The sequence below is a fragment of the Phyllostomus hastatus genome, unplaced genomic scaffold (assembly GCF_019186645.2).
Source record: "Phyllostomus hastatus isolate PE091 unplaced genomic scaffold, TTU_PhHast_1.1 phas_scaffold_216, whole genome shotgun sequence".
NCBI lineage: Eukaryota > Metazoa > Chordata > Mammalia > Chiroptera > Phyllostomidae > Phyllostomus > Phyllostomus hastatus.
The window spans coordinates 7,816,289-8,095,826 of NW_025334018.1; the positions used below are offsets into that span (position 1 = coordinate 7,816,289).

Genomic DNA, 279,538 nt, shown 5'->3' on the forward strand with positions numbered 1-279,538 from the left:
ACTAAAACTAAACCAGAAACATTAAATGTTTAAACAGAACATCCAGTCAGATTCTTGGGGGTAGGGATTTGGGAAAAAACCTACATGTTTTTTAGAAAAAGATTTTTAAAAAGTATCATTCAAGTGAGGAACTAGGCTAAATTCCCATTCCACTTTACAAACTCACATGTAACATCCTCCTTGGATTCTCTTTCTGTGTCCACTCGACCTCCAACACACATTCTCATATATGCACCCATTTGAAGAATAATTTCTTGTCAAGGATGCTTAGTTCTGGCTGGTGTGGCTCCTTGGACTGAGTGCAGCCTTAAAACCAACAGGTCACCGGTTTGATTCCCAGTCAGGGCACACACCTGGGTTGCAGACCAGGTCCCCAGGAGGGGTGTGTGAGAGGCAACCACACATGGTTCCTCTCCCTTGATGTTTCACTCCCTTTCTCCTTTCTTTCCCCTCTAAAAATAAATAAAATCTTAAAAAAAAAAACAAAAAAACTTAGCCAAGACCAGAAGTAATCTGTCTACCTTCTGACTATATACTGAAAGCTGAGATGGATACTCATTTGTTCCCCTCTTACCCACTTAACACCTCTTTTCTGCTTCAGTCTGCTCCAGGAAAATAGTTTTATCGCTCTTGCCCCAAAATGAGGTCCAAAAATTTCCATTAGACCTCAAAAACACATACCCATCCATCCTCCCATCCATTCACATATACATAAACATCAATGACAAAATTTGCTTTTTCCACAGCAATTGCTAGAAGTCTGGAGAAAAGATCACCTGAAGACCTATGAGTGTGTGAAAAATACCATACAAACTTTAAAAATAACTCTTTAATCATATGCACATGAGGGAGTAAAGGGCAGCACCAGGCTGACAGGGGAAGGGAGCAACGTGTTCTCCCTTTGTCCCAGTGTCGGCTTGGCACAGTTCTGAGATCACACACACAAGTGGGCACGGCTGGGAAGTAGAATAAGGGAGGGAACTGAAGAAACATAGGCAAGGGGGTAGAGGCAAGGCTTGCAGTAGTCTCAGTCGGTGCACTCCAACACAGATTCACTTAGGGCAAGGTCCCAGTAGTGTTCAGCCCCATGCTTTTTGAAATGCTCCCGAGCCATGTTCTCTGTAGGGCACTGTTTGAATTTCATATCCCCAAAGCTCCGGTCTTTGGCTGTACCCTGGGAAAGAGACAAAATGTGTAATAGCAGCACTACAATTTCTAGTTTAAATCAGTACATAGTGGCAATTTTCAACAGGTGTGTTGTGCCTCAAGAATTTTTAAAACACACAATACTTGACTATTTAGTCAGTATTTAGTCAGGCACACTAACCACCTTTCCCTTAGATTGTAAAAAAAAAAAAAAAAAGACAACAGTGAACAACAAAACAATAGCTGTCTGGTCTGAATGAATCAAAATTATCTCTCTCTTTTTGTCAGACCAGCAAAAAATGTATTTTTTGGTGCACTGTAGAATTTCAGTCATTAGTGTAAGTGACCATGAGATGAAAGACTGAAAATCACTGAGATATAGTATCATTTTATAAAGTATAATAATGCTTGCGTGCGTAGCAATGTGCCTAACTGAAAGTGATTTTTATGGGGAAAGCAATTCTTTTTCTTTTAAAATTTTATTTATTTTTAGAGAGGAAGGGACGGAGAAATGAGAGGGAGAGTAACATCAATGTGAGAGAGAAACATCAATTGGTCACTTCTCCTATGTGTCCCAACCGGGCATTGAATCTACAACTCAGGCATGTGCCCTGAATGGAAATCATTCTGGCCATCTTTCAGTTCACAAGCTGGCTCAATCCACTGAGCCATACCAGCCAGGGCTGGTAAAAGCAATTCTAATATCCATCTCTTTGCATGTGGTGTGTGAGTTTTCATGAATTTACACATAAGGGTTTTTCCTTTTGATTCAATGGAGGATGAGGAGTTCTGTGGCCTGGTGCCTGGGTGGGAAAGCAAGTCAAGAAAGACTACAGAGGGTGAGATGGAATGAACTTGTCTCCCACCAGGCCTCCAGGACTAGATTTGGGCCTTTCAGGAGAAAGGTGTTAGAGAACCAGATGCTGAAGGACTCTTTTCACAAGACTTAGTGAGACCCTGTGTACAAGAAGGGTTTGGGCCCAGTGATAAAGAGCAATAAAGGGACAAGGGGGAAGAGAGGTAAGGGGGAGCCAGGGGGCTACCTCCACAGAACAATAGGACAAGATACAGTAACTGGGTGGAAGTGCATTGTCACCAAAGGCACTAGCAGCAATGACAGTCATAAAATGCTACCTCAAGTCTTTTAGAGATCAGATTCTAGTAAGGACACTGGAACAGAATTTGGCTTATTTCTGAACCTGAGATGCAGTTCCTGAGGACACTGAGAGAAAAATGGAAGAGAATTTGAAAGAAATGAAGAGGCTAGGATATTAAGTATACAGGTGGGGACTTATGAGACAAAAAAATAGGTATTATGGTTGTTATGACTAAATATTTATGCATAAATTAGAGGAATATAGGATAAGACAGAAAACTGCATGAAAAACAGTTAGTAGCAATCACCCATAAAGTGTGATCTTAAAGAATGAGAGAGCCCTGCCTGATATGGAGTGGATTGAATGCTGGCCTATGGCCCAAAAGGTTTCTGGTTCGATTCCCAGTCAGGGCACATGCCTGGGTTGTGGGCCAGGTTCCCAGTTGCAGGCATGCAAAAGGCAACCAATTGGTATTTCTCTCGCACACTGATGTTTCTCTCTCTCTCTCTTTCCCTTCCCCTATCTCTAAAAATAAATAAATAAAATCTAAAAATAAAAGAACCAGGGAATCGAAAAAAAAAAAAAAAAACTATTTCAGTAAGTGCTCTTTTTTGTTGTGAGAATTTATTTTAATAAGCATTCACTACCCTTTTTTTAAATTCTCACCTGAGGATATGTTTATTGATTTTAGAGAGAGAGGAAGGGACAAAGAGAAACATCAACATGTGAGAGAGAAACATGGATCAGCTGCCTCCTGTATGAGCCCCAACTGTATGTATGAGATTGAACCTGCAACCTAGATATGTGCCCTAACTGGTAATCCAACCCACCTTTTGGTGCATGGTCTGATGCTCCAACTAACTGGGCGACCTGCCCAGGGCAGCATTTACTACTTTTGTAATAACTTAATACTTTTATAATAAAGAACTAGTTACTAAATACTAACACGTTTAAAAAATAGAAGATACACATAAATCAACATAAGAGAATATAAAATGAAAACAATAAATCAAAGGTAAAAAATATTTACAATGCATAAAATATATTTTCGAGTGGGAATAAAAGGATTACTATACTATATCAGGATAAGGATATAATTACTGAGACAAGAAACTTTTAATGGTTCCTAGAGAAACAGTATATTTTCTGCTTCAAAAAAGGGTGAATAATGCATAATTCACAAACTGGCCTGAATAAGCCCATTCATTCATTCATTCTTCAGAACTAACGCTGGTTCACTAAGATTTCAGGGATGAAAGAACTGTATAACCAAAAAAAAAAAAAAAGTTCCATTTGAAGAGTGATTTATTTACTTTTTACAAAGTACCATTATATAATAATCTAATTAGGTTCTCAAAAAAATAACCTTTGCTCTGGCTGGTGTGGGTCAGTTGGTTGGAGCACTGTCCAATAAACCAAAAGGTGGCGGGTTTGTTTCCTGATCAGGACACATGCCTAGGTTGTGGGTTCAGTCCCCAGTAGGTGCATGTATGAGAGGCATTGATCTTTTTCTCCCTCACATCAATGTTTTCTCTTTCTCTCCTGTCCCCTGTCTCTAAAACCAATTAGCATGTCCTATAGGGAGGATTAAAAAAGAAACCTCTACAGGGGGGGAAAATTATAACCACATTTTATAGACAAAAACAACAGTATTGAATTTTAAGTGCCTTGCCCAGTTACACAGCTAACAAGTGGTACTGACCAGACTCACAACTCTATAGTCTTAAGTTTAGTATTTCTTTCACTATATCCAAACAAAAACCCAACAATTAATTTCCCTCTTTATAAGCTTGATCTATGACTATGAAATAACTCAGTTGAGAATTTGTAATCTTGCCACAGGTTTTCCAAACTCTTCTCCAGATGGTAGATACTAACATACTTACCAACTTAAATAAAATATAATGAAGAATTTGCTGCCAAACATTAAACAATGAATTCCAAAAAAATAAAAAACAACAAAAAAACCCACCCACAAGTTACATAACAGATTAGGCATTGTTTAGTTTTACCATTCCACTGCTTCATTTGAATAGTCTGAACAATCAATAATTAGCTAAAGTTCTACTTCACTGTTTAATAAAGAATCACTACCCTGGCTGGTGTGGCTCAGCTGGTTGAATGTCAGTCCATGAACCAAAAAGTTGCTGGTTCGATACCCTGTCAAGGCACATGCCTGGGTTGTGTGTTTGGTCCCCCATCGGGGCATGTGTGAGAGGCAACCAATCTATGTTTCTCTCTCCCTTTCTCTCTCCCTTCCCTTCTCTGTAAAAAATAAATAAGTATTTTAAAAAAGAAAAGAATCACGTACCTCCCAGACTAGTACACATTTGTTGGTTTTCTTCACAGCTTCCTCATCGGATTCTTCGTCATCTGGAAAAGACAATATAGCTAAATCTTGCTCTAGATTTAGACTAAAGACCAAGATTTAGGTTCTAAACAAATAATATTCAAATCAACCAAAATTCTTTTAAATATTGTCACCCTTTACCATCAAATGTCTTGTTACTCTTCACCTCCAAATCAGACTGGAAGCTTTATATAGACGGGGAAATTAATTCAACATTTACTGAGTAGCTAGTATGTGTCAAGAGCAAGTATGTGTCAAGCAACCAAAATAAAAACTTGACCTAAGCAACTTTGAGAGCAAGGCTTCAGATGCCAGATGGCAAGAGTCTATCCTTGAAGAGGTTTTAGTCTAATGGAGGAGGAGGGCAAATATACCTAGTAAAAATAGGAACACTTGTAAAACAAAATATAGGTCAACTGTTGTAAAAAAAAGTAACTACTTTGTGAGGTTAAAAATACTTTAAGACCAAAAAGTATAATAGGACAAAAGTCAGGTTAAAAAAAAGTCTTGCCCTGTCTGGTGTGGCTCTGTGGATTGAGCTCTGGCCTGTGAACCAAAGGGTCACAAGTTCGATTCCTGGTCAGGGCACATGCCTGGGTTGCAGGTCAGGTCCTCAGTAAGGGTTGCTAGAGAGGTAACCACACAATGATGTTTCTCTCCCTCTCTTTCTCCCTCCCTTCCCCTTTCTAAAAATAAATAAAATCTTTAAACAAGTCTCTGCATATGTTAAATGCTAAAAGAGGTTTTCAAAGAGGAGTGAATATTGATGGAAGAATGACAGCCAAGAGGATGTCAAATACACACACACACACATATTTGATAAAATAAAGTTGGGCAAAAGAATGAAAAGCACATTTTCTTGAACAAAGCAGAAAGTTTTTTTTTTATCTCAAAGTCTTTTTGTCTTGAACCCTTCAAAAAATTTTATCAAAAAGTAATACAGCCAATGTACATATATATGAGTGCATATAGTGTGCTAAATGTTCACAAACTTAACACACTCAAGTAATTGGTATCCAGACCCAGGACAGACAGGGAAACTGGTAGAAAGGCCTGAAAGGACAGGTAGAAAAATAACTAACACTCATGCATATGATCATATAACAAATACTATATGAATGTGTAGCAAGCTCATAATCCAAATAGGTCTTTCGAAAATTCCTGAACATTACCTAGTGTTAGCAAGAATGTCAGAGGTAGGGAATACATGAATGGACAGAATACAGCCCCCAACTCCCACCTAATCCCCTCTAACCCCCATTCACCATCTCCCTTTGTGTTAGATGTCTGTTCATCCCACTTTATCCGATGCAGCATAAGACGCTTAAATTTCTTCTGGGACTTGGGGCCTGGAAACAGAAAAGGAGAATTTTGCCAGGATTGTGGAAGATGGTGGCATAGAAAGTACCTCTGAGCTCATTCAATGCCCAGATATTAATATGGTAGTTGAAGCAATACCAGGAATTACAGCTTAGGTCCTTTTACTCTAATAAACATGGAAACAGAGGCCCAGGATATTACAAAGCTTGTCCAGAAAAAGTCCAGCCATTGTTAATATGATAACGGTCTGCACAACATCAATGTAACCTGGCAGCCAAGGGGAGTGAACTGGAATGTTCCTGTGTGAACAATGACAACTTCACTATACTAGTCAGTGGAGACGGTAGACACTGTTGAGTGAGGTGTACTGTGTAGCCATTGCATTCAAAACAACTGAGCCCACAGAGCAACAAATCTTCATCAGATTTTGTGGTAAGTTTGAAATTCCTCCATGGAAACTATTCAGATGATTCAGAAGCCTGCAGCTATGGGCAACTGGTGACTGGCAGCTTCATCACAACAATGCACCCATTCATGTATTATGTCCTGTACAATTTTGGGGGGAAACATCCAATCACCAGGTGACTCAGACCCCCTATAGTCCAGATTTGGCACCTGCAACTTCTGGCTTTTCCCAAAACTAAAATCACCTTTGAAAGGGAAGGGATTTCAGACTGTTGATGAGATTCAGGAAATACAATGGGGCAGCTGATGGCGACTGGGAGAACTGTATGAGGTTCCAAGGTGCCTATGTCGAAGGGGACCGAGGCATCATTGTCCCAGGTAAAGTGTATCTTATACCTGTCTTCTTCAATAAATGTCTCTATTTTTCATATTGCATGGCTGGATACCTTCTGGATAGACCTTGTATACCCAAGTATGGTTCTAAAATACTATCTTCTTCTCCTTTCTCTCACCATGCTAATGACTTCAAGGCCTAGGGTTGCCTGGGGATAATCTCCCGCATTTTTTTTCAGACTCACCCCCTTCCACTACTACCACGTTGACATCCTTGTGCAGTACCACCACCCCTGTCAGGTACAGTTGCCCAGCATTGGCCTCAATCTTGAACTTCTTGGCTGGATTGCTCAAATTTCGAACTCTGGAGAAGGGAAAGTTTAGTTACGGCTTTCATTTTAGCATCAGTAGCTGCCTGAATGGAATGGCAAATAAATAGATGAATCCAAAATGATTTTTTTCTCTAAGGAAAAAAAAAGATCTTTGGAGTAAGTGAACATACTAATGCATAAAAGGCAGAACTGATGAGTCTAGTATTTCCATTGTCTTATACCTCTTCAAAGTCTAGCACTTGGACACCTCACAATGAACAGCAGGTGATCAGAATTTACCCAAAAATGAAAGAAAGGTATTCGCCATTATCTAAAAATACTTTTAACTGTTCTTGCCAGTATAAAGATCAACATATTCTTTGCCCTTAAATACTTAGAATGTAGTTACAATGGTATCCATAAAAAATTTCTAAGATACATGAAAAACTGTTTGGAGCAATTACCCATAGCGAGTGGACCTAAGGGATCAGAGATTAGGAAGAGAACGTCCCCTTAAGTGTACTTCCATACTGTCAGGATTTTTTTTTCTTAACAGGGATTCACTACTTTTACAATATACCACTTTTTATAATTAAGAACTAGTTACTAAACATGAACCTGTTCTAATACAAGAGAATAAAAACATTAAATTAACATAAAAGTAAAAGTGTATGAAGTGCAATCTGGAGTGGGACTAAAAGGATTTTTGCAGTACATTGGGAGACACAGGGTATTTTATGCCTCAAAAAGCACACATGATCCTTAGTTCACATCTTGGCCTGAACCAATACATTCATTCACTCATTCTTCATAACTATTACTGGTTCACTAAGAAGACCTCAGACACAGAAGAGTAAGTCTCACCACTGTAAAAGATTTACTAATTCCTCCTTCACACTAGGGTCATTTAACGAGGGCAGGGGCTGATAATTTTATGTATGCTTTTAGAGCACAGTAATCTTCCCTCAAGAACTTGGAAAATGTTTTGGTGTTTTGAAGGGGAAGGCTGGCCCAGTTTGGACACCTACCTATATACAGATATGTGTACCCCCTGTGAAATGTCTTCTTTAAGTTTTTTAATTTTCTTGACCTTTCTCTGTTCTGCTGTTAGTTTTCGGGCAGCGTTGGCCTCTTCATGCGCTCTGTCGTGACAGGAAGGACATCCACAAGTGAGAAAGGCATTGAAGATCAGAGGCAGGGCTGAGGGAAAGAGAGAGCAACGGAGGACTCTCCCCTCCCTTCAAATATGGATCCCCCACAAGAGCTTGGGAAAGATACTTGCCCTGGGTTTCCACCCAATCCCATGGCACTTACTTCTGTCTTTTTGCCATCTGAGCTCTGACATGGGCTTCTACCTTCGTGGGGTCTTGAACAGCTTCTGTTCCTAATACTCGCATCAAATTGGAAATTCTCACTGCAGTGGAGAAAGGACACAAATCAATCTCTGAAACTGCTTCTCCAGCTGGGATAACCTATCCTCTCCTCTACCAATTCATATTGTTTATCTATTTCAAATCTGCTCAAAACTCACCTCTTCCAAAAGCTCCTACCTTGAAAAGCCCATACAATTAACTCGGCACTAGTGGCAATTCACGCAATTAATCTAAATAGTTGGTATGCATTTATTTACATGGCTTAAAAATTTTATGAAAGGCAAGAAACTTGTATTTTTTAAGTGTTATTTTTTATTTAAAAATATTGTTTTTAATTCTCGCCTGAGGCTATTTACTGATTTTAGAGAGAGGAAAAGGATGGGGGGTAGAGAGTGCAGCATCGATGTGAAAAACATCGCCTGGTTGCCTCCCATAATCGCCCTGACTGAGGATAAAACCCACAATTTTTTGGTGTATGGAATGATGCTCCAAATAACTGAGTCACCCAGGCAGGGCTATTTTCTTTTTTAAGTTGAATTTATTCGGGTCATATAGCTCAATAAAATTATACAGGTTCCAAGTGTACAATTCTACAACACATCATCTGCACACTGTACTGTGTGCTCACCATCTGAAGTCTAGTCTCCTGTCACCATTTATCCCCCATTTACTCTCTTCCACCCAGGAAACTTAATTTCTTTGGTATTTTCACTTTGATAAAAGCATGTGGTTAAAAGATCCTATACATGTCAGGGCTCACTCAAAATATTGCTGAATGACAATGGAAACTACAGGACTGAGGTTTCTTTTTTTACTGTATTTTCATTTTTCAAATATTAAGAATTATAGCCCTGGCTGGTGTATCTCAGTGGATTGAGCGCAGGCTGCGAACCACGCATTGCAGGTTCGATTCCCAGTCAGGGCACATGCCTGGGTTGCAGGCCATGGCTCCCAGCAACCACACATTGATGTTTCTCTCTCTCTTCCTCTTTCTCCCTTCCCTCTCTAAAAATAAATAAATAAAATCTTAAAAAAAAAAAAAGAATTATGTACATAACCACTCTAAGCAAATAGTGCAACTACTATCTTCACGAATTTCAAGACCATATTCTTCCAGGAAGATCAATGTGTTATATGACCAAAAATACTTAAAATAAACCTTAATTACCTCTACAATGAATACATTGATCTTTTTAAATAAGGAAAGATAGTAGAAAATTTAGGAAAGAAAAAAACCAATAAACGATTCTTGGAAATAGCACCCAAATACAGACAGATGCTGATGTTCCTCTAGAACTACAGGAAGCAACAGGCCACCCCTCTCATCCCTGTTTTTAAAACACGTACCTTTGGGCTCCGGAGGGGGCATCAGGCCCAGCCTGACTTTCTCTTGTAGCTCCTTCTGTGCTTCCCTCCTTGTTTGCCTTCGAAGTTTCTTCTGTTCCTTCTTGGTAAGATAGACCCCCAGAGTAACTGGTGTGTCATTGTCAACTGTTAATCAGAGAAATGAGCAATAAGCATATTAGAGGGATGTAGGTGTTGGATCAATCACATTAAAAGAATCTTTACTTTAACCATTTTGGTTATTTTTAGGTTGTGATAGTGGTAATGTTTTATTTTTAAAAAGCAATCTATCTTTTGTGAGTAGTATTCTAACTTGATTTTCTTTAAGCAATTGAACCCTTTATCAACTGAAATGTGGCAGATCTAGAAAACAAAATTAGAGCTGTTCTGGTCTCTCTGCTTGAGGATTTTGAGTGGGGGGGGTGCATCTAGAATCCTTTCTGGATCTTACCTCCTGAACTTTAATGTCTCTGTGTAATATGGTTTGAAAAATCATTGGCCAAAATGATAAAATTTATAATTTTAGAGTTATGGGGAATGAAAAAATTCATCTGGACCCCCAAAGCAGGCTTACACAACTTTTGAAAACAAACACCTTCCCCCAACATTCTTCTAATGATTCACAACGATGACAGCTAAGTAGACTCAGATTAAGTAAAATTCAATGATTACACCTTGTTTTAGCTCAAGATCTCATTCTATTTTTCTGAAGTTACTGACAAGCAAATTTACAGAGATATTATCTCTTCTGTCCATCCCAAACCTGATGAAAGCATTCAAGTCTTTTAGGATCCACATAACTCTTGAAGAAGCACATCAGTTTATATTACCTACCTGCATGTGAGAAAATTCTGTGTTCTAAGTGATTTGCCCAAGCGATTCACCTGGTTAAAACACAGCTTATCTTTTTTGACTGAGGTAATAAGATTTTTTTAATTAAGCAGGGGAGAAAGTGTTTTATTTTTTTTACTTGTAGATTTAAAGACTTTATTTATTTTTACAGACAGGGGAATGGAGGCAGAAAGAGAGGGAGAGAAACATCGATGTGAGACAGAAACATCCATCAGCTGCCTCTTGTTATGTACCCAACCGGCACCCAACTGGTGACCTTTCACTTTGCAGAATGACACCCAACCTACTGAGCCACATGGGTCAGAGCTGAGCAAATAGACTTTTGCTACAAAAATGATAAAGAGAAAGACTGAAGACAAAGAAGATAGAAGGGCAGGAATTCAGAAGTGATATACAAGACTGGAATTGGGAGTCAACACCATGGCAAAAGCCCAACTTGTAACAGACATCAATGAGATCCTCTTGAGATTAGGCCTCAGTGCCCTAGAGCTGCATTGTCCAATACCGTGGCCACTAGCCACAAATACATTTAAATGTAAATTAAAATAGAAAATTAGCCAGGACTGGTGTAACTCAATGGGCTGGTCATTGTTGGGAAACTAAAAGGTCTCCAGTTTGATTCCTAGTCAAGGCACGTGCCTGGGTTGCAGGCCAGGTCCCTGGTTGTGGGTGTGTGAGAGACAACCAATGTTTCTCTCCCTCTCCTTCTCCCTCCCTTCCCCTCTGTCTAAAATAAATAAATAAAATCTTTAAAATATATATTTTATTTATTTTTAGACAGAGGGGAAGGGAAGGAGGAAGAGAGGGAGAGAAACACCAATGTACGGTTGCCTCTCGAACGCCCCCTGCCAGGGACCTGGCCCATAACTCAGGCATGTGCCCTGACTGGGAATCAAGCCAACAACCCTTTGATTCTCAGGTCAGCGCTCAAGCCACCGAGCCACACCAGCCATGGCTAAAAATAAAATCTTTTTAAAAAGTTGATTAAAATTTAAAATCAGTCCCTCGGATGAATTAGTACAAGTCAGTTTTCAAGTGCTCAATAGTCACAAGTGGACAGTGGCTACTGTATAGACAGTGCAGATAAAGAACATGTCCATTATCACACTGTCTACTGGATAATGTTTCTCTGGGACCTTGAGTAAGTAATCTATATATTACCGGGAGGGTTCAGCTGGGCTGGATGTTCAACAAGATTTGTGATCCCAAAATAATCTTCTCTCTTGGGATTTTGCTCTGTACTAAAATTGGGAGGAAGAAAAGAAAACAGAATGTGGGTAGAGATGATTCCAAGAGAAGTCTCAGAAACACAATGAAAACATCCATTCTTTTTAATGCACTCAAACACTTTTTAGTATTTGCATACCTATAACATATATTATATTACACAGGATTTTCAAGATGCGAAAACTGGGTTCCACTAAGGATGGACAACTCTCCCCACTAGTGCAATCTTTTTTCTACTCTAACACCCCTGATCGATATCAGTCTGTCATTAGTAACAATAATTCCCTAGGACAGTGGCTGACAAAGGAAAGGTAAGGAAAGGTTGAGACACACTCTCCTAAAGCCATGTATCAGAATGATAAAGCAGATATAGTTAATGCTCTCCAAATGTTTCCCTTTTATTTTTAAATTAAACTTATCGGGGTGACTTAGTCCGTAAGATGATACAGGTTTCATGTGTACATCTCCATGACACATGACCTGTACACTGCACTGTGTGTCCCACCACCTAGAGGAAAATGCTCTGTCACCATATATTTGGGCCCCTTTACCTTTTTCTAAGGGGTTCTTATATGCTTTATTTACCATTCTCTCTCCTATCAACTAAGAATCCTTGTTCTATTCTAGAACTAGATCTTTAAGAACATAAACACCTATTTTAAGTAACAAAAAATGTAAGAAAATATGCTAAAAGCAAATGTATAACAAAAGCAAATAATTTACAGATTTGCTTTTAGATTACTTGTGTCCATTCCTCCTACATAACCCAAAAAACTAAAAATAACCCACATAACGTATTCTTTATAAGTATATGAGCTTGTATAACAGTTACCTATTTCTCCTGGATTTTAAAAGTTTACTTAATGAATCACTATCACCTCTCCCATTAAAACTATAGTCTTATTAAAAGAAATTAACTCACAGGTCAAAGCCATTGGGGATGATATAAGAGTCCCACCACTCAATTTCAGGAATATCCCCTTCCTTTAACTCCTTCTTAGGAGCAATGAGGGCCAACCTAGTCGAAGCATGGATTCCTGTTTTTCGAGCTGCCTGTGAGATCTCTGCCTGCAGCTTCTCCAGCTGAGCCTAAAGACAAGATAAACCAAGACAGGAAGATAAATTGGAGTCACAGAAAGCATGTAAGTAGTAGAATCCCAAAATTTACAACACTCCCTTGTTGAATTCTTTACACCTAATGGAACTAGTTCATAATTTCTGAAAGCTTAGGGGAAAAGCCATTCTGCTTTATTTTATCCTTTACTTAGTTGATTTACACACATCTCACCCTCATCACACCTCTGCACCCCACAGTGCCTACAGCAAACACGCACAAACGAAACTTTATGAAAACCTCATTCTGAGAGGCTGAAACGAGAAGGCAAAGGTCACTGAATATAGTCAGTTCAAAACTCTAGGTCTGTGGACAGTCTGCAGTCAATTTTAACACCAGGATAGCTATCCTCAAGTCACCCAAAAGGTTCTTAAATATTTCTTTCCACTGTTATTTGGATGTGGAGAATTTTCAAATTCAATTTTATTTCCACCTAAGCTGAATGTAATCCAGAAGGCAAATAAGCTAAAAATCAAGTCTAACTGCCTAAAACACAGAGAACTGAGTTGAAAGTATTTTAGGGATGTATTTAATTTCCTTTGTCACCTTCCTAACTTCTTTGAAGTTCTAGGTTATGTTCTACGCCAGATACCTTTGTCCGTAATCGTTGGGCAATCTTCTCAAATTTGCCCTTGTCATGGAATTTAAAAGTGCGTCTTTGTCGCTGGGAAGGGGCAATCGAAACTCGAGGGTCAAAATAGGTATTGGACTCCATGTCTTCTGATGGCTTTTCTTTAAGCTGTTGCTTGAATTGTTCCCTCTTTACAGCACGAATATTGGCCTTCAGAGTAGGCATGCGGTGTGTCAGCTCAATCTCCTTGCCTGTTGCATCTACAGTGCGACCCTGCTCGTCGAGAATCAGTGGTGTAGGTTTAGTTTGATCTTTCAACTCCACCTTCCTGAAAAACAGCCCACAAAGAAATAAATTACATGTGGGACAATAAGGCAAACAAAACACAAACAGAAAAGAAAACAAATCAAAGCCCAACTGTGGTAGGATGATGCTCAACCAAGTGAGCCACGCTGGTCAGGCGTGACCCCTAAATGGGGTTCAATGGATATAGTTGAGTTAAAACCAGGAGACCCGATTCTACTCTTAGCTTCAGTATTAGATGAATAACCTTAACCTCAGTCCTACCAATTATAAAAAGATTATAAACTCTGCAACAAGGAAACCAAGAGAATATATTAAATTGGTATTTATTCAGCATACGTAAGAAATAGGTAACTGTAAGAAATGATTTAGGTTCTTTGGCAGAAAAGGATCCGTAACATTCAAAGAAGCTCTGGCCGGGTATCTCAGTTTGTTAGAGAGTCATCCTGATACACCAAGGTGGCGGGTTTGATTCCCAGTCAGGGCACATGAATGCATAAAGAAGTGGAACAAATTGATGTTCCTCTCTCTCCCCCCACCCCCTCTAAAACCAATTTTTAAAAAATTGTGCTCACTTAAACGAAAATCCCTCAAAGGCATTTATTTGCTTCTCAAGCTTCAAGATACTCACGGGGGAGCAATGCCCATGGCATGAAGATTGGCCAGGCCCACCATGTTGGCATTGCCAATGAGCCCTGGCTTTAGTGCCAGCTGGGCTTGGATGCGGGCTTGCAGTTCAGCTGCTTTCCTCGCCTTCTCAATGGCATCGTTCATGAAAGTGGCAGCCTGGGAGGGCTGAATGGTATTGCCAATTGGAAGTCGCTCTGGCTGGGAGGAAGAAGGAGTCTTTGGCTGTGAGACAGAGAAAAATAAATCAGAATGAGATGGATTAGGCAGGCGCAAGTGCACACACTCACACACACAGAGTAGTAGACTTCTGGATTCTTATTCGAAAGTATGGCAAGAAGTTCTGTGCTCAAGATTATTCTTTTCAGAGTAATCTGGGTACAGTACCTGAGGTGTGGGGGGACTGATGAAGCTCAGTTGCTTTTTCCTCTCCTCAATTTGTCGTGTTGCTGCCTCCATCATCTGTTTGATCTGTTCTCGGGGGTGGGGGAGAGTTGAAAAACTATTAATGTCTTTTCTATTTCTCCCATACAGGTTCCTATATCCAAAAGGCTTTCAGGTCTAGAGGGCTAGAAACTTTTGAATGACATCATATTCTGCCTGTATCATCAGCTAGAAAACTTAGTAAAGATAAACCTACACAGCTAAGCAATGAATTCTTCAATGCATTTTCCCAAGGCAGGATTGGCACGTTAGGTAATAACACAGCTTGATGACTAAGACTCTGGAGTCAGAGAAACCTGAGTTTGAATCGTAACTCTGACATTTAATGCCTGTGTGACCTTGGACATCATATTTAATCCTTCAACTTCCAAGATCTAAAAGGGGTAAAAATAGTACCTACCTAACCAGGGCTATTGTGAGCATTTAAATAACACATGCAAAATTCCTAAAAGAACACAAACAAATCATGCCTATAAAAAAAATTATGTTATCAATCCCTAAATTCCTAGTTTGGATAACCAGAGACGACAATAAAAGATCTGCTTCATAGTCTCTTATAAACCCCTCCTTCTGTCCAGAGAAGTTCAGGGTGATAAGCTTTGAGGATAAAATCACATAACTCTTCTCAAATTTTCCAAGAGAACTGGTGTCAAGGGGCTCCAAAATATTTTTTAAATTTATTTTTAACACTTTTTGAGTAGGTGATATATTTATATAGTTCAAAATGTTAAATGTACAAAGGGATATATTGTGAATTCTTCCACCTCATTCTCTACTACAAAATTATCAGCTTTCCTTTCAGAAATATAAGCAAACCCATCCACCCAACCATATATATATGTTTATATTTTTTTCTACTCCCCCCCAAGAAACTAAATGATACAAGCAATAGTTACTGCTTATGTGGCAACAAAATTATTTTAAACAGAGCCCATTTTTTAAAAAAGATTTTCTTTATTTATTTTTAGAGAGAGGGGAAGGGAGAAAGGAAGAGAAGTATCAACATGTGGTTGCCTCTCACATGCCCCCTACTGGGGATCTGGCCCACAACCCAGGCATGTGTCCTGATTGGGAATTGAACCGGTGACCTTTGGTTTGCAGGCCGGTGCTCAGTTCACTGAGCCACACCAGTCAGGGCCTAAACAGAACCTATTCTTATAAAAACCAGATAATTCCTATTTTAAAAATACAAAGTCGACTTGAAATTATGCAAGTGGATTATATCTTCTCTGCAGTATATTTGGAAATTCTCCTCTAGCATCAAGCTGAGTTCTGATTATTTCCACAACTTTCCCAATGATCTAAAGAGGTACATAACTGGGCAAATGAAGTATGTAACACACCTTGCTTGCCACATAATTGGTACTCAGTAAATGCCATTTCATTAACCTTCAACTGGAATACTCCTGGTTAATCCAAGGAATGATGAACATAAAACAGGAAATAAAAGTTCCCCAGTACTAAACACTAATTCACATAGAGGCCACAATAAAAAGAGCAAGCATCTCTTGCTTCTTCAACTCACAAAATCACTATTTCCAGTTCTTAATTACTAACCTGGAGTTTAGTCAGCATGCCAGGGCTCTCTGAGGGAGGCCCAGGGATCACTTCTGGCTCCTCTTCCACCTCCTCAAAACGTGGAATCCGTCGCTTCTTTACTCCTGATGATTCCTTTGAGATCTCAGAGTCATCACCAAAAACTTCCTAAGGGAACCCAAGATGAAAGAAGAGTTGTATCCCTGCCCATGGGAGAAGAGAAGAATCATCCTAGTTCCTATCAGCATTCTGTGGCATTTCCCAGAGTCTCCTAGACCCTCCACCAAATGGACCATCTCACCCAACTTCATCATTCTCCCACTCCAGTCAAGCAAATTTCATCCCCATGTCCTTATAAATGTGCCCATTTCACAGTCTTTGCAAATGCTACTGCCACATGTGTAATGTTCTCCCTCAACTTTTCCACAACCCCTGTTCTAAATCCTGCCTAAAACTCACCTCCTCCAGGAAGTTTTCCTCATTAATAATCTCATCCCACTCTGATCAAACTGTTGTTTCGCCTCCTCTTAGCACTTAATAGTTTGGTTCATACTATGTAAAATACATTCCGTTTGCCAAGTGTTAAGTCTTTCAATGTTAGTCCTTTCTCCCAACTAGAGTCTAAGCTCTTCCAGGACAGGGGCTTTCTCTTTCTTCTTCAGTATTCCCCAGTACTACTTTGTTCTTATCAAACAATGGGAACTCAAATATGCTGACTAATTTGCAAGGTGAATTTAACAGGACCAAGAATGGCCAACTGGAAGGGACAATGGGAAAAAGCAAATGTACACACCGGTGGTAGGCTTTGGGTGACATCCCCTCTTCACTAGGAGGGCTCGTGTTTTGCAAGGACATATCCTCGGCCAGGGGTGAGCGCTTCCTGGAACTCCTACAGTTCAAGAAAAAGGACTCTCCCATAATATATTGTGTGGGGTGGGGACTTGAATGGACCAAAATGGGACCCATATCCCAAGGCTATCTAGATACCTCCTTCAAGAAACCGTTTTTTATTTATCCCACCCCATCTAGTCACTTCATTCACAACATGCCCTGCCCTAACTCATTTTCACTCTACAGATCTGTGTATAATGTGGATCAAGCATTCCCCTTTAAACATAATAAAATTCAACAAAAGATTATACTCAACCCTAAAATTTACATGAAATTGCTATTCAGATTTTTTAATTTGTGACTATATTTTGTTGTGTTCCCCCACCCCAACCCTTAAATTGCAAATTCTTTTAAGGCAAGGACTATCTCTCATTCCTCTGATCACCCTCCAATACCCTAAACACAAAGAACACACAAATATCTATTTTTCTTGGTTCCACAGCCTGGCCAGGGAACAAGAAGACATTGCTTATTCACTCTTCGTGCCTCAGGAAAAGCAATAGGATAGCCCAGGTATCAAAAGCACTTTGGAAGGTTTGATGGGAGTCACAGAAAAGATTTTTTTTAAGAGAGAGATTGACAGAGAGAAAAGAGATAGAGAGATCAGCTATGATACTGCAAATACTCAGAGGCCATGACCAATCAGCAATCACGGAGTAAAAAGTGAAGTAGGCAAGGGAATAACAATGGTCCATTTAAGTACTCTACTTATAGGGCCAGATGACCAGCAATATAATATATAGAAAAATGGCAGGCTCTCCAGACATATACTAAACAGTAACTGCTATTAGGTTTCCACCTGCAGGTCCACTGCAGAGAAATCTCCATAAAGGAGCAACAATGAGGTCTACAGCTCAGGTAGCAGTGGAGTCACACTTTGAAACAATCTATTAGGTGTCAAGTAAATCAAAGCAAGAAATCTTAGATCAATCTGTAGGCAGTAGTAAATGGGGTGGGGGTGGGGGGAGACATAGGGAAACATGAAAACCAAAACTCCTAACTGTATATGAAAAAAAAAAAAGCTATCAATTATTTCCTTGGAATATTTCTACCCATGAACTTAGGTAGTTCATTACTATAAATTGGTGATAATGCAAGTTCATTTCACCCCCTCTGCTTTAGGTCTAAGTACCTCTCCTGATTATTAGGTGTTCTAACAGTGGCTATCAAAGTGTGAGCCAAGTAAGCTCAGCAACTTTGTTACCATTCAAAACACTCCCGAGTTCACCAGATAGTTAACTGTAACCTACCTTTAGCTCTCGTTTTCTGCTCCTGTCACTGCTAGACTTGGAATGTCTAGAGCTTCGGCCTTCCTCCACAGCCTCAAAAAGTTTGTCCACAAATCGGAGAGTAGAATCATCAAGAAAAGGTTTCAGATGGTCTGACAGGGAAAAAAGAGGTGGCAGGGTTGAAAAGGTAAGAGTACTTCAGTGTAATAACAAGCATATAACAAACACCAACAGTGGGAATTTATCCCTGAAAGGAAGGAAACGTTTTCTTAAGTTTTTTTGTAGGATTCCCATAAATTCTCTTACACTGAATGACTTTATGAGGTAAAAATACAGTTATGATTTTTTAGAGTAGAAGTAGCATAGCCAGAGCAAACTCGGGGATTAAAAATCTCCCTAACTCTTCCCAAATGGCACAATGTAGGAGATGACTATTAATAAAATCTGTCTCCCTAAATTTTTTCATCGATAACAACTTCTGCATGTTTAGATGTCAACTTGAATCTGAATGTACTCATCTTACTTTAACACATTTCCTAAGTAAATGTAACTTAGGTAACAGTACAGTGGTCAAAGGAAGTCAGTATAAGATTAAAATGTCACCAAAAAAATTACAGAACAAAATTAGTTATTTGGGGTAGTTCCATATAATGCAAGAAAAACTAAAACGCAGCCTGACCCTTCTGGGAAAGTTCAAGGCAATGCTTGGGGCCATCCTATATGGTAAGTCAAAAAATTCAGAAAGGTACATACCAGCTGCCTTCTTCTTGTCCATGCCCTTCCCCACACAGTTCAGTGCTGCTGTGACCACTGTGGGCTCTGAGAAGCCCAGTACCCTCTTCACTGTCTTCTCTACCCATGGTTTTAGCTCATCCAGCTCCCTCTTGGACAGTGCCATTCTTCAGGAAAGGACAGCTCAATGGGATTCAATACTGCACCTAAAAAGGAATCAGAAAAGACTTAAGTTAGAGGACAGGAAAAGACCCAAGTGGTTAGTACATCAGGAATGTCTTTCCCACTCCTACACTTAATCCGTAGGCCAAGTTCTTCCACTTCATTTCAAGTCAAATTCTTTCCCTAAAACCCATATTCACAGCAAAAAGAACTACATTACACTTGATTTTTAACCCTGACTCAGCAGCAGTAGGTCAATGAAATCTGTGGAACCAACCAACCGACCAACCCTGGGAATAATCTAGTCTGAGAAATGAGTTCTTGCTTCTTTTCTGATCCTGTCTTATTAACAAGGGCTGGCAAACGTATAACCTGAAAACAAAACTAAAAAAGTCTACCTAGAGGCCAGCTTTTCTATCCTACTTCTAAGCAGGCGTTCCTTAACCCAATCTTGAACTATAGGTTTCCTTTTAAGTAAAGCAAATAAGGGAGATCAGTTATCCTATATCAAAGCTCATAATCCTTAAGACTGTCACTGCTAGACTGAAGTCATATTTCTCTGAAGTCATATTCATCCCAGTGAGAATTCTGTACCCAGATAAAAGTAATCCCTCAGCTCAGGAAGGAATACTCGCATTTTGGATGGTCTCTCTGTTTGCCTTTCACCTCTACTTTCCTACTTTTTAGCTTAGCAGAAAAAACACTACCATAAAGGACTCTCTATAACAAATCCTTAAATTCTCATTTAATGTAAGTTAGTATAATTCTTAAACATTATTCACGTTTACATTTTGATTTCCCACCTATATCTCCAAACTCATGAGCACAGAGAAAATTTTATCTCCCCGATTTTCTCCACAATGCCTGAAAATCAATAAACTGCACTGACCTCTATTTCCAAGCTAACCTCCGCCCAGCAGTGCCACATATCAGGGTCTGATCAGTGAGTCAGTCTTTCGAGATGTTTTAAGGCATGTTTTCTCCCAAAAGATTCAGTATGAATAACTTCTACATTCTTGGCAGGTTTATCCTTTTTAGGACCTGTTGCTAAAAAGTATAGGTAATTTTGGAATAACCACATGAGGCTAATAGTCATGAAACTCAGAGTGAAAGATCTTATGCCTCTGTGACACATCATATGAACGGTTCTATGGTGACTCTATCCACTCATCATGAGGCAGCAGTATAATCTACCAATCTCTACATATTTAATGTGCACTGCCCAAAAGCAGCATACTCAGGTCTCACACAGAGTGAAGAAAGAGCTCACACTGAACAGTTGCAACACTGAGCTCTGCTATTTAGCAGCCTTTAGGCAAGAGATTACTCTGTGTTCCTCAGTTTACTCATCTTACAAAATGAGGACAGCTGCCATACTTACCCTGTACTCAATTTATCCAATAAGTATCGTGTAATCACTAAGTGTCAGGCAGCATACTGGGTGCTGAGGATACATACAACAGTGAACAAAACAGACAAGAATCCTCGCTTTAACAGGGCTTATATTCCCGTAGAATTAAGTCACAGGCAATAAAGTGTAAGCAATTTGACAATCCAAACCAGTGTAAGTGAGATACTGCTCTATTAGATAAAATGTGTGTTCAGACACTATACTAACAGATGTATTCAAGCCCAACACAACACTCCATAAGATAATGTGCACATTAAACAAGCAGTGGGCAAAAATCAAAGTTTCACACAGTAACCAGCTTTGTCACTAACCAAATGTTGAACAAGAACTGCGTGGGGCGGGTGTGTATGTTATGGTGTGGAGAGGAAGGCAGCATGATCTCTGAATGAGCAAGGAGCAGAACCCAATCTTCTGAATTTCCTTACTCCCTGCGCTTCCTCACCACAACCCGAGTTACCTCCCTGAAGCCCCCATTCTTCTCTTTTTGCTCTTTCCGCCTCTTCGACCGGCCCCTACCCCACCTTGGTCTACCCGAACTCCTCCTCTGTGTGCTCGTCTCCCCACCCCATCCCCTTCCCGCCCCCGCCCTTTTCCTCTCAATAATTTCATTGCAACCCGTTCTCCCACGGAACCTTATTCTCTTAGCTGCCTTCTCACTGAACCTTCCCGCTTCGGTCTCCCTCTTAGACGGAGCCCTAGCCCCATGAGCCCAAACCCGAGGACACCCTCTCCGGGCCCGGGGCCACTACTCACCTCACAAACTTCAGCCCCTGAGACGGAGCCCGAACGTTACACCGGAACCGGAAACCTTCTCACTGCCCTACGGCCTGCCGTCGCTACCGCCACCGCCGCCGCCGCTTCCACGCTGCGGCCCTCCCACACGTGACGGGGGAGGGCCGGGCCGCGTCGCCGACTCGCGCAGCCTCAGTAGCCACCTTCTTGGCGGCGGAACGCATGCGTAGTGGAGCCCTGTAGTTGCAGCACACGTGTTCCCGCCAGCTTCGTTTTCCCCAGCTAAATCCGTTAAGCAGATTACTGCAAAGTACTTGTGGCCTGAAGCTGAAGTTGGGCTGCTTGCAGTGTGGAGAATGAGTGCGCTAAAAGCGAAGCTGAACGGGGTCTTTCTGGTAGAAACTCAACTCCCTTTAACAGTCGACAGCACCAGCATTAGCCACGTCTCCTTAACCTCTCCCCCTTGGTTAAATTAACAGTGCCAATGACCAACCACCCGGAAAAAAGTCGACTATAGGACTCTGAAGATAGCAGCGCCTCTCGCCTCCCCTTTTATTGTTTCATTCATTAATTGGTGGAACAAGTATTTATTGACTGCCTGCTAGCATGTGCCAGGAATTCACTGAGAGTCAGTGTTGCTTAATGATTGTAAGAGCACAGGTTTTGAAGTCCGAGTGCTTAGTTTCGTATTCCAGTTCTACTCATTAGGCAAATTACTTAAGCCCTCTATTTCCTCACCTGTAAAAAAAATCCGTCTCATTGGACTGCTGTGAGGACAAAGTGACTTAGAGTAATGTACTTAAAATAGTGCTGAGTTCAATAAAACTACATGATATATAAGATGTCCAATTGCCCACATGAATGTATAATAGACATCTCTATTATAGATATGTTATGTATTACTTACACCTACTATATAGACATAAGATAATTTACACAATTTACTAAACTCGATTCTATACCCCCTCACACACACAAAAAACAAAACACCCCAGCTCCCAATACAGTCTCCCTCATTCTAAGTTAATGGCAACTCTGTTCTTACAGTTATGCAGGCCAGTAATCTTGGAGTCATCCTGGACTCCTCTGTTCCATTGACCCTTCTTTCAAAATACATACAGAGACCCTTCTGCTTCTCACCACCTCCACTTACATCACTTTCATGCTTGCATTATTTTAGAAGCTTCCTAAACACTTTCTCTTTCTTCCACTTTGTCCCCCTTCAGTCTCATCACGTAAACATGTTATCTAGTACTAGTAGACACGTACTATAGTGATCACGTTAACACATTAGAAAGGGCATGTGACTCCCCTGCTCAAAACCATCTTCTCTGCCTTTTTATATCACTAAGTAAAGTGATCTCCAAGATATACGCTACTCCCTTACCTCTGTAATCTCATCTACTGCTACTCTTCACTCATTCATCTCTAGAATCCTGACCCCTTGTTTTTCCTTGGACACGCAAAGAATAATGCCAAGCTCAAGGCCTTTGCACTTACTGCTTTCTGCCTACATTGCTTTTCATCTAGATATCTACATGGCTTGGTCCCTCATCTCCTTCAGATTTTTATTCAAATGTAACTGCAATGATGCCTTCCCTGACCACCCTATTTAAGTCTGAAGACTGTTTGGCACTCCTGATTCCTCCAAGGTTTTTTTTTTTTTTTTTTTCCCTTTTCCATAGTTCTTATTATCACCTGCTGTACTAGATAATTTACTTATTATATTTACTGCAAATCATCTGAATCCCTCTGCTATAATGTAAATTCCTTAAAGGCAGGAACCATTGTCCTTAATATATCTTAAGTGTCTACCATAGCATTTGGCATAGTTAAATAAACATTTGTTGAATTAAAGAATGATGTACAGGCCTCAGAACCTGCTTAAGTCTGGTTTTTACCTAAAGTGTGGAAATTCTTTAAGGGCAGGAATCATGTCATATTGCTTTTATACCTCCAGGACCTAGGACAGTGTCAGACATAGTAAAAGCTCAATAAATGATAAGTAAGACTTTCCAGAAATGTCTTCCTCATTCTATGAATAAGCCTGTATTTTTCTCTTCCTTCAAAATGAGGCTCTAAACCTTATCTGACCCTTTAAACTAGTGATTTTGAAAAACGTGTGTGGGCAAAGTATAGTTTGGGAGAAGCATTTCCAACATTATGATATAATATCATAGATAGGAAATGACAAAATATTCCATTATATCAGATTACACACTACAGAAACTTAGATTCCAAGATGTCTTTTTATTTTCTAGGGAGGTTATTAAAATGTTCCAAGGAGCATACAATGCATATGAAGATTGGTTTTTAGGAAGTTTGAGAAATACATACCAAAACCTCTCCTAAATTATTGTGCAGTAGAAATGGTGGAATAAAGCCTGACTTTGAGGAACAAACTGAGGGAGCTTGAATATGGTGCTCAAGTTGTTCATGCCTTAGTTTCCTCACGGCATCTACAACACCTAACACCAGTGGCTTTTCTAATATTCACTCCAAAGAGTCTGTTGAATGAGACAGTGAGTTACAAATCTGCAGAGTTGCCAACTTTTTTGTTTTAGTGCTTTTAACTATCTGGGTTCAGTTCCCCAGAGGGAAATGTTTTTCTAGGAGCTGATTTTATTTCCAATATTTAGAATCCGGTGAGTTTAAGTCCTTAGTCTCCAGGTTCTTACCTGTGATTCCTTCAGTTAATTAATTTTTGAGGTTGTTTCCACAGTTATAAAATGAGAAGAATCTCTACTTCAAGAGTGTTGTGAGGATTAAATGTTACACATTTAGTGTGTCACTGGCATAAAGAGAGACATATAGACCAACAGAACAGAATTGAGAGCCCAGAAATAAGCCCCACATATATGGCCAGTTGATTACTGACAAGGGTGCCAAGGCCACTCAGTAGGGAAAGGACAGCATGTTCAAAGAATGGTGCAGGGAAAGCGGATGTCCACATGCAACAGAATGAAATTAGATCCCTTCTGCTCACACACACACACACACACACACACACATTAATGTGAATTGGATCAACGACCTAAACTTAAGAGCAAAAACTATAAAACCCTTAGAAGAAAATGTAGAGGAAAAGATTGATGACATTGAATTTGGCAATAATTTCTTGGATATAACACCAAAAGCAGAAGCAACAAAAGAATAATTAGATAAATTGGATTCATCAAAATTTAAAACTTTTGTGTATCAAAGGACACCATCAGAGAGTAAAAAGACAATCCACAGAGTGGGAGAAAATATTTCGAAGTCATGTATCTGATAGAGGATTACTATCCAGAATATATTTAAAACAAACAAACAGAACTCTTATAACTCAACAGCAAAAACCAACCCAATTCAAAAGGAACATAGGTCAAGTACTTGAATACACATTTCTCCAAGAAGATATACAAATACAGCCAATAAATACTTAAAAAGATGCTTAACTCCATCAGTCACCAGGGAAATGCAAATCAAGGCCACAAGAAAAATACTACTTCACACACATTAGGATAGCTACTATTAAAAGCCACAACAGCCTGGTTGGCATAGCTCAGTGGGTTGAGCACGGGCTGGGAACCAAAGCATCAAAGGTTTGATTCCCAGTCAGGGCACATGCCTGGGTTGCAGGCCATGGCCCCAGCAACCGCACATTGATGTTTCTCTCTCTCTCTCTCTTTCTTTTTCCTTCCCTTCCCTCTCTAAAAATAAATAAATAAAATCTTAAAAAAAAACCCACAGCAGAACATTAAAGAGTCAGGATGTGGAAAAACTGCAACACTGGAGTGTTAGTTGGAATGTAAAATGGTGCAGCTGCTATGGGAAACAGTGCAGTAGTTTGTCAAAAAAGTAAAATCAGAATTAACACATGATCCAGCAATTCTCTTTCTGGGTATAAACCTGGAAGAACTGAAAGAAGGGTATCATAGAGATACATCTATGTTCAGAGCAGCATTATTCACCATAGATAAAAGGTGGAAGCAACTGAAGTGTCCACGGACAGATGAATAAACAAAATGTAGTATATATACACGACAATATCATTCAGTCATTCAAAGGAATTTCTTTCTAATTATTTTATTTTTTATAACTTTTTAAAATTGTTGTTCAAGTACAGTTTTCTTTTACTCCCATCCCAGCCCACCTTCCCAGTGCTCCCCACCTCCCTCCCATTTCCAGCCCCCCCTAGTTTTTGTCCATGTGTCCTTTATACTTGTTCCTGTAAACCCTTCCCCTTTTCCCCTGAAATTCCCTCCCTTCTCTGCTCTGGTAATTGTCAGCCTGTTCTCTGTTTCAGTGTCTTTGGTTATATTTTGCTTCTTTGTTTTGTTCTTTAGGTTCCTGTTAAAGGTGAGATCAAATGGTATTTGTCTTGCACCACCTGGCTTATTTCACTCAGCATAATGCTTTCCAGTTCCATCCACACTGTTGCAAAGGGTAGGAGCTCCTTCTTTCTTTCTGCTGCATAGAATTCCATTGTGTAAATGTACCATAGTTTTTTGATCCACTCATTTACTGATGGGCACCTATATTGCTTCCAGCACTTGGCTATTATAAATTGTGCTGCTATGAACATTGGGGTGCATAGGTTCTTTTGGATTGGTGTTTCAGGGTTCTTAGGATATAGTCCTTGCAGTGGAATTGCTGGATCAAAAGGCAGATCCATTTTTAGTTTTCTGAGAAAATTCCATACTGTTTTCCAGAACGGAATTTCTAATACATGCTACAACATGGATAAGCCTTGAAAATATGCTAAATGAAATAAGCCAGACACAAACGGGCAAATATCATACGATTCCACATATGTGAGGGATCTAGAATAGACAAATAGAGACAGAAAGAATAGAGGCTGCCATGGGCTGCAGAGAGGAGGAGTAGGGAATTATTGCTTAAAGATTAGAGTTTGTATCAGAGGATAAAAAAGTTTCAGAAAGAGATAGTTGTGATTAGCATGCAGCATTGTGCATGTACTTAACACCACTGAATTTTACACTTAAAAGTGGTAAGCCCTGGCCATGTATCTCAGTTGGTTAGAGCATTGTCTCAATACACCAAGGATGCAGGTTCAATCCCTGGTTGGGGCATATACAAGAATCAGCCAGTGAATGCATAAGTGGAACAACAAATCAATGTTTCTCTCTGTTTGTCCTTTCCCCTCTCTCTCTTAAAAAGAAGTTAAAATGGAAAACTTCATGTTATATATATATGTGTGTATACACACACACACGTATATATATTAAAAATGTAGTGCCTGGTGCATAGTAAGACTCAATAGGTCATTGCTAGTGTCATATGTTCCATGAAGAAACACATATTTATTGAGCATGTAAGTGCCGGACATTGTACTAAGCACTGGGAATACAGTGGTAAGAAAGACAAAGACTCAACCCTGCAGACAACCGCAAATGTGATGGGTGAAGAAAAACAAATAAGAAATAAATCGCAACATGTTACAGAACTAAACTACTATTCCAGACATAAACATATCCAGGTAAACTCAGGACACAAAGAGAATGAACAAAACAAGTACACAAACAAACAAAAGCCCCAAACACTCACAGAGGCAAACAGTTGGTGGCTACCAGAGGGGAAGCGGGTGGAGGAGGGCGAAACAGGCAAAGGGGGTAAACTGTATGGTGATGGATGGAAATTAGACTCTTGGCAGTGAGCATGATGGAGTATATACAGATGTCGAAGTATAATGTTGCACTCCTGAAACTCATGTTATAAACAAATGTTACCTCAATTAAAAAAAAAAAAGATGTACTAAAGAGAATACAGGAAGGAAAGTTGGTGAAAGGGATCAGGGAAGGCATCTCAGGGAACGCCCAACTGAGCGCTGGTATACAGGCGAGGAGAGAAAACGTGATCTGTCATCCAGAAATGCATTTAGGGGACAAACTGCTAGAGAGAAAAGCATGGTTCAATCACGAAGGGCCTTAAAATGCCATGCTAAGGGATCTGGACTTCATCCTGAAAGCAATAGGAACCAATTACCAACATAAGAAAGTAAAAAGAGCAAGACTGCAATTTAGAACAATCATTCTGGCCAAAATGTAAAAGGACCGAAGGCAGGCAATACTGGTGTGAAATGGCTACTGTAGTGATCCAGAAGAGTTACGTCGGTAGCGGGGACTAGGGTTGCGGCATGCGATCACTAAGACAGCCAGAAGGGGCTAAATGGACGCTGGTGATGACTGAGTGAGGAGAAGGAATCAATAATCAGGTTTCTGGCTGACACACCTGGGGGGTCATCTTGCTAACGTTTATTGAGTTCTATGTGCCAGACACTATGCTAATTACTTGACATGCATTGACTCAGTCACAAACCTGTAGATACAGTTATACTCATTTTACAGGGCAAACAAGTTTGTGTTAAATAATTTGTCAAGAACATGGCTGAATCAGATTTTTCGATTAAGTAAAAAATTGTATGTGTAGGTAGCTGGCACATATAGTGGAAGCTCCAACATTCTCCTTTCCCTTTAATTACTTACATTTGCCACACCATATCATTATTACTTTATCTTACTAGTATACAGTGAGTGATTATACCTTACTATTTTCAGCTAACATATAGGCAAACTCATTTTGTACTTAGTGCACTTCTGAAAACTTTATTTTTTATTTTTAAAAAGATTTCATTTATTTTTAAAGAGGGGAAAGGAGGGAGAAAGAGAGAAACATCGATGTGCAGGACATACATCAATCAGTTGCCTCTTGTATGCCCCCAACTGGGGACCTGGCCCACAACCCAGGCATATGCCCTGACTGGGAATCGAACTGGTGACCTTTCAGTTCGCAGGCTGGTACTCAAGCCACTGAGCCATACCAGCCAGGGCACACTTCTGAAAACTTTGAAGTACAATGTCAAAGTTTCTCAACAGTCCCAATTTTAAGGGATACCTGTTTCTAGAGCTTCTTAAACATTATAAGGTCCTTAAGTTGGGATTGGAACAGGCCTTTCCGAGGCAATCCAGTGTACCTCTAAAAGATGTTCACAGGTGCATAAGATCAGGGTAGGAGGTATTGTATCTGTCACCCTGTAAGGGGATGATTAACAAACCACCTCTCTCCTGAACCCAATGCAAATATAAAAAGATTAGGGCAATCCGTACTTGTCATATGACCAAAAGTCATTTTCTGGCTTCCCAGGCCAGGGAGTAGAAGGTCTTTCTTCCTGCCATGACAGGACAAGCTGATTAGAACTTCAGCCAGCCAGCCAGTTACCCTCTACACTGGAGGCCCCTCTGACTGGCTGCTAAAGCCCATCATTGTTCACTGATATGGGAGATGTGGACTATGATCAGGACCGGAGATTAAGACAAGCAGGTGGTAATTTCAGACCAGATTAAACTCTAGATCTTAGCCACACCTTAGCATTTGGGAGGGAGCACAGAAACAGCTTTCCCCTCCGAGGAATACCGCCAAGTTAACAGGTGCGGTTCTACCACCACAAACACACCCTGCCATCCTGCAATGGTCAGGCCTTCGTGCTTCGGCAACAGCGATTGGCAGATGTCACCATGATGTGGATCAAAATCACAGAAAAATGATGTATTAAAAACCAAATTCAGAGACTGGAAGGTGATTCAGAAGTATCAAAGTCTAATTTGTTAACTTACTAAAATGAGGTTGTACAAAGCTGAGAAAGTTGAAGACTCTCCGTGTATAAAATTTCTCCAACCACAGAGGAAGTTTCCAGAGGGCCAGGCCTAAGCTATCTCTGTGCCATGCATTCCTCAGCATACGGCTGCCAAAAGGAAGATAGATAATCAGGCCCTGATAGGCAAGGAACAGTGGTTCCAAGAATATTTTCTGGCAGGCCTGCTTCAGCAGTTAAGTGTGGTATTTGTGAAAGGGAGGATAGATAAAGGCAAAATTAAGGCCAGTAATCTGAAGCCATGCTACTACACCACAAGGGGGCAATGTTTGCACGCTAGCAATCTTGAGAGGTAGGGGGCTTGGCAGTCCGCTGTTTACTTCCTTTTCAAACGCTGTGCCCAGAGGGCTGCAGCCTGGTTGAGATGAGGTGAGCTGGCGGCTTCTGCCCACCCACTGTGTTCTCTTACAGTGGTTGGCACCAACTCTCCTTGTATCAGCAGCATGGCTGTCGGGGGAACAACATAGGAGGAAATACACAGCAGGAGAGGAAGCAGAGCAGCTGGCCTTCCCAGGGGTCAGATGCCCCCAGCTGTTCACCACAGACCCAGGAGTGCCTGTTAGGGGCTGGTGGTGGGACCTCCATCTGGAGTCTCTTTTGAATACGATAGGGCATCCGAGTCACCTACTGAGCTTGTTAAACTATATTATTACTGGGTTCCAACCCCAAATTCCAATTCAGAAGGTCTCAAGTACCATCCTTGAATTTGCATTTCCAAAAATTTCTCAGGTTACGTGGACACTGCAGATCTGAAAACCACAGTTGGAGAACTGCTGCTGTAGGTGTTTCTGGCTCTGTGGCCCTCTAGTTCTCAACACTACCCTACTCTCTTTTCTACCATCCCTCTGTTGGCCTCCTTTAGAACAACTAAAGGAATCAGGGAAAACAGGTTAAGAGTTGTGTTAAGGATTCCAGCACTCTAGAGTCTGCTTGATGGGTGTCTCAGAAGCAGAATTTATTCCAAACATATACATCTTTCCTTCTTTTACCTAACAGTTAGGGGGGCAGTTCAGCAAAGGGTTAACAGATGCTTTTCCAATGGTAAGATCTTGCTTTGTGTTTCATAACATTTGGGTAGGAAATGGTAAATATATTCCACTACATTTTAGAAAATTTCCTCATTTCTCCTAGACTACTTTAAAAAAATTATTGTAGTAAAATATACATAGAACAGGGGTGTCAAACTCATTTTCCCGGGGGGCCACATCAGCCTCGTGGTTGCCTTCAAAGGGCCGAATGTACTTTTAGGACTGCATAAATATAACTATTCCTTAACGAGGGTCAAGGAGCTTGGCACTGCCGCTGGGCAGGAACAAGGTGCTGGGCTGGATCAAGCAAGGTGGAGGGCCGGATTCGGCCCACAGGCCTTGTGTTTGCCACCTGTGACATAAAATCTACCATTTAACCACCTGAGTGTACAATTCAGTGGCTTTATACATTCATACTGTTTTGCAACTACACAACCACCACCTGTCTCCGGAACTGTTTCGTCTTCCCAAATTCGAACTCTGTCCCCATTAATCAATAATTCTTCATTGCCCCCTCCCAGCCAGCCTTTGGCAACCACCATTCTACTCCTAGACCACTTCTGATCCAGTTTCTCTTTCACTTAATAAAAGAGAGGGACCATTGCTGACCAGTGGGATTGTTTCTACATACACAGGCTTTCTTATAAACATGTGATTGAGTTTTATTGCGAGAAATGGCAAGAGAAAATGGGGCTGCAGAAAGTAAGACTTGGAGACGCGACTGGATAGAGGTTTTCTTGCTGGGCCCACTACCCACAGGCCTCAGCAGCCCTGCCACGGATCCGGCCGATTCCTTCGCATCAGGAAGTTGATCTTGCGAGTCATTTCCATGTTGTAGATCCTCCGGCAGGTTTCATAGCTTTCCCTCTGTCGGCGGCGGCAGGGCTTCTCGTAGTACCGGCGCCGCTTGATGTCCTCAATGAGCCCATCCATGGTGAGGATTCTGTATGAAGGCAGGTAATGAAGTTTAGAAGCTTGGGCTCATTACTATTCCTTTCCAACTTTATAGATGGTCAGAAGTCAACTGACCAAACAACTTATGTGAAGTGTTGGCAATACAGCATTAACTGCCTATTTATAGAGGCCCCAAAAAATAATTTGGGGGAGTAAAGAGCAGTTAATTGAGTGGTCCTTGCTCTTGGGGAATTTATCGTTGAGGCCGTGTTCTCAGCCTTTTTTCTACCACAGCATACCTGAGGATTATGACAGTCCCATAAGAACAGAGGCTACCTGTGGCAGTGATTCTCAACCAAGGGATCATTTCAGAGTCTCCGCACAGGGCGAGTCATTGTAGTAGCAATAAAAGAAAATCAGTGAGGGTGATGCCTACTTGATGCTTAGTGGGGAATACAGTTCCATGATTACTGTGTTTAAAAACTGATATAGCTGAAGCCAGTAGATCTGAGAAATCTCTGGGTCTACTCAATACAGAGAAAGGAGAGACCCTCATCACATCTGTGATGTGAACAAAAGGGAACAAAAGGGAACATTAAAGTAACAGCCTCACCCATCATTTTTCCACGTTCCGCATGCTCCCACCCACTACTGTGCTGACCAGTCCCTGAACACACTCTAACACCAAGTCTTTACTCACGCTGCTCCCTGTGCCTAGAATGCCACCTTTGACCCCCAGCCATCAGCCTTCTGACAGAAATTTTCATCTTTTTCATGCCAAACCCAGATGTTACCTCTCCACAAAGCCTTCTCATCTTCTTTAATTGGAGGAAACCATTTACTTTATTGTAGACCTACTCAGCAATTATTTCATTCTGCTCTTCCATTAGTTACTTACACAAACATTTCCCTCATCAGACTGAAAATCCCCAAAGGCAGAAACCACATTTTATTAATCTTTAAGTGTCCACAAAACTGAGCTCAATTTGTTTTTTTCTACCTCCCTAACCCCCTGCCAGGTCCTTGCAATCCAGCTTCACCTGTTGGGTTTATAACACACCTAACTCAAACTCACCTATTTGTTTTGTTTTGTTTTTAAGATTTTACTTATTTTTTAGAGAGAGGAGAAAGAGAGGGAGAGAAATAGCAATGTGTGAGAGAAACATCGATTGCCTCTCACACGCCCCCAGCCAGGGACCTGGCCCACAACCCAGGCATGTGCCCTGACTGGGAATCAAACTGGTGACCTTTCAGTTCCCAGGCTGACTCTCAATCTACTGAGCCACACCAGCCAGGGCTCATCTCTTTGTTTTTACTGAGCCAGGATGACATGGACGCTTATTTTGTAATTTATCTAGTCCCTGGACTCTTCAGAGCTCTGGCTCCAATCTGTAATTTGTCTCTCCTTCTCAACCCATCATCAGTTGACCCGGAGGAGATCGGAGGCACCTGCTGCTGCTGCCCTCCATTCCTGGCATTGTTTACATGGCCCCATTCCTGCTTTCCCTGCCCTTTCATTATATGTAACAAGTCACAAACACAAATGGAAATAAGAAGGTTGAGACATGGCTATTATAATTGGAAGAAGGGCACGCAGGAAGAAGCTATATAGAGAAGCCACCAGCTACTTCTGCCTAGTAGGAAACTCTATTTATTGCTTCTATGTTGTATTACAAAGCCCAAGATAACAACAACAGATTGAACATGAACTTGAAAAGATTTGAGCTTTGGGTAAATTACAAATGTGAATAGACATGGGAACCACTGTGCCTATAGGATCTCTCCCAGCCTCTTGCTGCTTAATATTGAGAATGATTTGTAGGCTACCAGAGAATCATATTTGTATAAATCAGTTTGTCCAGGTTTTAGTGGCAGAGAAATGAAAGTCTAGGGAATTGCCACAAACTCCCAGAAGCAGGAGAAGCAGGTAATTTGGGTTCTGTTGGAAACTGTCCTGCCCAGAAGTCATGTGGACCCAACATTAGTCTTACAATAGAGAAGCCACTAAAGACCAAAAGACTCAGTATTTACCCATGAAGGATGTCCTTTGCTGGCTTTCTTCCTCAAATTACCCTTAAATATTGGCACCCCTTCAGATTCTGACTATAAACCATTTTGTTTCTGGTTATATGTGATCTTCTTACCCTCTGCCAGTGAGCCTCAACCATGATGCACAATGCAACCACCCCACACGTGGTTTTTAAAAGGTACTGAGGTCTAGGCCCCATTCCTCAGAGATTCGGACTGACCTGTCTAGAGTGGGATTGTGCACTGGAAATGTTGTAAAAGACCTCCAAATAATTCTAATGTAGAGCCACAACTGAGAACTGATCCAGCACTACTCCTGATCTCTATCCCTGACCCCAATCTTACCTGAGAGCTAAATTATTTCCAAATGCCAAAAAAGCAAATTAACTGTCTCCTCCTAAAACCTATCCCTCCTTCTCTATACTCTGTTAATGGTATCACTGGTTACTCAAGTTAAAAATCTCAGTATGTTCCTGGACTAGGAGTTCTCCTTCACCTCCTACATCCACAGTTACCATATCCTATAAATTTTATATCTTGAAATAGTTTAGATCTTGTCCTTTTCTCCTTTCCTGTGGCCACAGTTCTAATTATGGTCTTTATTATCTTTTATCTGGAGTACTGAAATAATCATCTAACTGGTCATTTAATCAAAAAGTACTTATTAATAATGCCAACTCTGGAAGCCAGACACTGTGTTAAATGCTAAAGAGAGAAAAAGTTAGACATGCTTCCCTACCTGAGGTCTAGTAGAGAAGACAGTTATACAAGAATTACAAGAGGGTGATAGGTGCAAAGGTAAGGGAAACACTGCTACAGAAGCACACAGGAGAATCACTTAAACTGGCCTTGAGGATGAGAAGGTGGTAATGAAGGCTTCCTAAACGTATGTGAGTTGTGAAGGATAAGTAGGTTGCCCTATTTCCATTCTCCTTCCTTACACCAATTATTGTCCTAAAACATAAACTGGATCATGTCACTCTGATGCTAAAAAATCTTTTCCAATATACAAAATAGTCTAAGCCAGTGGTTCCTAATCTTGTCTGCACATTACAGTCACCTGGGGATCTTTTAAAAATTCCATCCCCTAGGCCATCCTCCAGATAAATTAAATCATAAGGGGAGAGGAACATGGTGATTCCAATGTACAGCTAAATCTGAGAACCACTAGTGTGAGCCTGAAGCCCTACGCAATTGAGCTGCACCCCACTTCTCTAGCTTCACCTTTAATAACTTGCCCTATAAAGCCTATGCCCTGGTCATGCTGAGCTGGGTGCAGTTCTCCAAGCACACTGCTTATCTACTTTCTACCTTTGCTCGAGATGTTCTCTTTATTTGGAATATCATTCCTTTACTTTTTCTGTTTCATGAAATCCTATTTATACTTCAAAGGCCCAAATCAGTAGTTACGTCTGTAAACTGCTCTGGGTGAAATTCATCCCTCCTTCCCTCTGTGCCAAAGCACAGTGGCTCTTAATCATTACCATGTAGCAAAGGAAGACTTGTTAAAACACAGACTGCTGGGCCATCTCCAGTTGCTGATTTCACAGGTCTCAGGTAGAGCCCAACAGTGGACATTTCTAACAAGCTCCAAGGTGCCACTGACAGTCCCGGGAGAACCAACGCTGTAGCACGCTGTTAAGGCCTCTTTTAAAGTATTAATCAGACAATGTATATTTAACTGTGTTTTTTTTTTTTAATCTCCCTTACTGGGTTGTGTGCTTCTTAAGGTTAGAGATTAAGCCTTCTTCAGTATGATACATATATGATACAAATGAGTCCCCTAGGTGACTGACAAATGCCCACAGCTCAAGGGATTCAGTGACTTTATAACAGACAAACAGTTCTTGGGAACATTGGCTCAGAAAGCCTCAATTATTACCTGTAGTAAGATGGCACATTAGATTTTAGATAGGGTTTTTCACATCCATGAGCCTAATTACCATCCTATGAAACTGATCAAGCAGGTAACCTCATCTATTTACAGATTAGGAAACTGACATTCAGGGAGGTTGACCTGCCCAAGACCACAAAATGGAGCTAGAACCAGAAATCAGGACTTTTAGTGCTGTGCTCCACAATGGTGTTCTGCTTCTCAAACAAAACCCACTGAGGTTCCGGAGACAAACAACAGCAGTGCCCATGGGCAAAGGAGACCACAAGGGAGAAAAGAGCTGGGCAAGACTCCTTCATCAGAGGAAAGAGATGGAAGCCAAGAGGACAGGGCACAGTCAGCAGAAGGAATGATCCAGACATCTAAGCATTTACTTCTCTCTAGACCTCTTTTACTGCTGTGCAATAAAATCCACTTTTTGGTCTAGATACTATATATTAGAGGGAAAAAAAACCCCAGAAAAAAGTCTCTAAAAGAAAAAAACCAGATATGTAATATAAAAAGAACAAGGAGACTGACTGAAGTTGAGAACAGATTATAAAAGGAACAGAGCCCCCCTGGATATGACTTCACCTAGGAAGGGGGTCCTCCTGGAGCGACAAAGACAATTTGAAAGCAGGATGAAGAAAACTGCAAAGGGAGGAGGGAGTTTAGACACATACTCAGGTATCCTACTGGAGTTTCAAAAGGGGTTTGAAACAGAAGTGATCATCTTACAGCAAATGCTTGTGTCATGAAGCAAAAATACAAGGCAAGAAAGAAGTACCAGAAGAATAAAAGAATGGAGGAGGGGAAAGAATGAAAAGATCGGTGACCCCCAATGTAATTATGTGGTTGCTAATGGTGTTCTCTGGATGGTTCTACCTAGTTCCTGAACACAGACCAAATAAATTCCAAGATTCCAGGTGGGGATTCCCTCCCCTACTCTGCACTTTCTAGTTATCCTACAAAGCACAGATCATCTTTAAATGCTCCACAGTTCCTACGGTAGAGGCATCTACTCAATTCATGTCTAATAAAAAGGATACAGGAAGAGCTTTATAGAACCCATGAAGTAAAAGGAGAGGATATTAATTAATGATGTTTCTGCTTCTAAAGGTAGTTCAAGGACTGGAAGACTAAGAGCTTTAGCGTAAACAAATCAGCCTTGAGTTCAGGTGCCTGGCAACATAACACTGAAGGAGAAATCAGCTGCCAGTTTCAATGAAATTCAACAGATTATGTAAAAGGAGCTGGGGGAGGTTGGAGGTGGCAGACTCACATGTCAGTGTAGCTAGCCTATGTCAGGACCAGAGGCTCGCCTACCAGAAATAAAAGGGGTCATTTAGGCACTCATCCAGTGTGCTTGCCTTTCCTTGCTTGGGGCCAGCCAATCATGCAGGGCTTCCTAGCAACCCTCACTCTCTATCTCCTCATCCCAGGGCACCAATCAGGGCCCTTGCTTATATAACAAACATTTTGCAGTGATCTCACTGGGCAGACACATAGGCTGATTCCTTTGTGAGATCGTCTCTGCTCGCCAAACATGCCAAAGTTTTAACCACCTCTCTCTCCTCTCATTTGCTCTCTACCTACTGTTGTAATTAGACCTCAGAATGTGTAACTTATTTTTAAACTACCAACTATCAGAAAGCTGAGAGAGATAAGGAGAAGCCTGGTATGTAATAGATATATACAGAGAAGGTGGCCAGAGAGAGGACGTTAGGGAAAAGCAGAGAAAAACAAGTGAAGAAGAATGCATCAGAAAATGTTGTGTCTGACAGACAGAGGACTGGGACACACCAGGACCAGCTTACCTATATCTGCATGCGTAAAAGTCCTTGCCTAGAAAATTATTCTAAGAGCAAAATAATATATATTAAAATACCACTTTATTTCCTGAGGCTAAAAAAAATTTATGGGACCTGGCTGGCGTAGCTCAGTGGATTGAGTGCGGGCTGCAAATCAAAGTGTCGCAAGTTTGATTCCCAGTAAGGACACATGCCTGGGTTGCAAGCCACGGCTCTCAGCAACCGCACATTGATGTTTCTCTCTCTCTCTCTCTCCCTCCCTTCCGTCTCTAAAAATAAATAAATAAATAAAATCTTTTTAAAAATCTTAAAAAAATTTATGGGGATACATATATCTAACACTCCAAGATAAAAAGGAATAGAAAAGCAGTTTCCTAAAATCTAAATCAACAAAGTAACTTTCCTCCCCACAGATAATAAAAATCACTGCCACAATACTTGCCCAATGCTGGCTCCTTCCAACCACACAGCCTTCTTACACTGCTTTCCCTAGATAATCCCAGCCACAAAGTTCGAGTTTTCCAAAAGCATAAGGAAGCCTAAAAGAGACCATCACACCTCAGGGCCTGCGTCTCTGAGGCTTCAATCTCTTCATTTATTTTTCTGTCTAACCACTCCACTTCTTTCTGATTAAATTTCATTTTAAGCATTGTAAACTGGTTTTCCCCAAACCTATTACATTGGTATTTTAATCCCTGAAGTGAAGAACAAGTAATGCCACGTTTCTTAGACCTGAGTGCTAAGGGTACTTACTATGGAGGGACAAAAGTCTCTGAATAAATTTGGTGCATCTACCTGGAGCATCAATTTGAACTTGAGTGGGGGTGAGGGTGCTAGCCCTAAAAGAGATGTAATGGCAACAGATTTTAAAAATTTACCTAAAATTTTATTTAAAAAAGAGAGGGAGAGAGAACTAGAGAGATAGAGATAGAGATATAGAGAGAGAGACTCTTCAAAGACATTCCCTGTTGTTTGCTAGCGCTGGCAGAACCCCACCCTCCACCCCCATACAGGTATATTGGAAATACTGCAGGTTCGGTTCCAGACCACTACAATAAAGCAAGTATCGCAATAAAGCCAGTTATAATCTTTTTGCTGGTGGGGCGGGTCTCACCTTCATTTGTTTAAAAAAAAAACACAACACCTATAAATAAATAAAGCGAAGTGCAATAAAACAAGGTACGCCTGTGGTTCCTTCACTCTCTGCTGTTAAGGATACTTCAGTGGAAAGGTTTGACAAACACTAAAGTAAAAGACTGAGAGATAAGAGGAACATTCACATTCATTAAGTAAATATTTATTGAGAGCCTTCTATGTGCCAGACACTTTCGTAGATGCAAACGATATACAAATGCAAAAGCACGGGTGTCTATCCTTAAGAAGTCTATCACAATCCTGGCTGATTTGGGCATTTTAACAAACACTGCTGGTCAGATGCTGCCATCCAGAGACCCTAATTTAGTCTGAGGTTGGGCCCCAGCAGCATGAATCTTTTAAAAGGGTTCCCAGGTTATTCTAATTGGCAGCCTGGGTTGAAAACCATGTGGTGTCACAGTGACCAGTCTCCTGCTGTTTCTGATGACAGACCCTTAAAAGAAGTATGGGGCTGCAGTGCCACAGAAAGGAGAAAGGACAAAAGAAGTTTAGAGATACTTGGAAAGGGCCTAAGTACAAGATCTGACATAGTGCCGGGCCAGATGGCACCAGGTATTTTCTCTTTCTCTCTCTTTCATTCATTCATCCCTCATCTACCACCCACCTAGGATCAGAAAGGATTTTTAGATAAAAGAAAAAAGAAAACAGAAAAAGCAAAACATTGTCACCCCTCCAGGCAAACAAAATTAGAAATATATTGTTTTCCAGGTTTTAAATTGGTTAAGTGGAAATGGGGGATGAGAAAGCAGTGCATATAGAGGAAATAAACACTGTTATTTTAAAATGAGATTAGCAACAGAATAAACAGGAGGAACCTTGGTTGAAAAGTTATCACTGTCTATAAAAAAAAGCCATTTAATACCACCAGCAAACTACATCCTCATGACAAAATAAAGCTTAATTATTTTCTAATTTTCTCATCTCTTAGGCCACCTTGAGCATAACCTGATGATCAAGATAGAGAAAAACCGCTACAGCAAACTCTCAATTTCTCAAAATAAATAAATTACCCACAAAGCAAAACCAAATAGGTAAAAATTTCCCTTAAAATAGCTTCCAAATTTTGATAATAGGTAACACATAATGACTATTATGGGGTGAGCACTGTTCTAAGCACTTTAATTATAACAAATGAATCCTCACATCAACCCTATGAGGGTACTATAAAGTTCCACTTTACAGATGACAAAACTGAGGCAGAGAGACATTAAGTAGCTTACCATAGATCACGAAGCTAGCAAGTGGCAGAGCTGGGATCTGAACCAGATAGTCAGCTTCAGCGTCTGTGCCCTTAACCTCATTTATGTGAAAAAACTATTTTCAGGCTGTGGCTTGGCCAAACGTATTAAAGTTGTAGCTACTTTCTTGATTTTAAGAAATGGTGTGATAAGTACAATAACACCGCAACACAGATTGTTTCTGGCTTTTGTCAAAGAAACTAATTTCCTAAAAACAAACTTCTTGCTTTTGCGTTATCTGCACTTTAGAAATAGAGGATGTGAAGGATGCTACAGTTGAGACTTTGAAATCTGTTTTACCATAAGTAACAGCTCCCCTCTGGCATTCATAACAATACAAACATCTCAATCCTCCAGACTAGAAGGATCATCAAAATATATTATACAGAGAAGGACTTACAGAGAGAAGCCAGAAAAAGGGTGGAGTAATCTGCGAGACTTCCTTTCCCCAAATTTAGCGTTTCATCTCATTAGCTAATTCATACAGAGTCTGTAAAACATTCATTTTGTGCTTTCAATTACGGGCAGAAAAAGGTCATGAGACACTACAACCCTCTCGCATACAGCCACTAGAAGGAATGAAATAAGAGAGGTGGGAATTAGCAGCAATAGAAAGAAATGAAACAGGGTATCTTACCACTGGGTGGGTAAGTAACGGATTATTTTCACTTTCAACACAAATGGTAATGCAGAGGGCACAGTTTCTGTGCAAGGATATGACTGGCACGCACAAACACTGAATGAGGAAATGGGGCTGACTCAACACCAAATCATTGTAAAAGACACACAAACCATCCTCAGCCATCAACAGCTTTTCACTTACACAGCTCCTGACATCTTTGCCTTCATGTATTGTGGTTTTCTGCCATCCAGCCAATCACACCCAGAAAGAACTCTTTGCTTTGCTAAGAACTAGGTTCTTTTTCATTTACCCTCTCAGTCCCCAAGAACCCCACCAATATTTAAACCCAGATGAGTAAGGGTTCCTAACTGGAAAATAACTGCCACAGGTATCTCTATTTCCAGAGAAACTAGTAAATAATCTCGTAACACAGAGCAAAGAACACTGTACTAGAAATATGTGTTTTATACTCGTCTTCATCATTCAATAATGGTGTGACCAAGAAATATAATTTTACCTTCCCAGACCTCCTTTACTTGTGAAATAAAGCTACTACCTCACTGGCCTTAAGGTTGAGGACCACCTCATATAATCTCTTAAATCTCTTTCATCAATTCTTTGATAATTCAACTAAACAAGCATTTGTTTCTCCAAGCTCTGCTTCATGCTGGAGAGAAAAAATCAAGAATGAGGCATGCTTAAGAAACAGGAGTGGGCCCTGGCTGGCATAGCTCAGTGGATTGAGGGCAGGCTGCGAATCAAAGTGTCGCAGGTTCGATTCCCAGTCAGGGCACATGCCTGGGTTGCAGGCCACGGCCCCCAGCAACCACACATTGATGTGTCTCTCTCTTTCTCCCTCCCTTCCCTCTCTAAAAAAATTAAAATAAATAAAATTAAAAAAAAAAAGAAACAGGAGTGGTAGGGCATTCTTCAGCAGGGTCATTCAAATCTCTTAGTCTACAGCATTCAGAACACTTCAATACAGCACCTCCACTCCAGCCAGTAAGCACACTTCCATCTCTACGTTTCTGCTTATGCAAGTAACCTTCCTCTAAACCTATAATGCTTTTCATCTCTTGCTTGCTCCTCCAAGATTCCAAATCTGAATTTGTCTTCTCCATTAGGTTTGTCCCACACCAATCCCTCCGTCAGCTTTCTATGCATCATGCATAGTACATGATGCATAAGGGAACATCATGTTCCTGCTTCCTTGGCAACTTTATAACTTGATTTTCCCTTTGGCTGTATTTGAGGTCTTGGAGAGAATTCAGGTTCATCATCAAAGGAATGACAGCTGATGAATAAGCTTCATACAGCTAGGTTTCTGAGGACTTCATTTCGAAGACAGTAAACAGGGGCTGAGAAGTTTCAAGACCATGCACACCTGGGCTGGCACTGGTTAGACCAACGCATGGCAGGGGAGGGGAGAGAACCACCACACTTCTCAAGAGAGTTGACCTGAGCATGATTCTGGTCCCTTAACAGTTACCTGTTTAAGGTCCTGTATGCACCATCCACGTTCCCTTCCTGCACCATCACAGTCCTGGCAATGAACTTCAGATGTTTTGCCATGACTTGAGATTAAGTCCTCACTCCGTAGGACCTAAAGAATGATGGAGAAAAGGAAAAGAACATATAGAGACCAGGTCAACAAAACAAAACACAACACACAACAGAATACACACTCTACCGCATGGCTTATTCAGTGTCTGGATATGCAACGTGCTCAATAAGACAGGCACGTGCAAGTTCTCATAGCCTTCACATCACACGCCAATCGTTATCAAGACTCCCTCGTTCTTTCTGCCCGTATGAGCTCTACCACGGGGAAGCAAAGAGGTGGTAGCAGCTGTCACCACGGGGACTGACGTGGACGAGCACGACAGGATCCGGACGCACCGCAGAGCCCCCCTCCACCCATGACCGTTCGTAGCTCCAGGAGGGCTGGGGTGGGAGTTGGGAACCGAGCCTTTCTCCGGCTTTAAAAAAGGGGACAACTGCGCGCAAACGTGCCCTCCCGCTGCACCGGCCTTCCTTTCCCCACCCCCAGCACCCGTCCTCACCCGGCGCCCGCCCGACCCCGCCGGCGCCGAGCCAGTTCGAAACCGGAAGCGGAAATACGCAATCTTCTGCCAAGCAAAGAAACACTGGCTGAAGGGTGGGGGGGAGGTACCAACGCGGAAACCATGGCAACGTTCTTTCTGGCTGGGGTTGACCGCCTTTCCAGCCGTCCCCACCAGACCCCCACAGACTCTACACCTGACAAAGCAAAATACTCGTAGCCTCAAATCCCCTGCAAACAACTTCCTCACCTTCTGAGGGGGTCGATGTCCTAAGGCTCCGGAGATCAGCCCGATTTTGTACCCCTTAATCCTATTAAGTCTTTAATAGATATGTAAGCCATTTCTTTTTTTAGAAGGAAAATGAAAGACATAGACGAGGCTCCCTGAGCATGCTTCCTGTTTTCTCGTAGCAAAGAACACGGATTCTTTGAGGTCTGCCCTCCGGATGAAAAACAGCGTCACACCCCTCATCTGTCTAAAAACTAAGGAAAAGAAGCAAAATGAACATACCATGAGTTTCCTATAACATCATCTTTCAGCTGCGTCACTAAATAAAGAACTGGGAAACACCTGCAGGGTTTAAAATGGAAGACTCTTTTATGTCATTTTGCTTCCTAGGGAGACCTAGAGAAATAAATTTTTTTCTTTCTCACTATGGAAACAGCTTTCCTTTTATTCCTATGTCACTTCTACATACCCATTTATGGTTATTCACAGAAGTTCAGATCCAGTGCCTACTGGAAAATAGTAGGGAACAGCTCAAAAGAAGAAAGCAGATCCCAACCAGGTACTTGTGCAACAAGGTTCTTTGAGTACCTCCTTTCAAACAGGCCCGTGGCACACACCATAATAAGTTTTACTAATTAGTTCAGAGTAAGCCAGGCTCAAAATACCATAATAGAGCTAGACTGGGACATTGTTATGCTCAGCAACAAATTCTTATTGAATGCCTGTTCTGTGACAGGTACTGTTGATACCATCCAGGGCCTCTTGGACTATCAAAAGTCAATATGTAGACATAAATGCAGAATAAGTTATATAAGCTACAGCATAATGTGGTGAAAAAGCACTGGATTAGAAGTCTGGAGATCTGGAGTCTATCCAAATTCTGATTTCAGGCATATGACCTCGAACAAGTTACTTAAACCAGTAGTCTGCAAATTACTGCCTACAAGTCAAATCCAACTCCACCATTGCATTTGTAAATAAACTTTATTGGGATTCAGCTGTGTTCATTTGTTTATGTATTATGTATGTATGGCTGCTTTGGGCTATAGTGGCAGAGTTGGATAGTTGCAATAGAGATGCATGGTCCACAATGCCTAAAGTATTTACTAACTGATTCTTGCTGATCCCTGACTTAAACTACCAGTCTATTTCCTAATCTGTAAAATGGAACTAACATCTGCCCTCAATCACACAAATTTTGTCATGGGAATCAAATGGGATAAAAATACTTTGAAATAAAGGAGGAGAAAAGTAAAATTTTTGAGGACCTACTATATACCATACCTTGTACTAGTTCTTTTACGTACATGATCTCATTTTACAGGCCAAAGACTGAGCCCACATGTATCATGTTTAATGGAGAGAATAATTGGAAGAAGAACTTGAGTTAGAGAACAGTAGAGTTTAGTTGACAGAACAAGGAAAGACTGGGCAAAGTGAACAGCGTGAACGTAAGTGCAGAGGCAAGAGGCCTTATCATTTTCAGGAACAACTAAGAAAACTGGAACAGAGGGATCACGCAGGGGAGCAGATGGAGAAATAGGGATCTTGATGGAAGGTTCTGGGTTTTCATCTCTGAGCGCCAGTGAGCCATTAGATTTGAATAGGGAACAACATGCATAGCACTGCTCTAGGAAAATTTTTCTGGTTATTAGTGAGAAGGGGATCGAGGTAAGGAAGACTAGTCAAAGTTCAGACCAGAGAGGCGGCAATGGAATGAATGTGAAGAAATGAGTTTTAAGAGATATTCCAAATACAGAATAAAAAGGATTTGGTGCCTGAATGACACCAAATTTTAAGCCTAGTTATCTGGAAAAAATGATGGTACCACAGATGGCATTAACTGAAGAAAAAGAGAATATAAAAAGGGAGAACAGAACACCTTAAAAGAAATATAATTTTGACTGGTGAGCACCAAATAAAAGCACCAGACTATAAACTAACCCGTTCTGTACCACACGTTGTGTTCTTGCACAAGACGCCTGTTTCCTCATCTATAAAATGAAGGAGTTGGATCAGATACAAAGGGTACCTCTTGGCTCTAAAATGCTGAAATTTTTTATAAGTTTTAAGTGTTAGTAATATGTAAATAGAACCCTCCAGCAGGAATGTAGACATTCAGTATGTCATCTCAGGGGAAAGATTGTGACAGGAAATGAAGTTTTTGCAGTCTTCTAAAATTGAGGCAATAGCTTTGGCTGGTGTAGCTCAGTGGATTGAGCATGGGCGGCAAACCAAAGGGTCACTGGTTCGATTCCCAGTCAGGGCACATGCCTGGGTTGCAGGCCAGGTTCCTAGTGGGGGCCATGTGAGAGGCAACCACACATGATGTTTCTCCTCCTCTTTTTCTCCTTCCCCTCTCTCTAAAAAATTGAGGCAATAATTTAAGCCATGAAAGAAGATGAAGACTTTAGGTGAAAAACGTCTTGTCAGAGAAAAGAGTCAATGTGTGAGCCTAGGGGAACACCCACACTGTGGAGTGGGCAGAAGTGGGGCCATTAAGTTTACGAAGTTGTTGCCAGGCAGGTAAGAGGAGAATTAGGCTAGTGCACTGTCACAGGATCCAAGGGAGGACAGTTTCAGTGGGCAGCATCAGGAGTGTCAAGTGATACAGACAGCACGAAGAACGTCATCTTTGTAAAGGTGTCCTGGACCTCACTATTGATTGGGTGGTAGCTACCCTGTAATACTCTGATTCTGTGCGCTCAACAGTGACTTGGGAAGCTGTAGTAGAGTGAGAGTGGAGGATAGGCCGCACGAGGTTAAGGACTGAGGGATAAAAAGGAGTCAGAAAGAGTACAATTAGACTACTCTGTCAAGAATCATGGAGAAAAAGCAAGACAGGGCAATCAGGCTCGAGAGGTTTTCAAGAAAAGATCACCTGATCAAACTCATAGGTTAAATAAATAATAAATAATTTGATGATAAATTGAAGTTATAGGAGGAAGAGGGGGTAAGTGTTATAACAGAAGTGAGAGTAACCAAAAGCACTAATGGAGAGGTTTGCCTTAAAAAGGTGGTCATGTTCTCTGAAATCAAAGGAAACAATTATGTGGTGAGAACAGATTTGAAACACAGGGGAAAGACATGTAACTAGCTACGAGAAACATGCTCGTTAGCCAATAAACGGTAAAATGAGTGCATACCCTCATATGCTGCCAAGACTTACAATGGGGGAGGATATGGTTTTGGTGGAAAGTGAGACAAATCACAAAGAGTATTATATGGGAAGGAATAGATATAGGTAAATCCACAGGCTTAATTTTTGCCACCTGCTAACAGTGGGTAGGTACCCTTCCTTACTCCAAGATACGGAGGTGGGCAACAGCAGGCTGACACTTGTTTGTAATAAATAATGTAATAATAAATACGGTAATATAATAATTTAGTAGCTTCAGCTTTTTGATTAAGGATGAGGCCCAGTGTGTGAGGGGACTCCGCATTCTAACAGTTCTAGGGTACCCCTTCCTCTTCAAAACTGGCAACCACAGTGCCTGTTCTGGCTCTTGGGTCCCACCTCTGGCAGATTATATATGCACTTATCCACAAGCATCAACAGTTCTCATTAAGGTAAAGAGCTATCAGGAAGCAGAAGAACCTGCTAGTCTGGGCCAGCTGGATGACTACACCAGTGAGACACAAAGGGAAATGTACTAGTCTCTGAGCCTGAATGACAAAAACAAAGCCAACTCTGAGCTCGCTAACTGTCTCAAGGGTGTTTCCTAGGAAGACGGCAGCAGAGTCCCTCTTCCTCTCCCATAGGACTTCTGCTGTCCCATCCAGACTTCTAACTTGGTAGAGCTCAATTTCACAAACCTTCCCACCGCCCTTTTCTTCTGTTCTACAGTTTAGGGGATAAATGTAGGTATTTGAAACAGGTTTCAATTTTCCCCTAATCAGCACACTGTTTAAGTATAAAATTTCTTTAATCAGAAAGGATTTCTCTTCCCTTAACACGAATGCACACATTAAAAGTAAAATACAGACACATATGTATGGACATATATTTATACAAATTAGAAACTACAGGCTCAAGTCCCAGACTAGGGGTTGAGAGGATGGACATCAGGAGCAACTGGAGGATGGCTTCTCATCTGCTCTAGGTGTCCCCCAGTTATCTCTCTGGCCACGCCAGATAGATCACGAGGGGACAGGGTACGGCTCCAGTCTGATGGCAGAGTTACTGGTAAGCTGTGGCAACGAGGTCCCTCTCCAGATAGTTTCTTAGGATAACCAGGGATGCTGGGAGATGCTGTAGTAGGGGGAACTGGAGTGGTTGGGGCTGAGTAGGTGAAGGGCTGCTCTCTCTGCTGGAGGAAAAGGATGACACCGATGCTGGTTCCGGTGCCTGAAGGACCACAGCTAAAGGAGATGGTACCTGGGGAACTGAGAGGGGGGTTGCAAATTGGAGTGGTGTGGATCCAAGTGAGGTTCATAGGTGGCAGTTCAGTGAGATGCCAAGGCTGCTTTGGTGTCAATACTAAGTGTCCTAGATGCATCTGGTCCATCTTTTCCACGGGATGTGCAGGAAAGGAAGCAGCTGGATAACTGTGGTGGCTCGGAAAATGCTAGGGAGGGAAAGAAAAGAGAAAAGAAATTATGAGAAAGCTTTCAGATTAACTCTACCCATTGCTTGAACCTTTGCTTTTCTTGGGAACTCTGTTTGCAAAGAAAACATACCTTGTTTTGTGCAACAGATAATTTCTTGCCAGATCATAACTAAGTAAAAGTTTTAATAACCCAATTATACTTTCATTTATTCAACAAACACTTGCGGGCCCACTATGTGCCACATGCTATGTTGGGCACTGGATATTAAGACATATACAGAACAAAACAGTCCCATGGGTTCTTACTACTTATAATTCATTTTAGAATTTTGTTTAATTGGAATCACTTTCCAATTTCTGTATTTTAAATTCAATTTCCTATGTTGAATGCCTTACAAAGTATAAATTAATATGCAGGCAAGATCCTCATGCTTATTTTTTAATTTTATTTTTTAATTACAGTTTACATTCAATACTGTTTTGTACTAGTTTCAGGTACACAGCATAGTGGTTAGACAATCTTGTTTTACAAAGTGTTCCCCCCTGTATTTCCAGTACCCACCTGGCACCATACATAGCTGTTATAATATTATTGACTATATTCCCTACACTGTACTTTACATTCCCATGACTATTTCATAACTACCAACATGTACATCTTATTCCCTTCATGTTTTTCCATCCAGTCTTCCAACCTTTTTCCCCTTTGGCAACCATCAGTCAGTTCTCTGTATCTATGAGCCTATTTTTGTTTTGTTTGCTTTTTATTTTGTTATTTAGAATCTGCATATAAGTGAAATCATATCATATTTGTCTTTCTCTGATTGACTTATTTTACTTAGCATAATACTCTGTAGGTCCATCTATGCTGTCACAAATGGTAAGGTTTCATTCTTTTCCTCCTGCTTATTTTTAATTATTATTTAAAATAAAAAAATAGATTTTAGAGGAAGGGAGAAAGTGAGAGAGAGAAACATCAATTTGTTCTTCCAATTACCTATGCATTCATTGGCTGATTCTTGCATGTGCCCTGACTGGGGAGCAACCTTGCCATTGCTCCTCCTGCTCTCTCTCTCTTTTTTTTTAAACCATTAATTTTTAAAAAAAATTTATTTGTGTGAGAGAGACAGAAACCCTGATCTGTTGTTCCACTTACTCAGGCATTCATTGACTGACTCCTGAATGTGCCCTGACTGGGGATTGAACCAGCAATCCTTTGGGTAGTAGGATGACACTCCAACCAACTTAGCCACCTGGCCAGGGCTCCTGCTTATTTTAAAATCAATTATTCTCAAAGTGATAACTATGGTTGATTGGAAACAAGGAATGTCTAACATCTACAGGAAACTTTCTCCTCCCTATCATTTGAGTGCCCCCTAAATACCCTATTATTTGAAGACCCGGAAAATAGGTCACTCTTATACTAGCTCTAAGCTCTATCCAACACTCCTCTATGGGTGCCTCATAGCTGTCCTTGTCAGTCCCAGTGATATATTTCTTACTTCTGATGACCAGTCCATAAACCCATGCTTCCAGAGGGTCTGGTACAAGGATACTTGGGCAGTAGTAAAAAGGAGAAGGAAAGCATTTTTGGAGCAGTAGAGGAGAAACAATTTACAGAAGGAAGCTGAGGCATCTTCCTGTATGAATCATTTGGCTGGGTAACAAAGATTCTCTCTATGCAGAATGCAGATAAGCTGCCACATAGAATTCTTTGTAGTGATAGAGCAAAAAAAAAAAAAAAAAAAAAGTCTAGGAATCAAGACAATAAAGGAAGTTTTATCTTTCCCTTCCTTGAAAAGAAACTTGTTGAAAAAATGAAAAGACCCAGAAGAAAATGGAGGAGGGAGCCCATCCCTAAATGTATACTTCATTTCCGTGGTTATTCTTGCACCTCTTCCTCACGTTTACAAGTTCTTACCTTGGTCTGCTGGTGCCTGCTACTACCCCGTGATGACTTCTGGGCAGCTATGTGAGGAAACCAAGTCTTTAACATTCCTTCTACCTGCAGCAGGGTTCCCAGATAACGTTCTCTGTGGGAAAAAAAAAAACATTAAAAAAATTAAGTGTGAAAAGAGGAACATGACAGGATTGAAGATGTCTCATTTGTTATGAACTACTGAGGAAAGAACCGAGAGAACTTACCCCATCTGTGGCTTCTGCAAAACACCAACGATACGCTGGATCCTGTCCATTGCCACACTCTGCTGAAAACTGCTCAATCCTGGGTTCAGGAAGGAAGAAAGACATCAAGGATTGGAATGCAAAAATTTAATCAAATAAAGGACAGAAGGAGGTTAAAATGGATTCACCCAAAGAAATTAAGTCACAGGAGGAAAAAAAGGAATAATTCCGAACCCAAACAAAGACTTACGAGAAATACACATTTAAAACATATTTTGAGAGCAAGAAACCTAGCTTAGATTAATGCAACTAATCGAATAATTACCTCTTTCAAAGCGACCCATCTTCAGCCCATTCAGTAGGTCTGTGAGAGGACGTATGAATCCCTGGAGCTCTTTACACTGCAGGGAAAACAGGTCAAAAGCTATGAGAAGACCAAGCATTGCCCACACTCGTGCTGATTTTTCTTGCAGCTCCAAATCTGGTAGCCAATACTATCCTCACAGGGTTCTTATCCATCAGCAGGGTGTGTAGTGCCTTGTTTTCTCAGCTTTCTCTTACCTTCTGAGCAAAGAGCAGGTCCCCTTCTGTGGTACAACTGTGGATGTTTCGACTGGTCTCCAATTCACGATCTCGTGATCTTTTGACCCCAGATCCCGCCATAGGAGAAGCCAAGCCCCGCTGTTCAGAGTGCGATGCTGTAAGTTGATTACTGGAAACCTTGGGTCGTTGCCTGTAGCGAATAGGACCCGGGCTGGGCCGAGAACCTCCCCTCTGCCCAACAGTGTCTGGTCTGGGGCCGTGGGCCCCTCTTTCCTCCCCCTCATTATCGGAGGGGAAGCCAAAGTCACTGTTCCCTGGGGAGGTGGAAAAAGAGGAAGGGACAGAGGAGGAAGAATAGGAAGAAACGCTAGATGGAGAATCCATAGGTTCAGAAGCAGGGGCTGGAGAGCAGCTCCTTGAGTACCCAAAGATCGGACCTGCAACTGAAGAGCAAAGCGAAGGAGTTTGAAACCAGCATCTGAGACTTAGGAAACGGACTGGGAGACTGGGGTGCACAGTACGGGATAATCACATCTCTTGCCTCCCTCCCCAAAATTACCTGTCTCAGACAAATTAGACAAGCCATCTCCCCCGCCTCCATTAGGAACCTGGACTGCCTCTCTGGTGTCCGCAAAGCAGCTCTTAGCCTGACAGACTTCCGTTCCTTCTTCCCTCGCTTCAGAGTAAATACCTGACTTAACATTCCCCACTCTGATCCATTGTTCACCTGATCCCGCAGAGAGCCTCTCTACCTGAGGTCGCGCCACCGGCGAGCGTTAGATCTGTGGCACCGGAACCCATCTAGTGACTCTGCACGAACCGCCTCCCAAAAAGACCCCCGCCCACCCGCACCCTCCCAACACACACACCGGCTCTTCCCACTCTTTCCCATTAGGGTCCCAGCTCCGTACCTTCTTGGGTCCCTCTGCCACCTGATACGATCGCTCCGAAAACCAAGAGGTCCCTAAACCCACTCTCTCTGGGGCTGATCCCGCGCACACCGCGGCCGGTCCTTCGGTTTTCCTCACCTGTGCCGGTCGACTCAGCGCAGACTGTCTCCAGCTCCACGCACTCTACGGGTCTCAGCTCCCCACCTCCGCGTCTCATCCACTGGGTCCCGCCCCTTCCCCCTCCCAAACACGTGCAGCTCCGCACGTGCCTTCCCCTGCGTACACAGACCTCGCACCCTCATTGGTCATCTAGCCGGTGGCACGTGACGGTAGTTGCTGAAGTTCATATCCCATTTGCTACAGCATATAGGGGCTCGACCAATAGAGAGGCAGTCAGGTGACGATTGGCTGGAAGGAGAGCATTCCGTGTTCCGCCCCTACATGCGGCTGGCGGAGAGGACCCGGTGATGAGAAAAGGAGGAGGATGGAAAAAGAGTGGAAAAGAAGGGAGGGGAGGAAAAAAGGCGGAACTCGTGACCTTAAATAGGATGGTGGTGCGCCGGAAGCTCTTGGCTTTAGTGTGCAGACTGGTTGTGGGACCTGAGGCGTGAGCCTCGCAATATCGGACTCCTGACTCCTTGCGAGCGTACCCCTCTGTCCCCTATTTGAGCGCCTCTGCTCACGGGTGGAGCACGTGGAACCCTCAGCGACTTGCGTCTGCAACGTGTGTTAGAATGGAGGCGTGCTACTGTGTATCCTCACCCTTCTCGGAGGCCCAGCCCTCGTGATTTCCTGGTCTCTGTTTCACCATACCCTCCTTTTTCTCCTACGAGTTGGGTGCCTCCTGCCCTGCTGGGTGAAGAGGGTGGGGACTGCCGCCGAGAACACCGCGTCCTCTCCAGGGCTCCCCCTGGGGCGGCTCCTTCAGCCCTTTCCTTACATAACCCGCCGTGCACGTTACCAGCTCAGATGCCAGGCCGCCACGACTCTAGAGGTCAAAGCAGAACTCGATTGTTCCAGACTTTTCAACCCGGGCTCTGCGCCCGTGAATTCTGTAAAGGAACAGCGTGAGGGAGGTCCCTGATCTTGTAGGTTATGTGTTTGTCCATCTTCGGTTTCATTTGTTCCCTCGAGAGATTCGAAAGGTTTTGAAGGCGGGAAGGTTACAAGTCCGGAGTTTTACTATTCGCTGCCCCTTGCTGCATTGAAACGGTACAGTGAAGAGAAAAGGTGATGGGGCTCATGGACTATAGGCTGATTGAAGCTGTGACATAGAAGAGACCGCAAGGGGGCAGCCCAGTTCTGATTAGGGTCTCGCGGATAGGGGAAATACATACATACATATATACATATATACATACATAAATAAATAAATATCCTTGCCTGCCCTAATTACTAACTGGAAAAGGCACATTGTTTGGGGGTGGGGTGGAGGAGTGTGTGAATTTTTAGAATCTATTCTAAGTAGTTTTTGATATTTTACATGTTTAACAATGCTTATTTTATAAAAAGAAAAAAAAAGGTTCTGAATAAATTTCAGCGTTCCCCAAACACTATTTCAACACCATATATAATGAAATAAAGCAACAGAGTTAGAAGGAATTATGGGCTGTGAATAAACCTGTTTTCTGTGGGTGCTGTTCTCCATTCTTCCAAAAATTTCAAGTCCTAATATCTCCCTCTAATATTGTTGCCAACTAACTCCCTTTCTTAATCTACTCATCCCACCTCCATATCGTCCTGCTCTCCTAATGTTACCGCTTTAGAACAGACCCTCGTGCAGGAGTAGAGCATAACCAAATTATTTCATTTATTTATTTTATCGTCCAATTTCCTCTTCCCATCTCCCCATCCAAAGAGTCATAGCAGCCTTCTTTCTCCTAAGGAAGCAAAGGAAGGGGGAGAAAAACAAAACAAAACAAACAACCACCACCAGGTTCAGGGGACTCAGGAAACCTCTCTGTGCCCTCCACCTCTGTGAAGACTCCCCAGATTTCATGTTCTGAGCTAGATCTCTCCATGACATCTGGAAGAGGTGTCCCCTCCTTTTTGCACCCCTTTCTTCTGCTAAATCTCTAAATAGCCTCTTAGTTATTTAGAATCCCAGCTTAAATTCCTTCCTTATAGTACCAGTTTCTATTCCCTCCTCCTTTCTCCCAACCACCTCTCTCCTACATTACAGAACTGCCACCCCTTCTGCCTCTGAACTTTGCCTCCAGACACGGCCAGGTTATATGGCCCCTCCCATTTTGCCCTCTGGCACTTGCCGTGCCTTAAACTGCCATCAGACTGGAACTACCTTTAATTCCTCAAGGCAGACTGGGAACCTGGAGAGGTTTCTTCTCCATTCCAACTGCTTCTGCTCTAGGAGGTCCTGAAATTCCCCCAGTTCAGAAAAAGTAATGACTCTTATTACTAAAGTCTTTGCCTTGATAGTTCCTAAGGTTGATAATAAGATTTTTCCAAATGTGACCCCTCTTCTTTCAAGCATCTGAGAATTGACCAGGCTGGAAACACTAGCCAGAGATGGCGGTAAAAACTGCTTCACGGACTCCCCCAAGGCCAATGGCTGTACTCTCACCTTCTACATGAAATACATCCACTCCTGAAGGAGGGCCCAGGGCAGGAGGAGGGAAACAGGACTCTGCAGACTGGATACAGCATGGTTCGTATCTGGACTCTGCTAAAATACAGATGGCACCTCACAGTCGGACAGCATTGTCCTTCCTACTACCCCTCCCACCTCTGGAAAGATAGCCATCTCTTTATACTAACCTTTGTCTTCCTTTCTCCTGAGTGTAAAGAAAGACCAGTCTTCCTCCCCATTGCTATAAATAATCCTTCCCTCTGAGACTTTCAGCCATTCCTGACCATCCTAGGGAGGTCCAACTCAATTCAACATGTATTTTTTATTTGTTCAGTGCTGGTCACTGTGCTACATGAAGACATATCTGCTACTCAAGGAATTTACAACATAAAGGGAACCTACTATATACTTTAAAATATTTGTTTGTCCTTGTTGTCAATCATCAGTTTTCCATTCCTACCAACTCCTCCCATCCACATTCAACTATATTCATGCTGCACTTTGGTCTTGTTGCCTTTTTTTTTATTGTCAGATTTCACAAATGGGTGGTCTATACTCTTCCTCCACTTTACAATGTACTCCCTAATTCCACAAAATCTAGCTTTTGCAACCACTCATTTAAAACTGATTTTTGGGGGATTATGAGTAACCTCCTTCTCCTTGGTCTCTTGGCAGCTTTTTGTTGGTTATATTAAACTTTCTCTTCTAAACTATGTAATACAAACTGGGCTATCTGCACTTCCTTGGCTGATTCCTCTTTCTCCTTCTACAGGCACAGGCCTTTTGGTCTACTGAGCTCACGTACTTTCGTAACTGTGAGTTTCTACTTAGAACTGCAGTCCTGGACTCATTCTGCTACCATTTGGATGGCCAATACCAAATTTATAATCACTTCCAAACTACTCTGACCTCCCACTTACCTTCTGGGTCAACCATTTGCCCAGACATCCATGTTTAAAACTTATAAGTTATTTTAACTCTGTTCATCATTTAGTCCTTATATGAAATTATCACTGAAACAAGGTTTTTTTTTTTCCAAAATATTTCTTATTTTTTCCTTCTCCATTCAAAATGCCACTGCCCTAGTAGGCCTTTAATGGATTGTTTTGAGAGTGAAGCAAATCTCAAGAATCTCTCTTTGTTCCATTGCATCCTGTGTACAATCATACCAATATTTTTCTAAAATACTGCTTTCATTGTGTCTTTACCACTCTGAAGAACTTACTAGGCTCCCTGTTTCTTATAAGTCCAAACTTCAGCCTGGTACTACACATTCTCTATAATTCTGCCATGTCTTCCCATATTGGAAATTACCAAGCAAATATTAAGAGTCTTGTAATTTTTTTTCTTAATTTCTCACTGTTCCTTTCCACATACCCTCTCCTTCATTCAGAGCTCATCCACAAAACATGCCACGCTTGTTCCATCCCCCTCGTCAATGCAGCTCTCTCATTCTTGGAATAACGATTCTTCTTCCTGATTGTTTTCATCCTTTTATAACATACCACCAATCAAAAGCTTGCCTATTCTTCAAAGTGTATCTCAAGCACAATCACCTTCTAAAAGTCTTCCAGGCAACTCCTACACTGATCTCTCCTTCCACTGCCTAAAGCACTTGTCTATGTCATATGCTCTCAAATTTGTTTGTAATCTAACATTGTTGTAAACCTTTTCATATTGTCCTAAATGTTTCATTAAGTGTAAACTTGGGTTTTATAAATACTTTGAGGGCAATAATAACACCATAGATTTGTTTTTCATCAGCAGCAGCATTTTCACCTGCTTTAGGCGTGGGTTACATATGCAGGTTACAGGCATTACATATTGAACTGAAACTTAACTGCACCAAATATCCCAGGGTTTGGGATACAGGGTTAGTATTAAATCTCAGTGAAAGAAATGATAGCCAAGCTGAGATGATTGTTAGTATTGCAATACTAGTTATTTGGTTCCCCTATCCACCAAAGTTCAGTATTCCAATCCTTCCTCTGCTCCATGTCACCAGCCCTGGGATTTATCCGGGGTAGGGATGTCTCACCTCCCTCCAACCTCATCCCCAATTAACTCACTGGTTTCATTGTCACTGGTTCCGTTGTGGTTGGTTCCGTTGTGGTTGTTTCCGTGGTCATTGGTTCTGTTATCATTTGTCCCATTGTCATTGGTTTCATAGTCACTGGTTTCTCTGTTGGCCTCTGATGGTCTCTGTGTTCTGTTTCATGACTTACGGTAGTCTCTTCTACTTTCGTTACTTCCGCATCCAACCTGTTCTACCCTCAGTAGGATTAGGAAACAAAGAGTTACCATTGTTTCCATCCAACATCCTCATAGATTCTCTAGAGTTCTTCTCTCCTTCACCTCACCTATCGCACCTCCCATCCCTCCTGCTGGCTCTCCAAGACTTAAGCTCGGGGATCTTCCCTATCTCACATTTGCATGGATTGTGTACCCATCCCATTCACCAGTTCCCTAAACTCAAGGACTATCCTTCCCTCTTAGTGTCTTAACCTACTGGGTTCTGGCTTCATTCATTTTCTCAGATGTGATAACAGGTCTGTTGTATGCCCACTACAGGGGCAATATGAAAGAGTAAAGTTTCACTTTACCTAACTCATTAAAATTTTTTAAAAATTTATTGATTTTAGAGAAAGAGTGGAAAAGAGGAAGCAGAGTGAGGGGAGAGAGAGAGAGAGAGAGAGAGAGAGAGGAAGAGAGAGAGAGAGAGATTGAAACATGGATTTGTTGTTTCACTCATTGATGCATTCATTGGTTGATTCTTGTATGTCCCCTGATCAGGGAATGAACCTGAAACCTTGGTATATTGAGACAATACTCTAACCAGCTTAGCTACCCCACCAGGGCCCCAAATCATTTTTATTTCTACTGGTAGTTTATATTTCAACGTTGCCCAGTTCCTTTTTAACTGTTAACCTATCTTCTTCTTAGATGTCACTCACCAGCCTGTCCTCTGACTCAAATATGGAGTAATCAACAGTGAAATTTGCAACAATGTCATCTGGGGAAGAGAAAATAATTAGAAATAACTAAAAAGAAAGGTAGTACTACATCTAAAAATTAGAAAAGGAAGAAATTGCTCAAAACACTTCAACTTGCCCAAGTTGTAAAATTTAATGGTATAATCTAATTCTAATGAACTTTAATGTGGAAAAATATTTGTGAATGTGTATGCATTTATACTTCCAATCTAATATGTAAAATAACTTACACATTTGAAAACTTTCAAATTGTTTCAACCAGTTTCCAAAGAGCTGAAAATTGCTAGCCTGAGAAATAACATCATGAGCCTTGAGAGTCTTTGCTCATAGCCAACTTTCTCTCTGACCCAGTTCCTCTACTGCAAAGGGGAAGGCAAAGTCTTAGAATTATCCCCAAACCTCTCTCCACCCTGCTAAGGGTCAGAGCCCTATACATACTCACCATAATTGGGAGTGATTGTATAATAATAGACCACCTGATAATAATCTTCCTCTTCCAGTCCCTCTTCATCCTCATAGTTCTGTCCTGTGGGGACAAGGACTAGAGGTTAAGGGGCATTGGAACTTCTTAGCAACAAAAGGACACCTGAGGTTGACCTCAGCTCTATCGATTTCCTTTCTCTCTGCCTCACTTGCAAGGGTCAGACTATCTTTCTATTTCTGCACCTCTAAACCCTTCTCAGTCTTCTGGGCTCCACATCTGTGATGAGGCTTGTTACTCTATGTCCTTTCAATGCAGGAATTCCCAGAACAGAAAATACATCCCTTCACATACTGTAAACTCAAAGCAATAACTAAACCTAAAAAAGATAGGAAGTGTGCCCTGACTGGTGTGGTTCAGTGGGGCCACATCCTACAAACCACAAGGCACATGCCGGCAGTGCAGGCCAGGTCCCTAGTTGGGGGGGTGTGAGAGGCAATGGATCTTGATTTTTTTATCTTCCTCCTACCCCCTCTCTCAAAAAATAAATAATTAAATCTTTATTTTAGAAAAGAAAGAAAAGGTAGGAAGCAGGGAGAGAGAGACCAGAAATTGAGAACTCCAAGTCTACTATTTGGTATGCTCCAGACTGTAATGTATTTATGACAGTTCTTTTCTTATCAGGGACTCTCACAAATAACGAACACACACACACCATTAGGCTTTGGATTTGTGTTTTAGTTCCAGTGTCACTGCTAACTAGCAGAATACCTCAGAACAATCCATTTAACATCTGTTTTTTTTTTTCTTTAAATGAGTCAGCTGGACTAAATGACCCATCTGGGTTCATTTTTCTTCCTTCCCCCGACTGAAAATATGTGGCTTTGACATGATTGAGTCAATACTGTAGGCCTTCTGCTAAAACATTTCCCTAAACACTTTGAAGCCTCTCTCTTAACCACAAGGAATGACATGAAAACCTGGAGGAAAAGAAAACAATAAGAGTACCTGTCAGATGTCTAGCCAAGTGGAGGTGTAGGTGGATACACTTTGCACCCTCACACAACCAAAAGAAGGACAATAAACTTAAAAACAAAAAACAACCAGGATTGCCAGAACTGCCAGAAAATCAAACTGTATGAAAGTCCGACAACCAAGGAGTTAAAGAAGAAACATTCATCCAGACTGGTGGGAGGGGAGGACCTGTATCCTCAGCCCCGGCAGACAGCACATGTGGCAAGGCCTCAGACTGGGCAGGTGAGGCGGCAGCAGGTGGCCTGGGCAGTCATTCACATGCAGATAAACCAGGAGGAACAACTGGGGAGGGAGAGTGACCATGCAACCCAGGGTTCCAGGGTGGGGAAATAAAGCCTCAAAACTTCTGGCTGTAAAATTCCATGGGAGTTGTAGTGGCACGAGAAACTCCCAGTCTCATAGGAGAGTTCATTGGAGAGATCCACGGGGTCCTAGGACATACACAACCCACCCACATGGGAATCAGCACCAGAAGGGCCCAATTTGCTTGTGGCTAGTGAGGGAAGTGACTTAAAAGCAGGGTGAGAGCTGAGCGGGTGGCATTGTTCCCCTTCTGGCCCCTCCCCCACATACAGCACCACAACACAGCCAAGTTGGTTGCCCCACCCTGGTGGATACCTAAGGCTCTGCCCCTTACAATGTTACAGGTACACCAAGACAAAGAAATATGGCCCAAATGAAAGAACAGATCAAAACTCCAGAAAAAGAACTAAGAGACGAGGAGGTAGCCAACATATCAGATATAGACTTCAAAACAATGGTAATCAGGATGCTCACAGAAATAATTGGGTATAGACGGAAAATGGAGGAAGTGAAGGCCATACAAAGTGAAATGAAGAAAAATATACAGGGAACCACCAGTGAAGGGAAGGAAACCAGGACTCTAATCAACCATTTGGGGCAGAAGAAAGAAATAAACATTCAATCAGATCAGAATGAAGAAACAAGAATTTAAGAAAAATGAGGAGAGACTTAAGAACCTCTCAGACAACTTTAAATGTTCCAATGTCTGAATCATAGGGGTGCCAGAAGGAGAAGAGGAAGAGCAAGAAATTGAGAACTCATTTGAAAACATAATTAAGGAGAACTTTCCAAATCTGGCGAAGGAAACAGACTTTCAGAAAGTCCAGGAAGCTCAGAGAGTCCCAAGAAGTTGGTCCCAAGGAAGCACACATCAAGGAACATCATAATTACATTAGCCAAGATTAAAGATAAGGAGAGAACCTTAAAAGCAGCAAGAGAAAAGGAGATAGTTACCTACAAAGGAGTTCCTATAAAGCTATCACCTGATTTCTCAAAAGAAACTCTACAGGCAACAAGGGGCTGGAAAGAAGTATTCCAAGTCATGAAAGGAAAGGACCTACATCCAAGATGACTCTATCCAGCAAAGCTATCATTTAGAATGGAAGGGCAGATAAAGTGCTTCCCAGATAAGGTCAAGCTAAAGGAGTTCATCATCACCAAGCCCTTATTATATGAAATGTTAAAGGGACTTATCTAAGAAAAATAAGATTAAAAACGATGAAGAGTAAAATGATAACAAACAACTATCAAGAACTGAAACTAAAAAACAAAAAGTAACAAAGCAAACAACTAGAACAGGAACAGAATCACAGAAATGGAGATCACAGGGAGGGTTATCAGTGGGGAAGGGATGGAGGGAGAACGGGGGGGGGGGAAAAGTGTGGGAAATAAGAAGCATAATTGGTAGGCACAAAACAGATGGGGAGAAAAACAGAACAGTATAGGATATATAGAAGCCAAAGAACTTATATGTACGACCCACGCACATGAACTAAGGGTGGGGGGATGCTGGTGGGAGGCGGGTGTGCAGGGCTGAGGTAGAGAAAGGGAAGAAAAAAATGAGACAACTGTAATAGCATAATCAATAAAGCATCCTTTATAAAAAAAAAGCACCTGGCAGACTGGGGACAAAAGAGGGAAGGAGCCAAGTTACTTTTCAGACTGTCTCTGAAGGCACCCAGTTCTTCACTACTCTAAAGGTCACCCCAACTTGTATCTCTTTACTAATACAAGATTTTTTTTCTCCAACATTCTGGGAAAGAAGGTATATGGGCTTCCCCCACTAGTTTCAGACTGCCTCATGTTCAGAGTCCACTTCTCTTCTTTACCTGCACGTTAGTCCCTCTCATCTGCTGCAGCTCGGTTCTGCATGAACTCGGTGATGCAGAGCTGAGTTCACGCTTGTTAGGACCTCCCCGGTTCTGGAGCTCCATCCCCATCAGCTGTGTCGTCTTTGACAGAACTCCGCTTTCCACCCTCTTTCCTAGCTTTATTTCCCAGATTCCCCTCCATCCCAACACTGGACTGCAGCACAGATGAGAGTGTTATCACTCCCCATTGAATTGTACCTCTCACCCTCTCCTCGTTTTCTTTTCTCCCACTCTATTTATGGCAGAAGACCTGGCCCTAAAACTTGGAGAGAAGTGAACTTACCCAGGATCAGTGGCACAGCAAGGATAGCTACAAAGAGGACATCCATTCTGGATACTGCACTATTACTGTGAAAGTAAAAAGGAAATTACAGCGTTTCCCACCAAACTTACCCCGCCTCTGGCCCGCCTCCAGCCCGCCTCCGGCCTACTTCTGGCCCTCCTCCAAAGCAGAGAACTGCTGCACTCTTTTCTCAGAGGGTGGAATTCCTCTCGCGCTTGTTAACTGACCAGCTCATCAGTTACTACGGTCTTGTCCTCAGGGATAGATGCCCATATTAAGAGAGACAAAGTGGGTTTCGATGGGAACATGTTCGTTGCGCTCCCCTAGCCTCGATTAGACCCATTTGGGATAACCGCTGCCACTAAGCAAACCAACAACAAAAAACCCCCACCCCCGCAAGTAAGAAGCTTCTCTTAGTAAGCCCTCTCCCCCACGCTCCTTCCCTCTCTTTCAGTCCTCACGAGTGTTCACCTCCCCTCTCACTGTCCCATCGCCATCCACAGTTGCTCTTCTCTCTGAGGCTTAATCACAATTTCTCTTTTTTCTTCTCTCTCTCTCTCTCTCTCTTATTTATTTATATTTAGAGTGAGGGGAAGGGAGGAAGAAAGAGAGGGAGAGAAACACGGATTGCTTCAACCTGGGATGGAACCTGCGACCCAAACATGTGTCCTGACCTGTAATAGAATTGGTGACCTTTGGCTCTGTGGGATAATGCCCAGTCCATTGAGCCACACCGATCAGGGCACAATCTCTTTCTTCATAGTTGACATGTTCTGAGAAAGGAATGAGCATTTTCTAGACTGAAAATAGTCCCTTTTTTCTGCCCATCTTGGACTGTGAAATATGGAAACAATGTCAACATCATCATTGTCTGATTCTGAAAGCAGCTGTTACATTGCTTTTGATACAAATCTCTCAGCCAAAGTCAGTTATTTCCTCTCTGGTAATTATTGACCTCATCTCACCTCTTCCTCAACTTTCTGGGTACAGGATGGAAGAAGGGAGAAAGCAGACTGCCTCTCTCCCCGCTGCAGGTGCCGCACCGCTCCCACTTTCAGTCACTTGGAGTATCCCCTTCATTCCAGCCTACAGAGGTAGAGTCATCTTATCCTTTTCTCTGCTTTTATATTTCCCACTTTCGTTGAATTTGACTTTCAGAAACATTTAATGACATACACACTAGGCACACAGTGCTAGGATAACTCTGATGGGCAATTCAGGATTCACAGGCAAGAGAATAAGAAAAGAATACAGTGGTGTGTGTGTGTGTGTGTGTGTGTGTGTGTGTGTTTTCAGAGAATTATCTTTCCCCTTAAGGAAGTATCTTTCCCCTGAAGGAAATATCTTTCAACATCTACTGGGAGCCAGGCACTGTGAAAGTCTCTGGAACCACCCATGAACATGATAGGTTTGGTGCTGTCAAAAGATGCTGTGGTAACAGCTCAAAGGAGACAGAAGAGTTGTCTCACCCCATCCCTTCTCCTGATTTGGCTCGGAAGCAAGACACACTAGAGTCTTGAGCACTGACCAGGATGCTCCCACCCTCTCAACAACACTGGGAGAGGACTTGCTCGGTGACTTTCCATGTAAATGTAAATCTAAACAATCTATTCTTTCAGTTCCTTTACAGAATTTCCTGAGGGGGAAAAAAGTAAAATAGTTTTGTGGATATGAATGCATTAAAACATAAATCACTTCCAGGAAGGAAAGGAAGCATCGTTCTCTTTGAACAACTTCTATAGTTTTTTGGTACTTTGATTACTCTCTTAAAAACAGTATTCCAGATTTCCTCACTTTCCCATCCCGATACTTTTGCCTAAACATCCTCCCTAAGGAATAATCCCATCCCCATACAAAAGAAGGTACAATTCCCTCCTCTCCTAGTCTTTCTTTCATTCTAATATGTAACCCTGGCCCTTTCCCCTAGTCTGAGAAAAAGACACCACTGAGGTTCATTTCAGGAAAGAGGAAGTATGACCTAAAAGGAACTGAGTGACTTGGTGGGGGGGGGTCATTTTCCTTCTACCCCACCGTTCTAATTGCTTTTTACAATTTTAACTCTGAACCCCCTTTAACCTCCTTCCCAATATTGCTCCCCAAGATCCTCTTTCTTCTCTCCAATTCTCTTGTCTTTACAGATGAAGGCTTCATTAGTGATATACTACACTGTATTGCATGATTCCTATACTAGCTTGTTCAAAGAGCTCCTACTTTTAAGTCTAACCTTCATCTCTTAGGCAGTAGCTCTAGCCCATTTCCTCTCATTCAAGTAAAAACAATACCCGTGGCTGTCTCTCTGCAACGTCTATCCTGTGCTTTCTTCGTATTTGTCTTTTAGGTTGCAACAGGATCTTCCCCCCTCTGCAGCAATTCAAGTTGAGATAGTGTTGCCGGGAGAGACCTGGTTTTTCTTGCTGACGCATGTAAAGAATTACATATCAGCAAATCTAGTAGTATGTAATCAGTTTATTAGTGGCCTGTTCCCATCGAAGAGAACAAGACCAGGTAGAGTAGGGGGTGAAAGGCAAAGTTTTAGGGCAAAGCAGGGCAGAAAAAGTAAGAGTGGCTGAAGACCAGGGTGACAAGCCCCTGGGCAGCCTGAGGCTGGGTGGCCAGAGAGCCAAGAGCACCCTGAGCTCCAGAGAGAGAGAGACAGAGAGAGAGAGACAGAGAGAGAGACAGAGAGACAGAGAGACAGAGAGAGAGAGAGTCCTTTGTTCTCAGGACTTATATAGTTGGTGGGATAGGAGGGAAAAAAGTCACATATTGATTAACAGGTAAATGTGGTGCCAGCTTTCCTGAGGGAAATGTGACTACCCAAATTTAGGGATGAATTGGAGTCTGTCAGTCCGAATTCTTATCTCGCTCCAGACTCCATTTGGTCATCCTGTTGTAAAACAAATATGTGACTGGAGGCAGTTAATTAAAATTTGAGACACTTTTTAAAGTTATTTATGGGCTCTTTCTGTAAGCATCAGGGACTCCCTTGTAAAACAGATAGTGACCAGAGGTAGGCAATTAACCAAAGCTGTTTTATGGGCTCTTTCTGTGGGCACCAAGGACCCTCTCCCACATTCAGGCCTTGGGATGAAAGCACAGTTTCAAGGCTTTCTTTCCCAGATAGTAGAAATGCTACAAAGAATTTCAAGGACTTTCCTTCTTTCTTGCTAACATAGTGTTTCTTGTGATGTTGGAACACCTGGCAAGATTATTAGACCAGGCTCAGGACTGCTGAGTTAGCGTGTGAGACATGTCTCCTTCCTCCTTCCTGCCTCAGTTTACTATTTATTCTACCTAATTGGTAAAAGGTGTTTCCTGGCAACCAGGGTGCTAAACGCTGGCCAGTGACAGTATTGCAGTTTAGAGTTTTTCCCTATGCTGTCTCCTGCTTCAATAGGATTGTTACCACCCTTCTCGTCAGGAGCATGTGTTTGTGATATAGTTTTTCCTATAAGTTAGCTGGGCAACTGCTCGGCTGGCTGCCTGCTGAGCAGCCTGGTACCAAGGAACAGACAAGAGTCACACAGTTAACTATGCTGTTCACTCAGCTTGTATTGAATGCAGGTTCACTCAAAGTAGAACATCAACATATATTAATACCCTACTCACACTCTAATAATGTAAGAGAAATATAACATACACACACAGATCAATCAATGGGGAATAATGGACCCAAATCTCAGTCTCATCCTGCAGGTCCGGGAGACAGCACCTTGGGCAAGGGAGTCATCAGCATCTGGCAAGGAAGAATCTCTGGAGCCAGGTGGGCAGCAGGGCAGGTGAAGTCCTCAGTCCAGCAGGGCAGATGCCAAGGGAGATCAGTGTAGCATGGAGCAGCCCTCTGGTGTGTGGAGCTCGGCTGTCTCAGCAGTGGCCTGGAACTTGCTTCAGTTATATCTTGAAAGTGGTATGTACTCCATCCTTCTGGGTTTTTTTGATAAATGTCTTGGCACTCCTGATGCCAAATGGGAAATTTGCCCAGGAGCCTATGGGCAGTACATGGCTGTTCTGCTTGATACCCGTGCTGGCAAGTGTGAAATTGCCCCAGGAGCCTATCTATGGGTGGTCCCATTCTGCAGACACAGCCACTCTGACCACGTGTGCAGATACCTTAGGAGTGTTTCCTTGCCAGAGTTGTCTGCTCTGACCACGTGGGCAACTATGTCTCCTTGCCAGATGTCTTCACTCTGACTTAGGTGATTTTCCTCTTGAATCAAAGTGTCATGGCTGACTAACAGCCATTTTAGTTGACAAAAGTGACTCCACTTTGTTTTATACACCTTACGTTATCTTAGTCAGACGTATGCCATTTTATTGGTCCTGCTCTTCACACTTCTCCACAAAATAACGAAAGGAAGGCACAGCCAAGGCCTAACTGAACTCAGGAACCCTTGCGGAGCCCGGGCCACTGCTGGACAATTCAGTTGGGCCCGCTAGAGCCACGCCCAGCACCGAAGTTGAGGAATAAAAGGATAGGAGGACTACAACTCCCAGAGGGCCACGCATCCCCGTCCCGTCTCTGAAGCCCCGCCCCTCCGATTCTCCATTGGCCGTGCGGGTGAAGGTGGGGGAATTAGATGGGAGGTGGCCACCGGGCTGCGGCGGGGATTTGTGCCCTCCTCGGCTTCCGTAGAGGAAGTCGCGCGGACTTGTATTTGGGGTTTTGGTGCTCCCCCCTTCCCCTTCCCCGGGGTTCGGGGGTGACATTGCACCGCGCCCCTTACGGGGTCGCGTCGCCACCCCACGCGGACTCTCTAGCTGGCGTGCTCCTCCTATCCGCCTCTCTTGGCCAGGTCTCCGCCCCGCCCCCAGCTGCCAAGCAATGGGGGCCGCAGTGTTTTTCGGATGCACTTTTGTCGCTTTCGGCCCGGCCTTTGCGCTTTTCTTGATCACTGTGGCCGGGGACCCGCTTCGTGTCATCATCCTGGTCGCAGGGTGAGTAGGGGTCGGGGAGACTTAGGAGGGAGCCGAAGAGAGAAATCCGGAAGGGTTTGGAGGAACTGGGGCGATTCTGGGAGCCTGAGTTGGAGAGACAAGTCGGAGGTGAAGATTGGAAAGGGTTGAGTCAGTCAGGGCTTTGGGTGATTTCCCATATTCCGAGGTTGGTTTCCGCCTTCCAGGGATCGCACAGATTCCTTCTATACTTCTTCCGGCGACGTCAGAGGAGGCCCAAGGCCAAGACTCGGGAGGGGGCTGTGATGACTTCGGGCGGCCCCAAGGGAGGATCCAGGAATGGATACCTCGCCCTACTATGTTCAAACACTCTGACTGTCATTGCTCTACAGGCTCTTTAGTCAATTTCTGCCGTACCCCTGCGTCCGGAACCCTATAGATTCCCTTGGTGGAAACATCTATCTTATCTGCTCCTTGTCTCCCTGACCATCCGGAAGTTTAACTTCCACTTTTCATGTTTCAGCCTTGGTTGATTCCTTTCCTTGATTTCTCGGGCTGCCTCTACCTTTGCCTGTCTAATTGCCCCTGTTTTTCCGCAGGGCATTTTTCTGGCTGGTCTCTCTGCTCTTGGCCTCTGTGGTCTGGTTCATCTTGGTCCATGTAACCGACCCATCAGATGCCCGGCTCCAGTATGGCCTCCTGATTTTTGGTGCTGCGGTCTCCGTCCTTCTACAGGAGGTGTTCCGCTTTGCCTACTACAAGCTGCTTAAGTAAGAAGATGGATGTTCTGGAGGGGAGAGAATTGCGCTATGAGAAGTGGGGCAGCCCCTGGGTGGTGGTTTGGAAAAGGAGGCACTAAGGGAGGATGTTAAAGGGAAAGGAGTATTCCTGCTTTCCCTCATGTTTCCCCTACCCCACCTCACCCCACCTCACCCCAGGAAGGCAGATGAGGGGTTAGCATCGCTGAGTGAGGACGGAAGATCACCCATCTCCATCCGCCAGATGGCCTATGGTGAGCCAAGGGAGAGGGACTGGAGGAGGGTGTTGACACCCGCCTCTCCCAGGGAAGTCTGGAAACATCCACATATTCTAAGTGGCTATTCGTTTCCTTCATATCTGACTTCCAAGGAGAGGTGGTCTGGAGGGAGAGTAGGTGTGGGGGAATTGTGGCTGGGAATGGGGAGGAATCACTGGTAATCAGGCTATAGCGATCTCTGACATTGACGAGACCCTCCCTCCCCCCAGTTTCTGGTCTTTCCTTCGGTATCATCAGTGGTGTCTTCTCTGTTATCAACATTTTGGCCGATGCACTTGGGCCAGGTGTGGTTGGGATCCATGGAGATTCACCCTATTACTTCCTGACCTCAGGTAAGATCCCCTTTCTATTTTGCCTTCATGCCCTACTCGTCCCTGGCCCTGATCTTATTTATTGGCCTGCCCTGGGAGATTTCTGTGGCTCAATATCTTAGGAGGCTGGGAGAAGGTGAAGGATGTATCTCCTCCCCATCTTCCTTCCTGCAGCTTTTCTGACAGCAGCCATCATCCTGCTCCATACCTTCTGGGGAGTTGTGTTCTTTGATGCGTGTGAGAGGAGACGGTACTGGACTTTGGGCCTGGTGGTTGGGAGTCACCTACTGACATCAGGACTGGTGAGTTGGGGACAGGGGCCTGAGTCAGAAAAGAATTTAATGGTGAGTTGGATGGAGGGGAAATATATCTTTACTTCTTAACGTTTTAAGACTTACTGTGGGAGAAGGCAGAAAGGTGAGTCTTTAGAGGTCTCTCACCTCAGCCAATTGTGTAACCTTCTGTGGGGATGCTTTAAGAAGGAGTTTGAATGGATTGGTCAAACTGTAATGCAGATGGCCTGAGGTAAGCAAGAGTGGCAGACACCTCTGAGGAAGCTGAAAATCGGGAGCCACTTTAACCTCAAGATTTGGTGCTCTGAAGGGAAGGACTAGGGAATTTGAGCGAGAAAGCTGGGGGAGGTGTGGGTCAAAGGCACAGAGGACATGGGGATTAGGCAGAAGGAGAATCTAACTTCTTTTCTACTGTTACTCCCATCCCCAGACATTCCTCAACCCATGGTACGAGGCCAGCCTGCTGCCCATCTATGCAGTCACTATTTCCATGGGGCTCTGGGCCTTCATTACAGCCGGAGGGTCGCTCCGAAGTATCCAGCGCAGCCTCTCGTGTAAGGACTGACTACTTGGACTGATCACCTGACAGATCCCACCTGTCTGCCCACTGCCCATGACTGAGCCCAGCCCCAGCCAGGGTCCATTGTTCACCATTCTCTGTCTCCTCGTCGGTCTGTCCCACCACCTTCAGGGTTTTGTTTTGTCCACCGGTGACCTTTAGGCTTTACCAGGAGCAGCCTGGGTTCAGCCAGTCTGTGACTGGTGGGTTTGAATCTGCACTTATCCCCACCCTCTGGGGACCCCTTTGTTATCCAGGACTTTCCATGTGTCAGTGCTCTGCTTTCACCCTGCCCAAGACTCACCTCCCTTCCCCTCTGCAGGCCGACGGCAGGAGGACAGTCAGGTGATGGTGTATTCTGCCCTGCGCATCCCACCCGAGGATTGAGGGAACCTGGGGGGGACCCCTGTGCCTGGGGTGCTCCCTGATCTCCTCGCTCTGTATTTCTCCATCTCCAGTTCTGGACAGTGCAGGTTGCCAAGAAAAGGGGCCTAGCTTAGCCATTGCCATGAAGATGAAATTAATGGAGGCTCAAAGGGAGATGAGCTCTGAGTTTCTAAGTACCCCTTCCCCAGACTGGACATCTTGGTCTTTTCTCAGGTCTGAGGGGAACCATTTTTGGTGATAAAGACCCAAAACTGCCTTTTTTCTTTTCTTTTCTTTTCTTTTCTTTTCTTTTCTCTCCCCTCTTTTCTTTGAGAAGAGAAGGGAGGAGGTATGTTGGACTTCTGACCTCCTTGGACTATATTTTCCCCTCCTCAAATTGCTCCTTATGCTTGGGCTTCTGTCTACCCCCCTGTCCCCATTGTCCTGGGCCTTGAGAGAAAGGAAGTGCATGTTTGGGAACTGGTATAACTGGAACTAATGTTTTAACCTCCTTGACCACCAGCATCCCTCCTCTCCCCAAGGTGAAGTGGAGGGTGCTGCGGTGAGCTGGCCCCCTCTAGAGCTGCAGTGCCACTGGAGGAGTCAGCCTACCATGACATCGCAGGGAAGGAGGGCAGATTTTTTTCTAGTTTTTAATTGGGAGTGTGTGTGGTGGGGGGGTGAGGCGGGGAGGTTTTCTATAAACTGTATCATTTTCTGCTGAGGATGGCATGTCCCATCCTTTTATTCAAGGTGATTGTGATTTTGACTAATAAAAAGGACTTTATAATTGTAGGGGAATGTGCCTTTTAAGGAAGGGTGTAACATGTTAGTTGAGATTTCTGTCCTCATGTCTCTTGTCCAAACTTCTTCCTAATTTGGCACCTCCGATCCCTTCCTAGCCGAGGTTTGGTGCAAGGGCAGAAACCTGGGCTGGTGCTGTAACATGTTAGGAACTCGGGGTTAAGCATTTTTCAGGGTCCCCCCTTCCAAGATTGGGGTAAAAGAAGCTACTCACTCATGCTGCTTCTTCCCTATGCTTTGCCCACCTCTGCCACCTGAGGGATTAAGGAACTCTCCCACTCTCAAAATCCCCAAAGGTAAAGCCAGATATGAGTCAGAAACTTTAATTTCCAAATATATTGAGCAAAAATACCCCCTTCCCCTCCAAAAGCAACCCTTTTTCATAAGGGGATATCTTGCCCATATCTAGGCAAAGGGGCAGAAAAGAGAAGGGGTGGGGGACTTTGGGCCACATCCTCAACTTCCCCTACAATTAAGCACAGTCTGTGTTATCAATGGAGGGGCGTCTCCTGATCTCCCATGTGTTTTGAGAGACTGAAGGCTCGGCTGTACTTCCTTGAATGAGAACCCATCCGTGACTGGAGGAAGGAGGGGTGTCTGCCTGCTACTTCTACAGTAATCGTGGCCAGTCTCTGCACCCCGTCCTGGAAGCTCCCTGACAGGTGTGATGGGAAGGCATCCATGATGTCCGAGAGGGAGTCTATGCCTCGGTGACTGGTGCTGAGGTGAAGGCCACGCTCTTCTGGTCCCCTGACACCTTCTTCCTGGAAGGGGGAATGGTTCATGGATATGACTGTGGTGGCCTAGGCGGGACAGCCAAGAAGTGGAATAGGAGAACGCTTTTCAGGAGAAAAGAAGGGACTAGAAGAATGGGAAACGGCCTCACCGAATCTTCCTGGCGATGAGATAAACAGCCAGCAGAAGGCAGAGACAGCCGACCAAGATTCCCACTCCTAGGCTCAGCATTTCACCTGGGAGAGAGGGAACGTGGCAGTCAGCCTAGGACTAACTAGCCTAGACACTGAGCCCTTCCCTTGCTCATTGAGGCGCTCCCCTGCCGGCCCCACAAACTTGGGTAGGGTTGTCTTACCTGTGGTGTATGAGGATTCTGCTGTAAGGGAAGAAAACTTGGGTCAGTGGCACTTCAGACCCCCATCCCAGCTGGGAGCAGCACACTGTGCCTCTGTACCTGGGGGAAGTCACCTGGCTACTCAGGATTGGGGTCTGGTTCCCAGTCTAAGTGAGTCCTGGAAACTCTTACCCTCTTAGCCTTCTTTTCCTCCCCAGTGGCTCCGTAGTGCCTGCTCTTGAGACCCCCAGTTTCCCATCTCCTTTTCCGAGCCTTGAATAGTTACCTTGGATGAAAGAAGCAAAGATCGTTCGCTGATTGAGAGGCTGGGGGGCTCGGTAGTTCTGCACCAGGAGCTTAGAGGGCTCCTCTGTAGAGAACAGTGTCTCCTGAAGCTTTTCCAGCTGGAAGAGGGGTTAGAGGAGAAGTGTCGCTTAGGGGTGGGAAAGGATCTGGGGTTACAGCTACGTCTCTGCTGCCTCACTTCTCCACCGCTCACCTGTTCCCTTGAAATCTGGGCCCTTCGGCTGAAGACTGTCCAGAGCACACTCTGGTAGCAGGGGGGCGTGGTGAGCGAGCCGTTGTAACGGAAGAAGTGTGCCAGCACTGGGGGGAGCAGCTCTCTCATGTTGAAGGGAGGCACTGAGGTGTTCTGATCTGGGGGAGAATAGACCAGGATCACCTCTCTGTTGCACCCCAGCTTACCTAGACAGGGCTCCCAGAGGTGAAACTTCTGACCCCTAACTTACTCCCTCATCCCAGGCCTCTTAGTACTTTTTTTTTTTTTTTTGGAAGTTTCCCTGATGTCTGTTCTGACTTTGTCCCAAGATTTTTTTTTAAAAAAGACTTTATTTATTTTATTTTTTTAGAGAGGGAAGGGAGGGAGAAAGAGAGAGAGAAACATCAACGTGCAGTTGCTGGGGGGCTGGGGGCCGTGGCCTGCAACCCAGGTATGTGCCCTGACTGGGAATCGAACCTGCGACACTTTGGTTCGCAGCCTGTGCTCAATCCACTGAACTATGCCAGCCAGGGTGTCCCAAGATTTTTAGGGCTCACCTTTATACCTTATTTCATGCAAGTGACTCAGAATGTGTTCATAAGCTGGATTCTTCGTCTCACCCACCTGGAAGGGAAGGAAGGGGAGGAAGTTTGGTATGAGTCCACGTTCGGAGTAACATTCACGTAGAGAATAAATGGCCAGTGGTTGCTGAGTCGCCTTGGGAGGGAGAGCAACAACAGACACGAGCACAATGGGACGAGGGAAGCAGAGGGAGTGAAGAGAGGCCCAGGAGGAAGTGGGGAGCACTGACCTCAATGAGGACGCCCAAGACGGCCAGGCCCTGAGGCATCTGAGCAGCCTCACTCAAGCTGTTGTAGGTATCAGAATCATAGTGCACGATGTGGAGCTGAGGGGAAAGGTCATTGAATCATTTAATGTTTCTCCACTTCCCCACCAAAGGCTTTGATCCTAGCTGCCACCACCACCACCGCCCCGCCGCTGCCAGCATGCCCTAAGTCTGTCCCACAAGGGTCGGAGTTATCCTCCAAGTATGACTTCCCAGTTTCCAGGTCCTTTTCCCTAGCACCAACCATGCCTGTCACTATGTCCTAGACTGAGTTTTGCTCCCCGGTACCTCTGCAGCGCTGGCTTCACTGTTGATCTGGTGCTCAGACCCCTTCGGGGATCCTTTCTGACCCCAGTGCAGGTGGAGCTGGGCAGCTACATATTTTTGGGGAAGTCCCTCCAGATGCAGGGTAGGGGGCAGAGAGAGTTGCACTGTGAGGAAAAGAGCAAGCTAGGGTTGGTGGAGGAAAACGGACACATCCCCACCCCTAGGATGCCACCGATTCTTGGGAGACTTGGCTAGCCTTTTCCAGTTCTTCCCACAGGCCGCTGCTTTCCTAGCACGTTTTTCTCAGTGAAGATCAAGTCAGTAATGTTCACGCTAATCCACCCATAGAGCTTGGTCATAGATGTTGAGTTTCCGCTCTTGGCTGCAGGAGCCTCATCCCCCTCCTCACACCTCCAGATTTACAGAGGGAGCCTTGTCAGAATTCAGAAGGTCAGAGAATACTTTTTCCTCCTGACCTGTAAGGTTGCAACTGAAGCTCTCACCTCCGTGCAGCCTGGGCATTTTACCTGTGTGGCCATTGTTGCGCAGCTCCAAAGGCCTGGTGCCAGGCTGGTCATATCCATGGGGCTGCAGAGGGAGCAACTCCGGGTCAAAAGTCACACTGTCTGTCTGGATATTGACCGGGGACTGGGCATTGCGTCCACACTCAGGGTAAGAGGCTGGCCAATGGTGTTGACCATGTGGGCCTGGTGGGGGTTACCACAGACATTTGTCCTGCTCCCCAGCCCCAGCCACCCTTCAGCAATCCCCCACCAAGTTTAACATCTGTGTGGAGGAGTAGAAATGAATTTTCCTTCTACCCCACTTGAGACCCCAGTTGTGTACGGCTGGGTGAGGTAGGAGTCCCTGCTGGACCTGATGCTTCAGTCCCCTCCAGCTACCCCGAGGCTGTGATGATTCCCCAGCTTTCCTGATAATGGGGGATACTGACGTTAACTTACTTGTAGTTTGAGGACAAGAAAGCTGAATGAGAGGAAGAGGGGCTATTTAGAATGCCTGCATACCCAGCCAAGGGGGAGTTAGAGCAGAGCAGGAAATTTGGGCAAATACAATGATCCTAGAGAGGTAGGTCCCAGTGGGGCCCCCTACTAACTGGCCTTGTATTCAGATCTGCTGACTTTCCCTCCTTTGCTTTTTGCTCTCACCCGAGACCTTGTATTGACTCTGGAATTCAGTCAAGTTATTTGTCAGAAGTTCAAAGGAATTGAGTCCCACCTCCATCAGGATCACATACGATCCTGCCAGCCTCTTCCTCACCGCCGATCTCAAGTTCTGTCCCAATTCCAGGTGCAGGTAGGGGGCAGAATTGATTAGAACAGAAAGAGAGCTAGGCGGTGAAATGGCAGCTAAATAAATCATGGTTCATTTTCCCTACCCAATGTCCTCTCCACTCCAACTCCTTCATCCCGAAAACTGAGGACACAACTGGCTTTTCTGCTGAGTCAGGACGTGTGGGATTTGATGGTTAGAATGGGGACTAGGAGTTACATATGTAAAGTCTAGGGCATGGGAAGGTGGAGAAGGGAAGGAGCTAGGGCAAGAAGCTAAAGGAAACCATACAACATAAATCTTCCTGCCAGGTGAAGAGGTCCCAGTGTGAAAAGGGTGTAGGTAGGCGCTGGGTTCAGCTCTCACCCTCATAAGTCCAGTGCTGACCTGCAGAGCAGAGTAATTTGAGTTAGAGCCAGCGCAGCCTGGGGCAGGGCCCTCCCTTGGGCAATCTGTACCGCTCCACCTCCCGCGCACGCTGCGCTCTGCTCTTTCTCCTCCCTCCGCTCCACCACTTCCCAAAGGGAGCCCTGAAACTGGACACCTCGGTAGAAAGGTCGGGGGTCTATTTAAAAATCACCAGCCTGGCTGTGCTTGTACTTCCTGCGCAAAGGGGGAGGAGAAATGAAAAGAGATAAAGCCTGGAGACTAAAATTAACCCGGATCCGAGGGTGCCGTCCGCCCAGTCCTCACTTTCCCCTGGCCTGTGCCAAGGCAATCCAGCGCTTGGAAGGCTGGGTGAGGTGAGGGTGTGCGCAGGGGCTTGGAGGAAACGGATGGACAAGGAAGGGGAAAGAGTTTCAGAGTGGGGGGCCGTGCTAATGAGGGCAGGAGGGCGATTATTCCTCTACTTTGAAGCATTGCAGGAATCAAGGCTCTGAGCTGGAAATGAGCATTTAACTTCCTCCCCGTGGCCACGGTAACTCTAAGGAAAAATTTCCCCATCCCCATGAACCTCTGCTGCCTAGATTCCCAGATGGCTAGGGAAGGCGGGAGTCAGGCCGGGGTCCGCTCTGCGTTGAGGGTGGTGGGTGGGCACGAGCAGGCAGCCTGGCCGGGGCAGGATGAAAGTGGAGCATTGTGTGTGGAAGAGAGAGCTGCCAGCTGGGTCACATGCCAGCCTCTGGAGCAGTCCCGTCTGGGGCTGAGGGGCAGGGGGTCTGCTGGCTCAGCCCTCACCCAGGGCCAGACTGCTTCCAGAAGGTTTCCTCAAACTGCTAGAAACTTTGGAGGAAAATCCTGAATTCCTTCCTGTCTCCCTCTCCTATTCCCTTAAATTCCTCAGACTTCCAAGATATCGTCGATCTCACCCTCGGGCTCTTCCACTAGCCCAGCGATATTCAACCTTTTTCATCTCATGGCACACTAGACTAATTACTGAACTTCTGCACCCCAAAAATATAATTTTTGCCGATCTGACAAAAAATAGGTATATTTTTGATTCATTCACACCGACAGCTATTGTTATGTTGGCTATTGTCTTTATTTACTTGACAATCTAAGGGAAAAGAGGTCCGTGCCCCTGACTAAATAGTCAGGCTTGCGTGTTTTTAACATATTTTGCGGCACACCGTTTGGAAGTCGCTGCACTAGCCCATCCCTCGGTTCAGACAACGGGGGAAAGCGGCCCAGGGGAGGGCTGGGGGCAGCCTCTCGCTCACCAGGGCAGTGGGACATCTCAACAACTCGAATCCTTGGTTCCGTGCAGGGACCACTTTGCTGCCCCCAGCCCACCAAAGCCTCGGCACTCTACTTCTACATCTGTTCCTGGGGACTCTCACCCTGCTTTTTTCCTTTTCCTTGGATGCAGTTTGCAGCTCTCCATTTGGCTCCCCCGTCATCCTCTCTGCGTTCCATTCCTGCTCTCTCGATAACCCCCTTCACCCTGTTCTTCCCACAAATCTTAATTACACACCTACTGTGTGCTGGATACTGCTCAAGGCATAGGAAACACAAAAATACGGGATGGGGTCCTGGGACCGCTCTGGAAGCACCTCAGCCTGTTCTCCCAAGAGTCCCTCCTCATCTCCTGGGAGCTCCCGAAAGTCCCTTGTAAACTGTAAAGGGTCCAACAATGTTGACTATTATTGCTACTGCTTGCAGGGAAAAACTGGGCAATTAGTCATTCCATAGACTCAGAGGGAACCTTGGCCCTGATGGGGATCAGGGTCTGAGTCAGGCCAGCGGCAGCGGGTATGCGTCTCCCTGCCACCAGTCCTTATTGTCTCGCTCCAGGGCTCTTTGGCTCCCTAATTGGAGGAGTCAGTAAATAAAGAGGGTCAGGAGGGCTGCCTGGGACTAGGGCTGTGGGGGAAAGAGCTCTGGAGAGAGTCTGTAGCTTGCACAGGGATTCTGGAGTGTGTGTATGCATCCTGGCACCCCCCACTACCCCCCTCCTCAAGCTTTCCCTCATCCTCACTAACACCAGGGCTGGAAAAGCAAAAGGAAGAGAAGAAAAGTGGTCTCCTCAGCACCCCTCTGCTTTTCTATCCCCTAGGCTTCCTTTTACCCTCCGCCCCCCACCTTAAGCTTGCATAACATCATGTGGATATCAGCACAGACAGACACACAGACATTCAGATGAACCTACCCCCGAATGCAGCCTTGATCCAAATCACCTCTAGCAGGAGTATGAGGAGCGTCATGGTATCCTCGGAAGGAGAACAAGGTACTGGGATTTTGGAGACTAGAGGGCTGGGCCAGAAAGAGAGAATCCTGAAGTTCAGTGTATTTATCTCTTTTTCTTTTGCTGTCTTCTTGTCTCCGTGCGCTTCTAGGCAGTGGGTTTTCAGTAGGGTGCTGCAGATTTCGGGGTCCCCAGGACAAATCTTGCTGCTTTCTTTTATCTCCCCTTGTAGTCTTCACTCTACTTGCTGGCCAGTGACTTCACAATTGCCTCCTGCTTTTAAGGTGGCTCTGGACGGGTGTACGTGGGGAGGGGGGGCTGCCTGGGTTGCAGGCCAACAGCTCCTTAAATAGCCAATTAGGTATGCAGGATGGCCCTGCTCTGAGCCCCAGCTCGCAGCGGGTTTCACGGGAGCCCTGGCCCAGGCTCAGGAGCCCAGCTAGGGTAAGCTCTTCCTTCCTCTGCGTTCCACACAGACACTGTTCAGACGGGTGTCCCCTGGAGTCGGGGGGGGGGGGCGCAGGGAGCAGGGAAGGAGGGCTTTGGGGTCCAATCCAGCCTGCGCAGGGGGATACTGGGTTCTCATTCCCCGGCTGCCTCCTCCGAGGAACAAGTCCCCGGGTGGTGTGGGGCAGGTCTTGGGAGAACCTGTTCCCAGTGTCCTGCAGAATTCGAGCTGCGCTGGAATAGGAAGAGTCCAGAGTTAGGAGATGGTAATAAGGAGGAGTTGGGAGAGTCAGGGTAGCAAGTCAAAGACTAAAACCTGGGTTGTGGAAAATAAAGGAGAAGCGAGGCCAAGAGAACTTGTCTGGAGCGCCTGTCACCACCCCCTTCCCACGGTGAGGCCTGGGTCCACGTGCCTGTGTGGCCTTGGTGGGGGGATGGTTTTGTTTGTTGTATAAAGCCCATTTGTGTGTCCAGCGGGGGAGGGGCTGCAGCAGCACCATGGAGAGACAGCGGCTCCAACTGCCAGACCCAACCACCTCCCTCCCCAGGGAGTCCAGATCTAGGGCGGCTTTTGTCACTGCAAAGGACACTAACCCCTGACAGGGAGGGCAGGACAGGAGGAGAGATGGGGAAACCTGAGAACAATCACTACCATCAACAACAACAACAACAACAAAAAAAAGGCGGGCTCCACAGAAGGAGAGGGGAGGGAGTAGAGAGAGAGAGAGAGAGAGAGAGAGAGAGACTGATCATGTGACCCAATTGGAAAAGGGGCCTAGGGTCTTCCCTCCGGCCCAACAAAGAGCTGAGCGGGACGTGTGGGACTGAGTGAAACCTGCCACCAGGGAGCTGGGCTTTGTCTGGAATGTGGGCTGCTGCTTGCTCCCCACGGGACTGGAAATCCCGATTGGAATGTACATCCTAAGTCCCTCATTAGAGAATGTGAAACCCACAGATAATTCCAAACCAGACATTGAGATCTCTGTCCTCCCTACCCTTCACCAGTCTCCAGCCAGGAGGATACTCCCTGTTTGAGCTCCCTCTGCCCTCCTTGTCCCTGCTAGGTAGCAAAAAACAGCCAAAGCAAAGGGAGCAGAAGCTAAATAAGGGAGAGGGATAATAGCCAAATGCATGCGCAGGATCATCAGCGCCGAGGAGTCAGGAGCCCGCCATGCCTTCCTGTGACTGATCTGCAAAGCAAAGCCACTTTGCAGATGCCATGTCCTTTTTAACTCTCATCATCCTTTGAATTAGTTTTCCCTTACAGGAAAGTTTTTTTAAATTTATTTTTATTTATTTTTTGTCCTTACCTGAGGACACACCTATTGACTTTGGAGAGAGGGGAAGGCAGAGAAGAGAGAGGGAGAGAACTATCGATTGGTTGCTTCTAGTACAAACCTGACCAGGGACAGAACTGCAACCTAGGCATGCGCCCCGACTGGGAGCCTTTCAGTTTACTGGGCGACACTCAACCAACTGAGCCACAGCGACCAGAGCCCTTAGAGGAAAGTTTTGTTTTGAGGTTCCTCCAAAATCTCTACCCATCTCATCTAAGAAGAATAAATGGTAAAGTGTAAATTAGACTTTCCTGGATGAGGATAGTTATCACAGAGCAACAGGAAAAAAAAAAAAACAGAAAAGAAAAGAAAGAAAGCAGAGACATCTTGTGCATGGTACAAAAGCAGGAGCCTGAAGAGAATGACCTCAGAGTTCCCAGAGAGAGCCTGGGGCTGTGATTCAACCTCTCATGGCAGGTGGTGTGTCTTGCCAGGCGCCACCTCCTGGTTGTCTGTGGACTTTCCAACGTTAAAATTGTAATGTAAAATGTTTTGTATGTGATTCCTTCTGGTAAGTGTTTCACCGCTGGTGGGCTTTGGGACTTTTGTCTACACAGTTGAAAATTGTTCTGCAAAGGGGTCTTAGCCCCAACTCAGCACTCTGCCACTTCCGGGCGCACAGCCCCTCTAGGCCCTCGTGCTTCCCAAAAGGACAAAGGCCCGGGTTCCTAGGAGAGAAGGGAGACAAAGCACCGTCCTCTAGAGACTTGCCTTTATTTTGACTGTTGGCTCTACTCTGCATATTTCTGGTGTCAAGAGGACCATTATATGTTAAAAAAAAAGAAAAGAAAGAAAAGAAAGAAAAAAGAAAGAAAGAAAGAAAAGAAAGAAAGAAAGTCTCCCCCCTTGCCCTCCGACTCTCCCTTTAGTTGGTACTCAAAACTCTGGCACCTTTGTTTTAATTCTTATTCCCTCTCCAGCCCGTGTTTCACTTGGGGTTTGGCCAAAACCTTACAGAAACCAAAGGAATCCACTGACTTCTGGCGCCATCTCCTGTCCTTTCAAAGGTAGTGCAATGTGAACAAGCCAAAATCAAAGGTCCTTTTAAAAAGGATATTTAAACTCACTAAATATCCCAGGTAACCTAAAACACCGTACAGGAAACCACTAGCTTCTTTGAGTTTGTATGGGGAACGCATACATTCCATGAAGAAGGGGAACAGACCAAAAGGAAAGAAGAATGGTCAGTACAGGGGCGTACTCAAGCAGTACAGGTGAAAACTAATTGCTGAGAAGAGGGAACCAATGAGGAGACAGAATTAGATGGAATTGGACTTCCTGAAAGTGCAAGCAACTTTGTTCCATGAAGTAATACAGACCCAGAGCCAGTCTAACTTGATAGATAACCACATTCATTATTACACACTTGTCTTCTAGCACAATGGTACTGAAGCCCCTTAAATGAACACAAAAGCTTCCAAGAATTAAAGTTAAAGTAAGGCCCCTGGGGGAGGGGGCGGTCAGTCCCCACTGCAGGACCGGTGCAGTATGAGAGTCTGGTAGACAGAGGAAAGGTAAGAATTTGTGGTCTGAAGTGTTGTAATTTTAACTTTTTAAAAAGGAGTAGTTATGTGTCATGCATTGATTCTGTGCCCGGAACACTGCCTGGTACATAAATATTTGTTGATTGGATGAATGAATCTAGTCATTGGGACACGTATTTACTTTCTTTCTACCTTTGGTATCTCACCGAATTTTAAACCAGAAGGGTCATCGGGCATCATTCCAACTTCCTTGTTTACCTTGTAAAGATTGAGTTTTGAGGGATTTAGGGGATTTTCCCATGGTTTGTGACAGAGTTGCTAAGCTGAACCAGAGAAAGGACACAGGTGCCACTGCACTTTCTCCTGCACCAGCGCTTCTCAAACGTCACCGTGGATGAGTCATCTGGAAAGCTTATTAAAATACTGATTTCTGGGGCTTTCCCTTCCACAGTCTCTGATTTCTGGGCTATGTCCAGAGATTTGTATTTTTAACAGGCTGTGAGGTGAAGCTGAGGCTACTGGTCTGCGGGACCACACGAGAAAAAAAGCCTTCCACCACCTGGAGAAGCAGAGGCAGTCAGGGCTTTGCCATTCATTCTCTGTAGGGATTCCAGCCATCTGGAATTGTTCATTGCAATCACTTTTGTAAGGTTAGCAACAATGTCTTCCTTAGTTACAAACATACATGGAGTACTTCTAGGTGCCAGGTGCCATGCCAGACCCAGAAATGAAAAATGGATAAGCCATCCTCCGGGCCCTCAGGAACTTCACAGTCTCTTAGCGGATGCAGACACCTTCTCCAGTTACTGGAATACAATGGGGAGAAGTTCTAGACAGCGGCAGAGCAAAGCGTTTACCGAACCAAGTCAGGTGGACAATTAGCAGTGAGATTTTCTTTACCTAATGTTGACAGTCTTTCCATGGGATGAGAGCATCACCAGGCTCTATAACTATGTGTGAGAACATAAAAAGTGCCACTCCAAAGGAAGGCAGACTCATGCTTCACTGTCTTTGAGAGTGACACCAAACAGATTTGACATCAAAACAGGATTCTCCCTAATAGAGTTAATAAACTGCTTCCTTTGCAAGGAGGAAGGAAAAAGGATATCTCGGTGCCCTGGAATTATTGTAAGTACTTGTTCCATCTGCCCTGCTGGCCACCCCCTCCTACCTGCCTCCTCCCTTTTCTTCTTATCCTCTACCATTCATCTGACTCACACGATCGTTGTTTACCAACTGAAGCAAAAGACATCAACACTTCTACCATTAACCATCGATGGTTTAAAGTTTTAAAGAAAATTTTTCTTTGTTTTTGAAAAAACTTTATGTCTGAATCACTACAGGGATAGGAATTAGAGCATACACCAAAATCTTGTGATGGTGGGTAGCTTTTTACTGGTTTAAATCCTCTCCCAAATAGTAAGTCTGTTCTTGGATTAGACTGTGACAAGTGATTTGGATGTCTTTGAAACCTTCTTTCATTGACATTTTGCTCTCAAACTATCTATACATTTTTCAAAAGGATATGAGTCTTGAAAGGTAAAGTGACTTGGCTGAGGTCACATAGAAATATTAAAAGAACGGAGAATCAGTCTCTGACCAATCCCTCACCCAAAACATGTTAAAATACTTAAAAAACAACTTCTAAAGAAAATAGAGGGCATTTCTGGCTCAGTTAATTCCCTGTAATAGTTGAGGAGGTGTTGCTCTGAGGGGGAAATCCAAATACAAAAACTAATAAACCTTTCTTTTAAACTTCAAGTCATTTCTAAGGCAACATCTGCAAAAGCGAAATGCAATTATTAATGAGCCCATAGACCCTGCATTCTCCCCACTGTTCTAACTAGAACTTGCTTGTTGTTTCACGTATCACATACGTTTTATTTAAGTAGCACTATCATAGGTTGGTTATAAATCCATGCATTTTGGAAAGAATTGATCTTTTTGTGCCTTTCAAAAAACAATAAAAAGGAGCCCTGGCTGGTGTGACTCAATGAATTGAGTGCCGCCTGCCATCCAAAGGGTCGTTGGTTCGATGCCCAGTTAGGGCACATGCCTGGGTTACAGGCAAGGTCCCCAGTAGGGGGCACATGACAGGCAACCCACACATTAATGTTTCCCTCTATTTCTCCTTCCTTTCCCTTCTGTCTAAAAATATATAATAATGATGATAATGATAATGATAATAATAATAATAATAATAATAATAAAGGAAATAGTTCTTGGAGTTGGCTCCAGAACTGTTAATAACTCCAGATCTTGGCAATGGCTTGTCACTTTTCCTCTTACTGACAATTTTTAACTTATAGAAGTAATACCTGATTAGTTTAGGGCCAATAGAAGATTTTAAAAAATAATATCCCTCAAAATTTTCACATATAGAGATAACCACTGTTAACATTCTGATATCTTACAAAGTTTTTTCTATAAAGCTACATCTAAATGCATATATTTTGTGTGTATAAATGTGTTTTTTACAAAAATAGGACCACGCTATATACATAATTGGCCTATAATCATTTTTCTAATACTACTTTGTGAACATTCTTTTATGTCAAAAATATAAATCCCTGCCATCAATTTAAACTGCATAGTGTTATACAGAAGTAACCTCATGTATTTAACCAAGCCTCTGCCTTTGGATATTTAGTGGTCCCCCCTGACCCAGTGTTTACTTATGACAAACAATACTCCAGTTAGAATATTCTTGTTCATATACATTTGCACACTTGTCCAATTGTTTCTTAGAAGTAGAATTGCAAGAGGGTATATACTTATAAAAACCTTTTTATTGAAAAAAAGTTGAAATTCATTCCTTGTTTTAAAAATCAAGTTTATGTAGGTATAATTTACATACTGTAAAATTCACCCTTTTTAGTGTACATTTCTATGAGTTTTGATAAATGCATACAGCCATGTAACCAGCATCATAATCTGAATGGGGAATGGCTCATCGACTCCACCCCCCCGCTCCCCACCATAATTCCCTCATGCCTCTCCCTGGTCAGCTTCTCTTCCCACACTCATCCTCAGGTCATGACTGAGCTGTTTTCTGACCCTATAGTTTTGTCTTTTCCAGAACATTTTATGTATTATATTGTACATACAATATGTGGCCTTTAGAGTCTGGTTTTTTCCACTTCGCATTGGTTCATGTTGTTGCATATCAAAATTGGTTTCATTGTGTCACAGAGTTTTTTCATTATGTAGATGTACCACAGTTTATTTGTCCACTTACTAATTGAAGAGCATGTGGGTTGTTTCTAGTTTCTGACAGCCATGAATAAAACCACCATAAACCTTCAATTATAGGGTTTTTTTAAGATTTTATTTATTTTTAGAGAGTGAAGGGAGGGAGGGGGGAGAGAGAGAGAGAGAGAGAGAGAGAGAGAGAGAGAGAGAAACATCAATGTGTGGTTGCTGGGGGCCATGGCCTGCAACCCAGGCATGTGCCCTGACTGGGAATCGAACCTGTGATGTTTTGGTTCGCAGCCTGCGCTCAATCCACTGAGCTACGCCAGCCCGATCTCAATTACAGGTTTTTGAGTGGACTTACGTTTTTGTTGATCTTGAGTAAATAAATACCTAGTAGATGGGTTGCATGGTGAGTGTTTATCTTTGTAAAAATCTGCCAAACTGTTTTTCATAGCAGTCGTATGAAAAAAGGAAAAAGGGAAGAAAGAAAGAAGGAAAGAAAGAAAGAGAGAAAAAAAGAGTAGCCATTCTAATAGGCATGTAGTGAAACTCCCTTTTGGTTTCAATTTAGGGTGTGCCCTTTTAGAGTTTTTGCTACATTTATTGCCATGTTGTCCTCCATAAACATTATACCCCTTCAGTGGTGTACACATGAGTCGTGAGTCTTCTTTCTTTGGAGAGATAAACAGAGGACCCTGCAGTTGGTGTTCCATGACCAGGCAAAAATTCAGTATTTTTCTCTCCCTTGTGACCTTTTAGTTATCATACAGAAATATCGATAAAATTAACTTGTTTCATGGTTAAATTTCATACAATGAATTCCATCTTCTCATGGATTTTTAAGTATAAAGTGAGAGTTATGTTCATTTGGGGGAAATTATGGCTTGAAGATAAGTAAAGTTTACATTAATGAATATAATAAGCTGTGTAAAGACACATAAAGAGAGAATCTTAAAAGCAGCAAGGGAAAAGATGAGGGTTACAAAGGAGTTCCATTAGACTATCAGTGGATTTCTCAAAAGAAACTCTACAGGCAACAGAGGGCTGGCAAGAAGTATTCAAAGTCATGAAAGGCAAGGACCTACATCCAAGATGACACTCTCCAGCAAAGCTATCATTTAGAATGGAAAGGCAGATAAAGTGCTTCCCAGACAAGGTAAAGCTAAAGGAGTTCATTTTATTATATGAAATGCTAAAAGGACTTATCTAAGAAAAAGAAGAAGGTAAACAATATGAACAGTAAAATGACAACAAACTCACAACTATGAACAACTGAAACATAAAAATGAACTAAGCAAACAACTAGAACAGGAACAGAAATGGAGATCACAGAAATGGAGATCACATGAAGGGTTATCAGTGGGAAGGGGAGAGGGGGAAGAATTGGGGAAAAGGTACAAGGAATAAGAAGCATAATGGGTAGGTTCAAAACAGAAAGGGGAGGTTAAGGATAGTATAGGGAATGGAAAAGCCTAAGAACTTATATGTACAACCCGTGGGCATGAACTAAGTGGGGGAAACCTGGAGGGAATGGGTGTACTGGGTGGAGGTGGTTAAAGGGGAGAAAAAAATGGGACAACTGAAATACATAATCAATAAAATATACTTAAAAATTATATAGCTTTCAGGGGTACAATTCTATAGTACATCATCTGTATATTGTATTGTGTTCACCAAAAGTCAGTTGTCCTCCTGTCACCATTTATCAACTCCCCTTCCCCTCTTCTACTCCCCCCCCACCTTTGCCTCTGGTAATCACCATACTGTTTTCTGTGTCTATGAGTTTTGTTTAATCTCTTCACTTTTTTCCACCCAGCCCCACAACTCCCCTCCCCTCTGACTCTGTCATTCTGTTCTCTCTATTTATAAGTACATTTCTACTTTGTTTGTTAGTTTACTTAGAGTTCAGATATAAATGAAGTGACATGGTATTTGTGTTTCTCTCACTGGCTTATTTCACTTAGCATAATACTCTGCAGGTCCATCTATTCTGTCACAAAAGCTAAGATTTTAGCTTCTTTTTTCTACTAGTATTATTCAACTGTATGCATGTACCACAGCTTTTTTATCTGCTCATCTACTGATGGGCACGTGGGCTGCTTCCTGATCTTGGTTGTTGTAAATAATACTACAATAAACATTGGGGTGCATCCCTGACCAGTGTGGCTCAGTTGGTTGGGCATCGTCCTGGGAAGTGAAAGGTCACCAGTTCAGTCCCCAGTCAGGGCACATGACTGGGTTCAGGTTGCCCAGTTGGGGTGCTTTCGATTGATGTTTCTCTCTCACATCTATGTTGCTCTCCCTCTCTTTCTCCCTCCCCTTCCCCTCTCTCTAAAAATAAATAAATAAAAATTTTAATTAAAAAAATAAATAAACATAGAGGTGCATATATTTGTTTGAATTAGTGTTTTGGGTTTCTTTGGATATATTTCCGGAAGTGGAATTGCTGGGCCATAAGGCAGTTCCATATTTAATTTTTTGCACCAATCAACATTCTCATCAGCATTGCATGAGGGTTTCCTTTTCTCCATATCTTAGCCAACATTTGATTTATTAATGATACTCATTCTGACAGGTATGAGGTGATATCTCATTGTGGTTTTAATTTGCATTTCTCTGATGCTTAGTGACACTGAGCATCTTTTCATATGTTGACTACCTGTCCTCTTTGGAGAAGTGTCTATTCAGGTCCTTTGCCCAATTTTTCCCATTTTTTAATTGCATTGTTTGTTTGTTTGTTTTTGGTAAGATTTTATTTATTTTTAGAGAGGGGAAAGGGAGGAGAAAGAGGGAGAGAAGAATCAATTGGTTGCCTCTCGAACACCTCCAACTGGGGACCTGGCCTGCAGCCCAGGCATGCGCCCTAACGGGGAATCGAACCAGTGACCTTTTGGTCTGCAGGCCAGCACTCAAGCCACTGAGCCACACCAGCCATGGAAGATTATTTGTTTGTTTGTTTTTTATGTTCTTTATAAATTTTGGATATTAACTCCTTATCGGATGTGTCATTGGTGAATACATTCTCTCATTCAGGGGGTTGTCTTTTCATTTTGTTGATGGTGTCCTTTGCTGTGCAAAACCTTTTTAGTTTTATATAGTGCCATTTGTTTATTTTATCTTTTGTTTCCCTTGCCTAAGGAGATATATCTGAAAAAATATTGCTATGAGAAATGTCTGAGATTTTAATGCCTATGTTTTCTTCTAGGATTTTTATAGTTTGAGACTTAATTCATTTTGAGTTTATTCTTGTGTATGGTGTAAGAAGGTGATATAATTTCATTTTTGTTCATAACTGTTCAATTTCCCCAACACCATTTATTGAATAGACTGTTTTTATCCCACTATATGTTCTTGCCTCCTTTGTCACCTATTAATTGACCATAAAGGTGTGTGTTTATCTGTGGACTCTCTATTCTGTTCCATTGATCTATATATCTGTTTTCATGCCATTACCTGCTGTTTTGATAAGTATGGCCTTGTAGTATTGTCTGATATCAGGTAGCATGATTCGATTCCTCCAATTTTGTTCTTCCTCCTTAAGGTTGCTGTGGCTATTTGGGGTGTTTTGTGGTTCCATATATATTTTTGGAACACTTGTTCTACTTGTTCTAGTTCTGTGAAATACATCATTGTGGTATCTTGATAGGAATTGTGTTGAAACTACAGATTGCTTTAGGTAGTAAGGACATTTTAATGATATTAATTCTTCCTATCCATGAACATGGTATAAGCTTCCACTTCTTTGTACCTTTGTACCTTGTTTCCGAGTAGAGGTCTTTTACATCATCGGTTAAATTTATTCCTAGGTTTTGTTTTTTTCTTGATGCAATTGTAAATGGAATTGTTTTTTTAGTTTGCATTCTGATAGTTCATTACTGGTGTATAAAAATGCAACTGATTTCTGGATATTTATTTTGTATCCTGCCACTTTACTGAATTCATTTATCAGTTCTAATGTTTTTTTTGGTGGAATCTTTAGCATTCTCTATATATACAGTATTATGTCGTCTGTAAATAACAACAGTTTTGCTTCTTCCTTTCCAATTTGGAGACCCTTTATTTCTTCTTTTTGTCTGATTGCTGTGGCTAGGACTTCCAATACTATGTTGAATAAGAGTGGTGAAAGCAGACATCCCTGACTTATTCTTGATCTTAACGGGGAACACTTTTAATTTTTTTCCTGTTGAATGTGATGTTGGCTGTGGGTTTGTCCTATATGACCTTTATTATGTTGAAGTATGCCCCTTCTATTCCCACTTTCCTGAGAGTTTTTATCATAAATGGGTGCTGGTTTCATCAAATGCTTTTTTCCCTATGTTTATTGGTATAATCATGTGAATTTTATCCTTTTTTTTTTTACATGGTGTATTATGTTTATTGATTTGCAGATATTGTACCCCACTTTGGCTGTCTCTTTGTGTTTGTTTCTATGTATTAGGTAGATCTGCTCTGCCTACCAGTCTTATAAGGAGGCCTTATGTAGTAGGTGTCCAGTAGGACTCAACAGAGAAGTTACCTTGACCACTCGAGCTGAGTGCTACAGGAATGTCTCTTGTGTGGGTTATGTGAGCTCTCCTGTTGTAATTGAGTCTTGGTTGCTATTGGCCCAATTGTATGTGGGAAGGACACTCAGGCTGGCTGACTATGAGGATCAACCCCAGGCACAGTGTATGAGCTGCTGTGCAGGTGTTGACCACAGAAAGAGTCTGTATGCCTGCTGAGATCTCTCTTTGGATATGCCACTTGTGATGCTAATTGGAGCCTGCTCTGATGTCTGAAGCTGGCTACTTAGGTATGTCTGATCTGGGGCCTCTTGGGAGGAACTCTAGTGCAAGTCAATGTTAGATGCTGCTTGTGGCTGGCCCTGGGTAACCTGTTTGGAGCTACAAAGTGATCCAGTTTGTGGCTGCCTTTGCTAGGCCTTGGTGTATGTGGGAAGGACCAACCTGCACCACAAGGCCAGTTTCCACCAGCACCAAGCCAGGGGCAGGTCAGCAAGAGGCCCAAAGCACCTGGGGATTTGCCTCCACCTGCTGGCTGCCTGTTAGGCTCAGTCACTGAAAGCCTCTTTTGGTACTGGAGTTGCATGAGGTAGATTCTCAGTGAGTCACCAAGTAGGGGCAAGTGATGTTCACCAGAAGATACAGGTTCAAACTCAGTGCCTGTGTTGAGTCTGAGGCCACTCAGGAAAAGTCCCAGGGTATACCAAGTCTAGTTGTCCCCTTCTGGGATCCTGCAGACCTTTATGGTGGGGCAGGGTGCTGGGGAATTATCAGGGCGAGGCCAGCAGAGTTTATCAGGCCCAAATAGACCAGTATTCTTTTTTTTTTTTTTAGAATGTTATTTTTAATTTAACTATTTTATACATGCCTAAACTAAGATCACATTGACATGTATTCGATTTTTTTTTGTTTTTAAGATTTTATTTATTTATTTTTAGAGAAGGAAGAGAGGGAAATAGAGAGAGAGAAACATCAATGTGCAGTTGCTGGAGGTCATGGCCTGCAACCCAGGCATGTACCCTGACTGGGAATCGAACCTGTGACACTTTGGTTCGCAGCCCGAGCTCAATCCACTGAGCTATGCCAGCCAGGGCTTAGACCAGTATTCTGGTATGTGAAGGGAAGGCTCTGCATGGGTCAGCTTTGTAAGGGAAAAATGGCCCCTGCCCTAGAACCACACAGCTTAGTCTGTCCCAGATTCTTCTGGGAGCCAGATCTCAGTAGAGTTGGGGTTGCCTAGAGTTGGGATGGTGGGGCTGCTGGGAGACTAGAGATTGGAGCTCGTGGATCTCTGGTGAGAGGGATGAACCGGTCAGGTTCACAGGAAAGTGGGGGTGGGGGGGATGGCCACTACCCCACAGCCATACAACTCAGTCATTGACACCCCCTGAATCTGCCCAGACCTCTACACCCCAGCCTAGGCAGTTAACTCCTCAGCAGGGTGCAAGCTTTTCAGGCTGGAGCTATTGCATTCCCCCAGGCTGATGTCATAAGAGGGGTAGTGTTCTACCCAAGAAAGATTACATCTGAGGTATCAGATAATGACAGTGCAGGAATCCTAGTGGCTGTCCCTTTAGCTCTTTCCTCAGAGCCAGAAACCCCAGTCTCTCTTTATATGACTCCAGTCTGCTCTGCTGGAGCCTAGAGTGAGTGGCTGTGAATGAGATTTTATTGGCTGGCCCTTTAAGAGGGTGTCTGTGTCTCTAGAAGACTCCTGCCTCTTTCTGGCAAAAGAATCCCACTGATTTTCATAGCCACCTGTTATGTGGGTGCCTCTTTCTGGTTTTGGTGCTCTGGGCTGAGGAGTCTGGTGTGGGGTTGAGACCTCTTGTTCCCCAGGGGGCACCTTTGCAGCTGAGCTATCCTTCTCGTATCTCAGCCACCTCTAACGGGAGTGGGGCCAGCCCTTTTCATGTCTCTGTCCTTCCTACCAGTTTCAATGTGACTTCTTCTGTAAATCCTTCATTGTAAGACTCCTGTTCTGCTAGTCTTCAGTTGATTATTCAGGTTGATTGTTCTATATTTTTGCTGTAATTCCAGTTTGGTCCTAGGAGGTGATGAGTGTACCTTCTACCTACTCTGGTACTATCTTGAATCTCTTCCTCATATTATTATTTTTTAATAATTTTGTTTTATATGTTCTCTTTCTCTAAAACTCCTGTTTATTATATTTTGAATCTTCTGGTTGATTTCTAATATCTTTAACTTTTTTCTTCTATTTTCCATCTTTTTGCATTTTGTTCTACTTTCAGGAGATTTCCTCAGCTTAATTTGTTACTCCTTATATTGAATTAAGGTCTGCATTCATGTTTTTAATTTTCATAAGATATTTCTTCTAAGAATATTCTTTTTATAGCATCATTTTCTTTTACCTTAATGAATGCATTATCTTTTATGATATTAACTTAGGCTTTTAAAAAATTTTTTCTTCTGCTTCCTGTTTCATCTCTGTTTCCTCTGAGTTCTTTTTGAAATTTTTAATTTTTATCATTATTTAAAAGTTATGTATTGGTTTTGGGTGTACAGCTTAGTGGTCCTCTAAGTTCTTTTTTTTCCAGTTTTCTTTCTTTCTTTTATTTTCTTGGTTCTGCTTCTATATGAAAGACCTCTCTAAAATATTTGGTGATCCTTACCTATCCATTCACATTTAGGAGTGGAACACTTAGAAGATGTAATTATGGTTGGAAGTTTGTTGACTGATAGATTGCACAGTGAGGGAATGAAAGATGTATCTGGCCAGTTTATACCGTTTTGTCAATATTTCTGGACTTGCTCCCTAGACTAGTCCATTTTTTAGAGAGGAAGCCTCTAAGTTTTTACCTGAAGATACAACCATTTGCGAGATTAATGGAGGAGAGAATGGGGCTGGTTTGGGAGAGATCTCACTGTTTGAAATATAGATTTTTTTTTCACCTTTTCTGCCAGTTTTCATCATACCTAATCTGGCCTTAGTTATGCCTGGTGTCTCTGAGTTTAGACTACTTTATTTGATCCCTGTAGGTCAGAGTTGGGAAGGGACTTAGCTGCTTTCAATATGATCTTCAACCAATTCTTCTCTTTTAGCTCCACACTCACTCTTATCTGCAAGGGTTCTTAATGCTTCCATATTCATAGTCCTCGTGGGTGTCTACAGTGTAAATTAGTTTGTCTTTCAATCTCCTACAAGCAGTTAGGTTTCAACTTTCTCCTCTCTGCTAAGACAATTACCTCTAGTCTATTGGGATCTCTTAAGGGGATCCTAATAATGGCACTCCTTCTTTGTGCCAGGGTCCTGAATCAGCTGAGAAGTAAAGCAAAAAATAAGTATGGAGCTAAGCATATCACCTGTATTACTATTTGATGCTAGGTTGGAGGATGCAGTTTAGTGTGAGAGTCAATGAGTCTGCTCACTGTATCCCCAAATCAAGCAGCCTGGACTGGGGAGACTTCAGTGAGGAAAAGCAAAGACCAATGTGTATTCTGATAAACAGGCTCCCTTTCCTAAGAGCGAGGAGAATAGAGTGGAGTGGACCACAACACTTAAGGTGGATGGATGAATAGAAGGCTGAGAGGGGCCTGGTTATACTAATTGGTCCTGTTACAGGGTGCAGCCAAGAGGGGGGACCCCAAATGGGCATTTGAAATGGGGTCCAGAACTTAAGGTGTACAGGAGATTTTAAGATGTCTCCAAACCCCCCCGCCCCAGGGTGTGGGTTGGGGGAAGGGACAAATGGAGCAGGACCATTGAGAGCTGTTTTGCAGCTAAGCTCTGGCGTGGTCATTTAACATATCTATAGCCTTTGGCTGGTCGCTTAGATATGTTAAATAGCTGTGATCATCTCTGGGGGGGGGGAATGGAAGTAACTTCCCCACCAACACGTGACTGGGGGCAGATCCCCCAAGCTACAGCGCCTGCGTGGGAGCTCGGAGAAGATTGGCTCCAGGACATGGGGCCACACCTGCCCAGACTCAAGATGGCAACTCAGTAAACCTGGAAGGATACGAGTTCTGGCATGTGAAGCCGAGTGTGGGAGGAGTCGGAAATGAGGCTGCAGAGGAAGATTGGCCGCGGGGATTTAAAACCCAGACTTGGCGGACATTAGGAGGGAGAGCCACGCGGCTTTGGGAGAGTGGGGGCTCTCCCCTTCCCGCAGCCCTGAGAAGGAGAGCCATGCGCAGCCCCGAGAAAGAGAGAACCTTCCCACAGCCATAGGAAGGAGAACCACGCGGCTTTGGCAGAGTTGGGGCTCTCCCCTTCCCGCAGCCCTGAGAGAGAGAACCATGAGGCCTGGATGGAGTGGGGACCCCCGCAGCTTCAGAAGGGGGAACCACCACCTGGTTTTAGCAAAGATCCTGGCGACTCAGCCGAGGGTGCCGGGAACCCAGGGAGGTCTCCCAGTCAAGAAGGAGGACTAAGAACCAGAGGACTGTCTGAGCCATGGACTTCATTTTCCTTCCCTGAAATACGGTACTCTGGACTGGGCAAAGGGGGGAAGGAAGGAAGGACTGTGTCTGTTTGTGGGTGTTTTGGGGGGACTTTGGGGTTTTTGATAAGGACATTAGGTCACTACTTGAAGTTTGTATAGCATTAAATAAACATTTCCTTTCCTTTTCACGAATCTCTGGCATTGAGAGACGTCTTTCCTCTGGCGGCGGACATAACGGACCCGGGGCCTTCTTTCAATAATAGTATATTGTCCCAGGCCCCCCTTGTTCTGTTCTGTAACAGTCCTTTTCACAAGAAGGAAAACATAAGTAAGGAAGAAGTGTTTCTGAACTACATGGTTCATCAGCTTTACAGATTCCAAAATTTTGCTGAGGTCTCTCATTAGCTATCTTCCCTTTGCTCAATCTCTTTGTCCTTTTGGGTTTAGATCTGAAATTTTTTTATTGAGGTATAATTGACATATAACATCATATTAGTTTTAGGCATACAACATAATGATTAGATATTGGTATATGTAGTAAAATGCTCACTACAATGTCTAGTTAACATCTATCACCATGCACAGTTTCAAATTTGCGTTTATGTCTTATTCTTTCAAAGTTATTTTAATAAGACTTGGGAAGAAATGGAAAAGAAAGTATATTAAAAACCAGAGGTTTTAAGTTATTTTTTAAAAGTAATCTTGTCATCAAAGTTACAAATTACTTTATTTTTAAAATATTCACTCAAGGATATGTTTATTGACTGTTATTTTTGTGTTTTTTTTTAAAGATTTTATTTATTTTATTTATAGAGAGAGGAGAAGGGAGGGGGAAAGAAAGGGAGAGAAACATCAACATGTGGTTGACTCTCTCATGCCCCACACTGGGTACCTGGTCTGCAACCCAGGCATGTGCTCTGACTGGGATCAAACTGGCAACCTTTTGGTTTGCAGACCAGCACTCAATCCACCACCAGCTGGTGAGCCACACCAACCAGGGCTGTTTGTTGATTTTAGAGAGAGAGGAAGGGAGAGAGAGAAAGAAAGAGAGAGATGGATGTGAGAGAGAAACATTGATTGGTTGTCTCCCATACATGCCCAGACCAGGGATGGAACCTGCAACCAAGTATATGCCCTGACCAGGAATCAAACCCACAACCTTTTGGTATATGGGACAACGCTCCAACTGTGGGGGAGCTCCATCCAGCAGAGCTCTTCTGGCTGCAGCAGATGAGAATAAACCTACCAAGATGTGATCTGCTTGGGGAGAAAAGGCTGGTGGTTATCTCTCAGAGGAGAAGGGCCTCGAGCCTCTTTCTCAATGGGCTTTCACTGAGTTTAGTTTGCAGAGATATACATAGCTTACAGGTAGAGCTCATCAATCAATGTCAGACAGTAAGGATCAAAGAAATGAGATAAGTTTAACAGATAACATTTGAAGGATCAAGAGGGCCTTTTCTGAGTTAGGGTCTGCTAGACAGAGTGACGCCAATTGGCCATAAAACCTGGGGGAACAAACTTATTTTGTACTTGGACCCTAAACATTTAGTATGCATAGCTTGAGGACATTCTTAGCAAAGCAGGTTTCACAGGATTTAATGCATTCTTTCTCAGGTCTGATTGCTCCTAGAAACTGTCATTCCTGCACAGGGCTGCACCCTCCTTTGGCTTTGTTTCAGGCCAGAATCAGGTAGGCGAAGCAGCCAAGAGATTAGGAGACTTTTTACAGATAGAATGAGGACTCAGGCTATGACAAACCTGAGGGGTCAGGGTCTTTTGTCCCTCCTCCATAATCCCTTAAGTCCTTCCCTGATTGCCCCTTAGAGGCCTGTCTTAGGGTGTTCCTGCTACAGGGTGCAGCCAAGAGGGGGGCCCCAAATAGGGATTTGGAATGGGGTCCAGAACTCAAGGTGTTCAGGAAATATTAGGATGTCCTCACCCCTCCCCGACAGGTGTGGGTTGGGGGAAGGGACAAATGGAGCAGGGCCATTGAGAGCTGTTTTGCATAGCAACAGCTTTGCAGCTAACCTCTGGTGTGGTCATTTAACATATCTATAACCTTTAACTGGTTGCATAGATATGTTAAATAGCTGTGGCCCTGCTCTGAGCCAGGGGGATGGAAGTAAACCACCCCCCCCCATGTAACTGGGAGGCAGGTCTCTGAGTTACAGCGCCTGCGTGGGAGCTTGGAGATGATTGGCTCCATGGTGTGGGGCCACGCCTGCCCAGACTCACAATGGCAGCCCTGTAAAGCTGGAAGGACATGAGAGTGCTGGCAAGTGTAGCCAATTGTGGGAGGAGTTGGAAATGGGGCTGCAGAGGAAGATTGGTGTGGAGATTTAAAACCGAAAGGCAGGGGCTCTGGGAGGGAGAACCACATGACTTTGGCAGGGTGGAGACTCCCACAGCCATTGTGCAGAGAGGACCACGTGGCTTTGCCAGAGTGGGGACTCCCGCAGCTTTGGAAGGGGGAACAACCACCTGGCTTTAGCAGAGATCCCGGTGACACAGCTGATGGTGCCAGGAACCGTGGGAGGCCTACCAGCCGAGCATGGATTACTGGGAAGAACTGGGGGCTGCCTGAGCCATGGACTTCTATTTCTTTTCCTGAGATACGGTACCTCAGACTGGGCAAAAGGGGGAAGGAAGGACTGTGTGTGTGTTTGTGGGTGTTTTAAGGGACTTTGGGATTTTGATGAAGACATTAGGTCACTACTTTAAGTAGTGACTTTAAGTCTGTATAGCATTAAATAAACATTTCCTCTCCTTTTCACGAATCTCTGGCATTGAGAGATGTCTTTACTATAAGGTGGTGGACATAATGAACCTGGGGGGTTCCTTTCGGTAATAGTATGTTGCCCTCGGGCCCCCTTGCCCCCCCCCCTTTTAACATTCCTTCCTTAAGGAATCTTACCCATCATTGATTATCCAGCCATCTTCCAGGGGCCAAGTAGGGTGAGGTAAAGGAGGCAGAGGCTGTGCTCCTGCCAGGAGGATAAGTTTTGTCTCCTTAGTGGCTTATGGTCCCAAGGTCCCCTAGCTGTGGGGCCTTTTTGCCTGTTGTTGAGGTTACAGCTCCTGAAACCAGGCAGAACGGTTTCCAACATCCAACCAGTTGAGCCAACTGGCTAGGCCAAGGTTACAAATTTCTTTCAAGGCAACTGTTTTTATATCTGTGCTGAGGAATAAAATGATGCAATAATTTTTAGACTGCAAAATCTCTAAATAATTTTTATTTGATATTGCAATATGGATTTCTAGGAGATTTACTCTTCTAATTTGTTTGACTTTGGCTAATATTAGAACTAGTTTGCACTCTGTTAGCTCATAAAGAGGTGACTCAAATTGGAAAATCTCAATCTAGAATTCTAAATATTTTGCAGATTTTCACAGAATTTCATATTCACATAGCAATAAAGGTTTACTGTAACAATATTCATGCTTCCCTTTTTGTCACTTATTTACCCCTACAGAGAAAAGGATTCCAAATTAAAGAAAAAATTGGATTGGAAAAAGCCTGGAAAATGTAGGGTAGTTTAATCATTTTATAGTATTCATGGTGACAATCCAAACCTTTTCTTAAAAAAATCTGATAAGGCTTCTGGCCAAGATGGAGGCGTAGGTAGATACACTGTACCTCCTCTCACAACCAAAAGAACAATAACAACAAATTGAAAAACAAAAAACAACCAGAACTGACAAAATCAAACTGTATAGAAGTCTGACAACCAGGGAATTAAAGAAGAAACATTCATTCAGACCGGTAGGAGGGGTGGAGAGGGACAGCTGGACAGAGGGGATTCATGACAAGGCAGCACCTGGCAGACAGGGTGAGGTGGCGGCTGGCAGAGTGGGTTTATCTGTACATTTGTTTGCAGATAAACCAGGAGGAACAACTGGGGAGCAAGTTAGACTGTGCAACCCAGGGATCCAGCGCAGGGAAATAAAGCCTCAAACCTCTGACTGAAAAAACCTATGGGGGTTGAGGTGGCGGGAGAAACTCCCAGCCTCACAGGAGAGTTCCTTGGAGAGACCCACAGGTCCCTAAAATATACACAAACCCACTCACTGGGAATCAGCACCAGAAGGGCCCGATTTGCTTGTGGGTAGTGGCAGGAGTGACTGAAAGACCCTCGACAGCTGAACAAGCCACATCGTTCCTTCTTGTACCCTTCCCTCACAGACAGCGCCACAATGCAGCTATGTAGGTTGCCCCGCCCTGCTAAATACCTAATGCTCCACTCCTTCCTACACAACTGGCACACCCAGATCCCCCAAAAATGACCCAAATGAAAGAACAGATCAAAGCTCCAGAAAAAAAAATACAGCTAAGTGATGAAGAGATAGCCAACCTATCAGATGCCGAATTCAAAACACTGGCAATCAGGGTGCTCACAGAATTGATTGAGTATGATTGCAAAATAAAGGGAAAAATGAAGGCTATGCAAAGTGAAATAAAGGAAAATGTACAGGGAACCAACAATGATAGGAAGGAAACCGGGACTCAAATTGATGGTTTGGACCAGGGGGAAGAAATAATAAACATTCAACAAAAACAGAATGGAGAGACAAGAATTCAAAAATATGAGGAGAGGCTTAGGAACCTCCAGAACAACTTTAAACATTCCAACATCTGAATCATAGGGGTGCCAGAAGGAGAAGGAGAAGAGCAAAAAATTAAAAACTTATTTGAAAACATAATGAAGGAGAACTTCCCAAATCTGGCAAAGGAAATGGACTTCCAGGAAATCCAGGAAGCTCAGAGAGTCCCAAAGAAGTTGGACCCAAGGAAGTACACACCAAGTGTAGGGAACCGCTTCGCGTGGCATGGGAATGTAGCTCAGCACTCACGTGGAAAACCGGTGGTGAGCAAGTGGCATACAGGACCATGCCCACAGAGAGGTTTTCCTGTGGGGAATGGGCCCTTCAGGCCTGCATTGTACATAGACTGCTATGAGACTTGCTTTTGCTAAAACTCCCTTACCCTGAATTGAGGCAGCAAGGGCTTACTGTAACTTCCTAAAGTCTGAGCTAAACCTCTCAAGTATGGAGTGTGACCAGTTCAACCACTTTTCCCCTTGGTCCTTTTCCTTGAAGTAATTAGCAACATTTTTTCCTTTTTAATTTTTAGAGAGGGAAGGGAGGCAGAAAGAGAGAGAGAGAGAAACATCAATGTGCGGTTGCTGGGGGCCATGGCCTGCAACCCAGGCATGTACCCTGACTGGGAATCGAACCTGCGATCCTTTGGTTCGCAGCCCGCGCTCAATCCACTGAGCTATGCCAGCCAGGGCCCATTCTTTCCTTTGTTATCTGTAAAATGTAATCCCCTGCAGTGAACCTGTGCATAGTAAATGAGGACTATCCTCCATGTAACGAACCCAGAGAAGCAATAAAAGCCTGTCCAGGCAGGGACTGGCTCTCGCTGGCCCTCTCACCAGCTCTCAGAGAGTGGCCATGCCATTCCTTTTTCTCCACAGGACTTCTGTAGTCTGTGTGTATTTGTTATCTAGCAGCCACAACATACACAGATCCTGCTGGCCAGGATCAGCCACCACCAAGGCACATCGTAATTACATTACCTAAGATGAAAGATAAGGAGAATCTTAAAAGGGGAATCTTAAAAGCAGCAAAAGCAAAGGAGACAGTTACCTACAAAGGAGTTCCCATAAGACAATCAGCCGAATTCTCAAAAGAAATCTTGCAGGCAAGAAGGGCCTGGAAAGAAGTATTCAAAGTCATGAAAGGCAAGGACCTACATCCAAGATGACTCTATCCAGCAAAGCTACCATTTAGAATAGGAGGGCAGATAAAGTGCTTCTCAGATAAGGTCAAGTTAAAGGAGTTCATCATCATCCAGTTCTTATTATACGAAATGTTAAAGGGACTTATCTAAGAAAAAGAAGACAAAAAGTTACTAACAATAAAATGAAAACAAAGTCACAACTTTGAACAACTGAACCTAAAAAGAAAAACCAATAAGATCAAAAACAAACTGAGCAAACAACTAGAACAGGAACAGAATCCGAGAAATGGAGATCACATGGAGGGTTATCAGCAGGGAAGACAGGGAGAATGGGGAAAAAGGTACAAGGAATAAGTAGCGTAGGTGGTAGGTAGAAAATAGACAGGGGGAGATTAAGAACAGTATAGGAAATGGAGAAGCCAAAGAACTAATATATATGACCCATGGACATGAGCTACTGTATTTTTCGAACCATAAGTCACTCCTATGTTTTAGAGGAGGAGAATAGGCAAGAAACTTTTGAAGCAAAAAATGTGGTAAAATATTTAATAACATAAATAGCATAATATTTCACCAATGTAAATGTAAACAGAACTCAACCGCAGCATTAACAACCATTCCTCCCAAATTTGGTGGGGGGAGAGTGCGTCTTATAGTCCTAAAAATACGGTAAGTGAGGAGCATGCAGGTGGGAGGGCGTGTGCCGGATGGAGGGCAATAAAGGGGGGGGGGAATAAATGGGACAACTGTAATATATAATCAATAAATATATTTTAAAAATCTGATAAATATTTTCAACTATGGTTTAATGAAGTGATTAAGTTTTATTAGTTATCCTGAAGTGTTTGTATCTCAATAGGGATCATACTATTGCATATCTATTTGTGGCATTCTGGGCATCAGCAGGGAGTAAGAATGATACTTTAGGGAGCAGAACCTACTGTGTACCCATGACTTCAACAGGATTATAGTGCTCACCTTTGGAAAAGGATCTGAACTTAGAGGAACTAAGTTTGAAATTTGTGATCACAATTTCTAATCACGGGATCTTGGGCATACCCTTGTTTTTAGTTATTTATTGCTAAGAAATCACCTAAAAGCTGCATACTTTTTTTAACTTAAGATTTTAGAATTTGGGCATGGCATGGCAGGTGGCTTGTCTCTGCCCCACTTGGTGTTGGCATGCTTGACAAGGGCTGGGGGATCCATGATGACATCACTCACATGGCTGGGGAGTCCAGCAGGGTGACTGGCGAAGCTGGGGGCTGTCTGGACTCTCTTCCTTCACAGTTTCTCACTCTCTAGGGTGTGTCTCTCTACATGGCCTCTCTCTCCAGCAGGGTAATTGAACTTCTCTACTTGAGATCCAGCTCTCGGGACAGCAAAACCAGAAAACGCCAGGCTCTTAAGGGCGAGGCCTAGAACTGGCACAGTGTCATTTCTGTTACACTTTATTGGAGAACGCAAAGCCTAGCCCGAAGTCAAGGGGAGGGGAAGTAGATTCTGCCCCGTGATGGGAGCACCCTGTGTGCGTGGAGGTGGGAGGGTGTTGACCTGGAAGGTTTCCAGGATATTAGCCAGTGGGCATGTAGAATTGTTGGTGTACTCTGAGTACTGAATATCTGTCCTGGCGCTGAGGGGGGCAGTAGTGACCTGTTGGATGATTTTCTGGGACAGGATTGCTCAGAGATATGGGTAGGAATGATTTCTGGTGGTTGCAAATCATTCTGAATTTGAGAGAGAATGCACTGGCATTAGTTGCACTGGCTTAGTTTTATCTTGAGACTAAAAATTAACTAGTTTGGAAAAGAGTTAAAAAGTTAAAAAAGTTAAGAGGAAGAACAGTCTGTAATTATTCTTTGCTCCTACTCTGTCACCTGTCCCCCAAGAAGGCATCAACCAAACTCTATTTCCTAATGGGAGTATGAATTTAAAGTGCCACCTGAGAGTTATTTGAGACATAATCAATTGCTAAACGTGTCTTGAGTATACACTGTGTGCTCAACACTGCCAGATCCTGTGAGTGGCGCCAGAGAAAGCCACATTGCTGGCTTGGTTTCTCTCCAGAGAATTCCAACGTGGTTGGGAGAACCAGAACCACATGACATATAGGAGATGTGGCAAGGCAAAATGGGATAAACGCTGGATAAATAGAACATTTATTAGGTCCTAAGAAAATCATAGAAGGTAAAATCCTTTTGGTTAAGGTAGAAGAACAGCATAAGGGAAAGAGCAGAATGATTATCCCCTACACAGAGCAAGGGGACATTAGTAAGGCTCGGTCAGAAAATTGTGTTTCAGTTACTACTGCTGCATAGCAGCTCTAAATTGAGAGGCTTAAAATGATAACTATCATTTTATTATCTACGGTTTCTGTGGGACAGGAGTTTGAGAAGGGCTCAGCTGGGTGGTTCTGGCTCAGGATTTCTTAAGTGCTTGCAATCAGTGGCTGGAGCTGGAAAAGTTGGGGGCTGGAGAAGCTGGGGGCTGGGTGGGTACCTCTCACCTTCTTCATGTAGGCTCAAGGTGTCTCCACGTGATCTCTCCTATAGGTTAATTCGGTCTTCCTCAGAGGGCGGGTACTTGGAGAAGGCCGTCCTCTCAAGTTAGCTTCCCCAGGGAGCAGACTCTGGGATGGAAAGAGCATCTAGAACATTTATTGGGGAATGATATTGGTCTCAATATCTGTGGGAGGAGAAGGGAGCAGGATTAAGCAGTGGGAGAAACGGAATGGCAGTGCAGGGGTGCTCTGGAGCTGGGAATAATGACCCTTCAGTTTGTCTAGGTCAGGGCAAAGTGCTGGCTGGGGCATCGAAGGAGGTGTAACTTTGGGCAAGGCAATTTTCTTCAGGGCTGACAGCTGAAGCTCATCTTCCAGCAGTAATTTCAGCACTGGGGAATTTCAGTCCTTCATTTCTGAGGGAAAATTGGGGAGGTGCATTGCAGCATTCATCATGGCCCTCAGAGATCTGAGGCTTTCTGCAGTGGCCCTCCTGTAATGACCTGGCCTTGAGGAAGGGGAATGAATACCCCGACCTCACTCTTTTCTGGACTCCTAATTGCCCACAGACCAAACTCCGGGCATTTTAAAGCACAGAGCAGGATGGAGGAGGGTGAAGAGTGGATGTGAAGGGGCAACAGAAGATACTCAGCACAGATGATGAGTTTAGTTTTTTGAACATTGAAGACATGAGGAGTTAAGTAATATATCTTACTGTTGGATTAAAGGGCATATTTTGAATCCCCCTCTTACTCATTCCAGTCCTCGCTTCTTTGTTTTCATCTACCTCCTGATTACTTACCCTCACTCTCCATTCTGCCATTTAAACCCTGCCTCATTACTTCAGCTTCAAACATGTTCTAGTCCGCGAGCTTGGCTTTTCTCCTGATCACATTTCATCCTTTCATCCATTTAGCTCCATACACCCATCTACTAGGCTGGTAATGTTCTTCATGCAACTTCTTTCCAAGCACTTTTCTTTCTGTTCACCAGCCCTATGGGGAATCTTTTCCCCCCAGCATCTTATTTATCTTGGCTTCTTGATTAAGACTGGAAAGAGGTAAGTTTCAAGGCACTGAAGTAACGCCGATAAAAGATGATAAGAGGGTGGGGACAAAGGATATGGGGCGAAAGCTCACTTTGTTTGGTGGATTCTTGTCTGTGCTGACTATGGTGTACTGTTTTAAACTTTGAATTTTATTTTTTCAATTACAGTTTACATTCAATATTATTTTGTGTTAGTTTTGGGTGTACAGCATAGTGGTTAGATAACCGTACTTTACAAAGTGTTCCCCCGATGTTTCCAGTACCCACCTGACACCATACACAGTTATTACAATATTATTGACTGTGTTCCCTATGCTGTACTTTACACCCCATGACTATTTTATAACTGCCAATTTGTACTTCTTAATTTCTTCATCTTTTTCACCTAGTCTCCCAAACCCCTTTCCCTCAGTCAACCATCACTCAGTTGTCTATATGAGTTTGTTTCTGTTTTGTTTGTTCAGGTATCACTCGCATGTGGTTGACTCCTAAACTCGAACTCCTTTCCTGAATTCTCTCTGGGATTCCAGTCCAGAGTACCAGTCTCCGCAGTGGCTGCTGGGATCTGAACTTAGGACTTCTTCACAAACTGGTACTAATTAATATGTGCTTTCTGGTTTCTTTTTAGCCTTTTTTCCCCCTTCCCTTGGTTTTTAACTCTTCCTTGAACTGTTCCTCAGTCCATTTTGGCTCAGTTTTCATATCATCCTGGCTTCCTTTAGCCTGATTAAATAAGCAAATAAACAAATTTAACTAAATCCAAGTTGCCCCCCTAGAGATGTCATTTTATATGAAGAGCTCTCCCTCTCTGTCTGTCTTCATCATCCCAAATTTCCCTTGCAGAGAATTCAAAGGAAACACTTAGCAGGGAAAAGACAATCGTTATTTTGTTTTTCTTTAAAGTAGTTAACATGCCAAATACCAAATACTTCCATTTTAAATGTAACCCTACTTGAAAATTGTGTCTCTGTATGGGGGAAGGTGGTGGGATGGTGGAGTGATGAAGGGTCTGTTGGGAAACCTCAGGTCTTGAACCGGATACCTTAAAATAGCAAACTTAAACTGAGAGAGGTTGGACTAATTCACCCTTTTCTTCCCTAAACTGTACTCAATTTCTTTGGGTGTTTATCCTGAGAATTGTGTAGGGGAATGAAAAGGATAGAATTTAAGCGAGAACTAAGAAAAATTAGACTCCCAGAACAAATTTTCAAGAAATCGTTCTTAACTCGATCTTTTCTATCCCACATTGACCGACTTTTAAAAGCACGATTTTACCTGCCGATTTCCAAGGAAATCAAACCAAAAGGAAATCAACCAAAAGGAGAAGGATGGCAGTACCATTTCTTTGTGAATTAAATGTCTGGTTTCAATCGGCCAGCACTGTCTTTCCTACAAGGCCTTAGTGCTTATTACAGCAACAACTACCTTAGTTAACAATTCCTGCAGGGTAGTTTAATTTAAAGGTGCCTAACTTACATACTTCACCCAACTGCTTTCAAAATCGGTCAGTCCCTCATGGTGGAAGTCAAAATACCATCTTTATCCTGGCTCTGGTTCTGCATCAAAGCCTGACCCTGGTAGGGCAGTGCCACGAAGTCACGCTTTTCATGTGATGTGCGTGTTGCAGTTCACCTTGCCTGCAAAGCCAGGAGTTGTGCTTTAAAACCGCCAGGAGTCGGTGTGTAGCCTTGTCTCGAATTGCCAGTCTCGCAACTTGGGCACGTAAGAAGATTGCTTTCTTTCTCCCTTTAACAATAAAAACAAAAAAAACCCCAACCCTGAACAAACCCTACAGGCATCAAAACCGTCCGAGAACCTAGGGAAAGCGCGCCAACCACACAAAGAAAAGTAGGGGGGCTACTGGGATTCAAAATAATTTCCCTGGGACAAACATCTTCCTGGACCTATCGGAGTTAACTGCGCGCTTGGTCGTAGCTAATAGCCACAGCATTTCTGGTTTAGGTCCGCCCTCAAGACTGATAGACATTTATGCAGCCCAATGGAATATTGCGATGTTAAAGAAGTAACCAATATATTTGGGAGGTGGGTGGAGTGTAGAACAGGGGGTCGGCAGTGCCGTGTCATGGAGCCTCAGTCTCTGAGCAGCCATTGAAGGGGAAGGAACTGCGGGTGTGTATGTGTGTGTGTGCATGTGAGTGCGCGCGGAGTGTGTGGACAAGGAGGTGTTGGCAGCCGAGTTGGAGTCCCAACTCCTTGGACTCCATTTGCTATTCTTTTCTTTCTTCCTCATACCTATCCGGTGGTGGTGGTGGGCGTTTATATTTGCGGGTTTTTTTCATTCATTTCTAAATCTTTTACAATTTGAGGGTTGGGGGTAGTGGGAAAGGCAGGACAGGATAACCGAGGAGTAGCAGAAGAGCAGGAGGACATGGAGATGAAGAAGAGGATTAACCTGGAGTTAAGAAACAGAGCCCCGGAGGAGGTGAGATGACTCAGCCCCCTCCCCTTCCCCGTCAGCCCAGTATTCGGAGGATCGTGTTTCGGGGGGCCTCGGTGGGTGTGTGGGGAAGGGTAATGAATTAACCCCCACCTGAGATTGGGGGGAACTATTTAATTTGAAGTTTTAAATCATTAAAATCTTTTACTTAAGATGGCGAAGGGTTTAAGTTTCTAGGGGGGGGTTTGTGTGTGCACGGGGGCTTATTCCCTTTCTCCGTTTTTCGAGTCGGGCGTCCTGGCCTTGTGGGGGCGGGAAGCAGGGTGTTGGGGCCGCTCGGTTCCCGGAGTTCCTCCTCCTATAGGCGGGCGGCGTGGTTGCGACCCCCCAGTCCCACTCGACCCTGCCACAGCCATCGTCGCTTGAGAAGTTAGTCCAACTTTTCTTCAGTGCTGCCAACTCTTTTTTTTGGAGTGGGGGTGCCCCTGGCCTCGAGGCCCCTGGGCGTCCGAGGTCGTAGCGCCGGCCGGGCCGGGGTCGCTTGCGCAGTCGGGGACTACCAGCTGCCCGCAGCGCCCACTCCCCGGGGAAGCGGCGCGCGCCCACCGCGGCAGGCGGAATCTGGGTCAGTGGCCGGAGGGCCGCGGGTAAGTTTTGGGGACTCGTCGTTGTAATCGGAGGCGGAGAGGGGACTAGAGGAGTAATCCCCCCGCGGTGTAACGATATTCGCCGCGTCTTGTGGTGGCCGCAACTCTGAATTTGATCCCCGGAGGCAGTTTCACGAAACTCGACAAATGGGTCGTAGGGGTTTTGTGCTTTAAAGATGGGTTCGGCGAAACTAAATGATGCGCGCTCGCTGCTGTCGCCTTAGTTAAAGAGACGGGGTTGGGAGGGGCCACGCGAGGCAGCTTTGCGGTCAACTTTTGGGGGGTCAGACGGGAGGCGTTTCCGCCTCTTTTCCGATGGTGCCTCCTCGGCTTCACCCAGCTCTTCCCGTCCCTGGCGGAGGCACCGGGGTAACGCGGGCTAAGGGGCGACCCCTTTTTTGCGTAGAGTCCCCGCCCCTTGTTGGGTTTCCCCGTCTGGCTGAGCTGCAGGTCGCCAGAGCCGGCCGTGACCAGCGAGGAACCTCACACTTCTCATCGCAGAGGGAAAGCGTCTGGTTTTGCCAACTGCAGCCTCTGAGATAAATCCAAGAATTGGGATATAAGGGATATAATTTTTTAGCAGAGGTGGAGGCGATGCCTGTGTATACCAGCATAAAGGACAAGTAGGGTCTCTGGTGGTGGCATGCAGAGTGGGAACCCAAGATCTTTACGTACTTAAAAAAAAAGTTTGTTTCCCTGAAATTGGCAGGTGGCTGGGAGGAGGAAACAGCCACTATTAGAGAGAACTGGAAGTTTTCTAGAACCTGCTCGTTAGGGGATTCAGAAAAAACAAAATCAAACTTAAAAAGCTGTCTCTCAGACGCACACCTTTAGAATGCTTTTTTCTGTCTTGGGATGGAAAAGTGGATTTACCCCCCCCCCATTCGTTTACCTACTCTATCGTAGTAATTTCCTTTCCAGTTTTGGCAAGTGCCGGATGTTGCCTTTTTGCAGTGTCTCCTTCCTCCCCCATGGCGTAATAACGGTCTCTTGTATTTGCATAGTATTTTACAGTTTACAAAGGACTTTTCCTCTTTGCTATTTACTTTACTCCTTCAGACAAACTGGTAAGGTGGGTTAATGGTGGAGTCTCAGGACCATGCAGTTATTTAGTCAAGTGGGAGAACTGATTTTCTGACATTAAATATAGTGGCCCTCTCCTCTGCTCAGCTAGACAGAAGACTTAGGAGTCAGAAGACTTAGAGTGGAGGCTTAGCTCTACCACGTGCTGTGTGACACCGGGCAAGTCATTCTCACCCTCTGGCCTTTGGTACCCTCATCTCTAAACAGATCATGATGCCTTTTCTGCTCACTGACGCAATTACATAGAAGTCATTTTCAAATAGAGAAGGTGGCATTCCTTGTTGCTGATTTTTTAGCTCTCAAAATATTTCAAATATACTGGCAATGGACAGTCATGGCATTTTGCTTCCCCCTTAAGATTAAGTCCATTTAGGTGCACATGAGAAAGTTTTGTTCTACAACTCTGACCTAATAGAGGATCCAGCCACCACCCACCCCATCCCAAGAAGGGGGAGAAGGTCACAAAAATGCTACCAAAATGGCAGGGAGAAATAACATTTTGTTAAGGATGTATTATTGTACTGGATGATATTGTTTGGCCTTGATATTAGAACAAACAACATCTGAAAGCTGGGCTGCCTCAGAGGGAGCTTTCTAACATTTCTTCATGGAGGGTAACAAGGTACTCCTGAGTGATCGTGGCGTTTATTGACCAAAGATAAGGGGCTTTAAGTGGAAAAACTGAGTAAAACAGCTTATTTTCTTTACTGTTTTAGAGCAGCTCACTTGCATCCTTTCCCAGTATTCTTGGTGTCCCCTCACTGCGTAAATATATGGCCTGATGTTAAGAATTCTTCTCATCAGAGTCAAAAACAAGTTTCATGATGGGACCTTTATGAAAGTTTTTTTTTAAAGATTTTATTTATTTATTTTTAGAGAGGGAAGGGAGGGAGATAGAGAGAGAGAGAGAGAGAAACATCAATGTGCGGTTGCTGGGGGTCATGGCCTGCAACCCATGCATGTGCCCTGATTGGGAATCGAACCTGCGACACTTTGGTTCGCAGCCCGCGCTCAATCCACTGAGCTACACCAGCCAGGGCGAAAGTTTTTTTTTAATGTATTAGTGATTTGAAGCAGACATTAAACTTCATAGTCCAAGCTTAAATTTAAAAGGTTAGTTGGTGGTTTTAATATTCACATTTCCAGAGTGTCAGGACCCCAGGTCTTTTGTTAAAAAGACCTCAAACTAAAGAATCATGCTTATTTTCTCTTACAGGTGACACAGTTAGTCCTTGATAACTGCCATTGTGTCAATGGGGAAATTGAAGGCCTGAATGATACTTTTAAAAAACTAGAGTTTCTGAGTATGGTTAATGTGGAGCTAAGTTCACTGGCCAGGCTTCCCAACTTAAGTAAACTTCGAAAGGTAAGTTGACATTTGGCATGAGAGCATCATGATTTGACTGCCAACAGCTATTTCTAATTTTTGGCCAAATGGAATGACCATTCTGCCTTTTAATTAGAGGGTTCGAAGTTTCTAGAGGTAAGCAAAAAGGCTATGTAGGATTTTGGAATCAGCTCTAATATTGTTTTTAGAAATTTAAATTTAATAACGAGGTAACTTTATGGCATGAATTTCAACCTAACATCTACCAAATGTTTTTCTCTGAAACGTGAAAGCTCACTATTAAACTGGAACCAAACCTACATTAGGAGCCGTTATACAGACAGTCCCCAGCTTACAGTGGTTTGACTGTCAACTTTTTGACTTTATGATGGTGCGAGAGCAATATGCATTCAGTAGAAACTGCACTACAAAGTTTGAATTTTGATCTGTTGCTGGGCCAGTAATAGGGTAATAGGCAATACAGTGTTCTCTCAGTGGCAGTGAGCCATAGGTCCCAGTCCTGAGATCGTAAGGGTAAACAACCGCTGTTCTACAGTGTATTTATTAATCGTGTTAGATGATTGTACCCAATGGTAGGCTAATGCAAGTATACTGTGTATATGATAGGCTAGAGTAGGCTATGATGTTTGCTAGGTTAGGTGTATTAAGTGCTTTTTTGTCTTGAGATAGTTTCGCCTTACAGCGGTGGGTTTATCTGGATGTAACTCCATTGTAAATGGAGCGTCTATCTGTTCTAATATACTGTTTGGTGGTTGTAGGTGGAATTTGGAAATTAGTCACTTGTGACAGTCTTGAAGAGACAATGACAATTTTTTCCCCTTCAAATTGATATATTTTAAAAATCTTTGATGTGTCCTGAGCCCTCACCATTCCTTATTTTTCTCCCCATGTTGAATATGTAGTTGGAACTTAGTAACAATAGAATTTCTGGAGGCTTGGAAGTCTTGGCAGAGAAATGTCCTAATCTTACCTACCTCAATCTGAGTGGAAACAAAATCAAAGATATCAGTGCACTAGAAGCTCTGGTAAGTGGAAAGGCTTATCTCTGGACTTGCTTTTTTTGGTTGTATTTTCTGAGATTTGCATATATATTTTTTTTTTCAAAAGATTTTATTTATTTATTTTGGAGAGAGGTGGGAGGGAGGAAGAAAGAGAGGGAAACATCAATTGCTTGCCTCTGGCATGCCCCCAAGCTGGGGACCCGGCCCGCAACCTAGGCATGTGCTCTGACCAGGGATTGAACCAGCAACCTTTTGGTTCACAGGCTGGTGTTCAATCCATTGAGCCACATGAGCTAGAACTCTGTGTGTGTGTGTGTGTGTGTGTGTGTGTGTGTGTGTGTGTATGTTTTTTGGCAGAAACAAAAATATTGCTCATTTATTTAGACACATATTTTTGTTTGTTCATCCAAACATATTCTTGTAAAATACAAGAATATGAATGAGGAGGTTAAAAGGCATGCAAGGGATACTGAACTGGAAGGGAAAAAGTAAAAGGAGATAGGGAGGTACATGTTTTGATTTAATCAGTCCCTCTCAAATGAGACACCAATATTAGAAGACTATTTGAGACACTGAAAAATTTCAGATGGTTTCTAAGTACTAAAAAATGCATTTTACATTCATAGTACTTCAAATAACAATTTTCACTGATGTTATCTATCAGAATAAAAATGGAAATTCATACATACCAGAAATTTTTATCTCTGCTTATTGTGAAAATTATTGATAAACATTTGTCTATGTATTTAGACAAATATAATATTAGAGGAGAGGTTATCCTATGTATTTCACTGTTTTGAAACTTCTGAATTTCTTGTGTTGTGATCTAGACCAGTGATTTTCAACTGTTTTTGTCTCATGGCACATATAAACTAGTTACTAAAATTCTGCTGCATACCAAAAGAGATATTTTTTGCTGATCTGACAAAATAATAAGTATAATTTTGATTGATTTACCAAAAAAATACTAGTAATTACCTGCTCTTTTCACTCCAAGTGACTTTTTAGAAAAATCAGGTGCCTATACTTGCATATAAGGATTTCTGGTATGAAGAATTGACCAATCAGATGCAACCTTATTACACAACGTAACTAATAAGATACAACTTCATTATATGACCTACATATTTATAGTTCAAGACGGCATTCACACAGGATGGCTGTTGTGTTGACTGTTGTCATTTTTTCAGTTGACAGTTATAGGGAAAAGAGGTCAGTGCCCCTGACTAAGTAGTCAGGTATAGCATGTTTTAAAAATTGCAGCACAGCGTTTGAAAATTGCTGATCTAAGCCCTGGCTGGTGTAGCTCAGTGGATTGAGCGCAGGCTGCAAACCAAAGTGTCCCATGTTCGATTCCCAGTCAGCGTACATGCCTGGGTTGCAGGCCATGACCCCCAGCAACCGCACATTGATGTTTCTCTATCTCTATCTCTCTCCCTTCCCTCTCTGAAAATAAATAAATAAAATCTTAAAAAAAAAAAAAGAAAAGAAAATTGCTGATCTAGATGACTAAGGCTTTCTTTTCCTTTGGAGTAAAACATTCAGCTAATTGTTTAAAATGCTGAGAACTTTATTTTATTATCAATCTCAGGAGTTGAATACCTGGTCTGAAAATTTTTATTACTTTCTTAAATTCTATTCCTTTTTCTTCCTTCTTGGTGATTTTTGTTTTAAAATCCTTACCCTTTCACACCCTGACTGGGGATCGAACCGACAACCTTTTGGTGCATGGGACAATGCTCTAATCAACTGAGCCACCCGGCCAGGGCCTTCTTGGTGATTTTTTGAGTTATTTCATTATTTGCTCATTTGTTTTCTGGTATGAGGAAAGGAAAAGGAGATGGATAAAGTACAGCTCTGAAAATTGTTGCTTAATTTTTAAAAAAGCTTGTGAAGAGGTTGAAATTGTTGAAAGTAAGCTTGACTGTGGATTTAAAGTAAACATGTATTGTTGTTTCTTATGTATGCCCAGATTCTGTCAACAAAATATACTGAGTGCCTACTATAAGTAAGGCACCGAGCCAGGTGCTAGAGACACAGCAGTGAACTGCAGCAAAGCTCCTACTTCTGTAGAGTTTGTGTGTCATGCCAGGGCCTCATTTAAGAGAATCAATGTAATAATCTTTCGTAATCTTATAATAATCTTGATGTGATAATCTTTCATTATAAAAGTCTAAAGACCTAAAAACCATTCTCTTGATTTCAAGTATATATTTTCTGGCTTATGAATTGAAAAGAAATAACATGATATTTTAAATCTTGAATATGTTTTAACTTTTTACTTTGCCAGCAAAATCTTAAAAATTTGAAAAGTCTTGACTTGTTTAACTGTGAGATCACTACCCTGGAAGATTATAGAGAGAATGTTTTTGAAATGCTGCAGCAAATCACATACTTAGATGGATTTGATCAGGAGGATAACGAAGCACCAGACTCGGGAGCAGAGGAGGATGAAGGTAATCATTCGTAATATTCATAAATGTGTCACAATTAGAACCTCCACTCTAGCTGTGCAAGTTACATTGGGCATGGACCTTTAGGTGGAGAAAAGGAAAGATGTTAGTAAGACAAGAAACGTTAAAAAACCCGAGCCCTAGTCCTGTATTTCTTCTTTTAAATTTCTGGTAGCTTTCAGGGAGTTTAATGATTGTTGTATCAGGCTCCATGAAATTTTATATCTGTATAAATCACCCAGGAAAAGTGGCAATGTATGTTTACTTATTTATTTATTTATTGTTGAGTTTTTTTGCAAGTTTTAAAATAGTATTTTTTAAAAAGTTCTATTCATCACAGTTTTACCTGTAAGAGCCACAAAGTACAAACAACCCATTCCATCAACTGATAAATGGAAAAACAAAATGCGATATATCTATACAGTGGAATAATATGCAGCCATAAAAATGAACGAAGTACTGATACCTGAGTGAACCTTGAAAACGTTCTACTAAGTTAAAGAAGCCAGACGCATTCATGTTGAAATGTCCAGAATAGGCGATTTCATAGGGACACAAAGTGGATTAGTGGTTGCCAGGGCAGGGGGAAAGGAGAATGGTGAGTGATTGCTAACAGATTTGGGGTTTCTTTGGGGGTGATGGAAATGCTCTAGAATTAGATGATGAATATATATTTTTGGATAAATGGGTGAGTAATAGATAAGGTGACAAAATGGTTGTTATTAGTAATGGCACGCTTTGTTACTATTACTTGAAAAGTATTGGATAGATAAACAATGTAATAAAATGATAAGAGTGATAGACAAGCAGGTTTTGAAGTGTCCACAAAGTAAAACAAACCAGTACATGTGATAGTTTGAAGAAAATCTTTACATTGAAAAAGTTTCAGCACTTAGAGACCATGTTTCTCGAGTAGTAAATATGGATGTTATAAAAGGGACATTTTAAAAAATAAAATCACCCTGAGATACTTTCCACCTTTGGTTTAAGAGTTTGAAGTGATTGGGGCAAGGATTAAAAAGATCAGTATTATTATCAAGAAACATTTGCCCAGCCATTTGTTCATCTCTGAAAATCCTTTTAAAGATGGAGATGAAGATGATGAAGAGGAAGATGAAGCTGGTCCAACTGAGGGATATGGGGAAGAGGAGGAAGAAGAGGAGGAGGAAGAGGATGAAGATGAAGCAGGCTCAGAATTGGGAGAGGGAGAAGAGGAAGTGGGCCTCTCATACTTAATGAGAGAGGAAATTCAGGTGAACAGACCCTTCTTTCATGTACTGGAAATCAATTATTTAAGAATAGGGCTAAGTGCTATAAAAAGTAAGGGGTGCAAAAATCTGAGTTGTTTCTAACTTGTGGGCTGCATGTGTCTGTCTGCCTGTGATTTTTCCCCCGGTTCAGACTATATCCACATAATCACAGACACCTGTTGATTGTACCGCCCAGATAGCTCTCAGATCCATTCTGCCCTCAGAGGCATGGTGGGAACATTTTACAGTTGTTTCCGACCCTCAGTTTCTGCGTTGAGAAAACCTAGATTATACCTACCTCATAGGATTGTTTTAAGGATTTAACAAAATAATACATGTAAAATATCTAGTTGCCGGCACATTGTAGGCACTCAAGAAGATTTTTCTTTCCCCTAATTATTTCTTGCTTGCGCTTTTGTTGTAGCTTTCTAAATGCCCTCTCTGAATTCAGCTTCACCACTAAGGTGTATCCTTCGAGGTGCTTGCCCGTGTAGTGTCCACGCAGATGTGATCCTATCACTGGCCTGCTTGAAACCCTTTCATGTTTTGCCCTGTTGCTACCAAGATACACAAGGCTTTTCATTATCTAGCCCCCGCTTCCTTCTCTGGCTGCATCTCCCTCAATACCAAATTAAATTGTCACGCAAAGCTATTTCTTGCCTTTCTGTCTGTATATAATGTGAGTATTCTGTTAGTAGAAAGAGGAAACAATACATTGTTTACCTGAAATGACTTTGTACTCATGCCCCCGATGAACTTTCTTTTTTATGAGGTAAACGTAAATATAGTGAAGCATGTAAAGTGCACTGATTTTATGTACAAGTCCTTGAAATTTTATATGTGGTTGTATTCATGTAACTTACATACAAATCATGCCTCCTGAACTTTTGTCTCTAAAAACTCAACTCTGGAGTTGCCCTGTTATTGAAGGTTTTTGTAATTTTTCATAGATAATCACTCCTTTCTCTGTTATCTTTGAACCTTGATAGGCTTCTAATGCCTATAGACACTTTTGTAAAAACTTGTTTATTTGGCCACTTTCTGCTAGGTGGTGAGAACCTTAAGGGGAGGGAGGGCCATTCATCTTTGTGTCTCAGCACCCAGTGTGTCAACTGGGACATAGTGGGCTTGCAGGAAACATCAGTTGACTTGAACAAATGATCTTCCAACTTTTGGGAGTTTAAATATTTTCTCCTAATGTTAAATTATCGAGTTTTGTTTACATAATTTATAATTTACAATAAATTGTTACTATTAAAAATAGTGTCTTCCTTAGATTACAAATTGTTAGTATTCTCATTTGTTTTCCTAATGACTTTTACATTGGTTAGGTAGATGATATCACTGATTAATGATAACTTTTCTCTGATACCATTTTATATGTAAAACTAGTGTGGGAAAAAATAAGACTCCAACTTGTTTGGAGCCATAGTGAGTGAGGAGCTATACAGTCTTGAAGACTGGAACTTTTAAGTCTTATTCATAGAGAAGGGCAACCTGTTCAATTTAAATTAGCATACAACTTGAGTATTTTTCCAAGTTTTATTTAGTAAAATAATGAACCCGTTATTTTTGTCTTTGTTTTTTAAAGATTTTATTTATTTATTTTTTAGAGAGGGGAAGGGAAGGAGAAAAGAGGGAGAGAAACATCAATGTGTGGTTGCCTCTTGCAAGCCCCCAGTGGGGACCTGGCCTGCAACCCAGGCATGTGCTCTGGCTGGGAATTGAACCTGCAACCCTTTGGTTTGCAGGACCATACTTAATCCACTGAGCTACACCAGCCAGGGCGGTCTTTGGTTTTTGATTTTCCCTGCCAATAATTCTTCTTAAGTCTATATAGTATTAAGTAATTTAAAAATGACCTTCAACTAATTGCAGATGTTTATTGAATATTGGGAAATATAACTAAAAATGACAAGGTCAAGTATAGAGCAAAAATCTTTAACGTAATACATACAACATTAAGTCAATGTAGTATCTCGGTAGCAGAGACCAGAAATTTTCAATATTTATATACTTGATATTTATCAAGTATTTACCAATATATTTTGAAATATATATCAATGTTTTAATATACTTTTATGTGTTTATCAATATTTAAATATTATATACATCATATATATGATGAGATAATTTGATGTTTAAAATGAAGTCTTGTTTTTAGAAACTGAGAGCCTTTGGAAGCGTCAGAGACTATTAAATTTAAAAAGAAATTAGAGGGAAATAGAAATGGTATTTGATTAGCTACTCTTTGAGTCTTATTTCTATTTCAGCTGCTCTTCCGAGGTAAGAAATTAATATGTATAAAGAAGGACTTCACGTAGGTGTATATTTCATAAAAAATGGGGAAGATGGCTTTAGGAGAATTGGAAATTAGAGTACAAATGAGGAAGCATTTTATTTTCCATTAATTGGGAAGAGACCAGGGTCTTTACACAGCAAGTTTCTGGTAGTCTAATAGATGATATTAAAAAAAAAGACTTAAAAACATGAATCAATTAATTTAATCATATTGTGTTTAAAACAAAATCCCGAGAAGTAATTAGCTTTTTAGACTTGGGCTTTTCTAAATAATCAAGGAATTAATGCGATTAGTATTTCAAGTGTTTTGTTTTCTTTAGGCAATCTTTTCTCTCTTTCTCTTTTTTTTATTATTGTTCAAGTACAGTTGTCTCCATTTTTCCCCCACCCCAGCCATCCCCTCCTCCCTCCCTCGATCCTTCCCTCCTGTGGCTCTGTCCATGTGTCCTGTACACATGCTCCTTACAACCCTTCCCTCTTTGAGAAATGATAAAAATAAATGATAAATATTTAAGTATATTCATTTACCATTCCTTGCAGATTTAAGATGTTTAAAATGTTTCTTCTCTTTCTTTCTCCTTCCCTCCTTTCCACACTCTTCTCTACCCACTTCTCTTCCTTTCTTTGATTTTTGTCTTTAGTTTAAGGCTAGGAATTCTCCTGATTTTTATTGTGGTTCCTTTTCCTACTCTTGGCTAACCCATATTCCTTCTCTTCCTTATAGCTTGGTGGCTCTGGTATGGAATGCTTTATAGTTTTTCTGTTAGCTAAATGCTGGAGAATTAGGTTCTGTTTAGTATTTCTAGACACAAATGGGGCTGTGGATACTGTGAAAAGCATGGGTTGTCCAAGTTTCCCTAACTATTTGCCAGTTAAAGTCTTTTTAAGGAGCAATAAACTTTTATGGGGTTGGAGGGGAGACCCTAGATTGGTTCCATTTTTTTCAACATATAGTAGAATTCAGCCATTTGGAACATAGCTAAGAACAAGGCAGTAAGTATAAAAGGTCTCTGAGTAACCAAAATAAAAGTAACAAAAGACATTTTCTTTGTAGGGCAGTATTCAAGCTGTTATTCCAGACCTATTTTCTCTTTATATTCAATCCTCTGATAAGCTTGTTGATCTCTTTTCTGAATCCATAGCAGATTAAAATTGAAATAGTAACTGACTGCAAAAGACAAGGCATAAAAACTAGGAAAAGATACAACTCTAAGTAGAAGCCAGGGTAATTTTTAAAAATGGGAAAACCATCCCACATATGTTAATACTCTCTGAGGGAATTGGTGTATACTAATTAATTAAATGTCCATGATCAAAATGATGACTGTGATAATTCAAGGGGGTTTGCGAGGTTTAGCAGAAAATGGTAGAGAAGTGTGCAGTGCACTTCGGAGATTTGGATCCCAATTGGCTAAAGTACAAAAATCGTGTTGATGTTTCAAGGCTATGTTTAAATCTTATCTGTAGAACAATTCATTCCACAAGAGTTACAGATCAAGTTTATTGTCATCTTAATTGACATTTGCTATTTTGACACATAGATTTTTAGATGCAGAAGCAACTTATAGATCTTTTTAGATAAATACTTTCTTTTATTGATTGGAAAATTGAGGTCCAGAGAGATGGACTTATTCAATACAACTGTATTAGTGCCAGGATTCAGGTAATCCCTACCATAATGTAGAAAATCAAAGACACTGTCTTTGAAAGACAGAAGATCCCCTCCCATTATAGTAGGCACTGGGCACATTTGGACATTTAAATTACTCAAAATTCAATAAAATGATAAATTCAGCTCATTTGCACTGGTCACATTCAAATGCTCAGTAGTCGTGTGTGGCTAGTGGTTACTGGATTGAACAGCATGGATATTGGGCATTTCCATTGTTGGAGTGTTTTGAACATGCTGGTCTAAAACAACTTGTTTTCATAAAGAAACTAGATTTAGTTGGGTTTTTAAAAAGATCATGTATATAAGTTACACAGACGTTATCAGAACACAGAACAATCAGAGGTTTCTTTGCTGTTGTTGGAATGTATTCATTATCAATCTAAAAATCTGTGTCATGGCTCATTTATTCTCAAACCAAATATTTGAATTTCAAGGATGAAGAAGATGATGATGATTATGTTGAAGAAGGGGAAGAAGAAGAAGAAGAGGAAGAGGAAGAGGGTGAGTTATATTAGCCATAAGAATAGTCTAAAATTGCCCTGGCCAGGTGGCTTAGTTGGTCAGAGGGTAGTCCCATACACCAAAAGACTGTGGGTTCAATTCCCGGTCAGGGCACATATTTAGGTTGCTGGTTCCATCTGTGGTAGGGGCGCGTACAGAAGGCAACTGATCAATGTTTCTCTCTCACATTGATGTTTCTTTCTCTCTCCCTTCCTGTCTCTAAAATCAATGAACATATCCTCAGGTGAGGATTAAAAAATACATATTTTAAAATTAAAGTTACAGCTATTCATAGACTTTAAAGAATGAGTCAATAATCCAAAATTATTACTGATCTCTTTGATTTTGGCAATGTATCAAAGAATAGCCTTGAAAGGCATAAAACCCTTTTTAAAGTAATTTTCTCAGAGTATTCATTAAATCTAATTAAAAATAGATTATAACATTTATTGGAGATAATGGATATTTGAGCTTAATTTATTATTTGTTTATGGTCTTAGATTTTGGACAATGTGAAGCCTTCTCTAGAAGGGAAGAACAGTTGAACTCAATAATACCCTTTTACATTTGCTGTCTGGCACTCTACCCAGGCCTTTCAAAATAAATTAAAAAATTCATTAATAATTCCATTAATGTCAAGTCCTTAGTTTCGTGACCTGTACTTCATGATTTGGCCACAAGGGTGCATAGCAAGTCATTATTTATGGATTTCTAATCTATTAAGTAAGTCTGTTCAATATACTGAAGTTGAAAAGAAATTCAGAGAGGAAATGTAACTTCTAATTTTCTTATGCCATTAACTTTACTAAGATAGATTTAAAACTTTGTAACTTAAGAAATATTTGCTAAAATTAAGTACTTTGTACTTTTCATTTCACTCTTCTTTTAGAAGAAGAAGGTCTTCGAGGGGAAAAGCGGAAACGAGATGCTGAAGATGATGGAGAGGAAGAAGATGACTAGATCATTCTAAGGCCAGATTTCCTAAATTCCTGGGTGTGCAATAGAGTGATCATATCTTCCTTGTTGCTTCATGTATAATAGCTATCCCTACAGAAGATAATGTGTAACTTTTTATAGGAAAAGTGTGGTTTTACTATTTTTGCCTTATCATTCCAAATAAGACTTACTAGTCTGTTAATGATCATATTGTATGTAGAGAAAAATTTTCATTGACCCCATTGTGAAATTCCCTAGCAGTTCATTTAGAATCTTAATTTTTCTAATACAGGCTCATTGTATTAGTCATTTTTAGCCCATAATTAAAACATGATGGCTTTTACACAGGCATAGTATGGTGCATTTCATTAATAAGGTTTTATGGTTATTTATGAATTAACTGAAATCAGTCAGCTGGAATATGAAATAAAAATAGTCTTTTGAATAAGTTTATCTTTTTAGAGGTGACCCAGAGATCTTTAGTTTGAAGGTAATGACTTTCTTTGGCTAAGGGCTTTTGGGTACTTATCTGTCACATGAGTAACTTGGAAAGGGGAGCAGAATAGTAAAGGTTCTATTCAACAATGTAGTTATGGCTTTTGGGGAGGCTTCCGGAACCTTGTGAGCCCGGTGACTAATCCGATTTTATTTCTGAAGGAAAAGTTGCTATAGTAAGTTCAGAGACATGCAGGTAGTAAGCCCTTTGTTCTTCCAGCTGAATGAGGATCATGATATGCTAATGGTTGTTTATTTTGTTTTTAAGTGTGCATTTTTCATTTTCCTTTTGGCAGTTCTTTTATGATCACCTTCCTTTCTTGTTTCACTCTTCTCCCTCTTCTCAAAAGAAAAAAAAAAAGGTTGGGAAACATGTGAATATCCAGGAAAACCTTTGGTCTTATACCTCAACTACTTTTTCAGACCTGTCTCAGTTTTAAACAAGCTAAGTGGAACTGACCATTTCTGAGATCTGAATATTATTATCAATGCAGTTTTATGCAGCAGACTGCTTACTGGAAATCTTTCTTGGTTGACAAGATGTACAGACTGTGTAGTAGGGTAAAGAAGGAAAAGAAGCAGAGGGGCTTTTGGAAGCAGCAACAGTGTTCCTCAAAAATCAGAATAATTGCCTGTTGATAATTAATGAGACATTCAAGCCAAAATTTTAAGTTAGCTTCCCAAAGGATTTAGCTACCGCTCTGCAAGTATTTCTAATTTTTCTGAATAAAACCTTTATTCTTTCTAAAGTTTTAAAGCATTACCAGATACAACATTTGATTGGAAGATATTAGGCAGTGGGAAAAATACTTGCAACTGTATATTGAAATTAAGATTTGTTTTCAAGTGGATGTCCATTAAAAGTAGAAAAATATTTGGGAAAAGTGCAAGTGTGTGTTTTCTTATATGGCTACTAATTATAATATGAGTAGACAGGTACATCTCTCTCTTTGTTGTGGAGGCTCCATGTTCAAGGCTATTGCTTTTTTGATCTTGGCTCTAAATATTTTCCCCTTTTGTTTTGAATATTTGTAAGTTTTTTTAAGTTAGGGTCAGCTAATTAATTGAAGTTACACTTTCATATTTGGACACATTTAAATTAGTGTAGTGCTGCTTTTTTTGTTAGTTTAAAAATGTATGACTTAGTTTTAAAGTAAAAATTAGAAAGTTACTCGTGGATAAATTAAAAGAGTTGCACAACTGACTGAAATAAAACTTGGGGTAAGTTTTGTGGGGGGATTTGAATATCCAAGTAGCTATTATTTTACTCTGTTTTAACAATTGAAATGCTCTGTTTTAGTCCCGAAGGCTTCTCATTACATATATGCCAGATTACAAAATACTTATTTTTAAAATTAAATCTATATATTCACTTTCTTATCAATCATCTTATTGTGCAATCAAAATTAGATTTCTTTGATTTGAAAACAACACTTAAGAGCCTCCAAATAACTTTTTAAGACCTATTTAGCTTTGTGGGTGATATTTTCATGCAAATAAGTAAGGGCGGGTTTTATATTTTGTAGAAGTTTGGGGTCCTATTTTAATGCTCTTTGTATGGCAGTATGTATATAGTGTGTTAAATTCCTCAAAACTCTCCTTAAAAATCTTTGGAGTTAATACTTTTGTGCAACTGTGTTTTAAATAAAGCCATGACAGTGTTAAACAAAAAATGCGTACTGATTCTCTTTTTTTTGTTTGTTTGTTTCTGGCCCGTTTTTTCTGTGGCTGCTGTAAGTTAAAGTTTTTGAAACTGAATTACTTCAAATAAATTGGAGATTTGTTGTTAATTATTAGTTTCAGTGTATGACATTCACTTTTGAACACCACCATTGGGGGTATTGAAGTTTTTTTTTTTTTAAGATTTTATTTATATATTTTAGAGAGGGGAAGGGAGGGAGAAAGAGAGGGAGAGAAACATCAATGTGTGATTGTGTCTCACGTGGCCTCCTACTGGAGACCTGGCCTGTAACCCAGACATGTGCCCTGACTGGTAATGGAACTAGCCATACTTTGGTTCATTGCCAGTGCTTAACCCACTGAGCTACACCAGCCAGGGCAAAGATCTTTTTAACTGAGAAACAGCTTGAAAGTTAATTCTGGGTTGTGATATGAGACATTACAATTTAATAGTTTGATTCATGATCTGCCTTATTTTTTTTTCAAGAAGCAGAGAAAATTCTGGATTTCCTTAATTTTCTTCTTGGAGTTGCAAACAGCCATTACTTTGGGTATTTTGGTTTGAAGTAATACCTTTATTACCTGCAGTTGAAGTAAAGATTATCTATAGTTAACTAAAGTGATAATAAACCTATTATACATCAGTAGTTTTCTAAAATGAGTCCAAACTTAATTTATTCAGAACCATCAGGTAATCTCAATACAAACAGGTAATTCTTCCAAGTTTACCTTGAGTAAATCAAATTTGAACCAAACAATGTTTTTTTCTGTTCTCTTAGTTTTCTTGTGATAGTGGTTTTTAAAATGTTTCATTTGTAGGCAACTCAAATGTATTTTATCAAATCAAGATAGAAGTATAACGCTAGTAGTAGTTTTTGTGATTGCTTTAACAGTTTAATATTGAGAAGGTATTTTAATTATGCAACTCTGCTTCCTGAGAGGTGGAAAATATCAAAGTATATTTCAATTACAGGAATTGTTTATTGGAATTAGTAGGGTGTTTTTTTGGTTTACATCTTAAAAAAAATTCAGGACTGGTAACATAACCAGGGACGTTATACAGCACCTTTGCAAGAGGCAGGGAGCAGATGCCCACCCTGGATGTCCCTGTGTCATGGGGAACTCTTGCCCTGACTAAAGATGGCAGCTGAAAGAAGACTCCCTTAAATCTACTACAATAAGGCAAGAAGTATTCAAAGGGAAGAAAAGCAAGGAACTACAACCAAGATTACTCTATCCAGCAAAGCTATCATTTAGAATGGAAGGGCAGATAAAGTGCTTCCCTGATAAGGTCAAGTTAAAGGAGTTCATCATCACCAAGTCCTTATATGAAATGTTAAAGGGACTTATCTAAGAAAAAGAAGACTAAAACCATGAACATTAAAATGACAGCAAACATCTATCAACAACTGAATCTAAAAAACTAAGCAAACAACTGGAACAGGAACAGAATCACAGAAATGAAGATCATTTGGAGGGTTATCAGCTGGGAGGGGGAAGGGGGAGAATGGACAAAAAGGTATAGGGATTAAGAAGTGTAATTGGTAGGTACAAAAAGACAGGGAGATGTTAAGAATATTATAGGAAATGGAGAAGCCAAAGAGCTTACATGCACGGCCCATGGACATGAACTAAGGGGGGTGGATTGTTGGAGGTTGGGTGAAGGGGGGCAAAGGGGGCAAAATTGGAACAACTGTAATAGCATAATCAATAAAATATACTTAGAATAAAGATTTCACTGCTACCACTGCAATTAAGACAGTACAGCCAAATACCTACATGTTACTAATCCAACAGTTAATGCTCAGTCATTATCTTACTTTAATTTTTAGTAAGTAATCCTTTTAATAAAAAGGGTTCACACTCCTGGTTTTGCACTGACTGGTTCCTTCTTTTTTTCTGGTTCTTCTTCCTCAAAATTTCTTTAGAAATTTCAGTCCTCTGATTTTTTCATTTCTCAGTCAATGCTCCTTTATTCAATGCTGTGATTTTCAATAGTGTTCATGTACTGACAACTCCTAAAATCCTATCTCCAACGTGACCTTCTTGAATGCCAGATTCATACACAGGGTGGGCAAAAATAGGTTTACAGTTGTGATATAAATAATACAATAATAATAAATAATAAAGACAAGAATCGGCTCTTTGTTTTGCATACAACTGTAAACCTACTTTTGCACATGCCTATACTCAAATACCTACTTCGTATCTCCATTTGGATATCTACAGACATCTCAACATGTTGAAAAAGAAATAAACTCACAGCTCACATTGAACTCACTGGCAAAGTCTCTCAGCTTAACCCTAAAAATATATCTTAACTTTCACCACTTGTCACCACTTTCACTGCCATAACCACGGGCATTCTCTCTGCAAGTCTTGAAAGCACTGCCATTTGCTCCCTACTTTCTCATCCTGCCACCCGGTAGCCAAATTCAAAGCCTTTTCCCTCTTGGTTAAAGAAAGTGGTAGAACTAAAGTTTCTGGTGGAGGTGTTAGATAATGAACCAATTCTGTGAGAGATTGTAATTCAGAACACTTAACTATTATTTATTCCTTGCACTATATTTTAAAGAGAGGCGTTTGAACATAGGACATTTACTCTCCCAATTGCTGAAAATTTCCCCTCTGCTGTTTCTGGGACTGGATAAGTCATATTCAGCAGCTGTTGTTTAATAATAGCATTCTATTGCATTCCTTTTTCATGTATTAACCAGCCTAAGATTTGAGAACCTGGCTTGTGTGATTTGTCCCCAGGCCGCTACTTGTGTTACTAGTTTATTGGACAGCCCGAACTTGAAGGTGAACAGGTTATACCACATAATAGAAATTACAAAATGAGTTGATTTCCAGGAGAATCTATAAAAAAGACTACATACTGTAAAATACCTTTATTTCATCCAAATCTGAGTACTTTTCTGGGTGGTAAGACCTTGGAGTAGGGTTATCTTATAATATCAATTCTGATAAAGAAAGAAAAAGAAGTACGACTTTAAATTTTATGAATGTTTACCAATAATTTAAATGTTTAAGGCATCATTTGGGCCTGTTCACTTATGAAATGGACACATCCACATTGCTGGTCAATAGTAACACCTATCACTAAATAGCCACCCAACGCTGGTGAAAACCACCTCTTTTTTACTCTGACAATGTAAATACTCCCCTATTTCTCTGATTCCCCTGTTAAATACTCAGACTGCAGCATCTTGTGGATGAACGCCATGGTCTGTGCTCTCCGCTTCAGCTGCGACTTTCCCTGAATAGACCCAGTCCACAGACCCAGAATTAACTCACAGAGACCATACTAAGTTTCTCCACTTTGAGGCATTTTCTCTCAGTCTTCTCTTTTGGCATGGAGACGCTAGCAACAGGCTCATTGGAGCCTCAGCAAAAGCTCAATGTCATTTCCAACGACAGCTGTGACTGAGGAATACTGGGATTGGTAGAAAAATCTGTAAGTGCAATGGAAGCAACAGTAGTTGAAGCAACGAAACTTAACCAATGACAGCAGCACCAGGGGAAACTAGCGTCTCCAAGGGAGAGAGCAGTTACCATCATGCAACTCTGGCAGAGAAGTCCATGCAAGTCCAACGTGCTTTTAGTTGTGCACACACCCTTCTCTGGTTTTCTGACATTCTGAGTAAAGAATGAACTCATTTTTGCAGTGTTGAGGATTTATATTTGTATGAAATAAGTGAAATCTTTCTGAATAGGTTTCCAAGTGAGGGGGCTTCTTCTTCTTAGTATTTTTAACCATATTGGGATATGTGGTGGGAAATTTCCCTTTTTATTGTTTTGACATATTTGGCATTTTATCCTTTTGCACTATTTTTTTTGTATCCCCACTGCCAAGGTTCCTAGGCTGCAGTTGTCAGCGCGTGGATTAGAACTCTACAATTAAGTCTTATCCATTTTACGTTTACTCCATTTCCTTTTCACATCGACTCCAACCTTAAGACTGAGTTTTCTCTAAATCCTCTTTCTCTCCCATACTGCTCTGGGGTGAACCAACCACATCACACAGGTAATCTTATCCTAGCATCATTCTTTCAGATTCTTGATAGAGGGACTGAAAAAGCAGATCAGGAGATTTTATTAAAATGCTTAAATTGGAATAAAGTGCTCTTCTGGGACTCATCTTTTGAGGTAAATTGTGTCAGTCCTATGGGACACTTGCCTCTTTAAATTTTTACCTTACTTTTCCAAAATCCTTAACCCCTGAGATATAAAGCAGTTCCCCCTTTTTAGAGTACTATTTTTACAACGGTGCACTCCAGATTCTGGAGTCTCGAGCAGCAGGATTTGAACATCTTGGGAAGACAGCGACAGAACTGCAAATTGGAGAAATGACTACGGAGGAAAAGAAATGGCCTTGACTGGCGGGCCTGGGCTGGGCGCGCAAAGCCAAAGGTCGCCAGTTGCATTCCTGTGAGGGCACAGGCCCGGGCTGCAGGTTCTGTCCCAGCTGGGACGCGTAGGACAGGCAGCTGATCAACATCGTTCACTCACACCGATGTTTCTGTTTCCCTCTTTCTCCCTCCAATCCCCTTTGTAAAAAATAAATAAATGAAATCTTTTAAAAAAAGAAATAAAAAGCATCACTTGAGCATGTGCCCCTAATTTTAAACAAATTAACTGTGACCCTGGCCAAATTGTTCAGCCTCTCAGAATGTTTGCTCACTCCACCACTGCGACCGGAAGTCCCCTCATTTGCCCCTAATTTGATTCGGGGGACCGACAGCAATAGGGCTGCCAAACCAAATTCTTACATTTAAGAGAGCAGAGTCGAAAGGCTGGGAGATTAAAAACAGGTCAGGCCAGCGGGCAAACGCAGGCTGACCGAATTGCTCCGCAAGGGCGCTTCCCGAAACGCCTGGGATTGGGCCAGAAACGCTGCAATCCCGGTCACGTGCTCACGCCCCGCGCCCCCCTCTTATGCGTGAGGGCAGTCGTGCGCCGGCAACTCTCAGTCCGCGAGTTGCGCAGGCGCGGGGCGAGGCGGGTGCTGTCACCCCTGGAGGTCTGGTGCTGAAGGTCCGCATGAGGCGCCCTCGGCCTTCCCGCTGCTTCTCCCCATCTCCGCCCAGCAAATGCATGGTCAAACTCGACTGTGAGGACCTGGGGACCTTGTCTTCATTCAGTCTTATACATTTTAAACCCTCGCTTAAGGATTTAGAGCTTCTGTTTTATTTTTAATTCCAAACATTGCCTTATTCTGTTTCACATTCAAGAATACCATCCAATTTAGCAACTAGGAGTGGCAGTGTATGTCTTTGAAAGATCAGGTGGAAATGTCATTGGCCTGAGGCCACTTAGCTTTTCCCTCTTGTTTGTCCCGTTTCTGGTTCAGGCTTGTACTTGGGTGACCTTTGTTTCTTGTCTGTAGCCTGCTCTTCTGTGTTGTTCCTATTGCTTCTCTTAAAGCCAGAATGGCTGGATTGATCTGAGTCTCAATCGTCCAGTCAACTCAGTATCCAGGGACAAATTAATTCTGCAAAATACATAGAGCAACCAACTAGAGGGAAGTCACTGAAAAATGACATGCAGCCCACATGTAAAATGATAGCTTTAACGTATGTAGGATTTCTCTTTTCTTCTTTTCTCCTTTCTTTTCTTTCATGAAAGAATGGTTTCATTGAGGAAATTTTGTAAAGTTCAGCTTGCCAATTTAGGATTATTTTTCTTTTAGTTTGTTAGAAGTGTCTCAAATTATTGAAGAAAAATTGTCATCAAATTACACTTTTTATTGAAATCAGTAAGTCACTTTTTAGAGAATATTTGCTTCATTTTGTCTTCGACATCAGTCTTCTTTGTAGCTTTGAAAGGTGGAGAAGACAATTGAATTCTTGTATAAACAATTTTTAGAAAAATGTTAAAGGATGGGTTCATGTTTCTATAGAATTAGCAAGTGTAAATATTTAATTTCAGTGAAACTAAGGTCAATAGTTTCTCAGGCATTTTCAATGGCTTTTACAAGACAACCTCAAAATCAGGTAAAATGAAAGCCATTCTACTTCATTTAAAATAAGAAATGAGAACATACCTATATTTTAAGAAGCCAAGATTTTTTGTTGGATAACGTCATTTTTCAGAGAAGGATTTTCCTTTTAACAGAGTAAGTGTTTACAGTTTTTTTCTTCTTATATTGAGGGACTGTGTGTCTCCAGCATTGTTTTGATGCTATCATAGTATTAAAAAATAATTATTAGCAAGAGAAGTTGATAGTGAATTTTTTACAACCTGTAGGACATGAGAAGCTACTTGCTGAGAAAGGGGTTATGCCATCTGGTCTATGTTATGAGGCCAAAGCATTATACTAATCCTATGATAAACCTCCTTTATTGTGACATCTATTTTTCCCTTCCACCACTATTCTGTGTCAGCCTTGAGGTTGCTGTTGGAATTCAGTGACAAATAAGAGGTCATAAAATGTGAGCCGTTGCACAGTGATGAAACATCAATTCTGTGATCTGTTTCTAAGCTCTGTCCTTGATAATAAAATACAGTGTGCTGTATGGTTATGTGTTTTTACTCCATTATTTTTGGTTCACGAGACTAAAAATTTTTTACAGGTTTTCCTGTGTACAATCTTTACAAGCATTTACAATTAACAGATGAAGAAGAAATGGACAGGTTATGTACAAACCCTTTTCAAGGTAAGGAGGCCTATAGCTATGATCAAAGCCATAAAGCGTGGAAGAATGTTCACTTAATAGACTTTTTAATACCTTCATTTAAGGCACCTAAGTGCTAGGAAAACAAAGATAAATAATACTCAGCTCTATCCCTTGAAGAACACAATCTAAACACAAGATTATGAGCCAAGAGACAAATGAGGGAAGGTAGACAGCTTGTGTCCGGGAAGCTCAGAGATGCCAGAACCTTGATTTGCTCACGTCAGCGAAGGTCTGATATTCTGCTTAGCAGACTTTGATTTTGTTAGTGCTACGTCAATCAATTTCTGATGGACAGACTTGTGCCTGTCTAAACCAGCTGTGTCAGTTTGTCAGTTTATCAGTTTACAGGGAGATTGTATATTTACATGGACTGAAGTATTCTTGCTCAATAGTTTAGATCTGTGCTCTCCAATAGAAATATAATACTATCCACAAGTATGAGCTACAAAAATAATTAAAAATTTTCCAGTAGCTATATTAAGAAAAGCAAAAAGAAACAGGTAAAATTAATTTCAATGATATATTTTATTTAAACCAGTGTACCCCAAATATTACAATTTCAACGTGTAATCAATATAGCATTATCACTGAGGTTATTTTCCTTTTTTTTTATACAAAGTCTTAAAAATCTGGGGTAGTGGACTTTGCACTTACATCATATCTCAGTTTGGACTAGCCATGTTTTGAGTACTCATGTGGCTACATGGAAGGCTAGGATATCTCCTTCAGAGAAAGAGGTAATTGGGAGGGCAGGACTAATCAGAAGGTTCTCTGATGAGCATGGAATCAGAACAGAGGGTGCTAGATGTTCTTGAGGGATATTTTATTGGCCTGGCGAGCATGATGACCCTACCCTGATCCACAATAGGGTATATCTTTTTAGTGGCTTTAGTATTTCTTGTACATGTCTTGTTTCAGAGGTACTAGGTTAATATACTGTCAAATTCTTCTTTTATTTTATTTTTTAAAAGATTTTATTTATTTTTAGAGAGAGGAGAAGGGAAGGAGAAAGAGAGAAAGAGAAACGTCAATGTATGGTTGCTTCTCACACACCCTCTGGGGACCTAGCCCTCATCCCAGGCACATGCCCTGACTGGGAATTGAACCTGTGATCCTTTGGTTTGCAGGCCTGCGCTTGATCCACTGAACCACACCAGCCAGGGCAAATTCTTCTTTTAATTCTATGTAAACCACTGTCTTCTATTAACATACTTTATTCAAACAGGTTAAAACAACTTTTTTAAACTTTCTTTCATGGGTTAGTACTTTTTAATCTGTCTAATTTTGTTCATAATGTATTGTTAAAAAAAATATATATATAAAAGCTGATTTTAGAAAGACAGGAAGGATGAAAGAGAGAAAGAGAGACTAACCAATTTGTTGTTCTACTTATTCATGCATTTTTTAGTTGATTTTTTAAAAGTTTTTATTTATTTATTTTTAGGGAGAGGGGAAGGGAAGGAGAAAGAGGAGAGAAAAATCAATGTGTGGTTGTCTCTCATAAGCCCCCCACTGGGGATCTGGCCCACAACCCAGGCACGTGCCCAACTGGGAATTGAACTGGCAACCTTCCGGTATGCAGGCCTGCATTCAATCCACTGAGCCACAGCAACCAGGGATATTAGTTGATTCTTTTATGTGCCCTGACCAGGGATCTAACCTGCAGCCTTGGCACATTGGGCAATACTCTAACCAACTGAGCTACCCGCCCATGGCCTAAAAAATGAATATATATTTATTATAAATGTATCTTAAGAATATAAATTATAACCATATTGCCAACAATTGGGAAAATAGAGCAAATAAAAATTGCCACAGTACATTAATTGCTTATTATAGTGCATTTTTTATTTAGTTAGAATCATAGTACATAAAGGAATTTTCTCATCTTACTAGAATTTCAAAGGAAATGGTATTTTAAAACAAACAGAATTTAAAAGGAAATAGAATTTTCCTCTGTGGAGCTGGGATAATTTACCCAATGTCTTTGTATATTTAGTTCTCTCTTTTTCTTTTTTTTGGTATAAATAACACTGCAGTGTGCAACTCAACACTGCCATTGCTTTCTCATATCTTATGACAGTTCCTTAGAATAAATTCCCAGAAGTGGAATTTCTAAGTTAAAGCATATTAATATTTCTACAACATTAAAAAAAGATTGTATTTATTTATTTTTGGAGAGAAAGAAAAACATTGATCAGCTGCCTCTTGTACATCCAGCCAGAGACTGAATTCCTAACCCAGGCAAGTGCCCTGATTGAAAATTGAACTGGTGACTTTTTACTCGGTGGAATGACACTCAACCAACTGAGCCACACTGGCCAGGGATATGACTCTTAATTGCCAAATTATTTTCCAGAAAGATTTTTAACAAACTGTCATTGATGATGAGAGCAATAGTTTTACATTACTTGTCTTTATAATGGTTACATATTATCTTCCTTAAAACATTTGCTTATTTAATAGGATAGCCATTTATTTATTCATTAAATATTTATTGAACATTTATTATGCTCCAGGCAATGCTCTAAACACTCAGGAACACAGCAGTGAATAAAACATAGATAAACATTCCTGCCCTCATAGATACTCCTGGGTGAAACAACCAAAAAACTAGATAATTACATAAAATGTATTGACTGGAAAATCAATACATTTTGACTGGAATATCACAGAAGTGATGCTATGTTCTTTGTAAATTGTATTTAAAATTTTTCTATTACAGCTGACATTCAATATTAGTGATGCCGTGTTCTAGTTGCATATTATCAGGTGGCAAATAATTCCGCTTTGTCTCATTCAGAATAGTGTTTCCTTTGATTGCTTGATGTAGATGGTATCTTCCAAGCTTCTCCATGGTAAAGTTAGTCTTCTTCTCTTTGTCATTAAGTATATGCTTGATCATATTCCTCATAATACTTTCAGTTTGCTTGTTTATATCTATGAGCTCATGGTTCCCTATTTTAGCCACTGAGTTAGTATCCTTATTTTGGTGTTCAAATTGTTTTCAGATTTTCCCATTGGAACCCCTTCAAACTAAGTTCCTGTGTTCTTTCCACAGGCCCTGTGAGTCTTTCAGTACGTCCTTGCTTTCTGGCACACCAAGACATTCTGACTTATCTTGTATTGTCCCTCCCCAGCGCTGGAATCAGCCCTTTCTCCAAGGAGCCCTTGAAAATAGATGCTAGGTGTGCTCGTTGCTATTGGAGTTGACCCCTCGGAGACCCTTTCAATGAACAGAGAATACAGGGTTAGGCAAAAGAAGGTTCACAGTGGCTTGTATGGAAAAAGACATGCAGGTTATGATCACTATAATAGCTTTATTAACTCTGTGTTTTGTGTACTCGCAACTGTAAACCTACTTTTGCCCCACCCTGTGTGTATACATGTTTACATATACATATATACAAACAATGTACACATATATTTTTCATATGTATATTAAAAACCATTTTTCACAGTTTATCAAGCTCAGCTCTCTCCTACAGACACTCAATTTGTTGTTTATAACAATTGCTATAAAGGTCAGCTTTCTGCTAATGGGTCACATCAAAATGGCATTGTTAACTTTACCATTTTCGTTTTTGGGGGTCAGATTCTATTTTCTGAATCAAATTTAAACTTGTTTAATAGCCAGTGTGGTTGGACTACTGGAGTTATTTTGTTCCTTGCATTTTGACAGGTAGCCATTGCCATGCACTTAAGTCCACGCATCACGTCCGCTAGATTCATCTTGCAGCACTGGAGGGGATGCTCCTCACTGTGGGGTGTTAGACCTTCTGGTTTTAATCTTGGGACACATTATTTACTTAAAGGTAAATAGCAAGTATATTTTAGTGAAAACATGAGAGTTAATACCACCCAGAGAAAGAGAGAACATGTTTTTAAAACACAAACATGATAATATGAGACATAATTATTCAAATGCTGAAATTCTGACTTAACAGGATATTAAAAGTCCTAAAAGATTAATTAAATGTTCTTGTATTAGCCTCCTATTGCTGCTATAACAAGTTAGCGCAAATTTAGTCACTTAAAACAATACAAATTAATTTTCTCACAATTCTGGAGGTGAGAAGTCTGGAATGAGTCTCAGGCTACTAAAACCAAAGTGTCTCAGGGCTGTGTTCCTCTGGAGGCTCCAGTGGAGAATCCATTCCTTGCCTTTTTTGGCTTCTGGACACTGCCCGCATTCCTGAACTTAGAGCCCCTTACTTCAAAGCCATGCACCATTCTGACCTGCTTCTACCATCATATCTCCTCCCAGTTTCCTTCTTCCTCTTTCATTTATAAGGATACTTGTGACGGCATTGGGCCCAGCCAGATAATCCACAATGACCTTCCCCTCTCAAAATCCTTAATTTAATAATACCTGCAAAACCCGTTTTGCCGTGTATGGTAACATTTTCACAGGGTCTGGGGGTTAGGGCATGGACTTCTGGGGAGGGGTGGGAGGTTATTCTGTCTACAGTTCCTTTAAACAAAAGATATATATATATATACATATTGCTCTCAAAACCTAAAGAAGTATTTTTCTTTGCTGAGGAGTTTAAAGTGCTGTGAAGTTAGCAATGAATACATAAACTAAGTTATAGAATAATTTGCCTTTAAAAAAGCTCTTGGATGCTCTAAAATAATTGCAGATAATATTACAGAATAAGTTGAACTTTTTGTATAACTGAAAAAAGGTATACAGAATAACTCTCAAGTAATATCACTGAATCACATACATCTTTCCTTTCTGATCACATATCTTTCCAGATTTTGTGTTTTCCTTTAGCTTTTTACTTTGATTTGAGTCATGGTAACTTTTCTGTGTTACAGTTTTAAATATACTTTCCATTTTGGGGGTGTCCAACCCACGGCCCACGGGCCACAGGCGGCCCAGGATGGCTATGAATGCAGCCCAACACAAAATTGTAAATTTACTTAAGACATTATAAGAGTTTTTTGTGATTACATGTCTCAATGTATTTATTTATTTATCTATTTTAAAGATTTTATTTATTTTTAGAGCGAAGGGAAGGGAAGGAGAAAGAGAGGGAGAGAAACATCAATGTGTGGTTGCTTCTCATGTGGCCCCCACTGGAGACCTGGCCTGCAACCCAGGCATGTGTCCTGACTGGGAATTGAACTGGCGATGCTTTGGTTGACAGGCCCGCGCTCAATCCATTGACCAACACCAACCAGGGTTCAATGTATTGAATGTGTGGCCCAAGAGAACTCTTCTTCCAGTGTGGCCCAGAGATGCCAAAAGGTTGGACACTCCTCATTTGGATGCCCCTTAAAAGATCAAAGCCTGAAACCCATTTGTGCCTTGCTTTATTATATGATAAGAATACTTTATAATGAAATTTATCTAGGGAAGATAGGATGAAACAAATATAAACAGAGTTAGTAAAGCAATAGACCCTCAGAGGAAGCCAGGCAGTGGTCACAAACTGCTCTGTGCAGCTAAAATAGATTTCCATTCCCAGGTTCTGCTGGTAAGAGCTCAACAACTGTATAGCTATAAGATTTTCAGTTGCACTAAATAAACTATTAGTTCTGAATGAGTTAGTGAAAAGTGATATGTTTTAAATCATATAAGTGAGTTGAAGTTATTCATTTGTTCTTATTTCTTATTTATTTCTTTAGTGAAACCAGTTAAGTCAGTGAGAAATTTGATGAGAGGAGAAAGTTACATTCAGTGCCAGTCCAATGACTTTTTAAAATTTTTGAAATATCTAGTCCTCAGTCATTTGTAGGCTTTATAATTTATAGAATCTGGATTCATAAGCATAATGTATTTACACGAGGGATAATCATTCATAGCAGATCTGAATAAACCCTCCTAATGTAACTTCCTAAAATCCAGATTTGAAACTTTTTCTGATACTTTATAACACTTTCATATTGTGTTTACAATCAATACAGATTCTTGGTTGCCGGTCTTATCTGTGCTAACCTTCTGAATTGTGCGATAATACAGTGCACTCACTCATACTTCCCCCACTCTTTTCCTACCATGTTACCTGTGTTCTGCTAGAAGGGCAAGGTTTGTTTTTTAAGCACTTTGAAAGGAAGTGAACAGATCTAAGAAGTAAAACTAGAACAGAAAGTTAAAGATATAAAGAATTTCCCACTAGCCAGGACTTTGGGCAGGGCAAGAGGCTGAAAGTCTAAATTTCCTATTTTTTGTTTCTCATGCACAAATGAAATTCTGAAAGGAGAATCTCACTCAAAGGAATTAGTCTAAAGAGTAAGAGTTTTTGGCTTATAATTTTTAGGACTAATGTGAATGTCTGGATTACCTGTAGACTAACATGGTGATTCTCAACCAGGGCGACTTTGCTCTCCAGGGGCCATTTAGCAGTGCCTGGGTGCTGGTTTTGGTTCGTTTGTTTGTCACAACTGGGGCTGCTGGGGCGGGGGTGGGGTGAGGTGGGTGGGACTACTGGCTCTAGTGGGTAGAGGGCGAGGAGGCTGCTGACCATCCAACAATGCACAGGACAGTCCCCACAGCAGTCTTAGTAATGATCCAAAATATTAATAGGGTGAAGTTGAAAAATCTTGGGTGAATAGAATGTTATTTATTTATTTATATTGTTATACTTTTACAGTTGGCCCAATTTTTCCCTGTTGCTCTCCCCTGCCCTGCCCACCCAACTCCCACAGTCTATCCTCACCCTGTCCTCCATGTTCATGGCTCATACCTGTTACTTGACTGGACACTTCAACTTCTTTCCCCTCTTATCCCCTTTCCCCTGCCCCTCTGGTCGCTGTTAGTCTGTTCCGTTTCCATGGCTCTGGTTCTATTTTGCTTGTTTGTTTGTTTAGTTCACTAGGTTCCACTTATAGGTGAGGTCATATGGTATTTGTTTTTCGCCGCCTGGCTTGTTTCACTTAGCATGATGCTCTCCAGATCCGTCCATGCTGTCACAAAGGTAGGAGTTCCCTCTTTTTTTCTGCTGCATAGTATTCCATTCTGTAAATGTACCACAGTTTTTTAATCCACTCATTTACTGATGGGGAGTATTATTTAAATTTTTTAAAAATTATTTATTTATTTTTAGAAAGAGGGGAAGGGAAGGAGAAAGAGAGAGAGAGAAACATCAATGTGTGGATGCCTCTCATGTGGCCCCCACTGGGGACCTGGCCTGCAGCCCAGGCATGTGCCCTGATTGAGAATTGAACCAGTGACCGTTCAGTTTGCAACCATGCTCAATCCACTGAGCTACACCAGCCAGGGTGAATATTATTTAATTTTTGACAGGCTTCCTGAGACATGATGTCAGATAGTGTTAAAAATTTTTATTACAAAAGATTTCTGGTCAAGATGGAGGTGTAGGCACACACGCTTCGCCTCCTCCTGCAACCATAGAAAGAATTACAAGCAGATCTCAAAAATAAATAACACCCAGAACCATCAGAAAATCGAACTTTATGGGAGTCGGAAAACCAAGACTTTGAAGAAGCTGCATTCATCCAGATAGGTAGGAGGGGCAGAGTCATGGAGATGGAGCAGAGAGGCAGTGTGGTCTTGAGAGGCAGCGGTGGCAGTGGTGGAAGAATAGATGGTCTCACATTCATGTGTGGTGGGTAAAAATAGGAAGGGACACCTTGGGAGCAAGCAGTCCCAGCCCCAGGCCAGACCATGCAGCCTGGGATTCCAGCACTGGAAAAATAAACCTTCATTACCTCTGGCTGTAAACTGCCAGATTTTTGCTGCTTAAAGGGTCTACACGGACTGAGAACTTATGTACACCACACAGCAGCAGCTGGAGTGGCACCAATCACATACAGAAGGTGGATGAAATGACTGGAAGCAGGGTGAGTGCCAAGCAGTCCTCCAAAAGCCAGGCAGTGGCACTGTCTCCTCTCCGAGCACTGCCCCCCTCCCACCACACACACAGAATCACAAAGCAGTGAAGTGGGTTGCCTTACCCTGAAGATTACCTAAGGCTCTACCCCACACAATTTATAGGTGCCTTTTCTACATAGGCCATGCTACTAAGACAGGGAGTCAAAGCAGCTCTATCTGATAAATAGAAACAAACACAGGGAGGCTGCCAAATTGAGGAAGCAAAGAAATATGGCCCAAGTGAAAGAACAGAACAAAATCCCAGAAAAAGAACTAAATGAAATGGCGATAACCAACCTATCAGATGCAAAGTTCAAAATAGTGGTGATCAGGATGCTCAGAAAACTCATTGAGTGTGATCACAAAATAAAGGAAGAAATGAAGGATACACTAAGTGAAATAAAGAAAAATATACTGGGAAACAACAGTAAAGGTAAGGAAGCCAGGATTCAAATCAATGATTTGGAACAAAAGGAAGAAATAAACATTCAACCAGAACAGAAAGGAGAAACAAGAATTAAAAAAAACAAACAGATAAGCTTAGGAACCTCTGGGACAACTTTAAACATTCCAGCATCCAAATCATAGGGGTGCCAGAAGGAGAAGAGGAAGAGCAAGAAATTGAAAACTTATTTGAAAAAATAATGAAAGAAAATTCCCCCAATTTGGCAAAGGAAATAGACATATGAGTCTAGGAAGCACAGAGAGTCACAAACAAGTTGGACCTAAAGAGGAACACATCAAGACACAACATAATTAAAATGCCAAAGGTTAAAGATAAAGAATCTTAAAAGCAGCAAGAGAAAAGCAGAGAGTGACGTACAAAGGAGTTTCATAAGATCATCAGCTGATCTCTCAAAAGAAACCTTTCAGGCAAGAAGGGACTGGCAAGGAGTGTTTAAAGTCACGAAAGGCAAGGACCTACATCCAAGATTACTCTATCCAGCAAAACCGTCATTTAGAATTGAAGGGCAGGTAAAGTTCTTCCCAGACAAGGTAAAGCTAAAAGAAATCATCACCACCGAGCCATTATTACATGAAATGTTCAAGGGACTTATCTAAGAAAAAGAAGAAGATCAAAACTATAAACATTAAAATGACAACAAATTCACAACTATCAACAACTGAATCTAAAAAACAAAAACAAACTAAGCAAACAATCAGAACAGGAACAGAATCATAGGTATGGAGATCATTTGGAGGGGTCATTTGGCTGGGAGGGGGAAGAGGGAGAATGGGGAAAAGGTATGGAGATTAAGAAGCATAAATAGTAGGTCCAAAATAAACAGGGGGATGTTAAGACTAGTATAGGAAATGGAGAAGCTAAAAAACTTTGCACGACTCATAGACATGAACTAAGTGTGGGGTATACTGGAGAGAAGGGAGGTACCAGGCAGAGGAGGACAAATGGGTAAATACTGGGGCAACTGTAATAGCATAATCAAATATACTAAAAATATAAAAATAGAAATCATAGTTAAAATTTTTTTATTAAAGTATAAGCACTAGAGGGCAGTCCCTGCCCAACAGATGAAACATCAGTTACTTTACTTGGGTGGTCTTAGAAGTTAAAAAGGAGCTTGTGGTTTAGGTAACTTGAATCTAAGTGACTGTAGGAGACCCTTGAGAAACTATATAAGTGACTCTAAATCAAAAGGTAGTTTTAATGATGACTGTCTCTGAAGTCAGTAAAGTGGAGCGAGCAGGGCTTTTTCTTTTCTTTTTATAATAATGACTTGTGAACCTTTGCCAGAGGAAGGGGAGAATTCACGCTAGATTTTCACACAGAGAAACACTCACGTCATTGCCACTTCAGCTTCTATTTGCTCTGTGAAGCAGGTGTTGGAAAGTCGCTATTCCTAGGGCGATCATTGTAATGCCACAGAGGCTGTGTCTGGAACGGGAACTTAGAGCAGACAGGCAAAGCTGGCTGAATTATTAGATAAGTTTAGAGTCTGACTCAGCTCTTTAATTCTCTGAAACAGAGAAACAATAAGTTTATTGCACAGAGATATTTACATTAGCTAACCATGTAAGAATGCAGTTCAATTTTCTGTTTTCTTCTAAGGGTCAGTTCAGTTTTTAAAAATGAAACAATTTTTTCCCTTTTTGTATGAGACATCCAGGCTCAAGCCTATCTTTTTGGGTATTTTAATAAAAAATGAGCCCCATCCCCCCAAATGGGATAAATAATTTGCTAAACTCACATTAACACTACACAATCTTTTAAATTTATTATTTAATATCTAAGGTGTACAACATGGTATAAAGAATGAATATCCCTGAACCTGCCATTCAGCTTTAAAAAAACCCCAGCTGCGGCCCTCCGTGCACCCTTCTCCAGTTGCATGCTTCTCTCCTGCCTCCTGTGCCGTCGTCACGCCCGGGGAAATGCGTTTGATGTCCAATATTCCTGTATATTTGTTCATACTTTCATTATACAGGTTAAACATATACAGTAATGTATAATTTTTGCATATTTTAAAACTTTATATAAATGGCAGGTAACCATTCTGTAATTTGTGTTTTCCCTTCAACATTATGTTCGTGAAATTTATCCATTGTTCTAACAAGGTGTTCCAGTTATGACAACATTTAATCATCTTTCTATTACAGATATCATTCTAACATTTATCATCTTTCTATTATAGATATTTAGGTTGTTTCCAATTATTTGCTAATAGAAATCATAATGTTATGTCAGTTCTCATATATCAGCTGCTTTTGTGCATGTGGAAGAGTTCTCCGGGGCAGGAATCAGCAGACTATGGCCTGGCCTACGCTTTCCACCTGTTATTATTGCCTGTGGCTGTTTTCAGGCCTCGGGAGTAGCTGCGACAGAGACTGGGCGGCCCGTACAGACTGAATGTTTCCTGTCTGACCCTTCACCAGAAATGTTTGCTGGGCCCTGCCCTAGTATAGAAGTGCATACAGAACGGCTGTGTTGCACATATTCATTTTTACTGTATTATCAAATAAAACTAAGTTTTAAAAAAGTACAAAACCCTGTAATTTGTTGCACCATATTGTGTATTTTCTAAAACTTTTTAAAAAATAGGAAAAGATTGCTCTGAATCTTACTCTTTCATTTGGTTTAAACAATGAGCGTGAGCACATCTCTGTTGCAGCGTCTTTGCCCCGCACTTGGGGTGGGTACTAATTGGTGGGGTGGTGCAGATACCGCTTAAGTTTGTCTTTCTTTTGAGACAGTGCTGGGAGTGGGAGAAGACCTGGAAAATAATGGGCTGGTATAATCTTTAAACTTACTGTTAAGGTCTCTTTTAACTATCCAAGAATAAGTCATCTAAAATGATCCAAGCAGTTCATGCCCTGGCTGGCGTAGTTCAGTGGATTGAGCGTGGGCTGCAAACCAAAGGGTTGCACGTTTGATATGCCAGTCAGGGCACATGCCTGGGTTGTGGGCCAGGTCCCCAGTGGGGGCCATGTGAGAGGCAACCACACATTCATGTTTCTCTCTCTTTCTCTCTCCCTTCCCATCTCTAAAAAGAAATAAAATCTTTAAAATAAATGAAAATAAATAAAATGATCCAAGCAGTTCAGACAGACTTTACTGGTCACTGGCTTTACTGCCCTCTATGAGAATGCTAACTCCATGAAGACAGCAATTTTTGTCTACACTTGTAGCAGATGTTCAAGGAATACTTGTTAGTTGAATAAATGTATATATAGAACACAATCCATCTGAACAAAAGCTTGAAATTCATTGAACTACAGTTCTTGAATATTTATAATATATCACTTAATACTAAACAATGCTGTATTTGGAATTAGGCAAGATATTCCCCATTTTCATCTAGGAATTTTACACAGCATGGACCTAGTTTGTGATACTGCTCTCCACAGTCAACGGCAATGATAATGAAAACAGGTCGTGCTAGTGATGAAGGGCTGGGCACAGTCCTACGTGCACTCCATGCATGCACTCGTTTAACCTATATGATAACCCAGAGGTAGGTACCACAATCATCATCATCTCCATTTTTACCAGTGAGGAAACTAAACAAGGAGTCTTTAAGGAACTTCTTAAGGTCATAAACCTAGTACGTGGCAGAGCACAGTTATGAACCTAAACAATTTAGAAGAATTTTGTGTAAGCCTGGAAGGAGGGATCTCTGAAGTCCTGTAGTTTCCAACCCTTTAAGTCAAGCTACGTATTAGAAAGGTAACATGAGCTGCTTTAAAAAAAGTTTAAACTTCTAGTAGTCATGTTTTTAAAAGTTGGTGAAATTAATTTTAATAATGTATTTTATTTTACCTTGTATAGAAATATTATGATTTAAAATGTAATCAATATATCAATCAAATATAAAATTATTAAAACATTTTACATTATTTTGATCATACTAAGTCTTTAAAATGTGGTGTGCATTTTATACTCAGAGCATATTGAATTTGCAGAAGGTACGTTTCAAGTGCTCAATAGGCCCATACTTCCTGTGTACCACTGTAGCTATTTATTTATTTATTATTTATTTTAAAATATATTTAATTGATTATGCTATTGCAGTTGTCCCAATTACTCCACCTTTGCCCCCCTCCACCCAGGTACTCACCTTCTCTCCAGCAATCTCTCCCTTTATTTCATGTCTGTGGGTCATGCATATACGTTCTTTGGCTTCTCCATTTCCCATACTGTTCTTAACACTCCCCTGTCTATTTTGGACCTACTAATTATGCTTCTTAATCCCTGCACCTTTTCTCCTTTTCTCCCCTTTCCCCCTCCCAGCTGATAACCCTCCAAATGATCTCCATATCTATGATTCTGTTCCTGTTCTGGTTGTTTAGTTTGTTTTTGTTTTTTAGACTCAGTTGTTGATAGTTGTGAGTTTGTTGTCATTTTAATGTTTATAGTTTTGATCTTCTTCTTTTTCTTAGATAAGTCCCTTTAACATTTCATGTAATAATGGCTCGGTGGTGATGAATTTTTTTAGCTTTACCTTGTCTGGGAAGAACTTTACCTGCCTTTCAATTCTAAATGACGGTTTTGCTGGATAGAGTAATCTTGGATGTAGGTCCTTGCCTTTCATGACTTTAAACACTCCTTGCCAGTCCCTTCTTGCCTGAAAGGTTTCTTTTGAGAGATCAGCTGATGATCTTATGAAACTCCTTTGTACGTCACTCTCTGCTTTTCTCTTGCTGCTTTTAAGATTCTTTATCTTTAACCTTTGGCATTTTAATTATGTTGTGTCTTGATGTGTTCCTCTTTAGGTCCAACTTGTTTGTGACTCTCTGTGCTTCCTAGACTCATATGTCTATTTCCTTTGCCAAATTGGGGGAATTTTCTTTCATTATTTTTTCAAATAAGTTTTCAATTTCTTGCTCTTCCTCTTCTCCTTCTGGCACCCCTATGATTTGGATGCTGGAATGTTTAAAGTTGTCCCAGAGGTTCCCAAGCTTATCCTCATTTTTTTTTGAATTCTTGTTTCTCCTTTCTGTTCTGGTTGAATGTTTATTTCTTCCTTTTGTTCCAAATCATTGATTTGAATCCTGGCTTCCTCCCCTTTACTGTTGTATCCCAGTATATTTTTCTTTATTTCACTTAGTGTACCCTTCATTTCTTCCTTTATTTTGTGACCATACTCAATGAGTTTTATGAGCATCCTGATCACCAGTGTTTTGAACTCTGCATGTGATTTGTTGGTTATCGCCATTTCATTTAGTTCTCTTTCTGGGATATTGTACCATTCTTTCATTTGGGCCATGCTTCTTTGCTCCCTTAATTTGGCAGCCTCCCTGTGTTTGTTTCTGTGTATTAGATAGAGTTGCTTTGACTCTCTGTCTTAGAAAAGGCACCTGTAAATTGTGTAGGCTAGACCTTTAGGTAGTCTCTAGGGTGGGGCAAATCACTTCATTGCTTTGTTGCTTTGTGTTGAGGGAGGGCTCAGAGAGGAGACAGTGCCACTGCCTGGCTTCTGGAGGCCTTACCAGCACTCACTCTGTTTCCAATCACTTCACTCACTCCCTATGTGCAACTGGCGGCCTTCCAGTTGTTGCCTTGATTCTGAATCCCAGAGTCGGTGGGTTTGCGTACATTCTAAGACCTGTGGGCCCTTTAGTTGGAGTCTCCTGATTATCCGGCATTTCTTCCTCTGTTCCAACACCACTGATTTTAGAGCCAGAAGTTATGGGAATTTGTCTTCCTGTCTCTGGAACCCTGGGCTGTGCAGTCTGGGGCTGGGATCACTCCCTCCCAAGGTATTAGTCCTGAGTTGTATCTGCCACACCTGAATGTAGGAATGCTTGTTCTGCTGCGACTGCTGCCTCTCCGCACCACAGTCTCCTAGCCTCTCCACATCTCTGCCCCTCCTACTCATCTGGATGAATGTGGTTTCTTTCAATCCTTGGTTGTTGGACTTCAGTACAGTTTGATTTTCTGATGGTTCTGGATGTTATTTGTTTTGAGGGTTAGTTGTAATTTCTCTGTGGTTGTGCAAGGAGGTGAAATGTGTCTACCTACACCTCTGTCTTGACGGGAAGTCTCCACCACTGTAGCTATTTAGCTAAGTAGCTAAGTAGCTAGAAGAGGGAATCTAAACCTCAGAGGTACATAATTTGCCCAAAGTCATGCAGTTAGTTGGGTGGTCCACCGATATAGTTAAAAATCTTAAGGTTTTGGAGGTGATGGGAGTGGTGCCAGGGCTGACCATAAATGAAAGTTTCTAGAACCAGGAAAGATCCGTAGAAATACGGGGGTAATATGAAATCCTCTAGAACCACTAAGTAGGCTTCAAATTATCTGATTTTAATCACCAAGAAGTTATTTGTTCACATTCTAAATTGAAGTTCATTTAGTCATCAGGCATTTATTTGTTTAATATGGCAAGAGAAGTTACTGTCTTTTGCTGTGTATACTGTGCACTTTTTGCCCAATTTTTTAAAAGACTTTCTTTATTTTTAGAGAGGGAAGGGAGGGAGATAGAGAGAGAGAGAAACATCAATGTGTGGTTGCTGGGGGTCATGGCCTGCAACCCAGGCATGTACCCTGACTGGGAATCGAACATGCAACACTTTGGTTCACAGCCTACACTCAATCCACTGAGCTATGTCAGCCAGGGCTTTGCCCAAATTTTTGAGGGAAAAATAAGGATGCTTCTTATGCATGGGCAGTATCTGAAATACCTTGTATCTGTTCTTGTGTTTGTAATTATTTGTTACATAAAATTTCTTGTACCATGGTACGTTAAAAAATAAATGCTAACATCCCTTTATAATACAAAAAAGAAGTATCTAAATGTAAATAAATACAAAATTGAATGAAAAAAATGAAAATGAAAGGTCTTTTTCTTGAAAGTTTGAGCCAGAAACATGGGTGTGCATTATATATGGCAAAATGTGGTATGTACTGTATGTCGTAATTACATACAATATACCCTTGTCACACCTCAGGGCAATGAAAGGTTCTGGTGTGAATTATATTTGATTATTTCACTAGCTGCACTGTCTAGTTACTAGTCTTTTACCAATTAGAGAAACAAATAGTAATCAAGAACTTTTTTTTAATGTATGTTTTTTTTTTAAGATCCCATTAATTTAGTTTTAGAGAGGAAAGGGAGGTAGAAAGAGAGAGAGAGAGAAACATCAATGTGCATTTGCTGGGGGCCGTGGCCTGCAACCCAGGCATGTGCCCTGACTGGGAATCGAACCTGTGATCTTTTGGTTCAAAGCCCGCACTCAATCCACTGAGCTACGCCAGCCAGGGCTCTAATCAAGAAGTTGTGATTATGTGCAGAAGGGATGGGGAGTGGAGAGGTAGGCTTACTACAAAAAGAAAACAACAACACATGATTTTGGCTCTTGATAAACTGGAAATCTACTGAGAAATTAGTATTAGTATAGAGATTTAGTATAAACTTTAAACTATAACCCTAAAGTGCTAAATTCCCAAAGTGCTTAAATTCATGCTTCTAGAAATGCAGAAAGGGAGAAAGTTTATCTGGGATCCTGAGTTAAAATGAATTAATCTAGTTCTTTAAAAAATAACGTCATTTAATCCTAGCAGTCAAGCTGGCATTATTTGCACACTATAAAGTCAGTAAGTTTTAAATTTAAGTTTAATCCATTTTTTCCTGTTATGGAAAGGACCCTTAAAAATTGGAAAATATGAAAAAAGGAAAAATTCTTTCAAAATCTAGAAGACAACTTTTCTGTATATTTCCTTCTAATTCTTTTACATGCATTTAAAAATATGTGATCATGGAATATAATTGTTTATTTGCTTTTTCTTAAAAATTATAAGCATTTAAAAAATGTTCATAAATATTATTTAAGGCCCTGGCTCAGCTGGATAGAGCATTCTCCCAATACACCAAGGTTTCAGGTTTGATCCTCGGTAAAGGCACATACAAGAGTCAACCAATGAATGCATAAATGAGTGGAAAAACAAAGTGATGTTTCCTTTTCTTTCTCTCTCTCAAAAAAATAGATAAAAATTAATAAACAAAAAGTATCACTTAAAATGCCTACATGATAATAGTGTGATATGTCATAATTTTTTCAGCCATCCCCCATGGTTAGACATTTATTTCATTTTGCCATATTTGATGCTTCAGTGACCGTCTTTGTGAACAAGCTCTTTCTCATATTCAGGATTATTTTCCTTAAGGACAGTTCCTGGAAGTGGAGCTGCCAAGATGGAGAGCATAAACATTTTGTAAGGTTCCTGCTGTATTTCAGCAAATTGCTTACAGAAGGGTCGTTCCCTCTCATGCTAGTGAGAGTGCCTGTGTCACGCAGGCACCAGCCCTGAGGTCGTCTTGTTTGTTTTTGTTTGCTAAGTTGGAGACAAAAATGTTATTTTATTGTTTTAATATCAATTCTTCAATTACTATTATCAAGTATTAACATTTCCTCAGATTTATATATTTATTCCCTATCTATGTGTTATTATTTGTCATTTTCCTCAGATTTTTCTTACCAGTTTGAGTTCTTGATGTATTAAGGCATAATTGTTGTTTTAAATGAACAGTGTTGATAGTTCTTTTAAAATAATATTTCTAGCCCTGGCTGGTGTAGCTCAGTGGATTGAGTGCGGGCTGGGAACCAAAGTGTCCCAGGTTCGATTCCCAGCCAGGGTACATTCCTGGGTTGCAGGCCAGAACCCCCAGCAATGGCACATTGATGTCTCTCTCTCTCTCTCTCTCTCTCTCTCTCTCTCTCTAGCTCCCTCCTTTCCCTCTCTAAAAATAAATAAATAAAATCTTAAAAAAATAATATTCCTTTGAACACTTTTGTTATGTAAGATTTTTTTTGTATTATTTGACGAAAACATTTAGATTTAGTTCCAGTCCTTTTCAGGTAGTCTTTTGAGCTTCCTTATGCTGTCAATGGGTGTGGGCTCAAGTGGTAAAACTGCTTATATTAAGCAATTATTATTATTATTTTAATCCACACCTGAGGACATTTTTCGTTGCTTTTAGAGAAAGAAGAAGGGAAGAGAGAGAGAGAGAGCCAGAAAGCCAGAGAGAGACAGAGATAGACACTAATTGCTTGCCTCCCATATGTGCCCTGACTGGGGATTGAACCTGCATCCTTTTGGGGTATGGGACTGTGCCCCATCCAACTAAGACATTGTCCAGGGCATTAAGCAATTTTTTAAGAAAAATGCAACTACAAAGATAAATTTTCTGTAAATTGTATATAGGATATACCAATGTGAAGTAAAAACATGCTTTTGGAAAATAAATGCTTTTGGGAATATTTACTGCTTTGGATTATCTGCTCCTATTTCTATAGGGTGCCAGTGGAATTGACTGTATGTGAAAAGATTTTTAAAAATCACCTTATTTAGCCCTGGCTGGGTTGCTTAATTGGTTGGAACATCATCTCATACACCAAATGGTGGGTTCAATTCCCGGTCAGGGCACATACCTAGGTTGTGGGTCTGATCCCTGGTCAGGGACAACTGATTGCTGTTTCTCTCTCTCTCTCTCTCTCTCTCACTCACTCTCTCTCTTCCTCTTTCTCCCCCGCTTCCTTTTGCTCTCTAAACTCAATGAAAATGTGTCCTTTGGTGAGGATTTAAAGAAATTCCTGTATTGAGGTGAAATTCACACATGAAAAGATATTTACATTCAAATTTTGGAAAGCTAAGTATTTTGACTTTAAAGGATGAATGGGCTATGCACCCTTATTTTCGTACCCCCAAACCTGAAGAGTGCCTTACTGAGAATTCCTAGTGCTCAGGGCTGACCTCTTTTCTTTTCTTTTCTTTTCTCTTCTTTTCTTTTCTTTTCTTTTCTCTTCTTTTCTCTTCTTTTCTTTTCTTTTCTTGCCAGTACCAGTTTCCATGGGCTGCAAACTTTTCTCCAGTAGCTGAACGCGGAGACTTTTGGGCACTTTTATATTTCTTCCTTCTTCACAATTTTAAAAGAGCCCTCTTGCTTCCTCTGTTTGTTATTATGTGCAGAACAGAAAATGCAAAACAAGACAGCTGTACAGGAGGTTTTTCTTTTTAAAGAAGTTGATAGACAAATGGCGCAGGGTTCACTGTTCTCGCCAGCTGAGAGCAGCTCCCAGAAAGTGCCCCTTTAAAGGAACAAGCGAAGTAGTGTGGATGGCCTGAAAGGCCTCATTGACACACCAGCCGGCGGGCTCTTGTACCACATTGTCTGGTATGCAGCGCCCTTTGGAAGCCAGCTATCACGATTTCTACACCCTCCACAATGTCCCCCAAATTAAAAAATTAATGCCCCTCCATTATACTGGGTTTTCTAAGTGAAAATCGTGAAAAGGTGTTTGTTTTTGTTTATCTATTGTATTTAGGTGTCAGTCTGTGATGCACCATCTGTCTTACTTAGTGGGACCTGGGGGTCCAGACGGTTCGGCGGAGGCTGTGTCCCCAAATACAAAGTGGTCCAGCATTCATATTTGTTTTCTGAGCTAAAATCTAAGTGCTGCAGCAAAAAGGAGCAGTGGGCGGGGGGAATAAGGCCAATTTGAAATTGATGACTTAAACCATTACTGATAGTTTCTCAGTTTTCTTGAAGGTTGATCTGGAGAGTTTGAAGTTTATGTTGGGTAACTTTCTAGTGGAACAGGATGTTAAGAGATACTAGATTTGTAGCAATGATATTGTAGACTTGGAGAGAGCACTTCAGGGAAGACACAATCACCTGTGGCATGTTGGTTTGGTAGAGAAGGTCAGGGGCCAGGCAACCTCTGTAACAACGGCTTTTATTCAAGCATGAACAGCGCTCCCATTATGTGTCTAGCCTTGACAGAAGATGTGGACGGTGCTCCCAAGCTTGGAGGAGCTCAGAGTCACAGCCCCATCGACTGTGGAAGGTGCTGAGAGGTCAGCAGCCCACCCTTGCTCTGACAGGAGCGCGGAGGCCCTTAGAAAGGTGACTTGTTCAAGATTACTCAGTTAGTGGCAGACTGCTGACTGCAGGCTGGGTCTCTTCGCTCCCAGTTTGGCATTTTTCCATTCGACCGTTGTCAAAAGTGCCTTGTAATTGTTAGAGGACAATTCAAGACAATATATAATTAAGTATAAGTTGAATAATCAGTCACCATTGCATGTGGGGAGAGTTCATTGCTAACTGGAGTTACCTGGGACTGTGGCAGATTTTGAAGAATGGGTATGGTGTGAATATTATAAAAGAACCAGAAAAACCTGGTCTCTGCTCTGTGTTTTTGGGGACATATATAAACAAGTTCATATTCTTCAGTCTGAGTGTGAAGCCTTTAAGTGTGCTTTCTGTTGGACCACGTGCATCCGGGAAATTCACTGGGTGAATATCAAAACGAGAGCCAGGCAGGGGTTGGGAGGTTGAGGGGGTGGGAAGGGAAGTGGAGTCCAAGTGGTTCCCAGATTTCTGAGTGGGATTTGAAAGGCCACCACGCACATGAGGATGAGTCTAGATTGCTAGAACTGTGCACTATGACAGGGAGGGCCCTCGTGGAGGTCTTGAGATAAAGAACTCAAGTCTCCCCCACACCCCTTGGCTGCTAGGAATTAGTTCTTGGTCTTAATACGTATTTGATCTCATCACCCTCTATGCCGGGTAGGTTTCCTTTCCCTTTTCAGAGGATTGCTGAAAGCAAAAGTCACACTTTTAACCATCTGCCACTTAAACAAGAGATTCATTACTTTCAAGTGAAGGGATGCTTGTTCCCACAGGAGAAGGGTCTGCATAAGACAGGAAGACCTGTGGCAGTGCACGTACTTTGGTCACGGTTCTGCAGTCAAGTTCAGGAGTTGGGGGTCTCCAAAGAGCAAACAGCAGATGAGAATTAGAGGCCAGAGAGAGCACTGGGAACAGAAAGTTCAGTGCATTTGCAGTGTGGCTGGTGTTCCGAGCAGAGCACCAGGCCCTGAGGCATCTGAAAGGGGAGGGAAGAGTAGGAGGGGGAGGCTAAGGAATCCAGAGGGATCTCTAAACCAAGTGGAAGAAAGTAGACTTTAACTCGAGGGCAATGGGGAATATGCCTGTCGACTTTAAACTTAGATCCCTCTGGCTGCAGTGTGGGGTGGATCCTGGGAGAGGGAGGATAGGAAACAGTGGAGTCAGTGAGACTTGTTACCAGACTGGCACTAGTTGAAAAGAGAAGAGTTGATGGCCTGAACCTGTGGGGGCAGAGCCACAAATCACAATTTTGGCACTCAGGGTAAACAACTCGAAACTGACCTTCAAAGAACGCTGTAATTCAAGATAAGTCTTGCAAATGCCTATGAGTGGTGATGTGCCTTCTGACAGCTTTCAGTTTAATGAAATATTCCTGGTAACCAGGTGTAATTCTTCGAGTCTGTATTTACATATAGACTCAAAGTTCTGCGTAAACACCCATTACTCTCACACTTCCACCCTCATCGTATGTTCAGCCTAAGGCTTAGGCAAGTCAAGAGAAGTTCTTCAATCACAAAAATGCCAGGAGCACCCTGCTTATGTATAAACTTTTTTTTTGCCACTTAGAAAAATTTATTATGTAAATAAAACAATCTCCCCCACTCTAGACTTTTGTCTCCGGGGGCACAGCACAGTCTGGGGCAGAGGCAGTGGGAGGGAGGGAAGGAAGGAATCAGATTCAGGAGACATTTAAGAAGTAGGATGGACAAGGAAAACTTTTGAGAGAAAAAGCTTTTGAGTTTGTTTTTAAAGATGTTGTTTCTTAATTGAAAGAATAATACAGGCTATGGTAAAATTCAAATTATACTAAAGACATGCAATGAAAAGTATGTCTCCTTAACCAGAGTTAACCACTTTTAATAGTTCCTATGTATTCTTCTAGAAATCTTTTGTGCATTGTAAGCTTATGTTTTATTTTTATAAAATAATTAGTATTTATTCTTTATTAAAATAAATATTACACTATTTAATGTTTTTATTTTTATGAAAATGGGAACATACTACACACCCTGCTCTTCCCTTTACTAGTTCACTTAACATTATATTGTGGCCGTCTCACCACATCTACTTTATTCTTTTTAATGATTGCTTAATAGTCCACTGTGTGAATATGCTATCATCATTTATTTAAATGGGTTTTCAAACCAATGGACATTGGGGCTGTTTCCAGTTTTTGGTATTTGAATTAGATTTTAAATAAGAGGAGGCGCGAATTAATAGAGAGAAGATTCTAAGTGGCGAAAAAAGGTTTCTCCACAAGCAGGGCCCCACTGGCGTTGTTGTGATTGAAGAACTTCTCTTGACTTGCCTAAGCCGTAGGCTGAACATACGATGAGGGTGGAAGGGGGTTCCCACAGACCTCTGAGTCTATGTGTAGAACTGGGATGTGACTTAAGAACTGGGCGTTTCTAACAAGGATGGCCTGAGGCTGACCACAACCACTTCTTCACCAATTAAAATCTCTCTCAGGGGAGGACGCCGCCACAGCGGTGAGCACTGATGATGCTCCCCTCCTAGAGAAATGCCTTCCTGCTCATCCATGGCTGTCACCCACTGGGTCCTGAATCTCCTTGCTACCTGAACTGTTTCTCTGGGCACCCTAGCCATATCCAGATTCGGGGAGTAATTGTAAAAGTAAGACACAGGTTGGATGGCCTGACCAGAAAGTGGTGTCAGGGAGGACGGGGAAAGGGACCGCCGTGTGCGGCCACCTGCCAGTGCTTCCTCCTTTCCCTGTAGGCGCACTTCCCAGGCAGTGCAAGATAGGCGACAGGCGTAATGGTCCCTGGTCCGCACGAGTGTTGGAAGATGTGACAAACCAGTGGATGTGAAAGGGCCTGTGTTTTGTTTTCCCTTTTCCAAGGCCTTGCCAGAAGGGAGTTCGTAAGGCAATGTGTAACCCAACCCAAGACAGTGAAGCGTATTCTGTCTCCTCCTGGATGTGCCTGCCGGTGTAGGCCTCCCACAGCCCCAGCCTGTGTGCCTTATTGGAACCATTCCCGAGAGTTCATCCCTCGAGGAAAATGCCACCAGATTTCTTTACATTTGTATAGCACTCGGCTGACAAAGAGTCCTTAGCAACCATGATCTAACTTGAGCCTCCCAGGAAACCGTGTCGGGTAAGTAAGGCATGTTTCATTCCCATGAAACAGACGGTGTAACTGAGGCTCAGAGAGATCAATATAAAGAGTCTGAGACCCAGAGAAGACACATGAATAATACACAGCCGAGGGCAGGACTAGGTCCCCTCTAGACTGCTACAGGGTCGACGAGGTGGGAGGCAGCTTCCCTGCTCTCAACCTGCCTAGGCTTGGAATTCTTGAGTCGGTTTCCCCAATCATATTTTACATTCTAGTAAAATGCATGTTACTTTTAAAGTAATTTTTCATTGAAAAAGTAAGTACCATTACAGATATTTTACAGTTTGCAAAACATCTTAAAATTCATGGACTCACTCATTAGATTCTTACAATAACCCTAGGAAGTATATAGAGCAAATACGTTTAATTCCACGTTGCAGATGAGGAAACAGATTTAGGAACTGAGGCTTGCCCAGAGTCAACCACCAGTGAGGAGCAGAGCCAGACGCGAACCCAGCCTTCCGGCCGGCAACTTCAATGCCTCTTCACACTTTCCTATTGCTGTGATGCCTCCACTGCGACTTTACTGTGCTGTGTAATTCTCTTTTTTGAAATTCGAATTACATAACCTTGTGTAGACATTCATTTAAAAAATGCTCATTAAGTACCCTTACAAATTGCTCACCATCTAATTGGGAGAAAGGTAAGTAAACAAATGGTTACAATCAAAGGCACATTTGCAATTTCCTTTGCTTTAATTTGCAGATTTGGATACTTAATATGAGGTTTTTAATGACAGCATGATGACAGTTTTTACTCCAAAGTAAGTAACCGACAACTCTCGCGAAGACTGGGAGGAAGAAGCCACACCTGCACATGCCTGTGCGCGTGCCGCCCCGCGTCAGAGGCGCCCGCATGCTGTGTTCCTTCAGGTCACTGACATTTCCTTGGCACGTTGACCTGCAGGAAACGCTGGGCTGCAGTGTCGTGGTATGTCACCAGAAAATGTCAGGTAGGTCACAGTGCTGTGTTCCTTGGATGTCACTGCCCGGCATTGTTTTGGTCTTTTCCTTACGGATGCACCGAATCGTTCACATTTCAACATAAGGTCAAAAAAGAAGAGAATGTGTAATGACTTCCTTTTAAAGAGCACGATTCTTATCTGGTAATAAGGATTTTGCTTCCTTTTGTCCTCTTGCTTTTGGGGGGCTGTAATTGCTTGTTGGCCCGCTCACCCTGCTGGGTTCTGCAGGGCACGTGGGACTGGAGCAGACTCTAAAACTCTGAGACCCAAGATCAAACAGAAGAGTGTGCTTAGAACACTAGATTTGGGATTTAAAAAAAGAAGAGTAATGCTCCCCTGTATAGTGAAAAATTAACCTCACCCAAAGACAGGTCTGGCCTTAGCCCTCAGCTACTGGCAGGTGATATCTGTGCCCCCAAAACACCCTGTCTGACGTGAATGTCCTGGTTTGCCTGGTGGGGTTTGGGTACCTCACAGTCTAACAGTGTGACTTACGATGGGGAACGTGCCACGCCAGTTCTGACCTCCAGTGGAACTGGAGACCACAGGTCAGCGATGTGGGCGGTATGCGAATGAACCCCAGTAAAAAACTCCGGACATCAAAGGCTCAGCTAAGCATCCCTGGCTGACAACACTTCTGAACATTGTCATACGTCATAGCTGGGAGGAGGTAAAGGCACCCCGGAGGAGATGACCAAAATCTCCAGATTTCACCCCATCTGTGTCTTATTTTGGTGGGCTGTGATTTGTATCCTTTGTTATAATAAAACTTTAATTGTACACACAGTGCTTTCATGAGCTCTGTGAGAAGTTCTAGCAAATGGTCAACTTGAGGGGGCAGTGGGAGCCCTGAACTTGTAACTGGTGTCTCACGTGAGGACAGCCTCGTGGAGGACTGTGCCCTTCACCGGCCCCTGGGAGCTGGTGTCAGACTTCACTGCATTTCTCACACCCGAGTGCAGAGTAAGATCTTGTTACTCTCCAGCGTGCTTGCTTCTCTCAGCTTCTTAATTTGGGGGTCATTCCTGTCCTATTCCCCTGACAGGGTTAATTGTTAAGATCAAAACCCAAATAAATAATGTGTGTAAAAACTACTAGTAGCAAATAAGAATATGCTGTTTAAAAACTGTAATGGGACATCAAAATATGTTAATATTATTACAACAAAACCAAATGGTAGGTATGAGTGGGTTAGGTAAGACTCTTCAACCATTCACACAAAAATCACTGAGTTTGTACTATGTACAGAGTACTGAGGAGATGACAGTGGACAAGGGAAGGCCCTGCCCCTGGGGGCCTTACAGTCTACTCAGGGAGAGAGGTAATAAGAAGGCAAATAATTAAACTGTGGTGTTCATCGGGAGGGGAGCAAACAGAGTGATGTGATTGGGGCAATCCCATTGCCCACTCTAAATTCTACTCTGCCTCTCACTAGAAGTGACTCCCCTGTCACCCGTGCCGGTCCTAATGGCTTGCCTGGTGGGGTGATCCAGACCTTTATTCTTGGGGAGGTCAGAGCTCCTGATAACCTCACCTGTTCCAGGCTGGGATGCACTTGCCATTCATGTCACAGCTGGGCAGCAGCGCCGAGAGGTGGCCAAGGGGATTCCCTGAGTTCCTGAGTGTTCCTGCCCTGCTGCGCAGCAATGCCGCCTCCTGTTGCTGATGAGGCTCCATATCCCTGTCTGATGCAAAGCCTCAGCCTTGCATGCCGCCCAGTGTATGGGCTAGAGCAGTGTTCCTAGCTGTGGAACAGACTGTCTCTAGAGCCGAGAGATCTGGCAGACATTGTGTTTACTTCTTAGTGGATGCAAGATGCAGAGATTTGTCTTTTCTTTAGAGGGGATGTCCTAGCACACCCCTGACCTCTCACTGGACCCAAAAAGCTTTCCTGAAGAGGCAGCTCCCTGAATCTTCATAGAGTTTATATTCCTCCCTCTTGAGCGCATGTGTCTTCCCAAGGCTTCCAGGGGCCAGGCACCTCTTGCTCCTTCTCCCTGATCAGGCTAACATCGCTGATGCAGTGTACCCATGTGATGATCTGTGGGATGTCCAGATGGTCCAGTCTGTTCCAAACACATCGTGACACAGACTGGGAGAGTGACCAGAGCTGGGAGCAAAACTAAATGTTCAGTTCATGTGAATGCCATTTCTGCACCTCTTTCCTGATTGGGATATGGAAGAGTTCATTGGCCACATGGCATGTACTATTTATATGTTCTAGCAATGAGCTCACATCTCATTGAGGAGCTGACAGCAATCTAGTCATTCTCCAGGATCCGTCTGTTTTCTGCAGGGACCACACTGGTGAACTAAATGCACCTATGAGAGAGACCACTATCCCCGCATCCTTAAGGGACCTAGAGGTCCTTAAGGGTAGCACTGATTTCTATCTTCCCTCCAAAATGGGATATTGTCTTTTTCATTTACCATCTTGTCTGGGAGTTACGGGAGTGGGGAGAGAGGTGCGATTTCACAGGCTTCTTCGATTTGACCTTCCCCACTGTGGTAGCTCTTAGCACATAAACCAATGACCGGATGTGGGGCATTTTTCAACAGCAAAATATATCCTCCCTGGTTACACACTGAGGGAGTGGGGCAGTGGCCACCAGGTGGGGCCATGGACCCAGTAGATCCACTTTGAGATGGACTCCATTGTGACCTGGCTTATGTCCCGTCACTCTAATGGGTGTCTACAGTGACATCTCAGGTCTCTGAACGTCAGTAGCATTTCAGACACTGTGTCCTACCAGGCATTCCCCTCCCCTAGTGTACAGTCACCCAAGGAAATGGCTGTGGGTTCCTTTGGGAGAAGGACTCGAGAATCATCCTAGTGTATACATGCTGTGATGTTGCAGGGTCCTTCTTCCGGGGGACTCAGCCACCTTCTTATTCAATATATCTTAGGTCCGAAAACAATTTCAGGTCCAGGAACTGGGCAAAGGATCATGAGGTTTTACAAAATGTTTAAGAAAATATTTTTAACTGTGGTAAAAAACATAACATTATCTATCACTGCTTATAAGTGTATATAGTCCAGTAGTGTTACGTATATTCACAGTGTTGTGCAACCCAGCTCCAGCACTCTTTGTGAATTTGACTCCTTTAAATGCCTCATGTACGAGGACACATATAGTGTTTGTCTGTCTGTGACTGGCTTACTTCACTTAGCGTGATGTCCTCAAGCAGGGTCACCCATGTTGTAGTATATGACAGGATTCCCTTCCACTTTAAGGCTGAATAATATTTCATTGTGTGTACGTACTGCATTTTGTTTATACATTTATCCTTTACTGGACACTTCAGTTCTTCCGCCTCTGGTCCATTGTGAATAATACTGTGAACACAGACGTGCAAATACCTCTTCCAGATCCTGCTTTCACTTCTTTTGGAAATATGCCAGGAGTAGGATTGCTAGATGATATGGTAATTTTATTTTATTTTTAAAAATATTTTATTTATTTTTAGAGAGAGGAGAAGGAAGGGAGAAAAAGAGGGAGAGAAACATCAATGTGTGGTTGTTTCTCTCGTGACCTCTACTGGGGACCTGGATCACAACCCAGGTATGTGCCCTGACTGGGGATCGAACTGGTGACCCTTTGGTTTGCAGGCTGGTGCTCAATCCACTGAGCCACACCAGTAGAGGAATTGGGAATTTATTTCCATAAGGAGCTGCCATTTTTTAAAAATCCTCACATGAGGGTACATTTTTTTATTTTAGAGAGAGAAGAAGGGGGAAAGAAAGAGAAAAAAACATCTATGTGAGAGAGAAACAGCAATTGGTTGCCTCCTGTATGTGCTCTGACTGGGGATTGAATCTGCAGCCTAGGTGTGTGCCCTAACCAGGGAACAAACCTGAAACCTTTTTGACATACCGGATGGTGTTCCAACCAACTAAGTCACACAGCCAGGGCTGCCATATTGTTTCAAAGTGTCCGCACCATTTTACATTCCCACCACTAGTGCACTAAGGTTCCAATTTCTCCACATCAAGGGATCATAATTTTTTACTGGGACAAGAGTGTTCAGCCTCCTGCTCATCCAATCTTGCATCCTTGATTACATAGTAAACAATGCTCTTGTGGGCTGCCCCTGTATTTTGTCCCTAGGAACACTGTGTTTTATTAACCAACTCAGATCTCTGTGGGTCAAACTCCCTTGGCTGGCCCTTCAGCCTTGCTGATTATTAAGATACTTGTGACCCTTGGCTTCTCTTATTACCACCTTGCCCCTACTGATGGTGATGGTCACTATCATGATTCTAGCTCTGTGATGGCCTCTCCTGGTTCCTGCAGAAGTCTGGACTGCGGATGAGGCAGTGTGCTCGCAGAGTGTGGCTGAACACATTCAGCAGCCAGAGCTGGCTGGCGGCTTGGGGAAGAGAAAGAGGCTGTTCTTGTGGTGGCTCTAGATCCACTTCCCCACTGGGGCAGAGAGCATGCCACGGGCCCTCTTCCTCCGCCTCTCATCTCTGTAAGGCCACAGGCTGAAGGGTGAGGTTAGGACGCATGGCCTGTGCGGAGGATGTAGGACAGGAAACCATTTCACTGCCTTGTTTTGCCACCTAAAGAAAGGAACCCAGAAAAATGGGGACCGAGGCACCTTGCCCTGTTCCATCTTCTTTTTGTTGTGTTGCATTTGCTGCTGGGTAAGAAAACTCTGCAAAAGCAACCTGATTCCCATTGCTACCACCTCCGCCCTCTCTTTCTTCATCGAGAAGGCAGTTATTTGAGCATCATTCCAGAGTGATGACAATGCTTTGTCACCCAAACCTGATCACCCCTATTTTACATTTTTCTGTGTCTCTTGGGAGGAAGGGGCTGTTTGCTGTCATGGTTTTAATATTTGGAAGAAGGAGAAGCAAGAATGAAGTTGAGTCTAGTATTTCTGAAAGAAAGAGGTGATTTTAGAACTATTCCAAACCAGCGGGAAAGAAGGGAGAAAACCCCAACTTGTCCAAAAAAAGAAGCAAAGAGGAGGAGGGATTAGAGCTGGAGACTGATGCAGATGGAGGGTGCCGGTCTTTACGAAACTGCGACCTGCCCATGTCCCTTGTTTTTGCAGCTGCACCAACCTCTCCTCTTCTGACAACTCAGGAAGAGTTGGGAATCTGTATTCCCCAACTGCTCCCCAACCTCAAACCAGCTCTCCCACAGTTGTTGATTCTCCAAGATCCTATTTTTAAAGTGGTCCTACTAATTTTTGTGTTCTCCCCATACCTGCTTCCAAGGAAGCACAGGGTAGGGTTGGGTTGGGGTAGGGGGAGGCACATAAAAGCGTTTCCGGCTCCATCTCGTCTTTCCTGGCTGAGCCGGGTTGCGCTAATTGACCTCGAGGGTCTCAGCTGTGCTAAGTTGGGTGTTTGTTAGATCTCGTTGGGCTTGTAATTAGTGCAGCGAATCTAGGTCAGAGGCAACTCTTTGGAGTGATGGTCTCAAGGGGCATGAACACAGGCAGGAAATAGCAAACAGGTTCCCCATTCTGTGCGTTGGGTGAGCCAGGGACAGGGAACGGTGGGACTGGTGTCATACGCTCAGACAGACACAAGGTCAGGTGCAGAAAGGCACTCAAACTGTGTGTGTGTGTGTGTGTGTGTGTGTGTGACTCAAACTCTGTGTGTGTGTGTGTGTGTGAGACTCAAACTCTGTGTGTGTGTGTGTGTGTGTGTGTGTGTGTGTGTGTGTGTTGTTCCCTCCTGTATTTACTCGGCTTTCTTTCCAACTTCTCCATATATGGTGTGGCTCTAGAGCAAGCTGGGGATTGGCTGCTGCTGTTGGGAGACTGGGAGGTAGGAAGGAAGCAGAGAAAGAAATGAGCCAGGCTGGGGAAGGGGGCGGGAAAAGGGAGGGGGCCTCTAGCCAAGATCTGAGGGTGCAGAATGGGGCTGGGTCCACTTGCCTGTGAGATCTAGAAAGGGGAGAGGGTCTTTGGGGCTGGCTTTTGGGGGAGAATGAGGTAGAATATACTGTTGGCAGAGGGGTTGGGAGAGGATGCAAGAGCTGTTTCCCTGGGGTCAGAGCTCTAGGCTCAGCACAACACGGCTTGTGAAGGCTGGAGCAGGAGTTAGAGTAATTTGTGGGTCCCTCTCCCCGCTTTTCTTTTCACCCTCCACAGCCTATAGCTCTGCTGTGGAGATAGGAAATAGCATGCAATGGAGCTCATCAGCTTTCTGGGTCAATGCCTTGGACAGTCTTCCTAATGGAGCAAGGCCAGGCTTGTTCCCCAGACCCGTCCCTGTGCCCCCAACCCCCTCCTCAACAATTTCTTGAGGAAGAGCAGGAGAAGTCAAGGGAAATGTCATTGAACTATGAAATGTAATTTCTTGACCTGTCTCTGCCCCTCACCACGTTTGAACTCTGGGTCCTGGATTTCCTCATCTCCGCACCCTAGGGCCTCCCAAAAGATTTTGCCTTTTCCATTTTATTTGTGTAAGAATAGAATATAGCAAGGTTGTTGGGAGAGAGGAGGGGAGAAGAATATTCATCCTGAAAAATGTCTACTGGCAACTGTGTAGTAAGCCAGTTGCCCCCCATCCCCCACCCCATCTACCAATTTACCCCAGAACACAGTGACTGGGAGGAAACTACTGTGGCAAAAAAATTGGACTGATGGAGTTTGGAGAGGTTTGGGGTGCTGGGTGGGGGATGATGGAGCTGGCGACAGCATTGGTACCTCCCATTCAGAGTGCCCGTGCTCACGCTTGTCCACAGAAGTCATGCTGGCACCCACCGTCAGGGCACACCTCCAGCTGTTTGTCTAGCGGGAAGCCTGGCTTTGTGCTAAACTCGGACATTCTCGAAGACAGGAGGTCACACGATCCCCTCTGTCTGTCTCTAGCCTTTAGCACAGTACCTAGAGACCTCTCCCCCCTTGAAGAAGGGGCGTTATGGGCACAGCCCCTGTACGGGTCAGTTTCTGGACTGGAACAAAGTGACAGTGATTCAACCCCACGCACTCCCGCTACCTGAGCTGGCGTCACAGCCGGCTGAGTCAGACTGGTAATCGCAGCTGCAGCAGCCACGCTGCCCCTTGCGGGGTGCGGGTGGCCACCCGTCAGCTGTCAGGCACTGTCCACAGGCTTGTCTTTACCTGTCCGACAGTGACACTCCGTTTTGGCCGATGAGAAAACTGACTCTCAGAAAACTGGTGCCTGCCCGGAGCCTCCTGAGGTCAGAATTTGGGCCCACGTGTCAGGATCCACACCTGGGCTCATTTTGCCACCTGGTGGCCTGGTTCTGGTGCCTGAAGACCCCAGGGGCTTGGTGCCCAGCTCTTGGTGGCCTCCGAGCTTTCTTTCTGCTTCCTCTCACCTGCCCTTCTCCCTTCCAGTGTCTCCCTCCATCCTCTAGCTCCCCTGGGAGCCACAGACAGTTGGCACGTTGGGATACACATGCCGTTCTGGCTTATGTCTTTTCCTTCATTAAGTGGGAATGGCAAGGGAGGAAAAAAGGAACAATGCCGGTAAGATACAATTCATACAAAGATGGAGACTTCTAAAAAGAAAGCATTTTAACCTAGGCCTCCAATATTTGTGACAACGGTCTGCTGACCATGCCTAGTTTAGGAGACTGCCGTCTGCTTGGAGGACAAAGTCTGGAGTCCCAGATTCCCTCACCTGCCACCCTAGGAGCCTCTGGGGATGGCTCAGAGGTGACCCTCTGGTGCACTCCGTAGGAGTGTGTTCCTCAGGGCAGAGACTGGTTTAGGTGACTACAGAGCAGGTCTAGGGAAGTCTTCAAGGCTCTGAGTGGTGGGGACTAAGAGAACAGCAATCTCTTCCCTAGAGATGTTTAACGTGGAGAGATCCCCCCTCCTGCTTACACGGATTGTGGAAGTAATGATGCCAGAGCAGACTAGGAGTTGAAGGGTCTGCGTTTCAACCACAGGATTTACCTTCCTTGCCTCCTACCGTCTTCCTGCACACTGCACTGGGGCAGCCTCACAACCAGGCCCTAGCAGCCACGGCCCCATTGTCTCCCCCTTCTTCCCTCTCACCCCAGTGACTTGCTAGGTCTTGGGAGCTAGGGAAGCAGATCAGGAAGCCAGCAAGGGGCGTCTTCAAAGTGGTTTTAACCCTTCATGTACTTAGTTCATGGAGCTCTGTCCCCTTCTTCCCCCAAATCATTTCTTGCCTTCACAACTCTTCTCTGGACCTTAACTCTTCTGTTACTAAACCTGATCTTGGAAACTTTGGAGGAAAGCAGCAAACAGAATGAGCTGTGCAAGACCTACTGTGGACGAGAATGCCAGGGAGCCTGAGCTGAGATGTTTTTCTAAAATCGGGGTCTGGTTAGTGTTCGTTTAAGGAAGGAGGGGGAGGCTACAGGAAACCTAGCTCGGCCGAAAGAGGAACCTGGGCACAAGTTCGGTTTTCCCCTTCATCCGACCTAGCTTGCATCACAAATCAGTTTCATTCCGTTTGGTTCTTTGATTGGGGTCAGCTCTCCCTAGTTCCACTGTGCCAGGACCCCCTTAGCCAGATGACCAGTCCAATTCCACCCACTAAGCATCGCTGACTCTGACTCAGCACCGGGAAGGGTTGCAGGAGATGAAGGTGGCAGGTCAGTCTCAGTCAGAGCCCATACATAAGTGTGTGTAGCAGGGACGACTTTAACTCCCCAGACCCTCTCGGGCCTGCCACCGATTTCACTTCTGTGTGCATGGGCAGGGGGCACTGGCTTCCATATCCCTGCAGCTACGGCTGGGCAGCTACACTTCTACCCTCGGGCTGAAAACCTGGAACCACATATGAGAACCAGCCCCTCCCCTCAACTTCAAGGCCTTTACATGCCCTTGGGAGCAGGAGTGCACTCCCCACTATGTCTCAGAAGGTGGCATGCGGAAAATGGGCAGACTGTGCCTTTACTACCCTTTCTCTCTCTTCATCCAGGCAATGCCATAGGGCCACCTGCTCCTCAAACCTGGGTCTGGTCTCAGAGCAAGTGTGGGGGTGAGGAAGGAAAAGAGGTCGGGAGAGAAGGGTTTGCCAAAGGGCTGGGCATCAGCAAGAGCCACGAGTTTGAGTGTGTTTTGTTTTCTTTTTTTTGACTGAGGTAAATAAAAAAGCTTTATCCTGCAACACTTGGAGATAAGTGTCCGGGCCCCTGCCCTCCTGAGTTCCAGACCCTGTCCCCTTCCTTCACATGAGGCTCTTCCGGTACTGACTGTGCTGACCGGTCTGTCTGAGGTGGGAGTCGGGGGTCTGCAGGTCCATCTGTCTGTACAGGTCCCTCAGCTCCCTGACTTCCTGCAGCACCCTCTTCGCCTGGCTCCAATTCGATGATGCCTCTCCCAGCAGCCGCTCTGTCTCCTGCAGCAGCTGCTCTGACTCAGAATCGGAAGGAGACCGAGGGGGGTCCTTGGCCTTTCGTTTCCCATCTCCCAGTCCCTGAACCTCTACCAGCAGCTCCTGAGTCTTCTCCAGTTTCCTTGCCACCAGGTCCTGGATCCGGGACAGCTGCCCCGGGTGGGGTGGGATGAGGGTTGGGGGGTCCTCAGCCCGCAGGGAGAGGGCACAGGTTGGGGCAGTGTCCCGCTGAGACAGGATCTCCTCCAAGGAGGCACAGCGGCCTTTCTCCGTGGCGGTCAACTTCTTGGGTGCCTGGGGGGTGTAGGTGGCCCCCTTGTCTGGCCTCTCCCAAGGTCGGGGAAGGCTGCTTGCCCGATCTGAGGAGGGCTGGATGCGGTCCGAGTCTGCCCTCCGCCGGCTGCTCGCCAGCTGGGCCACCGACTTGTCCAGGTCGACCCGAAAGCTCTCGGCACAGGAGGTTGGTTCCTCAGGGGAAGAGTCTTCCTCCTGGATCAGGTCCAAGGTCAGCATCCCGTCCGAGGTAGAGGTCGAAGCCTGGAGAGGGAGAGGGCCGGAAGGAAGGGGGTGAGTCGTCGTCGGTGGACATGAAGTCCTCCCTCCCAGCTGAGTCCTTCGACTCTGTTTGCTATTTCTTATTCCTTTGGTAGTGATTTGAACTTACTTTTTTGTGATTAAAAGTAACTTTTCCTGCTTGTTTCCCACATTCTCCATTTTACTAAGAGCTTCCTAAAAAGTGTCCTCTACCTCACATGGGGGCCTCTAAGCATCACGCTGGGTCTGACACCCACAGGGTGTCCCACACAGCACATCCTTTATGGCTGCACCTTCCAAGCCACCCTCCTCAACCCCCTCTGCTGCGGGGGACTCAGAACCCCTCTCCTTCCAACAAAACTTGTTCTCTGGTTTCCAGAATACTCAGACTTAAAGAAATGAGGAGGGTATTCAGCTGTATGGATACGTATGTCGTTCCAGCCATTGCGCACAGGAGGAGCCCTTCCTGGCGCGCACGATCACCGCCCGATCCCCGCCCGATCCCCGCCCCACTTTGCAGGTGGGCACTCGCAGCTTCCAGGAACCGAGAGTCAGCTGCAGAGCCCGGTTCCAGCCCGGGTCTGTCTGATTCCAGAGCCTACCTCCTCTCCCCCTGACCGCCCCTCTTCCTGGGGATGGAGAGAGAAACCACCACTTTGTATGTTATGGGGCTTCACGACACCCTTCCTCCCCTGGCTGTTCCCTGCCTGCACAGCTGGCGACCAGACCATAGCTTACAGTGCCTTTGTCACTTTCCCTGTGGGTATACCTCATTTTCCCCAAAGGATGATGGCTTTATTGAGGACAAGGACTTTTAAACTCATAGCAGGTGCTGAGTAAATATTTTTGAGTGGGAGGGATCAGGCAGGGGGTGGGGCAGCGGAACTTCCCAGTCTTTGAACTTGGCACCGCAAATGCCCCTGCGGGGCTCTCCACGAGTCCTGTCTGAGACGGCTGATGTGGAATCAGCCTTTCAGCGACGTGCACTTTCTGGCAGTCTCACATACCACGGCCATTAGGTGTCCCCGAGTTGGGGGGCGGCGGGAGTGCTGGATTTTTGCCCTGTCTCGAGTGGGGTGGGCGAGATAGCTGTCCTCTTCCACAGTGACCTGAAGAGACACATCGTGAGTCTGTGACTGCTCTTCAGAGAAGAGCTCTGTCCCAGCCCAGCATCCCCTGAGGCCTAATCATGCCTGGACTTGGAAATAAACCTTCCCATGAACTGCTGCTGAGCAAAGCCGAGGGCAAGGGTTTTATTGGGCATTAAGGTGCTCCTCCGGCCAGCCCAAGGCTGGCCCAGGCACTGCAGAGTGGGGAAAGAGGAATGAGCAGGAAAGACACAGAGGGTAGGAGGGGAAAAGGCTTTCCAAAGGGAGCCGGTGAGGCGGCGAGTAAACAGGGCCGCGCGTGTTAGTGAGTCGGGGGCGGGTCCTTCTGCCCCCGTGTCCCTCTCCCCACGAGGAGCCCTGACCTCATCCAAGATGCGGTTCTTGGCCCGGGTGATGGCAGAGTTGAGGGCATTGATCCACGACTCCTTCTCTTCGGGACTCACCGCCAGGAAGATCAGATTGGGTGCCTGTGAGGGGAAGATTCTTGTTTCAGCCAGGGTTTTAGAGTTGGTGTCTCACCTTGACAGTGAAGAAATAAGAAATTATAATCTCATTCCCTCAGACCCAGCTCCTGGAAGGAGAGAGATTCTGCTTCCAGAGTTATCCATAACTTAAGGAAACCAGACTTTATTCCTGCAAAATGCCACAGCTTGGGGTTGTCTCAGAAATAAGCAAACAAGAGGTAGGAGGGGCGTTGGGTATCGATGCAACACTGGAAGTAATCACAGGTGGTTTGGGACAGGGCAGTACTAAAATAAACATTTTTAAATGTTTGAAGAAATACAATGTGATAGGGATGGCTTCCCTCAGCCAACAGAAATCAGATTCAGAAACTCAACCACCTATCGGGGTTCAGGGAAAAGTGATTTTTCTCCCAAGAGACGTGTGGGCACGCCAGGTGTGTATGTGCAGGAAAGGCAGAATATGACCTTTGTTTGAAGGCTGGCTTGCCTGGAGGGAAAGAAATGGCCATAATATTCTCAGGTTAAATAATAAAAGCTGGCAGGAGAGTAATAGTTCGGGGCCTCGCAGCCGAGAGGGCTGAGGGGGAGAACCGGGAGGAGGAAGGTGTTCTCCCCTGCCCCCCGCACCCCTGACCTGGTCGGTGTTCCCATGGCCAAGGTGGCAGGAGACACGTACCGTGTTGCCGGGCTGTTTGGAGTGGGCGAGGGTGAACTTGCTGTGATTTTTCTTGCTCCTGCTCTTGGATTTCCGGAGCTCTTCACACTTCTCATAGTCACTCAAGTCAAACACCTCCTGAATATTTTTCTCATCTTTCACCTAGGGGACAGTAGGAGGTGAGGTGATGAGGGAAAAATGATAGTCCCTCCCCCCAAGTGGTTAGTTTAGACCAGTCTGGGAACCAGCGGGAGCCTGCAGTGAGGGAGGGGCGACAGGGTAGGGAGGCACTATCCTACCCAAGGCTCTCGAAGGCCGGAGGCAGGGGCCAGCACGGGGACAGTCCCTGCCCCAGTCCTGACTCCTTGGGTGGGTTTCTCTTCAAACTCCTCATTCCTACTGTCCTTAGCCAAGCTGTTGGTTCCAGAGTCGCCATTCACCATGACTTCCACTTTGTCCTTTCAAAGGCCAGGCTTACACTGCGAACAGGTGAATCTTATCATCCTGAAGTAGGCAAACCCCGATGGCCCTGGACTGTCCAGAGGGAGGAGATGGAGGCAGGGCAGTGTCAGGGGATGTCTGTGGGCCATGAAGGGCCACCTCTGCCCCCACCCCTTGTACATTTCTGTTGTTCCGTTGTTTTCTTACCCTACCTATGAGGTTCTCTCCCCAGATATATACTACTATAAAGAGAGTCACCTGCCCCCTTCATTTCAGGAGTTTCAGCACCATAGGAACAGCGGCCCCCTGGGTTCGGTTTGTTCAGACAAGCTGAAAAATACACCTGTGGTTCCCACCTCCCCCCAAGGTACTGTGACAACCTGACCTCACTCTTCCAGGCCTGAAAAGCCATTTCAGTGAGCCACCTCTCCCTAAGCCAAGATGAATTTACAGTCTCCCTGGAGGACTAAATTTCAGACTTGGGAAGAAAGTCTTCTGCCACCTCTTTCCATGACTCCAGTTTGAGAGGCTCAATCCCCTTACTGCCAGGAAGTCCTCTCTGGTGTCTAAATTGAGCTTTTCCTGCTTGTAGTATCTGTCTTGCACCCTGGTTCCATCCTTAGCAGATTTACCCACCACTTGGGTCTTAACTCTCTTGCTGAATTGTCTGACCAGAGACCACAATTCTTATCTGCATCCTCTGACCCCAACCAGCATTTTCTGAGTGTCACAGAGCAAACTCCATTAGCATTTCTCCCCAGGTCCATTTTAAACCTCTGAGAGTTTTTTTCTCCTTTTCCCTAAGGTATTCTGCAGGGTTCCCGTTCTCAGAAACTGTGGCTTATGGATTGTTTGGGCTTGAGGGAGGAGAGGAGACTTAAGTCACTGGCCCAGATGAAGCAGCCTGTGACTGGAAAATCCATTCACCCTCTGCCGCTTGAGCCCGGGGTTGGAAGACCCTGGCAATGAGCTGGTCCCGTTTTCCTGGGAGAAGAGACCAGCACTTGTCTCATTAAAATTAAACGAACAGATAAAAGTAGCTGCATGTCTTTCTTGGAAGACATTCACTCTCCCTGACTGGGATTATTTCACAAGAGTCTCCGGTCTGCACTTCTGAAGCTCTGAAACAGGATAGTGTATGTGGAGGCGACTTCGTCGACCCTCCTGATCCTCAGGAGCCTGGAAGCAGGGAAGCGGTTCTTTTCTTCTATCCCCCAGCCCGTCTCTGGGCTTGTATCTGCCCATCCTTCTGACTTGCTGCTGGACCTGGGGGTGGACACAGGTGACGAGAGCCCACCGCCCAGCCCCATTCAGGAGGATGGCTGCTACTACATCACTCTGTCTCTGCAGGGTGGGGCTCCTCCAGGGCTCTCCCTTTTCTAAGGCTCCTGGGCTTTGGGCTGGAAAGGGACCAGACGCCTTGAAGGATTATGGGTAGAAGGGAACAAGATGCTGGCAAGGAGGATCCCAGAACAATTCCCAGAAACATGGGCAAGGATGTAGGATGAGGCCTCACTCCTCTTCTCCCCCTCCTTCCTCGGAGTTGAGACTATCAGAAGAGGCCAGACATCTTGGAGAGGAAAGTGCTGGGTGTGTATTTGTAGCCAAGGGAAGAGAGCTACTTGGTGTTTTCCTTAGGGGAAGGGAAGGGAAGGGAGAGGGCATCTGGCTCAGACATAGCCGATAAGGAGCTCTGGAGGGCAGGGGACGCTGGGGGTTTGCGCTCGGCGGTGCAGGGGTGGGAGACAGCTCAGTTGAGCAGACAAGTGTATTCCAGTCCCCCAGGAAACCGACAGCTCCAAGCCCCTTGCTTTCCGCTCTGCTGTTTCTTCCCCATCGATTCCCCAAGTCTCAAACCCATCTTCCAAACTCAACCCTTCCTTTCCACTGATTTTTTTTTGTCCTTGGCCCACAGGAAGGGATTTTTCCCATATGCTTGCCAAAAAAAGATGCCCCAGACCCTCTTCCCTCCACCACAAGGTCTTCTTAGGGTCTGGTTTCTGCTCCTGTATAGCAGCCCTGTGACCATAAGGCAACCTTTGACTGAAAATGAGGGGAAAACTTATTAACGACAAATACAGAAAGATTTCTTTGATAAAGACAGTTTGGGGGACCCTGCCTTTATGAGCGGAAGTAACAAAAAAAAGCTGTCGCAAATTCTAGGGGAGGGATTAGGAATTTTCTTACATTAACATGTCAGTTACAAACATTACACTTTGCATTTTTTAAAAAATCTTGAATCTATGGGCTCTGGAGCTTTTGGGAAGTGGGCAGAATCAAGCGTGGAGTCCTTGGTCAGTTTCGCTTTTAAGTCAAGGCCACTGTAGCATGGAAACTGGCTCCAGAGGAGCCTCAACAGGCTTGTTCCCCCTTTTCCGGGGCCCTTCTCAGCAGGGCACGCTGGGCCCCATGACTAGTCAGGTGCTCCTGACGCACAGGACGCCCCGCTTCCCAGGCTGAGGGCTTCCACCCTCCACCATCTCTGTGCCCCTTCCTCCACAAACAAGATCAGCCATGCTCTTTCACCCCCAGACTTTGTTTTTTGGACACATACAAACAAAGCAAATGTCTTGCTCCTTCCACCCTCTCACTGCTCTCAGATTTCCTCTTTTGACGTGTGGGAAGTTCTCCCTGATTGCTCACTGGAGTTTCCTGCCATTATGAAGTTCGGGGGAGACAGGAGATACACTTTGAGCTTCCTTTGTTTTTCTTTTAAACTAGAAAGCCCACACATTGTGGAAAAACTTTCTGTAAGATTGGGGTTGGGTGGAGTTAACCCTTAAAAATAAATCCTCCTGCCCTGGCCATGCAGCTCAGTTGGTTGGAGGGGGTTCAGCGAACTACCGAAAGGGTTCGGATTCAATTTCTGCTCAGGGCACATGCTAGGTTTTGGGTTCAATCCCCTGTTGGGGCGAGTACGGGAGGCAACCAATCAATGTTTCTCTCTCTTCATCTCTCTCTAAAAGCAATGAAAAAATGTCCTCGGGTGAGGATTAAAAAATAAAATAAAATATATCTTCCTGTCAAAGTCTTCTCTCACCTCACTCCCCCACCAAGTTCTCAGCCTATTGTAACCAGCAGGGCTTAGACACCCCGATTAGAGGGCCTAATCTCTTAGGCCCTGGCACTACTTAGTTCCTCCCTAGTTGTCTCAGTAGATGTTCTGTTCACATACAGACTTTCTCTAGGACAGTGTGTGGATCGGTTTCAATACCATAAAAGGGTTTATTTACCTAAATATAGTCAACTGTAGAAAGCAGAAGAGGTTAGAACTCAGGGAGGACTTCCCAGTTGGCCCCTGGTGAGGGAACACGGAATGGGGGTGGGGGGGGGTTGGGGAGGAAGGGCCACCCATCCAGGGAACACAGGACAGTGTCCTAGGTTATGCTGACACAGTCGCAGAGGGACTGGAGTGACTTCTAACCTATGGAAGGGCAATTTCAGTTGCTTCAAACTTCATATTATTGATCCCCAGAATGAGAGATAAAAAGGAGAGGAGTCTGGATTCAATGGTCCACGCTCAGGTTCTGACTCAACTGGGACTGTGGTTTTCATTTTAACTGTAGGGCCGGAGGCGCAGACACATATGGGGGTTCATAACTCCGTGTTTTCCCCTTGATACAAATGTGAGAGGAGGAAGGGGGTGAAAAACAAGTTCCTTGCTTTTTTTTTTTCAGTGGAATTGGGGGTGGGCAGGAAACAGAAGTATGGTTCATTGGCTTCAACAGCAGTAACGGTCTGCCACGCACTCATGCTCTACCTGAGGTCATATGAGACCGAACCTGGGCTGTGTGTGTGTTTCCTGTGATTCCGGGCGGCGGGGCTGCTGCTGTGACCTGCCTGCCCCTGCTAGAGACAGGAAAGGGGGGGGGGCAGCCGGGCGGGGGGCACAGGAAGGGGTGTTGAAAAAGCTACTGTTCACAGAGTGTTTCAGCAGCAACAGCAAAGAAAAAAAAACATTCCACTTCAGCTACAGGCCAAGACAGGGTAGGGGGCAGCAGGGGACACAGAACTTCTGGGACATCTTAGGATATCATCGCAGTCAAGATATTTATTTGCAAAGAAAAATCATTTAATTAAGATGCACACTCAACTTCTAATTCTAACTCGAGTCTTCTCACCAGAGGGTGACCTTTCCCAGCAGATACAGGATGGTGGTAGAGACCAACTTGCTTTTGGAACAAAATGGGGGTGAGGTAAGAGGGAGATTAGAGGCAGAGAAGGCCCCTGTGGAGTGACACAGTGGGGGTTATGAGAAAACAGGGAGAGTCGGAGGGAGAGGGCACCTACCTCCTTCTCAGAGATGTAGAGCTGGTCCCCTTTCAGCACCACATAGCGGTTTTTCCAAATCTCCCTGAAAATCCCTTTCCCGCAGAATTTCCGGACCCAGCCGACCTTCTCCGGCAGCGCAGACTGATGATTGCCATCCTGAGGCCCCTGCCCCGGGGGCAAGAGAAGACCAGGCCGTTAGGTGACCACAGCTCTTTCCTTCTCTCCACTTGGAGCCCTGAGACCCTCCTCCGTCGCCCTCACCCCTTCTTTTCAGGGGCCGCTCCTCCGAAGGCTGGAATCGCGGAGCGCGACGCCCGCTCCCCACTTCCTAGGAGGCTCTCACTCTGAGGGGCTCCCCCCATCGCTCTCCTCCCCCTTCCCCAAATAAACAGCAGCAACTGCGGGGAGGAAGAGGCCTGAGCCGAGGTGGCCTCCGATCGCCGCCGGGCCCCGCCCCCGCCCCCAGCCCGTCCACGCAGCGTCGGATTAACGGCGTTTTGTTTTATTTCTCATTGTCTCCTCGCCGCCGCGGAGCGCGGTGCACACGGCGGCCGGCCGCCCGGGGGACGCGAGGCGGGGGGTCGGCGGAAACTACCCCAAGTGACACCCGCGCCCAAGTAAACAAACAAAAGCCCCCCCGCGGTGCCCCGACGAGGGGCCGCCTGCCGGCCGCGGAGGCCGGGGGACCGGCCGGGGAGTGCGGGTGGGGGTCCCCCCCGCAGAGCGCGCGGCGGCTCGAAGCCCCGACCGGCCGGGGTCCCTGGAGCACAAAGTCGGCCGTGGGCGCGGGGCCGGCGGGCGCACTCACCCTCTTGGTGGAATTGTTCTTCTTCATCGTGCCAGGGGGTGCGGGCGCGGGGGCCACGGCCAGGGGCTCCTTCCCGGGGAGGGTGGCGGAGATGCCCCCGGCGCCGCCGCCGCTCCACCCTCCCTCCCCCTGGCGGACTCGCCTCCTTTGTAGCTCTGGTTACACTAAGGGCCGGCCTCCCCGGCGCTCGCACACACGCGCACGCCCGCTCCCCGCCCCTCGGCGCCCTCCATCCCGGCGCCCACGCGGTCCGGGTCCCCGAGCGCCCGCCCGGCCCGGCCGCTCCCCCGGCCCCGCGCGCTGTGGGAGGCCCGGCCCGCGCCCCGCGGTTCCATCCAGGGGCCGCTGACGTTGCGAGTTCAGAATAAAGGGCGAATCGCGGAGCCCAAGCTACCGCGCTCCCCCCGCCCTCCTTTGTTTCCCACTCACTGAGGGTGAAGAAGACAGCCCCAAACCCAGCCGGAGAGCTAGACTCAGACTGGAGAGCGAGAGGTGGGGCCAGGACAGACACACCAGGCGGACCTGGCTTGGGGGACGGCGGAGGCCGATGGAGTGGATAATAGGGAGCGAGAGGTGTATGAAGACCGGGGATAACCCAGATCCGGAGCGTCTCCTAATCCAAAACAAAAAACAAGCGCTTGAGCTGGGCGGGCGCGTCACCCAGGACTGGCGTCTGGAATCCACACTCCCGAGGTGGTAGAGATAGTGGCCTGGGCAGGTCAGATGGTGGGGAAAAGTTTTATACTTAAGAGGGTGTCCGTGTTTAGGGGCACGCGGTGGGAGAGTGTTAATGTTAGTACACCCTTCTCCCGGCTTACAAAGCTCAGGCCTTATTCGGGCCCGTTATTCAGGAGAATAACCCTGAGTATGATGTTAATGAGCTCCATTGCACCGAGAGAAAAGTGAGACTGAGAATGGCTAAGCGATTTGGAGACATAAACTGTAAGTGCGGGCAGGAATAGAATTCTGTCTCAGAAGTGTGATCATTATACCAAGTGGCTTTAGCTATACCTGGGCGTCTCTCCCTGGTGCATAGACGTGGAAAAATCCCATCCCATCTACCTCTTCGAGTCCACTGGAGTGCAGGGCTCAATGCCCGCAGGAGGCCCTGACTGGGGATCCCTCCCTCATCAGTCTGCCTCAGAGCCTACAGAGCAGCGTCCTGGTGACTTCGTTGTTTTCCCAGCACATATTTAATGGAAAGAGGGGAGTCAGGAAACCTAGGTTTGGATACTAGTTTCATTGCTGCTCAGCGGCCTTTGGTCAAGTCACTGCATTTCTTTAGGCCTCAGTTCCTCCGATATTAAACAGTGAGGGGTGACCTGCCAGGTCCACCAACAAGGGAAGTCAGGGCAATGTATGAGATGGCCTGTAAAAGTCCTTTGAAAATGTAAGTATTGCCCTCTAAGGCTAATTATTAAGTAACAAAAAGCTAACCAACACATTGCCTGGCATGGAGTAGGCACACAATAACCACAAAATGAATAAAAATCCCTGGCTCGGAGAGCCAAGGGAAAAAGGAAGAATCCTTCTCTCAGAGGTATCTCAAGATGAAAAGATAGTCAAATTAGAGGTTAGAGGAGTGGCGTGGTCTTGGCTTTTTCTGGTGTCTGTCGAGTGAAGAAGGGGACACCTCTCTTTTCCAAGGCCCGCTTGCCCCCTAATTCAATAATATTCCTGTTAACCTCTTTTCATTTTCATCCAAATCAATTCCTCTATGTTGGACTAATGTAGAAATTTATCCTTTCAAAATACTCATATCTTATTTCTTTGAATCTTTAGTGCTACCTTGTGAGGCATACAGAAACTAATAAGGGCGTGCAAATCAACTTGCCTTGCCCGAGTTTACACTGCAGGTTACTGGCTAAATGGAGTACAATCCAGATTTTTGACTCCAGTCTACTGTTTAGACTGTTTACACACACACACACACACACACACACACACACACACACACCTCTCTCTCCTTCCTACCATCCTCTCCCCCTCCCACCATTTCTTTCCCATCCTCTCTGTTTATAAAGTGACTTTAGTTTATTTTTTAAAATATATTTTATTGATTATGCTATTACAGTTGTCCCATTTCCCCCCCTTTATTCCCCTCTGCCCTGCACACCCTCTCCCACCCACATTTCCCCCCTTTAGATCGTGTCCATGGGTCATACATAGAAGTTCTTTGGCTTCTACATTTCCTATACTATTCTTCACCTCCCCCTGTCTATTTTTCTACCTACCATTTATGCTACTTATTCTCTGCATCTTTTCCCCTCTCTCCCCCTCCCACTCCCCTGCTGATACCCTCCTTGTGATCTTCATTTCTGTGGTTCTGTTCCTGTTCTAGTTGTTTGCTTAGTTCGCTTTTGTTTTTGTTTTAGGTGTGGTTGTTAATCATTGTGAGTTTGCTGTCATTTTACTGTTCATATTTTTATCTTATTTTTCTTAGATAAATTCCTTTAACATTTCATATAATAAGGGCTGGATGATAACTTGACCTTATGAGAAGCACTTTATCTACCTTTCCATTCTAAATGAAAACTTTGCTGGATAGAGTAATCTTGGATGTAGGTCCTTGCCTTTTATGACTTGGAATACTTCTTTCCAGCCCCTTCTTGCCTGTAAGATCTCTTATGAGAAATCAGCTGATGGTCTTACGGGAACTCCTTTGTAGGTAACTGTCTTCTTTTCTCTTGCTGCTTCTAAGATTCTCTCCTTATTTTTCATCTTGGGTAGTGTAATTATGATGTGCCTTGGTGTGTTCCTCCTTGGGTCCAAGTTCTTTGGGACTCTGAGTTTCCTGGACTTCTTGAGAGTCTATTTCCTTTGCCAGATTGGGGAAATTCTTCATTATTCATTCAAATAAGTTTTCAATTTGTTGCTCTTTCTCTTCTCCTTCTGGCACCCCTATAATTCAGATGTTGGAACGTTTAAAGATGTCCTGGAGGTTCCTAAGCCTCTCCTCATATTTTTGAATTCTTATTTCTTCATTCTTTTCTGGTTGAATGTTTCTTTCTTCTGGTCCACACTGTTGATTTGAGTCCCAGTTTCCTTCCCATCACGGTTGGTTCCCTGTACATTTTCCTTTATTTCACTTAGCGTTGCCTTCATTTTTTCACTTAATTTGTGACCGAATTCAACCAATCCTGTGAGCATCCTGATTACCAGTGTTTTGAATTGTGCATCTGATAGGTTGGCTAGCTCTTCGTCACTTAGTTATATTTTTTTCTGGAGCTTTGATCTGCTCTTTCATTTGGGCCATTTTTTTTTAAATCTCAGTGCACCTGTTATGTATAAGGGGCAGAGCCTTAGGTGTTCACCAGGGAGAGGCATCCTACGTGCTGGGTTGTGACACTGTATGTGGGGAAGGGGTTGAGAGGGAACAATGGTGCTTGCTCCGCTGTCTGCCAGATTTCAGTCACTTTCCCCACTTCCCACAAGTGAAGTGGGGAAAGTGGTTTCTCCAATGAACTCTCCTGTGAGGCTGGGAGTTTCTTCCACTGCCGCCTCAGCCCCCACAGGTGTTTTCAATCGGTGGTTTGAGGCTTTATTTCCCCCACGCTGGGACCCCAGGTGGTGAGGTCTGTCTCGCTCCCCAGGTGTTCCTCCTGGTTATCCGCATGTGAATGTGGGACCGCCTGCTCCACCAGCTGCTGCCTTGCTGGTCTGCCAGCCGCCTTGCCCGCCCCGGTCCTCCGGTCCTCCACCGCCACTTTGCTGTGAGTCCCCTCCACCTGGCCACCTATCTCTGCCCCTCCTACCAATCTGGATGGATGTTTCTTCTTTAACTCCTTGGTTGTCGGACTTCCATACAGTTGGATTTTCTGTCAGTTCTGGTTGTTTTTTATTTTTAAACTGTTGTTGTCCTTCTTTTGGTTGTGTGAGGAGGCACAGTGTGTCTACCTATACCTCCATCTTGGCTGGAAGTCAATCTATAAAGTGATTTTAAAAGAATGAGGAAATCCAGGATATTTTCATAAGGGAGGAAGAAAAATGCCTCAATGAGCCAATGAGAAAATGAGCCTGCATGATTTTTTGAGGGTTTGCTGGCCAGGAAGATAGGAGTGGCTTGGATTTATAGTTTCAATAGATTGTGGTTTAGGGGGGAAAAAGTAATTCATGAGTTGCCCCATCCTCCTCCTCTGCCTTCCCGTTAGTCAACAAATAGGAGTGCCTCCGATCTGTGAGGTACCAATATGCTGCATAAAGCAGGAGCTGGAGCTTGTGGAACATCAGACAGAGAAGGCCTGCTAAAATATCAAAAGCCTCCCAAGTAATTTTCAGATTCCAGAACAGATGCATGTGGGCTGGAGAACCTTCCCTGCCTATCTGCTCCTTAAGATGTTACATAAATCTGTTCTTGTTCTCTCCCTCTCTCTCTCTCTCTGTCTCTCTCATTAACCTGCATTGCTGCATTGCCTCATCATCCTGCCCCCACCTTCCTTCCCTCGGCATCCTTTGTCCTGATACTCACCCCTCTTTCCATACTTCATACTCCATACTCTTCTCCAGCTGCTTTCTCTTTCACCGGGTGAACCTCATGGCACCTGAATTAGAATCTATGAATTTCTACTGTTTCCAAAGACCAATTCTTAAGTGAGAAATCTCAGCGTAAGAAGTTTATGGGTTCCTTTACACATATTCATATCACTGTCTTGTCACTGAGCTCAACACGCCGCACACACAAACCACAAAAATAACTTGAGCCAGTTTCCTTCGGTGGAGATAAAATACTGAGAGAGCTCAAGATGTGGTTTCCTCCCTAACTGCATCACCATGGATAAGACACCACTGACAGTAAGGAGCTTTATTTATTTTTTAATTGTTGACACTATTACAGGACTCCCCCACTCCCCCCACCCTTCACCTACCTTCACCCAGCCCGCCCAGTAGCTTTATTCTTCAATTGACTATTTTACAAGTAATCCCACATGAAGGAGGGAGAAGGGAGCTAACAGAGATAAGGGCTTGTGAATGGCTGCCTGCAAGATTCCTGGACAGGAGGTATTATCCAGACGTTTGTTTAGCTAAAAACAAGTACCTTGGCTTTCATAGAATGAATGGAACAGAGATTTTGACTAGGGCATTTCAATCAATGGAAGAGATGTCGTCAAAATCATATGAGACCTTAGTTAAAATGATGTTTCTAAAGGGAAAAATAAAGGGCCAGTAGTAATTAGCTTGGTAAATCTTAAATAAAAATGTAAGTCTTTGATCCTTATACAAAGAAATGCTTACTTCTGGTATCAAATATCTGAGTGTGAGACTCATTTCTTAGACTCCTTGATATTGTTAGTTGAGTAGGTATAATGGAAGCAGGCAAATGACAAGGAGAATGATATAAGAAAAGTTTCTGTTCTTATCCTTCTTATTTCAGAGTTACTGTGTCAAGGGGAAGGGAAGCACAGGTGCCCCGGCTTGGAGGGGGCAGTTTCCTGTCTGAAAAGACCATGTAACTTATAAATGTTGCATTCAAAATACTGCCTCCCTAAGTCTCACTTTTTAATCATTATTAAAAAAAAAGAATTTTAAAGAAGTACCTATATTGACTGCAACAAAAAGAAAACAATCTAGCCCTGGCTGGTGTCACTCAGTGGACTGAGTGTCAGCCTGTGAACCAAAGGGTCGTGGGTCCGATTCCCAGTCAGAGCACATGCCTGGGTTGTAGGCCAGGGCCCCAGTTGGGGTGCATGAGAGGCAACCACACATTGATGTTTCTCTCCCTCTCTGTCTCCCTCCCTCCCCCTCTCTCTAAAAATAAATAAATGTTAAACACCCCCCCGCCCCAAACAACCTAGAGCTTAACTCTCAGCTATAATGTGGATGAAAGTCTAGGGCAGTAGTGTCCAACCCACGGCCCACGGGCCGCCTGCAGCCCAGGGTGGCTGTGAATGCGGCCCAACACAAAATTGTAAATTTACTTAAAACATTGAGTTTTTTTTGTGATTACGTGTTTCAATGTATTTAACGATTTAATGTGTGGTCCAAGACAACTTTTCTAGTGTGGCCCAGAGATGCCAAAGGTTGGACACCCCCCGAGGCTTCACGAGTGTAAGGTAAAGAAACTGCTGATTAACACGGTGGGAGGGTTGACGGGAATCCAACCATTTGTGAGGTGATTTTGTATCCCCAACTTGGAGAAGGAATCAATTGTATATGCTACTATTAGTTAATTTCATTGAGTGCTTTGGTGTTCTAAGTGCTTTATTTCTTTTTTTTTCTGTTTCTTTATTGTTGTTCAAGAACAGTTGTCTCCATTCCCCCCCATCACCCCCCCCCCCCCCACACACACACACATCAGCCATCCCCACCTCTCACCCTCAATCCTACTCACCTTTGGCTTTGTCCATGCGTCCTTTACACATGTTCCTTGACGACCCTTCCCCCTCCCCCCCTTATCCCCTCCCCCCTGGTTGCTGTCAGTTTGTTCTTCATTTCAATGTCTGTGATTATACTTTGCTTGCTTGCTTGTTTTGTTGATTAGATTCTGCTTATAGGTGAAATCATATGGTATTTCTGTTTCACCACCTGGCCTATTTCACTTAACATAATGTTCTCCAGATCCATTCATGCTGTCACAAGGGGTAGGAGCTCTTTCTTTCTTTCTGCTGCATAGTATTCCAGGTGTACTATCTGATCTCATTTAATCCTTACAATCCTATGAGGAAGGTACTTTATTACTCTTGTTTTATATATGAGGAAACTGAGCCACAAAGAGACTAAATGACATTCTCAAAGCCACATAACTGTGATACAGATTTGAGTCTTGGCTAGCTGATGCTTGGGAATGTTTATCAACACAAAAGAAAGGTAAAAAAAAAATAGAAAAGGCTTACCAGGAAGCGATTGTGCTGTGGTGTTTTTGCTATGACTTGAGGATGCCATTGTTTCCTGGTGTTAATGACACTGTCACTTTCCATTGTTTTCAAGAGAAGTGAAACTGACACCAGAATTTATTATTGCCTTGATACACTTTTAAACATCCTTTGGGTAGAGGCAATGGCTTCTCCATGTTTGGTGTAAAGCCAGCTCACGCTTCACCTCCTGAATTCCCAGAAGCAGTTATCAACCCCAAGCAAAAACAAATCACTTGTATCTTTTCACAAAGTGGATTTTTATTGTAGTCATACACGTTTCTCAGTGCCACAGAAAAATGCAATTTTTGGATGACTCTCTACAAAACATGATGAGTTTTCAGAAATGTCCTGTGCAGGAATGTGGTTAATGCCAAGTAAAGGGGTCAAGAGGAGGGAGAACATGTAGCATGTACATCAAATGATTGCTTTTTAAAACTCCTCCAAGCTCTCTCAACCCTTTTGTCAAGTAAGATCCCAACAAAGTCATCAGAAACAGAAGAGATTGTGCTATTAAATACAAGGGATACATTTATTTATTTAATTGGTAAAGAAACCATGAGAAAAGTGGGCTGGGATGGGCTTAGATTCATTCTCAGCTCATCACCGGAAGTCTTGGTGTCTGTGCCAACAGTCCGGGAGCCAGCGGGCCGCCTGGAGGTGGGTTATAAGGGCGAGCACAAAACCCAGGGCTCTTCTCCTCCAGCACCTCTGGTCAGTGGGAGAGCCTGCGGCGAGCAGGAGCGGAAGCTGCGCCATTCTCCTTGCCTTTCCATCTCCGGTTCACCTTCTGCTTGCTGACCTTGACGGAACCTGAGAGCTCTCCTTGCTTCGGCTGTGCAGTCCAGAAGACAGGACTTCCTCTAGGAAACTAACCAGTAGATTGGAGGTTACTCAAAGGAAAAAATAAGAAAGCATCTCCCAAAACAGAATATCTTGCTCATGACATCTAACTAGATGGGGAGATATGACGTGCACGCAAGAAGTCCTGGTCTGATGTCTGGGTGTGGGACGGAAGCACCCGTCCGGCACTGCACATCCAGACCAGAGGGGGCGCTCTTCGCGCTCTTCCCCAAGTTCTCACTGTGTCTTTTAGCATTAAACTCGTGAGAGCTGTCAAGACTAATATTTCAAGTTTGAAATATCTAGTTAGGGACTCGGAATGTTTAAGCACAAGGCTACTATATCAACTCAGAACCATGTTACACGAGCACCTCTTACTATTATTATTATTAATTATTATTATTTTGAACCAAACCACGTTATTGAGGGCCTTCAGGGGAGGGTCGAAGGGGTGGGAGGACAGTGAGATCCCACGTCCTTGTCCTGGCCGCCCAGGATCTCCCCAGCTTTACGGCCCCCGCAAGCTACACATTCTCTCGTACCTGCCTCAGAACCTGTGCCGCCAGTCTCTTCTCTATTCAGTCCTCTCTCCTAAGTGGCACCAGAGTTAATTTTCTAAAATGTAGAATATGTCCTGTTGCATACCCTCCCCTCTCCTGCTTTAAAACCTCTTTTTTTTTTGTCTATAGGCTAATGTACAGATTAAAATAAGGCTATTCATACTGTGGCATAATAACAACTAATACTTGTATTTACTTTGTTCTGAGAACTGTTTTCAGCCATATGTGTATGTGTGTGCATGAAATAGAGGCTGTTACTCTCATTTACAAAATTAAGAAACCAATCTACAGAGAGGTTAAGTGACTGCCAAGGCCACAACAGCTAAGTTGCTCAGCTGGGATTTGAACCCAGGCTGTAGAAGATGTGCCCTTCAGCGCCACACGATACTGCCTCTCACTTGGCTGGTTCTGATTCCCACCATGCAGCCTAGGTGCCACCTGTGCCCAGCCTCTCATCGTTCCCTAAACGTGCTGTGAGCTTTCATACCTTTACGCTTTTGCTCTTAGTGTGCCCCATGTCCGAAATGACAGACTACCCTTTGTGGGTAAAATCCTTTTTTTTCTTTAAGGCTGAGGATTAAAAGTCACCTTTTCTGTGAAGCCTTCCCAAACTCCTGCATGCTGGGCTAATCATGCCCCTCACGATGGTCACTTGGCCCTAGTGCTGTTTTAACACCGTACTGCTATGGACGAGGGACTCTCCATGCCACTGTTGTCACAACAGAGTGGGACTGTTGCTCCTGGGGGCGGAACTCAGACTTACTGAGCTTGGACCTCCAGGGCTTAGCACAGAGGCTGACACCTAGTAGGTGCTCACTAGAGGTACTTGGACTGAATGAATTTAAACAACATAGCTACCCCCTGGCAAGAGAGCCGTCTCCGTGACAGGAGTTTCCTGAGCAGCATGTTCAAGTACGTTGGACTCGCTCTCAGGAGGCAGATCTGTAGCAGATGGAGGGTTGGAGGAGTGACCAGGTACTTTGTTAATACCATTGATTTGCAGTTTTAGACCTGGACGATGCTGAGCTTGGAGGATTTAAGGTCCAAACCCATTTGCAAAGGAAAAGAAAATGGTGAGATAGAGGAAAAGGAGTACAAGCAATTCTGGCCAGTTGGGCTGGAGATACTTGGAGGTCAGAAAATGACTTTTGGTAAGAATGAAACATGCGATGGGAAACACTATAGGAATTTCCCAGGTGATCTCTGCTTCACTTCAGACTCTGCTACATCGTGAAGGAAAGGAGTAACTTCTCTGAAATTATACGTAAAGATCCTCCTCTGTGTATTAGCAAGACCCCACATTCTTAACTGCAGGGAAAACACTTTATATTTTCCAAGCCTGATTTTGTTTCCCAGGGCCATTGTGGCTTTTTAAAAAGTATCTATTTGGGGCCTTAGATGAGTCATGGCAGAATGCTTTAACAATTACGGGCCATGAACATATTGGCTTCTGTACCCCAAATTTAGACCATGTTTAACAACAACAACAAAAAAGGATTTTTCTTTTCTAGGGTTGCCTTAAGTCAGTCTCACTTAAAAAGCAAACTCAAAACCCCCCTGCTCCGGTGGTGCTATAATCCAATCCAAATCCTCAGTCTGTAACAGGTGTTCACTGAGCATCATTATGAGGCAGGCACTGAGCTGGGGGTCGAATGAACACTTGTGATGCTCTCCTTTAAGGGACTCTCAGTCAGAGACAGACACACGACCACGACCTGACGAGACCTGGTAGAATAGGGATGGCACCGAGCGCCCACCTGAGGGGGTAATGCCCCTGCCTGTGCTGGTCTGTGCCGTCACCACGGGTGCTTTCCCAGTGCGGGGGGGAAGAAGGAAGGTGGGCAGACGAAAGCCCTGATTTTTAAAAGTCAACCTCAAAAAAAGTCTTGCATCCCACACAGAAAAACAAATCTCACTTTTAGGTCTTTGCAAGAGCCTAGAGACTGACACAGGATTTAAAGTTTTAGTTACTAAAGTAATTGAGCAGAACAACTGTGTTCCCAAACAAAGCTACAACAGCAGGACAAAAACTGTCTGCCTCTTCCTATTTTGTCACTATACTCCACAGACAGAAATCACACGGGGTTTTCTTATTATACCAAGGACACCAAGGGAATCTAGACTCAAATCCGAAGAGTGCTACCGTGAAAAAAAAAATGAGTGGAATTTCTGGGGAGCAGGAAGGTAGAAAAAGATTTTGGGGAAAATAATGAGAAAAAAATAAACCTGAAGATATTTGCTTTGATGGAGTAATAAGCCTTGTAATTACAACCACACACTGAGCTAGAGATGCTGGAATATGGGAATGGGTGAGAAGGACAGGATAAAACTTTTCTTAGCTTAAAAGACTGAAAACTCTCCTCTCCATTCCCACTGCTTCCAGTTTGCAGAGCCCCTCCCGTGTTTCAGACCCTCTGCTTCTGCGTGAAGCTCCTCCCTCTGCCCCGGAGGCTGTGCCACCCCTCGCACTTTATGCAGTGAAACTGCGTCTTTTCAAACCCAGCTCTACATTTTCGCTCCCCTAAGGAATTCATTTGTCTGCATGTCCATTTTTCACATAAGCCTATGAGTTTTGGGGGGGGGCACAAGCGCTACCTGGGATACAATCCTTTTGTAAAAATTTAAAAATAGTACATGTAGAGATCAAATCTTAATTCTTTTTCCCATGACTCTTTCCAAAGATAACAATTTGATCAACAATTGTTTATTAAGCGCCTGCTACATGCCAGACAGTGTTCTAGAAGCTGAGAATGCACTAAAAGTATATAAAAAAATCTGCCCTCAAGTAATTTATGTACCAATGGGGGAGGGAAAATAAACAAAATTAATAATTAAAATATAACAACGGTGAACACACATCACTCACTGTACGCAAGGTACTGCTCTAATGAGGCGGAAACTATGGCACTTTACCAAGAAACCGAGGCACAGAGAGAGGTCAAGGTCTTGCATCCTGAGAGTGAGAGCTGGGACACAAACCCAGATAATCTGGCTTCAGACTTAGTTCTTTAAAAAAAAATTATTAGGGAGGTGGGGGGCATGTGGGGAAGGGTGCAGGGCGGGCAAATGGCGATGGACAAAGAAGTGACTTGCCCCCACAACACATTTTAAAACCTAGTGGTCAAGGGAGGCCTCACAGAGCAACTGACACCTGAGCCAAGAGCTGATCGAGGCCACAGAGCAGAACCTGGAGGAAGAGCGAGTGCAAGGCCTGGCAGGTTCGGGGACAGAAGGAGGCTTGCGTGGCTGAGTGAAGTGAAGGGGTACTGGGTAGGAGGAGATGAGATGAGAGATGTTAAGGAAGGAGGTGGAGGGGAGTGTGAAGGCAGTAGTCCAGGATCCCAAAAATAGAAATGAGCAAAAGAGAGAGAGAAAAGGAGTGGCCGTGAGGTTGGAGGACCAGCAGAGTTTAGTTTCTGGAAGCTAAGTGATAAAACTGTTTCAAAATGAAGGGACTGATCACCTGCTTGATCAGCTGCTTGAGAGGTCAAATAAAATGAGCGCCAAAAGCTGCCTCTGGGATTAGCCACGCGGAGGCTACTCCAGCAGCAGTTTCATCAGGAACAAGGAAAAGGGCTGGCATTCAACATCTATGTCTGAGAATTGTAGGAACCTCACACCCTCACTGATGCCTATGTGCCCATGAAGAACTTCTCACTAGTTCTCAAACATGCCGTACCATCTTCCCCTCCGGTCCTTAGCTGTGCTGTTCCCTCAGTCCCCACGGCTCTTTCTTCCAATGGGAATCCAGCTTCTTCTTCTTTGAGGTTTGGCTCAAATGCTCTCTCCTCTGTGAAGCATTTCCGGATTACTGTGCCAGAATTAACTGTTTCTATTTAGGACATGTTTTATTTAACTTACATACATTAACACTTCTCAAATTTTTGTACCTAAAACCCCTTAACAACAGAAGAGAGAGAATGAATTACTCTTTGAGGGTCCAAATTAGTTTACAGCTTACATCTTTCTTTGTGGTCTGGTGTTTTGTTTTAAAAAATGTCTGATTTTATTTTTCCTAAAGGAACTTTTTACATTTTGAGATAAATATATTTTAAGGTACTTATCAGTTAAGTCATTTAATTCTACTCCGAAAATACCCCCAAATTATATGAAAATAGACACGCCAAAAGATGTATCACGTTCATTTTGTGCCTCCGTGAGGGCCGGGGACTAACCATATCCTAATTTGAGAAATACACATTTGTTTGGCTTCCCAGCTGGACCATTAGGTCACCGAAGACAGGGACCTCTTATTCTCTCTGTATTTCAGTCACTCCCTTGAACTGTAACCTGTATAAAGCAGCTACTTAATAAATATCTTCCCTCTTGCTAACAACATAATCATAACACTCAGTTAATCTCCTTGGCTCACACTTCTTCTTGCTGCTCTTTGATAGAAGCAAAAGTAATAGTAAACACCACAAAAAACCAACCACTCAAATCCCTATGGACAGTAAATGGAGAAGTAAGCTGTGGTACGCTCACAAAATGGAAATGTTACACAGCGCTGAAAATGCGTGAACACGGTTACATGGAATACAGGTGGACCGTAGAAGCAGTGCAGAGTGAAAAGAGGGTACTATTTTTATAAGGCTCAAAAATAAGCAAAACTAAACAGCACACTGTTTAGAAATACAAAGGTAAGTGATAGAAATATTCACCACCCCCTTCCCCAGTAAAGCAAGGAAGCTAAACACAAAATGTAGGATGCTGGTTGCATGTTGCGGGGAGATGGGGGGTGTTAATCAGAGAGAAACTCACAGACAGATCCGTGTTACTGGCAATATTCCAGCTCTTGGGTTAGGTGAAAGATTCTAGGCTCTTCCTTATTATATTGTCTAACATATGTTACATATATTCTTTTATAAATATGAAACATTATAGTAGAATACAATAAAGAAAAAAGCTGAATGGGTTTCTTGACTCTGGAGTTCCTGGAATCTTTAATATGCTAATGTGAATTGTGAATTTTCACGAGAAGGGTATAGCACTTTCCAAACAAAATTTCTGTGGAAGAGACCTTGGAAAACACGAAATTAGGATATAAAATAAATGGTTCCTTGATTACAACCAATTTCACTGAGGTTATTTTATCCTATGACGCTTTCCTACCAACAACGTTAACTACCTACTAAAAATGCAGCTGCTCCTTCCCAGTTCCCACCTTACTACTGGATGCCTGGCTCATGAAAAAACAAAAAACAAAGAAAAGCAAAACAAACAAATACAGCCCTTTGCCCCATTTCCTCCCCTACTGAGAAGAAACAGGACAAAAAGAGCAACCAGTGGGACTCCGCACGTGTGCAGCGCTGTGCACATTTCACTGCTCGGAGCACCGGTGGGCGGAGAGGGTTGCCTTCGCAGCCCACAGCGCAAGAGACTCATTCCTCAGGTGCAGAACTGCCTGTGCCACTGGCCACACAGAGGTCTGAAAGGAGATGATTGTCTGAGAACAAAAAGAGCTACAGATGTACTTTCTCACCACTGGGAACTTGAGAGGCTACGTCAACTTGTCAGAGCAACCGCAACTACAGGAATGGAAATGGTGACTACTGTAAAAAAGTACAAGAAAGCAAGCCCCAGATAACCTACCCGTGGAAAGTCTGGATGCTGGAGACTCTATGCAAGTCTGTGAATTACAGAGGCCCTGGCTCTGGGGGCCTCAAAGGGAAATTTTAAGTGAGTGCAAATGGAAACTGAGCTACTACGCTTTTGTCTCCTCAGACCACAGAAGTCATCTGGCACTTGGACTGCCTTCACAGTACACTTTATCACTGCCCCAGCACATTCCTACTTGGGACAGTAATATAGTTCTGCTCTGGAATTATGTGAAAGTGAGGGTTCTCAAAACAAGTGATTCAGAAGTATGCGTGCTGCCACAGGTGGTGATGATGAATCTAGTCTTTTTTTACTTTATTTCTCCCAAATGCGGGAGTAGTGGCGGCAGCAGTAACACTGATTGAGTGCGTACCCTGTGCCAAACTCTCCTCTAAGCATTTCACATGTACGGAATCTTCCAGTCACCACAATAGTGATAGGAAGTAGCCACTATCACCTCCATTTTACTGTTGGGGAAACTGAGGCACAGAAAGTTAAACACAGTGGTACCTTAGTGAGCTAGTGGCAACCGATGACGCATGTTCTCTCCTCACAATGCCACAAGTACCAGGTCTGATGAGTTCTGAAGCCCCCGGGGACTGAGGTTTGACTGTAATTTGTCTAAGGTCATGCAAGTGGATACCTGGCACAACTGGGATTTAAAAAATCGCAATGAAGAGCACTGGAGCCCAGGCTTTTAATTGCTATGCTGCACTGCCTCTTAAAAGACCCGAGTACCAGAGGGGGGTTATGAATAACAGATCCCGTGCTGCCCAAAAGCTCTAATGCTGATGCGAGTGAGGAACATGGGTCCTGGCGGATGCATCGCTCGCGGGGGAGGCGGTACAGCCTTGGCAGAGGAATGGCACCTCAGGGTGCGCTGAGGCCAATCAGCTCGATGCTTTGCTCTTTAATAATCCCAGTGGCATCATATTGACAACTTTTAAAAATCTGTATAACATTTTTTGCGATCATAAAAAATTAGGACTCTAGATAATATAGGAAATGATATAAATGAGTCACTTTTGTGTCACTCTACAGCATTTTTGAGCTTTTCTTTCAATTTTTAAATTTTTATTGTTTAACCCAACAAATCCAAATATACAAATGCTACATTGGGTCTTACATACTACACAAAAAGGGGTATCCTGTAAACTTGTAAGAGATGAGACAATTTTCCTAAAACACAAAACATTCCAGCTGCAAGAAACAGAAACCCATTCAAACTTGCTAATTAAGCCAAACAAGAAAGTGCCCTAGATGGCGAGACGGCGAGAGGGCTGGGCTGGGGGTCCGTCCCTGAGCGGGGGAGATCAGTGCCTGGGAAGGGCCTGGCCCCGGAGCTGGGGCTGCCCTGACACCAGACAGTCTTTACTGCTGCCTCTCTCGTTTCTTGGCCACTTTTAGTTTCACACTGTTTATCTATCTTTTTTTCTCTGCATTTGAGTTGAAGTGAACTTTTTAAACCAATTTTTTTCCATATAAATGGATGATTTTTGAATTTACTTTTTTTTAGTCTTCAATATGCTTTTCTTTTTTTTTCATTTTTTAAAAAACCATTTCTGTTATTACAGTTGTTCCCATTTTTCTCCCTTTTCCCACCTCCACCCAGCCCCACCCGCTCCCCTCCCTTAAATTTAAATATATTTTTAAGAATCAGGAGCAGCTAACCTCAGTTTTGGCAAGGGCATGGTGTGCAGGTGTGAAATGGTAAAACTTTTCTGGCAAGCAAATCGGTAATTTAGCATCCTAAAGCCGCAGGCACTTCATCTCAGCGTTGCCGGTGGCGCGTGATCACCCAAACTGGGGCTTGGATTCCTTGCTCTATGACTTAAGGCAAATCACTTAATTTCTCCACGTTCCAGTTTCTCGTTTAAAAACTGGGATCACAACAATATCACCTCTTGGGTCGTGCAGATTAAGTTAACATGTGTAACGCAGTCAGCACATTGTTTGGACTACAGTGCATGCTCAAGTATTATGGTCCCCAGTAAACAACTGGACAAGTGAACAACTGAACAAGAGTATAAAGTGCATCTACATAAAACGATGTTTCTTACAGCACTGTTTATAAGAGTGAGAAATTATGAACACTGAATATCAACCAATTTTTGTTTTGTTCACCACTGTATATCTAGTCTCAAGATAGCTCCTGGAATACAGTAGGTGCTCAATAAGTATTGTTGAGTGAACAACAAACTGAGGTATGGTTAAATAAACTATGGCACAATAGATAACAGAATGCTATTCAGTTATTAAAAATGACACATATGAGTATTTTCATTGGAAGTACATGGATAGTATATTCCCTTCTATTTAACATATAAGTGGCCCTGGCTGGTGTGGCTCGGTGGACTGAGCACCAGCCTACAAACCAAATACTTGAGTTCTGGGTCAGGGCACATGCCTGGGTTGCGGGCCAGGTCTCCTTTGGGGGCGTGCTGGATGCAACCGATTGATGTACCTCTCACACATTGATGTTCCTTTCCCTCTCTCTCTCTCTTTTTTTACATTAATAGAAAAAGGTCTAAGAGGCTGTATAGCAAGATATCTACATTTCCTATAGTGGGATGACAACAGCATGGATATTTTTATCTTTTCTCCTTAGCTGTATTTAAATTTTTTTCCTGCAAGGATTATGCATTGATTTTGTAATGAAAAGCTATTTTTAATTAAAAAAAATGTTCCAGTGCACAAATAAGTTAGAATCAGGGGACATGATATTTGAATTGTAGGTTAAATTCAAAATTTTTAAAACGCGTCTTATTAAGAGTTATTCATTTATATGCCTATTTTCCCATTAGACACTGAGATCCTTAAGGATACAGACCATGCACCATCTTTCCAGTGCCTTGCACAGAGCCTCACACTCAGCACCCAGCACTCACACGCGCTGGCTGGTGACAGGCGATGCGCTCCGTCACAGGAGGAAAGTAAACGCCCCCAAAATCTCTACAAAGATGGTGATGGTTCCCACAGTTTCAAGGCTGATCCTGAAATGCCCAAAAGTGAAGAAGAGTCTTCTCTGGATTCCTGTCCCTTTGAAATGCGAAGTCTGTCACAGGATCCTAATTTTTCTGTAAATAATTCAGAGATCGTACCAACTCGTGGTTACAGGAGAAGGTCCAAGTTTCTAGTGTTACCTGTTTAGGTAGAAATCTGTAAGTACCTGTCAATGATATCATTCAGCCCTTTCACAGCCTCAAATGTATTTAGAGAAATTCAAAATGCCAACTGTTTTCTAAGCCCTAAACAGTACTCTCTACAAAAGCATTAATGTTACTGACTTTCTCTGAATTGTATTATCATCAACATTTAGGCATTGTCTCAGGCAATGATGAAACTAACAGCAGCCACTAGTTCATCAAGTTCTTTTTTATTCAAAGAGCAATACTGTGATAAATCTCATTCTTAACTGTCTTTGGATGGCAAAAATCTTAAAACAAAACTAAATGACTCCTCATTTTTGTACCATTTTTTCCATCCTGCTTTGATGTACAATATTTCCCTGTAGGCGGAAAGCTTCACATACTGGCTGTTTGTTAGCTCTGTAACTCTGGACCAGGTGCTCCTCTATACCTCAGTTTCCTCATCTGAAAAATGAGGTTGATGACAATAATAAAAATATCTACCTTGTTGTAAGAAGTAAACAAAATTGAAGGGGGAAAGCAGCACTACCCAATACAAATATAAAACAAGTCACATATGTCAGCTGCTATATAATTTTAATTATTTTAATAAACACATTAAAAAGGTAAAAATAAGTAAAATTAATTGTAATAGCATATGTTAACCCATACATCCAAATATTATCAACTTAAAAATTATTAATGAGATATTTTGTACCTTTTGGGGTACTAAGTCTCTGAAACCCAGTACACATTTATCCCTGCAGCACACCTCACACCAGACTAGCCACATGTCAGGTGCTGAACAGCTACACGTGGGCAGTGGCTACCTCACTGGATAGCACAAGTACAGAGTATTAAAACAGTGTCTCGCACATAATATGTGCTAAATAAATTCTAGTTCTCAGTATCATCATACTCCCTCTTAGGAAAAGCTGCGGCTCAGTGTTTCTGAAAGCGTGTGCCTCATAGCACCAGCTAATATCAGGAGGTTCTAGGGCACGGCATTGAGTCACACTGAATTACTCAGTGAGAAACCCTTCCTTCTTAAATCATCTTTTTATCTTTCTGACTATATCAAGGAAAAAGTTATCAGTTTGGTACTAGAGTGCTTTTAAAAAAATTTATTGAGATATAATTCATAGACAATGAAATTTACTAATTTTAAGTATAATGTTTGATGATTTTGACAAATGTGTACAATCATTTAACCACTTCCTCAATCAAGATGGAGGACGTTTTCATCACCTGAGCCAGGGCTTCTTAAAAATCAAGAAACTAGCAAAGCCTCAACAGCAATACCAGCCATGAAGCCAACTCATACCTTTGAATGCATAGTGTCAAATCACTTTCCAGAAGAGTTATTAGCCAATTTGTACTTCTACTAGCCATATTTGAGACTGCCTCACTGCACATTGTGTCTGAAGGAAATAATCAGATGGGACAGGGGTTTATCAATGTATAAGATGTTTACTGCAGCATTATTTATAGCACACAAAAATTGTAAATAGTAATAGTTAAAGGCACACTTTGAAATTATATGAGCATTAAGATTATTTTAAATAATTATTAATTACATGGGAAAATGCTCTCAATATAATTAAAAGTGAGAACAACAAGTACAAAGCTGTATAGACAACGTGATCCTAATTATGTCAAAAACAAAATGAAACAAAACTCCAAAACCTTTAGGTACAAAAATAATATTAGGAGGAAATATGCAAAAATAGTAATAGTGGTTAACTTTGAGTTGTGGTATTATGAATGATTTTGACTTTCATAATTGATTTTTAATTAAATAAGCATGAATTACCTGGGGTAGGGGGAGCCTCTTTTCGTGCATTTGCCTTTGCTACCTAGAGAGAAAACAACTGAAAAATGGGACCATTAATGACTGGGCAGGCTTAGACTTAAGGAGACTGGAACTGAATCCCGCAGTGTTCCAGAGAACATACTATGTGTCGTTTTGAAAGGAGGATGGCAGTGAGAGGACTGTTATCTGGAGTCCCTCTAGCAGGACGCACCCTCCTTGTCAAAAGTCTTAGGAAGCACGGAACTGACCACGCTGAAGACCGGAAGTGCCCGTGTCACCGACTAGGCGGCTCAGGTGGCGCTCAGGCCCTGATGCCGGCTAACACGCTTGCCTCGCCTCCCTTTCCTCTCCCCTTCCATCCTGAGCTCCTGAAGGCAGAGGGATTTCTCCTCCCCGGGGAGCGATTCCGGCCATATGGATCTGTTTCTTGGCCGCTCAGCTCACACAGCTAACTTAACGTGTCAATTGCTGCCAGCAGGGACTAGAACGCTTTAATATTGATTAACTTGTGAAGTGATAGGCAAGCTAGCTCAAAACGCAAACCAAGATGCTCATTTGTTTGCAAGGTAGGATCATGTGCATCAGAAACACAACTAGGGTAACAGCTCAGTCTGCTGTGGGTGAATAAATAATGGGTGGGGTTCATTTAAATAGATCTAGGAACTTGCTTTTTTTTTTTCTTCTCGACAACACAGGTTCATTTTGAACATTTAAGAGAAATAACATTTCTCTTAATTCATATTAGCTTTGATAGCCAGGGTTGTCCTGCTGAAATACAAGCCAGCTGTCACGGTTCTTCTCCGAACTGTACAACACACACAAAAGCTGGCACACCAATGTTCACAGCAGCAAAACCGTGGGAAAAACTCAAACGTCCACCACTGATAATGGGTCAAGTATGGTATATGCACAGAAGGAAATATTATTCAGCCACAAAAAGAAATGAAGTATTAATACAGGCTACAACATGGATGAAAACATTTTACTAAGTTAAAGAAGACACTCACAAAAGACTATTATGTTATTTGATTCCATTTACATGAAATGTTTAGAACAGGGAAATCTACAGAGACAGAAAGTAGATCAGTGGTTGCTTAGGGCTGGGTTGGGGGAGGAGGGTTCTTGCTGAGCTGATGAAAATGTTCTAAAATTGACTGTGGTGATGGTTGCATATGTCTGTGAATACACTAAAAGCCACCGAATTGCATACTTTAAAGGGGTATATTGTACGATATGTGGATTATACCTCAATAAAGCTGTTTAAAAAAAGACCCAAATCCCACAATGCTCTCTAACTCACAGTGAACGCTCGTCCTCACACAGTCTCTAGGGCCCTCCAAGGCTGCCAGGGCCCAGATACCTCTGCCTGCGTCTCCTCTACTTGTGCTCTGGCGCACTCCACCCCAGGCTCCCCAGGCTCCTTGGGCACGCTGCATGAACCTGCCTTCAGGCACAACTCTGCTGTGCCTGGGGTGCTCTCTCCCCCATCTTCGCTCAAACCTTTTTCTAATGCAGCCTTTCCAGACACCACATTGGGTGGTGTGCCTCACCCCCACTGCCCATTTCCCATTACCCTGCTGTGCTTTTTGTCCATGGTGCTATTACCTTCTGATTTAATATCCCATTTGCTACTTATTGAGTTTATTGTTTACTTCTGTCTCCCTCTATATGAAAATGTAAGCCTCACAAGGGTTTGGATCTTTACTTTATTCAGAGGTATTTCAATACTCAGTAAATGTTTGAGGAATGAATGAATTAACTACTGACTTTATGCTGTTCTTCTTTGTTCAAGAACTATTTATTTCTCTATTCTAGAACTCATAACTAGGTGATATGATTTCTGACTCTTCTACATAGATGCTGGTGGAAGTATTTGTGGTACGACAGAATTCATGTCATATGTAATTCCTAGACATTGAAACGTGACTTACTCCTCCTTAATTCAGTATATATTAGGGCAGTATGACTAAGGAGACAAGTGAAGAGAAAAGCTGTAAGTGGGGAGGGAAGTGACTCCATAAGAAGTGCACACACTGAGACAGGAGAGGACGGTCCGCACACCGCAACCCTGCACGGACCCTGGAGACAATCGGACTGACTGCCCCGGGTGGGCGCTGCCGAAGCAAACCCTTTCTCAGGGCGATTTCTCTGCCTTCGAAAAATCACAGGAGTTGTGCCTTAAAGAGGTCCCAGTAATCACTATCTTTTATTTCTTTGTATTATGTACAAAAGGAGAAGGGAAAGCAATAAAAATTTCATATTAAACTTTATATGGCTATGGAGAGGGAGGGAAATATTGACTGCCTGCCTTTACTCAGAAGGCAATTTTATTAAGGATGTTGCTAAGGAGATAATATTGTAGCTTCTGCAATGTTCCTTGGTGTCTTAGCAGCAAATACACACCTTCCATTTTATTTATTTATTTTGTTTTTTATTATATTTTTCCATACCATTTATCCCACATACCTTACTCCCCCTCCCCCCACCTTCCATTTTAAATCGTGTTTAAGTCTAAACAAGGACAGTCACGATCACACCTCATGAGAGCAGGCCTGCCCTGTGGGAGCGAGTCACCTAACCGCAGAAGGCCTGCAGAATTCTGCTTCATGTGGCCAGTGCTACACTCACTGAAAACTATTGTCACCAAAGACCTGTTTTAAAGAAATAAAGTGCTTAAGAAAGAACAACTTAAATAACTGTGAATGGTAAGTTGAATTTCATATTCAACTCTATATATTTCCTTTAAAAAATCTAAGGAATATATACCTTCAAGTACATTCTGGCTTAAGATGCACCTTATACACAGGTCCTATTCTATCACCAAAAGTTACATTCATTTTTGGAAATATACCAGGGAGGGAAGGAAAGAATTTTTTACTCTTTACTTTTCTTTTTGTCAACAACTACAATTTTGTTTCAATTTACAGAAAAGTCCATCTCAGTGCACTAGATGTTAGAAACAGAAGGCATCCCAGGGTGGGGGTGGTGAAAACTGCTACAGGAGAGGTAAGGGTTCATGTAACTTTCCAGTGTGCCGGAGACTAATTTGATCATCAAGTATCTTGCCCCAACTCATAAAGTAGTAAGTGGTGGTACTGGGGTTTGACTGCAAAATAAATCTATAGTGATCTCAACTTTTATTTAAGAGATCAAGGAAATCAAGTGACCTGTATCCCAGAAATATCCTGCAACAGGCATTTCCCGCTCTGGAAGGGTAGTAGCTTCTACGTCAGTGCATTACTTCCCCAGCTACCAGATGTTATTTCTTCCCTGCTTATTGGGACACACGCTAATCCAAACGCCATACCATATTTTACATGACTGCAAGCATGAAAAGAGGAAACTCATCCTGGCACATCTAGTAGTATACTCTGTTTCCTGATGGCCAAGGTTTTTCAAAATAATAGTGCTTCTGTGCTTAGAGCTCTTGAGGTCAAGGCTGAGTCTTTGTCATATGTTCTTTGGGACTTTTCCTTAAGAAACCCATGTGTTACAGAGGAAATTGCTCAAACAAATTCCCCACAAAAAAGAAACACTTCACAGAAACAAATCACACAACTTTTTGCTCCCGCACAAGAGGTTTTACTGCTAGCTCACAGCAGTCCTACTATATATATATCCAGGTGTAAAGCTGATTTTCAAAATTATTAACTTTTCTACTTACCAAGAATCTAAGATTTCAATATGTATTAAGAGTTGTGAACTTACTCAATACACTAATACCCAAGGTAGCCTAACTGAGCACTTCCACTAAAAGCTGAAACTATGTTGTTTCCAATTATACTTAAGCCTTTAAAATAACTGATCTCTGAAATACAAATTCCACAATATTTTTACTGACAGTGATTCATTTCGTTATTTACTTATTGGGTGGAGGTGATATATTTATTAAAGTAAACTATAAAAACCTTATATTGTATCATTTATGTATTGCAAACATCAAATTTTTAATTTTTTCCAGGATGGCAACTCCCTCTTCCTAAAAGTTTCCTTGGTCAGGAGCCAGTGAATGATTCACTCAAGATCTTATTGACAATAAATACAAAGAGATACCAAAGCTGGCTAGTTAGACGAATCTAGTCTAAAGATTTTGCAAAACTGCTGTACTTTCTGATTTTTACACCAAAGATTTTCTCAGGAACTGGGACATTAGTTTAAGGAAAAATCTAGATGTTTAGGATTCCTTTTTCCATTTTTAAAATAGCAAAATACAGTTTTATTCACAGTAGTATTAATTAGCCAAACACATCTAAAAATACATGCATTTTTTGTTTGAATGTAATGTGACTAAATTACAAAGAAATATATAAAAATCTTTGCTAATCTATTTTTCTACCTAAATCCAACATATTTAAAAAATTTTTATTAATCTTCACACCTGAGGATATGTTTATTGATTTTTAGAGAGAAAGGAAGGGAGAAAAGAGAGGGGGAGAGAGGGAGGGGGGACAGAGAGATAAAGAGGGAGAAACATTGAAGTGAGAAAAATCGATCAGTTGCTTCCCTAATGTACCCCAAACAGGGATCGAACCTGCAACCTTTTAGTGTACAGGATGATACTCCAACCAACTGAGTTACCCAGCCAGGGGTCCCCCCATATTTTTAAAATTGAGATTTAGATGTTGAAACTTCTAATGTCTCAAATTAAAGAGAAGAGGCTACAGTCCTTAGGCACTGGCCATCTGGCTACAAATACTCAGTGGGAAACATTAACTCTCAGAAGGATTCTTTAAGGGTCAGCTAGTCTTTTTGAATTCCCAAATCAAAGCCTATTTAAACACATGTATGTAATTATTACTTGAACAACAATAAAAACAAACAAAAACCCCACCATGTATGTAATTATACATACATCCATGAGGGGACTCATTAAGATTAAGAAAATAAAATTCTACATAAGTAATAAGGAAAATAATAAGGTAACAAAGAAAACCTTTTGAACCCTGAATTATTAAATATTACATAGAGAGCACTACAGTGTTGGGCACTCCAGTAGTATTTATGAAGGAAATGCGTGGACTCTGACTTCAAGTCTTGGCTCAATCTCTTACCAGCCATATTTACTTGAGTAAATTATTTAACTTATCTGTGTCTCAGTTTCCATATATATAGCTGTTCATACCTTAAACGAGAATTGAGATGATTTAAAATAATGGAGTAAAAACAGCCTCTTCAATAAATGGTGCTAGGGGATCTGAACAGGTACATGCAAAAAGAAACTAGATCACCAACTTACACCACACACCAGAATAAACTCAAGATGGATAAAAGACTTAAATATAAGTCATGACACCATAAACATCCTGCCTAAACATAGGCAGTAAAATGTCAGATATTCCACGCAACAATATTTCTATCAGCATATCCCCTAAAGCAAGGGACATAAAGGAAAAAAATAAACAAATGGGACGGCATCAAATTAAAAAGCTTCTGCATGGCTAAAGAAAACAACAACAAAATGCAAAGGGAACCAATTGTATGGGAAAACATAATTGCCAATAATACCTCAGACACGGGTTTGATCTCCAAAACATATAAAGAATCACACAGCTCCACACCAGAAGACAAACAACCTGATTCAAAATGGGCAAAGGACCTGAACAAACACTTCTCCAAGGAGGACATACAGAGGGCCCATAGACACATGCAAAAATGCTCAACATCACTAGCTATTAGAGAGATGCAAATTAAAACCACAATGAGATACCACTTCACACCGGTCAGACTGGCCATCATTAACAAATCAACAAAGAAGCGCTGTTAAGGATGTGGAGAAAAGGGAACCCCAGTGCACTGTTGGTGGGAATGCAGACTGGTACAGCCACTGTGGAAAACAGTATAGAATTTCCTCAAAAAACTAAAGATGAAACTGCCTTTTCATCCAGCGATCTCACTGCTGGGATTGTACCCTAAGAATCCTGAATCCCCCATTCAAAAGAACCTAAGCACCCTAATGTTCATAGCAGTGTTATTTATAATAGCCAAGTGCAGAAACAGCCTAAGTGCCCATCAGTAAATGAGTGGATCAAAAAACTGTGGTACATTTACACATTGGGATACTATGCAGCAGAAAGAAAGAAGGAACTCCTACCTTTCACCACAGCATGGATGGATCTGGAGAGCATTATGCTAAGTGAAATAAGCCAGACAGTGAAAGACAAATACCATATGACCTCATCTATAAGTAGAACCTAATCAACAAAACAAACAAATGAGCAAAACAGAACCAGAGACGTGAAAATAAAGAACAAACTGACAGTGATTAGAGGGAAGGGGGGAGGAGGATTATAGGGGAAGGGGGTAGGAGCAAGTCAAGGAACATGAGTAGAGGACTCATGGAAACAGACAATGGGGTGGGCATTGACTGTGGGAGCAGGGGTGGGGGTGGAAAGTTGGGGCAGGGGAGAGCAATGGGGGAAAAGGTAGGACAATTGTAACTGAACAACAATAAAAAATGACTTAATATACGTAAATATAAAGTAGTACAGTGAGTGCTTAGCATATAATAGATGCTCAATAAATATTAAATATGAATATAATTTTTATTAGCAGCAGCAGGTACAAAGGGAGAAACCTGAATAAAATAGTTGTGATAGTATTATGTCATTCCTGTGCTCAAAAATATTCAATGACAACCCACTGACTATTGAATGAGGTACAAAAACCTCAGTTTGACCTTTTAGGATACAAGGCTATTCTTCAAAATAGTATCAGCTAATAGTTTTCAATTGAGAGTAAAGGTCACAGAATGTCAGTACCATTTTTTCCTCTCCAGATATGATAACCACATGGACACTTCCATTTCTGGAGAAAAGGCAGACTAGATTAAGTGAAAATTCTCTTACAATAAAATGCGGAAATTCTGGATAAAAAAAATGACAAACATCCTTTTAAATGAATAGCTAACCTCTTAAGAAAGTAAGAGAAATCTGCAAGAGTCATCACAAAAAGAAAACCAAAACTCAGGTTCATAAGCATAGACTGATGCTGTGACTGCCCAATAGGTATGTGCCAGTTTTCATGAACAAGGGCACTACATTTAACAGCCACAGAGGGTCAGGGGGCTTAGGCCTCAGTAAGAAAGGGAATCAGAATGGAGACTCCTACCTAATGTAAAGGCCCTCACTGAAAAGGTAGACCAGAAGGCCAAAAATGTTCTATCTGAATGGAGAGATAACAAGTGAACTTGAACACTGTAGGATAGAGATTAACATTAAAAAATAATTCCAAACTAATGATACGTTTTGGGTACCTGGCCTAAATGAAGGGAAAACTATGCAAAAGAGATATATCTTCAACTTAGGTCCCTAATAAGTCCCATAGGTAAAAACTTATTTAAGACAACTCATAATCCAACATTACAGAACACATGTAAATATAATCTTTAAAATTAAAAACCAAACGACAAATTAAACACAGATTTAGACATAGCTGAAGAGAGAATTATTGGAGTGGAATATTGATCTGAAAAAATTACGCAGAAGGCAGCACAGAGAGATAACTGATGGATAATATATATAAAAGGGAGGTTAAAAGACATGAAGAATAAATGAAGGAAGGCCTAACATATAGGAGTTCCAGAAGGAGAAGACAGGGGAAATGGAAAAGAGGCAATAAATAGTCAAAGAAATATTGACTGGAAAATTTCCAGAAATTGTGCCAAATATGAATTTTGAAACCAACTAGCATAAATAAAAATAATTCCACATTTAGATACATAATACTGAAATAAATAATGAAAAGGCAAAAAGAGAATCTTAGTAAGAATCAGAGAACAAATCATTGCCTACAAATGAAAAACAATTATATTGAGAATAGACTTTTTAAAAGCAATAGAAAATAGTATTCTGTTGCCTTCTGACTTTTAAATGCTGAGAAAAAGCTATCAACCTGGAATTCTAAACATGGCTAAACTAAGATATTTTTAGATAAAAAACATCAAGTTGACCAGTAATTGAAAGAACTATCAAAGAGTTCTTTAGTAAGAAAACTGGATCACAAAAAAGGGTCACATGAGAGACAGGGGGAGAGCAAATACGTGAATAAATCTAAACAAACAGACTATTGAAAATAATAATAATGATTAATTTGGGGCTTATAAAAACCAGGTAGACCCAAAATGCTGAATAATGATACTTGGAAGTTGGGAGAAAGGTGTTGAGAAATCCTTCTAAAGGTCATTCTAGGACTCCTGTCTTATTTGTGAGGAAGGTAGAAGTGGATTAATTTTAACCTCTATTTCTTCATTCACTCAACAAGTCACTTTTAAGGACAGGTAAAACTATGGTAACAGAAAGAGTAGCAATCACTTGTGACAAGAAGGGGCTATGAGTCATAAGGGAGGCTTCTGGACCTGCTGGTAATGCTGTACAATATTACTTGACTTGGGTGATGGTTATATAGATATATTCACTTTGTGATATTACACTGAGCTATTTGCTTATCATTTATATACTTTTCTTTCTAAATTTTCTATTTTCCATCCAATAGTGTATAGAAGCATACTTTAAACTTCTTTGGGCTTCATTTTAAATAACTTTTTTTAAACCCAGTTATTTTACTTGGTTTGCTAGCTTCAAAAGGCATCCGAGCATGTGACCAGCACTGAAGGCTCAGTGTTAGCATGGCTCGTGCTGGCCGTTGTGCCAGGTTCTCGCTGCAGATGAACCATGGCACCAGAGCCCGTTCTTCCTTGTCAGTCTTGACCCAAAGATGTCACCATTCCTAGTTATTTGTCACCAAGTAATTGGTGTTGATTGGAAACTTTTCCTGAAATGGGGCAGAACTGCTTGCTGGTTCTTTCCATGTAACTTAAGCATAGTAATATAAATAAAGTAATAGTTGAATGTTAAAAAAAAGGTGAAATAATTTGTTTAAGGTCACAAAAATAGTAAGAGGGAAAGTCAGGATTCAAATCCAGGCAACCTTACCCTTCAATTAATATTTAAAGAATGAAGATTACGTATTCAACACTAAAAGATGTTTGCATCACAGATTGCAAAATGCACATTATAAAACAGAATGCACGAGACCCCCTTCTGCCCACACACTCATGTAAACATTTACACAGGCTCAGGAAAAGGTCTGAAAGGATCAAAATGTAATGGTAGTTAGATTAAAGAGCCTGTGGCCCGCTTATACTTTTACTGCTTAAACTTTCAATGGTTCCTCATTTTCTATAGAAATTCCTCAGCCTGGGATTCAAGGCTTTCTACAATTATGACATTCAATTTAACCTTAAAACATTTTTTAAATTAATGTCATTGGGGTGACATGGGTTAATAAGATTACATAGATTTCAAGTGCACAGTTCTATAATACATCACCTGTACACTGCATTGTGTGTTCACCACCCAGTCAAGTCTGCCCCTGTTGGCACGTACTTGACCCCCTTTACCCTGTTCTACCTCCCCCACCCCCATCCCTCTGGTGACCACCACACTGCTGTCACAATCAACCTTCCACTTCTTACGCACATTCCAGCTAGTTGATGGCTTGCTGTTTTTTTTTTATAATAAAAGTTATATTTATTCACAGTGCTACATTTATTGCATTCCCCTAGAAAAGTGGAGAACTGTTCATGTACCCAATTTACACAGACAAAACTTGATGTACAAATTATGTGCAGCGCATACAGGCCTCTGGCACAGCTAACATCCTCACTCTACAACTTGGGAAATCCTGCTGCAGGGTCTCCAGTTGGTCAAGTCTGTCCTTAGAAAATCAAAAACTGGAATTACAGTCAGTCTTGCGGCTCATGTTTAGAAATTATTTTAAAATACAGGTCCAGCAGAAGTAAGGCCTGCTTGAGTGTGGTTGGTAGGGTGATAATATGGCTGTAATAATTTATAGTTTTAATTTGAACATTTCACCTATAATGTCATATGGTGTGCTTGAGTGTGATATTGTTATGTTACAGAGTTACATGCTTATGATTTTGTAATAAAAAAGGGGCATTATTTGTGCTGGACTCTGTATAATTATATAAAATTTTCAATTTCTCTAAAACTCAAAAAGGCAAACTGGAAGGGGATACATACATTTTGTTACCAATTTCAATTTAACAGCATGACAAATTCACACCTTATTTTGGCTGGATCTTTTTAAAAACCAAAAAGATCACCTTCATTTTGATATTATCTATCTAAGTTGTGGCTGCTTCAGAAGGTAATTTGTCAAAATGTTTACCAAACAATTAAAAAAAATAACACTCCTCTTACAAAAACGGTATGATAACACCTTAAGAAACCAGAAGACGCTAAATGTCCTTGGCTATACAGCTGAAAGGCCATTTCCCCCAACAGAACAGGGCAGATTTACGCACAGCCAACTACAGACACAGCAAACGTAACGGAGACAGGAGTGCTTGCTGTTCTTTGCCCATGGACGTTGCCTACGGCTTTCTATAGCCTGTTCACAGTCACCACCTCTGCCCAGAATGTGTTCTCCATTATCTCCCCGAGGCTCACCTTACAAACCATCTTCTCCACAAAACACTGGTCATTTCTTTTAGCCACTCTGAGAATCTATGGCTCTTTTACCTGTCACTCCAGGTACTTATTTTCTGCTTTTTTAATGTTCTTTTTTTCCTAATAGACAATGACTTAATTGAGATAGCATCTTTACCTTATTCATCTTTGTATCCTTCTTTCTAAATACTTATTGGATGAATGTAATTAATCAACAAAATAGAAAAACTTGCAGAATTTAATACCATTATGTTTAGGTATTTTCAAAGTGCCAGTATATGGCAATTAGATTTCTCCTTCTCTGAACATAGAAAGGAAATGTATATTGTTAACAAGTGCAGGCAGGTCCTTACTCTTTAAGTTTTTGGCCTAATTAAGTAATTTATGAACCTCATGGAGTACAGATCTTTCATCTCACACAAACTCAAATTTATTCTATGAACTGATGCATGTTGGTCTGCAGCAGTTTGGTCAGCACTGACCTGACTTTTCCCACAGAAAGGGGATTTAAGCTTTCTCCCTGGGAAGGGGACAGAGTCGTAAGACCGCTGTTTTCCCCTACCTTTTTGTGTTGTGCACCGTGGTTCCTCCCAGGACAATCCTCACCCCGGGAGTGGTGCGGTTGAGGTTATAGACTGTTAGAGCTTCTTCGTAGGTGGCTCCTCCAATCACAAACACAATGATGTCCTGGGGTCTGCAATAATGACGACATTTAGTATCGCAGGACAAGGGGAAAGAGGCAAACATTTGTTGTTACTGTTATAGATGTAGTTTTAACTTCTGAGTCCGTTTTTTTTTCTGTAGAGGAAGCAAAATTAAAGCAAAATAGAAAAGGTTTAAAAAAGTTTTAATTATCTGAAATTGGCAGGAAACAGAGCAAGAAATGCTGAACAGTGATTTGCTTTCAGTTTATGAGCGGATGTCTTATAATTTCTGTGCTGTGGATTTCAGAATAGCACAATAGCGTTTGCTGGAACCAAATGTAGAAATATTCTTTTTTATTTAAGAGGCTGCAGAGTACTTCACTGTGACATATCAATATAGCAGTAACTTGTGCTTGTACTATACATCTCTTTTCATGTGTGAGACCTTTGTCAAATGTTTAGTTCAGTGTCACTACAATGGCCTGTGTCCAAGGACCTCAGCATGTTTTGGAAAGTACTGGTATATTTGGATGTCCCATAACACGGGAACTAGAAACATTTAGTACTTTGAGTGTAAAAAAAGAATGGGACACAGAAAATAATGACGTTTCTAGGAACTCCACCTCTTTTTAAAATCTCTGTTCCTGAATCCTGTGATATACCAGGAAAAAGAAACCATGGAAACAAACAAACAAAAGCCCTGGGAGTGTCGTTTTGATACCAGACATCCTGACATCCCAGCTCAGTCACTAGCCCCACGTGGGCAGCACCGCGTGGTTTCAGTGTATCAGTCTTTACCATAACAGTTTCATGACAAAAATGATAGGTCCTCCTAAAGCTCCTTCTGTAGATACCAACAAGAAGGAGATCATATTATTTTTAAAACTGATAAATTTGCCTTGTTTTTCTTCTTTTATGCCATCAAAAGAAGATACAATTACTTAACCTTACCAGGCAATTAATTTTGTTAAATCACTTACTGGACATTATTTAAAACTATATCAAGCAGAAGCGACCATGTTGGAGGTTATAGCACAAAACTAAATAGAAACAGCTTTAATTAGAGGATATATATACAGGCTTACATATAAATCATGTTTGTTTACATTTTTTTTTCTTTTTGTTTCTCTGTCCCTTTCTTAAAAATCCTTGAAGGAATTAACCGAAAGAGTATTTGTTCTTGTTGGACATTTTGGAAACAGAATCAGATATTCTGTCTATTTAAAAATGTTTGGATAATTTCTAGATTGCAGATGCCCAGGAGAAGCCTCTCAATACAGAAGAGATGGTATTTTGCAATTAATTAGATGAGTCAATTATGACATTTCTATGTGAACCTGAAACTTAAAATCATGCCTCTGAAACACTAAATTTACTTTTTAAAAGACAAAATAAGCTATATTCAAGATCACCCACCTGAAACAATGTACTTGGCACCACAATGCTTTAAGGGTTACACACTATTTTATATGTTACAATTATTTTTTGTTATTTTAAAATATCTTGGTTTTGACTAGATAAATATTTGCACATGGTATAAAATACAAAAGAGTATATTGCCAAAAAAAGTAAGTTTCCCTCTCACCTTGGTCTTCCTGTACCCCAGTTTCCTTTCAGAGATATTATCTATCTATCTATCTATCTATCTATTGCAATTAGACTTCTCTAATCTATAGTTCGATTTCCTCTAGTAGCACAAAGAGGGAGATACGAGTGTTAAGTCTAAGTTATTAATCCAATATTAATCTGGTGCTTTACACACCCAAGGTTCTTCTCAAACTTATAGGAAAGCACTACCACCGCTGTCCAAGAATAACTAAAATTTTCTACACTATCAAGTTTTTTCCCTTCAAGTCCTTGTTTCCAGTTACTGGCCAACTTTTTTCTTCCTGTGAAAGGTCATGTGCTTAGGAAGAGTTGTATGATTATGATAGTAATATTTTTCTACCAAGTACAGGGAACTCTCAATTATTCAGGGACTGAATATTAAGGCAAAATACACAGTCTCTTCTTTTTCTCCAATTGATATGAGTTGTTTCAGTTCTTACCATAGAAGGCGGAGAGAAATATGAACAGCTAATACTCAAGTTCAGTTCTTGTCAAAATGTAGAGGGACATATTTCATAAGGAAGGGGATTGAATAAGCTACAGCTGGCTGTAATTTTGAAAACTAATGAAAACCCTGTAACTTTTATCATAGTATTACCCTCACTGATATACACAACTTCTTTTTAACACTAAGTTTATAAGGAAGTACATTTTTTATTCTTTCCACTATATTAGTTCTATATGTATCAACGATCTGAGATAATTAATGGAGTCTCAAAAATAGTCATAATTGGTTTGACATTCATTAAAGGATGTAAAGAATGAGTTCTGTGGGGAAAAAAATCCAATGTTATAAGAATGTGTCATCAAGGAGATAGAGGATATTCTACCAATAGTTTGGTTTATAGTGTAACTATCTAAGGATCAGCCTAGGTGGAAAATAGGGAAAAAAGCAGTTACAGTGCTCAGAAATAATAAAATCCTCAAAACTGAAATGAAACTATATTTTCAGAAAATGAATATTTTTTTTTACAGAAAGATTCCATGTGCAATGCTCTTTACACTGAAGGACAACTCTGGCCTGACACCCGTTATGAAGTTTATTTTGAGTCAACTAAACACTCACGAATTGCGAGGATGACTTCATTAAGAAGGGAGGGAAGCTTCTTCCCTGCCAGGGGGCAGTGACTGATGAGAGGAAACAGACAGTAACACTTCAGTTTTGAGCTCCTGATCTGATAAGTCGATTATTTAAAAAGCAACTGAACAGACTAATAAGGATCATCCTGGAAAATGAGGTTGCTTCTCCACAGTTGCCCTCTGCCTGTCACCTGCCTTGAGAGTACATCTGGCTCTTATAGGAAAGAAAGGCCAGAACTGGGGAGGAATAAGCTCAAGTGGGTTTCTGGCACAGCCAGAGAACACTATCCCTCAGTCTGATCATTTGAGGGGGCCGGAGTATGACGAGAGAGGGAAGAAAATGTCATGGATGGTAACTGCGTGTGGGCTGCCTCCATGAAAGGGCAAAGCCTGGCTACAGGGATGGGCTCTCAGAGCTTGGCTCAACTGTGTACCTAACGAATATGACTGTGTCACACTGGGTTATAAAAACATTAATACATGTTTTCCTGAGCCTCCTACCACTTATTCAAGCTGGCTTAAGGAAGAACATTGATGAAAACTATTTAAAAAATCCCTGACATTTATTCTTTTCCTTCCTTTCCCTGATTAATTATAAAAGCAGATGTTCTGATGAGGTCAACAGTAAAATATACAGCAAAACGTTTTTATGGTGGTTGCAGCTAAGTGGAATACGCAAGATCAATTCTTTGTACACATCTTCCTGTGCCCTGTGATTCACCATAGCAACCAAAAGCATTAATTAATGCAGACAGCCAACGTTAGAAAACAGCGGACAGTTCAGGCTGTATACAGATGCAAGGACATCTTCAGAACCCAACCATTTTACATCTTATTTTGTTAGAAAAATAAAATGTCTTCATATTTCTGGAAATTATTTCTTCTGTACACGGATAAGTTAAATGGAAAAATTTAAACTTTTAAAAATTGAATTTATTGGGGTGACACTGGTCAATAAAATGACATAGGTGTCAGGTGTACAGCTGTATCACACATCATCTGTACACTGCGTTGTGTGTTCACCACCCCCGGTCAGGTCTCCCTCCATCACCATTTATCCCCTATGACTCTTTTTTTTTTAAAAGATTTTATTTTTATTTATTTTTAGAGAGGGAAGGGAGGGAGAGAGAGAGAGAAACATCTATGTGCGGTTACTGGGGGCCGTGGCCTGCAACCCAGGCATGTGCCCTAACTGGGAATCGAACCTGCAGACACTTTGGTTCCCAGCCCGCGCTCAATCCACTGAGCTGCGCCAGCCAGGGCATCCCCCTATGACTCTTATGACTGGAATTCAAATTCTTGAATATATTTGAAAATTGTAAAGACTTTATGAGCACTGACCATAGGAAAAAGGGCCAATAAAAAAGGGCTGCTGCTTTTACAGAAACGAAATGAGCTACTGTAACAAGATTCTACTAAATCTGTATAAATGTGAAAAAGTATAGTACTTCTACTTGAATTAACTAATTGTGGAATGCATGACCAGATAGTTCCATTTTATTACCAAACGTTTAAGTTGCTTGTTTCTATCAGGGACAAGAAGCAATTCTGGAGTGGGAAAAGAAAATTAACCTGATAAATAGGGTATGTGGGAGACCCATCTGCAGGGGAAAGCTCAAATCCGATTTGTGGATATAGCTACACAACCAAACAGTTAACCACTAACTTCATGGCTAAGGGCTAAAACATTGCTAGAAGTGTCCTGGTTTTGCAGAATTGTGTTCTTGCCACTTCTGCTTGGATACTTTCTAATATTATAATAATAACAACACAAAGACTTAAATTATCATAAAGACGACAAAAATAACGACCCTTCTCAGTGGGGTTATCTAGAGCCCAGGCAGTGGCGCGAGCTGACAGAGGGGCAGGAGGATGCAGAACCAAAACACGGCACAGGGTTACTGGCAAACTGCAAAAATCTGAGTTTCCTGGTAACGTCAACCAAATGTATTCTCTAGTTTAAATTTTCCCACTGTAAATCTTGTCATATCAACTGTTATTGATGCCTACATAATAAATTTGACAAATATCTATTGAATAATTTGTAAAGCACTGTGTGGAATATTGTGAAAAATCCAAATTATTACCATAGTTCTTACTTCAAGATTATGATACTTAATGGGAAGGATAGAAATGTATACAACTACTATCTCAATAGCCAGAGGTAACCACTATGAACAACTTCTTGTTTCCTCTTTCAGAACTATTTACTGAATACAGAAGCATACATATGCTACATACATATGCATATATGTCTAGTCAAGCAGATTTATTTAAACACACAAAATCACATTTATGGTTATATACAGTTTTTTACACAAAAGGGGTATTATCATATCTTGCTTTTCTTACAAAGTTTTGATATTACCCCGTGAGAGTTATGCCACTTTTTAAATGAGAAGGCATAGTATTGAACTGTAATTTAGGTAACCAGTCTCTATTGATGGATATATTACTTCTTTCCATTTTTAACTATTACAAATAATGTTTCGATAAATAGCTTTGTTTATATGTGTGCATGGACAAGCACATCCATACGGCAAAGTTTTAGAGGCAGAATTGCTCAGCAGGTCTGTCCCTTCTGGTAGGCAGGGCCCGGAGGCAGGCCCCCACTCTAATCCCTAACCTCTCTCTGCCTTCTTTAAAACCTCCATTATCTTAGAAGCTCATGATGTAGCCGCACTGTTTTCTCTTGACCTCCTTTCCCGGTCACTCTCACTCCCCGGAGACTTCAGCTCTCGTTTACTGTTCTCCTTTCCACTCCTGCTCCTTTCAAGATTGTCAGCGACTTTAACATCGATGTGCATTACCCATCGCCTATCCGGCTCTCCCCACCCACACTGCTTTGTTCTTCCATCCTTCATAATCACTGTGGTTATAACAAACTTTCTTATTACAAGTAAATCTGCACTATGAAATCTCGACTTCAAGATCTGCTCTCCAACAACTACTTCAACAGATTCACTTACAGTCACACTCCTACTGCACTAATTCTTGGGCCTCATCAAGACCTCCAATACTCTTTTCACTATCCTGTTTCCTATCCTCCTCCTGTTTCATTTCCCCAAGTTTCGGTTGAATTCAACTATCAGCCTTCTCATTTAATCTAGTGCAGCTAACAGTTGCTGGAGAAAACCATGCAACTAGGCTCATGGGTTGTACTTTAAATTAATGACCACAAATTCGAAATGGGCACTCAAACTTTCCTATAAGTCCTACTTACATTCCCCTAGTAAATCTGATTTCTAACCTACAAGATGACAGTTCTGTGATGTTTTCTCCCCCCCCCCCCCCGCCCACCTTAGCTGCTAACTTGACATACTGGACTGAGAAAAACCAGACACGATGGCCCCCATGTTCTCACCATCAAAACGTAAAATGGGAAGGGTTTACAGGAACAAATATAAAGGACACATGGACAAAAACTGGGGGGGGGGGGGTGGAAATGGGAGGGAGGTGGGGACGGATGGGTGGGTGGGCTGGAATGGGAGTAAAGGACAGAAAACTGTACTTGAACAATGATTAAAATAAAATTAAAAAAAAAAAAGCTAAAAACCCCCACAAAACGTAAAATGAAAGCGGTACCTCTGCTCCTCCCAACGGAACCCCTGCTGTGCTCTGGGTCCTCTAAGACTTCACTCCCACAGCTCTTCCTTCTCCTCTGCATTGCCTATTTCTCCTTTAGGGTAATTCTCATCAGGTTACATATATGCTCTTGAGTCTCTTTCTCTTGAGCTCATAATCTCTGCCAGCTATCTTTCCATTTCTTTAACCCCTTCATGAAAAACTTCTTAAAAAGTGTTACACATCTTTTACCTCCATTTTATCTTGTATACTCTAACCCTTTCCAATTTGGTTTCCAGCTGCACTGAAGCTGGGGAAGAATAAGGCCAACAAAGACCTTCATGCTGCCAAGTCTGAGGGATTCTTCACGGTCTTCGCCTTATCCACATCTCAGAAGACTGGACTCCAGCTACCGCTTGTCCTCGCCTTCCTCCCACCTTTTTGTCTCCTCCTCAGTCTCCATTTCTGGCTCCACATCGGCTTTCGATTGCCTGGTCCTGGGCTCTCTCCTCTTCTACGCTCTCTTCCTAAGCGATCTCATCTAGCGCCATGGCTTTAAATATCACCAAAGTCTTGTTGACTCCTAATTTAGTATCTAACATTTCCCTTGGTTATCTAACAGACATCCGCAACTTAACAACAGAACTCCTGATTTTCCCCCAAGACCTGAGAGTTATTCTTGTCTTCTCTTTTAACTTTGTCCCATCAATCTACTCCATTAAATGAGTCCATTGATTCTACCTTCTCTCCCAGGCTCTTTATCCAAACCACTTCTATCTCTTACCTGGACTATTGCAGCCGCCTCCTAAGTAGTCTCCCTGCTTCTATTTTTTGCTTTCGATAACAGAGTCTCCCCACAAGGTAATCTTTTAATACGTAATTCAGTTCATGCCACTTGCATGCTTAAAGCTCTTCAATGGCTTCCTATGACTTTAAAACAAACTTCTTTACTAAGGCCTATATGTCTCTATGTGATCTAGCCCATACTTAGTGTTTAAAATTCTTATTTCCTTCTTACTCACTACACTCCAACCACACTGGGTTCTTCCTGTTCCATGAACTTGCTGGGCTCTCTCTTTCTTGAAAGCCCTTGCTCTGGTGCTCCCTCTGCTTGGGATGCTTTTTCTCATCATTGCTATGCAATCGATTCTTCCTTTTAATTCAAAACTCATCTTAACTATCACTTCCTCAGAGAGGTTCTTTCCATCTAAAGTAGACTTCTCCGCCTCGACAAAGTTACTTTGTAACTTATTACCCTATTTATTTCCTCAGTATCTCATTCAAATGATATCCTTTACTTGCTCCCTAGTTTATTCTCTGTCTCCATCATGTAAGTTCCTTGGGGACAGGTACGGGTCTTTCCTGTCACTTCTACTTCACCAGCATCTACAACAGTTCTTGATATATTGAAGGCACTCAATAAATATTTGTTATATAAAGGGATGAAGCAATTGAATGATTAACTATAAATGTATTTATGCAATAATGACAAATGCTAACAGATGCTGACAACAAATGTGCATTGAGCTTTGTTTGGAAAAATGAATCAGCCAGATTAGAAAGGTCTGCTGTCATGAACTAATCATATGCAACATACTCTTCTGGTGGTCTCTGGTGTCCCTTTAGCAATAATAGCTAAATTCTGGTTCAATGATTCTCATATAAAATTCATAAGAAAATTAATATTTGTACTTTTATCAGAGCAATCAGAAGACTATTTAATGGAGTTATGATGTTTTACAAAAGGCCTTTAAGATAGGTGAATAGCTCTGGACTGGTTTTGATTCTTCCCACTTAGCCTACATTTCTGCACCTTGATGCCAAGATCCTTAAACATTTTACTGGAATGAGTGCACTCTCTGAACTGAACTCCAGGTGTTCTGCCTCTCAACCTTGGCTTTTTAAAAAGATTTGTTCTCTGTTCTATTACCAAATTATAGAGTTTTTTAATAAAAGAAATAAAGTGAAAAAATATATAAAACAGTCATCTAGGTACCTTAAAACATTTTTCTCCTCTCAGAAATTAATTATATTTTAAAATACTATTCCTCCAAGGCTTTTAGATTATGATTAGCTGAAATTATGGAAGTTGTATACCAACGCTAAAAATTCTTACAGCAATCTATCCAATAGGACCCAGCAACATATATTAGGTTCTTTGTAACATGTGGTTCCAATAAAAGTTACACAAAAACATAATTTAAAACTAGGTAGAGTATATATTTAACATTTCATGGTGGTCTAAGTAAGTTGTTCTGGACAAGTTTTGTTTTTATTAAAACTAACAGAATACTGGATTAAAATAAAAATTAATTGCTTCCTTCAGTTAATACCCCCAAAGAAAGCCATCCTTTCCTTCTGTGTAACAAATGGCCTTTGTTAATTAGGTCTCGGTTTGTATGCTGGCCACATTTGGCAAAGTCCGGCCCTTACCTAAAATAGTAACAACCTGCTCCGGCTGGCAATCAAGCAGCAGATCTATTTTTGGCTTTAATGTTTGAAACTCCAAATGTTAGATGCCATGGAACTGAACCTTAAATGGCATAAGCAAACTGGTCTGGTACCAAAGGACAGAATGTAAGTATTTGGGTTGTTCCAAACACCTGCTTCTTTATTCCAAAAGAAGTAATGTTTCAGGTTTAGCAGGTGAATTCATATCTAAACTTGACACATGTGAAACCAAAACAGTCTTAGAACTGAAACAACAGGGGAAGGAGGAGTAGAACAATATAACCGGAGTTGTAGTCCCTCACATTACTCTAAATTTCCTATTTTCTTAGTGTTTCTGGTTTTTGTGATTAATATCTTTATATCTTACCTGTCTCTGAGTGTGCTGGGGCCTACGTAAGGATACAGGTTTTCTTTAAGCTTTCCTTTGATGAGATGGTCCAGGGTCTCATGCAGGAAAGGTTGATGCTGAGTATATACATTTTCTATTCCCTAAGACAGGGGAAAATAGTTCTTATGTCATTGTTAGGAAACTCGTAATATAATGGCTTTCCCGAAAAGGACATGTACTTGATAGAGATCACGAGATGGATTCAAATAGGAATTTTAGGAGAATTTTATGGTTAAATAATTTAAAAATTATATTCATCAATTAGAAATCTCATAATAACATTCTGTAATTTAAGTCTAGCTATATAAAGGAGTTTTAAAAATGGACTTGCTAAATCCTTTATCATGTATTCACTGACTCTCATCTTTTTTGTGAAAGTGTTATATGATAGGTAAAAAAAAAATAAAGAGAAAGAATTACATAGAAAAGGAGACTAGACACACTCAGGAAAATGGAAAAATTTCAGGTAACATAAGACAGGCTAGCAGATTAGAACTAATTTTTGATAATTTTAAGAAGATAGGTCCGTATTTTTAAAAGATCTGAAAACTTTACTTTCCTTCAAAGAAAAACTACCTAACAAATCTCAAATCATAAACAAATGGGGTAAAATAGCGATGACTAATGGAGCTGTCTTTTTACTCCTGGGTATTTCCTGGAAATATCTCGTTTTTCTCTGCTCAGCTATTTGGTCCGGTGCTGACGCTGCTCCAATATAGAATGCATTTTTAAAAAAGCTTTCAGGAGGCTGTCTGCTTTACTTTTACTAAATCAGCAGCGATCCTGGAGTTACTTTGATCATAAGCATTCACTCTCGGCCTCGGGGGTTTCAACTGCTGTTCACGCAGGACAGCACAGAGATGCCTACCTTCAGTCCTTTGAGGAACTGTTTGGTGATTGCCACAGCATCTTTAGGGCTGAAGAGGTCACTTCCCCTGACCCGTTTACCACCATATTCAACAACTGCAGACACAAGCTATAAAAAGCAGGAGAAACCACCTCTTATTGCTTAGGGATCAGGAAACTCATTTCACAAGAAAATAACTTTATTAAGGAAATGAAGATATGAGAGAACAGAATTATACATTTCCATGAATAAACAGCATGGTATCATTTGCCAGAGAAAACCTATAATAATAAAGTCGGCTCCTGTTTGGTGGGATTAATGTATACATTTGGTTACCTTTCGGTATTTCTCAGAAACACCTTTATTCCTGAGGTCCATCATCAGTCCTGGCAGGCTATTGCTGCTGTGTCGCTCATAATGTAAGGCGTAGAGCATCACCAGGCGGGCGGCATCAAACTCTGTCACTCTGGGGTTCTGCAGGAGCCTCTTCACATTCTGAAGAGAGAGAGAGAGAACTGATATTTATCTCCCCTCACTTGAGTGATGTTGTGTAAGATCTCGGATGTGATAATTATTGAATGGCAGTGATGCATTTGAGTTCATGACTAAGGTTACTACTGCTGTCAACGTACAGGGTGCAGGTTTAGCAACGCAACTACAGAAAATGAGATGCCTTTCGCCTAAGATAAGAATTAAATAAGGAGCCCTGGCTGCTGTGGCTCAATGGAATGAGCACAGGACTGTGAAGCAAAGGGTCGCTAGTTCAATTCCCAGTCAGGGCATATGTCTGGGTAGCAGGCCAGGTCCCCAGTAGGGGGCACATAAGAGGCAACCACGCAATGATCTTTCTCTCCTCTTTTTCCCTCCCTTCCCCTCTCTCTAAAAATAAATTAAAAAAATTTTTTTTAATTAAATAAGGCAATAAACCCCCAAGCTGACTGTTTTAGGACAAACATGAAGTAACCATGGATAGTTCTTTTCTTTTGTTTAATGAGACGGCCCAAGGCTTCATGTAGGAAAGGTTGTGATATCCTTGCCAAAACAAGGAACAACATATACTATTTCTACTGCTTCGATCACTACAGCACACAACAGAACTGACCAGCTGATTTGCAAAATTGTAGTTTTCTCTTAGTGACTGACTAGTGAGATGGAGACAAATTTGTAGCACTTTACAAAGGAGAACTGGGCTTAATCTCCAAGAAGCATCAGCTGCAACAAAATGTCTCAACATAATTTACAGGGATATGAATGCGTAAACAGCATGTAATCTTTAAATCAAATACTTATGATCTCAAATGGGCAGGTACTTACAGCAGAGAAAGCTAGACAAAGTCACGTTTAGGTTTTGTCAATCCTCACACTAAGAGATACATGTAGATTTATATTTATTACGTAGAACAAATTAATTCAAGCCAACAAATACTGCTTGAGCCCTTTTAAGTATAAGACACTATGCCGGGCACTGGAGGGGATGGTTACAGGGGTGAGTTACACACAGTTTCTGTCCTTAGTGAGTTCCCAGATAATGGGATGCAGGGGATAAAAAAATCATAGCTCCTTCTGCTACAAAGCGTGGGTCTTCAGCTCAATGAGATTGGTAAATATGGAAATAGTGTCAGTTTAACTCAGAAGGCATATTGGTTTATATGTAATTTTTCCAGCATGTTAATATTTCAAAGAAACCGGGGACAAGCTCCCTTAAAACATTTAATGAAATGTTTTTTCTTTAACATATTTTACCAATATGTTAAGGAAAAAAACAGCCTCTATGAAAAGTAAAAGTTTCTGAGACCTTATATTTTGAAGAATAAAACATGAGCCCCATGACTAAGGCCTCCAAGGATGGACTGACTATGTTTCTAGGTGCAAATGCCAGTGGAGATTTAACAGTGCTAGTATTTTTATTAGGGTTATTATTTTTATTGGGCTCTGCTTACAAAGTTACATAAATTTCTTTCTTTTTTTTAATTATATAGACTTCAACGGATCTGCTTATAACCCAGTTTTCTCATAACCCTTGCTTGTTTTTAGTGCATGACTTTGCAGAATGTGACGCATACAGAACACATATGTGGCATTACAGCAGAAACACATGTATGCAAAAAACAAAACAAAAATAAAAACCTGAAAATCAGTGCAACGGGGGGAAGGGGACCTAAAGTAAAGAGTGTCTGGTTGCTGAAGAATCAAGAAAAACTTCATGAAGGAGACAACATTTGCAAAATGCCCTAAAGAATGTTAGAATTAGTCTGAGAGACTGAAGGAGGAGACATTATTAATAGGAATATAGAAATCAGAGAAAGAAATGGGTAGGGTTGGAAGACTGGCAAGAGTCTGGAGGGCACCGGATTCTGAGGACATAAGAACTAACATCTATATGGCACTTTACAACTTATGAGATGCTTTCACACAGGTTACCTTCTCAGTACTTCACAGCAACCAGGTCGAGCATCTAAGAACCCTCCCAAGAGTCCCCCAGACAACTCTCAAGTAGAAAGTTCCCTGAGAAGGGTTCCTATTGCTGCTTCTCTAAGGGCAAACTTTCCACTACCATGATTCTTAAGGGATCACAAAGAAAGAAATTTCTCTTCTATAGATTTAAACCTTGCAGTGTAAGAAGTCCCTTATTTTTTTGTTTTGTTTTGTTTTGTGGTAACTTTTCCACAGGGCGGTCACTGAATAGAACCTATTTAGAACGTCAGTTGAAATGTCTCACTAGTTTTTACTACAAAATGAAATTTCAGGGTATAAATTATTATCAAGTAAAATACCCAATTTCACATGTATTTCAATTAACTTGGCCTAAGTTAAAACACCCATCCAGGATCTCTGCTGTCATTTTTCCTCCAGGTACAATGGTGCATTTTCTGCCCTTGCAGTCACTCTTCTTACCTCAAATCTACTCAATTTCTGGCTGACCTGTCTCTGTACTTTTAGACAAATCTGAGATACTGAAGTAACCACAGACCCACAAGACCGGTATGCGGATAGTCAGAGACTATTTGCAGTGATCAGGTTTTACCCTTCCTCCTTTCTAATCGCGTTCCCTTGGATTTCACTGGGCTGTTTCCCACTGAAGAACGCACTTCTACTCCTTGAGATGTGGCAGTGGTATTTCCAGTCCCTGGCTGGACTCTCAGCTCTCCCTCGAGGACCTGGCCCAGAGCTGATCTAAGATTACTTTGAGCAGACTACTTTGCTTACTTTTGAGCCCTCAGAACCCAACCCAAGGCCCAGGTAATGTTCTTGCTAGACTTATCTGCTTCATCGTGGAGAGAAGCCTGTAGGGACAAGCTGAGTTTCTTCTTCTTTTTCAGCTATACAAGTCCTTGAAGAAGTAAGGCATTTCTGTCTGCCTGGATCTCATGTTATTCTTTGACTTACTTTGGAACTACGTATTTCCCTCACGGCTACTTGGCCCATTAACTTTACTCACAGTGGCATGCATTGTAGTGAGATTCCAGGGTACTAATCAGAGAAGAGGGATGAAGGAATTGGAGAGATTTCTAATTACATAGAAGGCAGGTGCTTACTACATGGTGGCATTCATACATTGGAAATATGACTGAATTTTGTAATAAACTTGTTGATTCCCCTTTTCTTATTAAAATTTCCATATGCCTTGAGACTATCAGGAGACACACTGTCATAGTAACAGTGGCAGAGTATAGGACTAAACAAAACTATTGTTTGCTTAAGGAGACAAGATTCAAAAATCTTTCACTGAATTCTAACATTTGTGTAGGCCATATCAAGGAACAGGAAAAGCAAAAACACTGTCTTCAGAGGTCAAGTTTCAAAAAAGAGCTAATAGTCACTTAGAAGACAAAAAACAATTCTTTTCTGATATTTAGAGATACTCCCATTGTTTTAGGATGATTACTTTTATGATTTCTTCTATCAAAACTATGATGAAGCACTGCAGGAAAAAAATAATGACATAATATGATTGAAACCATTGCACAAATTATAGATGAAGGATTATAGTAAAGACTGCTCCATTTTTTGCATTAATTTAAGCTAAAGGACAGGAGCTCTACCTTTTTTCTACAATCACATCAATGTAGTAAAACAGTCAATGAATAGCATTATTCATTGAACAGATTAGAACAGCAAGATGGAATTGGCAGAAACCTTCAACATGCTGACATGGTAAACAAATGAATCTAATCTAACAATTTGAGAGAACAGTATTTGGGGACTATAAAGAGCTTGTCTAGGAAAAATGACAGAAAGTAGGCAGAGCCCAATTCCACTGACTGGTAAACAGTCAACATAAAGCTTAGCTTTGCTCTAGATCTCCTGGGCAATGCTCTTTCTGAAACACTGGTTAAACACTGGTTTAGAAAGGATCATTTTTACTCTTAATAATGAAAGTAAAATTGCCAGTTCTGTGTGTTCCAAACAATTTCCTTATGCTTTTAATGAAAAGCAAAACAAAAGAGAACCACAACAACAACAAAAACCCTTCTGAAATCAGGGAGCGATCCAAGGTTATGACTGAACTAAAAAGAGAACGTACCTGGATGCCATAAAAAAAAATAGAACGTACCATCAAATAATAATACCGATAATGGTGACAGTTAATACTTGTTGAAGGTTACAAATCAGGCACCATGAGAAGTGCTTTACATGTATTAGCTCATTGCACCCTCACAAAAACCTTTAAAGTACTATTATTTTCCCTCATTTTACAGACAAAAAGAATAAGACTTAAGTAGCTAAGAATCATCTTTAGCCCTGGCCAGTGTGGCTCTCATTGGTTGGAGCGTTGTCCCAAAACCAAAGGGTCGCAGGTTTGATTCCTGGTCAGGACACATGCCTGGGCTGCAGGTTCTTTCCTGGTCCGGTCCGGGTGCTACCATCCCGGGGCCGGGCTCGTACGGGAGGCAACCAATAGATGCTTCTCTCTTGTACTGATGTGCATCGATGTTTCCCTCTTGCATCGATGTTTCTCTCTCTCCTTTCCTCTCTCTCTAAAAGCAATGAAAAAGTGTCCTCGGGTGAGGATTAAAAAAAAATCATTTTCAAATCCAAGCCATTAAAGTGGCCCAAGCTCTTAGCCACTACTCCATTAACAGGTTGATTTGAGATCTTTTACCCAAGCCAGGAAAGAAGGACATAAAATAGGCTAGTTTCTCCTCCAAATAGAAAGTTGTGGTACGACAATGCAGGGGTGGGGTGGGGAAATGTTTGCTTTCTGAAGATGTTTCTCTCCATGGTACAGAAAAAATCTTCCTTACTAACCAAATGAGTCTTTTCTGAGGCTATGGATACATTTCAGTGGTACTACATGGCAATTTGGTTCTAGTAAAATTCTAAATCAAATTTCTGTTAGCCTGTAGAATAACTGGTTAGAAGTGGCAGCAATTTATAGGTTGGTTTTTGGCAATATATGACCTTTTCCCCCCTCCCCATGTTATAGCCACTATTCAATAAAGCAAGACCCCATCTCTACTCAAAATCCTCAACTCAGTGCTTTGTGACGTATTATCATCGAAGGTCAAGCCCAGGGGTGCTATCACCCGTCTAGGGGTCAGGTGCCGGCACCCACTCATTATCTAACAAAGTGCCCTTTGTACTCTATTTAAATCATGTTGCCAGAGAAATTCTCTATGATAGGGGAGTACAAATCAACTGCTCACTGTAAAACCCTAATACCACAGGCAAGAAAACCTTGAGAAGATAATTTAAAAATATAAAGTGGATCACAAATGGAATTCATATTTTAAAAGTACTATCTTTCTTTTAAAGTGACTCCAACATTCCCCCACCCGCCCACAGAAAAAAGATATCATGCAAGGAATTACAGTAATTTTTTCCAGCTCTTTACCATATTGTAAAGAGATACAAATAAAGATATTAAAACTGGCCAGTGATTAAATTTGGTTCTATTGCTTTAAAGGGAAAAAATGATAAAGAAAGATAAGGAAATTTAAATTTAGTTATAAGGCCAAACTTTGTTTTTATTTAGTAAGAGAAGAAAACTTGTTTTATTGAGAAAAAAAGGTTTTATACAAATATTTCTATTAGTTTATTTGTATAAACTGTCTTCAGTACTGTTGTAAAAGTAAGTTGGTCAAGTTAAATGGATTGTGACACATTTTTACAAAGGAATACTATTCGGTGATTTAAAAGACTAGTCTTTAAGGTTTGATCTCATACTATCTCTGAGGTACATGGTTAAGTGATAAAGTAAATGCAGAACTATGTGTACAGTGTGGTATCATTTGAACTTAAAAGAGAGAGAGAGACATTCAAAAGGGCTTGCACATACACAGAATAACTGTAAGGAAGCATGTGAAACTAGTAACAGACTCAGCTTTTAGTATATATCTCTTTCACCAAGAACTTATCTATTTAAGGATCAGAATTTAAGACAACTAAAAAATAATAAAGGCAGCGTGGTTTTTGTGAAGATTTCAGAGCACAGGGATAAAATTAAAAGGGATGAAAAAGATACTTTTTATAAATATAAAGCAAATGGCATCTTTATGATTTTCAAGATCATGGTGTTTTCAGAGGAAATTTTGATAAACATTAAAAAAAATTAAAAACCAACAACTATAGACACCAGTAAAGACCTTGGTATAACCAGAGCAACCACCAGTGGGTGTATTTCTTTCTTCTGGTTGTGCCATACATTTAAAAATTTATGCTTAGAGGACGGGAACGAACATTTACAAAGCATCTATCATATATGAATAATTTTACATATTCCCCTAAATCCTCAATCTAAAAGTCTGAAATCATTATCCCTGAGGCTTGGAAAAGTAAGTAATTTTCCCAAAGAGACTTCGGTATGCAGAGACAGGCTATTCACCAGGATAGCCTAGCTCCAAAGCCTTCTGGTTTTCATTTTACCACGCTGGCTTTATTTTATAAGGTAAAATCGCAGCAGGGAAAGAAAGAAACTGAATTTTAGAATATTGGGTCCTTATCAATGAGGAAATGTACTTCTTATACTAAGTGGCTTAGAAATGACTATTTCCCAAAGAACTCTTATTCCCTATTGTTGGTGATGCCACATGGTGTCATTTCTTGGGAACCTTGGAATTACCTCTGATTTGTTCTGTCTTATTGTCCTTACTCCAATCTGTCACTAAATTGTTGTCTTCTCCCTTGAAATGCCTCTTGTATGTTCCCTTACTGTACATTTTTTACTACTCTTGCTATGAAACTACTAGCCTTTCTGACTTCAGTTTTTCATGGCCAAAGTATCTCAATTAGATTAAATTTCCAAAAATACTGCTTTCAACATAATCAACTTTCTACATAAGACTTTACACTGGACCTCTTTGCCTTTCTCTGTAAGTACAAATACCTCTTCAAGCTTCTTCTTAAACGGTTCCTGCTTACGTTATCTCCTTATTCTCTCCCACACCCATTCTCAACAAGCCAGACTGGTGCTATTTTCTGCGTACTCCTGAGTCTTTGCTTTTGCTGCTGTGCCTGACTGAAACCCGCCCCCAGACTCTGCTGTTCTTTATGATTTACCTTAGTGGCACCTTCTATGAGAAACCATTCCTAACAACCTCCAATCTTATAGTATCATAGTACCACGACTGTGGTTTAATTAAACATTACGTTAAAACACTATTTAACTGTTTCTTGTGCTTCAGTCTTGTCCCTTTAACTAGACTGTAAATTTCTTGAGGCCACAGCCTGATTATGTCACTTTTCTTCTAAAATTCTCTATTGGCTCTCATCATTGTTTTTCATCCTCACCCAAGGACATGCTTATTGATTTTAGAGATAGGGGATGGGAGGGAGAGAGAGGGGGAGAGAATCACTGATGTGAGAGTGAAACATCAATCAGTTGCCTCCCATATGTGCCAACTAGGGACTGAGCCCACAGCCTAGACTGGTGCCCTGACCAGGAAGTGAACCGGTGACCTTTTGGTTTACAGGATGACGCTCCATCCAACCAAGCCACACTAACCAGGGCTGGCTCCCATCATTTTAAGATTAAAGCCCAACATCCTTTCAAAGCCATAACCTGGCCCCTATATGTCTTTTTGGCTTGTCTAAGACCACTTCTCACCTTGTAGCCTGCCATAGCTACACTGAATTATTCTCTGTTCCCTTATTTACTTATTTATTTTTTACACCTCCAAATCTGCATTCTCTCTGCTGAGAATCTCCCCCCTTTTCTCTGGCTGGTGCACTCCCCCTACTTATTTACTTGTCTAAAACCACACCTAGTGTCATCTTCTCTAAGCAGCTCTAAGAAGCCTCAACCTTAGGGAAAACTGTTGTCCTTTCTAAGTGTTTCCATATCCCTTTGGAAATACCTCTAGAACAGCACTCATTGCACGGCATTATAAACCCTGGTTTGGATTTCTTCACGTGAGCTCTCTGAGAGAAAGCGTGGTGTCCTGTTGATCTCTGTGCATCTAGATGCTCACAGTACCACACACACACAGGGGGCATTCACATGTTTGTGGAATGAAAAACTGATGTTCAGCAATAAAAAAACTTAGATATTGTATTTTAATATATATTTTATCTTTTAAAATATTCCTAACAACCTGTGAGATAACTACCATTATACCTATTTTTCAAATGAGGAAATTAGTTCAGAGATTAAGCCAACAGCTCCAGGTCACAAAGCAAGCAAGTGGCAAACCAAACACAAAATTCCCCATCTTCTGATTTTAGTCTAGTATTCTTTCTAGTAGACCAGGTTGCCCTCCTAAATACTCCATTAATTGCCTTAACCCTTAGGGACTGTACATTATTAATCTGCAGCCCTTACCATGTATTTGTCTTAATATTAAATTGTGTTTTTGTCTCAACCCCTTGTTAGACTTTAAGTTCCATATCAGTGAAGAAGGATTACTTGCCATTGTAGCTCTTGCTCTGACTGGCACAGTGCCTGACATGTAGTAGATGCGCATCAAATTGGACTGAATAGATACCTGCAGAGCGCTAGAATGGTCATTTTGACAGGCCAGTTCTTGCTCAACCTCTGACACTTCCAGCAGGTTCCGCTCACCGACCAACCGAGACAGCTCTCCGACCACCGTCACGTGCTTTGATACGGTCCCAGACATCTTCTTGAACTGTGGGTAATTCTCAACAAAGGCCTGCCATGGGGAAAACATCAGTTGGGGGTCCTGTTATTTCTTGACCAAGGAGAGGCATGTATGAAGGGAAAAAGCAGGGACTGTTCTGCTCAGAAAAGGGCACCTACAGTGCTCAGCCCCATGGCATTTGCTGAATTACTCTGCAAGAGGGGAACGGGTAGACTGAGCCCTTTAATGATCCAGATGTGACTGAAGAGCGGGAAAGGAGCTTAGGGCTTATTGTGAAGTTTTCACTATGCTTTTCCTAAAGAGAAATATTATAGAAAATACCTCAAATCAAACAAAATGAATTCAGGTAGAAATCCGAACAGACCAGAAATATTGCTTACATATAAATAGCTCCAAAACTTGTATGTTAGTCATCCACGCACACGTTCAATTTACCTTCATGTCTGCTATGGATTCTAGTTTCTGCTGTTCTTTGGGTTTCCTCTTCTGAAAGTCTTCCATGAGATTCTTTATATTGCTACCAATCTCAGCAAAATTCAGGTACATATTCTGTGAAAAAGAAAGTTGGAAACACAGTTCTCTCAACTGGTGGACTCTTACACAATGTAACCGAAGAGGAAAAGAATTCTGAATACAGTCAGAATGAAAGGGCAAGAAAATTCCACTATAATTACCAAATCTGGACATGGGTCAGGATACTGGTAATGAATACCATTATTATTCTCACAAAGGGCTACAGAAGGGAGGGAAGTAAGTAAGTTGGGTTCTAATTTTAGAGTATGTGATTCCTACGAAAAAAGTGTTGTTAGAGCAGGTCAGAATCCAAACCTTCTGCCTTTCCTTGAGATGCAGTTGATCCACATGATACTGCTACCATCCTTCCATGTGAATTCTCACAAGTCAGTGTTGACCTTCTTACATAAAAACAGCTAAACTCAATTAAAAAAATTGAAAGCACTTACATTAGCGTAGAATTCATCGTTTTCGGCAGATAGGACCACCTCTCTTAAGTCTTTACTGATCCCTGGCACTCTGGAGAGATCAATCCGATTGTTGTTTATGCCAAGTAGTTCATGGACCATGGCCTGGTATGTCCACTGAATAAAGAATTATGACAAAAATTTTGGTAACTGACAAAACATGGAAATAGTAAATTTTCAGAAAACCAAAAACTAGTAACATTCTTAGTAACTAGCCTTCTTTATACAGAGGTTCTCTATTTAGTTCAATTTTTATTAATACTTTGTGTTATACTAAGCATTAAGATTGTCATCTTAATTGGTTAAACATCCAAAAGTCAAAATATGTTTATATTTCACACTTTTGGAAGGGCAGTAGGATCAATATTCCTGATAAGAAGAAAACAAATTAGATCTATCATTAGCTCCAGTTTTGGCCAGTGAATTAAGAGTATATTTTTGGCTTCGCGCATAGGGCTATATTGGTACTGCAGTTACAAGCTGTACCATTTCCTGTACGCTTCTGTGGTTTTCTGCAGCATGAGAAGTGTGTTCTTGCAGATCTCAGTGGAGCTATATTTAACCTGGGAACACTAATATTATCAGAAAAAGCCTTGTGAGTTGATGAAAACACATACTCAGAAGCTTTATATTTTTACTTAATATGAATTGTGAAGAAGGACTGGTTTCCAGTCTTACTAATGTGAACTTATTTGGCAAAACTGGAAAGGACAAACCCCAAATTTTGCCTTCCCACCATTTATGGAGAATGGTTACTTTTAATCATAGGCCCATTGGACAAAACTAAGTATTTTCCAGCAGATTACCTAGAATCTGGTGCTAGAAATATTTGTGTATGTATACTTCATCTTTAAAAAAATATACATTTATTAAGAAATGATTTGAGGTATAAAAGATGTTTTATTTCCTAAAATACTTTCCAAATGAATCCTGGAAATAGCAAGTTTCATTAGGGGATTTAAAAGAAGCACAACAAAATGTTTTATGCCTCCACAGACAGCATGCTGTGCGTGCTTCTGCCATCAGCACTTTCTCTATAATTAAATTATCTGTTTGCTTCTCTCCCCATTGGACCATGAGCTCCTTGAGAGCAGAGACTGCATCTTTTAACCTTTTATCTCCAGGACTTATCACATTATCTGGCATGTGAAATTTGAATGAATGGTTGCTTTTCTTTGGGAAACAGAAGTATAGGCAATCATTTGTCTTTCTAATTTTTTAATATTATCAAAATTTCTTTAGTGAGTAAATATTACTTTGAATTTTAGAAATATAAGCTTATTGTACCATAGAGAAGTTACATTCCACAGCCACAGATTTTCCCAGCACTAACATTATTATAAGCTGGGAAGGAACTGAAATGCAGACTGTGCCTTTCCCTACCAATTTAAAGTCAATACTAATAAAGCTCTGTGCCTGTACTTGCAGAAGAAGAAACCTGGAAGCCCTGGCTGGGTAGCTCAGTTGGTCAAAGCATCATCCCAATATGCCAAGGTTTCATGTTTGATCCCCAATCAGGGCACATACAAGAATCAACCAATGAAATGCATAAATAACTAGAATAACAAATTAATGTTTTTTTTCTCTAAAAGCAGTAAAATAAAAACAAAAGAACAAACAATGGTAAGACACAGTCTGCTTGAAGGACTGTGTAACCTAGGCAGTTGGAAACAAAGGTTTACCATGGCAAGTGCAGCATGATACCTAAGAAAGACACAAAGTTCCCTGGTACTTTTAGGAAAAAGAACATGCCTAATGAAAAGAAAAATGGCTTCAACCTGTTCTAAGAGTGATTTTAAGGTAGAATTTTGATAGGTGGATTGGGAAGAGAAGGTATTCCAAATGTTCCCGGGTTTAGACAGAGGTTATAACATGAATAAAATGATGGCAGGAAACCATGTGCCGTATCTGCACCGCTGTGAGCTGCAGGTGTTATGCAAGGTTGGGCCCATGCTGTGAAGGCTCTTGAATGCCAAGATCAGGAGTCTGTGCTTAGCTCAGTAGGCAAATGGGAACCAATGAAGGTCTTTTTTTAAAATCCTCACCCAAGGACATGTTTATTAATTTTTTAGAGAGAGGAAGTGGGGTGGGGAAGAGAGAGAGAGAGAGGGAGAGAAACATCAATCCACTGGTTGCCTCCCATGTGTACCCTGACAAGGGAATGAACCTGCAACCATTTGGTGTACAAGGCAATGCTCCAACCAACTGAGCCACTTGGCCAGGGCCAATGAAGATTTTTAAGCCAGGAGTAATCAGGATCAGAACAGTGCTTTGGAAAAATTAATGTAACAACATTGTGTTTGTTAAATATATTAGAGTGAGAAGGAATGAAAAGTAGGGATGAAGTAGATGACTGTTTCAGCATTCCCATGAGTGATTAGGGTCTACAACAAGGTAACAGCAGTAGAATGGAAAAGAACAGACACTGTTAAAGTAGAGTCTACAGAACCTAGAAGTTGCCCTGATTAGGTGTGGGAATGGCAGTAGAGAGGTACAGGAAGGATGAAGCAAAGAAAGAGTCAAAGATTACTGTGGCTGGAAGTATAGTGATACTAAAGTACCAGGAAATACAAGGCAAAAACAAGAATAACTGAAAACAAGGAGGCAAATAAATGGATCACGCTGTTCATTTCCACATCTGCATTTTGATGAATAGCACTTGAAATCATCCTTCTGTTATGCTAACAAAGGGTTCTGCACCTGGTTTAGCAATGGGGTGATGGCATCATCGCAGCGATCTAAAATAAGTAGCAATGGAGGAACCTCAGTCCGCCGGAATTCAAACAGTTCATATTCTTTAGTTATCACTTGCTGTGGGTGAGAGAGAAAGGTGGTTTGGTCAACCAATTAGTTGCAAATAGAGATGATATAAACAGGAAATTAATATATACAAATCATATTTAACAAAAGTTCTTTGCACCTTCATAGACCTTCCATAAAAGGATTCAAAAGTTTAGTAGCATTCTGTTTAAGAGGATAGCATTTGGAAGTATTTTACAAGTGGTTTGATTGGATCAAAAGAAGTTAAATAGCTTGGAAATGTTTCTTGGGTTAAATGTAAAAATTTTAACTTTAATTTGTTGCTTTTGGTTTTGAATTATGAAGACCTACCTCTTTGCCAGTAAACCTAACACATCATCTCCTTGGTTGTTGATAAAATATTCCTTTAGTTTCTGAAATGTGATAAGGAAGTGAATGACCTTGATGTTTTGGGACGAGTGATGGTAGGGAAGGCTGTACCTTAACACATTCTGCAAGCCTCTTTGCTGCCTCTGATGAAAGCTGGTAACGAATCATGGGACATTTCTTCAGGGACAAAAGGACAGCTGTCAGTCCTTGAGTTGTTCTGGATAGCTGGGCTGGATCCCAATTTCGACCCTTTTAAATATTCAGAGAAAATATTTAAACTTTTTCTTGCTTGCTGAATTCACTCTCACCTGATAAATAAACTTAAAAAAAAATTCTTTCCTTCCATACCTGGCAGCAACCCAAAATATTGAGGGAAAACAAATGTGGATTCACAGCAATGTAATCCCCGTAAAATTCCTGCAAGCAAAGCACCAAGATCGGTTAGTCACTCCGTAAACTGCAACTGTATCATGCATAGTGTTTTCATATGCGCTGTGATACTACGTGATGTGGTCCAATTTGAGGACATGCAAATGTGAAAGATACAAAAATTGATCAATGAACAAAAGCCAATGTGGGGAATTAATAAAATAATTATAAAACAGTAGCACCAATAATAAATCTTAAAAACACATAAAACAAAAATTGTGGAAGTATACATACCATGTTTCTGGAGACCTCTATGCACACTTATCAATTAGTGAAAAAGAAAACACTGCTATGGGATATACAATGTTCTATTCAAGTGCCAAAGAACTTTGCTTTTCAGTACACTCTCATGAGGGAGAATATAGTTCAAAACAGGTCATTCTTTCTTATTCATTTTCATCTAGAACATCCTTCTGAATAGCCAGCACTTGTTTATTTGCAGTCCTGAAGACAATATTCTTCAGTTGGGTGATAAACATATTCAAAAGTTTGTGATAAATGTATTCAAGAACACTAATCTGTTTAAGAAGGAAGGGGTAACATGATATGTTCTAATGTGATGTATTATATAGCATGCAGAATAAATGTTTAGGAGTTTCCAAGTTTTAACCTAATGACAATATTTGCTTATTATTCCCCAAGCAAGATAACCACAAACAGAACTTTAAAAAACCTCATTCACATGCTTTACTTTCTATTCTCTCCCAATCAGACATAGTTCTATAGATGAACATTCTTACAGGGCAGCTCATAAGGCTATCACAGGACATACCCGACTCTGTCCCCAACCCGGTGAAACTCTTCCTACCAGTCTAGTAGGATCCAATACCAGGCCAGTCTCCTTATTCCCACTGACACCTTTAATTCTGTCCCCACCCAGTTTGATGTCTCTTCCAAACTTTCTAAATATGAGTATAGTCTGGTGCAGTGCACACTTATCGTGTCTGATGAACAGCACCTTCCCGATTTTTAGACTCAAATCTTTAAAAAGGGCCAATATAAGAAACGAGTTACAGGACCAAGATGTTTACCTGAACCTCAGCCACAACTTCCTGTTCATCAGCTTCAGCTAATGACTTCACATCACTCTTGCTGATCACATTACTGAAATCTGAAACAGACATATGAGTTGTTGTTGACTAAAAGGAGATCATCTTTGCTGCAATCAGACATAAGTTGGCCTGGCGGTTAAAGCCTAATGACTAAGGGGAGTTTAGTATACACTGTAGTATATGTCAGAGTTGAACACCTTCAAACTGGAAGGAGTAGCACAAGTATGTTTAAATCCATAAATTCATAATAATACTTTTTATAAAAGGACCACCACTGTACATATTGAAGGATTCTAATCAAATCTTATGCTGAAAATAGCAAAGGGAAAGAAGTAAGCTTTTATCCTTTTATACACAAACTGTACTACCAGACAAGCAAATAGTAGGTGAAAGGAAATTTCTCTTTATAGAACCATCCCAGCTAAAAAAATAAAGAAGGAATGATAATGATAGGATTAAAATACCATTTTTTTCAACCCCTAATGAATTGGCGGAAGGACCTAGGCATCGAGCATCAACCGCAGCTAACGTCACAATAAGAGATGGCCAACAGAAGCACACCACACTACTGATGAAGTATTCTGCCAAAAAGAAATCAAACCTGAATCTAATTAGGCCTCTGTATCCAGGTACCAACTTACAGAAACTGAAAGACAGGAGAACATTTTAAACTGCAAAGAACATGTTAAAATACCTCACGGGGATGCAATTGGTGAGATCCAGGCTGTAGGAAACTTTAACAGAACAATGTGGTTTCTTCAACAAATAAATTGCACAGAAGAGATAACCAAGAGAAGAAAATAAAAGGTTAAACAACACATCAACCAATAGTAATGTGTGGACCTTACTATGATCCCGATTAAAACAAACTGTGGAAAAAAACCCCCAAAAGACATGAGAGAATTTGAACACTGAATGAGTATTTTAAAATAGGAATTATTTTTTCTGATTTGGGTATGATAATAGTATTTTTAAAAATGAGTCCTTATCTTTTAGAGATGCATACTGAAGTACTATGGGTAAAATCATGTGATATCTTAGATATCCTTCAAAATAACATTGGTGGGGGAGTAGGTGGCAGTATGGCTAAAACAAGTTTGGCCATAGTACAGTAATTGTTGAAACTGGGTGATGGGTACATTGGAATTTGTTATACTATTCTGTCTACTTTTATATAATCTTTGAAAGGTGCATATAATACTCAGCAGGTATAAAAATATAAAAAAATAAAATTATGAAAAAAATGATATGAGTCCTGACTGGGTGGCTCAATTGGTTCGAGTGTCATCCCCTAACACCAAAAAGTTGTGGGTTTGATCCCCAGTTGGGGTGCTGGGGCACATATGGGAGGCAACCGACTGATGTTTCTCTCATATTTATGTTTCTCTCTCTCACTTCTCCTCTAAAATCAATAGTAAAACATGCACCCTTGGGTGAGGATTCAAAAAAATGATATGAGCAGAAGGCAAGTTTAGTACTAAAATAAACTGTGCTGAAAGTTTGTATTGTAATAAATAAAATTACTATATACAATCACATTTTAGTTTATTTTAATCCAAATAACTAAATAAAATTGTGAAATTGATTGATCCACCCACGAAATTTCAACTCTATTTTTCATAGGCTTTAGTGTGAACTACATTGTGTGTGTGTGTGTGTGTGTGTACATATATATACACACGTTTTCCTTCTACATCATAGTTATAGCTCATATCAAACAATCTTTAGAACCAGAAAAGAAAATATTATTCATTATTATTTTTTGAATTTTAAAAAATATATTTTATTGATTATGCTATTACAGTTGTCCCATTTCCCCCCCTTTATTCCCCACCATCCTGAACACCTCCTCCTACCTGCATTCGAACCCCTTTAGTTCATGTCCATGGGTTGTACATATAAGTTCCTTGGCTTCTATATTTCCTATACTATTCTTAGCCTCCCCTGTCTATTTTCCACCATTTATGCTACTTATTCGCTGTACCTTTTACCCTTTCCACTTCCCTGCTGATAACCCTCCATGTGATCTCCATTTCTGTTCCTGTTTTAGTTGTTTGCATTTTTTTTTTTTTTAGGTTTGGTTGTTGATAGTTGTGAGTTTGTTGTCATTTTATTGTTCATATTTTTTATTTTCTTTTTCTTAGATAAGTCCCTTTAACATTTCATATAGTAAGGGCTTGGTGATGACGAACTCCTTTAACTTGACCTTATCTGGAAAGCACTTTATCTGCCCTTCCATTCTAAATGAAAGCTTTGCTGAATAGAGTAATCTTGGATGTAGGTCCTTGCTTTTCATGACTTGGAATACTTCTTTCCAGGCCCTTCCTGCATGCAAGGTTTCTTTTGAGAAATCAGCTGATAGCCTTATGGGAACTCCTTTGTAGGTAACTGTCTCTTTTTCTCTTGCTGCTTTTAAGGTTCTCTCCTTATCTTTAATCTTGGCTAATGTAATTATGATGTGCCTTGGTGTGTTCCTCCTTGGGACCAATTTCTTTGGGACTCTCTGAGCTTCCTGGACTTCCTGGAAGTCTTATTTCCTTTGCCAGATTGGGGAAGTTCTCCTTCATTATGTTTTCAAATGAGTTTTCAATTTGTTGCTCTTCCTCTTCTCCTTCTGGCATCCCTACATTCAGATATTGAAACATTTAGAGTTGTCCTGGAGGTTCCTAAGCCTCTCCTCATATTTTTGAATTCTTGTTTCTTCATTCTGTTCTTGTTGACTCTTTATTTCTTCCTTCTGGTCCAAACCATTGATTTGAGTCCTGGTTTCCTTCCCTTCACTATTGGTTCCCTGTACATTTTCCTTTATTTTTATTTTCAGAGCCTTCACGTTTCCCTCTATTTTGCGACCATATTCAACCAATTCTGTGAGCATCCTGATTACCAGTGCATCTGATAGGTTGGCCATCTCTTCATTACTTAGTTGTATTTGTTCTGGAGCTTTGATCTGTTCTTTCATTTGGGCCATTTTTTTTGTTTTGGCGTGCCTGTTAGGTAGTTGGGGCAGAGCCTCGGGTATTCTGCAGGGTGGGGCAACCTACGTTGCGGCGCCGCTGTATGTGGGGCAGGGGTCAGAGCGGGATCTGTGCCACCTGCTCTGCTCTCTGCTGGTTTTCAGTCACTCCTGCCGCTACCCACAAGCAAATTGGCCCCTTCTGGTGCTGATTCCCAGATGGGTGGGATTGTATACATTCTAGGACCCTGTGGGTCTCTCCAGTGAATTCTCCTGTGAGGCTGGGAGTTTCTCTCACCATGGCAACCCCTACAGGCGTTTTCAGTCTGAGGTTTAAGGCTTTATTTCCTCGCAACCCTGGAGCCCTGGGTTGTGCAGTCTGTCTCGCTCCCCAGTTGTTCTTCCTGGTTTATCTGCACATGACTGTGGGACCACCTGGTCCGCCAGCTGCCAACTTGCCGTGAGACCTCTCCACCCAGCTGCCCATCTCCGCCCCTTCTATCAGTCTGGATGAATGTTTATTCATTAACTCCTTGGTTGTTGGACTTCCATACAGCTTGATTTTTTTCTGTCAGTTCTGGTTGTTTTTTGTTTTTAAACTGTTGTTGTCCTTTTGGTTGTGCGAGGAGGCACCGTGTGTCTAACTATGCCTCCATCTTGACTGGAAGTCTGTACATGGATATAATTATTCATTATTAATCTTAATTGCTGCATCAATGAACTCTCTTTGTAGGAAAAAGGAGGCTTTTACCTCATGGCCTATTCAATTTTTAGCTAAGAGATACAGCAAAAGAATGATTCTGTTAGATGTTCACTTACATTTAAATGTGGAAGCACAGGGAATCAGTCTCTGTGTCTCTGCCTCTCTCTGCCCCCCCCACCCACCTACCTATCTAGCAACTGCTGAGTACATAAGTAACTACATTTTCCTAAATACCTAGCTTGTGATAAGACTAAAAAATACTGGAATAACTGCACACTTACCGGAATAGCGAAAATAAAAAATAGGGACAACACCAAATGCTTGTGAGAATTCAAAGAAACTGTACTACCTATACATTGTTAGTGGAAATGTAAAATGGTGCAGTTACTCTAGAGAATATTTGGCAGTATCTTAGGACATTAAACATGTAACTACCACATAACCCAGCAATTGCTCTCCTGGGCATTAGTTATTACAGAGAAATGAAACTTATATTCACACAAATGATTTTAACAACTTTATCTGTAGCAGCCAAAACTGGAAATAACTCAGATGTCCTTCAAGAAGTAAAAGAGATAAAGTGTGGCATATCTATACCACAGAATGCTTCTCAATAATAAAAGGAATAAATTATTGACAGATGGATAACTTGGATTAATCTCTAGAGTTATGCTGAGTAAAAAAAAACAAAAACAAAAAACAATTCCTAAAGGTTGTATGCTATATGATTCCACTTACATAACCTTCTTGAAATGACAAAATTACAGAAATGGAGACCAGTTGTGGTTGCCGGGGATTAATGAGAGGGCTGGGGCGGGAGGGAAGTGGGTATGGCTAGAAAAAGGACAATACCAGGGATCCTCGTGGAGATGGAAGTGTTCTGTATCCTGACTGTATCTATGTCAACACCCAGGATGCGATACTGTACTGCAGCTGTATAAGATGCTACACTGGGGGAGACTGTGCAAGGGATGTATGGGCCTCTGTATCATTCTCACAACTACATGTGCATCTACAATTATTTCAAAATAAGATGTTTAATTAAAAAGAAGGCCTGTGGCTATAAGCCAAAACAAACAACCAACCAAAACAAAACAAAACAAAAAATAATGAAACTAATACAATTTCTATTTTTACCCTTGGGGTTGTTGTGAGGGCCAAATGAAATAATATCTAAGAAAGTTCTTTATAAAATACAAAGTTTTATCACAACTGTTAATTTTTGGTACCATTATTAAATTGTAGTATATCCTGAACAAAGTACATACAGTCTAAACCCTAAGACTCCAAAGCCTCAAGTAAGCTTTAAAACTTCTCAAATACAGTACATACTGGGTACTAAGTTTTGTCCTTGGTTTTGGAAATGGTACCAAATAAACTATACTAACCTATAAAGATCAGTAATGACATCTAGAGGAGAACAGATGTAACTTCCAAAGCAGAAGGTATTTCATTAAAAAAAAAATCTGTGTAATCGTATAGTAACCACAAAGCTGGTTTATTTCCAGGCCTCTGCACCCCCATCCTCCCTGTCCCCCACTGCACTCCCCCTGCCAAGTTAGACAAGTAAGAGACAGCTATCTGATGATTTGTTCTTTCAAGTACTACATAAAGTAGCAAAGAGAAGTGGAATATTTTCATTTGGTAGGTGAAGTAAAGCTCTGCCTTTCCAACAAACTCAAGTATATCCTCCCTCCAAGTAAATAAATCAGTTTCTATGCTTCAGTTCACAAAAGCATAAAATAGGAATAAGAATACCCATTGTGAAACTAGGCTACTTACAACTTTTGACTTACAAAAAAATTTGAAAGGCATAGTTAAACAAAAAGCAATTTTTTACCTATGTGATTAATGAAGAATGAAAACCACATTCAGCTTTCTGAAATAGAATGTTGGCTGCAAGACTTTTAAAACTTTGAAAGGACATTAAAAAAGAAAACACTCTTTCAGTGAAGGATTCAATGAACTTCTTGATGATACGAAGTGGCCAACAGAACATAGCTAGCTAGCATATAGTTACATAACTGAATAGGTAAAGTAACATACTTACAAATAAAATATATACTGTACTTGGGTCTTCGGAGCTCCTGAATCAGATAATCCACATTCTCCTAGAAAGGAACAAACGAACAAAATAGGAGAATTGCTTAGGTGAAGAAGTAATAAATATCATCCATTGGTTTATTTAAGTGTTTACCAAGAGTCTACTACTGTGCGCTGAGGTCTAGATTTAAGTGTGTGTTTGTTGGGGAGGGTGAGGCCTCAGGCTGAAAGAGAAATACATTAAACATAATGATCAAGAATCATATGCAGTATTAACTAGCTGTGTTATGTTAGGCCAAATAAAGATTAAAAATATATGAAGAACGCAGATGCTGAAATATAACATAAAACTGATAATTCTATAAATCTGCCTCAAGCTGCTTATCTACAAATATTTACCTGATGAAAATTATTATATAGGATATCAAAACATGTCTAGTCCTTTTAAAAACCAACAGTCACACAACATAACATACAGATCATGCATCACAGAAATGTGCCCCTGAAACCTTTATCACCCTATGAACCAACATCACTGCAACAAATTTAATATTAAAAAACACCAAGAGTCAAGGTAAAATATAGTTAATTATATTCACCTTGGTTTTCAACTTACTGAAACCTAAGCCTGCACAACTGCAGTGTTTGTGAAATATTTGTAAAGAGCAGGCTAAGACCTTTCTATAATTACATTATTTTGAAGTTAAAATATGCAGTTTAGAAGTAAAAACAGTTGATTTTTACATGGTCAAAACATAAGAATTCCAGTTATATTAGATCACAATGCAGGTCTTACCTATTTTTGATACTATAACACAGGGTTAAATTCCAGTATAAAGTTGGGCCCCAAACAATACATGACATAAAACAGCATATTTGAATGTTAAAAAAACATAAGTTTCTTACAGAATTAAAAGTAGTGTAAGCAATGCACATTGCTTGTTAAATGGGAAAAAAGATTTTTTAAATTGTCATTTAGAAGATTAAAATTAACTTTATCATACAATCTTAAGGAAAATGTTTTAAGAACATTATTTTGAGAATACGTATATACACATTTGTATGTATGTGTATATATACACATATACACATTTGTGTGTGTGTGTATACCCTCACATATATTTAAATGAAAGAGGTTCTCTAATAAACAAGTTAGGAAATGCACTACATGATCTCTGGGATCCCTCTCAGACTAGAACTTCATGACTAAGAGGTATATATGTGAAACAATCAGAAACTTCTATAACAGAATTAATGCATTCATCAATTCAGGAACTGTTTATCAAGTGTCCATCATGTGGCAGGCACTGGGGACATAATACTGTGAAAAAACAGACCATCTCTCTTCTTATGGAACTTATTGCTGGTACGTGAGATAGATATTAATTAATCACACAAATCATATGAAATTTCAAATGTGACAAGCAATAGAGAAAGGAAGATGGTGCTGTCAGTGCTTATACCAGGAAGGTTTGACCTGGTCAGCAAGGTCAGGGGTTTGCTTGCAGTGAAGAAGTTTCAAACAGAGAAAAGAACCTATGCAAATGTCCTGTAGCATGATGGAATATAGTGGACTAAAACATTGATGTGGCTAAGAGCAAAAAAGTGGAAATGGTTTGAAATGAGGCTGTAGAAATGATAGGACCTAGACCACATGGGGCCTTGCAGGACACAATTAAGGAGTTTTGTCTTTATCATAAAAATAATGAGAAGTCATTCAAGGATTCCAAGCAGAGGTAACATGATCAGATTTGTATTTTGGAAAGTGCACAATGTACAAGTGTGGTAAGAGTACATTGGAGTTGAAGAACAAGAGAATATACAAAATAAGATTGAAATAGTTAAGGACTTTTAAAGGAGGATTCAAACAAGATTTGGATGCTGGACAAAAACTGACAGAAGGCTAAAGAATCTCAATTAGGATAAAGGGACAAACAAATAGAGGGCTGGAACGAGGACACAGAGGGATGATAAAAAGGCCTAGTTGGCTGTAGTGAAGGCGAAGAGGTAGGACAGTGGAGTTGGATATACAAGGGCAGACAAGACCAGCTAAAGGAGCATCTTGAGGGCCAGGCTGCTAAGTATAGATTTAATCATGGAAGTAAAATTGAGCCTTTATAGGTTTCTCAGCATAGATGTGAATGAAATGATAAAGACTCAAGACACTGATGTAAGTACATAAGATTAAGTGGCATTGGTGTTCAGTGCGAGGAGGTTAATCCAGGAATAAAGTGATGTGGGTTTCTGTCAGGGTAGTTAGTGTCTTTGGAAGTAGTTGAGAACCTAAAAGACATTTTAAAGGAAAAAAATATGGCTGTAAGAAGTGAACTGAGATATGGGAAGGAGAGTCAAGGCTGTAACTCTGATAAACCGGGATAATTATGATGCCACAAATGATGATAATACAAATTTATTTTGCCTGTTTAATGTTTTCAGATCATAGCGTTCTGTATCTGCCTGAGCAGATGGCAGTTCAGTTCATGCAGTACCTTCGTTGGTCGAAGAAAACAAATTGCTTTCAGGTGTTTCATGATCTCCCGGTTTGGAGAATCGATACGTTCAAAAAGGTATACTTCCTTCTGAAGAATCTCCGATTGTGTGTATACCATACTCACTATACCAGTCTGTAAAGAAAAAGAATTACTAATATTATGATGATCCAGAATAATAAAAACAAGCCACAATACCTAAAACTTAAAAAATTCATGAATACTTAATTGGGCATCTTAAATATTTGACATATGTAATAACATTTACTGACCATCCAAAACTTGTAGGCAATGCAATGTAGAGAGATGCTCTCTCTAAACACGGACAATCCATACATTCCTCCCACTACCACTCCCCGCCAAATTTTTCTATCTCCTTAAAGAGTTTTTTTTAAATTCTGTGATCAACAATAAATAATCTGTCATCTCAGCTTGAGCCCTACAGCTTTACTTTAAAAACACAATGCTGAGTAGAATCAACAGGACCATCTCAGATGTTCTGTCTCACATATTTTTGGAAGAAACATTTAGAAAAGGATTTCCGATTCCAAGAAATTGTTCCAGGTACAAGAACAAAATCTCTGGCAGTGGTTAAAGCCCTTTAGTCTGAAAACCTACTGGGCAAGCTTTATACAGTCTTTCAGTTCCGTACAGAGCTGACCCTCATTTAAAAACCTTTAATTAAATACTAAATCCTAGAGTGCAATGGGACCAGCTATTGTAAAAGAAGGAGGGTTCCCTCACAAATACTGAGCAAAAGCAAACTCACCGTCTCTTTATCCATGACAAGTACTTTCATACCCGGTCCGCTGTCCTCTATCATTTTGGAAATGTACTGCTTCACAGCAAAAACCACGTTCATGGTGGCGAATTGACAGGTTATTCCCACCGCCCTTCCCGCCCCCCTTTTTCTTGCTAAATGAACCCCCGGCTTCTCCGCCAAGTCTCCGCGTTTCCTCCCCACCCAGCTGTGGCTTCCGGAAGTCCGGGCAGCCGAGCTGCTGGGAGTTGTAGTTCCGCCGTGCGGTCAGGAGGCCCCGGTTGGGAAAACCCGCGGAGACACCTCCTGAGCCGACCAGCGGAGATCTGGTTGCCCGCTCACCCACCCACCTACCCTGCTGGAGACCTGGCTCCCAGACCGCTCCCAGCCCTTGGTCCAGAATGCCTCGGCCGAGGCCTAAAGTCCCTCCTGCTCCCGGGCGCTTGAACCTCGGAGGGACGGCACTTGGTAAATCCTACGCGGTACTTGCTAAAGTGGCCGAGATTCCTTCTCCCTGGTTTCACTAGGTCACTGACAACGGGAGGACTGAGCATCTTAAATTGAACAGATGTTTGCTGAATGAATGAACAAAGGGAAAACCCTGTAGGGATGTTTTGGGAGAGGCCTCAGATCTCCCAGAAGGGCCTGGAGCTAGAGTCGGCAGTCCGGACTCACAACCCGCGGGTTCAGTGGAGCCCCGAGCTACCCCGGGTTCCACAGCCCGGGCAATTGGACTCCGCGGGCTCCACCTCGCGGAGGGTGAAGGGGCCTGCGATGCGGAAACTGCGCAGTAGCCAGTTAAAGGGGCCAGAAGTGGGTAGGGGGCACGTATCCGGTGGGGTTAAAGCTAAGTAGCGTGGAGTTTTTACGGGAAAGCTCACAAATTTTGATGAAAAAAACGACAAAAACTTAGCAGCAAAATCTTATAGACGTCGACTTCAAAAAGCTTGCATTTGTGTTTATACCCCACAGGTCTTCTCTCCACAGGAGGGTGTTCGTTTTCTCGCACTTTTAAACTGGGGAATTGTAAGACCAGGAAGATAACAAGAAACAACTCCAAGAAGTCAGTGACTATAAATGCTTGTAAATATCTCCACCAAAATAATGACCATGTTTGTTGGGGTCAGTTTAATCAATAGGTTCAAAATTACCAAATCAATCATCCTTACATTGTATTATAAGACATATACAATTAAAACTAGATCCAGAGCACAGTAACATTAATCTGGCTGTTAAGATTACTTTATAAAATGTTATATACAACTTTCAAATTTTTAAGGGAGACTAGAAGCCACTTGAAATACAGATTTTTGTCATCTCTGGGATTGTAAAGAATGTGTTTATTTTCTGTCCTTTCAATTTTCCTACCAAGTAAATAAAACTTCCCATTGGGCATTTTTTTTCTATTTTTGAGATTTGTTTTGAAAGAGAAGTTAAGGTAAAATGAAAATGTGAATTTTAAATGGATACAAATGAGAAAAATCTAATGTTACATTTTATTGTATTTAAATTGATAAGAAAACTGTTCTCAATTTAATGTGTTCATATATTATAGAAAACAGAAAATCTCAATGCTAATGAAAAATGGAACACCTGCAAATTCTTTAAGTCACTGGCATTTGAAAATTCACCCCCATGCACCTGTCACTTGGTTTTTGTTTCTTCTTACCTGTAATTTGGACTTCAGTATAAGATATTTTTCCATTTTTGGCATAAGAATAAGGAGAGAAAGTCTTGCCCGGGAAATTTATGCTTTTTAGATGATAGTTTATCTGTAAGTAACACATGGAAAGAAACTGCTTTCTTTTGATTATGTATACTTTATAACATTTTAAAGAAGGAGGAAAACGCCTATTTTGACAAGGCTTACTCAAGCATTCCATTGCCCGTGAAATTCCACTGATGCCAGGGCTGTGTTATTTTATACATCAATAAGATAAGGAATGTAAACATTTTGTACAAAATCGTTATTTTGTATTTAAAGGATGCTGTGATGGTCGGGAAGTTTGACAGCCTATTTTCTTTCTGAAGAAAATAAAAGCCATTTTAAATGTCTCCAGATTAAGAACTTCTTTTGTATCCCCACACCTCTAAAAATAACACTGAAACCAATGATAAAGTCCAAACTCTGGCTTGGTGGCTCATCCAGTAGACACCCAGAGTAACTTGTTTTGTTGTAGGTAAGGTATAGGGAATTCAGAAGACAATATGAAGTAACTTATTTTTATTTAGGATGCAAATAAACTGTAATAACAAGAAATATTTTTAAGCCCTGGCTGGTGTAGCTCACTTGGGTGGAGTATCATCTGGTATACCAAAAGCTGGGAGTCGATTCCCTGTCAGGGCACATACCTAAGTTTCGTGTTTGATCCAGTCAGGATGAATGTGGGAGGCAACCAACCGATGTTTCTCTCTCACATGGATGTTTCTTTCTCTTTCCCCCCACATTCCTCTCTCATATCAATAAACACATTTAAAGAATTTTTAAAACTATTTTCAATAATAAAAACTTAAAAAGAAATAAATTATGACATTCTTCCAGTATAGATGGCTACATCAGTTATAAAAGTTTCTAATGCAGTTCCTTGAAAATTTGTTTTCACTAGGTCCAAGAAATCTGTGCTTTAAGGATAGAAAACAGGAAGTTAAAAATACCATATTTACATTTGTACATTTTGCTTAGACTTATGTGTGTAAAAGAAAAAAATCAGGAGTGAATACCTGAGTAATTCCATGTGCTTCAGCTTCCTATAAAGCATATATTTAGAAGTTTAACTACCTGTTTTATATTTAATCAAAATCATGGTTTTCTACCATAAGAATTCAAATTGATATAAAGCAAGGATATATAAATAAGATTTAGTATAATTATAAAAACAATATGGCCAACTCTTAGTTACCTTAGATGACTAATTATCTACCATTTCCCTTGCTGTGTGTTAATCTTTCTCCAACAAGTCTTGGATAGGAGGGAAGTAAAGATGAATTTCAATGAAACTCAAATTAGATTTCCTACTTGTTAACAATTGAAAAATGATTTAGACAAAGAATGATAGTATTGATAGTGTCAGACAACTAGTCCTTGTGCAATATTCTTAATATCTCCAACCATTTCCTTCTCTGATCGATGATAATACATATAGTCTACTTTATGAAATTGTGAGTGTTATGAAATAATGTGCAGGAAAAAATGTGCCTGGCACATAGTAAGTGCTTAAAAATATCAGTTTTAATTATTTGAAATTAAAAAAAGGTAGACATACTTTTTTGGGTATTTATTTATTTACTCATGGCATATTCCCCTTGATAAGAAAAGTTAAAAATAATCAGTTTCAGGATTTGTAAACTATAGCTTCTAAATACAATTTCCCTAACAACTTTATCTCACATTACTATACAATAGTAGAAATATTAGCAGTTAGATTTGGCCTGCTTCATCATAACTTGTCAAGCATACAGTTTTCACAAAGGCAAAAATATGCTTCCAGTGGTTTTAGAAATAAATGTGTACTGTGCACCCAGTCTCAAATCAAACAATTTGTTAAATTTTTGTCACAGTTGGTGGTTTACTACTGAACTTGATGGTAGCAAAAGCATTGAATAGCTTTAAGTCATTAAGTAAAGATTATTTGCGTGAAGGGTTCTGTGTGCACGTTCAATAATTTCAGTGATTCCACCTTTCTGGTGGTGATGTCAGCTTCGATTATTTGGTTTAAGTGGTCTGCTGGGTTTCTCCATTGTAAAATTACTAGTTTTTTCATTGTAATTAATACACATTAGATGGAGAGATGCCTTGATGTGTTGCTAATATTCTATTTCTCATCATATTTTCACCTAATTTAAATTGGAATCCACTGATGGTTCTTGCCTGCAACAACTGATGTTTACTGAATGGTAGTTATTTTCCTCATTGTTCCTACAGTTATTATTTGGAGTTCTTCTGTAAAAATGAGGTAATCTACCCCCCACACACTTATTTATTTATTTTTCAATCTTTTATGTCAGTATAGACTCATAGATACTTAAGAAAATTACTACTGTTAGGTAATAGGGAGCATGTATAAAGGCTGAGCTGCAGGCTCTGGAATGAGGCAGCCTGGATTTGATTCTGCTGTGTACTGGTTGCAGGACCTTCTCAAGTTACAAAGCCTCTCTGTGCCTTAGTTTCCTCACTGGTAAATGGAGAAAATAACCCCTATCTCAAGTTGATGTAAGAATTAAGTGAGGTACTACATATAGTTCTTTAGCCTAGCTTTAATTATTTTTATTAGCAAATATTTTGTACTGTGCTTTTGTTCTTATTTATATTAGCCAATGGAGTTTAAAGTTCTTTGTAACATTAAAGAGATACATAAATTCTTATTCCCCACCCCCCCAAAAAAAACCACCCCAAAGTAGAACTAGAATATTACTAAGATACCTTTTATGTTCATGGTTCTGTTCTTGGGCTGCTCATTGTGTTAGAAATGTAGATGACTTTCTAGTGTGATGAAATTATTTTTAACATTTTAGGTGTTTTGAGAAATAGGCAAGCTATGTGAAGTACTAAAAAATGCACATTCTTATACATTCTTAAATTTCATTAGTGATAAAGGAGTCTTCATTATAATATTTTATATTAAAATAATCCCTTTAGAAATGGCTTATTATTGACCTGATGAATAGTTTGATCATTATCACTTATTTTTCTTCATTAGAATGAATGTTTACTGTTGAAAAAATAAGATACAAAATATTTTGTTTACATCTTTCCATTCCAAGCAAGTGAAATTGAATGTAAGATGCTATTATTCTCTTAATGATATTAATAAATAAAAAGAGATACCTATTATTGAGCTTTTACTATGTGTCCAGCCCTTTACAAGCATCTTGATTAACTTCTGTGACTTTCCTTGGAGGTCTGTGTTATGTCCTTATTCTGTATTATGGAACTGAGGTTCTGAGAAGTTGAAGAACTTTCCTGAGGTGACACAGAAAGCAGCAAACAGAGAAAAGAATGTCTTTTTCAGTGGGCATTTTGCTGTGTTTCTTTGTACACATTGTTTTTAATATTTGAGAAAGTACATTGTTATTTCTTTGAGGATAAAGAATGTGTTTATTTTTTCCATCCGTTTTAATAGTGCAGAGCCTGCACACAGAAGATACCCAATAAATATTTAATGTTGGTGAAACTCCTTCCTGGGCAGACTGCTACAATGGCACGTTGAATAAAGTATAGAGTTTTACATGCACAGGACAAACAAAGATATCAATATACGTATCTAGGTGCTTCACACCTATAATTGTATTGAATAATATGGAATAAATTTTAGGGACATATGGTGGATTTCCTTTCCGAATTCCCAGGTAAAATGACAGAGTTGTAGGCTTGACCATTGTCACTCTTGTCACAAATGACATGACTTTTGTTTTCCTGATTATCTGATGGCAGTGATTAAAGAGAGGGTTAACTTCCTAGAGTTGTTGATGAAGAATGTACTTGAGATTACATCAGTTTTTAAAAGTATTTAATTTACCTGTGAATTTGTTTTCAGCACTCAGACAGAGGGCGCCCTTGCATCACCCAGAACTCTTGGTAAGGTTGGTGCTGGCTCGCTGAGTAATGGTGACAGGAGTCAGGGAAAATAAACACCGTTTTGGCCAAAATAGATTACAAAATGTCTGTTTAATGTCGACTTTAATCTGTTTATGGCTTTAAATCTTATTGAATCGTTGCATAAAGTGACTGTGTTACAATTTTTTCATTTCTTGAGGAACTAGACAGAAGGAATTGCTGTAAGGTGCAAATCAACAAGCGTTCTGAGTTGGGAGGTTAGTTTAGTAAGTAGAAAGTCATATCTAAAATTTGAAGGGTGGGAGTTTGATTGTAATTCCCATGTAAGTGTGGCTGCAATCCACAGTGTTGACAATAGGTCTGTCAGTACGAATACATGCACGTGTTGGGCCGTGTGCTGAGTGCTTTCGGGCATTATTCTCACAACAACTCAATGACGTAAGTAGTGCTGTTACCTACTTTTTAAAAATGAGGAAAGTCAAAGCTTACAGAGAATAAAAAGGCTTCCACTAATACGTGACAAAGCTGGGACTTAAATCTGGAGATGTGATCACCAGAATCCATCCTTATACCCAGGAGCAAATGAGTTTTCTCTGTTTGTGACACAAAATATATAAATAATAATTAAATGTTTTCCCCCCTTTAATTACAGTTACTATTGAAAGGGTAAAATAACATCCAGACTCACCACAACTTAATTTCAGAATAATATTGGAAAATTAGATTTTTATTTCTTGGTGACATAGTAATTTAAACTCAGATGCTACAGGATGACTCAATTCCTGGTTAGAGGACCCCTCAAGTTTATAGAGGACCTTGCTCGAATGAAAGAACAGTGAATCAAGGGTCAAGATGGAGGTGTAGGCAGACATGGCTCACCTCTTTGCACAACCATATCAAAATTACAACTAAAATATAGAACAACCATCACTCAAAACTATCAGACATTTAATTGAATGGAAGTCTGACAATTACGGAGTTAGTGATTATCGGTAGAAGAAACGGCTGGAGCTCCAAGCAGTTCCTCTTAAAGAACCCACACATGGACTCACCTACTCAGACTCACTCCCTCTGAGCTCCAGCATCAGGGTAGGAGCTTGAAAGGCACCAGTGGCATACTAGGAAAAACTGAAGTGTCTAGCACCAAGGTGAGCAGAGGTCATTGTCCCTTTTCTAAACCCTATACCCACAGAGCCAGGAAGCTGGTGCCATATCTGAGACTCCCATCAACCTGGCTAACACTGTTTGACTTGCCTTCAAGATCCCCAGAAGACTCTGCCCCACCCAACTTATGGGCCCACCCAAGCTGTTTTTCCTTATGAATGGCTGGTCTTGTTTCATCCTTCACAATTTCCTAAATCCTCTCAAACAAGCAACAGCAGACCTCAGTGAGCCCCAGGCCCAGCACTAGCGGCAGCCAGCCTAGAGTCACAGCTTGGCTTCACCTGGGAATCTCCAGGCCTGGCGCAAGTAGCATCCATCTCAGATTGCTTCATAGCACAGGCAGGCAAAACATAGGTGGAGGCTGACCTTGGCCTGTACCACCTGGGAAATACCAGGGCCAGTGTACCCAGTGGACAGCTACAGACCATGTCAGAGCACCACCACCCTGCCCATGCACGGAGGGCAGAGGTTGGTGGTAAGTGGGTCATAGCCCATCCTTGCAGCTGACTGGCCTGGGTAAATCCCTCCCATTGATCTGCCAACAGCAACCAAGGCTCAACTACAAGAGGAGGGTGTACTCAGCCCCCATGAAGGGTACTCCCTGAATACCCAGCTTGGGTGATAGGGGAGGCTGTGCCACTGGACTCTATAGGACACCTACTACATGAGTCTACACTACCAAGACATGGGATGAAAGTAGCTCTACCTAATACATAGAAACAAACACAGGGAGGCTGCCAAAATGAGGAGACAAAGAAACATGGCCCAAATGAAAGAGCAGATCAAAACTCCAGAAAAAGAGCTAAATTAAATGGACATAAGCAATCTATCTGATGCAGAGTTTGAAACACTGATAATAAAGATGCTCAAAGAACTTAGTGAGAACCTCAGCAGCATAAAAAATGTCCAGTCAGAAATGAAGGATACACTAATTGAAATAAAGAACAATTTACAGGGTAACAGCAGGAAAGTGGATGAAGCTGAGAATCAAATCAATGATTTGGAACATAAGGAAGCAAAAACAACCACAGAGAACAAGAAGAAGAAAAAGAATCCCCCAAAATGAGGATGGTATAAACAGCCTCTGGGACAACTTCAAGAGGTCCAATATTTGTGTCATAGGGGTGCCAGAAAGAGAACAGCAAGAGCAAGGAACTGGAAATCTATTTGAAAAAATAATGAAAGAAAACTTCTGTAATTTGGTGAAGGAAATCGACATGCAAGTCTAGGTAGCACAGACAGTCCCAAACAAGATGGATGCAAAGAGGCCCACTCCAAAACACATTATAACTGAAATGACAAAGGTTAAAGATAAAGGGAGAATCTTAAAGCAGCAAGAGAAAAGAAGTTCCCATAAGACTGTCAGCTGATTTCTCAAAAGAAACTTTGCAGGCTAGAAAGGATTGGCAAGAAATATTCAAAGTCATGAAAAGCAGGGTCCTACAGACAAGATTTCTCTACCCAGCAAAGATACCATTTAGAATGGAAGGGCAGATGAAGAGCTTCCCAGACAAGTAAAAAATAAAGGATTTCATCATCACTAAACTATTATTATATAAAATGTTAAAGAGACATTTAAGAAAAAGATAAAAACTATGAATAATAAAAAGACAAAAATACATATCTGTCAACAATGGACTCTAAAAACCAAACTAAGCAAACAAGAAGAACAGAGACAGAACCATAGATACAGAGAAGGTTATGATGGTTGCCGGATGGCAGGGGGGTATGGGGGAATGGGTGAAGAGGTGAGGGGGTTAGGAAGTACAAATAGGTAGTTATAGAATAGCCATGGGGATGTAAAGTACAGTATGGGAAATGGAGGAGCCAAAGAACTTATATGTATGACCCATGGACATGAACAATGGTGGGGGGATTGCCTGAGGGAGTGGGGGTGCTGGGTGGGAGGGAGCAAAGGGGAAAAAATCAGGACAACTGTAATAGTATAATCAATAAAATACAATAAAAAATAAAAGAAAAGAAAGAATGGTGAATTGAGAGCCAGGTAATATTTATAGTATATTTTACTACTAATACCTGGATGAGCTTCAAAAATGATTTAAGCTCCTAGTACTTTGCCTTTCAAATGAAGGAAATGGACTGGAAAACCCCAGTTCACAAATCTGTGAGTGTTATTTCTGGTATAGAGAATTCATTCTCTTTGTTTTATATCTGCATACTATACAAGTCTTGTGCAATTTCTGGGAGCAGCCTGTTAATATATAAAGCTAACAATATCATGATCTGCTTTAGCACTGGCATGGAGCCCCCAAAGTGGTATAAGGTCCAGATTCATTTGTCTTTGTCATTTCTTAGGACATGCTCTCATTTTCTCTCTACCCATGAATAGGTTCCTGGGGATAGCTTATTCATTCATTCATTCATTCATTCATTATTTATTTATTTAAATTGACTGATTTTAGAGAGAGAGGAAGTGGAGAGAGAGACATTGATTTGTTCTTTCACTTATCTATGTATTCATTGGTTGATTCTTTCTTAGTATATTTTATTGATTTTTCTATTATAGTTTTCCCAATTTTCTCCCCTTCATCTCCCCTCCACCCTGCACCCGTAACTCCTCAGCCTTCCTCCCCATAGTCCATGGGTTGTACATATAAGTTCTTTAACTTCTCTGTTTCTTATACTATTCTTAACCTCTCCTTGTCTATTTAATGCCTACCAATTACGCTTTTTATTCCCTGTGCCTTCCCCTCCCCACTGAAAATCCTCCATGTGATGTCCATTTTTCTGATTCTGTTCCTGTTCTAGTTGTTTGCTTAGTTTTTGTTTTCATTTTCATTTTTTTGTTTTGTTTTGTGTTTTTTTAGATTCACTGTTGATAGTTTTGAGTTCGTTGTCATTTACTGTTCATAGTTTTTGATCTTCTCTTTCTTAAATAAGTCCCTTTAACATTTCATATAATAAGGGCTTGGTAATGATGATCATTCATTCATTCTTTAATTTTGGTTAAAGCATTTCCTTAAGTTGGGGAAGAAGAAGGCTATTATCTCCTTTCTTAAATTCCTGATGGGGGGGTGTGGATTTTATCCACTTTCTGAGGAAAGACTGCACAAATGTAGGGCCAAGCATCTCAACGTTTCTTTGCTTCCTCCTGCAGAGTACTTAGGAACCATTCCTTTCTAAGTAAAGTGATGGTGGCATCAGGCATAAGACAGGAAAGAGGTAAGGGGAATGATGGTCCTATGGGAATGCTTAATGCCTCTATTTTTAGTTGGGTTACAATCTCCAGATTGAATGAGGAAACTTCCATGAAGCCATTTTTCTGTTGTCCTTAGAGGAAAGTGTCTGGGTCACCTATATAGACCTCTAGTTCCGGACACTGGTTACCAGAGGATTTGTGGAGGGTACTCTTTCTCTCAACAAGCATTTATTGAACATCTCTTATGTGCTAGCCATGGAAATACAATATTGAACAAAACAGACAGCATTCCTAATCTCATGGAGTTTACAGTCCAGTGAGGCATTCAGACAAACAAAATAAGTAAAATTTATGGTAATTAGGTGGTGATAAATTCTGTAGAAAAAAAATAAAATAGTTTTAAAGAAAGGAGATGGGGGAGTGTTAGAATGTGTAAGGTTTGCAGTTACAAATTGCGTGGTCAGTGAATCATTCACTGAGAGGTGGACATTGAGCAAAAACCTAAAGGAGTGCGGGCCCATGTGGCTCAGCTGGTTAGGTTTGATGCCTGTGCAGGGCACGTGCCTGGTTTGCAGGTTCGGATCCTGGTCTGGGCACACGCAGGAGGCAACCAATTGATGTTTCTCTCTCATGTCCATGTTTCTCTCCCTTTCTCTTTCTCCCTCCCTGGTAATTATATTACTAGAGGATGTATTACTATATTCTCTAGGATCAATAAAAGGGAAGAAATTTTTAATTGAAGAAAGTCTCATTAATATTGAAGTATGTTGAGTTAATGCCAAGTTTGAGATGTTTAAAAAAAAACAAACCTGAAAGAATTGTAAGGAATAAGCCATGTGGTATCTAAATAAAGAACCTCTGAGGTAAAAGAAACAGCAATTACAAAACCGCTGAGGTGGGAGTGTCCTGTTCAAAAAAGAGCAAAGTGTCTAATATAACTGAAGCTGAGACAGTGAGGGGGAAAGGGGAAATGGGGGACAGTTTGTGAGGGCGTTGACTTTTATTTTGAATGAGATGGGAAGTCACTGGAGAGCTTTGAGGAGAGGGTCAGTCTGGCTGCTGCCTTGAGAATAAACTGCCAAGGGCAAAGGCAAACAGCAGGGAGATGAGTGAGGAGTTTTTACAGTAATCCAAGTGAGCACTCGGGAGGTCTCGGGCCTGGAGATGTAGATAGTGAGGGAGCAGTTGCATTCTTGCGAGGTGACAGTGTTAGCTGGTGGCAGGCATGCAGGCTATGTGAGACAGCGGGGAGCCCCAGCAAGACATCAGGTGCGTAGCCTGAACAGCCACAGGATGAAGCTGCCATTAGCTGAGATGGAGAAGACTGCAGGAACCAAGGAGGGTCTGTGGGGGAAGACTGCCTTTCCCTCTTAGATTCCCTGTTGCCGCCCATGCCACACTCCATCAGCCAACTTTTAGCTTCTTTCCAATCCATTCTGTATGCCATTGGAATTAAGGCTAAGTTGTTTAGATTGTGCAAAAGCGAATGCTAGGTCAATAGCCAAAGATGAAGCATATTTTGCACTTGTTTTATTCCTGTAATAGAGTTTGCCTTGTTTTTAATGGTTCAATGAAGTCTGAATATAATTATTTCTCCTGCTTTATTAGAAATGTTTTTTTAATCATGTTAATTATATTACTTGTAACTCTCTCTTTATAATTGAGGTTTATACTTCTGTAAGATAATTATAAAGACTTTGTTCACATCTTTACATTTTTGATGACTTGCTGTAAGATTATAGGGAGCTTAAAAATTGGAGGCAGAGTGGTAACTTCGCATTATTTGTCTGATCTTAATGTTGTAACATACTGATCATATAAATATATAATTTGTTTTTGTCATTTAACATGTGCTAGACTGTAACGACGTAAACTAGAGAAGATTACATAAAGCAGCGAGTTTCACCCTTTTTCATCTGATGGCACTACTAAAATTCTGTGGCACACCAAAATATATATTTTTTGCCAATCTGACAAAAAAAGGTATAGTTTTGATTCATTCACATTGGACAGCTATTGTTGTGTTGGCTGTTGTCATTTTTTCAATTTGACGGTGTAAAGGAAAAGAGGTCAGTGCCCCTGACTTGTCAGGTACTGAGTGTTTTAACAGTTCTGTGGCACACCAGGGTGCCACAGCACACCAGTTGAAATTGCTGACATAAAGTACAAGAAAGCAAGTAAGTTATTATCTAATTAAAATATTTTAAACCCTGATCGATGTAGCTCAGTTGGTTGGGTATCATCCCACAAAGCGCAAGGTCTTGGTTCCTGGTCAGGGTACATGCCTGGGTTGTGGGTTCTGTCCCCGTGTTGGGACACATACCTGCATTGTGGGTTCAACCCCCCGTCGGGGTGCATGCAGGAAGCAACCAACTGATATTTCTCCCTCACATCAGTGTATCTCTCCCCTTCCTTCCCCTCTCTCTAGAAATAAATAAATAAAGTCTTAAGAAAAAAGCATTTAATTTTAACAGTAGCAGAATTCTCTGGAAAATAAGTTAACTTTCTCAGTGCTTTTTGTCTTTTTTTCAAAAAGTTTCCCTCAACTCTGGTATGTGTCTGTTGAATGATATTTCTGATTTTAGGAGTTTATTTTAAAAATAAATAAAATGTTACCTTTTTTGAAATAAAATTTGAAGTCGGAATCTAATTCTTGATACCATTACTGATCTCCTTGGAAACACTGGAGATCTTCTCTTTAGAGACCTTGGCTATGACTACTCCATAAGTGGAGTAACATATGACTTGTTTATTTTAATACTGAGGGTTTATTTTCTGTCAGTTTATTTAGTTATTAAATAAAAACAACTTTTAATCCCTCATACCTTGTTCCTATGTCAACTAAACATTCTTGAAATAATTTTAAAACACTTGGATATCCTTGGAAAGTAATGTTATAATACACAGTAACATTTCTATATTACATCTTTGAAGATATTAAAAGGAACAATAAATTGCATAGTCTTTCATTCAAAATATAGAAAACTGAACAGTAAAATATAACTGACACAATTACAATTGGTTTGTGCTGGATTTTGCCCAATTTTAATACAGTTATTTTTACTACATACTATATAAATTTAAGGGTATAAGAAATGTATTTTTTCTTTTTTTGAAATATATTTCTCTTGATTGCACAAAACTCTTCACTGCAAAATACTTAAATACAGCTCTCTCAGAACATTTCCACGATGACCATTGAGGACATATAAAGTGTTTCACAAAATTTCAAGTCGAAGTGAAGGGAAAAGCGGAATGAAAGATGGCTGAGATCCAGAGTTCGGGTGACTGGCAAGCTCATTCAATTTTCACGGCTCTGAATGGGACCCAGAGTTACGAATGGGACCCAAGAATTTCTTGTCTATAAATGCTGCAGATTAGTTTATTCAAGAAGAAGTGGGGGGGGGGCGGAATCCAGTTATAGTCTAGATCATTTTATGCCAGAAAGAAATTGTAGAAACTTACTTTTAATTTTTCAAAGCTCAGGTGTGTGAATGGTCTGTCGGTATCCAGCTTTAACAGGTGCCTATTCCTGTAAGTGCCATGTTCCACCGCAACCCCAGCTTCAGCACACTCGCTGTTGGCAGCTAATTCTTTTCCACACAGAGTCACAAACTGGGGATAAAGTTCTCACCTTTCTCCTTTCCAGAGTTGGAGTGATACTGCCTGTTTCTTCCTTTTACTTTTCCCCCCAAGGGTGGTTTGAAGGATGATAAGAATGTTGCCAGGTAGATTCAATATAGACACGTGCTTCCCATGTTCTGTTTCACTTAATTTCACAGTTAACAGTGTATTAACCATTTGGGGAAGTTCTTTATCAGCTCCCTTAAAAAAGCACACGTTGGTTACTGATCTTCTCTGAACCACCATCCACGGGGCTGCAGAGTGCCCTCGGCGAGTCAGGGTGATGAGTTATTTATTGTACAGACATTATATTACTGGGTTGTTATGATTTTCTTCACCGCATATCTTTGACTTTCAGGTAAGCAATGAGTGAATTTATTTGGCCATTACATGCCTGATTTTGATTCGTTTTTAGCTCTGAGTGGGATAAGCCATCATGTATATATGGAGAAATAGTATCTAAACTAAACCTTTAACGACTCTTAAATTTGAAGCAAAAATAATTGGGTGCGATTTCATTTACTCAGATCGACTTTGTATACATTGTGTTTGAATCCTTGACTATGAAGGTAAAGGCTACCAGTGTCATCTGAAAATGTTATAATGATTACAACTCTAACTGAGCTCATGAACCTAAAATTAGAGAATCTTAAGGATCCTCAGACTTGGAAGGGAATATAGAAATCATCTAGCCTGAAGTAAATGTCTCTCTTCATTATCTCTGGCACGAAGTCATCCATTATCCGATTGAATATTTTAAATAGGAATAAACTCACTAATTCACGAGAAGATGATTCCATTTTTGAACAGTGCAAATTGTTAGAAATCTATTCCTTTTATTAGAGACAGAAATCTGTCTCCCACTAATTTTTATCTTTTGGATTTACCCTCCAAAAACTATATGGAATAAATTTAAAGTATCTTTCATATGAGTGACCTCTCATGTGTTTTCCTCACCAACTCTTTTCTCTAGCCTTAAAAATCCTAGGGGGAAAAGGCAGAAAACTGTTCTTGAACAACAATAAAAAAAAATCCTAGATTTCTCTCAGGCAGTAAAATTTCTGACATTTCTCTTAGCAATATTTTTCTGACATATCTCCTCAGGCAAGGGAGGAAAAAAAAGGAAAAAATAAGCAAATGGAACTACATCAAACTAAAAAGTTTTTGCCCAGCAAAGGAAATCATCAACAAAATGAAAAAGCAACCCTCTGCATGGGGAAAGATGTTTGCCAATGATACATACAGTAAGGGGTTAATATCCAAAATTTATAAAGAACTCAGACAACTCAACACAAAAAAGACAAAATAACCCAATTAAGAAGTTGGCAGAGAACCTCAATAGACAATTCTCCAAAGAGGACATATAGATGGCCAATAGACATATGAAAAGATGCTAAATATCACTAATCATCAAAGAAATGCACATTTAAATAACAATGAGATATCACCTCACACCTGTCAGAAAAACTATCATCAATAAATCAACAAACAAGTGCTGGCAAGGATATGGAGAAAAAGGAATCCTAATGCACTTCTGGTGGGAATGCAGACCGGTGTAGCCACTGTGGAAAACATGGTTGAGGTTTCTCAAAAAATTGAAAATGGAACTGCCATATAATATAGCGAATCTACTTCTGGAATATATCTGAAGAAAACCAAAACATATATGCACCCCTATGTTTATCATTATCATTAACGTTATCGTTAACAATAGTTACACTAGCCAAGATATGAAAGCAACCCAAGTGTCCATCAATAGACGAGTGAATAAAAAAGCTGTGGTACCTACATACAATGGAATATTACCATTTGCAACAGCATAGATGGGTGAAAAGGGGAAGACAGAGAAAGACAAATACCATATGATTTCACTTATATGTGGAATCTAAAGAACAAAATAAACAAACAAAAGAGAAACAGAGAACAGACTGTTGGTTGCCAGAGGAAAGGGGAACTGGGGGCTGGTTGAAAAAAGTGAAGGGATTACGAAGCACACATTGGTGCCCTGGCTAGTGTGGCTCAGTAGACTGAGCTCCGGCCTGCGAACCAAAGGGTCACTGGTTTGATTCCCCATCAGGGCACATGCCTGGGTTGCAGGTCAGGTTCCCTGGTGCAGAGCGTGAAGAAGGCAACCACACGTTGATGTTTCTCTCCCTCTTTTTCTCCTTCTCTTCCTCCCTGTCTAAAAATAAATAAAAAAAATCTTTTTAAAAAGTACAAATTTGTAGTTTTAAAATAGCCATGGGGATATAAATCATAGATAATATAGTCAATGATATTGTAATAACTATGTATGGTGGCAGGTAGACACTTGGAATATTGGGGGAATACTTTGTAAAGTACCATATTTTGCTGTGTATAATGCGCACTTTTTTGCCCAAGTTTTTGAGGGAAAATGAGGATGTGCATTATACATGGGTAGTACCTGAAATACCTTGCATCTGTTCTTGTGTTTTGTAATTATTTATTACATAAATTTCTTGTACCATAATTAAAAATAAATGCTAAAATTCTTTTATAATACAAAAAAAACAAGTACTAAATATAAACCAAAATATTGAATTAAAAAATTAAAATGAACGATTTTTTTCCTGAAAGTTTGGGTCAAAAATGTGGGTGTGCATTATACACAGCAAAACACAATATAATTGTCTAACCGCTATGCTGTATACCTGAAACAAATACAAAATAATGTTGAAAGCAAACTATAATTGAAAAAATAAAATAAAAAGAGAAAAGTCCTATTCAAAAAAGTTGTGTTTTTTTTGGTTTTGTTAACCAGTCTTTGAATAAACAATGAGTTCATGTAAGAAATGTTGTAGGTTTCTTCAGTATTCTTTACGTGACATGGCTCCGGAGACTTCCCTGCCTAGTTGACTTGCTCTGTATGTACTCAGTGAAGATTATCAGGGTATCATGTAGAACAATAGTTGTTAAACTTCAGTGTGCTATATATAATAGACTCACCTGGTTGCCTATTAAAAGTGGAGATAAATGGCCCTGGCCGGTGTGGCTCAGTGGATTGAGTGCTGGCCTATGAACTAAAGGGTCACCAGTTTGATTCCCAATCAGGGCACATGCCTGGGTCGTGGGCTGGGTACCCCCAGTGTGGGGTATGTGAGAGGCAACCACACACTGATGTTTCTCTCCCTCTCTTTCTCCTTCCTTTCCTTCTCTCTAAAAATAAATAAAATCTTTTTTTTTTTAAAGAGAGAGATAAATGGCCATGGCTGGGTGGCTCAGTTACTTAGAGTATTGTCCAGATACACCACAACACTTCAGGTTCAATCCCCCGTCAGGGCACCTACAGGAGTCAACGAACAGAGGCACAGATGGTGGAACAGCAAGTCAATGTTTCTCTCTCAATTTAAAAATAAAATAAAATAAATGGAGATAAATGGACCACACCCTCAGAGACTCTAACAATAGACCTGAGATGGGGCTCTGGAAGCTATGCTTTGAATTAATACCACCTGGTAATTCTGATGCAAAAGTGTTCTGGACTTCCCTTTGAGAAATATTGTTCAAAATGTGCACTAACAGCTCTCTGAATTCCTTACCTAAAGGATTCAGTTGGTGAGAAAGACAAGTGTGTAAAATGACCTTTACAAGGTGGAGCAGGGTGAAATGAGTTTCAGGGACCACAGGCTGGGGAGGGCATGCTAATCCTTAGCCCGAAGGATGCAGCAGGGCCAGTCTTGGGGGGGGGGGGGGCGGGGGCGGTCTGCCCTGAAGAGGGAGACTGGTTCCCTGGGTAGGAAAGAGTGTGAGGGGAGAGGGGTGGGAGGAAAATAGTAATACATACTGCTAACAACTTGCTAAAAAAACTAACAAACAAAAAAACCTCTACCTGTTTCTAAGGTAAAAAGAACTTATGTAAATAACTTTTGGGTTGAAAGAAAATCAAAACTGAAATTAAAGACAATTCTGAGAACATTATATAGCAAAACTGATAGCATACAGAAAGTAACATTAAAAATAAAACATATAGCTTTAGAAATGCATTTTGAAAACATGAAAGATTGAAAATCAATGGACCGAACACTAAACTCAATAAGCTAGACAATATCAACAATAATCCTAAAAAGAAGCATGGACGTAAAAGAGAAAATGAAGTTGAAAACAAAAATAAAAATATATTTGATTACTATATTAAAAAACTGATTCTTTTTTTAAAAGTTATTTATTTTTAAAAAGATTTTATTTATTTATATAGAGAGGGGAAGGGGGGAGAAAGAGAGGAAGAGAAACATCAATGTGTGGTTGCCTCTCATGCACTCTCTACTGAGAACGTGGTCCACAACCCAGGCATGTGCCCTGACTGGAAATCGAACTGACGACACTTTGGTTCTTAGCCTGCACTCAATCCACTGAGCTATACCAGCCAGGGCTATTTGTTTATTTTTAGAGAGAGGGGAAGAGAGGGAGAAAGAAAGGGAGAGAAATATCAAAGTGTGATTGTCTCTCATGTGGCCCCCACTGGGGTCCTGGCCTGCAACCCAGGCATGTGTCCTCACTGGGAATCAAACCAGTGACCCTTGGTTAACATAAAGATGGTTAAGATGCTAAATTTTATGTTATGTGTGTTTTTCCACAATTTAAAAACAACTTTGTAGAAGAAAAGAAGAGACCCCAGATCTAGATAACTTGATGGGCAAGTTACAGAAAATCTTAAAGGAAGAAGAGATAAATTCATTTGTTACTTATACATTCCTATAGCATGGAAAACAACAACAAAAAATAGCACAAACATATCTTCCATCAATCTCACTTGTAACTCTAAAAATATCAAATCAAATACTAGCAATTTAAAATCAGCAATGGGTTAAAATATTAGATCTTAGACATCTGGTCCACGAAGAATCACTGTCAGTCCCCTAATACACGCCAAGTGCCCAGAAAAGTGCTTGACCTACATAGGTACCTAAGTTCTTGTTGAGTTGAATGAATTCAATTAACCAAGTAGTGTTAATTCCAGTCGTACAAGCGTGGCTGACATTAGGGAATATCACTAGACCGAGAGAGCAAAGAATAAAAAGATGACCCTGAAAGGTTCTGTAGAAACTTTTGGTAAAGTTCAACTCCTGTTTTGATAAAAGCTATTCTAAGCTAGGAAAAGAAAATTGCCTTAATTGGATGAGGGCTGTCTATTTAAAAACGTAATTGAACATCATAATTTGTTATGAAACATTAGAAGCCTCTTCATGGGTAATACCAGAACACCCGCTGTGACCGCGGCTGTTCGACAGTGTGCTCTTGGCCAGAGTGAAAAAAAGAAAAGAGCTAAATATTGGAGAGGAGGTGACAAAATCATTAGAAGCAGGCAATATGATTGCCTATTTTGATAATCTGATGAGACACTAATTAGAATAATAAGAGAGTGCAGTAAAATGGCTTAATACAAGATAAACAAAATCAACATTTTCCTGAATGCCAGCAATAACAAGTGAAAAAAATATAATGGAAAAAATCTTATTTACAAGATTTATTCTTATTTACAAGAATAAAAAATATAAGCCCAACAAGAAACATATAACTTACATGAAAAAATTGTAAATATTTCTTGAAAGACCATTTAAAGCATTTTTCATCAATGAAGAGAAAATATAATCTTTGATGGGAAAATTCAGCACTATAATGATATCAATCTCTTATTAATCTCTAAATTCAATGTAATCTCAATCAAAACCCTAATGAAAATTTTTGGGATGGTAGGGACTTGACATATGAAGGAAGAATATAGACAAAATAAACAATTCAGAAAAATTGTTTTCTTTGAAAGAGTAATGGGTAGCAGATGGGGCTGGAAGGACTTGCTGTAATCAGATATTAGGCAGCCAAAAATAATTAAAATAGTTCGGTAATACTAAAGAAAAGCTGAATGGATTAGAACAGAATAGAATGTACAGAAATAGATCCTTGTTTAAGTGGAAATGTACTTGCTGGTAAAGGTCATATCTTAAATCAATGGGAAAAAATGGACTGTATGAGAGCTTGAGACCATTACATATCCATTTGGAAAATAAAGATAGAGTTCCTCACCGAAACTCTTCAGAAATAGTTATTGGTGAATTAACAACAAAGTGTATAAGTAAAAATAGTAAAAGCATTACAAAAAATAAAACTATATTTTTATTCTTAAACTGATAATAGCTTCTCTAATCAAAATGTAAAATTAAAACACCATAAACAACCTAATTTTAGACTTTGTATGTTAAGTATGCATAATAAGTTATTAAAGATAATATGTTTAAAAATGGAAATGGAACGATAACTTAGAGAGTAAATCCGGAGAAAGGGGAGATAAGAAAATCCAGTCAGTCCATAGTAAGGATTCATTCAATATCAAGTACAGAAGGTGACTTAATTGGGTTTTTACACAGGAAGATGTTTTTTAACCAAACACAAAGAGCACAAACTTTAAAGAAAAAGATCCAATAATTCTACTACATTTAAATTAAAAAACAAAAGCACCATAAACAGAGGAAAGACAGACACAGACTAGAAGACGGTTTAGTGGAGTGTGTTGAGCTGCGTGTATTCGTATCTGAAAGCATTAGTATTCAAGATATCTAAAGCACTTTATAAAACGGGTACAATTTAAAATGGATAAATGTGTAGAACCCTATGCTCAGTTTACCTGGCTCAGGACGGGGACTGTCTGATTTAGGAGCAAATCTCAGGTAAAAAACCACAGGCCTAGCTGTGAGTCAGTAACATGATCCGGCTTACAGAAGAGGCAGGTGCAAGTTCAGCCTCAGGAAGAGAACAGTGTTCTATGCCCAGGGCGCTGAGGTTTTCATAATTAACAAAAACTCACGTAATTTTTTAACCAAAACCAGGGAAATGTATGATGAGGTCTGAAGTCTGTGATCAAGTGTCAGTTCTGCTAAGATAGTTATATATTGTCCAATTTTCCAGATTTTGCTCCTGTTGCCTTCTCTGCCCTTCTATTTGTTCCTGGAGCCGTAAGCCTCGATTGTCATTGTAGCGGGGTTTGCACAGGGAAACCCTGGGTTTGAGCCACTCTCCATAAACGGTCTTTTTCTTCAGATTAAGGAAGGAGCAATAAGATAAACAGCTTTTATTTAAAAAAAAAGGGGGGGATGGCTTTTGTGCTTCTTCTTGAACATTTTGAGGTCTGTCAAGGACAGCTAGCCTGCTTTCTTAGGAATTGATCTTCAGTATCACTTGCATTAGGTGAAAATGCTGAGTTGTCTGGACTGTATCTGATCTAATTTTTGCTAGCTCTTATTTTCTCATATATGCTCCAAAATAGCCATAAATAAAGAACATAGCTTATTGCATTTTGTGTTTGTAGGATGAACACGAGCAGTAGAAGAGCAGTTTGCCATTCTTTTTAAAGGCCTGGACAACAGAGTGTTTATGGTGCTCCAGTTTAAATCTGACCTGATGAATAATTCCATTCTAGTAATGAATTGAAGACGTAAATGAGTTCAAGTTCACTTTTGTGGGTGCGGTTGTTAAATTGCTGTGAGACAAATATTTGTTAAGTAAGATGAGTTAATGATTTTAATTAACATGAAAATCACCTTAAAGCATATTTTAATTTAATTTTTCTTTCTGGATTTACTCTCTTGTGGATTATCCTATTAAAATAATTTTTTATAGTATATTTTTTCAGCATCCAAAATATTTTTAATAGCAAGGTAGGATCCGGGGTTATGTTTTGTAGCTGTGGCTGGCCAGGCCTCTTGTGCGCTCCCACTTCTGGCCCTTGGATGGTTCGCAGGCCTTGGAGTGGCTGTGAGGTGTTCCTGGGGCCTTGTGGAAATGCCTGTACCCCTCTTGGTCCTACTGAGGACCAGAAAGCAAAATGGTGCTGCAGCCCGTGGGGGAGACCAGGGCCAGCTGTTCCAAGGTGAGGATCTTGGCCCTCAGCCTTGAGGATTCGGCTCCAGGTGTGGCCACTCACACCAAATGCAAACACCTTCAGTATGGGCACCTCCTGGACAGGCTCGTCATGGGTTATAGTCCCTACAGCCACAGCAATTTTGCCCAATGGGCCAGGAAGCTTCATCTAGATCATCTAGGAAAGGGACAGAGGCAGCCGGCTGGTGTGACTCATGAACAATATCTTCAGCACCACTTGGCTGAAGGTGGGGTTGGTTCGTCTGGCCAGAAACCTGTGCCGCTTGACCAACAGCCTTAGGTAGATGTCCTGGCTCTCGGGCTCCTTTCCCCGAACCTTTCTGTCTGTGTTGTGGCAGATGCAGACTCCCATGGTGGAGCCTTCTGCTCTATCAGATCTGGTAATTTTTCTTATATTCACCATAGTTTTATTAATGTTCATAAAAGTTTCAGAAATGGGGACATGATTGATTACATAATGATGACTTAACTTCGAATGGTGAGCCATCACAAGAATTACAATGATGAAGAACATAGTAACATGGTAAAATCTAGCAAGGGAATAATATATGAGCAAGTATCAGGCAAAGATATTTCATGGGGGAGGCAGTGTGATGTCATGAAAATATGCTGACTCTGAACGCAAAGCTGCCAGGGTCTCAGTCACAGCTTTATCCCATCACCATCGGGTGGCTTGACTCCCTGGACCTCAGTGTTCCTGTCTGTCCAGTGGGGATATTACTAGTTACTCCGCCAGGTGTGAATAATAATTAAACGAACCCCTCCCTAACATGACGTGGTAACGTTAGTTGAGCATCTACTACTATTGCAACCATAAAAAAGACTTAAATCTAAGGGAGATGGCAGAAACATACACATATGATAACCCCTGTGCTAACGGTATGGTTGGCATGTTTTTTTTCCTCTTTTCTAGAAACTAGAACCCAGGCAGCTGACAGTTCTGGTCAGAGAATATCAGGTGTCCTAAATGTCACTGTGTTTTGTAAGTGGGGGCGCCCATCCCATGCCTCCCACACCTGCACCCCCTGTTCCTTTCTCTGAAGCTCAGGCCGCAGGCAGTCAGGCTGCCCCTTTTCCCCTGATGCTACACCCTCAGGCTCAATCTCTCCCAAGCCCAGCTCTGGATTTGAATACTGTGTCCCCTTCTTATCACTCCTCCCAGGGCTTTTTCATTTTAAGAATTCTGTTACAAACCATTCTGGGTAGTTAGTACTTTGAGGAAGTGGCAAAGCACATGAAGGTCTTGTTACAGTGGCCTTCAGGCTGTGGTGCCTGCCTCCTTTCGAGATGGTAACTCACTGTCGTAGGCAGAATAAGTCTCCCTTTCCAAAAGATGCCCACATTAGGGTTAGGATCCTTGGAACCAGTGACTCCTGGCATGTTATGTGGCAAAGGGAAATTCAGTCTGCAGATGGAATTCAGGTTGCTAATCAGCTGACCTTAAGTTAGCAAGAGTACTGGCGACTATAGTCAACAATACCGTATCGTATATTTGGAAGTTGCTAAGAGAGTAGATCTTAAAGCTCTCATCACAGGAAAAAAAAGTATCTGTGAAGTGATGGAGTCTAATTAGACTTATTTGGTAATCCTTTTTACAATATATAATACAGCATTAAGCTGTATACCTTAAACTAATATATTTTATGTCCATTTATATCTCAATAAAACTGGAAAAGAGTAAATTTGTCATAGTTTTAAAAAGATAGCAAGAATATTATCCAGATTACCCAGGAGTCCCGAGTAATCACCAGGGTTCTTAAAAGTGGATAAAGGAAGTAGAAGAGAGGGTCAGAGAAAGACGTGCCAATGGAAGCAGATCGAAGATGCTTAAAACAATATTTATGCATCAAAAATATTTTTAAAAGAAAATTTTAGTCATTAGAAAATATTTTAGAAGTGACTTATTCTGATGAAATAAAAAGATGAGTTAGTCTGTGATTTCTTAAGTAAAATACTTTTGAACCAAGAAGTAAATAGAGCAATAGTCCCTGATACCTTTTAAAGGGAGTTGCAAAGTTAAAACTACTTTCAAAAAAAATTTTAGCCCTTACTGGGGTGGCTCAGTGGGTTGGGCATTGCTCTGCAGACCAGAAGGTCGCCAGGTCAACTGTGGGCCGGATTCCCTGGGTGGGGGGCCTGAGAGAGGCAACTGATAGATGTGTCTCTCACACATTGAGGTTTCTCTCCCTCTGTTTCTCCTTTCCTTCCCTTCTCTCTAACAAAAAATAAAATAAAATCATACATTTTTTAAGACATGACAGGCTTTTTGTTTTCCTACATTCACATTACACTGATGGTGCAAAAGCAATCGCAGGTAAAGCTTCTAGGCTCGTAGAACAAACTAGGCAATGTCATCAAATTACACTATTTGTAGTCATTGTATTCTTCACTGCCAGGCATTTGCAGAAAGAAAAAGGAAAGGCCAGTTTCGTTTAAGACCGTCCCTGATGAAGGAAGATTTATTTTGTTAAATGTTGACCACTTGTTACTGGCATTGGAAAGTTTTGGTTCTCCATAATGGAAATTAAGAGGAAACACCAGAGAAATTTCAAAGGAAGGTGCTCTGAACTGGCTCACTGGGAGGCTCTGTTGGATTGCTTTTATTTTTTTATTATTTAAATTTTTTTATTGATTGACTTGTAGAGACAGAGAGTGAGAAAGCAAGAGAGAGAAGGAGAGAGACATCGCTTTTTGTCGTTACACTTATTTATGCATTCATTGGTTGATTCTTGTATGTGCTCTGACTGGGGATTGTTGGGTTGCTTTTATAAACTGGGGACAAGGAGGGCTTGTGGAGGGTCCAGTTGCTTCCTCCGCTGTCAGGTTGCTTAGTAACTATCTTTGCCTCTGTGCAGGGAGGGCCAAGATGGTGGATTACCGCCACCCTAGGAAGGTCATACACGAGTTAAACCTTGATGAACTCTGTATGCAATCAGTGGTTTCAACATCTGCAAGGAGGCAGGCAGTTAGAAAGGAGATAAAATCAGCTACTAAGGCGGTTTTAAGTAGGGAGTGGAGAGGAGGTAAAATTTTGTCAGCTTATCTGGCATTTCTTCTGGCCATCTAGTGTCCTGGGCCTGGCTCTCTACTCTGTCTCACTCTGAATACACAAGTTTTTGATATCCTGGGTGATGAAATAAATACACATAAGCATATAAGCTGTACACCAAGGTATGATGGTTATCTTGCAGAAAAGCATTTGTGCAGCTGTTTGAATTGTGAAATGAATTGGCCGCCTGTTTTGGTCACGGAATGCCATTTTTGCTTGAAAGAACGGCTGGCGGTGGTGAAAACAGCATGAGGCGTTAGACCTGTGGAGTCAGACTGGACCTGCGTCAGCAACCTCGGACTTGAGTTCTGGCTAGGAAAGAATTCAGAGCCAAGACTCAACCTATAAGAGGAAGTTTATTTAGAGAGTCACAGAGGTAGAAGTGAGTGGTAGAAGAAATGGGTTCAGGAAACAAGTCACAGAGGCAAAAGAAGGGTCCTTGGAGCTTAGGAGAGAGAAAGCAAAGTAAAGGTAATGTGACTGCAGGGGAAGAGGGGATGGGAAAGCAGGGTCATACTCCCCCAAAGGGAGAGCAGACTGGGTCTTCTGTCCTAAGGGCTTTCAAGGGTGGGGACTTTAGGGGAGGTCCCAGGGGAGAATTTCAATAGAATATTCATCAGCTTTCCAGTGTCTTTTCAAAGTCAAGGTCTCACTGAGTGGTTGTTCCAGAGCAGGTCATTAGTCAGTACAGCTGGTCCTGATGCCGGCCATGGCATGGCTTGTCTGGTTTGCTGCTTCTCTGGGCCTGCAGCTGAAATACACCTGAGGCCTGGATGTATTTGATGTGGGTCACAACCTCGTCGTCCTGGGAGCTCCCTTGTTTGTCACCTCTAAGGGGGGTAAAATCCACATGACTAGCAACATGCCAGGGGATGAGAAGTCAGGGGAGGGTCCAAACCACATGACCAGTGATGTGAAAGGCTGGGGGTCTAAACCGAATGACCAGCCATGTGCTAGGGAAGGAAAGGCTACCCTGGTGGCAAGGTCCTTCTTTTCCCAGTTTTACCCATTGCTAGGCACTCGGGGCTTTCTGCCCTGGTGACCTTCTGTACTTGGCCCGTCGTCTTTGCTCTGCTTATGTCTGTCTCAGCACCTACCACAGAACAACTGACAAACTATGAATATGAGACATGGGTATATGGCAGATGTTTCCTCAAAAATGGACAAAGCGGACCTATCACTTCAAGGAAAAAAATTGATTAAATTAGTTTCCAATCATAAAATCTGGAAATTTTTGAAAATTAAGAATGTCATTGTGTTCTTAACAGCTTCCGGATGCCTAAAGATTGTCTAATGAAATCATGTTCATAAATGTAATATTTTTAAAGATTTTATTTGTTTATTTTTAGAGAGAGGAAGGGAGGGAGAAAGAAAGGGAGAGAACACCAATGAGTGGTTTCCTCTTGAGAGTTCCTCACTGGGGACCTGGCCCTCAACCCAGGCATCTGCCCTGACTGAGAACTGAACCTGCGACACTTTGGTTCACAGGCTGATGCTCAGTCCACTGAGCCGAACCAGCCAGGGCCATAAAAATAATATTTTGATATCACACAATGAATGTGTTTACATTTGAAAGACCTACATAATTCAGTGAGCCTATATTTTTCAAATGACCAATGCATAATGTTATAAAATAAGCATGGGTAAAAAAAAGATTTATTCAGAATAAAGTGTAAGATAAATTAATGGGTTTTAGTAACTAATGTAACAGAGTTTGAAAAGTTTATTGATATGCTTTCAGATTCCAGATTGTAATTAAACTCCTACAAATGATGACTTGTTGAGTTTTGGTGTAGTACCAAAGAAGAATAGCCACAGTTATTTGAAAAGGCTATTAAAATATCCCTCCTTTTTCTAGCTACACATCTCTGTGAGGGTGATTTTTCTTCAAATATTTCAACCTTTTAAAACATCGTATCGCGCAGGCCATGGCTGGGTAGCTCAGTTGATTAGAGCATCATTCCCAATATGCCAAGGTTGTGGGTTCAATCCCTGGCCAGGGTGCATACAGAGAGCAACCAATGAATGCATAAATAAATGGAACAGCGAGTAGATGTTTCTCTTTCTTTCTCTTTCTCCCTTCCTCTCTCTCTCTCTCAAGTCAATAAATAAAAACAACATATCACAACAAATTGAATGCAGAAGCAGATATGAGTGAATTCAGATACCTTCTATTAAAGAGATTTGTAAAAATATGGTATCCTTTCACTAGTTTTTTATTTTTGAAAATATAGTTATTTTACTTAAAACATGTTAGCATAATGGGTTTATTTTCATTGAATTAATAAGTAGTTTAAAAATATTTTAGTCTCATTACATATATATATCAATAGCTATAACCCTCAAAATCAAAAATTCACTGGGGTCCTCAATAATTTTTTCAATGTAAAGAGTTCCTGAGGGCAAAAAGATTGAGAACCACTAAAGCAGAGGCATAATATGACATTTTGTTATATGTTGACCTTGTAAAGATAGCTGCTAAAATTAATTATGCAATGAATCTTATTAGTACTCTGAACCACATCAATATTTTTTAAAGGCCTGTCAGCTGAAAAATAGCATTGACTAGGTGTTTCATCAGCAAAAAGGATTTACTGGGGAAAAAGAAAGGGTTGCAACCTCATGCAGACATAGCAATTCATGTGCACACTCTGGCCTGCATGCCAGGACGGGGGTAGGGGGTATTTATAGAAGGGGAAAGTAAGTTCAGGGAGGGGAATTTAGAACCATAGAGCTCTGTTATAAACATAGAGTTCTTTCCGTAGGGTTCTCAGGATTACACAGAGCAGGAGGACTTCCAGAAGCCCTAGCTCCCGACTGATTCTGTTTGCTTAAAGTTGTAGTTAGTCTTTATCAGGCCCATAAGTAAATACAAAATAAGACTGCAATATTCAAAATATGCTATTTTTTAACAAGCCAAAGCCAACATTTGTATTTATATTTCCACTTCATTTAACGCTGTAACAACCCCCAAAAACTTATGCTAAAAAGACTCAGGAACTTTTATTTAAGCATTGGAAGACAAATTTCTAGATTATTCTGACAGAACCTTATTATGCTAAAAGTCAGAGGGATAAGCTGCTTCAAATGTTTGCAGAAATGGTTTCTTTTTTTAAAGTCGCTCTGTCAGCTGCAGAGCAGAAAAAGAACGAACTTGCTGAATGAGGATGGGTTGGAGTGGGCCAGAGCTCTTGTCATAATTCTGTAATTGGCGTTCCTGCTGGAGCTGGGAGAAGCCTGAGTGTGTGGGAGATCTATAGGCTGTCATCCACATCTAGCTCAAAGTGCTTATGTGAGTAATTTTTAAGTTCTAGCTGCAAGTGTTGTACTGGTTCTGACCTTAATGGATAGCCACGGGCACGTGAGGCTGTGTTTATTATTACACCGCGACAGGCTGCCTCAGCGCCGTGCCTCTTCATTACACACCAGACTCGCTATCGTTGGCCCCAAATTACGTGTGTGAAAGCTTTTAGAGAAATTAAATGTATTAAATGAAGGAGATGTATAATTAATAATAATATGCTTAGGGACATTTTAGTATTGTGGTTTGGAGTTAGATTAGTCAAGGCTTAAATTCTGGCTTTGCCACTGACAATCATGTAACTCGAAACAAGTTTCTTTAACCTGTGTGACCCTCGGTTTTGTCCGTTATAATATTTACAATAATATTTATCTCGTGGGTTTTTGTGAGGCTTAATGAAAGTAAAGTGCTTATTACAGTGCCGGAATGTAATAAAGTGTGTAGTGGGTGATGGCCGCTGCTGTTATTGCCGGCCACAATAATAATTACACTGATGTTATTTCACCTCATAATGATAGAGTCTAGGAGAGACTAAAGATATCCTGTAGCTTACTCCTGCGGTTTATGCTGGCAAGTGCTTTGAGGCATAGAGACATTTGGGTAATATTAGATATCATTTAAGGCCATAGCTAAGATTCTTATCTTCCCCCAACTGTTTCACTTAGTTATCTGGAAAGCAGGAAAAGGATGAGGCTAGGAGGTTGAAGGAAAAAATATTTGTGCTCAAAAGACCATATTTAAAAGGTGCATATTACTGATTCGTAGACCTTTTAGTTGAAAAGGTAATAATACCAGTATCAGTAACTGTTCAAAGAAATGAACTGGTAGAAATGTGAAAATTTTTGGCCAGGCAATTTAGCAATGTGTATTAAAGATATTAAAAATAGTCAGACTTTGATTCAGCATTTTAAAAAAAGATTTTACTTATTTATTTTTAGAGAGAGAGGAAGGAAGGAGAAAGAGAGGGAGAGAAACATCAATGTGTGGTTGCCTCTCACATGTCCTCCACTGGGGACCTGGCCAGCAACCCAGGCATGTGCCCTGACTGGGAATTGAACTGGCGACTCTTGGGTTTGCAGGCCAGCACCCAGTCCACTGAGCCACACCAGCCAGGGCTGACCTGACATTTTTATTTTTAGGAAATTTTTCTAAGGAAAACAGACAGAGATGTATTTAAAAAGTTTTGTATTCATGGATGTTCCTCACAGCATTATTTATAATAACGAGCTAAAAACAACAGATAAATTAATGCCTAACAATAGAAATTGCTTAAGTGGAGTATGTCCTAGCCACAGAATGAAAGAATATGCAGCTACTAACAGTCATGCTGGGGGTGAAAAACACAAATGACTTCAGGTACTTAGCAAGTTAACTAAACATGCAAGGCATCTGAATATAAGACACTAGTGAGCATTGAGCACTGAGGTAAACCAGAGTTCATGCTCCACCTGAAAGCATTAAAATTCCAGTTATGAAACAACACTATTCTGCTGACAAAAGGTGAAGTCTAAATTCTGCTGAGATTTACCTGCTCGAAATGCCTGCTGTTGAAGAATAGAAAACATGGAAAAATATTCATGGTATATTTCTAAGTATAAGGAAATTATAGGTAAAGGGTGATTCCAATTAATTTTTTAAAGTATGTATTTATAGATGTATCCCTTTCTTGTCAGTTGGTCTGTCTTATTTTGCCAAAAACAATAAGAGCAAACACATGGAGCTTTAGTATGTGCCAAAGATTGCTTTAAGTCCCTTACATATGTTAACTCATTTAATCCTCAATAATAGATCCTATCACTACCCCTGTTATACAGATGGCAAAGCTCAGAAACAGAGAGGTTAGGTCAGGTCATTTGCCCGAGGTCACACAAGTAGAAAGTAGGAGAGGTGAGATTCAAGCTGAGGCAGTAGAATCTGGGCTCTTAACTGCCATGCTGTATTAAAACCAAGAAGTTGTGACTTGCCTGAGACTTGTGTGTGTGTGTGTGTGTATGTGTGTGTGTGTGTGTGCACTTTATTTTCTTCATTTTTCTGTGGTTAAGTTTTCTTCTATAATACCAATATATTTTATAACCAGAAAAAGCACAATGTTTTATTAACAGAGCATGTTTATGACCTGAGCATGTGCTCCTTTAGGCTTCTTCAATTACTGTTCTCTATTAATGAAAATTAGTTTGTCTGATTTGCTGGCTGATACTTAGGCCCCGAGGAAATAAAAAAAAAATAGGACGAGCAAATTTTGTGGAGGTGGAAGGAGAGCACATCGGTAACAGCCTCTGAGGGGCAGCGGAGGGGCAGTGAGCCAGAGACAGTGGACTAGGTTAATGAGGAGTGTAATGTGGGTGACTGTCACTGGAGAAAAATTTTGTTTGGAACTGGCCTCATGCCCCATCTAAAATATGGTGGTACAGTGTTCTTTCATATCACTTAAAGTTTTGTTTTCTTTCATTTATTTTACAAATATTCATTAGATTCCTCCTTGCTAGGCACAATCAAGCCTACAATGAAAAATCATAAAAGGAGCCTCTAACTTACTGAGGGAGATAGGGAGTACTAGAATATGATCATTACCAGTAAACGATATTCTATGTACCCTGTGAGGTCAAAGTAGGAGAGCTTTATTACTTTTTTCCAGCTGAAAGATAATGGACATACAACACTATATAAGTTTAAGGTGTACAAGGTGGTGATTTGATACATGTGTATGTTACAAAATGTTTACCACAATAAGGTGGTAACACCTCATCTGACTTCTGGTCAAGATGGAAATGTAGGTAGATATGCTTTGGTTCCTCGCACAACCAAAAGAAGGAGAACAACAAATTAAAAAAGAAAAGAAAAGAAAAGAAAGACCAGAACTGCCAGAAAATTGAACTGTATGGAAATCCAGCAACCAAGGAGTTAAAGGAGAAACTTTCATCCAGACTGGTAGGAGGGGTGGAGATGGGCAGCCAGGGTGGAGAGGACAAGCAGCAAGGCAGAGGACTGGGAGGATGAGGCAGCAGCTGGCAGACTGGGCAGTCCCATGTTTGTGTGCAAATATGTTGGGAGGAACAACTGCAGAGTGAGACAGACCATGCAACCCAGGTTCCAGTGTGGGAAACTAAAGCCTCAAAACCTCTGCCTATAAAAATCTGTAGGGGTTGCAGTGGTGGAAGAAACTCCCACCCTCACAGGAGAGTTCACTGGAGAGACCCACAGGGTCCTAGAACATACACAAACCCATCCCTCTGGGAATCAGCACCAGAAGAGCTCATTTTGCTTGTGGGTAGCAGGGGAAGTGACTGAGGCTTCACCCCTTACAACGTAACAGGTGCGCTGAGACAAAAAAAACGTCCCAGATGAAAGAACAGATCAAAACTCAAGAAAAAGAACTAAGTGACATGGAGGTGGCCAACCTATCAGATGCAGTGTTCAAAACACTGGTAATCAGGATGCTCACAGAAATGACTGAGTATGGACACAAAATAGAAGAAGAAGTGAAGGCTATTCAAAGTGAAATAAAGAAAAATATACAGGAAACCAACAGTGAAGGGAAGGAAACTCAGACTGAAATCAATGATTTGGAGCACATGGAAGAAATAAATACTCAACCAGAACAGAATGAAGAAACAAGAATTCAAAAACACGAGGAGAGGCTTAGGAACCTCTGGGACAACTTTAAACACTCCAACATCTGAATCCTAGGGGTGCCAGAAGGAGAAGAGGAACAGCAACAAATTGAAAGTTTATTTGAACAAATAATGAAGGAGAACTTCCCCAATCTGAAGAAGTAAATATACTTCCAGGAAGTCCAGGAAATCAGAGAGCTCCAAAGAAATTGGACCCAAGGAGGAACACACCAAGACACACTGTAATTACATTAGCTAAGGTAAAAATGAAGGAGAGAATCCTAGAAGCAGCAAGAGATAAGGGGACAGTTACCTACAAAGGAGTTCCCATAAGGTTCTCAGCTGATTTCTCTGCTGGAAATAAGTCTTCAAGGTATTGAGAATTACCTCACTTGAGTCACAATTCAAGTATAGACAAAATTGTTGTCACTCCATCGCCTGTTGGCGTCAGAACTCTGGGCAGTGGGTTTAATCAATCAACAGTTTGTGAGTGAATGGTCTGCCATAGTAGAAGTTGCTTTATCATAGAAAGCATCTTGCTAAACTTGTTACAATTTTGACAAAAATGATTGATCTAGTGATTTGCAAAAACAAATACATTCCCTTTTATATCTTTATGAGACTTGGAAAGAAAGTGCGTTTCCTACCTTATCATCAATTATTTTTCTATTATAATTATTGAATATAGCTGATATTAGAGATTATTAATACATAAATAATCATTAAAAACAGTACAGACTTTCATTTTTCTTTCACCTGGACTTTTCTCCTAATCTGGCTTTTCCCGGGTTTTCCTGGGAATCACAAAACTTCCTATTAGGCCAGATTATCTTGATAGGGTTTAATCTAGTGGTTACTATAGTTTAAGAAGGGCAGAAGGGCAGCACGCTAGTGCCTGCTTTGCTTCATGACCTTGTTTCATGGTGTCTGTTGTATTAAGGGTACCATTGACAACTGTATCCTAGAGCTTTGCCCAGCGTGTTTGATTTAAACAAATAACTCTTGAGCAGAATGGTTATGTATAGATGATCTAGTGAAAACATGAATATTATTAAATATTACCTACTATCTAATAAATCATTTTTGCTATCTAAAGGAATTGAACTTAAAATGATAGTTTTGTGATTTGGATGTTGATATATTATTTCGGCTACTTCAGAAAGTTTTTTTTTCCTTAGTATTTTGTCCTGTATTAAAAATGTTTGAGAAATTCTCTGGCCCTGGCTGGTGTGGCTCAGTGGCTTGAGCACCAGCCTGCAAACCGAGAGGTCACTGGTTCGATTCCTGGTCAGGGCACATGCCTGGGTTGCAGGCCAGGTCCCCATTCAGGGCATGTGAGAGGCAACTGTTTTGCTCTCATGATGTTTCTCTCTGTCTACTTCCTTTCCCCTCTCTCTGAAAATAAATGAACTCCTAAAAAATATAGTATTATTGGGGGGAAGAGGATAAGGGAGGAAAGAAGGGGAAGGGCCTAGTTAAAGAACAAGTATAAATGATCCATGGACATGTACAACAGGGGCTGGGGGATTGACTATAGGGGAGATGGGCAGAACAGGGGAGAGAAAAAGGGGGAAATTGGGATGACTGTAATAGAACAACAATTAGAGAAAAAGATAGTTGGATTCTCATACATGTTTCTACATTCAATCTGCTGGGACATGTTTAGAGTTGAAGTGTATGAAGAAAATCTGACTAAATGGTGCTTTTTTAAAGGTCAGCTGAAATGTGGATACTGAAACCATATTAATAAACTTTCTGTACTTTGTTAGGAAAAAAAAGAAAGAGATTCTATGTTCTTGGGTAATTATCATCCTAATAATTTGAATTTATCAAATTGAGGAAGTTTCTTTACTTTTCTACATGAACTTTTCTATTCTTGATAGAATAGGGTAGAATATGTGTATTTTATAGGGGAGAAATAGAGAAAATAAATATTTTCAATTTAGAATTTTAAGAAAATGCACTTTTTCTTAGCATTAACCCTTTTAGCACTAAAGAATACTAGTGGAGTAGCCAATTGATTATTATGTGAAAACTTCTTTGGCAAAAGAAATTAGAAATATTGAGCTGATCACTTTGCCCTTTGTACCACTGCTTACCTTTTACTATCTCTATGGCATTATAATCATTTACTTCCTCTTTGCTTCTGGAACAGAAGATGAGCACCTTGAACTTAGGGACAATAATACAATCTTGTGTCCCCAGAGCTTATCTAGCAGGGTGCCTGTCACATAGGGAGGGCACTCAGTACAATACAATATATTTGATTTATGTTATCTGGAGCCTTTAAGTTAAAGATTATTTAAGTGGGAACATACTACATGATTAATGGCATAAATTGGATATGTATGTAGTACAGCATTGTCTAAAAATTTTAAAAAATTAACGTTTATTTAAAGTTAAAATATAAATGTGAGCCATACATCTCTACTTGCTTAAGTTCATTCCCTTTGGATTTCTATAATTGGTAGTCAAAAGTATATTTATATAAATTTAAAATATAAAAGTATATTTACACAAATTTTAAAAATACATATTTATTTAGAGGGGAGGGGAGGGAGAAAGAGAAGGAGAGAACATCAGTGTGAGAGGGAAACATTGGCTGAAGTGGCCTGCGCCCTGACCAGCAATCGGACCAGCGACCTTCACTTTGCAGGGCGATGCTCAATCAACTGAGCTGCACTGGTCTGTTTATAGAAATTCAAAATGCAAAAGTATATTTATGCCAATTTAAATATATACACAAAATTTCGACTACAACCAAAGAAGCCTAAATGGAATGACTGACGCAACAGTCAGAAAGGGCAGGAGTACAGTTGCTCTCGCAGATGGCTGGCTCCCAGAGCTGAGATGTTGCTCAGAATCTCCTCACGTCTTTCTCTCCACTTCTCACCTCTGCTTCTCTCTCTGTGCTGGCTTTTACCTTTAAGTTGCTGTTACCACGTTTCAACCATTTCCTTAAGCAGCCCTGAGCTTATATCCTTATGACTCATAACCTGTAAAAAAATCCAGTTAAAATATCCCAGCAAGGGGCTGTGATAGGCCAACTTTGGGTTATGTGCTACCTTTGCTCTAATCATTGAAGTCAAAGTGGATCGGCATGTTATGTTGGAAACAACCTGTATCAGGAGGTCACCTCTGTGACCAGGGAAGCAGAGTATTGTTATTGGCAAGTCCCTGCAAAATCGCATGGCTGCAGTAGGAGAGAATTATCCCCTGAAAAGAAGGTAGCTAAGTACAGTTAAAGTCAGACAAAAGAATGCATATTCTTTGTATGGTTTATGACACATATTGCTAGTTTTCTTCTAACATTCCTCTGACCTTCCTCCTTAGTAAAATAATCTCTTATTTTAACTTGGTAGGTGGCCACCCAGAATAGATAGTATACTTATGAGCTTTCTTTGCAGCTAGGTGTGGCTATGTGTCCAAGTTCTGGCCATCGATACAAGTAGAGATATTGTGGGTAACTTTTAGGAAATGTTCTAAACAGAGAGAACGTGTCCTTTATTCCTTCCTTCGCCCTTTGAAGGGCCCTGGAGGGTTCTCACTCAAGGCCTCACTCAAGGCCTTACTCAAGGCCACTCTTGCTCCACACCCCTCATAGCCCTGTAACCAGACTCTCCCAGCTCTGCTTCCCCTACACTGTCTGTCCCAAATACGAATATAGCCTTGACACTTCTCTTCCTCAATCATGTAGTTCTTAAGGTGGCTTCCCTGTTCTTATAAGACTTTATTTCCTGGCCACAATGATTGGTGTAGGGCTGAACACTTGACCCAAATACAATATTTCTCCATCCCCCACACTAGACAAAATTTATTGGTCTGATGGACACCTGACCCAATATGGTCCAATCAGAGCCATCCCTCCAGATTTTTTAACTTGGACAGAGAAAGCTGCTTGCCGGTCCTCTCTGGTGGTGAGCACTATGAGACGTGAGGCTCTGGAGCTGTGATTCTATCTTGTGTGGAAGGAGCCAGCCTGTACGGGGATGGAATGAAGCTCAGATGTAGAAAGAAGTTGTGGTGAAGACTGTAGAGAATCCTGGAAACACTGGAGTCCTTGGTTTCAGTCAGTTCTTCCTGAGGTCCATCGTATGTTCTAAGTTTCAAAACTCAGCTCAGACCAGGTTGTGGTGTTTTATAAAGTGTCCCTGAAGATTTAGGGCTCAAAGAGGAGTTGTTGAGAGGGTTATATGATAAAACCATCGCCAGTAGTTTTACAGCTTTGCGCACCTGGCAAATAGTATACTTGAAATGGGTAGCTGCGATTATTGCTATTTATCAAGATATTTGTTCTCAAATATCTATATTTATGTCTACAATTCTTGTCATATAATGTCATTCAAGCTAAACTCCTAAAAGCTGGAGGATAATTTTTCTAGCTTTTGTGAAGGCTGTGGAAAACCATACAGATCACTATCTTTAACCCTCTTTGGTGTCCTCAAGCCATCTGTTCCTAGGCTTTATGACCTTGAACTCAAATCCCTTATCCTCTTTATTGTTCTCTTCCTATTTAAGCTCTCGTCCCCTCATTAGCCTGTGATATCCTTTATTCCCCAGAGTGCAGAAGCAATAATCAGGGACAGGCTCCTGCTGGAAAAACAGTTACCCTCGGCCATTATTTGCCCTGGTCTCATCTTTAACAATAAAAATGAAAATGGCTCTATTCAGGGAACTTATAGTTTAGAATCTAAAATAGATCACAGGTGTGTAGAAAAGCTAAATAGGGACAAGATTTAACTTGTGGAAAAGAATATTATTTCATTGTCTTGTGCAGCTAAATGTCTGAAAAGTGCTTTCGTTAATGTGCTAAGCAGTGGTGCTCCATTGAGAAATAGTTGCCTTACACATCCGTGAGCACTGACCACTGACTGACGTGTCAGACCCAGGAAGGAAATAGTATTGCTCTCGGCTAAAGCAGTTAAATTCTGGCATTAATCACTAACATGTGTAGAAGGAAGCAGGAAGTGTTGATGTCACTCAGGTTACCATACCTTTTTGCATTTGAAGTCGGTACTTCCTGATTCTACTTTCAGAACACTTACCAGGTAAGAGGCGTTTCCTTGTCTTTTCTAGTGCCTGGTTCCCCACTGCCAGCTGCCATTTAATTGTGATAAATGTCTAGCCGTAACGATGGTGAACAATACAATCCTACTGGATGCTAATGTTCTTAGCTGTGGCTGTTGCTTCTGCTGCTGACGCTAATGATGATAATGTTCTGGTCTTTCAGTAAAAAGACTCTTTGTACCCTCTAGTAATAGGGTACTTTGTCATTTTTTTCTCTTTCTTGGGTTCTTAAAAATATGTGCCATTGCACATAACCATGAATCCAGTGAGACATTAGAGAGTTGAATAAAACGGAAGGTAAATGGAGTGTGACTCCTGACCGACTTGCCCAGAGAAAAGACTCCCATCTGCTGTTAGTGGTTTGCAGAGCCTGTTTTAGAGATGTGGTGATAAGATGTTATTATGTGGCCTGTGGTGTCTCTTTACTCCCATAAGTCTGCACTTCCAATGAGCTCCCAGGTGAGGTCCTGCTGCTGGGCTGAGAACCACATAAAGTACGCGCTCTGCTCACAGGAGCGCATGTACATGTGGCGCTTCTAGACGATCCCAGCTGCAAAGGGCTGGAGCTTATCCCTCAGCCAGATCAGCTGCTTCAGACCCAGGCATATGACTGTACAGTACTTGTCACAGGTGAAAACTGTGAGACTAACCCTGACTCATCGTTACCCTGAGCATCATTGCTTTCCTCCTGAGTTCCAGACTCTGGGGCTGGAAAGCAGAATAATGAGAGGAGGTTGGGGAGCGGAAGAGGGAGAGAGAGGAGGAAGGGAGAAGGGGGCTAGATGTTTCTCCATTTTGGAATAAGAAACTATTACTTCTAAATGACTGGGTTAGATGGTGTATTTGGTAGCAAGAGAAAGTCTAGAGGAACCGCTTTGTCTGCAATGTTAGTGAATTTTAAATGCCCACATTCACACCTTTTTCTCCCTTCTGCCTCTCTTCGGGAAAGTTGAGTGTGCTGGCAATATGTGTATTGTGATAAATCTTACATGTTGTTCATAAATATTGTTGCCTAATTGATCAGTTGATTTCACCATCCGAAAGGTATTTTTTGAGCACTGGGGTCTGGGTTCCAATGGGCAGGGGGCGCCATGTCTTCTGCCACTAAACCTGACTTGGGTTTAGCCCATGTTGGCTCTTTCCATATCAGGGAGCTCTGGGACCCATCTGTCTCCTTCTGTGGCACTGAACTATTTCACCCCTTACCTGCCTTAACCGCTGTGCTTGAGTTTTACTGAGTTCCTGATCTCTGACTTCATCTCTTATTTTTGGCTCTGAATTTGCTCTGTGGACTTGATGACAAGATTTTGCTTCTCTAGATTAATAGTTAACCCTCTCACACCTCCCCAAGAATAGTTTTACACTCACCATCTGGCTTCATTCCCTCCCAGCTGCCATGAGTAAATACCTTAGTTAAGTCCTCCCAGCATTGAGAACCCTGCCCAAGCCTGGCCTACCTTCCTCCTCACCCTGACTAGAAAAAAATCAGACATCAAAAGCCTTAACAATACACTATTTTTTAAAAATCCTCACCTGAGGGTAACAAACAAAAAAAAATGAATTTAGACAGAGAAAAGGGAGAGAGAGAGAAAAAAACATCAATGTAAGGGAGAGAGAAACATTGCTTTGACATCAATTGGTTGCCTCCCATATGTGCCCCGATCAGAAATCGAACCCACAACCTAGGTATGTGCTCTGACTGGGAATCAAACCTGCAACCTTTTGGTGCATGTTCCAACTGAGCTACTGGGCCAGGGCAACAATGCACTATGTGATATAGCAAAATGGATCATGTTTCCTACTAAAGTATGTGACCCAAAGGGGAAAAATCTGAGTCAATTAAAAAATTTGTTAGATTTTTTTCCTTTTGAGGGAAAGGAATACGAATCAATTTGTTTGCTATTGAATAAAATATCTTTAAAATTATGTACTGAAAATTTATATTTCTTTTATTTTATTAGAAGAATAGCTCATGGAAGTGGAAGGGAGGCTGAAGCCAGGCCAAGAAGAGGTAGCAGGGGCAGCGCCAGCGGGGACCAGAGGGGGCGGACAAGGCACTGGAGGCTCAGGTCCGCACCCGAGTTTGGAAACCAAGAAATCGACAAGTGTCAATCATTATTTTGTTATGAAAGTATTATTTTTAGACACATAATTATTTGATGGGGTCTATTTGGCTTTTGAGAACATTTTCTGGAGAAGTCACCAGCTGTAAATAGAAATCTAGGTTTGTAGTCGAGGCTTTTAATCAACGGCAGAGAAGCATGCTTCTCCTTAAACACACAGTTCGCTAGTCCCAAGCACTTTTTATTTTAAACAGACCCACTGCTAACATTAGTGAGGCTTAGGGCAAGAGTGCAAATAAAGACCCCTATACCATCTGTCTAAATAATTAAAAGTCACACCTAAAGCTCACAAGTTGTTAGATAAAATGTGTTTTATCCTTCTACCTTGACAAGTATATTTTTATAAGAACTTGGAAGGCCAGGTTCAAATTAAGAGTTACTGGACTCCCGAGCCGTGGCCTGGAATGTGGCCGTGTGAGGTGAGCCCGCCCGCAGGTGGTGGTGATTGTCCTTAGGGAATCTGGAATCCATGAAGACGCCCACGTGGGACCTGACTGTGGGCTCAAGACGTTTAGGCTGAGAATTCCCAATTCCCAGGAACCCAGAGGGTGCTCTAGAAGAGGGTGGAGGCAGGGGGTCCAGGCTGCAGGTGGGTGTATCTCCTGCTTCTATCACCTCCTCATCCTGTGGGGAGACATGTGGCCAGAGGAGAGTCAGACCAGGTCCCTTTCACGCACAGAGGTCCCTCGCTGGGCCTGAGGGCGGTAAAACTTGTCACCTGGGAATCACCCTTTATGACTCCTACTCTCTGTCCTCTTTTACCTCTTGCCTACTGTCTTCCCTCAGAACACACAGAGGCTACCTATTGTTCTGCTCATTGTTACTAACAAGGACACAAGGTTGGTGTCTCCCATTGTCTCTCTGTTTGATTCTTGTTTCCTCCACTGATTCTCCGGGCCCTTCCCTGGGAGGCCTGTCAGGAAAGAAAGAGCGTGGGTGGCAACAAGCCTGGGGAAGAAACGTGGTGTCCCGTTTTCTCTGAGGAGAAGGCCTTCAGAATGTCCTCAGGGCTGTGGCCAATTCCACCCCACTAGACAGAGGGAAGGGCAATGGCCCCAGCAGCTGGGATGGAGGGAACACAGCTTGCTGGCCACGGCTGGAGCAGAAACGCATGATGGACCAGGCTCTGAGCAGGCCCTTTTACAGGAAAGGAAAATGGAGAGTGAAGGTCAACACTATCATCACGTAAGTGTTTATTTAGTGCTGACATGGGCCCCTGTGGACTCACAGGGAAAGGGAGGAAAGAGGGGAATACACACCTCTCATCAAAATGTAACCCATGTTTCTGTGAAGGCGCCACTGAGATTGAAACAAAACTGCTTGAAGCCCATTCTCCGGTACCCTACGAGCCCCGCAGTCACTCCAGGAATTCTGGAGGTGGGGGCGGCCTCGTGATTCTCCTTGTTACCGGCTGGTTCAACAGATGCATCGTTTCACCAACTCTAGTGTGCTGTTGCTGTTTTGCACCACATTGCCTCAGACGTGAAACAACTACTTTCATTTTCCCCCAAAATACTCCTCAGGCAGGATATTTGTGAGTGTGTGTTAGGCTTGCTAGAGATCTGGGGGCAATGGAAAAGTTTTATATTGCTATGTTACTTGGGCCTTTCTCTTCCTTTAAAGATTCCTCATGTTCCTGACCGCCCCCCCTTTCCGTAGGGCTCCCCTTTGATTATTTGATTTTTTTCTCATTTTATTATAGCCAAGGACTCATTCATATATCCTGCTAAAATATGGATCATCTGTTTCTGTTCACACCTGGAACCTCAGGGGAACCAACAGAGGCTTCTGGTGGCCACCCCTCCCTCCCCCTATTCTGTGAGAGGGAGGCGGCCCTGTGATGGATTCTTTTCTTTGCTACAGGAATTGTGTTAACTCCTCTAAAAGGCAGCAGCTAAGTCAGTTCTTCAAAAACATCTTTCTTATTTATTTATTTATTTTAGAAAGAGGGGAAGGGAGGGAGGAAGAGAAGGAGAGAAACATTGATGTGTGAGAGGTACATCAACCCGTTGTGTCTTGCATGCCCCCAGCTGAGACCCCGGCCCCCAACTCAGGCGTGTGCTCTGACCAGGAATCACTGACAACCTTTCAGTTTGCAGGACAATGTCCATCCATCCCACTGAGCCACACCGGTTGGGGCTAGTCAGTCTGAGTTTTAAATGACAACATTATCTTTCTCAGTTTACACAATGATCCCAATACAATCTTGAGATTTCTGAATTCTTTCAGTTCCTGAATGTATAGTGCCACCTACATTAAAAATAATAATGCTTATTAATACATTGTATAATATTAGCATAGCACATTATATATTATAAATAATATAACATATTTTATTTAATGTTATATATTCATAATAATATTGTATTGGCAGCAGATAAATTTCTCTTCAAAGACAATTGAAGGCTTTTGAGTAGGGGGATGATGTGACCAGAACTTAATTTTAGGCAGACCATGAAGGGTAGCAAGAGAGGAGAGAGATTAAAGGCAAGAGACCGGTTGTAGAGTAACTGGATTTCACAGTAGTTCAGGTCAGAGTTAATGAGCTAGGCTTGTGGCAGTGGGAACTAGAAGAAGGAAATAGATACATGATTCAGCATAGAGGTATTGACAATGCTTTCAGGCATGAAAAAAAATCACTCAGGTTTAAGCAGGGACCCTAGTAACAAACTGAGTCTGTGGCGTAACCTAACTGGATGTGTTTGTCCGGTGGTGAGTGTGCCCCACAGGAACAGGCCAGAGCAATACCAACTTGCCGCACTGTGCTTCAGTGTTGAAGAGTAACTTCTACGCTCTTTTTCTGAGTATTAGATGCTGTGTGCTGCATAATGGTCTATAAATACAATTCATCTAGAGGAGGGGAGGAGGAAACTGAAGATCAAAAGGCAAGTGTCTTAGGACGTAGGAAATCAATGACAGAATGCACTGTACGGGCAGTAAGAATCAGCCCTTTCAGTGTCTTCCAGGAAGGAGCGTCAGTAGTCAAAGGCCACGTTGTGCTTTTGTAGTTGGCGCCACCTTCCATCTTTCTTCCTGGGGAAGGTGAAGGACGTGTGTCAAGCCCAGAAGCGTTTGGGCTTCTAATGGCTAGTCTTGCTCATGAAGGCTTCTCAAGGGCAATGACTGGATCTTTGCATGCCTTACACAGGGTGGGTGCTTAAAAATATCAACACAATTAATTGAATTGTATCAATTCCCAATTTTATAGAGGATCCAGATAGGAGGTGAGCTGTCTACTGCTATATTCAGTATCATTTGCCGGCAAATAAGAGCAGAGCTGCCACTTAGGGGTGATTTATGGCCCAGCTGAGGAGAAGAAGGTCACCCCCACCCCTGCCCCCTCCGGGGGAGCCAGCCCGCTCAGAAACTGTTGCAGCGCAGCATCCCTGATTAGTACTTGTAACGTTGTTCTACCACTTCCCATTATTCGGCTCCTCAGTTTTCCTTCCTCTCTCTTCCCACAGTCAGTGCTTCCTTTTTAAATGTCCCCCAGGTCTTACACTCTTCTCTTGGGGGCTCCTAAGGGTACTTTACTCATTCATGGATCCCTCCCTAGTTCTCCGTCTTCCACCAACTTCTTCTGATCTCAGGATTCCATCTCTTCTTGAACTCCAAAGGTTACCTAACACATTAGGGTAAGTGTAACCTAAGGTAACTAAGTAATGGTAACAGTTTTCAATTCTAGCTTCTTTTTTTTTTTCAGCTGAGAAAAACCATCATCTGTTTACTCCTCTATGAGGACTTGACATGATCTGCAGGCTTGTCCACAGACCATCACCCTCATGGGAACAACCCTAATGCTGATTAGTTCAGTGACCTGGGAAGCAATAGTGAGAGCGCACGTGACTGAGAGAGATTCTACTAGATGCCAATCAGATATAGTCAGTCACTCAACTCCAGAACTCTCTAATGCAGGAAAAGAAACTATTGGATTGGCCAAAAAGTGTTTTAGTTTTTTCAGTATGGTGGTTCTAGTAGTGCTTAGTTGTCTTTAAATTCATTTGAAACAATTTTGTTAGATTGTACTGTAACACCTGTCATATCAGCATGCATTTAAAAAAACCTTATCAAAATTGGTGAATCTTTGTGCAATCATTTTAATATTGAAGGTGGAAGAAAATATGCAACATTTTGGCATATTATGCTTATTTCAAGAAAGGTAAAAACGCAACTGAAATGCAAAAAAAGATTTGCACAGCGTATGAAGAAGGTGCTGTGACTGATTGAATGTGTCAGAAGTGGTTTGCAAAATTTCTTGGTACTATTGATATTTTGGCCAAATAAGTCTTTGCTGTGGGGCTATCTTACGCATTGGAAGGTGTTTAGCATTACGCTGGCCTCCACCCACTAGAAGCCAATAGCGGGAGATAGCTGACATACTCAAAATATCCAAATCAATAATGTTATTGGTAAAAATGAAAAAAAAAGTGTCTTTTATTTTACGGAAAAGACTAAACAGACTTTTTGGCCGACCCAATAGAGCTCAATGTGGCCCATCAGTCACATAAAAAGGGGAGTTTGGTGCAGTCTCACATCTTCTATCCCCTGAATGCTCTCTTGGTTCCCAGTAGCCTGAGTTTGGCCTGCTTCCCAGCTCCGACCTAGTCAGAGGACAGAGTGACTTAGTCACTCCATTCTTCTGGCCTCTCCTCATTGTCATAAGCCATGTGTTGGCAGTCTAATTATTTGCTTGTCCTCCAAACCTGAGGTTGTGTCACCTAGGAGGCAGAGATGAAGCTGACCTACCTGGCTGACATTCCAATCAGGTAAGTTAGCACTTGCTCTCTTCAAAGCCTCAGGACCCAACTTCTCTTCCCTGCCTACCTGTTGCTAGGCCTCTGATGGCCTTAGAAACCCGTTCTTACATCCTCAGGGGATTTGTCAGGACCAGAGTAGAAACACGCCCAGTCTTGCCAAGAGCCCTTTAGTTAATGCCCTAGTACAGCTCTCCTGGGGACCAGCACTTGCAATAATTGAGAGCTGTTAAGTCTTACTCACACCAAAGTATCTCCAGTGATCTTTAGTGTTACAGGCCTGGGGGCAGGGATTTTCTCTTTAGGAGTATCCCTAATGCCTAATCTTAGGAACCCTTTATCAATAATGGGAACATAAATAGTATCACTGAACTCTTTTTTCTTGCTGTTTAATTACTCCTAGGTCTTTTCACTAATTGATTAAATAGTTGACTTAAGAGCAAATACTTATGCAAACTAACCATTTCAAGGTAATTGTTAGGTTCTGAGTGACTGATAAAGACATTTATAGTTTAGAATTTTATAGGAAGTCTTTTAAAATATATTTTATTGATTACGCTATTACTTACAGTTGTCCCATTTCCTCCCCTTTATGCCCCTCTGCCCTGCACATCCCCTCCCACCCACATTCCCCCCCTTTTGTTCATGTCCATGGGTCATACATATAAGTTCTTTAGGTTCTACATTTCCTATACTATTCTTAACCTCCCTCTGTCTATTTTCAACCTACCATCTATGCTACTTATTCTCTGTACCTTTTCCCCCTCTCTCCCCCTCCCACTCCCCTGTTGATAACCCTCCATGTGATCTCCATTTCTGTGATTCTGTCCCTGTTCTAGTTGTTTGCTTAGTTTGTTTTTGTTTTTGTTTTAGGTGTGGTTGTTAGTAACTGTGAGTTTGCTGTTATTTTATTGTTCATATTTTTTATCTTCTTTTTCTTAGATAAGTCTTTAACATTTTATATAATAAGGGCTGGATGATGATGAACTCCTTTAACTTGACCTTATCTGAGAAGCACTTTATCTGCCCTTCCATTCTAAAGGAAAGCTTTGCTGGATTGAGTCATCTTGGATGTAGGGCCTTGCCCTACATCCCTTGGAATGACTTGGAATACTTCTTTCCAGCCCCTTCTTGCCTGTAAAGTCTTTTTTGAGAAATCAGCTGACAGTCTTATGGGAACTCCTTTGTAGGTAACTGTCTCCTTTTCTCTTGCTGCTTCTAAGATTCTCTCCTTATCTTTAATCTTGGCTAATGTAATTATGATGTGCCTTGGTGTGTTCTTCCTTGGGTCCAACTTCTCTCTGAGTTTCCTGGACTTCCTGGAAGTCTATTTCCTTTGCCAGATTGGGGAAGTTCTCCTTCATTATTTTTTTCAAGTAAGTTTTCTCTTCCTTTTCTCCTTCTGGCACCCCTATGATTTGGATGTTGGAATGTTTAAAGATGTTCGGAAGGTTCCTAAGCCTCTCCTCATTTTTTTTTTTTTTTTGGAATTCTTGTTTCTTCATTTTGTTCAGGTTGAATGTTTCTTTCTTCCTTCTGTTCCAAATCGTTGATTTGAGTCTGAGTTTCCTTCCCTTCACTGTTGGTTCCCTGTACATTTTTCTTTATTTCACTTTGCATAGCCTTCATTTTTTCCTCTAATTTGTGACCATATTCAACCATTTCTGTGAGCATCCTGATCACCAGTGTTTTGAACTGTGCATCTGATAGGTTGGCTATCTCTTCATCACTTAGTTGTATTTTTCCTGGAGCTTTGATCTGTTCTTTCATTTGGGCCATTTTTGGTCTCAGTGTGCCTGTTACATAGTAAGGGGCGGAGCCTTAGGTGTTCACCAGGGCGGGGCAACCCATGTAGCTGTGCTGTGATGCTCTCTGTGGGGGAGGGGTCAGAGAGGGAACAGTGCCGCTTGCTCCACTCTCTGCCAGTCTTCAGTCACTTCCCCCACTACCCACAGTCAAATTGGGCCCTTCTGGTGCTGATTCCTGGGTGGGTGGGTGGTTTGTGTACATTCTAGGACCCTGTGGGTCTCTCCAATGAACTCTGCTGTGAGGCTGGGAGTTTCTCCTGCTGCCTCATCCCCCACAGGTGTTTTCAGTCAGAGGTTTGAGGCTTTATTTCCCCTCACTGGGACCCCGGGTTGCACAGTCTGTCTCACTCCCCATTTGTTCCCCCTAGTGTATCTGCATGTGAATGTGGGATGGCCCAGTCTGCCAGCCACTACCTCACCTGGTCCTCCAGCTGCCACCTTGCCTCGAGTCCTCTCCAACCAGCTGCCCCTCTCCGCCCCTCCTACCGGTCTGGATGAATGTTTATTCTTTCACTCCTTGGTTGTCGGACTTCCATACAGTTTGACTTTCTGTCAGTTCTGATTGTTTTTTGTTTTTACATTTGTTGTTGTTCTTCTTTTGGTTATGTGAGGAGGCATGGCATGTCTACCTATGCCTCCATCTTGGCCATGTTCTATAGGGAGTCTTTAAAAGGAGATAATACAGACTGGGCCTTGAGCTCTGGGGAGAAAACTTACAGAGGGGAAGAGAGCGTTGGATGGTAGCAGGTGGTATGCTCTTCCTGGCTTTCTAGTGCCGATTGCACATCTCCTCAGTTCAGGGTTCAGCGACATCATATTAGTAGCATGGAACTGTCAGGGGTGAGCATATTTACACCATGGAAATTGGTAAGTGCTATAAATCCAGGCTTCTTCCTCCTGGAGAGCTGGTTGTTAATATTTACCAGCACACCACTGGTGGTAAAGGAAGTAGAACACTAATGTGTAGAGATAGAAATTAGTAACACATATTCTGGAGTTAGGACTAGACTGGGGTCAGGTTATGTAGGATTTTATAGGGTGGAGTAAGGCATTTTGACTTTATCCTATAGGTATCAAGAAGTTGTTGATGGCTTTGTTTTAGTTGAGATGTGTTGATTACAAGTAATAGAAAAACTAAAGTCAAAATGGCTTAAACAATAAGAAAGATGTCATATAACAAGAATTTCAACCAACTATACAGAGATATCTGCATTTTAATGTTTGGTACATTTTCTTCCAGTCTTAATAAATATTAAAATTATTTCATAGTTGAGGTAATATTGCATATATGATACTGTATTTTGCTTTTTCACTTTAACATGAGCATTTTTCCAGGGCATTCAAACTGTCTTTGAAAAATTGAAAGTATTTTGGGCTGTCAGCATAACCAAAAATGTTTTCTCGGTGTGACAAATGTATCTTTGTAATTGATTTGATTTAGTGTGCTTTGCTTCAATAAAAGTTCAGTATTACAATTAAAAAGAAAGAAGAACTTCGAGGAGGACCACTCAGGGTTGGCTAATTCAGCAGTTCACTCAAAATGCAGGCTCTTTTCATCTTTTTGCTCCGCTATCCTTACTATGTCAGCTTGTCCTCCAACAGACGAGAGTCATTTCTTATTTGTCTTTGTCTTTTTGTAAGAGCAAGGAAGTCCAGCAGATTTCCTCGTATCTCATATCGGTGAGAACTTTATCACGGCCCCAAACCAAGCACTGGCAAGGGGAGTGGAGCCCTGCGATTGGCTTAGATTCATCAACGTTTCACCCATATCCCTCCCACTCACCCCAACCCCTCCACTTGAGCTAATTTCCCCCGAAGCCCAAGGTCAAGTAGAGAATGATGTCTACCCCAACATGATTAGGGTTCTGTAAGCAAAAGGAAGAAGGGGGATGGGCATTGGTGAAGTGACCAACATGCTGCTACCAGCTTTTGAAAAGAGAGAAACTATCGAGGGAATATTTTAGGAAGTATAATCCAGCAATGATGTGCAAGCAGATGGAGGGCCTGGTAATAGAGACCCAGTTATACTGTTATAAGAGTCTAGATGTGACTCCACTATAAGTCTGGTATGTGCTACCAAAGCATAGTTCTCAACTGCCAATTCATTCATTTATGCATTCGTTCAGTATTTATTTAATGAATGACTGCCATGGGTCAGGTGCTATGCTAGGTACTATAGAGAGAATGGTGAGCTAATTTCATGGAGATTCACAATCAAATGGAGGAAGCAAATATTTATAAAATAATCCACACATAACTGTAAATTTATAACTTAGTTTACTGTTATGAAAGAACCCAGGATATTTGTTTTCCTTTTTTTTTTTTATCCTCACTCAAGACATCTTTTTCATTGCTTTTTAGAGAGAGAAGAAGGGAGAGAGAAAGGGAGAGAGACAAACATCGATGTGAGAGAGAAGCATTGATTCATTGCCTCCTGTATGTGCCTGGACCAGGGATTGTATGCACCCCAGATGGGGGACCAAACCCACAACCTAGTTATGTGCCCTGATGGGGAATCAATCCTGCAACCTTTCAGTTATGGGATGACACTTCAACCAACTGAGCGACAGCACCTTGGGCTATTTTCTATTTTTTAAACTGAGGTAAAATAAAATTGACACAGTGAAATGTCCAGATATTAAGTATACAACTTGAAATGCACATGTAATAGCTACCCTACCATGATACTGACCATTTTCCTCACCCCAGAGGGCTCCTGTGCTCCCTGTGTGCTCAGTCCCCACCTGCCCCAATGGGCAACCATGGTCTGAGTTCTGCCATCAAGGTTGATTTTGTCTATTCTCAAATTTTCCAGTAATGGCTTCCTTTTCTCAACAAGTGATTTTGAGATTTATCTATGTTGTTGCATTTAAAAGGAGTTCATTTTAAAAATTTGTATTCCATTGTTTGATTAATGTATTTGTCTATTTCTCTTTTGATAGACATTTGAGATTTTTCCAGTTTTGGCCTGTTATGAAAGAAGCTGTTATGAACATTCATATATAATCTTTTTGTGGATGTATCTTTACGTTTCTATTGGGTAAACACCTAGAAGAGAAATTGCTGGGTTATAGATTAGGAATATGTTTAACTTTATAATAACCACAGATGTTAGAACAAATAAATAAATTCAGTAAAGTTGCAGAATAAAAAAGTCAATATACAAAGAACTGTTGCATTGTTTCTATACACTAACAAAAAACTATCAGAAAGAGAAATTAAAGAGATAATCCCACTAACGATGGCATCTAAAGAATAAAACACCTAGGGATAAATTTAACCAAGAAGGTGAAAGTCTTATACACTGAAAACGATGACATTAATAAATGAAATTGAAGAAGACACAAATAAGTGAAAAAACATTCCATACTTATGGATTGGAAGAATTAATATTGTTAAAATGTATATACTACCCAAAGCAATCTATAGATTCAATACAATCCCTATCAAAATTCTAATGACATTTTTCACAGAAATAGAACAAACAACCATAAAATTTGTATGGAATCACAAAAGATGCCAAATAGCCAGAGAAATCTCAAGAAGGAGGAACAAAGCTGGAGGCATCATTGTCCCTGATTCAAACTATATTGCAAAGCTATAATAATCAAAACAGCATGGTATCGGCACACAAACAGACACACAGATCAATGGAACAGAAAACAGAGACCAGAAATAAATCCATGATTAAATGGCTAATTTGTGACTAAGAAAGCAAGAATATACAATGGTGAAAGGACAGTCTCCTCAGTAAATGATACTGGGAAAACTGGATAGCCCATGAAAAAGAGTAAAACTAGACTACTATCTTCACCATTAACAAAAATTAACTAGAAATGGATTAAAGACTTGAGAATAAAACCTGTAACATAAAGTTCCTAGGAGAAAACATAGATGGTAAACTCTTTGATATCAGTCGTGGCAATGATTTTTTGGATCTCATTCCAAAAGCAAAGGCAACAAAAGAAAAAAAATTAAAAAAACAAGTAAGAATGCATCAAACTAAACAGCTTCTGCACAGCAGGGGGAATTGTCAACAAAATGAAAAGGCAACCTTCTGAGTAGAAGAAAATATTTTCAAATCTTATGTCTAATAAGGGGTTAATATCCAAAATATATAAAGAATTCATGTAACTCAATAGCAAAACCCCCCAAATAATTTGATTAAAAAATGGGCAGAGGACCTGAATAAACATTTTTCCAAAGAAGACATACAGATGGCCAACAGGCACATGAAAGAATGCTCAACATCACTAGTCATCAGGGAAATGCAAATCAAAACCACACTGACATATCATCTCACATCTGTTAGAATGGCTGTCACTAAAAAAACAAGAAATAACAAGTGCTGGTGAGGATTTGGAGAAAAGGGGCCATTCATGCATTGCTGGTGGAGATGTAAATTGTTGCAGCTACTATGGAAAACAGTATGGAGGTTACTCAAAAAATTAAAAATAGAACTACCATATGATCCAGCAATTCCACTGCTGAATATTTGATGAAAATAAGAACACTAATTTAAAAAGATATGTACCCTGTGTTCATTGCAACATCATTTACAATAGCCAAGATATGGAAATAACTTAAGTGATGGATGAATGGATAAAGAAAAAAATATAAATATATATTCTTATATTAAAATATATATTCTTATATATTTATATACTATATAAATATTAGAATTTTGAAAATATACATAGATTCCTATTTATCATATAAATATATAAATATATATGTAATATTTCTCAACCATTAAAAAGAATGGAATTTTGCCATTTGTGACAACATGGATAGACAACATTGGGGGTACTCTGCTAAGTGAAACAAATCAAACAGAGAAAGACAAATGCCATACCTCACTTATACAAAGGGAGACCTTCCAAAACCCGGAATAATCTTCTGGAGGGTGGGCCTGTTATAGTACAGGCTTCCCCAGTGAGGTGAGTGTTCTAGGAACCTATCTGTATCAGTGTACCAGCTGGCGTTGTTGCCAGAGGCAGCGTTTGGCTTCAGTGAATTCTTTTTGAAGACTCACCATTTCATGATAGGTGATTTACGAGCGCACCTGCCCACACCGCACTGAATGTTCAGCAGTTTTGGACCAAGAACGGTGTGACCCCTGTGCCCCACTCTCCCTATTCACCTGATCTTGCCCTGAGCGACTTTTTTGTTGTTGTTAGCACAGATGAAAAAAGTCCTCAAAGGGAAACATTTTGCTGATGTGGAAGAGGTGAAACAAAAAACAGCAGAAGATGAATTTGTCATCAAAATTGACAAGCTCAAAAACTATCTTGAGCAGTGGAAAAAACATCTTGACAGGTGTATTTCCTCAAATGGAGAGTACTTTGAAGGTGTCTGAAGGTACCTATGCCTGAAGTTTAAACATGTAAGAATAAATACATGATTTTTTAATAAATAAGTTCTGTTTTATGGGGTCCTCTCCTTGTATGTGGAACCTAAAAGACAAAATGAACTAATCAAAAACAAACAAAAAAGCTCGTTGATACAGAGGACAGGTTGGTGGTTTCCAGAGAAGGGGGTGAGGTGGGAGTGTGAAATGGGTGAAGGGAGTCAAAAGGTACAGACTTACAGTTGTAAATAAGTCATGGGAGTGTTCTGTATGGCACTGCTATAATTAATACTACTGTATTGAATATTTGAGAGTTGCTAAGAGAGTAAAATCTTAAAAGTTCCCATCACAAGAATAAAACTTTTTGTGACTATGGTGACAGATGATAACTAGATTTATGATCATTTCACCGTGTCTACAAATATTGAATCACTATGTTGCACACCTGAAATAAATACAATGTCATGTTTCAATTATAACTAATAAAAAAAGAACCATAGGTATTTTAAAAATAGAGAGACTGATGGTCCTCAATCCTAAGAATTTTGAGTTAGTGAGTCTGAGGTTCCTAGGCACATACAGTATGTAGTTTTTGAAACTCCACAGAACCACTGGTCTAAATTATAGTGGTGGTAGTGGAAAGAAAGTTATTTTGGTTTGGTTTTCTTTTCCACCACAAAAGCATATAAATGCAAACAATTGCTATTTTTTTCCTGTTTAGCTGCAAAAATAGCTTTCTCTGAACATTTTCCCCATTCTATCCATCAGCCCCCGTGTTGAAATAATCTCTCCTTTTAGTTTCTTCCGTGAAACGAAAAGCTGTTTTTTTTCTGCTCTTGTGTGAAAGCTTGGGGAGCTCCTTGCTGCAGCCCTTAGAATTGCTAAAGTGAGTAAATAAAAACAGGCCTCCTGGGTGGAAGAGAACTTTGCACTGAATGGCAGATGTGGCCCTGAGTACACTGGTAGAATTTTCTCTGTTGCTTTTACTTTCTTTCCTCACTATTCTTCTACCTGGCAGCAGGGGGAAAAATCAGCTGTGCTCTGGCTGCCAAGGATGACATCACAGCTCTTCTGAGCATTCAGC

At 41.6% G+C, this 279,538-nt stretch overlaps 9 protein-coding genes and 1 pseudogene across 25 annotated transcripts; 2 read left to right on the forward strand and 8 right to left on the reverse strand.

The window, feature by feature from the left end:
- Positions 1-814: 814 nt before the first annotated feature.
- On the reverse strand, positions 815-21,656 carry PRPF3 (pre-mRNA processing factor 3). Of its 4 annotated transcripts, XM_045817159.1 has the most exons (17): positions 21,532-21,573; positions 20,257-20,414; positions 19,227-19,411; positions 18,495-18,625; positions 16,375-16,521; positions 14,761-14,844; positions 14,378-14,598; positions 13,465-13,771; positions 12,681-12,847; positions 11,693-11,772; positions 9,683-9,826; positions 8,277-8,376; positions 7,991-8,104; positions 6,897-7,015; positions 5,859-5,942; positions 4,555-4,616; positions 815-1,174 (listed from the first exon to the last, which is right to left on the reverse strand). In XM_045817159.1, the coding sequence occupies exons 3-17, from the start codon at positions 19,369-19,371 to the stop codon at positions 1,028-1,030; spliced, it is 2,052 nt and encodes a 683-aa protein (XP_045673115.1). In that variant the 5' UTR covers positions 19,372-19,411; positions 20,257-20,414; positions 21,532-21,573; the 3' UTR covers positions 815-1,027. The 4 variants fall into 4 exon arrangements, with proteins under 4 accessions (XP_045673115.1, XP_045673118.1, XP_045673119.1 ...); XM_045817162.1 differs by lacking the exon at positions 20,257-20,414 and having other exon boundaries at positions 21,532-21,656; XM_045817163.1 differs by lacking the exons at positions 19,227-19,411; positions 20,257-20,414; positions 21,532-21,573 and adding an exon at positions 17,147-17,242.
- Positions 21,657-30,829: 9,173 nt separating this feature from the next.
- Positions 30,830-41,935, reverse strand: MRPS21 (mitochondrial ribosomal protein S21). 4 transcript variants are annotated; one of them, XM_045816731.1, is made up of 3 exons: positions 41,877-41,935; positions 41,303-41,416; positions 30,830-31,135 (listed from the first exon to the last, which is right to left on the reverse strand). In XM_045816731.1, the coding sequence occupies exons 2-3, from the start codon at positions 41,383-41,385 to the stop codon at positions 30,955-30,957; spliced, it is 264 nt and encodes an 87-aa protein (XP_045672687.1). In that variant the 5' UTR covers positions 41,386-41,416; positions 41,877-41,935; the 3' UTR covers positions 30,830-30,954. The 4 variants fall into 4 exon arrangements, with proteins under 4 accessions (XP_045672687.1, XP_045672688.1, XP_045672689.1 ...); XM_045816732.1 differs by lacking the exon at positions 41,877-41,935 and adding an exon at positions 41,713-41,865; XM_045816733.1 differs by lacking the exon at positions 41,877-41,935 and adding an exon at positions 41,683-41,844.
- Positions 41,936-46,011: 4,076 nt separating this feature from the next.
- Positions 46,012-51,382, reverse strand: CIART (circadian associated repressor of transcription). Of its 5 annotated transcripts, none has more exons than XM_045861627.1 (6): positions 50,350-51,382; positions 49,340-49,764; positions 49,104-49,179; positions 48,800-48,878; positions 48,576-48,687; positions 46,012-46,672 (listed from the first exon to the last, which is right to left on the reverse strand). In XM_045861627.1, exons 1-6 carry the CDS (start codon positions 50,426-50,428, stop codon positions 46,148-46,150), a joined length of 1,296 nt encoding a protein of 431 aa, XP_045717583.1. In that variant the 5' UTR covers positions 50,429-51,382; the 3' UTR covers positions 46,012-46,147. The 5 variants fall into 5 exon arrangements, with proteins under 5 accessions (XP_045717583.1, XP_045717585.1, XP_045717587.1 ...); XM_045861629.1 differs by having other exon boundaries at positions 49,340-49,511; positions 50,350-50,422; XM_045861631.1 differs by having other exon boundaries at positions 49,340-49,459; positions 50,350-50,410.
- Positions 51,383-51,451: 69 nt separating this feature from the next.
- Positions 51,452-59,821, reverse strand: CUNH1orf54 (chromosome unknown C1orf54 homolog). Of its 2 annotated transcripts, none has more exons than XM_045861634.1 (6): positions 59,705-59,821; positions 56,234-56,317; positions 55,753-55,811; positions 54,868-55,065; positions 52,793-52,891; positions 51,452-52,091 (listed from the first exon to the last, which is right to left on the reverse strand). In XM_045861634.1, exons 1-5 carry the CDS (start codon positions 59,748-59,750, stop codon positions 52,796-52,798), a joined length of 483 nt encoding a protein of 160 aa, XP_045717590.1. In that variant the 5' UTR covers positions 59,751-59,821; the 3' UTR covers positions 51,452-52,091; positions 52,793-52,795. The 2 variants fall into 2 exon arrangements, with proteins under 2 accessions (XP_045717590.1, XP_045717589.1); XM_045861633.1 differs by having other exon boundaries at positions 51,459-52,091; positions 52,793-52,894.
- Positions 59,822-64,292: 4,471 nt separating this feature from the next.
- Positions 64,293-67,957, forward strand: APH1A (aph-1 homolog A, gamma-secretase subunit). Its single transcript, XM_045861653.1, has 7 exons — positions 64,293-64,639; positions 65,197-65,367; positions 65,536-65,609; positions 65,843-65,965; positions 66,119-66,246; positions 66,668-66,791; positions 67,119-67,957. Exons 1-7 carry the CDS (start codon positions 64,527-64,529, stop codon positions 67,181-67,183), a joined length of 798 nt encoding a protein of 265 aa, XP_045717609.1. The 5' UTR covers positions 64,293-64,526; the 3' UTR covers positions 67,184-67,957.
- A 165-nt stretch (positions 67,958-68,122) lies between these two features.
- CA14 (carbonic anhydrase 14) lies at positions 68,123-74,660 on the reverse strand. Of its 3 annotated transcripts, none has more exons than XM_045861650.1 (11): positions 74,529-74,660; positions 72,305-72,325; positions 71,176-71,355; positions 70,670-70,812; positions 70,346-70,441; positions 70,092-70,158; positions 69,535-69,692; positions 69,322-69,439; positions 69,057-69,074; positions 68,853-68,937; positions 68,123-68,730 (listed from the first exon to the last, which is right to left on the reverse strand). In XM_045861650.1, the coding sequence occupies exons 1-11, from the start codon at positions 74,581-74,583 to the stop codon at positions 68,667-68,669; spliced, it is 1,005 nt and encodes a 334-aa protein (XP_045717606.1). In that variant the 5' UTR covers positions 74,584-74,660; the 3' UTR covers positions 68,123-68,666. The 3 variants fall into 3 exon arrangements, with proteins under 3 accessions (XP_045717606.1, XP_045717605.1, XP_045717607.1); XM_045861649.1 differs by having other exon boundaries at positions 69,057-69,077; XM_045861651.1 differs by lacking the exon at positions 71,176-71,355 and having other exon boundaries at positions 69,057-69,077.
- Positions 74,474-116,983, forward strand: ANP32E (acidic nuclear phosphoprotein 32 family member E). Of its 3 annotated transcripts, XM_045861655.1 has the most exons (8): positions 74,474-74,606; positions 99,690-99,817; positions 104,570-104,719; positions 105,604-105,726; positions 107,993-108,158; positions 109,242-109,408; positions 113,813-113,879; positions 114,769-116,983. In XM_045861655.1, the coding sequence occupies exons 3-8, from the start codon at positions 104,660-104,662 to the stop codon at positions 114,837-114,839; spliced, it is 654 nt and encodes a 217-aa protein (XP_045717611.1). In that variant the 5' UTR covers positions 74,474-74,606; positions 99,690-99,817; positions 104,570-104,659; the 3' UTR covers positions 114,840-116,983. The 3 variants fall into 3 exon arrangements, with proteins under 3 accessions (XP_045717611.1, XP_045717610.1, XP_045717612.1); XM_045861654.1 differs by lacking the exons at positions 74,474-74,606; positions 99,690-99,817 and adding an exon at positions 101,284-101,668; XM_045861656.1 differs by lacking the exons at positions 74,474-74,606; positions 99,690-99,817; positions 107,993-108,158; positions 113,813-113,879; positions 114,769-116,983 and adding an exon at positions 101,284-101,668 and having other exon boundaries at positions 109,242-109,391.
- Positions 116,984-156,010: 39,027 nt separating this feature from the next.
- PLEKHO1 (pleckstrin homology domain containing O1) lies at positions 156,011-164,888 on the reverse strand. 2 transcript variants are annotated; one of them, XM_045817110.1, is made up of 6 exons: positions 164,577-164,888; positions 163,787-163,933; positions 159,077-159,217; positions 158,299-158,403; positions 157,835-157,936; positions 156,011-156,830 (listed from the first exon to the last, which is right to left on the reverse strand). In XM_045817110.1, exons 1-6 carry the CDS (start codon positions 164,601-164,603, stop codon positions 156,126-156,128), a joined length of 1,227 nt encoding a protein of 408 aa, XP_045673066.1. In that variant the 5' UTR covers positions 164,604-164,888; the 3' UTR covers positions 156,011-156,125. The 2 variants fall into 2 exon arrangements, with proteins under 2 accessions (XP_045673066.1, XP_045673067.1); XM_045817111.1 differs by lacking the exons at positions 163,787-163,933; positions 164,577-164,888 and having other exon boundaries at positions 158,299-158,455; positions 159,077-159,206.
- Positions 164,889-171,665: 6,777 nt separating this feature from the next.
- Positions 171,666-228,188, reverse strand: VPS45 (vacuolar protein sorting 45 homolog). Its single transcript, XM_045816700.1, has 15 exons — positions 228,006-228,188; positions 227,237-227,371; positions 224,755-224,815; positions 219,028-219,107; positions 217,916-217,984; positions 217,679-217,816; positions 217,139-217,249; positions 214,421-214,555; positions 213,894-214,007; positions 213,342-213,509; positions 204,754-204,912; positions 204,439-204,546; positions 203,550-203,671; positions 194,398-194,529; positions 171,666-172,295 (listed from the first exon to the last, which is right to left on the reverse strand). The coding sequence occupies exons 1-15, from the start codon at positions 228,096-228,098 to the stop codon at positions 172,208-172,210; spliced, it is 1,713 nt and encodes a 570-aa protein (XP_045672656.1). The 5' UTR covers positions 228,099-228,188; the 3' UTR covers positions 171,666-172,207.
- Positions 228,189-249,181: 20,993 nt separating this feature from the next.
- On the reverse strand, positions 249,182-249,743 carry LOC123804615 (annotated as a pseudogene).
- Between the last annotated feature and the right edge of the window lie 29,795 nt (positions 249,744-279,538).

Bases quoted from the DNA above. Each gene is read 5' to 3' on its own strand.
- PRPF3 (XM_045817162.1), bottom strand. From the start codon at position 19,371: ATGGCACTGTCCAAGAGGGAGCTGGATGAGCTAAAACCATGGGTAGAG. The intron at 7,016-7,990 runs GTAGGTGTCCAA...TCCCTTCTCCAG, and splicing joins GTACACATATCTGTATATAG to AGTTCGAAATTTGAGCAATC. The intron at 5,943-6,896 runs GTGAGTCTGAAA...TTCTGTTTCCAG, and splicing joins CGTGGTAGTAGTGGAAGGGG to GCCCCAAGTCCCAGAAGAAA.
- MRPS21 (XM_045816731.1), bottom strand. From the start codon at position 41,385: ATGGCAAAACATCTGAAGTTCATTGCCAGGACTGTGATGGTGCAGGAA. The intron at 31,136-41,302 runs GTAACTGTTAAG...GCCTTCATACAG, and splicing joins GCATACAGGACCTTAAACAG to AATCCTCACCATGGATGGGC.
- CIART (XM_045861627.1), bottom strand. From the start codon at position 50,428: ATGAGACGCGGAGGTGGGGAGCTGAGACCCGTAGAGTGCGTGGAGCTG. The intron at 49,180-49,339 runs GTAAGAGAAAGC...TTTTCCCTGCAG, and splicing joins ACCTGCTCTTTGCTCAGAAG to TGTAAAGAGCTCCAGGGATT. The intron at 46,673-48,575 runs GTAAGAACTTGT...TTCCCTCCCTAG, and splicing joins GCAGGCACCAGCAGACCAAG to CATTTTCCGAGCCACCACAG.
- CUNH1orf54 (XM_045861633.1), bottom strand. From the start codon at position 59,750: ATGGATGTCCTCTTTGTAGCTATCCTTGCTGTGCCACTGATCCTGG. The intron at 55,812-56,233 runs GTGAGTATGTAT...TCTCTTCCCCAG, and splicing joins TACAATCACTCCCAATTATG to ATGACATTGTTGCAAATTTC. The intron at 55,066-55,752 runs GTGAGTGACATC...TACTGAGGGTAG, and splicing joins TTGAGTCAGAGGACAGGCTG to AACAGGTTGGATGCGGAAGT.
- APH1A (XM_045861653.1), top strand. From the start codon at position 64,527: ATGGGGGCCGCAGTGTTTTTCGGATGCACTTTTGTCGCTTTCGGCCCG. The intron at 65,368-65,535 runs GTAAGAAGATGG...ACCTCACCCCAG, and splicing joins GCCTACTACAAGCTGCTTAA to GAAGGCAGATGAGGGGTTAG. The intron at 65,966-66,118 runs GTAAGATCCCCT...TCCTTCCTGCAG, and splicing joins CTATTACTTCCTGACCTCAG to CTTTTCTGACAGCAGCCATC.
- CA14 (XM_045861649.1), bottom strand. From the start codon at position 74,583: ATGACGCTCCTCATACTCCTGCTAGAGGTGATTTGGATCAAGGCTGCA. The intron at 71,356-72,304 runs GTGAGAGCTGAA...AACCCCCACCAG, and splicing joins TCAGCACTGGACTTATGAGG to GCCCACATGGTCAACACCAT. The intron at 68,731-68,852 runs GTGAGGCCGTTT...TCCCCCTTCCAG, and splicing joins CTCATCGCCAGGAAGATTCG to GAAGAAGGTGTCAGGGGACC.
- ANP32E (XM_045861654.1), top strand. From the start codon at position 101,615: ATGGAGATGAAGAAGAGGATTAACCTGGAGTTAAGAAACAGAGCCCCG. The intron at 104,720-105,603 runs GTAAGTTGACAT...TTGAATATGTAG, and splicing joins ACTTAAGTAAACTTCGAAAG to TTGGAACTTAGTAACAATAG. The intron at 105,727-107,992 runs GTAAGTGGAAAG...TTACTTTGCCAG, and splicing joins TCAGTGCACTAGAAGCTCTG to CAAAATCTTAAAAATTTGAA.
- PLEKHO1 (XM_045817110.1), bottom strand. From the start codon at position 164,603: ATGAAGAAGAACAATTCCACCAAGAGG. The intron at 163,934-164,576 runs GTGAGTGCGCCC...CCCCCGGGGCAG, and splicing joins AGAACAATTCCACCAAGAGG to GGGCCTCAGGATGGCAATCA. The intron at 158,404-159,076 runs GTACGTGTCTCC...TTCCCCTCACAG, and splicing joins CCAAACAGCCCGGCAACACG to GCACCCAATCTGATCTTCCT.
- VPS45 (XM_045816700.1), bottom strand. From the start codon at position 228,098: ATGAACGTGGTTTTTGCTGTGAAGCAGTACATTTCCAAAATGATAGAG. The intron at 217,817-217,915 runs GTATGGAAGGAA...AATATTTAAAAG, and splicing joins ATATTTTGGGTTGCTGCCAG to GGTCGAAATTGGGATCCAGC. The intron at 214,556-217,138 runs GTGCAGAACCCT...TTCTTTATTCAG, and splicing joins TCACCCCATTGCTAAACCAG to TGGACATACCAGGCCATGGT.